The following is a 288358-nucleotide window of genomic DNA, read 5'->3' as shown; positions in this document are numbered from 1 at the left end:
TGTTAAAGAAAGATTCAACACTTAAGTGGACAGTAGAGGCTAGGCAGTGTTTTGAGGCAATCAAAGAAGCCCATACTGAAACACTTGTCCTCATAAACCCTAATTTCAAAAAAGATTTTATAATTTTTTCCTTTGCTTCAAAACACACTATTGCAGCAGTCTTGTTGCAAAATAATGATCAAGGTTATGAACAACCTATTGTATTTTTCAACAAATCTTTGAGAGATGCTACACTAACGTATAATATAATGGAAAAATAGGTATGCACTTTAGTGAAGGCTATTAAAGATTTTAGAATGTACATTTTATACTCACACATCATTGCATATGTTCCAAATTCAATAGTAAAGGACATTCGAACACAGAATGGGCCTGAAGGAAAGAGAATCAAATGGATTGCCACTATTTTGGAATATGATATTGAAATAAAGCCCACAAAACTAATCAAAGCCCAAGGTTTGGCTACACTCATGGCTAAATTGAACTTTCATGCCTTAGATATAAATTTCATTAGCGCTCTAGATGATTAGGAAGAGATGGCAACTCCACAGATCAGTGAAGCTTTTTTAGATTCACCTTGGTATACAGATATCATATTCGTTTTACTAAATTTACAAGCTCCTCCTGGTTTATCTAGAACTAAAGGTAGATTCTTGAAAATGAAATCAATGAAATATTGTATCATGAACAATGATTTATTTTGGAAAGATAATGGTGGAATTTTGTTGAATTGTTTATTAAAAGATGAAGCTGACAAAGTTATGCAAGAATTTCATGTAGGAGATTGCGGAGGACACCTATAGTCGAAAAAAACTGCTCATAAGATTTTAAGGGCAGGTTTTTATTGGCCCACCCTTTTTGTAGATGTCAATAAATATGTGACCTCCTGTCACAAATGCCAAATCTTTGAAGGAAAGAAAAATCTATTACATTTGACCCTAAAACCCATCTCCACAGAAATGCCATTTCAACAGTGGGGTCTAGACTTCATTGGTGAAATTCACCCATCCTCCTCATCCCAACATTAATGGATTTTGACAGCCACTGATTACTTCACCAAATGGATAGAAGACATCCCTTCTAGACAAGCCACATTTTCTATCATCATCTCATTTCTTGAAAACAATATCCTTTTAAGATTTGGATGCCCACAAAAGCTCATTACTGATAATGCAACTACTTTCAAATCTAAGAAAATTATAGAATTTTGTAACAAATATCACATTACCCTTGGCCATTCCACTGCCTATTACCCTCAAGGTAATGGACTTGCAGAATCCTCAAACAAAAGCCTTGTTAATTTCATCAAGGAACTGTTAGAAAACAATAAGAAGACCTAGAACAAAAAGTTGGTTAATGCGTTATGGGCAGACTGACTCACTACAAAAAGGTCCATTGGTACATCTCCTTATCAACTAGTGTATGGAATGGATGATGTTTTTCGATCCTCTTTAGGAGTACCAGTGATGAAAATGATTCAAGAACTGTAGGTAGAATCCAATGATATCCAAATGAGGATAAATAAGACAATACATTTGCAGCAAACCAGAGAAGAAATCTATGTCAAATCCCAAGTGATCCAAGATAAAATCAAAAATATTTTTGGCAACAAAGTCAAAGCTGATGATTTTTACATAGGTGACAAAGTACTCAAATGGGATTCCAGAAGAGAAGAAAATGGTAAACATGGTAAATTTGATTTCCTATGGCAAGGCCCGTATATCATTTATGGTTATAGAGGTAACAATGCATTTTTCTTAAGGTAGCTAGATGGAATAGATCTACCAGGTGGACCAGTCAATGGTAGAATGTTGAAGCATTACTTGTCCCCAGATTAACATTAGTTCATTTTTTTACTTTGCTCATTGTATATAACATTGCAAATTTTAGATTGGATTGGATGATTATCTTTTGAGGTTGAAGCCTAAGGAGAAGGCCCTAAGCCTTGAAAGGTGCACCATCATATGTATGAATAAAGTAAATCACAGAGAAGCAATTACAAGGCAAGCACAGTCAAAGTTCAAAAGGCTACTGATCTTAAAGTTCTTAACATTTCACCAGGAAATGCCATCCCCATGTGGAGCCACTGTTAGGGTCCTATAATAATAGGATTCATAATTTTGAATTGGATATGATCAATCTTATAATATTGTACATACTTTTGCTTTCTGAAAAGTGTTTTCCTATATTAAAAATAAAAAATTAAAGAGGGTAAGTCTTAAAAGAAAAGGATTAAACAAGAAAATAAAATATGAACCCCACCAAAAAGAAATCAAAATAGATTCAGAAAGTGATGCAAATTCAAATGCCACTACTTTTTACTTGTCTTGTAAAATAAGATTGTGTGCAGCCTGTCAAAATGCCACAATCCATGTTGGTCAAATAGTTTAATGTTGATCCATTCATCCTTTAAATTTCATGTTGGTAGATAGAGAATGAATATCTAGCTGAACTGTTTAATCTTGGCAGATTAGTAGTTAGGTAGAGAATAATAAGGAGCTCATTAGTTTAATCTGAGCCCTTGGAAGTTATAAGGTTAGAATTAAATACTTTTCTTATCAAAGAAAAAGGAATACAGGGTTAGCAAGCTCAAATGCACCCAATAAATTAAGAGAAAATGCTAGGGTAAATAAAGGGTAGGTAGAAGAGGTTTTGGAATGCACAAGGTTGCTAGCTCAAATGCACATTTATCATGCTTAAATATTATGTTTCATGTGCAAGAGGAACTATCAAAAGAAGGAGGACATTCACAAAAATTGTGTATTACTTTGGGTATTTACCCTAAAAAGTTCAATATGATTTTAGGCTTGAATACTGAAGCTTATTCACTAATTTCCCCTCATTTCAATAAACCCCTACATGTCTAGTTTGATAATTTCCCTTCATTACCCCTTCATTACTTTTTATTCACTAATTTCCCCTTCTTGATTCCAAAGTACCTTTCCGTCTTCATTTCCCCTTGTAATAACTCTTTCCCTTCATTTTAACCCTTTCCCCCCTTGATTTCACACTTTTCCTAGGACATTACCCTTTTAGAAATCATTTTCCCCTTATTAATTTCCCTTTTTCCCTTAAAAACCCACTAAACCCCCTTATCCTAAGTTATTTCCTAACCCATAGTCACGATTTATGTATATTACACCCCCACTATATACATCTCTGGCCCTCACTAAACCTTTGAATATATGTAACCCCCCACATTATTAATCCTCGGGCCTCGCCAATCACACCCCGACTCAGTCCTTGCAACTCTATCGTGCAATAGCCCTTTGATCAACTACTCCCAGATCCGATGACCCATATCCATATTGCACACTCCCATCGTCCGACAGTTAATGTTCCAAAAGCACGCGAGATTCGTGGTTTTGTCCCAACGCTCTTTTTCTATGTGGAAGCCCCATGTTATATCGTTTGCTCTCAAAAAATACCACCCTTCACTCAAAAGTGGTGTGATATGCCATAAAAATACCTCCCCACGTAAAATAAAACCACCCATTGTTTATCGATTAATCCCATGAGCAAATTTAACCGTTTTCGGTTAAAAGCCAAAAAATCCCCCTTTTCACTCTTTCCCTGTTATTTCATTGCAAAGAGATCTGCAGACCCCAATTCTGAACCCTGCGAACTTTGCTTAACATTTTTACCCATTTATAGCCTAGAGACCCTGCAGACTCCAAATTGAAGCAGTACATAGACAATTGAAGCCTCAGAAACCTTCGTTGCTACCACAAAACCCTGTGTGCACACCAAGTCTCCATTTTCCATGTATTCTTGAAAGAACCAGAATGACCCTCTACTTAAACTTTGCACAATAATTATAAAAGATTAATTAATTAAATTAATTAAAAGCCTTACTCAACTGAAGAAGCATATTGTGCATCCTAAGAAACCCTTTCCTGCACACTGTATTCACTCCTCCCACTATTCCTGAAGTCCTAAGTTTACTCCAAAAAGCCAGAAAAAAAAATAATTCAATAGAATAAACCAAATTATTGCTTTCCAACATATTCTAAATGAGAAACCCCTGCAAATGCCTCACCTGGATGTTGACCACCTCCCATTGGCTAACAAAGATTTCCAAATTAAAGACACAGTTTCCCCTAGCCATTTATTGAAACTCCACTTCTGGAGTAAAGACAAATTCCTAAACCAAAATGATGACATTAATCTATGGGAATCCAATTTGCCCAAATATTTGTTCCCACAGGTATACCAGTTCCCTGAGCCAAAGAGCCATAGTCTCTCTTGACCAGCAGATTTTGTTTACAATCACTACAGAATCAATAAAACAAATGTTGTAGATCCAACCAAGCCCAAATGAAGCCCCATTTTCCATTGAATACCTACTTGAACTCTAATTGAAGCTGAACCTTCCCAAGAGGACTCAAATCTTCCAAACTTTCATCCTAGAAGAGTCTCATACGCCTACAGACAATCCTCCATACTCAGCCACCATTTTCTCTGAAAGGGATAGACAAATTGTGACCATGCTCTCTTGTATTATAGGATACACCATTGATGAGCATGTAGACAAGCATGTACTTGCTTTCCTCTCCATTTTTTGTCGAGGCAAGCCTCCAGCAGCAGTCTTCAATTTTTCCTAGTTCTTGGCAGATAGAATCCATGATCAATTGATTAGGTCACCAAATGAAAGAGTATTTAGATACTCTTCGGTGTTGTTCCACATGCTTTTATATTTTTAGTCAGATAAGTTTCTAGTCAATATCCAGAAGTTGGAGACTAAGGGCCATCTTAGATTAGTCATCTTTTGGACACCCTTAATCCAAAAGTATTCCACTATTTTTAGTTACAAAGAGTTCATTGATTCCTTTTTGCATCCAGTTGTAAATATTCTAACCAGTAGCAATCAACTCAGGATCAGTGATGAGATAAAAAGAGTTTTGCAGTTATCTAAGAATAGTAGAATAGGAGACTGGTATCTATACCAAGACCATACTGAAATTAGAATATATGGATGCCAACTCACTCCCTATAAGTTTCCCAAATATCTTCCCATGAGGATATTTGCATTAGAATATATCAAGCAGATCATAAACTCGGATGATGTGAATTTCCTATCTTTTTTTTTCCCTAAAGAAAAATCGTAATTTTATTAATTAAAAAAAAAATAGATGTTGCAGATGCTATGGTGCATTCCATCAACAATTGTTGACTACTGATCAAAGTTCATGAAAACAAGAAAATAATGTACAAGTGGGGAAAGTCATGCTTTTTTCCCATTTTTCTTCTCAACCTTTCACCACTCCCCTTGAGTTGGTAATGTAGATACAAGTGCTAGTGAAGTGTCAGCCATAGGTTGGGGGTTATATTTATCAGAATTTGAGGTGTCTGATATCTGTTGTCATTTGGATCCACTGGTATCCATTATTTCTGGTATCTTTACCGGCTATGAGTCCATCAGATCTTGTGGATTTAAATCCTCTGCTTCTGGTTCTTTATTCATCTGATTGTTCTCATTGGGTATGACATGTTCGGCATCCTCTTCCTCCTCCTCATCGGAGAGTGGTGGAGGAAATTTCCATCCCTTGGCTTGTTTCCCTATTTTCTTCTTCCTACGAATGTCTTTTTTGGCTTCTGGACACGTGTTTTGTAGATGTCCTGTTTGTCAGCAAGTTATGCATCTAAATGTTGTATTTTCATAATCTAAGACCTGTGTCGAACACCTCTGTTTATGCTTCAGTTGAATTTGATTTGGAAAACCTCTGCTGAGATCTACTTCCACACAAATTCATGCAAATGTGTAGATTCTTTCCTCTAGTCTTTGGGCGTCCATTTTGATATAACGCACGATGGTATTACCGATTCCTACAAGGACTTGTTGATTCAAAAGATGTATTGGGAGGTTGTGTAGGTGTACCAAAATTGGAATCCTTGAAACAACCATTGTGTTTGCATCAAATTTTGGAAACCATGGTGTGATGAAGAGACCCATGGACCCCTAGAACCAAGGTCCTTCCTAAATTATAATATCTCTAGCCTCTGCTGAAGGGAAGTTCACTATGAAGAACCCCTTGGAACAAAGATGTATTTCACATTGTGTAGTCTAGTTTGTGAAAATCCAATGAAATAGCTCAACAAGTTTGGGCCAAAAATAATTGAATCTACAAATTATAGCTTGATTTTCAAATATAGTACAATGCTCATCTATTTTTGATATATCTATGTTTAATTCTGGGGTATAATTCAACGTCTCCACAATATATGGCCTTGGTTCCATTTCTGCTTGTTTTGGTGTTGTTGTGGGTATATTTTTCCCTTGGAGAATGTTTTGAAAGGTAGTGCTCCATTTTTTTCCCCTGATGTGTTTCTATGTTTTTTGCTGAGAAAATCCCAATTCCTTCTCCCCTATAAGGATTTTTATTGTTATCTTCCATGCCACCTCTTAGTCTCAGATTGGGAATTATGGTTGACACAAGTGTGATTTTGTAGTCCATAATATGCTTGGAGTCCTGGAGTGCTCTGCCCCCATGTATCAAATTTTGTAAAATGGTGGGATATCCCAATTGTTAGGAGATAAGGTTCTTCATATGCTTCATACAATCGGTTCCATGTACCCAAATCAAATTTGTTTCTCCAATAGGGTTTTTGACAAAAACTTGAAAACGAAGGGTACTTACCAGAGATCTAGGTTTTGTTGCCTTTTGGGGGGCAGCTTGTCTGAGCAGCAACAGTTGCGCTTCATGGCAATGTGGTCTCTGCGTTCCTTAACAGGGTTTTGGTTCCCTGTTCCTGATGATTGTTTATCTGCATTAGCTCTACTTTAAGTTGTTCCATATTTAGCCCCATGGACCTTTATACAACCCCTCTTTTGGCGTCAGGTAATTTAGCCAGAAGGGCATCGAACATTTCCAGGGTTTGTTTTACAATGTCTTTGTCGGTCTTGGCTATTTCCGCACCCCAAGTTCGAATCTCACCATTGTATCTGAGAGTTTTGTTGAAGAGACATTTTTCAGATCCCTTTGAAGTAAGGGTTTCTTACTATTCAGAAGACAAATTTAGGGTTGCCTTGATGTGGGTTTCCAATGGCCTTGCGAATCAGAGTTCAATGGTTGGATGAGAGGACTCTCACTTAAACCTTGTGGGCTTTGTGCAGATCTCTCGTAGAAGTTGTGCCATCGCCATCACGGCCTCAAACCCTGCTGCTCTTAAAACCCTGGAACCGTGGTCTCTCCTCCACTGTTTGCTACCCCATCGATCTTGGTGTTTGTCGTTGGCTCCTCTGCTGAGAAGTAGAGCGACCACATCCTTACGACCCTCACAAGCAGCCACATGAAGGGCAGTCTAGCAATCGAAATCCGCCGAGTTGACATCTATTCCTAAGTCAAGAAAAGCCTCCATGGCCGCAACGTCCCCTCCATTGGCTAGATAAAGAAGCTACATGCTCTCTTCCGACATTTCTCTCTCTCCAACTTTGTCCAGTCTTCGGTTCCATGATGGCACTGCTGCGAAATGAACCACAGAAAATCTCGCTGAAACGGGCGCCATCGAGAAAGAACCATAGCCAAAAGAGAAAAACCCTCGTTTTTTGTTCTATCTCACTACCCTGCCTCTCCATTTCTGAATTTCCTATTAGCTAGGAAGAAAACACAATTCAAGATAAAGAACCAACTTGGTCCTTTTATCTGTAATAATAGGGAGGTTGGAGAAGAAGCATAGAAGTATTTACAGGAAAATAAGTTCAGTAGAAGTTTTAAAAGGTAGTATGACCTTTTAGGAGTCATAAACAAACTAAGGCTCAAATTTAGATTAAGCTCTTTGATGCATGAATCTAGGGTAGACATTGAAAAGTATGCCAACCAGTTAGAGTGGTTGGAAAATACCTTGATAGATATGGAGAAATGCATGGATACTAGTTCCATTCTGCATACTCCAGCCCTGCAAGACAAAAGTACAAAAAGGACCAGGGAAGAAGGTTCTTGCTCAAGCATAGATACAACACATGACAGATTTGAAATCATGTACAGGAAAAAGCCCAAGCTAAATCCTGTAAATGAGCAAGAAGAGCAAGAAGAGGTCATTGAGACAGTAAAGACACTTCAAATCATGGACACAGATATAGGGGTCAGAGAAAATATAACTCCATTAGTTTCAGAGGAAACTCATCAACCATCCACCTCTAATACTCAGAGCATTCAGAAACAGCTTAGCATAGAGGTTTCATCATCAAGAAAACCAATGGACAGGGAAAAGGACATAAAGGAGAAGTATAAGGAGATCAAATTAAGAAATGAGGCATTGAAAGCTGAAACATATGCCCAGTACTTCAAACAGACTCCTAGCAATTAGAATAGGTTAATGTCAGCTTTTGACATTAAAACTGGTAAAATGCAAATGACCTTTTTGCAGCCTACAGTCCAGCAGCCTAAATCATCAGCAGACTACAGGAAGACAGAGTTTGAAGTTTTGGCCAAGGATGTTCACCCTATTGATCAAATTGAATTCCATAAGTAGGTAGGTGAAATGATATACTCAACAATGACCAATAAGGCCATGAGTGTTCATAAGCTTCAAAACTCTCTAGACAACATCACAACACAGTTTAAGCTAGAGAAAGCATCCTCACAGGCAAAGGATAACATAATCAAGTCATTAGAAAACTTGGTAATTGAAATTGGATATAATCCAAATGATATCAAGGCTGTAGAAAAAATAATAAAGAAGAAAAATGAGGATATTGCTGATTTAAAGAAGCAACTGAAGTTACCCTCTTCTGAACATCCACAGACCAAGGAGGTCCTAGAAAGACAAACCCAAAAAGATGAGATGATGGACCTAATTCTCCAGTTAAATACTCAATTAAAAGAAATGGATGAGTTAATATGGCTGAAACAAGCCAACCTTGAGACAACCACTTCCATTTCTATTCCTACAGTTACTACAGCAGTTTAGCCCCAACAGCTCCACTAGCTACAACACTTCCAGCTACAACAACAACTACATCAGCAACATGTTCAACAACAACAACAACTCATCGTAGTGATGTAGCAGCTAAAGTGGTCAAAGCCATTGAGGATATGTCCATCTAGACCACTAAAATAAATAGAATTAAGGAACAAATTAAAAGTGTCGAGTATGAGAATAAACTGGCCCAGATGATGCATAAGAATGAAATTTAGAAGACAAATAGGTTGAATGAAAGGATACAAAACTTGGAGAAAGAATTAACACTAAAGGAGCCACTAGCCCAGGCAAAACAAATTTTATGGGCCAATATCATTGACTCAGTCAATGATATTTGGCCATCTATACAGGTGATCTTTGAACAAAATGATTTAGTTAAAGAGGCTGGTGAAGCAATTCAAAGGGTTAAGGTCGAACTTGGAAATATGCCAAAAGAAGCCTCAAGAATAATCCAATTCCTTAACTCAAAGAATAAATATGAATTGTGGGAGCTGGGTAGAGCTGAAAAAACTTGCACTATACTAGAGGTGAAGAAGGTAATCACTAAGAGGAACCTGATGATGCAGTTTGAGGACAAATGCCAAACAATGGAGCTAGCTATAGGCAGGTTCATGGTCAAATTTGATGCTTTGAGGCAGAAAGGTCTGCCTAATCCATTGGTAATAAATGACAAGTTCATGCCACATGAAGACTATGCCAAGAGAATCGGAGAAGTGGAAAAGGAACAAGCCAATAGTTTCTCCATGAAAGGGATGCCTACAGGAAAGGTTCTTTACCAGACTTTTGAGAACCTCTTTTACCTCCAACATGAGCTAAAACATCTTGTTGTAAACAAGCCCACCTTTGCAAAATACATAGAAGCTGATGAAGTCTATAGAAGAATGGTAAATATTAAATTACCAGATACAAAGACTTGGGAAAAATTGAATTATTTGCTATGAAAATGCAAGGTAAACAGTGAATACAGAGAAATGAAAGAAAAACAATAGATCAGCTAAGTAAAAGAGTATCAGATGAAAGAGTATCAGTCAAAAGGAAAAGTAAAAGAATAGCTAGCATAGAGCAACAACAAAGGAGAGAAAGAAACAAAAAATCAAACCATAAAACAACAAAGTCAGTAAAAAAAGGGACAACTAGCCTTTTAGTTTCCTAGGTGTCTCTATCTTCTTGCATGAAGATATTTATTTCCTTAAATAATTCCTAAAATAGTTTGGGATATTTTGTAACTACTTTTTGTATAAATACTTCATAATTCGAAGTATAGAGTGTGGATTGTTGAACATTTATATAGTTACATTGATCTGAAAACCTGAGGGTTTACTGTAAACATTTTGTTAAGATTAGGTATGTTCTATGCTAGAGCAATTTATTTAAATTTTCACAGTTAGCAATCACATCAACATTACAATAAACTGCAGATAGAACATAAATATAAAATCGCAGAAGACAAGCCAAGACAAGAAGACACAAGAAATGGCGCGAGCCAGGGACAAACCCCACAATGTGTGGGGAAATGCTTTGATCAAATCTTCTTTTATATTCAAAGTTCAGCAGAGAGAAATAGTACAATAAATCTGATTCATATCAGCAGTAGCAAACCCTAGATCAGTAGCATCAGCATTAGCGGCTTCATTATCAAACTAGGGCAGACCCTATCTCACAAACCGACAGTCGGATTGACTTCATTCCACCACCAAAAGTTTCGGCTTCCAGAGGAGGTTCAGATGAACCTACAGCACAGTTCAGATGAGGAGATATTCTAGGCCACTCAAGTCAATCTTTACTTCTGCAGTTGCAGCTTCAGTTTCAACAGTTTCTGGCTTCAAACTAGGGCAGTCGATATCTTGCAAACCGTTCGTCGGATTGACTTCATTCCACCACCAAAAGTTGAATCTTTCAAAGGAGGTTCTAATGAACCTACAGCGTAGTTCCAAAGAGGAGATATTCTAGGCCACGAAAGTCAATATTTACTTCTGCAGTTGCAGCTTCAAATTCAACAGCTTCTGGCTTCACATGTGTGAGAGAGAGAGAGACCCATTTAAGTGCAATAGAGAAGAGACTCATATCTGCGCAGTAGAGAGAGAGAGATGTGATGAGATGAGTGAGTCCAAATGAGGAAAAGTCCTCTTATATTTATACACAACGTTGGTGGGTGAATAGATGCGACTGTTGGGCTTCTGAGCCTACATGAGTTGTAGGTCGGCTTGATAATAATTCCATAATCAAAATAAATTCATATCTCCATGAATACTTATCGGAATTGGATGATCTTTATATCAATCCTACACCTCTCGACGAGAGGAATCTAATAAAAATATTATTAGCCATGAATAAGATGACCCATATGAAGTTTTTCCCTGGTTTCCAATTTTAACACTCCCTCTCAACCATGGAGAACTTCATCTGCAATCTGTCTATCGGTCGTGACTATTCATCCATCAAATGCACTGCCTTGTACAACCTGACCCTTGCCCTGCTCTGCTCTATTTTGCCTGTTCTGATTTGTCTTGTTCTGCCCTGCACTGATCTGTACTGTTTTGTTCTGTTCTGCTCTGCTCTTGCATTGATCTGTTCTACTCTGCTTTTGTCCGAATTATAAGAATAAGAAATGATCGAGGATGTATCATACTGACTCAAAGTCAGTCTCAGAGTATGTACCACTGGTCCCAGACCAGTCTCAACCAACCCAAAGTCAGCGTCATAGTGAGTACAACTGCAATGGTCCCAGACCAATATCGTCCTCCACTGACTCAAAGTCAGTCTCAGAGTATGTACCACTGATCCCAGATCAGTCTCAACTGACCCGAAGTCAGCGTCATAGTATGGTACAAATCCTACCACTGGTCCCAGACCAGTATCATTGATCCCATATCAATGGAGGTCATCCTAGCATAGGGAGTACGGTAGTTACAACGATGCGTCCATCGGTACTACTATGGTCCCTAACTTCATTTCCCTGCTCATTGATCAGATGAGAGGTACTTCCCATGAGTCCCAGACTGCATGGGTAGGATGCCTCGACAGGAGAACTAATCAATTCTTGTCCTCACAGGAGAACACATCAATCCTGCTACAATCTCCATGGAGAACACATCAATCCAGGCCTCACAGGAGAACTAATCATCCTGCTACACAGGAGAGCGAATCATCCTGTTCCACAAGAGAGCGAATCATCTTGTCCCATAAGAGAGCGAATCATCTTGTTCCAGTGCGCACCACCAGGGGAGGGTGAGTCACCTTGTGGTCGTATGTTGCTCCAGTAGGAACCGCAAGCCATCAGAGCTCCTAGAGCTCAATGTATGCAACATGCAGGACCCTTGTACAAGGGTTTCTTGCCGACTCCAAGTCGTTTGGGAAAATCACAGATTACATCTTTCCTCGAGGCTTTGCCAAGGTGTATCAACTTGTACATCATCTTAATTTGATGGAGCTTCCTTGCTCATCGACTTACCATATTCTAGATGATGTCTATCTGCTGGAGAAATTGACGAATACGGGATTCCTCAATAATCGAATCCCACCTCTGGTTGTTACAGAGAATCACAGTGGTATCCAATGTAAATCCAAACAGCTCACTGAAGAGCTTTCGCAAACAGACTACCTCACACGAGGTTATGCTAGAAATAATATCCTGCTTCGGCGATGCTCAAAGCCACCGACTTCTGCTTCCTACTCATCCAGGATATCGAAGCAGATCCCAAGGTGAAACAGTACCCGAAAGTGCTCTTACGGTCCACCACACTGCCTGCCCAATCAACATCAGTATATCCGAGTAGTCTCACATCTCCGGTAGTGTATCTTAATCCATGAGAGGTTGTGTCCTGAAGACATCTTAGAAGATTCCTGGCATCAATTCAGTGAGGCTCAATCAAATATGAGCTCACAATGCTAACTGCAAAACATATGTTCGGACGAAGGTTCACCAAGAACATCAATGCGAATGAGTTTTTGAAACTCAGAGGCATTTCCAAAGTCTGGTCTGACATCACTACCATATAACTTCTAAAATTTAAGATCCTCGAGGTAGTCACAGGCTTGCAGTCCATCTTACCGAATCTTTCCAATATATTTACCACATATTTTCCTTGAGATAGGAAAATTTCCCTTGGCTTCTGCCACACTTCAAATCCTTGGTCCTTCATTTCAAATTCAGAAGCCATCTCCCTCTTACATTTGTGAATGAGAGGGTTTGCACCTGTTAGAAAGAGGTCATCCACATACAACACCAGTATGAGAGGCTTGTCATCTTCAACCTTAAAGTAAAGGTTAGGATCAGCTTCACTCCTAGTGAATCCCAGCTTCATCAAGTAACTATCGATCCTCTCATACCATGCTCGGGGTGCTTGCTTTAGCCCATAAAGAGCCTTCTTCAACCTACATACATGAGATTTTCAATCATAAATCTCAAATCCTTTAGGTTGCTCCACATAGACCTCTTCTTTGATAGAACCATGCAAGAACGCGGTCTTAACATCCATCTGATGTAGGTTCCATCCTTGTGAATCCACAAGGGCTATGATCAAGCGGATGGTCGTATATCTGGCAATAGGTGCAAATATCATAGTCTATACCTCCCTTCCGGGATAAACCATGAGCAACAAAATGAACCTTATACTTTTCCATACTTCCATTTGCTGCATGCTTTATCTTGTAAAGCCATTTTGAAGTAACAATTGTCTTGTCCAGAGTCTGGGAACTACTTCCCAGACATCATTCTCCATAATAGACTCATATTCTATGGTCATAACATCCTTCCATAGTTAATGCTTGATGACATCTGAGAATGATGAAGGTTCATTTTGTATGATCGTGCTCATGATCGTCTGGTATCCTTGATACCTGTTAAGTTTCTTACTTTCAAAAAAGGTTCCTCGGGGTGCAGCATGTCCTTCAGCATCATCAACTAGGCCCCTAAGCCATGAAGGCCTCTTCCTAGAAGAGGAAGGCTCATGTGGATGAGGATCAATCGGATTCATGGGTTCTTCTACATCAGGCATTGATTCATCATCCTTTTCTTTCGGTTCCCTGGTGTCGGCTTCTTGAGAGCTACTCAAAGTCAGCAGATTGTCCACCTTGCTGAGAGCCATATCTTTGTCAAAGGTGACAACATGACTAATCACGACTTCCCTTTGACCGATGGTGAACATTTCTTCAGGAGTTTAGGAACCCAATGATTGATGAGGGCATCGATTTGTACATATACGACGGTGATTTTAGTTTCAGCCCATAGAAACTTTGGAAGTCTTTGATCATGTAGCATGGCTCGGACAGCTTCCATCATCATGTGGTTCTTCCTTCCCACCACACCATTCTGCTCAGGAGTATGTGGTGTAGTAGTCTCCCTCTTAATGCCAACCTCAGGTATGCTTGAGTAAACCAATTGTAATATATCAGAGGTCTTGCTTTGGCTTGAGGGGAATGGTCCCCTTTTGAGCTTTCCTTTGGCACATCCCGGACATACACCTTCTTTCTCTACTTGGAATTCAGGCATCCCTGTTACCATCTATCTTACATCGGGTAGAGGATTTTAATGAAGGTGGGCAAACCTCCGATGCCAAAGTTCGTACTAAAGAGTTGTGTCACAAGACATGACACCTAGCGGACTTCCATCGACATGATATAATGAATCAACACTAAACCCAAGAGTAAAGGCATATTTAACATTATTTTTCCATATACATACCTTGCCGTTGCTGAAGGTTACCTTGTAGCCTCTGTCTTCCATTGCCAAGATGGACACTAGGTTCCTTTTGAGGTCAGGTGCATTTAATACATATTAGAATTTCTAGCCTTCTTGGTTGCTTGTCCTCTTCCTTGATTCTCATCTCTCCTCTTACCTTTGCTGTTGAATTTGTCATTCTTTTGATTGCCATCAGAGGGATTTCAAGTTGCACCACTGCATACTGTACCATGCTTCTCTATCATGATTATCATCATGCTGCCCATGTCCATGATTTTATCCATCATAATGCTGCTCAAACTAGTGTGCACCATCATCATGCTATCCTATATGTCCATGATCTCATGTTGCCCTTTATGTCCATGATCTCATTCATCATGATGCTCATGATCTCATACATCGTGACTTGCTTTACCGCAAATGTAACATCATCCTTTTCTTCCACCCTTAAATCCAGCCTTTCTTTTTGATTTAGACCCAGAATTATTTCTTTTCTTAGCATGAGAATAAAAAGTAGCAGGAGGACCTTTAGGCAAGGGCATTTCCTACTATTCTACCCTTGTTTGTTCTTGAATGCATCTAGCCACTAAATCCTCGAAACTAAGAATTACATTATTGTTCAGAAGAGTAGTCCTGAACACATACCATTTAGATGGTAATCCTCCGAGAGTTGTGAGTGTCATTTCTCTGTCAGTAATGGTTTCCCAATAGATAGGAGATCGTTCTTGATCTCGGTGATTCTTAAGAATTATGCTTGCATACTTTCATCTTTACCCTTCTTGATTTCCCTCAACTTATTTCTAAGAAACAAAACTTGATTTGCATCATTAACTTTAAATAAACTCACCAGTCTGTCGTAGATTTCCTTGGAGGTGTCTAGATCAGAGATGTAGGCCACCAAGCGCTTGTCGATAGAGTCCCAGATGATCTTTTTTTTTTTGACTTCTCCATTTTTCCATTTGTTCCAGGCAGCGGCAGATGCATTTGATGAAGGCTCAACAATATTGCCTCTTACATGGTCCAGCACTCCTTGATCTTCAAGGGTTAGATCGATAGACATCTTCCATCCGTGATAGTCAGTTTTCTCACGGAGCTTGTCTTCGACAGGAAAGAGTGTTGAGGACCCCATAGTTCTTTTAGGATAGCCTTGCCAATATTCTCTTCAATGATTGTTCTTGCTCTTGCTCAGGCTTTGTCTTCACCTCAGCTCTGATACCATGTTAAGATTAGGTATGTTCTATTCTAGAGAAATTTATTTAAATTTTCACAGTTAGCAATCACATCAACATTACAATAAACTGCAGATAGAACATAAATATAAAATCGCAGAAGACAAGCCAAGACAAGAAGACACAAGATATGGCGCGAGCCAGGGACAAACCCCACAATGTGTGGGGAAACCCTTTGATCAAATCTTCTTTTATCTTCAAAGTTCATAAGAGAGAAATAGTACAATAAATCTGATTCATATTAGCAGTAGCAAACCCTAGATCAGTAGCATCAGCATTAGCGGCTTCATTATCAAACTAGGGCAGACCATATCTCACAAACCGACAGTCGGATTGACTTCATTCCACCACCAAAAGTTTCGGCTTCCAGAGGAGGTTCAGATGAACCTACAGCACAGTTCAGATGAGGAGATCTTCTAGGCCACGCAAGTCAATCTTTACTTCTGCAGTTGCAGCTTCAGTTTCAGCAGTTTCTGGCTTCAAACTAGGGCAGTCGATATCTTGCAAACCGTTTGTCGGATTGACTTCATTCGACCACCAAAAGTTGTGGCTTTCAAAGGAGGTTCAGATGAACCTACAGCACAGTTCCAAAGAGGAGATCTTCTAGGCCACGCAATTCAATCTTTACTTCTACAGTTGCAGCTTCAAATTCAACAACTTCCGGCTTCACATGTGTGAGAGAGAGAGACCCATTTCAGTGCAGTAGAGAAGAGACTCATATCTGCGTAGTAGAGAGAGAGAGATGTGATGAGATGAGTGAGTCAAAATGAGGAAAAGTCCTCTTATATTTATACACAACTTTGGTGGGTGAATAGATGCGACAGTTGGGCTTCTGAGCCTACATGAGTTGTAGGTCGGCTTGATAATAATTCCATAGAGTTAGAATAAAAAGAAGAGCTTCTTTCTCTTCATCTTTCTCTTTTCCCTGATGATGGATCCCATTTGGGATTTGAAACGTTGGTGTAAAAACTCCATTACTGTGGGTTCTCCGATCAAAAATTCAAATAACACAAACCACAGATCTCTGAAATCCAATATCTTATCCCGGTACGGAGGGGATACTTGGAGTGAAATCCTTGCACTTGAAAGTGTTAGAGTTAGAATAAAAAGAAGAGCTTCTTTCTCTTCATCTTTCTCTTTTCACTGATGATGGATCCCATTTGGGATTCGAAACGTTGGTGTAAAAACTCCATTACTGTGGGTTCTCCGATCAAAAATTCAAATAACACAAACCACAGATCTCTGAAATCCAATATCTTATCCCGGTACGGAGGGGATACTTGGAGTGAAATCCTTGCACTTGAAAGTGTTAGAGTTAGAATAAAAAGAAGATCTTTCTCTTCATCTTTCTTTTTTCCCTGATGATGGATCCCATTTGGGATTCGAAACGTTGGTGTAAAAACTCCATTACTGTGGGTTCTCCGATCAAAAATTCAAATAATTCCATAATCAAAATAAATTCATATCTCCATGAATACTTATCGGAATTGGATGATCTTTATATCAATCCTACACCTATTGACAAGAGGAATCTAATAAAAATATTATTAGCCATGAATAAGATGACCCATATGAAGTTTTGCCCTGGTTGCCAATTTTAACACATTTTCAAGTCAACGGACTGGACTGAGTAATAAAGGCATTGGATTACAGGATTCATGTGTTGGGCCACTTCAGTGAAGTATCTTTCATTTGTTGAATTGTTATCTTCTTGAGTTTTTCACATACATACATGTTTTCAAATTTGAATGAAATAACTGGAATTTTACTTCAGAATTTGTTTTAGTACACTCTTCCTTGAATAGTTATTCATTTTAATGTTTTCTTCTGATATCTAGACTAGGTAATTATTCATTGCTCCCTAGTTTTGATTGACCTCTTTCATTTACTTCATTATCCAGTTTGAGGAATCCTTAACTGCTCCTTGACCCCAATTGAAAAACCACTTCACCATCCAGCCTAAAAGATCTGAATTTACTCAGCTACCTTGCCCTATGAACACTATCTTTAGAACTTGATTCAGTCCTGTTTTCTTGACATTTGGACTCCATGGCCCAATGGTAAAAAGACACTTATCTATCCATCTGAATCAATAATTCCACCACCAAACCAAATCAAAACCTTATCAAGCTTACATAACTATCCTAAAATCAATTAACTCGGCAAAGTTAAATCATTACGAGAGAGCCTTCTCTGAGCATTAGGAAGGCTAGATCCTGATCTCAAAAGTTTGTGGTTACCTCTATTATTTCTTTCATGACAACCCTAGGGAAATTTTAGAGTGATAACATAAGCATTGAGTCTAAAATGGAAAAGCCATTCATGTTCCTTCTTTTTAGTTGAAATTAACCTAAGCTTTGGAGAGTTGTAAGGTTTAATGTATGTAAGTTTATTCTACTTAAACTATAGTAACATGGTTTAAAACTTGTAGGCATTGAGATCACAATCTAAGGATGACACATAAAATATTTTATGTTCATGATTAAAAGAAATTGTAATTTCATATAACAAATTTTGAGGAAGGTCTAGTATTTGCATCCTACCAGAAAATTTTCTCGCATCACCCAAGCCCTTTGAATTTGGGCATGGGTGATGCGAGAAAATTTGGGCTATCCTATCTCTAGAACCAGGTTTTTGCATCTAGAGATAGTGTGAGAAGCAGTCTTAAGCTTTTATAGCTCAAATCTACCTTTGCGCAGATCAGTAGCATTCTATGGTCTGATATAGTAAATCAAGTAAAGTGGCTTCTAGACCTTCGTGAAGGTCTATGATCAGTCTTTGTGGAACCTAAATAGGAAAATTATCCACTTTCGCGCATTAATTAATAAACCTAGATTTTCCTTCACATAGATCTATCCAATTCATCAAGAATCACCACAAAACTAACCCTTATCTTTGTGAAAATAGATAATTACTTAAGTCATACACAATTTCACACAATGGTTATTCATTATTCCATAGAAAACAAATTATAAAGTGACATATCATAACATAAAATAATCAATAATAATGCTCAGATTTCAAGGTAATTCTTCAAAATTAGTTTGTATTCATCTTCAACATTTAGATTATAAACTCTTTCGCCCTACGCACTCAGCTGCAAGGGTCCGCGCACTTAGCTGCGTGCTTACCAAAGTATCCTTTGAACTCAGCTGCAGGGGTCAATGCATTCAATTGCGGACTTACCAAGGCCTCTTGTGCACTTAGCTGTAGGAGCCTTCCCCTTTCACCTAATTACATGAAGTAGAGCTTTCGTGCCTTAGCACTTGCCCAAAAAAATCTCTATCTGGACTTACTTTCCCTTCACTACCATTAATTACCTCTTCTAAACTCACTATGACTCAAATATATAGCATTCACCAATACAATACCATGGTCTGCAGAACATGGGTGAGTCCCAAAACTAACCTATTTACTTATATAAAAAAGGGACTAAACCCCTTTGACTCCTATCTAGTTGCATGCTTCGCATCCACATTTCACGGTGACTTTACATATTTTTACAAAATGTTTACAAAAATTGGGTTAAATAACCCCAAAACTAATCCTATGGACCCTATCCCAAGAGGCTCCCAACACAAATATGGTGACTCTCCCCTGAGTCACTCAGTTGGCACCTCGATCTTGCTGTGGAGATCTCTAAGATCAACCTATAACATTGCAACTTTAGTAGCGCTCTGCGTTGCATCCTGTTGCACTTCTTCTACCAACTTCTTTGTTGTTGGGCCTTCCACTACTAGGTGCATTGTCCTCTATGTCTGTTGTAGCACCTTCATCCTTTCCTAGAGTAATAGAGTAAGATGGAAGGCTTCCTCTAGCCATGGATGTAATCTGGCCTTTAGAAGGGTCTCTTTCCTCTGCAATTCTTCCATCTCTGCTTGTAGCTGGTTTCCTTCCCATAACTTCGCGAGGAATTACATTGGTGCCAAGCTGCACGCAGTCACTCGAACCCCATCATATTTCCATTGTGTCTCTCTGACATCAGTGTTTAGCCTTTGCAAATTCTAGTCCTCCTACAGATTTGTCCATAATTCCATTGCTTGGTCGAACATCATTGCATAGTCTGTGACTGTGGTATCCAATGTGTTCATATTCTCCTTGATTGCTACTCTTCATTGCTCCTGAACGTTCGGTGGATTCGTTGGCTAAAATTTTAACTGCAACTCTGATATCTTTATTTGGAAATCAAAATTAACCTTGCCGACTTCATCCTTTGATGCGCGTACCGCAGCATCCAATTTCCTTACTTTTGCAAAGCTTCGGCATCCTCCAGGATGTTCAATTCTGGCACTTTCTTGTAGGCCTGATTTATCACTGTCTCGAGGCTCTGACTTCATGTTTTCATCTCCTCCTTTTCCTTCAACACCTGGGCCTTCTCCATGAACATCTATTCATTGTTGACCTTAAAATTGCTGATGATTGTGAGGGTGCATTGCTCTCTGATCCTCAACTCATTCGAAACCCCCTAATGTAATGAGTGGAGAGTTGTGATCCTCATCTGAATCTGTACGAATAGACCCTTCTGGTAATGGTATGACTCTGAGGTCCGGAGTCTATTCTAGCTCTGCGACTATTCCACTTCCTTGTGTCAGGCTCACTTGCACTCCACTCGCTTGCCCAACGCTTGCTTGAATCCCACCAGTCTAGATCTACAGCTCATGCAGATCCTTTTGGACACTCCCCAGTGTCTACATATACTACTGCTTGAGCTACTGCCACAACTCTGTTGTGGTATCGTAGGCCTTATCGCCAATATCATCAACATCTCCTTTGGTAAGCGCCATTGGGTCAATGCGCGTCTTCTTATCAGACTTATGCTTTTTTCATTGTCCGACAATTTTCTCCTTTCTGTGCTTCTTCAAGGTGAAAGGAGTGCTCTACTCCTCTCCACCACCTCCTTCTTGCTCTGTAATCTCATGCTCATTCATGTGCTGTGAAGTTGAACCTTTGACTTCTTCTGTGCTAGGTGTCCTGTCTCAACCTATTCTTTCACAACACATTCTTTCTCCGTTTGCTCTTTCTCTGTAGCTCCCTTAGCAGCAACTTCATGCTTCTTCTATTCATCCAAATCTCACACGTCCTTCTTAGATGCTTCCTTATGCTTTTACGCCATGGTCGACTGCGCAACAGAGCGCACTGCACCTTTACTCATACCCACTCCAAGCTCCATGGGTTCACGCCACTTTACTGCCCAAGTCCCCATGATCTCCTACAATTCCATCTCAGATACTAGATATGGTAGCTTGTGCCATATGTGCCTTGGGTCCTTTCATGCTTTGATTGAAACATTGTGGAAATCGGCCTTGAACTCCATGAAGGTCGTTAATTGCGTAAACAAGGTTGGTGACAACCTTGGCCTATAACTAATAACTGTCCTTAGGTCCATTTCCATCAAAATCCAGAAGATTTTTGACTCTTTGATCTTTTCCATATCCTTGGTTGCCCACAGCGAAGTAAACTTCGCTACTTCTGGTAAATCTTCCTCCTGCAGAGGAAACTAGCTATCCTTTGGCAACTTCCAGGCTACTAATACAATAATTAATAAAAGCCATGTATAATGGAACGACTTGCTCTCTTCCTGAGCCTCATGACAGTTCGCTAGGAACTCTTTGCATAGATACTTTTCCCAATTGTATTGAACTCCCTTTGCACACTGGGTTACTAGTGATATGACCAACGTTGAAACTTAGTCCGCACAACATTTCCACATGAGTTTTCCTGCAAGAATCTAGGCAAACTGCACCGCCTGATCCTGAATAGAGTAGAAAGAATATCCACGTGACTTCTTAACAAGTCCATATCCGTCCTTCATCTTATATGCTAAGTCTTTTTCCTAATTTTTCCCTCCAAACTCCTTGGCAAGGTCTACTCCTTGGTAAGTAAACTTCGTGATTCAATGAATTAACATGTTTATTATTGGGATGGGCTCTCCAATCCATGGTCACCCATCATGCACCAGCATGAGGAGTTGGCACACATACACCATGTTGATATTTGGTCTATGGAAATGCGGCACACAGAGCATGTGCAATAGCCTAGCTTGCTCAACACCTATGACCCACTTCATGGGCTCCAACCACGTAACTTGAGACTCCTCATAGTAAATTTTTGTCACATACTTGCTAGTCGCCAAACGTGGGAACATCCCATGGTCCGTGAGGTCCCAATCCTCCATTTTTAGCACAGGAATGTGTGCTAAGACCATGCCTTCGAATTCCACTTGTTCAAGAAATAGGGGTGTCGACACCATGAATTTCCCAGAATATGGGTCTTTGGTAACCTTTCTTTTTGCCTTCCATGGAGGGATATATGCCAGGAGCCGTGTGATGGGCTTGGCCTCTTCTGCATCCAACTCCTCCACACCTTGGTATTCCTCCTCCTCCAAATCAACCACTTTCTCTGACTGTTTATCTTTTTTCTTCTTTTGTCGCATCTCCGATTCTTCCTCAGTGACTATCTTATCAACATCGACTTCTTCTACTTGTCCTTTGTAGTTGATTTCTTCGGCCTAGGCGACCTCAGTGCGGTAGGCATAGGGGTTGTAGATTCCATTCTTAACATCTCTAGGCCCGACACATTAGAAACAATAGCTTTATAACTTATGGATTTGGCGAGGTTAGTAGTAGTAATTTGTTCTATGAACAGCTCTTGGGCTTTTGCGAAATAATTTGCGAACAAGGGGCACATCACGAATTCCTCCAAGAATTGACAACTCATAAGATTCAAACAGAAAAGTGCCCAAATAACTCCCAAAATGACAAGTGTTCTTCATCAGACCAACATGCTCAATTTATAAAAGGTTTTGAATTCAAATTTGACTATTCCCCCCAAATTTGGATCATAAATGCATCTTTGGCGGTAGGTCTCCAAAGATATTCTCCATAAATGGTGCCTAACCAGTCCTCTTGATTGATTTTTGGCCATAAAAACATGAATAGTAACCACAATGGCTACTTTTGGACCCATCTACACGATACCATCCTCCATGGCGTAGCTCATCCAACACAGCTTCATCTATCGCACTCGTGTCATCCGTCGTGCAACTTTTCTACCACGTTCTTCACTTAGTCAGGCATCATAGCTTATAGTCCCACAATACCTTGCAAATTCATGGATTACTAAGGTTGTCCTACTTCCATATAGTCATCGCATAGGGGCAGGATCCCCTATGTATAACTTTAGCCTACTTTCATTCATTAGCCTACATTCATTCAGTTTCGCAAGCTGAACTGCACCACCATCCGTGATTTCCTCAATAACATATGGCCCAACAAATGCATTTGAAACTTTCCTGGAAAATTCATAAACTTGATGTCATATAACATCACTAAATCATCTACCTTGAATGTGTGTGCTTAATATGCCAATCATGCCATGCCTTCTCGCGTTATTTTTGCACTTGTTGGTGAAATCCTGTAAGAATGTAGTCTTCTGCTAACTCCATGATCTACACGAGTTGTTCCTCCAAGGTATCATGATCCTCCATCTCTATCAATGCTGCAATACATAAACTTGGCACAATATACTCCATAGGCATGATTACTTTGATTCCATTGACCAACCTAAACAACATTTGTCCTATCAACTTCTTGCAAGCGGTCATATAAGCCCATAACACAAAAGGTACGTGCATGTCTCAGTCATTCTTCTGCGTGTTGCATACCTTCCTTAATGCATGCTCCAAAATTTTGTTAAAAGTTTCCACCATTCCATTTGCTTGTGGGTGATAGGGCATGCTCTTTTGATGATACACCTGAAATTCTTCAAGCATTGTGCTGATCATTTCATTCAAAAAATGCATACCCCTATCACTCTCAAAATATTAGGGCATCCAAACCTCGTTAAGACATATTGAAGCAAAAAATTTGGAGTAGTGGCTGTTGTAAAATCCTTCATTGGCTACGCTTCTGCCCATTTGGTTAAGTACTCTGTTGCAGTGATGATGTATCGCGCACCTGTCTTCTTACCTAGTGGTTATACTGGACCTAGAAAGTGAATAGCCCATTTATCAAATACCCACAATGAAACTTGGGGATTTAAAGGCAACTCATCCCTCAGCGAAGGCTTCCCTGTCCTTTGGCAAGCATCGCACGCCTTGCACTATGCCTTAGACTCCTTGTGTAATGTAGGCCACCATAGCCCAATGCACAAAATCTTCTGCGTGGTTGCTTTCCCTGCACAGTGACCTCTTGCCACTCCTCCATGTGCTTCAGCTAGGATACTGGCACATTAAAACTCAAAAACATACCTTCGCAGTATCTAATATGTTCCTATGTTATACAAATGACCTGCAATTACTGAAAAATCCACAGTGCGAACTACTAAATCCTTCTTTTGTTGAGTCGAATAGCCTTCTAGAGCTGTTCCCATTGTTAAACACTAGATAACATCAAGAAAATGATTGTCTGCGAAGCGTACTGTAAAGAGCTACACATTCGACATTCCCTCCTCCAAACTACTTGGTTCCTTGCCTGCTTCAATCCTTGATAGATAGTCCGGGCCTGCATTAGCCTTCTAGGCTTCACAATCACTTCAAAGTCATACTCCTGGAACAATAGTAACCATCGACATATCTTCCCCCCCAACACAGGATTATTGACTAGGTACTTCAATGCGGAGTGATCTGTATACATTTTAACGTGTCCACCCAATAAATAATGCCTGAACTTCTATAGTGCAAAGACCAATGCTAACCTGTCATGCTCTGTAGTGGAGTAATTCTTCTTCGCTTTGGATAACTTCCTACTCACGAAAGCTATCAGATGATCAATCTCTCCCTCACCATCTTTTGTTAATACTGCTCCTAGCGCAATACAAGACACATCGACATGCACATGGAATTCCTTCTTCTAGTCCGGAAACACTAAAATAGGCACTGTCAACATTTTCTCCTTCAAGACATCCAAGTTACGCTGATAGTCTTGATCCCAGCAAAACATCACATATTTCTTTAACAATTTGTCCATTGGTGCGGTTATCTGAGGATACACCTTGATAAACTTCATGTAATACCCAGTGTGTTCCAATATAACACATAGTTGTTTCACATTCCTAGGAGCTTCCAAATTCACAATTACGACAATCTTCGCAGGGTCCACCATCAATCCCTACTTACATACAACATGGCCTAGGAAAATTCCAAAGGGTACATAGAGTATGCATTTCTTCAAGTTCAGCGCGATCTGATACCTTCAACATGTATCCAGCATGAGGCGCAAACTCACAACATGGCGCTTCACCAACCCAAACATGGTCCAATCATAAAAATATACCTCGAGGAAATTTCAAATGTCACGATCACTACCAGGGAAAATATTACAAGCGCATTCTTCAATCCGAAAGGCATAACTCTATATTGAAAGCAACCCCACTCAGTTGTGAAGGTTGTTTTTATTCAATCTTCCTGCGCGATATTTATTTGATGATATCCCAAAAAACCATCAGTAAACGAATATGACTGCTGTCGGCCAACATTCTCTAACATGTCGTCAGTAAACGATTTTGGAAACGGATGATGCACACAGGCATCCTTTAGCTTCCGTAGATCAAAACATATGCAGATTTCACCTTTCTGTTTCTTTTCTTGGACCGCCATTGGGCTTACCCAATCTGATTCCTCTACTGGCTCAGTAATACCGGCTTCCAACATTTTATCCAGTTCTTGCCGCACATTCTCTTTATATTTTGGATTCAGCTGATAAGGTCTTTGCTTAACAGGCTTTGCATCTAGCTTCAATGTAATTTTCATAATGCCTAAATATTCGATAATCCCTTTCAAGTCTGAAAACTTCATTGGGAACAATTCCTGGTATTTGTGTAGCAGTTAAGCTACCTTATCAACCATACCTTCATCCCAATAGTCTCCTATCTTCACAAACTTAGGTTATTCTTCAAATCCAATGTTTACTTGTCGAGTTTTCGAAGGTTTTGATATATCCAGGTTTGCCACTCTTGGTCCTTCGACTTCACGTTGTCCTTCAGTTTTGGCAATGGCAATATTCTGCGGATCATCCTCTTCTTCTTCAACAGTCACATTATAACATTCCAGCGCATGGTGCAGCTCTGTACTGCAATCTGGCGAGTCCACTAAATTAGTAACAATGTAAAATTTGAAATGGGAACTGATATGATTACCCGTTTTAATATTGTTACTGATCAAACGGGAACTATTACGTCAAAACAGGTACTCGAGCCCAAAAATCCCAAAAAACAATGGAAAAACACCTTTAAATCAAAAAGTGTTGATGTCGGAATAAAGTTTTTTTTTTATAGTAATTTTTCAATAATTTTTAAAAATAACAGTAAAATTGTTGGGTAGCCTTGATTCATTATAACAAAAAAATTAAAATCAACTATCAAATTGCACATAATGGGATCTGGTTGCTACACAAACATCGACAAAAAACATATATATATATATATATATCTATATATATATATATATATATATATATATATATATCTATATATATATATATATATATATATATATATCTATGAAAGATGCATAAGATAAAAAAATTCAAATATTGAAAAAAAAACAATAAAAAAAATACAAAAGAAAACAAAAATTCTTTTTTTTTTTCTAAAGCAAGAGTAGGACCTTCTTTACCATTAATAATATATAAAATTTACAAAAAGTCACTCTGAAAAGTGGCGAAGGAGATCAGCCTCCCAACGGAACCGAGAACGGGCCTAGGCAAAAGACTTGGCACAAAAAACTAACCTTTCAACACATCAAAGCTGAACAAGAAAAAGCCAAAAATGAACCTAAGTAGTGGACGGACCAAAGCAAAAGAAAAAAAGGGCCGCACTGGCCTTTTAAGACCTGGAGAGAGTCGAGCCCCACAGAAACCATACAACAAAGAGGGGCCCACGCTAAACCCGCCGAAAAACAAATCTTTCATCAGAATCTACAGTGAAGAACCATCGGGCCCTATCCAATGGCTCCAAACAAAATCGCAAAGGAGAGAAGCACGCCGCTTAACTGGCATCACCTCCAACCTGCTCGACCTATCGCCACTGTTGATTTGTAAAATTGGATCCAACGGTCAAGGGACATATCGCACCCACCAAGAATGCTGGACATTAGCGTGCGATGGGGCCCCACCAAACTACTCATTTGATCCTGAGCGTTGATTTCCCATGCTCCATCAGATAGCTGAGCTGAAAATCGCGCGCCTGAAGTCATCGCCCTTTAGGGAGCAAGGAGAGTGGTTTTTGGATCGGGCCCACCACCACGTGTCCTACTCTCTATGGCATCGCTGCCAAAAAATTAAAACCACTTTTGACATAAAAGCGGTGCGATTGCTGCGAAACCGCTCCGTGGGCGGTATTGACATCAGCCAATGAAAAAATTGGGTGATCCAGAAGTTTAGATGCTTCTTTCTTCGGTCAGGGAAGCTTTGTCACCAGTTGGGGAGAATATTCTTGATCGTGGTCAAGAATGCCACCAACTTTGTCCTACCTCCCATCGTGTACCTTTCTGTCCAACCTTGTGAAGCCCTCTGACTGCTATCCAAAACTAGTTGAATTCTATCTTTTTGCTTCTATAATCTTCTTTGTCCTCCTCCATCTCGTTATGACAGAGTTTTTTCATATCGCTCTGTGCCATTGTGCTCCACCTCCTTAAAATTGTGCCATCCTTGCAGCTAACACCTCGATTGGCTAGAATGTCCACCAATTTGTTGGCCTTTCTCCTCACATGAATAAATCTGAGAGTACGAAGTTCCTATAGATGTACTTGAATCCTATGTATAACCTGAGTTAACCTCGAGTGTTTTGTGAAATTTTTCGGCCCTGTTCCATTACTAATTCTCTTGGATGCATTTATGACTAACTCTGAATCCACTTCTATTATGACATTTTGACAATTGTTCTATATGAAAAATTCTAAGCATTGTTCCAAGGCCATTAGTTCTGACATGTTGTTAGTGGCTTTTCCTAAGTGTCCATGGAAGAGGGAGATTATTCTACCCGTATCATCCCTTAAAACTCCCCCAAAGCCAGCAACCCCCGGGTTGCCTTTGGAAGCTCCATCAATGTTGTACTTTAAAAAACCTTCAGGGGGAGGATGCCAGAATTCCTCCACATTATCTCTCATGCTTGCTTTCCTATCTAGACCTTAAGGAATAAGCCCTTGCATGTCTAACAGCTGGAGGATTCTTAACTCTTCTACTGAGGGAGAATTTTTGGGGAGATTCCTAACCGTGGTGCCAACTGTCTCCTTAAGTTGTTTTACGATCAGCTTCACCAGGCTAAGTGAGTCAGTCTTTACCTCTTTGAATATTCTTTTCTTCCTTTCTTTCCACACATTCCAAATAATGAAGCTTGGAAAGAGATCCCAGGCTGAATTGAGAACTTCATTATCAGAAAAATTATTCCTCCAATTGCTATGAGTGTTAGCAATACTTTCTTTGTCTCTATCAAACTATTTGAAGATGTTGGTAAAAAAATCCCATATCCTATCGATGAAGATATAGCTGTTGAGAAGATGCTCGATAGTCTCCTCATGGGTCTCACAGAGATGACATCTGGAGGGTCCCAGCATGCCCCTTTTTTTAAGGTTGTCATAGGTTAAAATTTTCCTGTGGTGAACTAACCACATAAAGAGTTTGATTTTCATCCAACCTTTGTGTCTCTAAAGCTTCTGCCAAGTTTTATTTGGAGCTTGGGGTTCCTGATCAAGGAGAAAACCTTTAGCTTCCTTAATATTAAAATTGCCCTATTTGTTGTTACCCCATCTCAGTTGGTCTTTCCCTTCCGTTACTAAAATTATTCTCTGATCCAACATTCTCTTAAGGGACTCTGCTTTACTATTGAGGGTCCTATCCTCTCTGCCCTCTATTTTTTCCAAATTCTCCATTTTCCAACATTATGTGGATTCTCCCAAAAGTATTTCACCTTTACTAAACCTTGATTGTCAGTCTCATTCTTGAGGCCTAAAAATTCTTCCTTCAGTAAATTAGGTTCTTGTTTCCATTTTCCCTTCCAGAAAAGTGCCAGATCTCCCTCTCTGATTTCCTAGAAACTATTTTTTTGAACCACTTCTCTATTCTCCCAGGCCTTGTTCCATATGGGGGAGCCTTTCATTGTTCCAATCATACGTATGATTTCAGAAGCCGGCCAGGCATTGGCATATTTTTCCTTTTAGATGCTTGCCCATTGAGCTTTAGGATCCTTAACCCACCTCCACCAAAGTTTGGCTCCAAGAGCCTTGTTGAGAATCTTAGGACTGTCCAAACCTAGGCCTCCTTGGTTCTTGGGTTTGCAGATCTTTTCCCATGAGACTAAAGCCCATTTTTTCCTTGTTTCCTCTTTGTCCCAAATAAAATCTCGTTGAATATTCTGAAATTGTTGTAAGACTCCTATTGGAGCTAGGAGGGCTGATAGCATAAAGATTGGGATCTCTTGGAGAACTACTTTAGTAAGAACCAATCTACCAGCTAAATTTAAAGATCTATTTGTCCATTTCCTGACTTTGTCTTGCATTTTAGTTACTAGAGGATCCCATATACTCTTGTGTTGGGGTTTAGCTGTAAGAGGAACTCCCAAATACTTAGAGGGAAGGGATTCTCTTTGAAAGTGTTATAGCTCTGATTCCACTTGTTATAGATATAATACCACTTGTTATAGCTCCGATACCACTTGTTATAACTCTGATACCACTTGTTATAGATCTAACCCAGAAATATTATAGATCTGATATGAAAATATGAGATATTGCAAATAAACCCAGAAATAATATGAAATGATTCTTTATTGATCAAACCCTTAAGGTAGGGCAACACCATACATTCACTCCTTAAGGAAGGAGAGCACTCCACAAGCCATATGTCTGTTCATACAATAATCCTTGACTCTCTTGATGTGGAGTCTCTAGCCTCTATATAGGCCTCATACCTACAATACCATGGATCATTACCATGGTTCCCTCATACCATCAAACTAATACCATGGGCCCATTACATTATTACTAACTACTTGTGGTCCCTTACATGATATGGGTTAACCACCTTATTTATTACTATGGCCCATCCCATTATTACATTATTACCTTGGGTACCTCCCTTGGTACCCCATATTATCCCCCTTAGGTATATAACAGAAAGCCTAAAATTCTGGAGACATTTCTCTGGATGGAAATATGAGTGTTAAAAAAAAGACTTTTGATTTGGAAAGGTTTACTTCCATACCTGTAGCCTTCATGAATTCATTCAAAATTTGTTTGTAAGCAAGTGCTTCTTTAACTGTGGGAATTCCTTGTAACATGGTATCATCTACAAACTGTTGATGAGTTAGAACTTGCCCATTCTCTGAAAGTTGGAGTCCTTGAATTTTTCCCATTACTCTTGCATGCTTGATGGACCGCCCCCGCCCTTCCATCATGAGGATGAAGAGAAAAGGAGAAAGCAGATCTCCCTGTCTAAGACCCCTGGAAGGGAGAAAAAGTTCAGAAGGAGAGCCATTCACTAAAATTGAAAAGCTGGAAGAAGTCACAAGGGCCATGACCTATCTGACCCAATTATGATCGAAACCAAATGCTGTGAGCACTTTTTTTATGTACATCCAATTTACTTTCTTATATGCTTTGGATATTTCCAGTTGTATGATCATGCCCGCTCTCTTGTTGCAAGTTAACGAGTGAACCACCTCATGAGCTTGAATTATGTTGTCCAAAATTTGTCTTCCTTCTACGTACCCTGTTTGTTCCTTGGAGATGAGCGTGGGCAGCAAGGGTTTGAGTCTGTTAGCCACAACCTTGGAAATTATCTTGTAGACAACATTGCATAAGGTGATGGGCCTATATCTCTCTAGTGTTTGAGCATTATCCTATTTTGGAATAAGTACAATAAAGGAGGTATTGAGAGCTTTCAAAATGGTCTTGTTACGCCTGGAGTCTTTGACAATCTTGACAATATCGCTTTTAACAATATTCCAGCAAGCTTTGAAGAAATCCACATTAAATCCATCCGGACCTGGTGCCTTGCCATTTTGCACTTCCTTGAGGACCTCACTAATCTCCTATTCACTTACAAGTCTGTTGAGATTACAATTGTCCTCTCTAGATACCAGTTTAGGTATATGTTTAATTAAGTTCTTAATGAAAGGTTCTCTTCCTGAAAATATTTCCTTGGCAATGTCCCGAAAATTCTTTACTAATACTGCATCTATCTCCTCATGGGATTGAAGAATTTGGCCATTCTCGTCCTTGATCGAAGAGATTCTGTTGTGAGTTCTGTTCGCAATGGTAGATTTGTGGAAAAATTTAGTATTTCCTTCTCCTTCTTTTAGCCATTGGACCCTGGATTTTTGTTTCCAAAAAATTCCTTCTTGTTTACACAACATTTCCCATTCTTGGTGATATTTCTCTGCTTGATCATTTTTGTCTTTATCAAAGCCATTCTTGATCAGAGCTTGGTTGAGCTCTAGGATTTTGTTTTCCACAATTTTTTTACTTGTGAAAATATTGCCAAATTCCTTCTGGTTCCATTCCTTTAGCTTCTGCTTGATGTGTTTTAATCTCTTATGTAGTAGGAACATGGATGATCCCTGAATCTACAGGTCTTCAGCCCACCATTTTCCAATGTTGCTAATGAAATCCAGGTGTGAAAGCCAAATATTTTCAAACCTAAACGGTTTGTTTCTTGGGGTGCCAATGCCCTTGATCTCCATTTGAATCAACTAGTGATCTGAGCCTCCAAAAGGAAGAATATCTGCTATTATTTCCTTGTCTAGAAGCATGAGCTCTTCAGAGATCATGAATCTATCTAGCTTGGAAGCTACCTGGGAATCCCCTCCTCTTTTATTGTTCCAAGTGCAAAGACCATTATTTGTCTCAATGTCTACCAGCTTCATGTTTTCTGAAAAACATTGGAAAGCTAAGGAATCTTTGTTTAGTGCTCTTGTGCCCCCTTTTTTCTCCGAGAGAGATATTATCATGTTGAAATCTCCTCCTATAACCCACGGTAGCCATGCAAATTTGTTTCGAAGGTCCACTAAGGACTCAATAAACTTGATTTTGTCATCTAACCTTTGAGGGCCATAAACATTTGTTACAAGATAAGTGTCCTTGTCTCCTACTGGCTGTATAACAACTAATAAATAATTCCTTGATGCCTTCGCATCAATAATACCTATTTTTTGGGGATTCCAAAGGATGAGGATACCCCCTACTGTATTTTCTGCTTTGACTTCTATAAACTCATATCTACTGAGCCACTTACTATGGATTTGTCTTATCTTTTGAACAGAGCATTTCGTTTCTTGGACAAAAATTATATCTGGAGCTACCTGTTTCATTCTATTATTCAACATTCTCTGTTTTCTTTTGCTTCCTAGACCTCTGATGTTCCAAGTTGTAAACTTCATAATTACTGATTGGTAAAGGAGTAACTGGTTAGGTCTTTCATCTTACCTGAGTCTATCATGAGCTTTCCACATTCCATTAATAGCTCGTTCTGCTTTTTTCTGCCCCTTTTTTTCCCCGGGTTTCTTGGAGCCAATCCTGGAGTTGATTTTACCGCTTTCATTCCCTGCTTGCCCTGTCTTTCAATGTTGTTATCTTCTCCCAAGCCCTTTGTTTGAGTTTTCCATAAGAATAACTGCTTTATTCGATTGCATTCCTCTTGTGGTAGAGATTCTACTCCACCTGTTGTTCCCTTTCTCAAGAACCCTTCTAGATCTAGGTTTTCTCTGTCAAGAATCTCTTGTAACTCATTGTCTTCCATTTCCATCTCACTTTGGGTCATTTCCTGATCCATTTCCATCTCTAATTCACTCATCATGATCCCTTTCTGTTTTTCCTTTACTTGTTCCTGATCTTGTTCTTCTTCCTTTTCCTGCTTATCATCTCCATCCTTCATAACTTGATTTTAAACTGCTACATCTTCCTCCTTTTCAAGAACATGGAACTGATTTGGCCTCACTTTTTGGTCTCCACTTTGGTGATGTTTTGGCCCTTTGTTGCTGTTTTTACCTTTGTGAGCTACTCTGTGAAAGCCATTTGTTTCTTTCATTGTGTTAGGTTTTCTTTTGTTCTCTACCTTCCTAAGAGGACAGTCTCTAAGAAGGTGCTCGTGTTGATGAAAATTTTGACATCTGAATGGAATATGCTCGTAGTCAACCATCTGCACCCATTCCTCATCATAAACCTCCAATATGACCTCGTCCGAAAGTGCTCCAGATAGGTCCATCTCTACACAAATCCTAGCAAAGGAGGTATATTTTCCCCTTCTTGTAGCTTCAAAAGTTTTGACATATCTCCCTAATTTATTTCCTATGGCTTTTAGTGATTCTATTTGCCAATAATCTAGAGGTAGCGAATAGAGTCTTACCCAAACCAGGACTGAGGTAAAGGTTTCCTGCTCTGGCACAAAGTTCATCATCCATGGCCACATATAGAGCCCTACTGCTACTGAGAAGTAGGGTCCACCTTCAAACACTCTGTCTTTGTCCTCAATGTTCGCAAACACCACAGTGAAAAAACCCTTGGATCCTAGATGAAGATTAATGCTTCCTTTAGGCTTCCAGTGGTATCTGATCCATGTTTGTAAAGCCTTTTCCGTGGGCCATAATCCCATGAATTTGCATATGATTGCATAAGTCTGCATGTTCTCCCTATGGGCCTGCAACTCAGGGTTATCTAAGATTACTCTGGGAGTGACTTCAGCTTTAGGCTTGCACGGTCCCTATTGTTTCATGTCTTTTGTTCCTTGTTTTTTGTCATTTTCCTCTTTGTCCTTTGCGCCATCCTTCTCCTTCTCCTTATTACTTTCTGTTTCCTCTTCCCATTTTTTTCCTCCTTCCATCGTGTTACCTCTGCCTGAATCTAGAGGTGTCTTGCTCTTGTTAATCACTATCTCCCTGTAGGAGGGAGTGGAGCTCCCTCCTCTGCACCCGCCCATGGAGAAAATCCCACGCAGAAACCCTCAACCCTGGTTTTTCGCTCTTCCACTCTCTTCCCACGGCCCCCGATCCAGTTCTCAAAAATTGCATCAAAAAGAAAACAAAAATTCAAACATTAATAATAATAATAATAATAATAACAAGTAATAAAACATGACAAAAAATCAAATATAAAAAATATATAGAAATGCAAAAATTCGAATATTGAAAAAAAACCAATAAAAAAAATACACAAAAATACAAAAGAAAAAAAAATTCAAATATCGAAAAAAAATAAAAAAGTAAAAAATAATAGCAAGTAATAAAAAATAAAAAATAAAACATGACAAAAAAATCAAATATAAAAAATATATAGTAATGACATTAAAAAAATAAAGAAAAAAAAAATCCTCAACCACCCCTAGGCACAACCGGCCAGATTCATGACAAAATATAAATTAAATATCATAAAATATATATATAAAAAAAACAAAACAAAAAACAAAAACCAAAATATATATATATATATATATATATATATATATATATATATATATATGAAAAAATAAATAAATAAAAAAATAAAAAATAAACAATAAAAACATCGCTTAAAAAAATGGTTAAATAATTACCCGACCCCCCATCCTGCCCTCTCCTCCACTACCCACCCCACACCCTCGCTTTCCTCCCCTGATCACCGCCCCCCACGCCTTCCCTCACCCCCAAGTCCTCCCCTCTCCCATCCCACACCCCCATCCCTCGCCTTCCCTCACCCCTAGGTCCTCCCTCACCCCCATCCCCCACCCTCCCTCACCCTCCGTCCCCTCTCTAGCCGACTCTGCTCGCCCACCCAGGACCCCAGCCACCAGCTAAGAGGTCGCAGGCTAGGGGTCGGGGCGGGCGGGGAGGGCCAGCTAGAGAGGGGACGGGGGTAGGGGTAGAGGAGTGGACACGGGGCGGCGAAGGCAGGGTTGGGTAGGGGAGAGGGGAGGGTGGGGGACAGGAGGTGGGGAGGGGGTCAGGGATTAGGGGTGAGGTTCGGGGGTGGGCTGGGGGAGAGGGAGGATGTGGGGTGCGTGGTGGAGAAGGGGGAGCAAGGGGGTGGGGAGCGAGAGGGAGGGAGGAGGAGGGGTCAGGTGGGGGAGCAATGGGGTGGGGAGGGAGAGGGAGGAAGGGGGTGGAGCTGAGTGAGAGGGGGGATGGGGCATTAAATAAAAAAAAATTAATTGTTTTTTTTTGTTTTTTTAATGTTTTTTTATTTTTATTTTTTAATTTAAATATTTTTTTAATATGTTTTTATTAATTTTAATTTTTTCTTTATTGTTTTGAAATTTTGTCTTATATTTTAATTGTTATATATATATATATATATTGAAATTTTGTCTTGTTTTTTTTTTTATAATTCAACTTTGTTTTTTAATTGTTTTTAATTTTTATTTTTTTGTTTTCTTTTATATATATATATATATATATATATATATTAATTATTTTATAATATTAATTTAAAAAAATAATTCTTTACTCTTTATTTTATTTCATTTCTACTTTTTATTTTGTTTATTTAAATTATTCAATTTAAATTTTTTTCATATTTTGTTTTTGTTTTTTTTATTATTATTAATTATGTTATGTGTTTTTTCTAATGAGTTTTTTTATTATTTGTTTGTTTTTTTAACTTAAAAAAAATGTTTTTAGACTTCTTTTAGGGAGGGAGGTGATGGGGTGAGTGAGAGGGGGATGGGGCATTAAATAAAAAAATATTAATTGTCTTTGTTAATGTCTTTTATTTAATTTTTTAATCTGAATATTTTTTAATTTTTTTTAATTGTTTTGAAATTTTGTTTTTTATTTTAATTGTTTTGAATTTTATTTTTTTGAAATTTTGTTTTTTTATTTTTTATTTTTATAATATAATTCTGTTTTTTAATTGCTTTTAATTTTATTTTTATTTTTTTATTTTTATATTTTAATTTTAGTTTTTAATTTTTATTTTTATTTTTTTAATTGCTTTTCATTTTTTTAATGTTCATCTTCTTTTTTAATATACTTTTATTTTGTTTTTTTTTTTTTTTTAATTCTTAATTGTGAATATTTTATAATTTTAATATTTATTATTATTATTTTTTTTAATTTTTGAAAACTAATTTTTTTAATAGTTTTTAATTGTTTTGAGTTTTTATTTTTTTAATTTTTATATATTAATTTTTATTTTTATTTTTTTTTAAATTTTGTTATTCTCATAGTTTTGGATTTTCTTTTATAAGGTTTTTTTTATATTTTTTTGTTTTCTTTTAATTTTAATTTTATTTTATGTTATTTCTTTATTTTTATAATTTAATTTAAAAAAACAATTATTAAATTTTATTTCTTTTTATTTTTATTTTTTTTATTTCTTTTAATCAATTTTTTTATTTTTATGATTTAATTTTGGTTTTTTTTACATTTTTATAGGTTTTTGTTTTTTTTGTTTTTTAATATTTTTTAGTATTTGATTTTTGTGTTTTTTATTTTGTGTTTTATTACTAAGATGAAAATCACCGACATTTAAAAAAATTATCCACACTTAATTTATTAGAAAATTTAAAGTGTAAAAAGTAAGCCCTCTAAACAAAAAGGGTTGATATTCAACAACACTTTTCAAAATCAAGATGAAAATCACTAGCAAAAAAAATATGTTCACACTTGATACTAAAAATTTAAAGTGTAAAAAATAAGCCCTCTAAAAATATGTGTTGATGTTGCATCAAAACTTTTCAAAATCAGCATGAATATCACTAACATTTAAAAAAATGTGTTGACGCTGCATCAACACCTTTCAAAATCATCATGAAAATCACTAACATCAAAAAAAAAGTTCATACTTGATACATAAGAAAGTTTAAACTGCCAAAAATATGCTCATAAAAAAAGGTGTACTCTGGCATCACAACTTTTCAAAATCGGGTGATTTTCTGCTACCTCAAAACAATGGGTATGAATTCATTTTCTCGTTTGATCGATAACTATGTTTTTTGTTGAGGTAGCAATAAAGTCAACCAATTTTGAAAAGTGGTGATGCAAAATACATATATTTTTTTCGGAGCTCATTTTTGAAACTTTAAATTTTCTTATGTATCAAATATAAATATTTAGTTTTAAATGTTAGTGATTTTCACACAGATTTTTAAAGATGTTGATGCAGGGTCAACCCCTTTTTTTAGATAGCTTATTTTTGACACTTTATATTTTCTAATGTATTAACGGTGGATTTTTTTTTTTAAATGTTACATTTTTTTACACTTTGAATTTTTTATGTCCAATTGTTTTTAAATGTTGATTACTTAACAAATTTTCTAGTTCTCTTATTTTTTTTTTTTTAATGTTGATTTTTAAATATAAAAATATATATAGAAAGGACAAAATAAAACATAGAAAATGTACATTTTTTTAAATCTTGTAAATGATAAAAAAAATGATTTTTTTAACTATAAAAATAAATAAATAAAAATACGAATATATATATATATATATATATATATATATATATATATATATATATATATATATATAACCTGATTTAAAAAACTATAAAATTAAACAAGAAAACAAAAAAAAAACGATTTTAAATAGTTTAAAAACAAAAATTAAAAAAACTAACACATGTTAGAAAACTATTAAAATTAAATTTTAAAAAACATAAAAAATGTAGTAAACATAATTAAAAAAAAAATAAAAAATAAAAAAAAATCAAATTTAAAATAAAAAACATAATTAATTAAAAATTTTAGAACATTAATGTTAAAATCTTAAAAAAATAATTATGAAAAAAAAGTAAAAAAAAAAAAAATGCAGGGTGACGCTGAAATGTGATTTTGAGAATCAGATTTCAGCCCTGCCCACTAAAAAAAATTGTTAACAAAATTTTATTTTATTTTGTTAATTATTATTATTATTATTATTATTATTATTTAAGTGGGCATGCCTGAAATCCGATTCTAAGAATCGTATTTTAGCCCCACCCACTTAAAAAAAAATTATTTGACAAATTTTTTTTGTTAATAATTTTCCTTTCTTTTCAAGTGGGGCACAGCCCCGGGCTAGCTAGGCGGGTTGAAATCTGATTCTCAGAATTGGATTTCAGCCCCACTCCCTATATATATATATATATATATATATATATATATATATATATATAATGTTAATAATTTTTTTTTTTGTTTTATATATATATATATATATATATATATATATATAATGTTTTTTTTTTTTATTTTTTAATTTAATTTTAATAGTTTTTTAATTGTTACTTTATTTTTGTTTTTGTTTTTAAATTATTTAAAATTGTTTTATTTTTTTTTGTTTTTCGGTTTAATTTGTAGTTTTTATTTAAAATCAGGTTTGTTTTTATTTTTATTTTTTTAATCGTTTTTTAAAATTGCTATATTTTTTATATTTATTTTTATAGTTTTTACAATTTATCTTTTCAATTTTTTAATCCTTTACAAGACAATTTTTTTTTTTACACATATTTTATTGCTTTTTTCTAAAAAAACATGCTTTTTGTTATTACATATTTCTTTGTATTTTTTATTTTATTTTATAATTCTTATTTTTATAGATTAATTTTGTTTAGTTTTGTTTCTTTTCTTTAATACATTTTTATGATTTGATTTCTTTTATCTTTTTTAGGTTTTTTATTATTATTATTATTATTATTATTATTATTATTATTTTTTTTTTTTTTAATTGTTATGTTTGATTTTTTTTTGTTTTTTTAAATATTTGTTTTTTTTGTCATTTTTTTAAATATATATTTTTATTTACTTTTTGTTATTTTTTTCAACTTTTTTATTGTTTTTGTTTTTATTTTTGCTTTATTCTTAAATTTATGTTTTCATTATTCTTTTGAAATTTTAATATTTTTCAGAGTCATCATAAAATATTTTCTACCATTTTTTCAAAATGTTGAAAATTTAACTTGAAATTAAAGAAGACGTTATTTCAACATCAACACTTTTCATTTTCAGGGTGTTTTTTGTACATTTTTTGCACAAAACATTGGTTTTCATTGCCAGTTTTAAAACATGTTGAAAATTTACCCTAGACAAAAAGGTGTTATTCTAGCATCAACACTTTTCATTTTCGAGTTGATTATTCATTTTTTGGGGGGTTTTTTGGCTAGAGTTTCCATTTTGATTTTATAGTTCATGTTTCAAAGTTTATATTGTTTGGTTCCTTTGACATTCTGAATAGCTGCTTTTATTTCTTATAGTGCCTCATCAATGCTCTCAAAACCATCTTCAAAACCGAAGGTTAATAAAAAACTCTCCTTAAGATGTCCCATTCAGTTGTTCCATGTTGAAGCTCCATCTCCAAATACTAGTTCATTGGGATTGTGTCTAGCATACAAGAGAAAATATGCACCCATTCTGGTTGTGGTTATGTTCCCCAGGCCTTAGTCCATTGTGCCAAATGATCACGTGGATCATTCTTCCCCCTATACTTTTCCGTCATTCTAGTATTAGCATAGAAAAACCTTAACTTTATCATTCTTAAGTATTCTCTCCATCCAAGAAAGCCTTCGTTGTGCATACCCCACAAACGGGCAGGTGTAGCACGCAACGCCAACTCTAGTGCCTGGAATCAATGCTCTTCCAATACTTCCCTTTCAAATTCATCTAAAAACAGTTCCACATCATTAAAACCATCATAATGTGGAAGATTTCTATTGTAGTGTTTTTTTCTCAAAGATGTAAGAAAAGAACCCACTTAAGGCTGTGGATGACAAGCAATCTCAACAATATAAATGGATGCTAAAAATTGTAGATATGTAGCAACTAATAGAAACAAAACCTACGAAAGTCTTGATCTATGCCACAATTATAGTTAAACAACAAAAAGAAACAGTAATAACTCCAATCACCCGATGGAAACCAGATATAAAAAGAATAGATTTTATTATAACACCTATGAAGGGAACAAATAAACGTTACTGGTCCCCCTCTATGGGATGGGTTCTTGGCTATCCTCAAATGTCTTCAGCTCGTGTAGAGTCTCTCTCCTCTATAATGTGTAAACCCAACAAAAATATGGTGTGCGGCAATGAAAATAATCAGAGTTATAACAGTGAGTGCAACAATGAAAATAATCAAAATTGAATAATGAATGAAAAACCCTTTTATTTATAACAAAATATTGAGTTATCCTCGAATAATAAGCAAAAATAAAGTATTATTAACCCCATCCTTGAAATAACCACTTGGAATATTTTATTATATTTGGTTAGCAGAGAAAAAATATTTAAACTTTTATTTAGAAATAATAAATAAATAAATGATTTATTTATCATCTCAAGAAATTGGTTAAGGAATAATAAATAAATAATGATTTATTTAATTATTCTTAAGGTATTTAGTCAAATTTGACAAAGAATAATAATTAATTAGTGATTAATTAATTATTCTTAGAGAAAAATAAGATAACTAATGATTATTTGTTTATTTTTCATAATTGCGTCAAATATGAAAATGAATAATAATTGAACAATGGTTTAATTAATTATTCTTAGAATAAAATCAAATAAATAACGATTTATTTAATTATTTTTCACAGGTTTTATTATAGATTTCTTAACAAAGGTGGTTTATTAAGTAAGTTCTCACAATGAAAGCAATTTTACTATTTAAAATTGGCTTTACATGGTGTACTTCGATCCATCTAGTAAGTTAGGCTAGATGATCAATTTTTTGGTTATATAAGATTGCCCCCAACGTATGACTGTTAGGAGAAAAACGTATCACTGAAGTACGTTGTAAAGACACAATCACTAGACAACAGAGTGGAGTCAAAGAGAGAGAGAGAGACCAATAAAGCTTAAGCGAAAGAGGATAGGGATAGAGGGGGCGAGAATAATACAAGTATCCTTTTATGTTTTTGTATCGGACCTTAATGAGGCGGGGGAGGCATACCTATACCCACCGAGATAACGTAGTACAAAAATAATGGTGTGCCCAGAAACATAAAACTGAGCAATGAAGCGCATGTTGAATGGTACATGACATGTTGGCATGATAGAACCAGAAAATAGTACAATGTATCCCATATACATAATGCACCTGGAAAAGCATGAGCCAGGACTGAATACAATAATATCTAAATTCATGAAATATAATGGCCCTTCCCTAAAAAAATGGGTGGGAGGGAGGGTAGAACAACTGGAGAAGCCCTGTTGAATAGGGAAGGACTCAGCAAAACTGAATTGATCATCTGAAGGAGACATGCATGCTATGGACAATATGATCGATATGAACCAAACACATTAGATATGTGGAACTACATCTAAAGATGTAGCATAATAGGGACGCATTCGGGTGTGTGGGGGGCTACCTGGAAGGTCACCCCCTCATGAGGTCTGAAACATTTCACACACACTTAGGAATTACTGGTACAATCTGCTGCATAACTGGATCATCAAGTGGATGGATCATGAACTTGAAACAACCAAGTCAAAGGGAAATGATGAGTCCCATTGCTTGATCTAAGGAACCAAACAAGAATGGAAGATATAATTAAGATACACTACCGTCTAGGTTGTTCTTTTGGAATAAATGAGCTGATGTCAACAAAATAGGGCTTTTGATAGGTGAGGCAGTGACGATCCTCAACTAAAGCTTGAGGGGAAATAGTAATGTGAATGATGGAATGGCACCAAAGATAATGGAAAATGTGGGACTGAGGCACAAACAACCAACTTCCCTTATCAGAGCATGTATTGCATGGTTGACCTAGTAGCGAGTGACTCAACTCCGGAGTGGATGGGGCATAATATGACCGAAGCCAAAAATGGGAAACATAGGATGAACAATATGTAAAGATGGATGGAATACTGTGACATGATATAATGGGACGTGAAATAGATTCCATGGATGCAAGGGTGACTCATCATGGATGTTCTGAACAAGGGTGACTCGATGATGCTGCCACATAGAATAGGCCTGGTGGGGACCATGAAAGCATGATTAAAGATGGTTACTCATGACAAAAATTGACACGTAAGATGACAAGCACCAAGGGAAGGTAGTCCCAAAAGTACAAGCACCTTATATGAATAAATTTGATTTTAAGAGGCGATGAAGTGACTGTTCGTGGAAAAATGGCTTCTTGGTGAAGTACCAAATCATCAAAAACTAAGAAAGACCCATTATAGTACTCAATGATAGCTTTCCAATGGTGTTGACAGTTCACCAAAATGAGCTACTATTTGGTCACAATGGGTGACAAAAAAACCGTGGGTTTTTCTATAAAAGGACGTTTTTCTTCCAATTTGAGAGGAGGAGAAGGCGCTAAATATTGTGGAGATGGTAGTGAACAAACCGACCATAGTAATTTTGATCTGCGACTTTTAGGCAAGTCACCTTACTTGTCTAAATATTCCCTTAATGCTTCTTAGAAGGATGGTTCTTGGTCAAGAATTAAGGGAAGAGGAAAACGAGAATGAACTGCTAGAGGAGGTCTAGAATCGTCCTCACTCACTAAGTCAAACATGGAGACTATTTGGACATAGAGTATAATATTTGAACATATGGTATCAAACGTCTATGATTTACGATGTGCATATGGCTCACCAGAGAGGTCGTTATGAGAAAATATCCAAGGAATGGGAGGATAATCGACCATACCTAGATGGTGGGATCTAGGTCGAGACTTAATGTTAATCAGTTGAGAATATGGTCAGGGAAAAACCATCATTCCCCCAAGCATGGGATACTACCCACAAACATATGTGATGGAGGGGACTGATCTGGTATGAAAAGGTGGGAATGATGCCCCATAGAAGGAGGATTTCCTAGAGTGCCATTGTGTTCTGAGTGCTCAAAAAATAGATTCAAGCATCTCATCTCAACTTGGCACGCGATCCTCCAAAGGATGATAATGATATGTAGGGGCCTATGTGCCCCCCACTATGTTATGGGCGTACTGGATGTATTTAGAGCTATGGGCTCCAAACAGTTATATGATACATAATATGATTATGCATTTTTATATGATGATGATGGTTTGACAAGTGTTATGTTTCATGGGTGTCTTCTGTGGTATACATCTAATAAATGGCAATCTAGAATGTTAATGGTATCTGAATAATTATTTTGGGCTCTAGGAACATGACTGAAAGTAATGGTTTCAAATTCACCTACCAACAACTTAACTCGTATATAATTTCTAAATAGGAATTGGTTATGCACATGATACACACCATTCAATTGCATGACAAGTAGTAAGGAATCTAAAGGCAGCTTCATGATTTGATGAATTATCATGTCTATTATAGGGATAGGCTCTCCAAGCGATAGTCACCCATCGTGCACTAGCGTGAGGTGTTGGCGCACATACACTGTGTTGATATTTGATCTATGGAAATGTGGCACAGAAAGCATGTGTAGCAGACCAGCCTGCACAACACCTTTGACCCGTTTCATGGGCTCCAACTGTGTCACCCTAGTCTCCTCATAGTAAATTTTTGTCATATACTTGCTAGTCGCCAAATGTGGGAACATCCCGTGGTCCGCAAGGTCCCAATCCTGCATTTTTAGCATGGGAATGCATGCTAAGACTGCGCCTTCAAATTCCACCTGTTCACGCAATAGGGGTGTCGACACCATGAATTTCCTAGAATATGGGTCTTTGGTAACCTTTCTTTTTCCCTTCCATGGAGGGATATAAATCAGGATTCGTGTGATGGGCTCGGCCTCCTCTGCATCTAATTCCTCCACACCTTGGTATTCCTCCTCCTCCAAATCAGCCACTTTCTCCAACTGTTTATCTTTTTCCTCCTTTCTTCACACCTCTGATTCTTCCTTAGTGACTATCTTACTAACATCAACTTCTTCTGCTTCTCCTTTGTAGTTGATTTCTTCGGCCTAGGCGATATCAGTGCAGTAGGCATGGGGTATGTAGATTCCATTCTTGAAATCTCTAGGCCCAACACGTCAGAAACAATAGCTTTGAAACTTATGGCTTTGGCCAGGTTAGTAGTAGTAATTTGTTCTATGAACAACTCCTAGGGTTTTGCGGAATAATTTACGAACAAGCGGAACGTCACAAATTCCTCCAAGAATTGACAACTCATAAGCTTCAAATAGCAAAGAGCCCAAACAACTCTCAAAATGAAAATTTTTCTTCATCGGATCAACATGCCCAATTTATAGAAGGTTTTGAATTCAAATCTGACTGTTCCCCCCAAATTTTGATCATAAATGCATCTTTGGTGGTAAGTCTCTAATGATATTCTCCATAAATGGTGCCTAACCACTCCTCTTAACTAATTTTTGGCAATGAAATCATGAATAGTAACCCCAACACTTAATTTTGGACCAATCTACACGGTACCATCCTTCGTTGTACAACTCATCCAAAATAGCTTCATCTGTTGGACTTGTGTCGTCTGTTGCACAATCGTTCTACCACGTTCTTCACTTAGTCAGGCAGCATAGCTTATAGTCCCACAACACCTTGCAAATTACTGGATAACTAAGGTTGTCCTACTTCCATATAGTCATCGCGCAGGGGCAGGATCCCCTATGTATAACTTTAGCCTACCTCCGTTCACTTTTCCAAGGAATGGTTCTCCATTCAGTTTTGCGAGCTGAACTGCACCACCATCCGTGATTTCCTCAATAACATATGGCCCAACCAATGCATTTGAAACTTTCCTCGAAACTTCATAAACTTGCTATCATATAACATCACTAAATCATCTACCTTAAACATGCGTAGCTTAATATGTTGATCATGCCATGCGTTCTCGCGTTCTTTGTGCACTTGCTGGTCAAAACCTACAAGAAAGTGGTCTTTAACTAACTCCATGATCTATGTGAGTCGTTCGTCCAAGGTATCACGATCCTCCATATCTGTCAATGCTGCAATATGTAAACTTGTTACAATATACTCCATAGGCATGACTACTTTGATTCCATAGACCAACCTAAACAACATTTGTCCTGTCAACGTCTTGCAGGTGGTCCTATAAGCCCATAACACAATAGGTATGCACATGTCCCAGTCATTCTTCCCCGCGTTGCATACCTTCCTCAATGCATGCTCCAAAATTTTGTTAAAAGTTTCCACTATTCCATTCGCCTGTGGGTGGTAGGGCATGCTCTTTTGATGATACACCTGAAATTATTCAAGCATCGTGCTGATTGTTTCATTCAAAAAATGCATACCCTTATCATTCATCAAAATATTAGGGCATCCGAACCTCGTTAAAACATATTGAAACAAAAACTTCGCAGTAGTGGCTACTGTACAATCCTTCACTGGCTACGCTTCTGCCCATCCCGTTAAGTACTCTGTTGTAGTAATGATGTATTGTGCACCTATCTTCTTACTTGGTGGTTGTACAGGACCTATAAAGTGAATAGCCCATTTATCAAATACCTGCAATGAAACTTGGGGAATTAAAGGAAACTCATCCCTCAGCGAAGGCTTACCCATCCTTTGGAAATCATCACACGCCTTGCATTATGCCTTAGAATCCTTGTGTAATGTAGGCCACCATAGGCTAACGTGTAAAATATTCTACACGATCACTTTCCCTACATAGTGACCTCTTGCCACTCCTCCACGGGCTTCAGCTAGGATACTAGCGCATTAAAACTATGAAACATACCTTCGCAGTATCTCATATCTTCCTATCTTATACAAATGACCTACAATTACTGAAAAATCCGTAGTGCGAACTACTAACTTGTTTTTCTGAGTGGAATAGCCTTCTGGCGCTATTCCCATTATTAAATAGTAGATAATATCATCAAAATTATCATCCACGAAGCGTACTATAAAGAGTTGCACATTCGGCAGTCTCTCCTCCAAACTACTTGGTTCCTCGCCTGTTTTAATACTTGATAAATGGTCCGGGCCTGCATTAAGCCTTCCAGACTTCACTTCAAAGTCATACTCCTGCAACAATATTAACCATCGGCATATCTTCCCCCCCAACACAAGCTTATTGACCATGTACTTCAGCGTAGAGTGATCTATATACATTTTAAAGTTTCCACCAAATAAATAATGCCTAAACTTCTGCAGTACGTAGACCATTGCTTGCCCTTCATGCTCTGTAGTGGAGTAATTATTCACAGCTTTGGATAACTTCCTGCTCATGAAATATATCAGATGATCAATCTCTCTCACCTACTGTTACACAAAAATATTGTCACCATGATTATTTGCAGTCAGTATGGGTCTATCATCACTTGTATTGTCCTCCTAAGCAAGTCTAGAACCTCAGCTTTTCAAATCAAGCTTTGGAAGTGGGAGAAAGACATTATAAATCAATGTAACTCTTGTTCCGCACTTTCTCCCATGGTCACCTGCGGTCCCGCACCTTCTGTGTACAAAAGCTGCGTACCTACCCGCTCTGTTCCTAACAGTGCAGGTGTGGACCCCTGTGAAAGTCAAAAGGTGCAATTTTTATCTTAAAAAACTCACTTTGGGTTAATTCTAGAGTTTTCTAGAAGGAATTTTGACGTGGATTGTTCGCTCTGAGGTGGTTCATGCATCCCAAAAGAGAAGGAGCTAATCCCTTGACTAAAGGAGCTATCCCTTTGAAGGAGGGCTTTATCCCTTTGAAGGAGGACCTAGTAACTTCCCTCCATTGCACTATAAATACAAGCATTGGGGTGAGGACTAGAGAGGTTAGAAGCTGAACATTTTGAGGGTAAATGCTGGTGAAATTGAGACTCTTTGGTTGAGCTTGAGAGGAAAGATCACATACCTCTTGGTTCCATTGGAGAGTGAGTGAAGCTTGTCAAAGTAGAGGAGACATCTTGTTGGACCCTGGGAGGAGCTTGTACAGCGTCAAGGCAAAGGTTGTAAAGTTCTTCTTCTTTTGAATTAATACAATCAAACTCATTTTTCTCAACAAGTATCTTATGTTATTTGTTTCATGGACTCCTTGACTTTCATGTTAAATATGTTTCATGCAATTAGTTTTTCAATTGGTTTTTCAGGTGCTATTTAATTTGTTTTCCTTGTTTGTGTTTGCAGATTCGCGAAGAGGAGCTCATTTGGATCGAAAGAGCGAGGGCATCCACAAGCTTGCGTTGGACCAAAGGTAGGCCCTAGAAACCTTTGTTTGCTATTGTTTATTGAAGCATATTTAGAGAAAGATAGTGTCTGGTTGGTTTGCTTGTTGTTAGGTCTTCTTTAGATTCTAGGAAGGTCTATCTTGTCCGCAAGATCGACCCATTCCGCGCGACAGAATGGCGACCATACTGGGGACTTGATTGTTTTCTTTGTCTATACTTTGACTTGAGAAATTGTATTTTCTGTTTCTGTTTTTGACTTGATGACTATGGGATTGGGTGTATTTAGTTAATTTTGAGTTAGTCTTCATTTTTCATAGTTTTGGGAGAGGTACGCACCCTCTAAGTTAAGCACAGTGCGTACTTGTACGCACTTTTGCTTTGTGCACAGAGCGTAGACGCACCTGTGTAAACAGGTTGCCTGCGTACCCTATCAAAAATTTGAAGAATTTCAAATTTTCCTCTTTTTATCAGTTTAGAATTTGTTTATAAGTTTTAGCCATTGCCCAGACCTGCTTTTTCCCTGTCAAAAACTTTCCTTGGTTTAATTTCATTAGCATTATGGTTTTAGGTGGAATTCCTAGGAATTTTGCTTGTTGGGTTTGTTTTTCATTTTGGTTGTGTAGTGGCTCTGAGCTTAGAAGTCCTAGAGACCTCAGATTACCTTGGTGTCTACTGGTCTTCTTCTGAGTCTGACCATTTATGAAATCTCCCCTTGTTGAGGAATTCGCTTTGAGTTTTCTCATTTCAAAATTTCGAAAAGCTTGTAGTTGAAAGTTTGGAATTTTCATTTTTATAAAAAGAAAACGAAAGATTGGTTGTTTTTTGACTAATTGTGATTCTGCATACATTAGTCCTTAGCTGACATTTAGCTAAGTAAAACATCCTCAAAAAGACTTTTAGTAGGCTTTAACTTCAAGTAGCTTTTTATAGTTTGTAGCTCTCAAAGTTAGTCATTTTCATTAGTATTGAGTGTCTTTTTTACAAAATATAAAAAACAAAATCTCTTTTGGAAAAGTTTGTCTTTTGTAGTGATTGTTTGCTTTGAAAAGAAAAGGGAAATTTGTGTGAAATAGCTAGCTGTCTCGTTTTGAGTGCTTTGGAAAGGAAAAACTCTTCTTTTAATTTGTTTAATTGAGAAAGATTTGTGTTTACAAAGTAGTTGCATTTCTCAAACTCTTTCTTAAGTTTAGAAGTTCATCGAAGAGAAAAGATTGTTTAAATCATCCTAGGTGCAGCTTTTTAGTGATTTCGAGTCGAGTCTTTACACCACGAGTTTCATCTCCGCCACCTCTTGACTTAAACAACAACCACTAAAATTAACACTTAAAGTAAAATTCACCTAGTAATATTTTATTTCTAGGGCTCTGATACACCAACTTAGCTTAGGCTAGTGTCTTGGAGTAGGAGAGTAATTAACTCTCCAAGACAGTAAAAACAAACAAGTAGCTGTATCTTGTGGTAGGAAGAAATCCAATTGTTGCATTTATGCTCTGGGAAAGCTCCTCTTAAAGGAGAAGCATGAGATCGTGTCTGAACCAGTGTGGGAATCAATCCTTCCTCATTGGGAACGACGCCAGATATTCACGTATTAAAAATGGTAAACCTCGAATTAACCATTGTCGAGGAGCCTGGGGTCACTTGTTGGTAAAACTTGGATTATGTCAAGGAGCCTTCAAGGGGATTGAGCTTGCTACTCTTCCCTTGCGTGCGTATCGGATCGTAGACTGTTCCCCCAGGTGTATTTGTCTCAGTTGGTAACCTTAGTGGCCATATTCTTTAGGATTCTTCCTAAGATGACAGTGGTGGGAAGATCCCACTGTACCTGGAGAAGATGTCGGCTAGACTCACTTGGATTTTCTGGGGGGTTCACTTCACTCGAGACGGTTAAGTGGAGAAACTTGGTCTAGTCTATTCATTAAGCAGGTTGCCGAGGTAATTGTTTCAACCACCATTTCTGTACTGAATTCTGCGACGTTGGATTTCATCACCAACTAGTGTTTTCGGTCCGGAAAGTTACTGTTTGTGTGTGTTTTGATCTCTAGATTCTTTAGGCATGTGATTCAAATTTGTTTGGTTCTTTAGAGGCTTTAGGCATTTTTCATTGAGATTTTACTTTGTTTGTGTGTGAAGTAGTTAAAAGTTTTTAACTGTGGCTGAATTACCAAGACAGTCCCGTAGACTTTGGGGCCAGTCTCCTGAGTTTGTAGCCGTGGTTGATTTACTGAGGAAGTCCTGTAGACTTCGGGGCCAACCTTCTGAAGAAGTCCCGAGCCATCTTGAAGGCTTGAAAGTCCTCGTAACTCCTAGTGGCAGTAAAGTTGGTTCACCTGAAGAAGGAGAGTCTTCATTGGTTGTACATCCTGATTACCAAACTCTAGAAACAGGTTATAATCCTGAATCTATCTCGGTTTCTGAACTTGCTGGTAGCTTTTCATCTACTAGTGATATAGGTGAAGAACCTGAGATATCTGAGCCTGTTACTCCAACATCGGGGTTTGTCTCTCCAACTTCTAGTGGTCCTAATTCACCTAGGGTAGAAAGAGTAATCACCGAAAATATTCCTTCTGGTTTGATAGCTATTGAAGAACTTGCTCCGGAAGAAGAAGTAGGCATCCCTATCCCTGAAAATCAACCTGTTATTGATCTAAGGGAGCGTGAATCAATTTTTTACAGTCCACCTAGAAGTACTACTTGGTATCTTTCTTTGACTAATTATTTGGAAAATTCAGTGTTAAGTTTTTCACCACCTTGTACTCCTTATCATCCTAGAGGTTTTTATACTCCTGTAAATATGTCAGGTCAGTCGTCCATGTTTACTCAATCGCCTGAATCTTTTTTGTATGGCGGTCCTTCTGTTCTCACTGGGTATCAGTCACTTTCTGGTACTTTTTTCGGGAGCATCTCCTCAACCCATTGAACAAGGGTTATTCACTGGAAGCAATGGTGCAAAGCCGTTGAGCGTAGAAGACATTCTTATGATGTCAGGTTCTATTCCCAATTCTCAACCTCAAGGTGGCCAGTTACCGCCTGGGGGGCAGCCTCATTTAACACCTGGGGGACAACCTCAAGGTACACAATTTGCATCTGGGGGGCAACCTCAAGGACAGTACGTGCCTACGGTACAATACGTTCCTCAAGGTCAACCCCAGACTCAATATGTACTCCAAGGTCAACCCTAGTATCAGTACGTGCCTCAGGGATATCTACCCCAAGGTCAGTACTCGAACCAAGGTTTCCAACCACCCCAAGGTCAATCTTATGTTCAAGGGATGGGAAATGTACCTTTCAACTATCCAACCTACCCTCAACCCGGTTATGGTCCTCAATATTCTCAACCTATTATGGGTCAATACCCCGGAACGAACATAGTGTGGGATCCATTGCAAACTCAACAGGTGTTGCAGCCAGGTGTACAGTTGTCATCTCAAACTGGACAACCCTTAGTTTCTGGTTCACCCCAGCAACCAGTCCAGTCTAACATTCAAACTTCTGTACCTTCGGTAGTTTCACAGTCTAGGCTTACTGCGCCTCGTACTCCATCTCAAACGACTGTTGCAACTACCGCAACATCTGTTCCATCTACCCCACCTACTTCTGGAGTATCGACAGCTCCGGTTTCTACTGTTTCTGTATATACTCCTCAGACATCTTTACCACCGTCTGGATCCACCATTCAAACTACGGTTCATATGCCTGTAGGACAACCTGGTTTAAGTACAGTTGTCACCAGTCAACCTCAATTCACCTATCAACCGTACTAGGGATAGTACCAATTCGGTCCTGCTGTCCAGCAGCCAGTTTATCAGTATCAATCGTATCCTGGGTACACTTATCAACAACCTCAACAACCCCAGTACGGTACGGTTAATCCTGGTTTTCCGGGAGGATACAATATCCCGAACGTGATTCCTATTCCTAGTTATCCTGGATATCCTCCTCCTGGGGCTGGTCTCATGACCCAGAGTTTTAGGGATCCTAATCGGCAGTTACCATTTATCACAACTTTGGACTTACCAGACTTGTCGCGCCTAATGAATGATCCGATTAATTATCTTCCGTTTTGGCCGCCAATGCCGAATACGTTGCCCAGTGAAATTCCCAAGTTCGAAGGTAAATCTGGAAAGGACCCGTCGAACCATGTGATGACTTACCACCTCTGGTGTGCGTCTAACTCCATCACAGATGATTTGATCCGTCTTAGACTTTTCCAGCGCACTCTGATTGGTCTCGCGGCCAAGTGGTACATTGAGTTACCGCGAGGCACTTTTTATAATTTTAGTGAGTTAGCTACCTCGTTTTTAACTCATTTCTAGTTGCCAGTTCGATATGAAAATGGCACATAATTGTTAACTTCGCTAAAACAATCGACATCCATGTACATTTCAGATCATATTCATGAGTGGAGACGTCGACGACGTTTAGTGAAGGTATTCATTCCGAATCAAATCTTTGCTGAGTGGTTTGTAAAATCTTTGTTGCCAAGGATCACTGAAGATGTTGCTAAAGCCAGAGTTGTCACTGAGGAGCAAGTCATTGCTCAAGCACAGTACCTTGACTTGGTCTATACTCAGTCAGGTACGTTACACGAAAAGATCCCCGATCTTCCCAAGTCAAATCAAATCACTGCAGCTCCTTCGGGATCTCATGCCGCTGACGGTATGATTGGTACAGTTAACACTAAAAGTAAGAAGAAGTCTTCCAAGAATTCTTCTCCTATCGTAACCTTTCCTGATTCCCCGACAGGAGATTCTTCTGTAGAGGTTTCCGCCGATGTTCACGTTGTAGAATCATCTACAGCTAAATCAAAATCCGTCGGGAAGAAGAAAGGAAAGAAGAAGAATAAAACAGACAAAAGTTCAAAGGAGAAACCTTAAAAGGTGGAATCTAATGATGAAAAGCGCAAACCTCGTTATCCATGTCTCATTTGTGACGAAGAACATTTCACAAGATACTGCCCTCATCGAGCAGAGGTTGCAAAAATCGTCAAAGGTTCCCAAATTCCTGCTGTTTTGAAGGATCCATTTCCAAATCAAGATAGCAAGATGATAGGTTCTTCCTCGAGTGCCAATGAAGAACCCATATTGATGATGTCCCATGTAAGGATTGCGACTCGATCGCAAGATTATGGCAGTAAAAGTCCTGTTGATGGCAAAGAAGCAGAATCTTCTCATTCTAATCCATCAACCTCATCTCTTGGTTCCGATCCACTACAGATCGAGAAACCTAATCCAGACTTAGTAATCAAACCGCCCGCCAAGGGTGTACTTCGAAGGTCAGCTTTCAATCCACATGCGAGAGCGGCTCAGAATTATAACATTGTTGAGGATTTAGCTGTTTCACCCTCAGCGATGTCGGCTTTGGAAGTGCTGCAATCATGCCCAACACAACGCAAATTACTTTTGTCCGCTATAGGAGCTGTTGATGTTTAGGACCCGAACCTAATAATCTTTGATCTAGAAAATAGTACACCGCGTTTACCTCATCAAATGGCTTTCCAGATTCCAGTGATAGTCAAGAATAGGCCTATTCATCGGACTGTAATTGATGAGGGAGCCTCAACGAGTATTATGTCGATACAGTGTTGGAGATCGCTTGGTTCTCCTTCACTAAATCAATCCCCGACGATTCTTAAGGCCTTTGATGGCCGTGGGTTTCAATTTTTTGGCATTCTACAGGATTTGCCTATAGGGGTTGAAGGAAAAACCGTTAGTCTAGATGTGAAGGTGGTTGATGCCCCTCTAGACTACAACCTTCTCTTGGGTCGAAGTTGGTCTTACACAATGACAGCGGTCGTTTCATCGGTCTTTAGGGTCATAAAATTTCCGCATAATGGAAAGATCGTAACAATAGACCAGCTGGCTTACTTTTCATCCGACCCAGCCTCTTCGGAGAGTATTTAGCATGTTGGTAAAACGACTATCCCATATAAGGATGTTGGAGTAGGATTAGTTAAAGATGTCGGTTTACTGGGAACTTTTCCTTTTCCTCCAATCAACACATCATCTTCATTTGCAACTATTCATATGATTACATCAGACACTATTTTTTATGACGATCCTTGGATCGTTCCTTCTGAATCTGAAATAGACTCATTTGGTAATTCTATGCCTTTGAGTCCATATGAAATTGCCTATGCAGCCGTGCAGTCTTTTGCCGACCCGTGTTCAACCGAAAATGACTTAATGAATGTGGTCCGTGAGGAATCACTTTTCACATCAACCTCGGATTTAACTACGTTTTCTGAACTTGTTCACTCTGATGAGCAAATTCGTGAAATCCTATGTGTAGATGATTTACCATGGGAAGATCTCCATCATAGATCTTCGTTTTTACCTGAGGATGATTGTTTTGAAAATAATTTCTCATCAATCTTTATGACCGAATATGTCAAGGAACCTCAGAATCCAATGAAACATCCCGATTCAGAGTTAAATTTGGGAAACATCTCTCGAACTATTCCCATTGACATTTCGGTTAAGCCCGAAATTGTTGAGAACATTCATATAGGTGCCTCGTGTACAGATGATGAAATCCAATTATATAAGGCCCTATTTCAAGAATTCCGCGACGTGTTTGCCTGGTCCTATGAGGAAATGCCAGGAATTGATCCCACAATTGTTGTTCATGAGATCAAAACTTACCCGAACGCTAAACCCGTCTGGCAACGTTTGCGTCAGATTCACCCACGAAAAGCTGTTGCAATTAAAGCAGAAGTTGAAAAACTGTTGAAAGCAGGTTTCATTTATCTAATCCCGTTAACGGATTGGGTATCGAATATTGTTCCGGTTAACAAAAAACAGGGAACAATAAGAATATGCATCGATTATAGGGACATTAATCGAGCCTGTCCAAAGGACAACTACCCAACTCCCTATATCGATCAAATCATTGATGATTGTGTCGGCAGCGAGATATTTTCCTTTATGGACGGTTTTTCCGGATACAATCAAATCAATATTCTACCTGCCAATCAACCAAAAACGGCTTTTATTTGTCCATGGGGGACATTTTCTTATTGCAAATTACCTTTTGGGCTTAAGAATGCCGAAGCAACTTTTCAAAGGGCGATGTCTTGTGCGTTTCATGACATCAAGCACATTGTGCAACCCTATCTCGATGACTTGCCTGCTCATTCCCTACATCGATCTGATCACCTCGTCCACTTACGATCAATCTTTATGAGGTGTAGGCATTATCGTATTCGGTTGAACCCACACAAATGTGTCTTCTGTATAGAAACGGGTCGATTGCTGGGATTTGTAGTTTCGAAAGCCGGCATTCGCATTGATCCCTCGAAGGTCGAAGCTATCGTCAATTTGCCTCCTCCTTTGAGTCTTCGCCAACTCCAAAGTTTGCAGGGGAAAGCAAACTTTTTACGACGATTCATTCCTAACTATGCCGAGGTTACAAAGGGTTTTACACGGTTGTTGAAACAAAATACTCAATTTTCTTGGGATGAGATAGCTCAGAAGTCTTTTGATGCACTCAAACACGCGTTAACCCATGCACCGTTGTTGCATCCTCCCAACTACAATCAGGATTACTTTTTGTACCTCGCCGCCTCCCATTCCACCATTGGAATGGTCTTAGTTCAGGAAGATGAATTCGGAACGGAACATGTGATATATTACCTTAGTCGCACGTTAAATCCAACTGAGCTAAAATACTCACATGTGGAGAAATTGGCATTGGCAGCCGTTCAAGCTGTCCAACGTTTTCATCACTACATTTTACTACGTAAAAATACGGTAATTTCGGATTGCAACCCTATGATCTAAATTTTGACCAAACAATTGCTAGGGGCAAGTACTCTAAATGGATCGTTATCCTGCAAGAGTTCGACTTGGAGTTTGAGAAATCTAAGTCTGAGAAATCTTTATTTTTTGCAGAGTTAATGTGTGACTTCCCGCGTGCTGACACAGAAACTGTGGCAGAGGAGCCCATTGCGGACGAATATTTGTTTCTAATCAGCACTTTAGATACGTGGTATGGGGATATCATCGTCTATCTCCAGACCCAATCCTTTCGGCCAGAAATTTCAAGGTCGGAACGTCGGAAAATTCGATTCCAGTCCCAACAATTCAAAATTATTGGAGATACTCTTTATCGCCGTGGGGCGGACTCTATTTTTCGACGTTGCTTAACTCACGAAGAGGCTGAAAGGGTTCTAAATGACCGTCACTCTGGAGCATGTGGCGGTCATATGTCTGGGTATGCCACAGCCCAAAAGATATTGCGCGCTGACTATTTCTGGCCGTCCTTGTTTAAAGATTGTATTACGGCGGTCTGAAAATGCCACAACTGCCAGATTTTTGATCGTAAGATGCGCGCTCCACCTGCTCCTCTCCACCCTATAATTGCCGTCGGTCCTTTTTCCAAATGGGGTATCGATTTTATTACATGTAACCCTCACTCGGCCGGGGGGCATGCGTATATCATCCTAGCGGTAGATTATTTTACTAAGTGGGCCAACGCGATGCCTACATTCGCAGCAGACGGCAAGACAGCTGCAATTTTCGTGTTCAATCATATAATTGCAAGGTTTGGTGTCCCACAAGCGATAATCACTGATCATGGGTGTCATTTTCGAAACGTTATGATGACCGAACTTACAGGCCAGCTTGGTTTACGTCACAATAGTTCAACACCTTATTATCCACAAGCAAATGATCTGGTTGAATCCATCAACAAAGTTTTAGTTATCATGATCCGATGAATCATTGGGATTCACCGGTTGAATTGGCACAACATGCTATTTTCAGCGCTTTGGGTGTACCAAACTTCAGTAAAAACACCAACAGGGTTCACTCATTTCCAACTAGTTTATGGTTTGGAAGCCGTGTTACCCATTGAGTGCAAAATCCCGTCACTGCAAATGGCCATCGAGTTACTTCCATATACTTCTGAAGAGGAAAAGTGTTTGTTATACTTAGCTCAATTAGATGAGAATCGATGTGATGCTGCATTGGAGATCGAGACTCACGCAAAACGTATGAAAGCTCAGTATGATCGGAATGTGACCCCTCGAAATTTTTCGGAAGGAGACCTAGTGTTATTGTATGATCAAGCTAATGATAAAATAGGCGCTGGGAAATTTGTTCCTATGTGGCATGGTCCCTATATTATTAAGCGAAAGCTAGCAAAAGGGACCTATGAGTTGGTAGACTTTGACGGGGACTCTTTAGGTAAACCCAGAAATGGTCTTTACTTGAAGAGGTACTACGCTTAAAAGAATGGGGTATGGAGATTTTTAGTTAGGTTAGTTTTTCTTTCTAGCAAGTGTGTTTTAGTTGAAAAAGTGTGCTTAGCTTAGAGAGTGTTTTTCGTCATTATTCCTGCTTATCTTGGTTTTACTCTTGATATTGCAGATGTCGATGCCTCTCCAAACATACATTGGATTTGCTGATGGTGCTTGTCGTAGTACAAGGAACATTTCTTCCGCAGCTTGGGTTATCTATTCGCCCTCTGACGAGTTAGTTTCTATGCATGGGGTAAGCCTCGGTCAAACAAAAAACAACATTGCCGAGTATAGTGCAGTGATTGAGTTATTATCTGAATCTATTTCATTTGGGATTCAGAGTTTGATAGTGAGGTTAGATTCTGAACTCGTTGTATTACAGCTTAATAGAGTGTATGCCATTAGAAATCCAGTGTTATTAAGATTATTTTTGAGAGTGCGTCTCTTGGAACGTGAGTTTGATTACATTGAATATCAGCATATTCCAAGGTCTTTAAATACATTAGCTGATGCAATTGCTTCTCAAATTTTAAATAGACATTTTCAATAATCATACATGTAAATTTAAAACCATTCCATAACATGATTTACAAGATAAGCCGGTAATAGTGATATATATATAGGAGTGTGTCAAAAATACATCATCTTCGATCATAGGTTGAAAAACACCTTATGATCGGCAAAATGATAAGTACAAAAACAAAAATGTCACATGTGCCCACAAAAGGCGATCATCCTATCACTGGTGATAATCTCTATAAGAAACCACTGCCCAAGCCACCTTGCAAAGGAACCTCCTAAAAGGTCCCGGGACTCCAATCACATAGCGCTGAAGTGGACGAGGAATGTCGTCGATAGTAGTCTCAGGAATATCTCCTGTCAAGCGCTCAAGATGACTCTCCAACTCGGCCAAAACCTCTGCTGATTCGTCCTGTGGGGCTGGCGTGGGTGCAACTGGTTGCCTCCTCTCGAAAGGCCGGAGAGCGGCTGGTCGCTGTGGACCCACATCTGCATTTGAAATTTTTACTATCAGTTTTGAGATGATGAAAAATATAAAAAAATTTAAATAGGGAAAGTTGAAAAGGATTTTACCTGACTCATCCCACTGCTCTCCTGGTGGAAGAACCATGTCTGGGTCACCACGAAAATCTATCCCAGCGTAAGGGAAATCCTGAATGCAAAAAACCTGGTTTTCCAACCATTGGAAATACTCAGGTTTGAACCAAGCAACCTCTGTCCTCTCGTCCGGGTGACGGGCCATGACTGCGACCCATCGCATCAGTTTGGGCTCTCGAGGAAGCCCAGCTCCAACAGTAAGATGCTGTGGGATCAACATAGGAACCTTCTCCAGGCCAAAACTCACGAGCAAAGCCCCATAACCAAAGGTCTTTAGTCATCCGTTCTTGGCCCTTGTCAGTTGGCCTTTCACATTGGCCAGCATAGCATTGCACCAGTTGAAGATGGTGCCCTGAAAGCAATCAACTGCCATACGCATCTGGGATCTGGTGGCAACATGTAATGCGGCAACTCCGCAAAGTCTGGTGATAGTAAACACAATCACCATGAGCTCAGGACGGGATATGGTCTTTATGTCTATCCCTTTGTCTTTAGCCTGGCTGTGGCAGTACTCTAGCCGGAGGCTATCGACAGACTGGCCACCTAGCCTAGTCCCGAATGGAGTCAAGTCCTCACCTCTCTTAGGCAAACCAGTCAAGAAATAAATGTCCTCCAGCTCGATTTCGAGCCGGTGTCCGCCAATGAAAAAGAACTGGTCCTGTACGTTCCACCTGTCAACCAGCCACTGTAAGAAATCTACCTGAGTCCTCATGCCAGGAATGGTCTAGAATTTGTATAGTCCACATGCCCTCAAGGCGTCAAGCGAAGGCTGATGATTCCATGCAGCGGTATCCACGTCCTCATGCTTCCGTTCTCGCCAATCCTATATTCTCTGCATCAAGTATAAAGATTAATTAGATTGCTAGAAAACATTTTGATTGGTCCATTTTTTAGGAATTTTAGGTTCAAAACCCTTGCTGTGGGGTACGCACCCTCCACATTAGACACAGTGCATGGGTCTACACTTTGTCTACACGGAAGGTGCAGACCCTGAGCTTTTTCCCAATGGAGAAAAAGTCAGGGTCCACGGGTCCGCAATGGTAAACCTGCGGACCCCCGCGCGCGGGTTTTGCGCCTAAAAACTCTCCCAAAAAACAAAATGAGGGGCTAAATCAAAAAACTAAATGATTGAAAATGAAGAGTAAGGTGATGTGGATTACCTGGTGAAGACGGCGCTCGATTCTGATGGTTGGATTTTCCACAATCTTCACGGGAAGTTTTCTAAGAAAAAGCACTATTTTCTCACCCAAACTCAAACGGTAAAAATGAATTGACAAAGGCCCTTTTTATAAGTTTTTTGAGTAAATAAATCGCAAATTTGTTTATGTTTCACTTTGAAAAGGTATTTTGCAACGCTTTTATCCATTTCAAACAGGTATGAGTAATGTTTGTGTCTTTGTGCAGAATACAGGATTATTCAGGTGAAATCTACCATTTCCAATGAAAAAACAAGTAGAGTCATCTTTAAGCCCTTTTCTGACTCCTAAAACATGAAAATATTGCCGAGAGTTTCTTTTACACTCGTTAAAACGGAATTAAAAGACGGTCCACTTACAACTCTTTTCCGACCGTAAAAACATGAAAAGATTGCCGGATTTTTGTCGTTTCAAATTCGATATTGGTTATAAAACGATGTGTCATTGATCGTTTTTTTACTTTTTCAGGTCAGTGACACTAATAACGAAAATTACTCCTTGGTCTTAAAAGATCAAGTGGTTCTCTCAAGTATTATTTTATACTTTTTCGGGCTTGGGAGACACAAATTTACGAAAAAGGTCAACCCTGGAGTCTTCTTAAGTTTTTTCAGACTCTCTAAAATTGAAAAACATCGAGTTTCTCCTATACTGGACTCGTTAAAATTTCACAGTAAAGGACCTGTTCAATTACAAACAGGAACAAACCACTCATTCTTAGGGTTCGAATTTAAACTAAGTTGGACTCATCCGAAGGATGAGCTTATAATCAAGCAAATGTTATCCTCCTCAAGCTTGTCAAAAATAAAGAGGTACTTGCCAGAAATGGTGGGGGAAAAGAGATGAAAATGAGTCTGTTTGTCATACTTTGTAACCCCTCTTGAACACGACACTTTTATTCACCTGGGTTGGGAAATCCTTTGCCTAACAGTTGATCAAACCACATTGAAATTCTTCAGCCGGTTTCTGGGTATTAACTTTGGGTCAATTGTCACCAAGCCATCTGTCATGTCGTTATGTGTTCAAGAGGTCACTGCCAATAAGCCATTCATCTGCAAAATATCTATCATCCATCTTGACCATCCCTGAGTCAGTCCTTGCAACAAAATTTCTTCAACTTGATCTATGATTTTGTGTTGTGGGCTTGCCTGCAACGGATCGCTTTCTATCGACTTCAACTCATTATCTAGAAAGATGATCTAGAGATCGTCAGTACCTTGGGATCTGCATGCCTCAATGGCAGGTTTCTCGCCTTTGACAACAGTTTACATCATTGACTTTCGATCAAAGGATTCCATCATATGTTCGACATCAACACATTTACTCACATCTCATGGATTGTACTGAGTACTTTGAGAGCCATTGACATCACTGGTGGTTTCTCTCACACTTGTTAACAGTTTACATCATTGACTGGTAATCAAGTGGTTTCTACCATGTTCGACATCAACACATTTATTCGCATGGATAGAATCGTACTATTTCGGAAAGTAGAAATAAAGACCCTGGATCTAGTTCCCACCATCCAGGCTGCGAGGAATTTTGTACTCATTAGGTTGTGGACTATTCATAAAAGATGGCTGCGTCCATACTATGTTCACACGTGTCTATACTTATGATGTTTTACAAGATCATTCCTATATCAGAGTAGTAGATAGGTTTCTAGTTAGTTTTGATCTAAGTATGGGAATGCCAACCTCAGCGATGATATGATCTCATATATATATCTTGCATTGAATGTTTTTACAGGTTCCAACCGGGCTCTCCACAAGATAATCCTCGAAATGATAAAGTACTTCGCTCTTCCTATATGATAAATGAAATCCTCATCTACTACAGACTTCGCACTTTAGGGGGAAATCTGTTACACAAAAATATCGTCACCATGATTATTTGCAGTCAGTATGGGTCTATCATCACTTGTACTGTCCTCCTAAGCAAGTCTAGAACCTCAACTTTTCAAATCAAGCTTTGGAAGTGGGAGAAAGACATTAGAAATCAATGTAACTGTGGTTCCGCACTTTCTCCCATGGTCACCTGCGGTCCCGCACCTTGTGTGTACAAAAGTTGCATACCTACCCGCTCTGTTCCTAACAGTGCAGGTGCGGACCCCTGTGAAAGTCAAAAGGCGCAATTTTTATTTTAAAAAACTCACTTTGGGTTAATTATAGAGTTTTCTAGAAGGAATTTTGACGTGGATTGTTTTCTCTGAGGTGGTTCATGCATCCCAAAAGAGAAGGAGCTAATCCCTTGACTAAAGGAGCTATCCCTTTGAAGGAGGGCTTTATCCCTTTGAAGGAGGACCTAGTAACTTCCCTCCATTGCACTATAAATACAGGCATTGGGGTGAGGACTAGAGAGGTTAGAAGCTGAACATTTTGAGGGTAAATGCTGGTGAAATTGAGACTCTTTGGTTGAGCTTGAGAGGAAAGATCACATACCTCTTGGTTCCATTGGAGAGTGAGTGAAGCTTGTCAAAGTAGAGGAGACATCTTGTTGGACCCTGGGAGGAGCTTGTACAGCGTCAAGGCAAAGGTTGTAAAGTTATTCTTCTTTTGAATTAATACAATCAAACTCATTTTTCTCAACAGGTATCTTATGTTATTTGTTTCATGGACTCCTTGACTTTCATGTTAAATATGTTTCATGTAATTAGTTTTTCGATTGGTTTTTCAGGTGCTATTTAAATTGTTTGCCTTATTTGTGTTTGCAAATTCGCGAAGAGGAGCTCATTTGGATCGAAAGAGCGAGGGCATCCACAAGCTTGCGTTGGACCAAAGGTAGGCCCTAGAAACCTTTGTTTTCTATTGTTTATTAAAGCATATTTAGAGAAAGATAGTGTCTGGTTGGTTTGCTTGTTGTTAGGTCTTCTTTAGATTCTAGGAAGGTCTACCTTGTCTGCAAGATCGACCCATTTCGCGCGACACCTACTTTTGTTAATACTACTCCTAGCGCAATACAAGAGGCATCGACATGCACATGGAATTCCTTCTTCTAGTCTGGAAACACTAAAATAGGCACTATCACCATTTTCTCCTTCAAGACATCCAAGTTGCATTGATAGTCTTGATCCCCACAAAACATCACATTTTTCTTTAACAATTTCTCCATCGGTACGGTTATCTAAGAATACGCCTTGATAAACTTCCTGTAGTACCAAGTGTGTTCCAATGTTGCACGCAGCTGTTTCAGATTCCTAGGAGCTTCCAAATTCAAAATTACATTGATCTTCATAGGGTCCACCATTAATCCCTGCTTACATACAACATGGCCAAGAAAAATTCCAAAGGGTACAGAGAATATGCATTTCTTCAAGTTCAACGCGATCTGATACCTTCGACATGTATCCAGCATGAGGTGTAGACTCGCAACATGGTGCTTCACCAACCCAAACACAGTCCAATCATCAAAATATACCTCTAGGAACTTATGAATAAAATGTTTGAATGTCACGATCACTAGCAGGGAAAAGATTGTAGGCACGTTCTTCAATCCAAAAGGCATAACTATATATTGAAAGCAACCCCACTTAGTTGTGAAGATTGGCGCGATCTTTATTTGATGATATCCCGAAAAACCATCAGTAAACGAATATGCCTCATGTCAGCCAACATTCTCTAACACATCATCAGTAAACGATTTTGGAAAAGATGATGCACACGGGCATCATTCAGCTTTCGCAGATCAAAACATATCCGGATTTTTCCCTTTTGTTTCTTTTCTTGGACTGCCATTGGGCTTAAGACCCAATCTGATTCCTCTACTGGCTCAATAATACTGGTTTCCAGCATTTTACCTAGTGCTTGCCGGGCCTTCTCTTTATATTTTGGATTCCGCTGATAAGGTCTCTGCTTAACAGGCTTCGCATCTGGATTCAACGTAACTTTCATAACGCCTAAATCTTTGATAATCCCATTCAAGTCTAAAAACTTCATTGAGATTAAGTCTCGGTATTCACGCAACAACTTAGCTACCTTATCAACCTTATCTTCATCCCAATAGTCTCCTATCTTCACGAACTTAGGTTCTTCTTCAAATATAATGTTTACTTGTCGAGTTTTCAGAGGCTCTGATATATCCGGGTTTGCCACCTTCGGTCCTTCAACTTCGCGCTATCCTTGAGTTTTGGGAATGGTAATATTCCATTGATCATCCGCTTCTTCTTCAATAGTCACATTATAACATGAGTTTTGGGAATGGTAATACTCCGCAAATCATCCACTTCTTCTTCAATAGTCACATTATAACATTCCAATGCATGGCGCAGCTGTGTACTCCAATCTGGTGAGTCCATTATACTAGTAACAATGTAAACTTTGAAACAGGAACTGATACGATTACCTGTTTTAACATAGTTAACGATCAAGCAGGAACTCAAAATGGGTACCCAAGTCCAAAAATCCCAAAAAACATGAAAAAACACCTTGAAATTGAAAAGTATTGATGCTGGAATAAAGTTTTTTTTTTTCATAGTAATTTTCAATATTTTTTAAAAATAACAGTAAAAAAATAGTAAAAGCCATTTTGTTTGGTGCAAAAAACACCTTGAAATCGAAAAGTGCTAATGTCGGAATAACGTTTTTTTTCAGGGTACATTTTCTACACTTTTTAGTAATGACGTTAAAAACAAAATATCGTGACTCTGAAAAGATTTAAATTTCCAATGACTTTCAAGCATGACATTAATGATAAAATATCACGTCTCTAAAAACCCTTGAAATTCCAACAATTTTAAAGCATGACATCAAATTTAAAATATCACTTCTTTGAAAAACCTTAAAATTCCAACAATTTTCAAGCATGGTGCTAAGAAAAAATATTTATAATTATTTTCAGCCATAACATTAAAGGTAAAATATCATGACTTAGAAAAACATTAAAGATATTGACAATCTTTCAACCATGGAATTAAAACCAAAGATTATGACTACAAAACAATCTTAAATTTTCAAAATATTTTAAAGATGACATTATGGAAAAAATTTATGACTAAAAAAACTTTAAAATGAACACCTGAATGAAAGAGCTATTATATCAAGAGTAATTTTTTTAAATGCTAAATGTATAGAGATTTTGAAACGCGTCGACTAAAATATCTCTATGTGATTTTTCGCTGAAGATTCTTCTCAAAATCGATATGGATTAGAAAAGCCTAAATTCGTTAAATCTTAGCCTAATACAACTTGGTACATTGCGAAAAAAATTTAAAAATCAACTATCAAATTGCACATAATGGGACTGGGTTGCTACACAAACAATGACACAGACTATATATATATATATATATATATATATATATAAGAAAGATGCATAAGAAAAAAAAATTCAAATATTAAAAAAAACAATAAAAAAACACAAAAATACAAAAGAACAAAAGTTAAATATTGAAAAAAAGCTAAAAAACAATGACAGTAATAAAACATAAAAAACATGACCAAAAATTTCAAATATTTAAAAACAAATCAACAAATAATAATGAGTAATAAAACATAAAAAAAAACATGACAAAAAGAATCAAATATAAAAAATATATAGAAATGCAAAAATTTAAATATTGAAAAAAAAGAACAAAAAACACAAAAGAAACAAAAATTCAAATATTGGAAAAAAAATGACAAAGAAAATCAAATATAAAAAATATAAAGTAATCACATTAAAAAAACCATAAAATGTTAAAAGAATTAACCATGCCATGTTAAAAAAATTAAAAAATAAATAAAAATTAAAGTTAAAAAATAAGAAAAAAAATAATAATGACTAATAAAACATAAGAAACATGGCAAAAAAAAAATCAAATATAAAAAATATATAGAAATGCGAAAATTTAAATATTGAAAAAAAACTAATAAAAAAACAAATGAAAACAAAAATTCAAATATTGAAAAAAATAAAAATAAAAAATAATAACAAGTAATAAAACATAGAAAAAACAACATAACAAAAAAAACAAATATAAAAAATATATGGTAATCACATTAAAAAAACTATATAATGTAAAAAATATTGATCATACCAAGTTAAAAAATTAAAAAATTAAAAATTAAAATTAAAAAATAAGAAAAATAAATACAAAAAATTATAAAAATAAAATGCAACATTACAAAAAAAAAGAAACCCTGGCCACAGGTTTGGTAATGGAAGATTCATGACAAAAAATAAATTAAAAATCACTATATATATATATATATATATATATATATATATATATAACACAAAGAAAAAACTATTAAAAAACAAAAAAAAATTAAAAACAATTTTTTTTAAGTTAAAAATAAAAGATGAAAACATCATTTAAAAAATATTAAATATTTACCAAAAAATAAAATAAAATAAAAATTCAAACTAAAAAAAATAAAAAATCAAAACAAATAAAACAATTAAAATTAAAACTTAAAAAAAAATTAAAGATATTAAATTTAAAAAATTAATAAAATTAAAAATTATATTAAAATATTTAAATTATAAAAAAAGGAAAGTTAAAATAAAAATAAAAATTATTTAAATTTAAAAATTATAAACAAAAATCTTAAATTTAAATAAAAAAATATTCAAAAAATATTCAAATATTCAAATAAAAAAAAACAATTAATTTCTTTTTTTTTATTTAATGTCGCGTCCCCCCTCTCGCTGAGCCCTCTCCCTCTCCACCCCCTGCCTCCTCCTAGAGCCTCCCATCTCCCCTCCCATGATCCCCAGTCCCCACGCCGTCACTCACCCCAAGTCCTCCCCTCTCTCCTCCCCCCCCGTCCCCTGCCCTCCCTCACCCCTCGTCCCCTCTCCAGTTGACACTCCCCGCCCGCCACAGCCCCCAGCCGGTGGTCAAGAGGCCCTAGGCTATGGTCCCGGGCAGGCGAGGAGTGTCAGCTAGAGAGGGGATGAGGGGTGAGGGAGGGCAGGGGACGGGGGAAGGGAGGGTAGGGGATAGGGAGAGGAGGGTGCAACGTGGGGAGTGGAGGAGGGGGAGGGGAGAGGAGGGGGTTGGGTTGGGGAGCGATGTGGTGGGGAGCGAGAGGGACGGAGGTGGTGGGACTAAGCCAGAGGGGGGGTAGGGAATCAAATAAAAAAGAAAAAAGATTTATTGCTTTTTTTTTTTTTTTTGGTTAATTTTTACTTTTTAATTTGAATATCTTTTAACTTTTTTTTTTTAATTTTTTGTTTTTTTTAATTGTTTTGAAATTTTGTTTTTTAATGGTTTTTAATTTTCCTTTTTTAATTTTATATTTTAATTTTAATTTTATATTTTATTTTTTTATTTTTTTTAATTTAATTCCGTTTTTTAAATTGTTTTGAATTTATTTTTTCTTTTTAATTTTTTTAACGGTTTTTTTTTGTTATTTTTCGTCATTTTATTTTATGGTTTTTTTTTTTTTGAAATTTTGTTTTTTTATTTTTGTAATTTAATCTTTTTAATAGTTTTTAATTGTTTTGAGTTTTTTTTTTGGGTTTTAAAATAATATTTCAAAAAGTGATTCTTAAAATTTTATTTTATTTTATTTTCTATTTTTAATTTTGTTTATTTAAATTATTCAATCTATTTATTTTTTGTAATTTTAATTTTTTAATTTAATTTAATTTTATTTTTTCTTACTTTTTTATCTTTTTGGGTAATTATTTTTTATTTTTTCTAATGAGATTTTTATTATTTATTTGTTTTCTTAACTTAAAAAAAAATTGTTTTTAGATTTTTTTTTTTTGCTTTCAATTATATATATATATATATTTCATTTTTTTTTTTGATATTTATTTCTTTTTTTTTCTGTTATTTTTTTATTTTTACGAATTAATTTTGGTTATTTTTTTACATTTTTATAGGATTTTGTTTTCTGTTTTTTTTTTTAATATATTTTTTTGTATTTGATTTTTTTTGTCATGTTTTTTAATTTTATTTTTATGTTTTATTACTAACATGAAAATCACAAACATTTAAAAAAAATTATCCATACTTAATTCATTAGAAAATTTAAAGTGTAAAAAGTAATCCCTCTAAACAAAAAGGGTTGATGCTCATCAGCGCTTTTCAAAATCAAGATGAAAATCACTAACAAAAAAAATGTTCACACTTGATACGTAAAAATGTTTGAAGTGGCAAAAATAAGCCCTCTAAAAAAATGTATTGATGATGCATCAAGACTTTTCAAAATCAGAATGAATATCACTAACAATTAAAAAATTGTGTTGATGTTGCATCAACACTTTTCAAAATGAGCATGAAAATCACTAACATTGAAAAAAAATATTCATATTTAATACATAAGAAAATTTAAAGTGCCAAAAATATGCTAAAAAAAAGTGTATTATGGCATCACCACTTTTCAAAATCGGGTGATTTTCTGCTACCTCAAAAAACGGGCACCATTTCATTTTCTTATTTGATCGGTAACTATATTTTTTGTTGGGGTAGCAAAAATGTCAACCGATTTTGAAAATGGTGATACAGAATACATATATATTTTTTTCGGAGCATATTTTTGAAACTTTAATTTTTTTTATGTATCAACTATAAATGTTTTCTTTTAAATGTTACTGATTTTCACACCGATTTTGAAACGTGTTGATGTAGAGTCAACCTCTTTTTTTAGAGGGCTTATTTTTGACACTTTGTATTTTCTAATGTATTAACAGTGGATATTTTTTTAAATGTTATATTATTTTCACTTTAAATTTTTTTATGTCCATTTTTTTTTAAAGGTTGATTACTTAACAAATTTTCTATTTTTTTTTAATGTTGATTTTTAAATATAAAAATATATATAAAAAAAAGACCAAAAAAACATAAAAAAATGTACATTTTTTTTCATCTTGTAAATGATAAAAAAATACCCTTTTTTATATATAAAAACTATAAAAATAAATAAATAAAAATACAACAATTTTAAAAAACTATTAAAAAAAATAAAAGTATTAAAAAAAATAGAAAATTAAATTTAAAAAAAATCAAAAAAATTAAAACAATTTTAAATGATTTAAAAAAAAACTAACAAATTTTAAAAATCTATTAAAATTAAATTTTAAAATTAAAAAAATGTAATAAACATAAAAAAAAACAAAAAACAAAAAAAATCAAATTTAAATAAAAAAAAACATAATTAATTAAAATTTTTAGAACATTAATTTTAAAATCTTAAATTTTTTTAATGAAAAAACATAAAAAAAAAAAAAAAAGTGCAGGGTGAGGCTAAAATCCAAATCTGAGAATCAGATCTAATTCTGAGAATCAAATCCAATTCTGAGAATCAGATTTCAGCCCTGCCTGCTAAAAAAAAAATTGCTAACAAAATTTTATTTTATTTTATTTTATTTCGTTAATAATATATATGTGTGTGTGTGTAGGCGTGGCTAGAATCTGATTCTAAAAATTGGATTTAAGTCCCGCCCACTTAAAAAAAAATTATTAACATTTTTTTATTGTTAATAAATTTATTTTTTTTCATCTCGGTGGGGCTGAAATCCGATTTTGAGAATCAGATTTCAGCCTCACCTAGGGGCCTGGTGGGGCATGGCCTTGGGTTGGCTAAGCAGGGCTGAAATCTGATTCTCAGAATTGGATTTCAGCCCCGCCCCGCCCCCTATATATATATATATATATATATATATATATATTTAATTTTCTTTTTCAAAGATTTTATTATTAATTCTCTAAAAAAATTAATTATATATATATATATATATATATATATATTCAATTTGACTTTTTTTGGTTTTTATGTTTATTATATTTTTTTATGTTTTTTACATTTTTAGATTTAATTTAATAGTTTTTTAATTTTTGTTACTTTGTTTTTATTTTTGTTTTTAAATTATTTAAAATTGTTTTTTTGGTTGGTTTTCTTGTTTAATTTTCTAGTTTTCTTTTTAATAATTTTTTTTTTTTGCTTAAGCAAGAGACGATCCTTCTATTAACTTAAGTAAAAAAATATTTGACACATGTTACAACAGATGCCCAGAGGCACAAACTTCCTCAAAGGGGAATGAAAAAAGAAAACCCAATGTACCCAACAAAAACCTCCAAAAATCATACAGAGACAGAGCCTAGACTGCCTTGGAACCAAGAACGGGCCAGTGGATCCAAGGTCCGCTCCCCAAAACTAACCGAGGAACAGTCTTCAAACAATCCGACAGTCAAGAAATGACCCATGTAGGGGTGAAGTCACCAAGACACTCTAAAGTTTCCCAATCAACGCTGACCGTTGATCTTCTTTTCCCGATCCAATGGTTGGAGTCCATATCGCGCGGCCTAAAAGCCCACTGAATACCTCGCAATGAAGACGGTTTGCTTTTTCGGTCCTCCGCTGCCTGTTACTTCCTGAATGGAATCACTTGCTTTTCCTTAAAACCGTCTTTGGTTTGGAAGGCACCCGTTGAAGGTGGGAAACCATTGGTGGTTTTATCTTTTTTTTTCTTAATAGTTTTTTAAAATTGTTATATTTTTTAATATTTATTTTTATAGTTTTTATAATTTATTTTTGCAATTTTTTTTATCTTTTACAATATATATATATATATATATATATATATATTTTTCTTTTCACATATTTTATGGTTTTTTTAGAAAATATGTTTTTTTTTAATTATTATTTATTTCTATGTTTTTTTTTTTTTTTAATTCTTATTTTTATAGATTAATTTCGTTTTTCTTTTTTAACATTTTTATGATTGATTTTTTTTGTTTTTGTTTTTGTTTTTTTGTTTTTTTTTTCTTTTTTCTTTATGTTTGATTTTTTTTTTTGTCTTTGTATATATATAGATATATATATATATATATATATATATATATATATATATATATATATGTCTTTATTTAGTTTTTGTTATATTTTAAAAGTTTTTTTATTGTTTTTATTTTTTCTTTTATTCTTAAATTTATGTTTTCATTATTCTTTTAAAATTTTAATATTTTTAGGAGTCATTATAAAATCTTTTACACCATTTTTTCAAAATGTTGAAAATTTAACTTGAAAAAAAAAACAGACATTATTTCAACATCAACAGATCAACACTTTTCGTTTTCAGGGTGTTTTTTGTACATTGTTTTGCACAAAACATTGGTTTTCATTGCCATTTTTAAAACATGTTGAAAATTTACGCTAGAAAAAAAGTGTTATTCCAGCATCAACACTTTTCATTTTCAAATTGATTATTCATGTTTTTGGGGGATTTTTTTTGCTAGAGTTCCCTTTTTTATTTTATAGTTCTCATTTCAAAGTTTACATTGTTTGGTTCCTTCGACGTTCGAAATATAGATGCTTTTATTTCTTATAGCACCTCATCAATGCTCTCAAAACCATCCTCAAAGCTCAAGGTTAATAGAAAACTCTCCCTTAAGATGTCCCATTTAGCTGTTCCATGTCGAAGCTCCATCTCCAAATACCTGTTCATTTGGATTGTATCTAGCATACATAAAATATGAACCTATTCTGGTTGTGGTTAAGTTCCCCAGCCCTTAGTCCATTGTGCCAATGATCATGCAGATCATCCTTCCCACTTTACCTTTATGTCATTCTAGTATTAGCATAAAAAAACCTTAACTTCATCATTCTTTTGTATTCTCTCCATCCATGAAAGCCTTCCTCATTCGTACCCCACCAACGGGTAGGCGTAGCACGCAGCGCCAACTCCAGTGTCTGGAATCAATGCTCTTCTGGTACTTCCATTTCAAATTCATCTAAAAACTGTTCCACATCAGTGAAACCATCATAATGTGGAAGGTTTCTATTATAGTGTTTTCTTCTCAAGGATGTACGAAAAGAACCCACTTAAGACTGTGGATGACAAGTAGTATCAACAATATAAATGGATGCTAAACATTGTATATATGTAGCAACTAATAGAAACAAAACCTGTCAAAGTCTTGATCTATGCCATAATCATAGTTAAACAACAAAAAGAAACAATAATAACTCCAATCATCCGATGAAAACCAGATATAAAAAGAATAGATTTTATTATAACACCTGTGAAGGGAACAAATAAATGTTACCAGTCCCCCTCTATGTGATGGGTTCTTGGCTATCCTCAAACGTTTTCAGCTTGTGTAGAGTCTCTCTCCTCTATAATGTGTAAACATAGCAAAAATATGGTGTGCGGCAATGAAAATAATCAAACTTATAACAATGAGTGCAACAATGAAAATAATCAAAATTGAATAATGAATAGAAAACCCTTCTATTTATAACAAAATATTGAGTTACCCTCGAATAATAAGCAAAAATGAAATATTATTAACCCCATTCTTGAAATAACCACTTGGAATATTTTATTATATTTGGTTAGGAGGGAAAAAAATATTTAAACTTTTATTTAAAATAATAAATAAATAAACGATTTATTTATCATCTTAAGGAATTGGTTAAGGAATAATAAATAAATAATGATTTATTTAATTATTCCTAAGGGATTTAGTCAAATTTGGCAAAGAATAATAATTAATTAGTGATTAATTAATTATTCTTAGAGAAAAATAAGCTAACTAATGATTTATCTGTTTGTTTTTCATAATTGCGTCAAATATGAAAATGAATAATAATTGAACAATGGTTTAATTAATTATTCTTAGAATAAAATCAAATAAATAGTGATTTATTTAATTATTCTTCATGGATTTAATTATAAATTACTTAACAAAGGTGGTTTATCAAGTAATTTCTCACAGTGAAAGGAATTTTACTATGGTAAAATTGGCTTTACATGGTGTACTTCAATTCATCTAGTAAATTAGGCTAGATGACAAATTTTTTAGTGATATAAGATTGCCCCACAACATACGACTGTTAGGAGCAAAATGTATGATTGAAGTATGTTGTACAGACACAATCGCTAGACAATAGAGTGGAGTCAAAGAGAGAGAGAGAGAAAGAGAGACCAATAAAGCTTAAACGAAAGAGGATAGGGGCAGAGGGGGCGAGACTAATGCAAGTATCCTTTTATGTTTTGGTACTGGACCTCAATGAGATGGGGGAGGCATACCCATACCCACTGAGATAACTTAGTACAAAAATAATGGTGTGCCCCGAAACATAAAACTGACCAATGAAGTACATGTTGAATGGTACATGACATGCTGGCATGACAGAGCCATAAAATAATACAATGTATCCCATATACATAATGCACCTAAAAAAACATGAGCCATGACTGAATACAATAATATCTAAGTACATGAGATATAATGGCCCTTCCCTAAAAAATTGGTCAGAGGGAGGGTAGAACAACTGGAGAAGCCCTGCTAAACAGGGAAGGACTCTGCAAAACTGAATCAATCATTTGAAGGAGACGTGAATGCTATGAACACTACGATCGATAGGAACCAAACACATCAAACAAGTGGAATTGCATCTAAAGTTGTAGCATAATAGGAATGCATCTAGGCATGTGGGGGACTACCTAGAGGGCCACCCCCTGATGAGGTCTGAAACATCTTATACACACCTAGGAATTACCTCTACAATCCTCTGCATCACTAGACCATCAAGTAGATGAATCACAAACATGAAACAACCAAGTCAAAGGGAAATTATGAGTCCCTTTGTTTTATCCGAGGCACCGAATGAGAATGGAAGCTCGAAACAAGATACACTTCCCTCTAGGTTGTTCTTATAGAATAAATGAGCTGATGTCGACAGAATAGGGATTTTGATAGGTAAGGCAATGACAATCCTCAACTAAATCTTGAGGGAAAATAGTAATGTTACTAATGGAATGACACTAGGGATAATGGAAAATGTGGGATTGAGGGACAAACAATTGAATTCCCTTGTTAGAGCATAAATTGCATGGTTGACCTGGCAGCACTTGACTCAACTCCGAAGTGGATGGGGCACAATATGACTGAAGGAAAAAGTGGGGAAACATAGGATGAATGATATGTAAATATGGATGGAATACTATGACATGATATAATGGGACATGAAACAGATTCTGTGGATGCAAAGGTGACTCATCACGGATGCTCTGAACAAGGGTGACTCGATGACGCTACCACATAGAATAGGCCTAGTGGGGGCCATGAAAGCATGAGTAAAGATGGTTACTCATGACGAAAATTGACATGTGAGATGAAAAGCGCCAAGGGAAGGTGGTCCCAAAAGTACAAGCATCTTATATGAATAAATTCAGTTTTAAGAGGCGATGAAGTGACCCTTCTTGGAAAAATGGCTTCTTGGTGAAGTATCAAATCATCAAAAGCTAAGAAATACCCATTATAGTACTCAATGGTAGCTTTCCAATGGTGCTGATAGTTCACTAAAATGAGCTATATTTTAGTCACAATGGGTGACAAAAAAGCTATGGGTTTTTCTATAAAAGGATGTTTTCCCTTCAATTTGAGAGGAGGAGAAGGTCCTAAATCTTGTGGAGATGGTAGCTGACAAATTGACCATCATAATCGTGATCTGTGACTTTTAGGAAAGTTGCATTACTTGTCTAAATATGCCCTTAATTCTTCTTGGAATGGTGGTTCCTGGATAAGAATTAAAGGAAGAGGAAAATGAGAATGAACTACTAGAGGAGGTCTAGAATCGTCCTCACTCACTAAGTCAAACATGGAGACTATGTGGACATAGATTAGAATTTTTGAAGATATGGTATCAAATGTCTATGATATACGATGTGCATATGGCTCGCTGGAGAGGCCAGTATGACAAACTATCCAAGGAATGGGAGGATAATCGACCATACCTAGATGGTGGGATCTAGGTCAAGACTTAATGTTAATCAATTGAGAATATGGTTAGGGAAAAACCATTATGCCTCCAAGCATGGGATACTACCTACAAACATATGTGATGGAGGGGACTAATCCGGTATGAAAAGGTGGGAATGATGCCCACTAGAAGGAGGATTTCATGGAGTGCCATTGTGTTCTAAGTGCTCGAAAAAGGGATTCAAGCATCTAAGCCCAACTTGGCACATGATCCTCCAAAGGATGATAATGAGATGTAGGGGCTTATGTGACCCCCAGTATGCTATGGGCATAATGGATGTATTTAGAGCTATGGGCTCCAAACACTTATATGATACATAATATGATTATGCATTTTTATATGACGATGATGGTTCGCCAAGTGTTATGTTTTATGGTTCTCTTCTATTGTATACATGTGATAAATGGAAATCTAGAATGTTAATGGTATCTATATAGCTATTTTGGGCTCTAGGAACATGACTGAAAGTAATGGTTTCAAATTCACGTACCAACAACTTAACTCATATATATTTTCTAAATAGGACTTGGTTATGCACATGATACACACCATTCAATTGTATGACAAGTAGCAAGGAATCTAAACGGACATGAAGATGAAGAATGCGATGAGAAAGGGCATTGACTAACAAACCTATCACTGCATCATATTCGACCTGATTATTGGGGCCAGATCCAATTCACATGTCATTCGAAAGGAATAACATATGCAAGGGTGTAAAAATGGCTCAGGTTGCCAAGGCTAGATTCTAGGAGAAGCGACTCGCACCATTGGCATGACCGATATACGCTGTGGATGATGGATCCATATGAAAGGTACAAAATAAAACAAATGAGATGATGCAATCTACCTATCTTCATGGAATAAATAAAGACACACAAATCAAATGGATATGCTATGAGAAAAAATTCTTGAGGTAGAGTGCATTGGGAGAATTAGGAAGGAGATGGCCTTTAGAATCCTCCAAAAATATGCCCCTTACTTAAGTGCAAGGGTAATCAGGGGTAGGCATAGCTTCCTTGATGTCCTCATCAGAATCAAAGATGGGCGGATGGAAGGAAGATTGACTACATGATGCAGTGGCGGTACCTGGTGCATCAACCTAAGAGAGAAGGTTAACATACACATCATCTTGAATGGTAGGTGAAAAGCTGGTAGATGGAGGATTTACAGATTTTGAGACCTAGGATTCTGTCGAAAGAGGTTCGATAGAGGTGCATGTAGAAACCTATTAAAGGTTTGCCTATGAGGAACTCAAGGATGACGACAGGTAAACGATATGGCCTATGGTGTTTGTCATCTCAAAATCGCAGGGAGGGATCATGATGGTGGGACCAAAGTCCCCCTTTTTTGGTTGACTAGGGGTACTAGAATCCATGAGTAGAGGAGTAGGTGGTCCACTACGAGTGGTCTTGTATTCGTGAAGCGCCTCAAGGAAATCATAAAATTCATTGAGATGAGGGAAACAATGGGAATAGTGACCATGATGATCGCACAAGGAACAAGGGTGATTTTCACATAAAATTCTGAGTTTCTTGGGTGGACCTAGTAAATTAACATGGACTTCAAGTATATTTGACTCAGGGAACGTTTCATGAACGAAAGGTTTGAGATGAGGGAGTTCAGGACAATTATTGGTGGTGTACCCAACAACTTTACACAAAACGCATGAAAGCAATGGCTTTGGGGCCTTGGGGGCTGGAGGAGCTTGGGGAGCCTTGTCCTTAGGTTCTTTCCTCTTAGCTTTCCCCCCTGTCTAGATGCTTTTGCAACAGGAGTGGGTTCCTGTTGAGGTTGTGACGGAATTGAAGTAGTGGCAGGGGCTGTAGCGACCAATTGGTCCGGGGTCAAAGAATGATAAGGTCGAAGCTGACTAGGCAGAATGCTTGCATGTGGATCAATGTGCGATACTGGGATTCCCATGGTCATGTTAGGAAGGACCATCGAAGCCATCACAGGGACAGAAAATACTCCTGGAGGGGGGAATAACAAAGGTGTCTAGCCTATAGGGTAATGTCTCGGTAGAATAGCTCTTAAGTGGTTGAGACCTGGAGGAACCGTTCCTGGTGGAAAAATAAGAGAGGGACTCACAAATGGAGGAGGTCCTATAGGGGTGGATCCAGAGGGCTTGGCTGGGATGGTAACTGTAGGGTACTGAGGAGTTGGCTATAGATTAGATGTTCTAGACTACTTAAGAACAGCTTGTGACGCTTGTAACATGCAACCACTCATAGAGTTAGGCTTCGAAATGAGAGGGGGAGGACCAGGGAAAGCACCCAACAATGAGGAATCTTTATAGACTCTGGGTGAGACACTGGTGAGAGGAGGAGAGGACTACTTATCTGACATTGACAAGAAAATGGACTCAGGGGAGGTCATGGATGCTGGCTCGTAGTAAGTCAACGGATCGATGGTAACGATCTTGCCTTCGTAGGGGAAGTGCATCTTGCGGAACACTGTAGATGTGACAATTGACATGGCATATGTGTAACTACGACCTAGGAGAATGTTTTAACCTAAAGGGGAATAAATAACCTTAATGTTGATCTGGACAGTCTTGCCCACAAGGGTCACTGGACAGTTGCGGTACATGCCAAGAGGCTAGGAGGAGTGTCTGTCCTGAGCACACAAATTGATGGTGGAGGGGGACAACTCAAGTGACTTAAGTTTTTTCCAACTGGCAGTGGACATCACATATGTGGATGCACCTTCATCAGTAATGCATCAAGAGATAATGGTAATACAGACTCTGACTGGTATCTGGAAAGCAACGGATGAGGGAAATGGGGGATGTTCTGATGTATCAACTGGGAAGACAATCAAATGATCATCCGAAGGATCTACTATACCCAAATCAGTTAGTAGATATTTATTTTGGGATGGTCATGATTGGAGGACTTCCAACATCGACATGGCAGTAGGTGATTGCGCTAAGTCATCTACTATACTGTATGTATGGGTAACTCAGTTGGAAGCCGCATTACGGTGTAATGGTCCCTTTGGGATCTTGGGAATGACCTAAAATTTAGGTTGATGGACTTGTAATGGACCATTTGGTGTCATAAGAGGCTCAACGAATCCTTTGGTTTTGGACTCAATGGCGGACGAAGTCGATGGCTTGTCATATTGACGCGACCAAGTTTGCAGGTTGATATCAGAGGGTTTAACCACATTAGAATTCATCATAAGGGTCTGGTAGTCGCCAAGACCAAACGTTTGGGGGGGATGGACTGCTTGACCTAGCTAAGGTTGAGCAGCAATAAATCCTTACTGAGTGAAAGGATCTGTAAGCACTTCCAGTTGAGATGGCGCAGGATTCTGAGGCGATTGTTGACCTTTAGAAGCTGCTTGAGCTTCCCACATTTGACGCATCTAGGGTAAGAGAGGACACTCATGTGTATAATGGCCATGTACACCACAACATGCACAAGGATTGTTCGTATGAATAACCTTTTTTAGCTTGGGTTGGCTACCCTGTTGCTGGTCGTTGGTGTTAGGTTGGCTCTCCTAGGTTTCACTAGGTTGATTACCCTCGTTACCCTCGTTACCCTTTACCTTATTATTTTTCTTCAAATTTTTGGGATTGGTCGCACTCTGCTGTGCAAAAACTTGACCTTGAGGGGGTGATGGTTGCTGGGGCTAAGGATGCATGGGAGGTTGTGGCACTAATGCTTGAGGGGTTGTAGCACTTGGCTGTGCATAAGGAGGAGAAATGGTTTGGTAGACAGGTTGGGGCCCTAAAAACATGTTACTAGTACGAGGAGCATAATTGTTGGAGGAGCTGGTGCCCCCCCGTGGATATCCATAAATTTGTTGATTATATGGCGAAGGGTGTTAAAGGTTTCCAATGATATCGTCGGTGGAATGAGATTCCCCGGTGCATTGGAACCTCTAGGATGAGGGAGGTTTGGAATGACAATATAGACATAATCGGATTACACATAAATCAGGTCATATCTGAGAGTGGTTTGGAGAGCTTCTTCCTCAGTTTGAGGAAAATGGGACGTGACAACTTTTCTAATGGGTTTTAAAAGGCTCCTAAGAAACCAATCTAGATAGATACGGTCTTTGAAGGGCAGGGCATGGGATGTGCTCCCCCTTCTACGTAACTCTTGAACATGGTCAGAAAGGCAAGTGGCGGAGGACTGATGGAATGAGGTCAATAACTTTGTATGAGTGTCGTACTGGAGAGGTAACTGGAAATATGAGAGAAATTCTTTAGCAAGCATCATAAAAATGGAATGGGATGCGACGAGCTGGTCTACATACCATTTTTCAGCATCTCCAATGAGTTTGCATTGGAATAGCCAAAGACGAATGGAGTCATCGGTAATGGAGTTGGATGAACACCACATGTGGAAGGATCAAACATGGTTGGTAGGATCCTTTCTAGCATTACCCTCAAACTTTGGGATGTCCGAGGGAAGCTTAGTCGACATAGAAGGCCAACCAGCATCGTGGTGTATGGGGTTGTTTATCAACTAGCTAAGATCTGGTAGAATTAACCCAACCATAAAGGGGAGCGTGGGGGATGCTACAACGATTCCTGAGGTTGTTCCACTTGATGTGACCATCGGGATAAAATGGGAGCCAACACCAGGTTGGGTTCCTGCTCTAGTTGTGGATCCAAACATGGTGACGATATGCGGTGAAGGAGGCTCAAAATCAACTCAGGAATCAGATGAACCAGGAGAAGAGTCGGTATTGGGACTTGGAGGGATATGAGCTCAAACTCGATGAGGAGGGGTAATATGCCTAAGAGAAAACTGGTGGTGAAGGCCTAATAGTCTCCGCAACAAATGCCTTGGTGGCACAATGGTGATACGGCACACGTGACATGGAAATGGTGAAGGGAGATAAAAAATATGGCTTTGTCTTGATGAAGGGAGATAAATTTGTTGTGTTAAGACTTGGCTTAGCGGTATAAAGAAGGTGCCCTTCATTTAAGGTGTGCTTGTGTGTGCAAGTGTATTTATTTATTAATCCAAAATTGTGTTTGTAAAAAATAAAAAAGATTGTTGAAAATAAACTGAATCTAACAACAGAAAATGAACATCAAAAGAATTAACTAAACCCCACTCAAAATGGGTTTGAAAACACTGTGCTGGTTGGTGGCTAAATTGACGAGAAATACACTAAAATAGTCAAGAGATATAAATGTCATTGTGACTGGGATCAAGTGACACTACACTATTGGAAAGTGGTGCAGCAACAACACAAAACCAGAGAGGAAGACCGCTGCAAAAAGAATAGGAGATGGGTGGAACACCTAGAGAAACTTATGGGACCCTAAGGCCAATGACCAAACAAGTTGTAATGTGAAGCTATGTATGGTGACAACCTATCTTTATAGATCTGAAATAGAAGGGTACTGATCTAGAAAATATGGCTGAAAGTGCTGCAGAGACTCAGACTACTCACTCAGCTAAACTCCTCCTATATAGGTGGAAGAGTACTAAAAGCCCTAGGGGGGAATAAACTCCACTTTGACGAGTAAATCAGAGTAGATCAAGGCTTAAGCAGGATGATATAGAGGTCAAACAACCCAGCAGACAACTCTCAATAAAACCCAAAAACAGATGTGAGAAAAACCCAAAAATCGCAGGTATTGAATTTTTTTCAGGTGGGATCACACTTTTTGGGGTGAAAGGTGTGCTCTAGATCCCAGATCACACCTTTTGGGCTAAAAAATGTGATTTCTACTCCATGATTTTCGGTTGGAAAATCTCGAGAAAAAATTGTCGTCTCTTTTGTGGCTGGTTCCTGTGACCTGCGGAAAAGACTAGAAAGCTTACGGAAGTCAGAAATTTAATAGATATAGGATTACAAAGCTAGGAAACATTAAGGGACTGAAAAAAAGAAACCCTAAGCTAAAAAATGAAGGTCACCAAGGTTTCTAGATCTAATGTATAAAAGCAGCAGAGTCGCCAATTTTGTGATTGACAATAATCAGAAAATCCCAAGTGGAGTCGCCAATTTTGTTGTAGTGTTTTCTTCTCAAAGATGTAAGAAAAGAACCCACTTAAGACTGTGGATGATAAATAGTCTCAAAAATATAAATAAATCCGTAGATCTGAAGCAACTGATAGAAATAGAACCTGCGAAAGTCCTGATCTATGCCACAATCATAGTTAAAGAACAAAAAGAAACAGTAATAACTCCAATCATTGAATGGAAATTAGATATACAAAGAATAGATTTTATTATAACACATGTGAAGGGAACAAATAAATTTTACCAACCCCCCTCTACAGGATGGGTTCTTGGCTATCCTGAAATGTCTTCAGCTTGTGTAGAGTCTCTCTCCTCTATAATGTGTAAACCCAATAAAAATATGGTGTGTGACAATGAAAATAATTAGAGTTACAATAGTAAGTCAATGAAAATAGTCATGGAAAAACCTTCTATCTATAACAAAATATTGAGTTATCATCGAATAATGAGCAATAATAAAATTATTAACTCCGTTCTTGGAATAACCACTTGGAATATTTTATTATATTTGGTTAGGAGGGAAAAAGTATTTAAACTTTTCTTTAGAAATAATAAATAAATAAATGATTTATTTATCATCTCAAGGAATTTGTTCAGGAATAATAAATAAATAATTATTTATTTAATTATTCCTAAGGGATTTAGTCAAATTTGACAAAGAATAATAATTAATTAGTGATTAATTAATTATTCCTAAAGAAAAATAAGATAATTAATTATTTATCTATTTATTTTTCATAATTGGATCAAATATGATAAGGAATAATAATTGAACAATGGTTTAATTAATTATTCCTAAAAGAAAATAAAATAAATAGTCATTTATTTAATTATACTTCATGGGTTTAATTATAAATTACTTAAAAAAGGTGGTTTATTAAGTAATTTCTCACAGTGAAAGCAATTTTACTATGGTAAAATTGGCTTTACATGGTGTACTTCGATCCATCTAGTAAATTAGGATAGAGGATCAATTTTTTGGTGATAACAATTTCTTACCTCAGTTGAAACACACCTCAACGACTTGGTCATCATATTGCAGCGGAGCGTAGAAACTTCATGTAGCTGATTTTGCTAGTGTTCAATCTCTTCATCTGAATATGAGGTGCAAGAGTTATCCATGTCCCACGCAATTCGTCCATCAGCTGTAGGATTGATCCAATCCTCATATCGCATTGTTATCTTATATATATGATCTAGATCATCATCACTTTCCACATAGTCGCAAACAGGTTCAATATAACACATTCCTTCTGCAAGGTCTAGTGGCACTAAAACCCTAAGCAACTTCTTCTCAAATAACATCTTCCGCTTCTTCAAGTTGATTTCCCTATTCATGTCAATCGCCCAGTCAGTTCCTAATAGCACCAGGTATGGGTTACTATCATCCACTATTTCAATGACCTCAAAGTCAGCTAGCACACTCGCACCCTCAGTGTCCACCATTACACCATATAAGCACCCAACTGGAATAATCATCTATTGATTTGCCATGTGCAACTGAATAGGAGACCACTATTGTGCAGGTCTCCCCATCCTTTCCCATGTCTTCTTAGGAAATACATTCACATAAGACTCGAGATCCAAGTTTACCTGGTCCATTTCATATTCACATATCTATGCAGTTAGCCTCATCTCCCACCCCGTTCGCACCTTATGCTTACCAATATTTCTCACTTTGCGCTGCTCAGTAGGAGCCTTTTCCTTATTCATGCACTTGTCTATTATCTCTTGTAACCCTTCTACTTCTTTCTGATCACATAGTAACTTCATACAAGTCTTCAGAAAAGTAGCTAATATTGAAGGAACTACTACTTGTGCTGCATTAGTCTCTGGAATTTTCTCCAACTTCCTGAAGTGGAGGCCTTAGTGAAGTTCTTCTTTTCTTCTATGCAAGTCTCTTTAGCATGATTAACGTCAAAATCCACTTCCTTCTCAGTAGCCTTGCACACCAACTTGTCTTTCTCAGGCTGCTTATCTTTATCTGCACCAATCGTCATACCACTTCTTAACACAATATTTATGCTCTAATCCTTTTCGTGGGGCCCAATGCTCATCATGTCAATGTTCTGCATTGGTTGTTGAGGCTATAGCTTCTTTTCTTGCATATTTTCCATAAGGACCAGATAGTCCTCTATGACATGGTTAAACTTTCGACAATACTGACATGGTGGATACGTGGGATTTGTACAATCTCTCGAGAAGTGCCCTGCTTCACCACAATTATAGCAGTTTACCTGCCCACACCCTTGTCCTGGTCCAGTGCATATTCCTCTTCCTTGGCCTTGGAATCCTCCACGTGCAGCTCCCATGCCATGATCCTGAGGTCGGTTTTCTACCTACATCCTATAGGTAGGGGTTCTATCCATCATCAACTCATAACTCCTACAATGGTGTTCATCATGTCCTACATACTTATAGAAATTTCAAAATAACTGTTGAGGGGTTTTCACAAACTTCTGCAGTAAATGGCAGTTATCAGTAGTGTGTTGCCCTATAACCTAACAGATAGTGCACCACGGTGTAGCTACCACGCTTATCCCAATTTTATTCTCGGGTTTCAGGGAAACATGCCCCCCTATAATGTAGTTCTTATATATTGGGAAATGATCCTTATCATGACCATGGCTTTTTCAGTTCAGACACCAAACCTTAGTGTGCACCTTTATCTGAGCTTCCTTTCCTTTCTTTAGGCTTTGGAACTCCAAGTGCAGACTTTCCAGTTGTGAATGAATATTTTGCACCCCAAGGTTCATATATTATATAGGTGAGGCATCCAGCCTCATCGCGATCTTCAAGGATTCAGCTTGCATTGCTATCTTCTGTTGTGATAGAGGTATTCTTAAATATGGCAAGAGTGATGCTATAAACCAGTCACAATGCTATGAATCTAAGATTATCATATTGGCATGCATAATCAAGAACTTCAACCTCTGATCAAAATCTAAAGGTGTCTCATCTATCTTCAGTCGAATTTCCTTAAATTCAATTACCAAATGCACCTTTGACTTAGGCTTACTAAAATCCTTGTTCAAAGCTAGCTAGGCATCCGCCAACGTCACGTTGCAGTTATTAGTGCAATACTTAACGTACCATGTTAATGTGCAATCCTATAAGGCTGTAACCAACTGCGCCTTCTTAATATTATCAACCATAATCTATTATGTTGTCCAAACAACTCCTGCAACAAACTAAAACTGCTTTGGATCTTTGCTCCATGTTCCTTTGAAAATCAACCTCTTCATCACATCCATATTAAATGGTAGAAATGGAGGTGGAGGTGGTGAAGGTATATGTGTATGAGGCAGAGGTGGAGGTGGAGGTGGAGCGGATGGATGTGGTATCCTTAGAATACCCTACATAATTAATTGAACTTCACTTCATAGTGTAGTGAGCACCAACCCTTCGTCGTCGCTTGAAGGGGGTTCAATGAGTGGACTACATTTTTGGCTAGATCCTCTGTTTCTTCTAATGAAACTCCCACTTTGCATAGCCCCAAACATCAAGGTAACTGTATAACCCTCTTTTTACATAATAGCATTTTAATTTTAGTCTTTAACGATTTCAGATACTTACCTCGCGGTCCTTTAAAGAGCCTTCTTTTAGCTTCTTCATAGTTGATATTCCTGTCAATCACGAAATAAGTCACAAAACTTCCCAATGTGTGATCAATCCAGTGATCCACAACCCACATGATATTTAATTATGATGCCTCCAGACGTCACCCCATCTCAGGAGTCCATACTATAGGACTGTCAAGCCTCCACGTCGCTTGACTATTAGCCAATTTAGACAACCACTCATGTATTTCTTCAGGGAAGAAACAAAATAACGCATTTGTCTTGTTTGTGTACAAAAATATTTGAAACCAATGCTCCTTGGATAATTTAGGGCTCATGTTATTTTGAGTCACAAATGCATGCACATTTTGATCAATCCACTTATCAATCTCTTTCTTCGTAGGAAACCATTTATCACACATCTCATAGAAAGATCCCAGATTCAGCAATAGAAATAGTTTTTGGCTTAAGCGGGCCTGACTCGAGTTTATAGTTGTCTGTGCCAACCAACAAAACCCTAACTGTTGGCCCTTTCGGCAACTACCTGCATAGCACAGGCTGCAGTCTCACCTGAAGCGTTATCGAGGGATGCTAGAACCAGGTTTCTGCATCTAGATACAATGTGATAAGCAGTCTTAAGATTTTATAGCTCAGATCTTCCTTCACATAGATCGGTAGTCTTCTATGGTCTAATACAGTAACTTGAGTAAAATGGCTTCTAGACCTTCACGAAGGTCTATGACAGGTCTTTGTGGACCCTAAATAGGCAAATTATCCACTTTTGTGCATTAATTAATAACCCTAGATTTGCCTTTGCACGGATCTATCCAATTAATTAGAAATCACAACTTAACTAATCCTTATCTTCGCAAAAGTAGATAATTACTTAAGTATTGCACAATTTCGCGCAAAATTTATTCATTGTTCCATAGAAAACATATTATAAAGCGACAGATCATAACATAAACAGAATAAATAATAATGCTCAGATTGCAAGACAGTTCTTAAAAGTAGTCTTTATTCATCTTCAACATTCAGATTACAGATTCTTTCTCCATGTGCACTCAGCTGTAGGGGTCTGCGCACTCAGCTGCGGACTTACCAAGGCCTCCCGCGCACTCAGTTGCAGGAGCCTTCCCCTTTTGCCTAAGTACATGAAGCATGGTGTTCCTGCCTGAGCACTTTCCCAAAATAATCTCTATTGAGACATACTTACCCTTCACTACCATTAGTTACCTCTTTTAGACTCGCTATGACTCAAATATATAACATTCTTCAATACAATACCATGGTCCGCGGACCATGGGTGCATCTCAAAACCAACCTATTTACTTATCGAAACAAGGGGCTAAACCGCTTTGTCTCCTATCTAGTTGCACACTTTGCATCCACATTTTGTGGAGACATTACATATTTTTACAAAATTTTTACAAAATTTGGGCTCAATAACCCCAAAAATGACCCTAGGTACCCAATCCCAACATCCTTCTTCTGGAATTTCCACGTAGATATCAACAAGGCAGAGAAGAATGCAATGCTACAATATGCTGTTGTAATATGTGAATATTTTATTTGAACCCAGTGCGAAACTGGAAATGAAAAGGAAAAAAATATTTATAATTGAGAAAATAAAAGAAATATTTATAATATAAAGTAAAATATATAAATTGAAATTGGGTTAAATGACTTATTTTTAATAAGAATTGTTATTTTTGAGTAATACGCTAAATTAAAAAGAAGAAGAGGAAGTTAAAAATGATATTAGGATGAGTGTAAACATTTAAATACGGTCTCAATTAATAATAAAAAGTTAAATTAATAAAAATAATAAAATTCAATTTGTTATATTTTGATTTTGTTATTAACTTATGAATAGGCTTTATTACAATACCATGGCTTATCAATACTACATGTTCAAAAACCGTAACTTATTTCACAAACAAAATATTTTATAACAATATGACAAGATTCTTAATGGTGGATATTCACCCCCACATTACGGTGGATATTATTAACTTGTAAAAAATAGCCTTTGCTACAATACCATGGGTCAATACCATGGATTGTCAATACCACATGCCCAAAAAAACATAAATTATTTTACAATCAAAATATTTTATAACAGTATGCAACCATGGATATTCACCCTCACTTTACCATGGATATTAACTTGTAAATCGGCTTTGTTACATTACCATGGGCCAATACCATGGCTTATCAATACCACATGCCGAAAAACTATAACTTATTTCATAGTAAAAATATTTTAATTTAATTTAATTTTACAACAATCTTTTAATTGAATCTAAAAGGGAAAATGTCAGAATTTGAGATATATCTAAACCCTCTATCCTCATGACTACTAAATGTATTCCCATATAAATTAAATTAAGTTTTTCATAAAATGACAAAAAAACCATAACTTATTTCATAGTCAAAATATTTTATTTTAATTTAATTTTACAACAATTTTTTAATTGAATTTAAAAGGGAAAATGTCACAATTTGAGATATATCTAAACCCTCTATCCTCATGACTACTATAAAAGTATTCCCATAGAAATTAAATTAAGGTTTTAATAAAACTTTGTCGATTCTTTATATATATATATATAAAGAACCTACATATATCCATCTTAGTTAAGGATCCAAGGGATTAGAGCAAGCAAGTTGACTAATTATAATAGATTAAATATAGTGCATGATTTTTTTTTAAGTTTTTCATTATTTTATTTTCTTTGACATGATTGATCCAAAATATAGGTTTAATATTTCACAACAAATTAAGTTTTTCTTTTAATTTAGATAATTTCTTAAACACAATACAATGTGATCAAATTTAAGAGAGATTTGGGGAGGGGGAAGAGAGAGGGAGGGAGATAGTGAAAAAGTTGGAGGGTAGAGAGAGAGAAAGAGAGAGTGAGGGGGGGGAGAGAATGGGGTGGGAGAGAGAGAGAGAGAGAGAGATGGAGTTGGAGTGGGAGAGAGAGGGAGGAAATAAAAAGACATAGAGAGAGAGAGGTGGAGAGAGAGATGAGTGAGAAGAGAGAGATGGAGAGAGAGTGAGGGAGAGAGGAGAGGAGGGAAGATAGAGAAGAGGAGAGGATAGAGATAGGGAGAGAAGGGGAAAGGAGAGAGATGGAGAAGGATAGGGAGGGGGGAGATAATGATAAAGTTGGATGGAAGAAAGAGAGAGAGAGAGTGATTAGGGTGGAGAGATAGAGGGAGGTGGAAGATAAGGGATAGAGAGGAAAGATGATAGAGATGAGGAGAGGGAGATGGAATTGTAGGGGGCAAGAGAGGGAGGGAACACGAGAAATAGAGAGGGAGATAAGGGGAAGAGAGAGATAGATAGAGAAGGTGAAGAGAGAGATAGAGTGTGTATGTTTTGGGGGTGATATAGGGAGAGGAAATAACAAAGAGGCACAAACAAATATATATATATACCTTATATAACCAACCTGTTAGCTTCCTATACCAATAGGTTTCATATTTCATGATTGACAGTGGAAGTGCCAAAAAAGTTCATCTTTTCCATGCTGCAAAAGTTCCATTTTTGAAAGATTTCACAGTTAAGGGAAGGCCAAACAGCTTAATCTTGGCTTCCCTAGGTTTAAATTTCTTGTTTTAGAGATAGAGAATAAAGTGTCCGTCCAAACAGTTCAAGCTTGGCAAATGAGTAGCTAGGTAGAGAAATGAAGGAGCCCAACTGCTTAATCTGGGCCCTCGGGAGAAATAAGGGTACATTTAGATAGGAGGGCAGTCAAAAGAAAAGAGGATAATCAGGGTCTGCAATTCTAAGTGCACCCATGAAAAAAGAAGAAAAAATGTTAGGTGTAGGAGGCTGGGTAGGTAGTTTGAGGTTGCAGAAGCAAGGTTTGGATCACCTCTTGTACTATCAATCAGAGCCCATCTCATCAATCACAGAAAGGTTAAAGCAGTTGTCCAATGGAAGAACTCTGGTAGCATGTCTAACTCCCTTTCACCCTCCCCTTCAAAAGTTTCTTACTAACACCCCCTTGAGGACCTTGGGATCTCCCCAACAAGTACTACTTTCAGTTCATTTTTGTAGAATATCAAGTCAAGTTTTGACTTCTTTCAACGAAAAGAAGCCACATTTCTTGTGTAAAAATCACTCTTCTACCTTTCATTCACTTCCTATGGCTAATTTTCAGTACATAAACTTAGCCTCTCCCCCACTCCACCTCACAAACTCATATTAACCTCTAATTCTATTACATAGCTCCCTAGTCACTTTCCCATCCCTATTACTACAAAAACTATATGAAATTCCAAAAAAACATATTAAATATCCCACCCTATGGCATTATAGCCATATAATACAGTCTTGGGGAATAATAGTCCATCTGGGACTATTATTAACCCTTTCGCGTCCTAAAAACCTGGAGTTAGTTTAACCCCTGGTTAAATTAACAACCATCGCCCACCCCTTTACCCTTAAAGCCTTACTGTTCTACCATTTCACGCTCGCCGTTCAAGGTTCAGTGTTTAAAAGTTTCAATTAAACATTGAACGTTACCCTCGCATAAGATATAAAACCCACATTAACCAAGGTTTTGGACCCCCCCACGGCATAAATAACATTTAATATTCGCGCGGGCCCCGCTCCAAAGTTGCATGCCACCCCAATTAACCCGCCAGCCATCCGATGGCCAGCGCTCCAGATCCAAGGGTGGGCGGTCATTCCTGCTCCCCGATCTGCCGGAGGTTAACATTTGGGGGATGGGCGGTTTCCCTGCCGTACCCCCGCCTCGTGTCAGCCTCCCGGTGTGTTCGGAGGCCCCTCCCCCAATACCACCTACACGGAAAAGCAGTGTAGGAGAAAACCGGATACCGCTCCCCGCCTGTGATGTCACCGCTCCCCGCCTGTGATGTCACCGCTCCCCGCCTGTGATGTCATCGCTCCCCGCCTGTGATGTCACCGCCACGTCCTCGTGATGTCACCCCCGCATCCCCGCCGCTGCTCCACGTCACCGCCACTTCACCTCTGCGTCGACCCCCCCACTATTACGTGCCACTGCCACGTCACCCTACCGTACTGCCAAGTCACCCTGCCACGTCACCATGCCGTAGCGGGACCCACCGTTGACATCATGCTGACATCATCACCGAAAAGGGCGCGAAGCGCAAAAATTGCAGCAAAGGATTCCCGGAATGAAAAACCGAGGCAGTTTTCTATGCGCGATTAGCGCTAATCGCGCATTGCTAAGAAAAATTGGTCAAAATGGAGGTACTCTCATGGCTCGGCTACCTGCAAAACCCAAAAATTCACAATTTGACAGGATTTCTTCATTTATATTCATGTTCAGATGGGCCAACGCCGATATCATTCTAGAGGCCACGAACAGCATTTGCAGCAGCCAATTTTTGCCTTGAAAGGGCAGAAAAAGGGAGATTTGATAGTTTCAAACACATCAAGGGAGTGAAAGCGGCCCAATTCGACTGTGAAAGAGTATCAGAGGAAAGATGAAGCCCTGATCAAATCAAAGAGTATCAGTGAAATGGCAAAGAGTATCAGATCGGCAATACCAAAGCAGGTGAACATTAAAGGCCCCCAAGCAAAGTCAAAGAAAGCGGTGAAGCCATTTAAGGCTCTCAAGTCACAGTTAATGCACCTCAAAACCACTCAAGAGCAGGGGATCAAAGCCCAAAGCACAGTTATGGCTAAATGAATAGTGCAGAGCCATAAGGACACCATATTAACTCATTTTGATACAGCTGCCTCCAGCGCAGCTCAAAGATATTTTATTGCATTAATTTCAGGACAAGATTAGGTTAAAAAACTCATTTCCTTCATACATGTTTAAGGTCTGCTGTAATAGATATTTTTGAAAATTTTCTCTATATAAACCACCCTAATTTACTGTTTAGAGGGTTGGTTGGTTGATTCGCTCCATTAGAGACTCACTCTGTATGTTTGATAATTTCTTTAATCAAAGACTACTGAAAGTTTGGAAGATGGACTGTTTGTTGTGTTATTAATGTTTTTAAGAGTGAATTATGGAATTCTTGTGCTGCAACATGACTCAATAAGTGTTTCCTAGCTCTGTTTTCCATTGATATATGCTCATATCATACATATGTCACCATCTAAAATAACAGGAAAAATGAATAGCTTAGACTTTGTTTAACCGCACTCTATGCTCAATTTCTGTTGTTTCCTTATGTTTTCATCTGAATTGGTAATGAATATGAATTCCCTTTGGCTCATATTTCCCTAAATTCACCCATGTTTTACAATTATCTAGGAATTCTTCACTGCTCCTAGATAGAGCTCATTCACCTTCCCTATATTAAAGCTGAATGAGAGATTCTTAATTGCCTCTCATTCCTTAGCCTTCAATCCATCTCCATTTAGCTTGAATGTTGTTTCATGTGTTGCTATCTTGCTCCATATTTCTCTTGTGACTAAGAAAACGCACCAGCAGTCGTACTCCTTGACTCCATGCCCAATGGTTTGAAACTTTCATACTATACCTACCTCTCTACTTGGAAGCATCATCCTTCCCACCAAAACTTAAACAAAACCCCTTGAAATCAATAACTAGCCTAAAATCATCATCAACAAAGCTAAATCATGAAGAGAGAGCCCTCTCTGATTTTAGGTGGGCTAGAACCTACAGTCCAAAGATTGGTTAGTGGTTACCTCGGCCGTATCCCTTAAGGAGCCAAGGGACAACCTGAGTGATAACATAATGGTGACTCCACTGGGGACAATCATTTGTTTATTGCTGTAAATTCCCATTTTTGATCAGTTTGCCTTTCGATTAAGTCTTAAACTTGTTTTGAAGAATCCCAAAAAATAAAAAATTCTCATAAAATCTCAAAATATTTTGTTTCTTGAAGAAAATTCCCCTATTTTAGTTTATTCCATATTTAGCTCTGGTCTGTGTTGGTGGACAGAGATCAGACCCTTCAAAGTTAGTTTATCCACCTAGTGACTCCACATCATCCTCATAATAAAGACTCCACTGGAGAAATGAACCCAAAAGAAATATATGAGCAGATCAGGCTGTTGACCCGAATTATTATCCAAGAGGTCATGTTCTTTCTCTTCCATAAAATTTTGCTATGTATATTGTATTTTAAGTACGAGTTTAAATTTGATTTTTATGATTTGCCTTCTGAAAATATTGAGGAAAGCCCTCCTTGCACATTAGAACAACAGCCTTTAAATGTTGCTAAGGATCATCATACAGCCAAGGAGGAAACAAGTATCAAAGCAAATCATCCTATCCCCGTTCGTATCGAGCCCAGTCATTCAATCCTTGTACATACTCCTGTGCCTCATAAAGTTCCTGATAGATATAAACCTCTCATTTTGCCTCCCATGCTCAAACCTTTGCCTAAAAATCATCCTGAGTATCTCCCAAGATTTGATGGAGAGAATGGAGTTACTGCTGAGAAGCATGTCCAAGTTTTTGAAGATTATCTTAACTTGTTTGAAGTGGATGTTGAGAATGTTAGTATTAGGCTTTTCGCTCTTTCTTTGCAAGGCAAAGTTAGGAGTTGGTTCAAAACTTTGCCTCACGCAAGCATCTCAAATCTTGAGCAATTTCTCAAACTCTTCCTTGATAGATGGATAATCAAAGTAAATCTCCTCATGATCATAGAAGAATATAATCAGTTAAAAAGACATCCAGATGAGACAATACAACAATTTTCAGAGAGATTCAATCAAATCTATCATTCAATGCCATTGAATATAAAACCTCCCCCTGATTTGGCTCTACTGCATTATCCAACAACATTTGATCCAGAGATAGAATTTCATCTGAGAGAGAGAAACCCCTCCACTATGCAACAGATGCAGAACATGGCAGTAGATGTAGAGGTTAATTTGAAAGTTAGGGAGAGGAAGCTGAAAGCAGAAAAAGAGGAAGAACTTGATATCTTGATAAAGAAAGCAGAGGAATTAAAGCAGACGGTCACAACGAAAGTTGAATGTTTAGATCACCATGACACTTTTGCTCCACAAGAAGAAAGGGTTGACATTTCTCAACAGATTTTTACCAATTCAACCAACCATAGATCTGAAGACAGATTCATAGAACAATGTGTGGAGGAGCAATCCCCTAATTTACTATGTGGATTCGATAATATGGCTTCTTTTAATAATGTGCCCAAATATGATCAGTATGATGATGACTATGTTTTTCAGATCCAAATTAGCCTTGCAGATGAATCAGAAGATAATTTGGGCAAAGACAAAGAGATTCAGGTTCAACAGCTTCAAGGTACTAATCATCTCGTTCACTTCAGCAATAAGAATGAAGAGGAAAGTGCAGAAACTTTTGAAATAAGTGAAGGAACTTTACCATTTTGTTTTGAGTCTTTTCAGTTCATCAGAGATAACTATCTTGCTACAAAAAATCAAATATCAACAAGCCTTGGTATTGACCATCTGGAAAGCAATCAAATCTTTGTTCAAAATTTGTCATATCTAAATTTGCAGTCCCAGAATCCCATTGAACATCAGATAGCAGAAAAAGGCGTAGAAGCAGCAACATATGATCAAAAAATCCAAGTTGATTCCTTGCCCTTTTGTTTTGAATCATCTGAATTATTGAAAGAAAAAGAAGAACAGCTGGTAGGAATCTATCAAGTTCCATTTGAACCTGTATGTAATAAATTACACTAGACATTCCAAACTCTCTATGATCCAACATCTGACAGGTCGAATGAGGAGAGAAATCAGAATTCTTCTCCATTAACAAACCATGAAGTTCCAAATCAAGATGATAATGGTTGCAGTAGACAAGCCCTACAGTCAGTTAAAATATCATCAAAAACAGCAGTTGAAAGCATGAAGGGTGGTGAAGACAAGGATGATATTTCAGGTTCATGGCATGAAAGCTTTGCACAGTTGTTTGATTCATCTCAGGAGTAGTGTATATATTTTGCAAGATCCTTTTGTACAGTTTCTAGATTCAACAAAGGAGATCAAGAGTTTCTTTATCTTCTCAAAGTTCAACAAAGCCCGATTTGATTGTAAGACCTCAGTTTTAAACACCATCAAATACAGGCAGCACAAAGCATTGATGTTTATAATGCTTAAGTGGCTGCATTGGCTATTTCATTTCACCTAACCAACAAAGAAAGTGCTGATTAGAGTAGGTAGGTAGGATTTTGGTTTTCTGTCTGGATAGAAGCTTCCTGTAGTTGAAAACTGAAGTGAAGGCCTGCACAGTTGTTTGATTCATCTCAGGAGTAGTGTATATATTTTGCAAGATCCTTTTGTACAGTTTCTAGATTCAACAAAGGAGATCAAGAGTTTCTTTATCTTCTCAAAGTTCAACAAAGCCCGATTTGATTGTAAGACCTCAGTTTTAAACACCATCAAATACAGGCAGCACAGAGAACTGATGTTTATAATTCTTAAGTGGCTGCATTGGCTATTTCATTTCACCTAACCAACAAACAAAGTGTTGATTAGAGTAGGTAGGTAGGATTTTGGCTTTATGTCTGGATAGAAGCTTCCTGTAGTTGAAGACTGAAGTGAAGGCCCTAAGCTCTTCAAGTTTGCTGTCATATATATAAATAAAGCAGCCAGCAAAGGGAGGTTCTTAGAGTACAACAGCAACTAAAAATCAAGGCAATCTGACCTGCTATTCTTGACTTTTCACAAGGAAAAGTCATCTCGAGGTGGAGCCACTATTAGCTTCCTATACCAATAGGTTTCATATTTCATGATTGATAGTGGAAGTGCTGAAAATTTTCATCTTTTCCATGCTGAAAAAGTTCCATTTTTGAAAGATTTCACAGTTAAGGGAAGGCCAAACAGCTTAATCTTGGCTTCCCTAGGTTTAAATTTCTAGTTTTAGAGATAGAGAATAAAGTGTCCGTCCAAACAGTTCAAGCTTGGCAGATGAGTAGCTAGGTAGAGAAATGAAGGAGCCTAACTTCTTAATCTGGGCCCTCGAGAGAAATAAGGGTACATTTAGATAGGAGGGCAGTCAAAAGAAAAGAGGATAATCAGGGTCTGCAATTCTAAGTGCACCCATGCAAAAAGAAGAAAAAATGTTAGGTGTAGGAGGCTGGGTAGGTAGTTTGAGGTTGCAGAAGTAAGGTTTGGATCACCTCTTGTACTATCAATCAGAGCTCATCTCATCAATCACAGAAAGGTTAAAGCAGTTGTCCAATGGCAGAACTCTGGTAGCATGTCTAACTCCCTTTCACCCTCCCCTTCAAAAGTTTCTTACTAACACCCCCTTGAGGACCTTAGGATCTCCCCAACAAGTCCTGCTTTCAGTTCATTTTTGTAGAATATGAAATCAAGTTTTGACTTCTTTCAATGAAAAGAAGCCACATTTCTTGTGTAAAAATCACTCTTCTACTTTTCATTCACTTCCTATGACTAAGTTTCAGTACATAAACTTAGCCTCTCCCCACTCCTTCACCTCACAAACTCATATTAACCTCTAATTCTATTACATAGCTCCCTAGTCACTTTCCCATCCCTATTACTACAAAAATTATATGAAATTCCAAAAAACATATTAAATATCCTACCCTATGGCATTATAGCCATATAATACAATCTTGGGGAATAATAGTCCATCTGGGACTACTATTAACCCTTCCGCGTCCTAAAAACCTGGAGTTAGTTTAACCCCTGGTTAAATTAATAACCATCGCCCACCCCTTTACCCTTAAAACCTTACTGTTCTATCATTTCACGCTCGTTGTTTAAGGTTCAGTATTTAAAAGTTTCAATTAAACATTGAACGTTACCCCTGCATAACACATAAAACCCACATTAACCAAGGTTTTGGACCCCCCCACGGCATATTATCATTTAATATTCGCACGAGCCCCGCTCCAAAGTTGCATGCCACCCCAATTAACCCGCTAGCCGTCCGATGGCCAGCACTCCAGATCCAAGGGTGGGCGGTCATTCCTATTCCCCGATCCGCTGGAGGTTAACGTCCGGGGGATGGGTGGTTTCTCTGCCGTACCCCCGCCACGTGTCAGACTCTCGGTGTGTTCGGAGGCTCCTCCCCCAATACCACCTACGTGGAAAAGCGGTGCGGGAGAAAACTGGATACTGCTCCCCGCTTGTGATGTCACCGCCACATCCTCGTGACATCACCCCCGCATCCCCGCCGCTGCTTCACGTCATCGCCACGTCACCTCTGCGTCGACCACCCCCACTGTTACGTGTCACTGCCACGTCACCCTGCCATACTGCCACGTCACCATGTTGTACGGGGACCCACTGTTGACGTCATGTTGACATCATCACCGAAAAGGGCACGAAGCGCAAAAATTGCAGCAAAGGATTCCTGGAATGAAAAACCGAGGCAGTTTTCTATGCGCGATTAGCGCTAATCGCGCATCGCTAAGAAAAATTGGTCAAAATGGAGGGCCTCTCATGGCTCGGCTACTTGCAAAACCCAAAAATTCGCAATTTGATAGGATTTCTTCATTTATATTCATGTTCAGATGGGCCAGCGCCGATATCATTCTTGAGGCCACAAACAGCATTTGCAGCAGCCAATTTTTGCCTTGAAAGGGCAGAAAAAGGGAGATTTCATAGTTTCAAACACATCAAGGGAGTGAAAGCGACCCGATTCAACTGTGAAAGAGTATCAGAGGAAAGATGAAGCCCTGATCAAATCAAAGAGTATCAGTGAAGCGACAAAGAGTATCAGATCGACAATACCAAAGCAGGTGAACATTAAAGGCCCCCAAGCAAAGTCAAAGAAAGCGGTGAAGCCATTTAAGGCTCTCAAGTCACAGTTAATGCACCTCAAAACCACTCAAGAGCAGGGGATCAAAACCCAATGCATAGTTATGGCTAAATGAATAGTGCAAAGCCATAAGGACACCATATTAACTCATTTTGATATAGCTACCTCCAGCGCAGCTCAAAGATATTTCATTGCATTAATTTCAGGACAAGATTAGGTTAAAAAACTCATTTCCCTCAGACCTATTTAAGGTCTGCTGTAATAGATATTTTTGAAAATTTTCTCTATATAAACCACCCTAATTTACTGTTTAGAGGGTTGGTTGGTTGATTCGCTCCATTAGAGACTCGCTCTGTATGTTTGATGATTTCTTTAATCAAAGACTACTGAAAGTTTGGAAGATGGACTATCTACTGTGTTATTAATGTTTTGAAGAGTGAATTATGGAATTCTTGTGCTGCAACATGACTCAATAAGTGTTTCCTACCTCTATTTTCCATTGATATATGCTCATATCATACATATGTCACAATCTAAAATAGCAGGAAAAATGAATAGCTTAGACTTTGTTTAACCGCACTCTATGCTCAATATCTGCTGTTTCCTTATGTTTTCATCTGAATTGGTAATGAATATGAATTCCCTTTGGCTCATATTTCCCTAATTCACCCATGTTTGACAGTTATCTAGGAATTCTTCACTGCTCCTAGATAGAGCTCATTCACCTTCCCTATATTAAAGCTGAATGAGAGATTCTTAATTGCCTCTCATTCCTTAGCCTTCAATCCATCTCCATTTAGCTTGAATGTTGTTTCATGTGTTGCTATCTTGCTCCATATTTCTCTTGTGACCAAGAAAACGCACCAGCAGTCCTACTCCTTGACTCCATGGCCAATGGTTTGAAACTTTCATACTATACCTACCTCTCTACTTGGAAGCATCATCCTTCCCACCAAAACTTAAACAAAACCCCTTTAAATCAATAACTAGCCTAAAATCATCATCAACAAAGCTAAATCATGAAGAGAGAGCCCTCTCTGGTTGCAGGTGGGCTAGAACCTGCAGTCCAAAGATTGGTTAGTGGTTACCTCGGCCGTATCCCTTAAGGAGCCAAGGGACAACCTGAGTGATAACATAATGATGACTCCACTGGGGACAATCATTTGTTTATTGCTGTAAATCCCCATTTTTGATCAGTTTGCCTTTCGAATAAGTCTTAAACTTGTTTTGAAGAATCCAAAAAAATAAAAAATTCTCATAAAATCTCAAAATATTTTGTTTCCTAAAGAAAATTCCCGTTTTTTAGTTTATTCCATATTTAGCTCTGGTCTATGTTGGTGGACAGAGATCAAACCCTTCAAAGTTAGTTTATCCACCTGGCGACTCCACATCATCCTCATAATAAAGACTCCACTGGAGAAATGAACCCAAAAGAAATATATGAGCAGATCAGGCTGTTGACCCGGATTATTATCCAAGAGGTCATGTTATTTCTCTTCCATAAAATTTTGCTGTGTATATTGTATTTTAAGTACGAGTTTAAATTTGATTTTTATGATTTTCCTTCTGAAAATATTGAGGAAAGCCCTCCTTGCACATTAGAACAACAGCCTTTAAATGTTGCTGAAGATCATCATACAGCCAAGGAGGAAACAAGTATCAAACCAAATCATCCTATCCCTGTTCGTATCAAGCCCAGTCATTCAATCCCTGTACATACTCCCGTGCCTCATAAAGTTCCTAATAGATATAAACCTCTCATTTTGCCTCCCATGCTCAAACCTTTGCCTAAAAATCATCCTGATTATCTCCCAAGATTTGATGGAGAGAATGGAGTTACTGCTGAGAAGCATGTCCAATTTTTTGAAGATTATCTTAACTTGTTTGAAGTGGATGTTGAGAATGTTAGTATTAGGCTTTTCGCTCTTTCTTTGCAAGGCAAAGTCAGGAGTTGGTTCCAAACTTTGCCTCACGCAAGCATCTCAAATCTTGAGAAATTTCTCAAACTCTTCCTTGATAGATGGATAATCAAAGTCAATCTCCTCATGATCATAGAAGAATATAATCAGTTAAAAAGACATCCAGATGAGACAATACAACAATTTTCAGAGAGATTCTATCAAATCTATCATTTAATGCCATTGAATATAAAACCTCCCCTTGATTTGGCTCTACTGCATTATCCAACATCATTTGATCCAGAGATAAAATTTCATCTAAGAGAGAGAAACCCCTCCACTATGCAATAGATGCAGAACATGGCAGTAGATGTAGAGGTTAATTTGAAAGTTAGGGAGAGGACGCTGAAAGCAGAAAAAGAGGAAGAACTTGATATCTTGATAAAGAAAGCAGAGGAATTAAAGCAGATGGTCACAATGAAAGTTGAATGTTTAGATCACCATGACACTTTTGCTCCACAAGAAGAAAGGGTTGACATTTCTGAACAGATTTTTACCAATTCAACCAACCATAGATCAGAAGACAGATTCACAAAACAATGTGTGGAGGAGCAATCCCCTAATTTACTATGTGCATTCGATAATATGGCTTCTTTTAATAATGTGCCCAAATATGATCAGTATGATGATGACTAAGTTTTTCACATCCAAATTAGCCTTGCAGACGAATCAGAAGATAATTTGGGCAAAGACAAAGAGATTCAGGTTCAACAGCTTCAAGGTACTAATCAGCTCGTTCACTTCAGATATAAGAATTAAGAGGAAAGTGCAGAAAATTTTGAAATAAGTGAAGGAACTTTACCATTTTGTTTTGAGTCTTTTCAGTTCATCAGAGATAACTGTCATGCTACAAAAATCAAATATCAACAAGCCTTGGTATTGACCATCTGGAAAGCAATCAAATCTTTGTTCAAAATTTGTCATATCTAAATTTGCAGTCCCAGGATCCCATTGAACATCAGATAACAGAAAAAGGCGTGGAAGCAACAACATATGATCAAAAAATCCAAGTTGATTCCTTGCCCTTTTGTTTTGAATCATCTGAATTATTCAAAGAAAAAGAAGAACAGCTGGTAGGAATCTGTCAAGTTCCATTTGAACCTGTATGTAATAAATTACACTAGACATTCCAAACTCTCTATGATCCAACATCTGACAAGTCGAATGAGGAGAGAAATCAGAATTCTTCTCCATTAACAAACCATGAAGTTCCAAATCAAGATGATAATGGTTGCAGTAGACAAGCCCTACAGTCAGTTAAAATATCATCAAAAACAGCAGTTGAAAGCATGAAGGGTGGTGAAGACAAGGATGATATTTCAGGTTCATGGCATGAAAGCTATCCAGAACATTTGCACAGTTGTTTGATTCAGTTCAGGAGTAGTGTATATATTTTGCAAGATCCTTTTGTACAGTTTCTAGATTCAGCAAAGGAGATCAGGAGTTTCCTTATCTTCTCAAAGTTCAATAAATCCAGATTTGATTGTAACACCTTAGTTTTAAACACCATCAAATACAGGCAGCACAGAGCACTGATGTTTATAATGCTTAAGTGGCTGCATTGGCTATTTCATTTCACCTAACCAACAAAGAAAGTGCTTATTAGAGTAGGTTGGTAGGATTTTTCTTTTCTGTCTGGATAGTAGCTTCCTATAGTTGAAGCCTAAAGTGAAGGCCCTAAGCTCTTCAAGTCTGCTGTCATATATATAAATAAAGCAACCAGCAAAGGGAGGTTCTCAGAGTATAGCAGCAACTAAAAATCAAGGCAATCTGACTTGTTGTTCTTGACTTTTCACAAGGAAAATCCATCCCCAAGTGGAGCCACTGTTAGCTTCCTACACCAATAGGTTTCATATTTCATGATTGACAGTGGAAGTGCCAAAAATTTTCATCTTTTCCATGCTGCAAAAGTTCCATTTTTGAAAGATTTCAGAGTTAAGGGAAGGCCAAACAACTTAATCTTGGCTTCCCTAGGTTTAAATTTCTTGTTTTAGAGATAGAGAATAAAGTGTCCGTCCAAACAGTTCAAGCTTGGTAGATGAGTAGCTAGGTATAGAAATGAAGGAGCCCAACTGCTTAATCTGGGCCCTCGGGAGAAATAAGGGTACATTTAGATAGGAGGGAGGTCAAAAGAAAAGAGGATAATTAGGGTCTGCAAGTCTAAGTGCACCCATGCAAAAAGAAGAAAAAATGTTAGGTGTAAGAAGCTGGGTAGGTAGTTTGAGGTTGCAGAAGCAAGGTTTGGATCACCTCTTGTACTATCAATCAGAGCTCATCTCATCAATCACAGAAAGATTAAAGCAGTTGTCCAATGGCAGAACTCTGGCAGCATGTCTAACTCCCTTTCACCCTCCCCTTCAAAAGTTTCTTACTAACACCCCCTTGAGGACCTTGGTATCTCCCCAACAAGTCCTGCTTTCAGTTCATTTTTGTAGAATATCAAGTCAAGTTTTGACTTCTTTCAATGTAAAGAAGCCACATTTCTTGTGTAAAAATCACTCTTCTACTTTTCATTCACTTCCTATGACTAAGTTTCAGGACATAAACTTAGCCTCTCCCCCACTCCTTCACCTCACAAACTCATATTAACCTCTAATTCTATTACATAGCTCCCTAGTCACTTTCCCATCCCTATTACTACAAAAACTATATGAAATTCCAAAAAACATATTAAATATCCCACCCTATGGCATTATAGCCATATAATACAGTCTTGGGGAATAACAGTCCATCTGGGACAACTATTAACCCTTTCGCGTCCTAAAAACTTGGAGTTAGTTTAACCCCTGGTTAAATTAATAACCATCGCCCACCCCTTTACCCTTAAAACCTTATTGTTCTACCATTTCACACTCACTGTTTATGGTTCAACGTTTAAAAGTTTCAATTAAACATTGAACGTTACCCCCGCATAACACATAAAACCAACATTAACTAAGGTTTTGGACCCCCCCACGGCATATTATCATTTAATATTCACATGAGCCCCGCTCCAAAGTTGCATGCCACCCCAATTAACCTGCCAGCCATCTGATGGCCAGCGCTCCAGATCCAAGGGTGGGCGGTCATTCCTGCTCCCCGATCTGCCGGAGGTTAACGTCTGGGGGATGGGCAGTTTCCTTGCCGTACCCTCGCCACGTGTCAGCCTTCCGGTGTGTTCGGAGGCCCCTCCCCCAATACCACCTACGCGGAAAAGCGGTGCGGGAGAAAACCGGATAGCGCTCCCTGCCTGTGATGTCACCGCCACGTCCTCGTGACGTCACCCCCACATCCCCGCCGCTACTCCACATCACCGCCACGTCACCTCTGCGTCGACCCCCCCACTGTTACATGTCACTGCCACATCACCTTGCTGTACTGCCATGTCACCCTGCCACGTCACCATGCCGTACCGGGACCGACTGTTGACGTCATGCTAACGTCATCACCGAAAAGGCGCGAAGTGAAAAAATTGCAGCAAAGGATGCCCGGAATGAAAACCCGAGGCAGTTTTCGATGCGCGATTAGCGCTTAGCGCTAATCTTGCATCGCTAAGAAAAATTGGTCAAAATGGAGGGCCTCTCATGGCTCGGCTACCTACAAAACCCAAAAATTCACAATTTGACAGGATTTCTTCATTTATATTCATGTTCAGATTGGCTAGCGCCGATATCATTCCAGAGGCCACGAAAAGCATTTGTAGCAGCCATTTTTTCCTTGAAAGGGTAGAAAAAGGGCGATTTGATAGTTTCAAACACATCAAGGGAGTGAAAGCAGCCCGATTCGACTGTGAAAGAGTATCAGAGGAAAGATGAAGCCCTGATTAAATCAAAGAGTATCAGTGAAGCGGCAAAGAGTATCAGATCGACAATACCAAAGCAGGTGAACATTAAAGGCCCCCAAGCAAAGTCAAAGAAAGCGGTGAAGCCATTTAAGGCTCTCAAGTCACAGTTAATGCACCTCAAAACCACTCAAGAGTAGGGGATCAAAATCCAAAGCACAGTTATGGCTAAATTAACAGCGCAGAGCCATAAGGACACCATATTAACTCATTTTGATATAGCTGCCTCCAGCGCAGCTCAAAGATATTTTCTTGCATTAATTTTAGGACAAGATTAGGTTAAAAAACTCATTTCCCTCAGACCTATTTAAGGTCTACTATAATAGATATTTTTGAAAATTTTCTCTATATAAACCACCCTAATTTACTGTTTAGAGGGTTGGTTGGTTGATTCGCTCCATTAGAGACTCGCTCTGTATGTTTGATGATTTCTTTAATCAAAGACTGCTGAAAGTTTGGAAGATGGACTGTCTGCTGTGTTATTAATGTTTTGAAGAGTGAATTATGGAATTCTTGTGCTGCAACATGACTCAATAAGTGTTTCCTACCTCTGTTTTCCATTGATATATGCTCATATCATACATATGTCACCATCTAAAATAGCAGGAAAAATGAATAGCTTAGACTTTGTTTAACCGCACTCTATGCTCAATTTCTACTATTTCCTTATGTTTTCATCTGAATTGGTAATGAATATGAATTCCCTTTGGCTCATATTTCCCTAATTCACCCATGTTTGACAGTTATCTAGGAATTCTTCACTGCTCCTAGATAGAGCTCATTCACCTTCCCTCTGTTAAAGTTGAATGAGAGATTCTTAATTGCCTCTCATTCCTTAGCCTTCAATCCATCTCCATTTAGCTTGAATGTTGTTTCATGTGTTGCTATCTTGCTCCATATTTCTCTTGTGACCAAGAAAACGCACCAGCAGTCCTACTCCTTGACTCCATGCCCAATGGTTTGAAACTTTCATACTATACCTACCTCTCTACTTGGAAGCATCATCTTTCCCACCAAAACTTAAACAAAACCCCTTGAAATCAATAACTAGCCTAAAATCATCATCAACAAAGCTAAATCATGAAGAGGGAGCCCTCTCTGATTGTAGGTGGGGTAGAACCTGCAGTCCAAAGATTGGTTAGTGGTTACCTCGGCCGTATCCCTTAAGGAGCCAATGGACAACCTGAGTGATAACACAACCTATATCCATATTAACCCTATAACTATCAAGTGTCGAGAGGGATCCAATCTATTGAGGTGCAAACCTTTCCTCAAGTTTTTCACTAGAAAGAAAGTTTGCACCTCGAGAGGTTCGATCCCTCTCAGCGCTTGATAGATACAGGGCTAAGATGGATCTAGGTCAGATAATATGAAATTAAAGTAGCTTTTATTTGATATTATAGTCTTAAAAAATAAACTTACTCTTCAAATTATTTTCAAATTGGAAATAGATTCAATTAGACTCAATGAATAGATTTTTAAAAAATACATAAAATAAATTTTTATTAAAAATATATATTTTTAAAATTACAAATTATTAGAGATAAATAATGCAAAGTTGGCTCACCTATACACCATGTGAGGATGAAGAGTGTTTAAGGAATGATAACCTTTCAACCAATCTTTAATAGCCTTTTAATCCCCGATCACTTGTAATTTTAGATTGCTTGACACAATTAAGATGACCAACATAAAAAATCGGTTCATATTATTGTAGTACTTGTTAGGCAATTGTATTTTTGTTCTTAGACTAAATTAGTCATTCATGTTAGTCATTTTTAGTTGTATCACTTATTAGCCGGTCACATATTTTAACCCGCGACTAAATTATTGATTTATGTTAGTCATTTTTAATTGTGTCACTTAATATTTCTCATTTTTGGTAGTATTTCACTTGGAAAAACTATGGTGACTAACTTTTTTAGTCACCTAGTCAATAATTTCTCATTTTCTACTAGTGATAAATTTCATTTTTAAGACTATAATGTGTAGGTTTTATATAGATTTCAATTAGCTCAATAGTGTTGGGAAACCATAGGGTAAAGGGGGTAACCCATAGCCACACCAATGGGCTCCATTATTTCTCTTATGGTTTCCCAACACTGCTAAGTTAATTGAAATATATCTAAAGTCTTTTAAAAAAAATTATGAACAAACATGTGGTGTGTCTATGGACTCCCTTCTTTCCCCTCTAGTTTCCCAACAATACCAAGTTAATTGAAATCAATGTAAAATCCATAGTTTTTCTTTTGTTATAAACAAACATGTGGTGTGTCTATGGAGTCCATTATTTCCCCTCTAGTTTCCCAACCATACCAAGTTAATTGAAATCAGTGTAAAATCCATAATTTTATTTTGGTTTTATTCAAACAATAAATTTACAGTTTTATTGTTTATTAAACATTTTACGAACTACCATTATATTTAAAACTTAAACATTTATTTAATTAAATTAAATATAACTTATACTCTATCACCATACATTAATTCATGTGCATGTTCAATTTTCTTTTGGTTGAGTTTAATTTCGAGGTGGTGGTGTCTTGCCCACCAAAATTTAAGGGGTTCTAATGTACAGAGTAACCAATTTACTAGGTGTTACTATGGCAAGTTCCTAACCGAATCACACCCCAACCCCCTCGCCCTCAATCCCACTTTATCTTTGGCATGATGTTTAATAAATATTATATTATATTTTGCCCACAAAAATGGCGGGTTCCATGAAAATTGGGGTGGGTTTATGAGTATACTTTTTTTTGTTTGGTTTTTATTTATTTTACATTTAAAATTTTATTTAATTAATTATGCATGTATGTGTGTTTTATTTATTTATTTGATTTTTATTTTTTCACTTTAATTAAATGTGGATTTGGATAAGATTAAAGTTGGATTTGGATAATGAAACATATTGTAGAAAAATGGCTTAGAAGACAACGTCAGTGAGCTAAGATTGTCTAGGGTCAAGCATTTTAGTGAAGTTAATTTATGTTAGAATAATAAGCATCTTGTTTGAAGGAAGTTCATTCAAATTTAGTAGAAAAATTTTATACACAATCATATGGAGCATCCAAATCATACATATCAATTCAATTAAAATTATATACGTAGTGGTGTATTTGTTGCTATGGAGTACCAAAAACACTTTCCTTATAGTTGGTTGTTCTCTATAAGGAGTATAAAAGAAAGTGGTTGTTGTTAGTGGAAAAACATGGGTAAACAAAGCATTGTAAATTGTGAGAAAAATGCATACATAAAATAAAACTAAAACTAAGAAATAAACACGTAAATAAGGCTTAATGCGAACATAACAACAAAGTAATGGAAAAGGGATCCCTCTATTGACTGTTGAAAGTAGAAGAGATACAATAGATGAATGATTAAACACTTAGAGAGAATTGTTTGAGCAATGGTGCTCGAAAATCCTCAACAACGAAGTTCCATTCCTCAATCTCTTTACAAAGTTCCTCTCTCTCAAAGAAGTATGAAGACTCTGTCAATGCTTGAATCCTCTTCTCAACGAAATGCTTGATTCTAGGTAGAAAGTTTTGGCAGCATGTCCATGCTTGGCTTTTTCTTCTCTTTTGGCTCTACAATGGCTTGTTTATATATAATTTTAAATTCCTCTTCTGTCTCTTGGTTCAGTAATGAGAAAATGACTTATGAGTAGGACAAGAGGATCCCTTGGGGGATGTATATCTCCAAGTCGTCTTGAAACCGATTGTCCTTGACTGGTACATGTCAGGGAATCCCATCTTCCAAGTGTGTGAAGTGGTATGGGATTGTTGACTAAGAATTTCGCTTGGTCGTGTGACTATCAAAGGAAAATTCATGCGATCGTTAATTTATACCTTTGGATGGGCTGTGTGGGTAGAATTTATAATTAAAACCTTTGGAGAGTTTTTTAATTTTATATTTCATCATATTTTCAGTTGGAAAGTCTTCACCTATATGTTAGTAGATGAATTTGGGTGCCATCTAGATTGTATAGATGTATGTATGATTTTTGTGTGTTATTAGTCGCCTCTTGATGTATGAGGTTAGGAGAAAATGTATAATTAGAATACATCATGCTTTTCTGTTCTAACTGAGAATCTGATCAACTTCTTGAGAGAGATAAAATAACTTGTTGTTGATATGGGTATGGAAAAACCTTAACTAAGGATGAACTATAACCATGATTTGAAGGAATTCTCATTAAAAAGTGTCTATATAAGGAATGAGTGGTGATAGTCAAAACAATTCTTTTGAGGGGGGATGTCCCTGCAGTTAGCAGGACATCCAAGGTAGGTATAAGCATGTTCTAACTAGCATAATAAATGCTCAATGAATGGTATGATGATAAGCAAGCTCCAGCCAAGGGTGATTAGGGACTCTTGCCAGGTATGTATGCCATTTGGATGGATTATAGGCCAAATGTAAAACACAGGAGTGCATTCGACTTGATCCCACAAAAATAAAAAATGTGGCCCAAGAGTAGGGTTGTTAAGCAATAAGTAAAGAAGAAGAGAGTGAGGCTGATCTTTAAGACATGTGAATGAAATGGATCCTGAGCCTTAGTGGATGGCCATGGATTCCAATGGTGTGTGGGGATCTATAAAATGAGGCGATCCATGAATGGGAAGGTACTATCGACCGACATGGATATTTACTATGTGCAAGCGAAGGCGGTGGTAAACGTGGTTGAGATGGTGGACCCTAGGGTTCATTTCAAAGAAATGATGTTAGGATATGCAAAGATTTGTAGGTATCCTATGATGTTGGGTGAATAATAGTACCTTTACTGTCGATGGCCACCAGGGAGTGATTTTGATGGGAAACTTCTAGTATACTTGCAACATCAATAACCAATAACCCAAGTGACAATATCTTGATGAAAATATATATAGGCTGAAATATGTTAAAGAACATGAATCAAAGAAAAGAGAAAGGCACACCTAGAGGGGTAATATGAATGTAATATGGGCCCAAAAATGAGTTTGAAGTTGAGATGGAATGGAGGGTACCATGATGAAAATTATTTTTTCCTAATCCTTGTGTCGCTAATGGTTTTAAAAATTAAGGTTATGAGCTCTTGAAAAGGGCTCTAGAAGATGACAAAGAGGGTGATACATAAGGAAAACTAAGCCATATGTTACCTCATTTGTATTTTCTAACTTGGAGTGTAGAGATAGGTTTGGGAGTTGTTTTCTCCCATAGTGGTCAGCTTTTGCACCAGGTAAGCTTGCGAGGACAGGTAGGTAAGAGGAATCTACCTAAGATTTGTTGAGAAATGGCAACAATAAATTCTAGTTTAATTTTTCCTTGAATTAAATTGAGAATTAAAATCGAATTATATTCTCCTAGAAATTTGTAAATAGTTAATTAACTTAATTAGCTTACAAATTTCAAGTTGGAAGTATTTATGTAGTGATGTATATGTTCTCCCTAAGTTTTAGGGGTCCAATATGAGCTTAAATTGAGTTGGAAATTAGATCGCCAGTTTATTGAGTTAAGTTAAGTTAAATTAGGTCCAAACTATTTGAGGAACTAACAGAGAGTTAACAGTCAGTTGGTGCACTAGTGAATCCACAAGTGTCACTGTAGTTAACTGAAGATTCCCTCATTAGAAACTCATGCATGTCAATTTTGAGAAAGACCCAGGTGAGACTAGAGTGCAGGGATAGTGTACTATCAATTGTATTATTTACTAGAGTGTAAATATCATGCATGCATCAGAGATTGATCCTATGTTTAGATTATGCAGTTTTGGAAGCATGAATTCCCTTTAAATACATGTTATTCATCCTAGGAATTACGCAAGAGATTAGGGGCTTGGAGATCTGGAGAAATGGCTAAGTGTTGGCCAAGAGCTAGCTTGTGAGCTGAGAGAGTTGAGCATACTTGTGCAGAATTGTTTTGGTGATAACAAGATTTGTATCTTCACTCATACTTATGATATATGTAATACATATTGTGGGGTTTCGAGCAGTGGATTTCCCTAAATACATCTTGTGTTATGTGCCATTGATTTATCTTCTTCTTATTCATATTGTTTTCATCAATCTATTGAATTTCGCTGGTTGAAAGTAGAAGTAGATTATTGCCCTATGATTTACTACATTGCATGAGCTTGTGAATCTACAAGATTTTCTACATGGTATCAGAGTTGAAGACAATATACTAGAGGAGATTTTGAAGTTTTTGAGTTTGGGTTATAGGTCAAATTCAAGTTTGCAATATATACTTCAGGATCGACAAATTGCGTTCTACGGTTTACAGCTCAAGTATGCCTTGGAAGGAAACTCAAATTTTATAGGCTAGAGGGAAAAAATGGACATTGTGCTAGAGTATTGAATGAATTCGTTGATCAAGAAATTCCTAACACAACAACATCACATACACATAATTTGGTCGAATGGAAGAAGTGTGTGGCGAACGCGGGGTGGATAACCCTTGAGGGAGTTCGAGACCACATTCTCTCTAGTATCCATGGCAAGGAAACTCTATATGCTATGTGGAAAAAATTTATGAAATTGTATGAGAACAACAATGAATAAAGGACATTGGCACTGAAAGACAAACTTCAAAAAATCAAAATGGAGAAAGGCAAGACAATTCCAAAATACTTCACCAAGTTCACTTAGTGTTGTGATGAACTTGGAAGTGTTGGAATCACTGTTGTTGATGATGATATGGTGAGTCTTGCACTTCTAGGACTCCCAAAGAGTTTGCATAGTTATCAGGACTCTGTCAATGGTTGGGAGAAGCTACCAGATTGGGAATGACTATGGTTGGATTTGATGTAGGAGGAGAACAGGAGAAACATGAGGGATGGATCTTCATCAAATACTGATCATGAATAGAATTGTGCCTTCGTGATTAAGGAGAATAAGGAGAAAGGGAAATATTCCCATTCCAAATTGAATTATTATCATTGAGGTAAGAAGAAAGACAAGATGAAACTTAAGTTCTTTCATTGTCATGAGCTAGGCCATTTTTCTACAAATTGTCCACTCAAGAAGTCTAAGAAGAAGTCCTCAGGAGGAGCGGCAGGTGAGGATTTGGCATCTCAATTGGAATTAGAATTTTCCTCATTGAATGCATGGTATCATCAATGATGGGAAGTTTATGGTACGTAGATAGTAGAGCTTCATTCCACATGACTAGTGAGAAAGGGGTATTTAGTGACCTTGAGGAGAAAGATCTTGAGATGCATATCAAGATGGGTGATGGTGGGAAGTATAGTGTTACTGGATTGGGCATGATTAATTTTCAGAGGGAGCATGGGTCTCCACTCACCTTGAAGAATGTTATGTATTGGCTTGGGCTAAAGAAGAACTTTGTATCCATTGAGATGTCTGAGGATAGAGGCTATGTTGTGATATTATCGAAAGGAAAGGCATTCCTTCGACACAGCCACGGGTGAAGTAAAGATGATAGGGATCTGAGTGAAGAATCTCTATAAGATGGAGGTAGAGGATTCTACTGCTTTGAGCACAAAATAAGAAAGGGTGTAGAGCCAAGACATTGGTGATTTGTGGCATAGGCCATTGGACCACTTGCATCATGGAGTTTTGAAGATATTGTAGCAGATCTCTACCGGTCTTCCCAAAGGTACACTTGAGAAAGTTGATACATGAAAGGGGTTTACTTTGGGAAAATACTTTTCACGATAGAGACAGTTGAGTAGAGGCTATTTGAGAGCGAGTCCATTCATATGTGTGTGGACCATTCTCAACAGCGTCCATGGGAAAGCACAAGTATTTTGTTATATTTGTTGATGACTATTCTCGCAAATACTAGATATTTTTCATGCAAAAAAATGATCAAACCTTCACAATGTTTTGTGAGTTTAAAGAATTGGTGGAGAAAGAGTCAGGAAAGAAGGCTAAATATCTACAAAGTGATAATGGTGGTGATTATGTCTCAAACGAGTTTAAGAACTTCTGTGCAGCGGAAGGGATTAAATAGGAGTTGAAGAAACTCCATAATCCTCAGCAAAATGGGGCGGCTGAGAGGATGAAAATAAGCATAGTAGGGGTAGTAAGGGAGATTTTGCATGATTAGGGCCTATCACTACACTTTTGGGCTAAGCCATGCAACACAATGGTTTACGTTCATAATCATAGCCCACATCAGATACTTGAGATGAAGACATTAGAGAAGGCTTATTCTGGTAAGAGGCCATATGTTGGTCACTTTAGGATTTTTGGGTCATCGTTATATTTCCATGTGACTAATGATGCATGAAAGAAGCGTGAACCTACAATAAAGTTGGGGATATTTGTGGGGTACACTGATACACCTCACAAGTATCGGGTGCACTTGTCGACCAATAGGATGATAATGGTTCATAGGGATGTCAGGTTCAATGAGGAGAAGCCCATGCGAGTTTCCATTGAGTGGGAGCTTGAGCTACATGTGGATGAGGAGATTTTCTCTCCTAAGGTTGAGGAGCCTCACATTGATGTGGAGAAGTGACATGTAGAGGATTTGGGAGTGGAGAAATTCTCTAAGGAAAATTCTTCTAGAGATGGAAGAAGGCGTACCAGAGAGGCTGACAGACTATTGGATGATGCATGGTAGAATGTGGGAGAAACCACTTCTTAGCACAGGGAGAGAAGGTCATATGAGATGTACACTAGATACATGGCTCTTATGTGTGAATGTGTTGTGACAAATCCATCTTGCTTTAAGGAAGCAATGGAGAAACCGGTTTGGGTTGATGCCATGGTGGAGGATTATGACTCCATAGTTTGTAATAGTGTTTGGGATGTCATCCCAAGAGCGAAGGAAAGGTCATTGGTGAGGTCTCGCTAACTTTACAAGGTAAAGCAAGATGAATATGGTAGTGTGTAGAAGCAAAATGCTAGATTTGTGTCCTGTGGCTTCTCACAGGTAGAGGGGATTGACTATGATGAGACTTATGCTCATGTTGAAAGGTACTCATCAATCAGATCTATATTAGCACTATCAGCATAGATGGTTTGGAATATACATTAGATGGATGTAAATACAACCTTCCTTAATGGCATGATTGAGGAAGAGGTGTACATAGAGCAGTCTGAAGGTTTTGAGACCTTTAACTTTGAGTCGCATGTGTGCCGGCTCAAGAGAGCATTGTATGGGTTGAAGAAAGCACCCCATGCTTGGTACACCAGGATAGATAGCTACTTCACCGGGTTGGGCTTCATGAAGAGTGAAGCAGATGTGAACCTGTACCACATAGTGGTGGAAGCTAAGTTCTTGATCATTGTATTTTACATTGATGATATCATACTCACAAATGATGATCAACTTATCAAGTCTACTGACAGGTAATGATCAACTTATGAAGTCTTTCAAAGAGAACCTTGCAAAAGAGTTTGAGATGAAACACATGGGGCTCCTGCATTACTTTCTTGGAATGGAGGTATGGTAGGGAGATGGGGAGTGTTTGTGTCTCAGGGCAAGTATGCCAATGAGATACTCAAGAGATTCCGTGTGGAGAAGATCAAACCCATGGAGACTCCTCTAGCAAGTAATTGGAGGAAAGAGGATGCTACTTTAGGGGAAGTAGTGGAAGAACTATTTACATGAAGCTTGTGGGTTCACTCATGTACTTAATGAACACATAAATAGATATGTGTTATGCAGTTAACCAGCTTAGTCAAGTGATGGTTAGGCTTACCATGCTGTATTGGAAGGCGACAAAGCATGTGTTGAGATACCTTAGAGGCACTTCTGAGTATGGATTATGGTATAGATGGATAGAGGGAGTGAAGCTTCAAGGCTTCTCTAATGCAGATTGGGCAGGGAGTCCATCTGACAGGAAGAGCACATCGGGAGGGATCTTTAGTATTGGGTCAGTGACAGTTTCTTGGTACAATAGGAAACACAGATCGGTTGCACTCAGTTAGGTAGAGGCATAGTACATGGTTGTGAGTTAGGAAGCATGTGAGGCCATCTAGATGAGGAATATCTTGGTTGGTTTCTTTAGTCAGCAGATGGATCCAACTGTGATTTACTGCGATAATCAGAGTTGTATCAAACTCTCTAAAAATCTAGTTTTTCATGATCGGTCCAAGAATAGTGATATATGATATAATCATCTCAAAGATTGTCTATTGAGGTGGATTATGTAGTTAGAGTACATTCCTCCAGAGGATCAAGATGCTAAAATTTTGACAAAGGCATTGTCAATATGTAGATTCAAGCTTCACAGAGACATGATCGAGGTAGCTAATAATCCATTTCTTGTTGAGAGGGAGTGTTGAGAAATGGAAACAAGAAATTCCAGTTTAATTTGTCCTTGAGTTAAACTAAGAATTAAAATCAAATTCTATTCTCATAACAACTTGTAAATAGTTAATTAAGTTTAATTAACTTAATTATCTTAGTAATTTTGAGTTGGAAGTCTTTCTATAGTCATGTATATGTTCTCCCTAACTTTTGGGGGTCCAGTATGAGTTTAAATTGAGTTTGAAATTATATCACTCAGTTTACTAAGTTAAGTTCAGTTCAATTAGTTCCAAAATGTTTGAGGAAATAATAGAGAGTTAACTGTCATCTAGTTCACTAGTGCATCCATAAGTGTCACTCTAGTTAACTAAAGATTCCCTCATTAGAAACTCATGCACGTTGATTCTTAGAAAGACCCAGTTGATACTAGAGTGCAAGGACAATGTACTATTACTTGTATTATTTACCTGAGTGTAAATACCATGTGTGCATCAAAGGTTGATCCTACATTTGGATTTTGAAATTCAGGAAGCATGAATTCCCTTTAAATACGAGCTATTCATCCTAGGAATTACGCAAGAGATTAGGGGATTGGAGAGCTGTAGAATTGGTTGTGTTGGCCAAGAGCTAGCTTGTGAGATGGGAGAGTTGAACACAATTGTGTGGAATTTTTCTAGGGAGAACAAGCTTTGTATATTCACTCATATTTTTGATATATGCAATACAGATAGAGGGGTTTTTAGCAGTGGCTTTCCCAAGATACATCTTGTGTTATGTGTCATTGGTTTATCTTCTTCTTGTTCATATTGTTTCATCAATCTATAGGATTCTGCTTGTTGAAAAGTAGAACTATATTCTTGTCCCATGCTTTACTACATTAAATCACCTAGTGAATCTATAGGATTGTGTATAAGCTTTGTGATTTTGGTAGGCTAGGGTAGGTAGGTCATACAGGATGACCTATATAGACCTTTATTTAGGGAAAAAATGAAGTCCATGCAGACGACTATCGAACAATCGCTCGAAGCCCATGGATTAGGAGATTATAACCATGTATGTACCATAACTGTGGGAAAATTGGTTATGTGTCCTTAGTTTGACCACCCTGTGGCTTTTGGGCTTACATACACATAAATATCGAGACTGTTTACGAAACAATCCTATAGCTTACACATTCGTGAGAAAAATAGACACGCACCCATTGGGCTAATGTCCCTGTGCGTAAATGGCTATCATACATGCTGATTAAGTTTTTGTATCAATTGAAATACACATAGCATGGTTCATTTGTCTAAGCTAAAGATGTGAAGCCATGCGATTTCTATTAAGACAGGAGAGTAGGCTGGAAAAAGGATAATTTATATGCCTATGGGACTTAATTTTTGTTTTATTCATCCTTTTTGGCAAGATCAGGATGACATGGAGAGAGCATTATTGGGACCACATTCAGATAGTATTAGTTAGGGATGCTTAGGTGATCACTATGTTAGCCAGATGGGGGTTGATGAAGTTTGTTCAAAATCCCTTGCTCAAGTCACAAGATGACTTCCTACATTTTGTGATACAGAGGTGGGAGTCGGATCAAGACACATTCATGATCTCGGGTAGAGACTTGGAATTCACTATTGTAGTGGATGTCTACTTTATTACAGGACTAGTGCCTCATCGAGAGGTATTACTAATTCAACTTTTGCATGGTCGGGTTGACCTGTAGGCATGACCGGCGAGCCACTATGGGCCCAATGATATTGATTAGGGATGTGTCTATATTGATAGAATTTTTTATTTAGCTAAGTGAGCCACTTTGATGATGATTGTGTGCCTCACTAGGTTAGCCTCCCCTCACCGCATTTATGGACCATAGATTTTCATACTTCGGAGACTTCAACAGGGCCACTTCTATGTGTAAGGTATCTTTGTATACAGGAGGATGGCAACACACCTTGCGCAGGTGTGCACATGGTGGTCAAAAATATTTTGTTACACTAGCAAACTTTGCAACATCATCTATGAGAGGATCGTGAAACTGCGTCCTATACTAGTGATGCCTCCAGGGCCTCTAAGAGATCCAAGGATATGACAGTGGGCCCTCGTGATGCCTCGTGCAGGAAAGAGTGAGGAGCCTCAATATTGGAACTACACTATAGAGGGTTGTTTTATGTCCAACCCTCATATGATTCTCGTGTACCCATACTGCAGTGTAGATTTTATGGGAGATCTAGATATGAGCTTACCCCCCAGTGACACTTGGGGTCCGATAGGTTTGTAATTTGTGTGTTCTGGATTTATTTCCACTTTCATGTATTTATGATGTATATTTATGGATATATTGATACCATGTATGTTTTCTTACATATTTGGGTCCACGTGGACATTCATTGGTGTAATTGGTGGGAAATGATCCTCATCAACTAGGTATAGATGGTGCAGGGGATGTGACATAATACCGATGAGATGAAAGGGTGTAGGAGGACCCTAAGAGATAAGCTCAATGTTAGTGCTTTTAGATAGGTGGACCCTCAAGAGAGTGGGGTAGTGAAAAGGTGAGGTTGCAGAAGCTCGGGTGGATGTTGTAGAGGCATAGTTGAGGGATGTCAAGGATGTGTGGTGTCATGCGACAAACCTTCTCTAGGGGATTCCTAAGGACAGTTAAGCAGGGCTAGTGGATGGCACGGAGGAGAGGATTATGGCTCATGATAGAGCACAACATCCTATCCTTCATCACCTTTTGATAACAGTGGCGAATGTTCATCCTATCTAAGCTCTAGTACTAGATGAGGCCAGGGGACCTTAGGCACAGGGTGCAGGGGGTTATAGGCCTCAGACCCAAATGTATTTTTGATGCATGTACCAGGGAAAGCACCCATTATGAGGATGCTCCCCTTTTTGATTACTTATTTTTCTAACTCGTACCCACAAATGTATTTTTTGTACACACACACACACAAACACACATATATGAGATGGTTATTTTGTAGCTCTCATGATGTGTTTTATGTGTATGCATCTATACATGTGATGTATTTTTGCATTTATTTGATGTATATGATGTTTATGATTTATGTGTCTTGAGATGATATATATGTGATACATGCCAGTATAGGATTTGATCATCGATGTGATCAACTATATGATTTTGATCTCTTGGTATGTGTGAAAATGTGATATGATATAAAACCATGATCTAACCCTTGTGATATCATAGAGAAGTTCGATGGTCAAGTGTAAGGTAGGGATCTCGCACTCAATGTAGAGGAAAAATTTAGCCCCATAAACCAATCGGAAGGGTGTGAACCCAATGGAATCTTTGACAACTATCGGTATGCCCATAAGGTGCAAAAACCATGTGGTTCGAGTTGGTTTGGTGTTGGTTCACCATATGTTGTAACATTGTTTTGAGTACTTTTTTGATAGTTGCTATCTCGCCATTGGAATGGGGGTATTTTGGGGAAGGAAACTCATGAGAAAAAACAAAGTGTTGGGATAGTTCTTGAAATATCTCATTCTCAAAGTATTTTCCATGTTCTGAGACCAACTCCTTCGGAACACTGATTATTGTGATGACGTGATTAAAGAAAAACCAGGTTGTGGTTTTTGTGGTGTCATTATATGTGGGAATGGCTTCAACCCACTTTGGGAATGAGTTGATGGTGACCATAATATACTTATGGCTTCTAGAGGATGGAGGATTATAGGTCATGAAGTCTATGCCCCATTTGGAAAAAGGGCCTACAATGATGATTGGGTGTAGGGGAGCAGGTGGAGATCACTCCTTGTGAATGTATCTTTCGCAATGATCACATTTCTTAACTACTTGAATATAACCGCGAAACAAGGTGGGACAAAAGTAACCAACACAAAGAATATTTTGGGTAGTGGCCATCCCTGATAGGTGGCCGCCATAGGTTCTATTGTGATAGTCATCTAAGGCTTGTTCAACTTTCTCTAGAGAAAGACATCGGTGAATAATGGTGTTAGTTCCATGACGATAGAGGACATCACCATGAGAAGGTACTAAGGCCTTGATGGAAAATATGACATTGATCGTCTCGAGTAATATGGGGGTTGAACTTTAGATTTCTTAAAAATGGGATAATATTGTTGTACCAAGGGTTGCTCATAGATATGAACAACAAGTGTTCATTAGGGAAAAAATTATTGATGGGAGACCCAGGGGACTTTGTAGAGAGATCTGTGATGAACTCTACAAGGATAAGAGCCTTTTTATTTTTGGGGGAAGTAAACTATAAGTCAAATTATTGCAGGATAACTACTAATAGAGTGTATTTTTGGTTCATCATACGACGAGTGAGAAAATATCTCATGGGGTTGATATTTTCTATTATAGTGGTGGTCCGTAAGATGATATAATGTTGAATCTTTTGTACAGAGTGTACTAGGGATAATATTGTCTTTTCAGCTAGCTCATATTTCAAGGTAGTCTCAGAGAGGTTATTACTAATGTAATAAATTATGATGCTCTATTATCAGGTCCTTCTTGGACTAATAACCTAGTGATGGCTATGTCAGATGCTGATAGGTAAAGGATATAGTCCTTATTATGGTTAGGAGGGATAATCAATGGAGCTTGATCTAATGCGTATTTTAGGGCTTCAAATGATTTTTTTTCCTGCTCATCCCAATGGAAGGGAATATCCCAATGAATAAGGTGCAAGAAGCCATGAACATTAGTGGCATAGTCCGGAACAAAGAAACGTAAGAATTTGGCCTTACCCTACAAGATTTACAACTTCTTTAATTCTTTCGAAGGTGGTATTTCCTAGATGGCGTGGACATTGAGAGGGTCGAATCTAATACCTTTCTATGAAGAAATGAATGCTAGTAGTGTTCATGCATTGATGCAGAAGAGACACTTGAGAGGGTTCAACCATAATTTTTATTGTCGACATCTCTAAAACACTAGGTAGAGATCCTCCAAATTATCTGTCTGCTTTTTGGATCGTACAGTGAGGTCATCCAAATAAGCAAGGATGACATGAGACATATCGTGGAAGGTATAGTTCATGGCCCGCTGAAGAGTGGCACTAGTATTTTTAAGGCCGAAGGGCATGAATTGATATGAGAATGTGCCCCATGGGCTTATGAAAGTGGTTTTATACTAATTAATATCATGTATTTGAATCTAGTTATACCTTGATAATCCATCCATGAAGGATAGAGCCTCATGACTAGAGAATTCATCGATGGCCTAGTCGATGAAGGGTGTAAGGTAATTTTCTTTGGGAAATTATTTGCTTAGATCTCTGAAATCATTATAGACTTGTATGGTGCCTTTCTTTTTCATGACAGGTATAGGGTTAGAAACCCAATATGTGTAAGTGATAGGGTAAATGAAATAAGCTTTGTGGAGATTGTCAATTTTCTGTTTGGTTGCTTTTGTCTTAGAGGGATGGAGCTAACGTTATTTTTCCTTAATGGGGTGGGCATTAGGCCATGTATCAATATGGTGCTCCATGATAATAGGACTGATGCCTGAAATCTCTGAGTAGGAACATGCAAACATGTCCCTATATTATTGAAGAAGTGATTTGTATGAGGCCACCTCCTCCAGGGAGCATGTTGCCCCTAGCAATATTTCTTCAACTATGCCAGGATCGATAGAAATTATGTTAGACTTTAAGCTTCTGTGGTTGTCATTTGGAAAATTTTGATTTGGATATGAGAGATATTAGACATATTCCCTTCCTTAAATGCATCCGGTGCTGAGATAGGATTTTTAAACCAATATACATGTCCTAGAGGCAAGAAATCCTTTGATTCTATTATGAAAATATCATGACCCAACAAATCAATAAGCACAAATGCTTTTTCAGGTTGAAAGAAAGAATGGTGATGCATGACATCCTATAGACATTCGAGTTCTGTCATAGCCTATAGAATATCTTTGTTTGAGTGAAAAATATTATCTAATGTTGAACTCGGTTGTGTGAGGCCTTGAGGGTGGTTGGGAGCCTAACTGTCATGGTGGATGAACAATAAAATGATTCAGTGGTTAATGTGGTAGAACCCAAAAAAGTTGGAAATTTGTAGTTGGGATGGGTTTGTACAAATGATGGCGGTAACATTTTTGTGGTGGGTTTTGCAGTCTCGACAAAAAAAAATGGTGAGCAGAAGATGCAATTCAGGGTTCGTACGGAAGAGAAAATGAATCATACGTGAGGTTGCATGTCATCAACATTAGGTAGTGGTAGAATCTCCATAATGGTAGATTAATGCTAAGTGGTAGTAAGATCCCGTGATAACGTTGGCATCATAGGGGCCAATGCATCTCCCTCCATGTGAGGCTTGTGTTTAGGGATATTGTGAACTTGCAGGTGATGAATCCTAAGTTGTCCAAAGTTTTGTAACATAGGACATGTCTTTGAACCATCAGAGTTACTGGTGCAAATATCTCATGTAGAATTAGTTCTAACATGATAGATGATGTGGGTGTCAGCATCTCTGATAGTGCAATATGATGACGTGTGGTTGGTGTCATGAGACAGGGCATTTTTGGGTGTCGCCCACCTCCGAATCTTAGTATCAACATGATGTGTTCCCCCAACATTTGTTTGTCTAAATGCTACTCTTACTGCTTGAAAATGTGGAAGCTATTGGAAATTCCATGTATGATGTGCTTGGGAGAAGATGCGGCAATGATTGCATGAGTGTCTAGCTTGATTTGAGAGAGAAGCTTGAGGAATATGGACCACCAAGTGAAAGACATCTCTAATATTACTCAATTCCTAGCATTGATTGACTAGATGGTTGGGTCTATCACATAGGGCACATGTGTGGGGAGGTTTTAACAATACTCGCTGAGGTTGTTTTTCCATAGGTTGTGACGTAACAAGATGATGGGTGCCTAGATGAACCATATGTGGTGCCTTTTATTTGAACATGAAAAAGATGGTTCTCGATCCATCATCCCTAGTTTTTGTGGTGTTATCATGGGATTGGATATCTGCTTGGATAGATGTTGAGTTATCAACAATGTATTGGCCAATAAAGGCTAATGTTTCATGGAATTAGGGAAAGGTTGGGCATGGCCGAGTATGATGGTTTCATGTACAAATGTGGCAACTATGGAATTTGTGCCTTGGTTTGTTTCTAGGGATAACTTGAGGGGCTAGGTACCATTCCCTAAGTTCCCACAACTCGGGACACTAGTCAACCTGATGTTCCAGTTCATCATATAAGGCGCATGTGGAGGTAGTTTGAGGTGTCACTAATTATGGTTGTCTCCTTTTATGGTGGGAGGTTGTGTGACCATCGATGTAAGGGGAATATGTGAAAGAAGCTTCTTCCTCAAAAAAAAAGAGATGGTTTTGGATCCATCTTCTATCACTGACATCACAGGAATTGATGGAGCCATAGTATTGGCTTGAGTGAGTGCACTCATTGCATGTCGATATCAAGGGCTTTCAGGGAAATTATGAGTGTAATTCCCATACCTCATGCATATAACGCATGAACGTTTAGCGCACAATGCCTTATTGCGTGCTTGTCTGGCCTTCCCTCTAGTAGGTGGAGGTGGGGTCACTGGAATTTTTGGGGCATGGAGAAGAGCTTTTAACTTCTCTAACTCGAGCCACATATTGGCGGGGTGCCCAACTACTTCAAACAAAGTACATGATGGATGTACCTAGGATGAGGAAGGGTTTGGGGCTTCCACCTTCTTACCTTTTTTCTTATCTATCTTGTTAGCACTGGTTGGTGTCGATGCAAGTTTTTTTACATTTTGGGGTGGTTTCCTAAGGAGAGGCTACAGGAATGATGTCTTTCGAGGTGATACCTATGTTTGCCAACATGGCCTAAGGGGCTAGATACTAGACCAATATCACAAGAGATATATTTTGCAATGTGAGTGTTTCCATGACTTGGTGCAAGAAAAAACTAGGTGGAGGGTATAAGGAAGTTATTTGGGTGATATTATATGGCAGGGAACTTAGAATTAACAGTTGCAGCACTAGTGGTGTCTGGGACTAGTTCCTGACTCTAGGGAGTGTTTGATGAACTCATCATGCACACCAGAGATCCCGTGTCTACAATAATGGCCTCCAACAAAGGGGGGTCTCCAGTGTATGTATCGGGGAGCGTTGATGGTCTAAAATTCCCAGGTCCAAATTTAGTGAAGGTTGTGATCAAATCATGGGAAGATCCTACATAAGGTAGTACACCATTAGTGGTGGTGGATATCTTTTTCTCATAGTATGTGAGTTGGTCAACTATAAAAATATTCCCATTATGAGGGAACATCATTATCCTTAATACATAAGATTCCACTAGATTCATTGCATACATGTAACTTTGGCCAAGAAGGATATTGTAATCCAATTGTGTTTGGGATTTCTATGTTAATGAGCATAATTTTACCAACTAGTTGTACCGAAATGTCTAGAATAGGCCCATGGGAGAAGAATGGCACCCCTCATATTCTCTGAGAGTGATGTCAGATGGTTTGAGTTTAGGAGATCCAATTTTTTTCCAAACTATTTTGGACATAATACATGTGGATGCACGCTCATCAATTATTTAATAGTGGATGTTGATGTTCCGGATTGTGACTAGAATTTAGAAGTCAAATATCATTGGAAGACATGGGGAAACATTATTCAAGTCAAAATTCATTAAAAGAGAGTTAGAAGGGTCATTTGTGCCTAATGTGGAATGTAAGGATTTATGTTAGGTTTCTCATGTTTGCTAGACTTCCAATGCTAACATAACTGATGGGGATTGAACTCAGTAATCGACTATGCTATAGTTAGTGGCCTTTGAGTTATGTCATGGTGGTTGCAAAGGCCCTTTAACCATTCTTGGGATGGTTTCTATGGGGTGTTGAAGGATTGTCAAAGGTGTTGTAGGTACTGTAGTGTTCAAGTTGGATGGGTTGGTTTTTGGTGGAGTTTTGTAATCTTGGTTTCATGTGTGTAGGAGAACTTATTCCCTTGCCATGTAAATGTCACGGCATGAATTACTTTGGGAACTTCCTCTAGGAGAATTCTAATACTACTACAAAGAGGTTTCATGTTGAGTATTTACCACTCCTTGACGGGGGAAAGGATTTTGTATTATTGCAGATTGTTGGTTTTGTCCTTCTTTTCCCCTAGTATCTTTTATCCTCTTGAACTTGGGAAGTTAAAGGGAATTATGGGTATATTGGTTGTATTCCATGCGAATGGCACATGCATAATTACTCCATAGACCAGGGTTCTTGTTTTTCCATTGTGGGTTATTGTTGGTTTAACCTTGGTTTTGGTTTTCTTTGGGGTTTCCCCTAGCTTGTGCCTATGGGGTTGTTACAAATTGTTGCGCCCCAACTGAGGTTCTGATTTTTCTTTTCGTTTCATTTCTTATTAGAAATGTTAGGTGTGTTATCCATATTTAGTTGTTCAAATGACTCTTGTTGTTGAGGTGGAGAAAGTTGCACAAACTTAACCGCCATGTTAACCTGTGCTAGTGGGTTAATTTGTTGAGGTCCTTAGAAAGAGAAGTATCGATTCCCTTGTCCTTGGTGGGCATATGTGCTTTGGGAAGTGGAAACCACTTCCGCTGTCCTAGGGAGATACATATTTCGCTGTTTAGGAGGATATTGGCTACCCAACGTGGGAGGGTATTAACCAAACTATATAGTAGGATTCTGCATAGGTGTAGGTTGATTGGGATAGTATCCTGTGTTTTTTGTTGGTTGTGATGCATGTGTGGTGCCAAATGGTTGGCCATTGTACATATTTATAGAGTACTAAAAAGTGTATCCCAGTTGATTTTGGGCAATGGTCCTGACGAACTCGTCTACAATAGTAGACACACATGGTAATTCTGATTCAAAATATGGCAAGCAACATACATCTGGGAGGAGATGGTAGATGTGTCTAGATTGTGTATCTGAGCTCTAATTATTGAGCTTTGCTGATAGGATTTTCCTCATTTTATGGGGAGGAATTTTCCACATCATTTGAGATTTCTGATGTGGGGGATCTCAAAAATAAGTCAAGGAGGATTTTTTCTTCCAAATGAGTTGTTCATAAGCTACAAAATTTTTTCCATTCATAGATGTGGTCCAATATGTGGGTAGCAAAATTTTTCTTTAAACGAGTTAGAAGTTCCAGTCCCGAGAGTTGGCAAACAGGGAGCTGAAAAATGTGAGGAATCTTGTGGCTAGAGAACCGAAGTTCCCATGTGACCTAGAGTGTTGGCCTATGTAACATTTTGATGTGGCCCTTGTGAGGGTGCATTGAAATAGTGAGAGGCTAATAATGTCTTATGTGATACTATTGGATGAATACCAAAGGTGAAATTTCATAACATGGTTTCTGATATATTCTCCTTCTTTCCCTTCGAATTTTGGTACATCTGAAGGTAGCTTGGTTGGCATTGGTAACCAACTCAAACTATGTGTGATAGACTTATTGGTTAGCTGACCTAAATCAGGGATATTTAAGGAAGCTAAAAATAGGGTTTGGAAGTTATTTGCCATGGAAAAACAATTTTGAACAACTATATGTAAAGGGGTTCCCTAATGAGAGTGGTTACCTAGGTGGGAACCGTGTTGAATCCTAGGGGGAGTGTTGTGTGGGATCCCCTGAGGGGTAGCGTGAAGGGTCCCTCAAGGGGTAGTGAAAGGATTTATTTAATGAGGAGGGGTACCAATAAAAGTTTCACCGATAAAGGATGATCCTATAATGGTGGTTGTGTGGTGTCGTCTATGCCTAAATGGTGAGAGAACTAGAACACCTCCCAGTAATAGAGGGTGGTTTTGGAAACAATTAGAGAGGCAAGGAGCTTTGGGGTCCCCTATGGTGTCAATTATGTGTTACTTTTAATGATCATGGAATGGGTTATATATCAAGGAAAAATCACATCCATAAAAAAAGAAAAAAATAAAAAAAAAGTGGTTACTTTTTCTTTAATCTATGTCATGTGGTAAATCAAACAAGAAAAATGGTTTTTTGTTTTGTTTCTTCATATGATAAAAGATCTTATGAATACCTATTCATCCTTACCACTCTCAAATTAACTATGCCTTGAAGATATATCTTTTATAACATGTACTAGGGTTGTGTCCTCAAAGAACTACCAATGCTTCCAACAGCCAAAAGAATCAACCAAGGTAATGAAATGAGGGTTTAGGGCTTCCTGCACCTCCAACTATAGGGGAAGGATGTCCTAATGTTTCCATGAAGATAACTTTGTCCCATGTAAGCAGTCGAGTCTTTAGCTTCTTGGTAGTTAGTTACTAGTACTGAGCACTATATAGGTCAGGTACTCCCATATAGTACCGTATGCACTGGACCTAAGCCAATTCCCCTATAAATCAAGTTTTTGATGTGCTTGGGTATTATTTTACATGGGATGATGAAGGATATGAAGCACCCTAAAATTCAACTTATATGTTTCAAATATGTAACATGACCATGGTGTCTTATGGGATTCCTACCCCCAATGGTCCCAACCTGAACTATAAATTCTTTTATGGCCCTGTTGTGACCAGCAACAACCCCCCTTCTTATTTAGTGTTATTCCTAATACTAAATAAGTGGGGACCCTTAGTTAAAGATTTAAAAAATCAAAGTAGTGTTTAAATTTCCTTTTCGAATAAACTTACCAGCATAAGCTTAGGAAGCCCCCCTTGAAAAATCCAAAAATCTAAGTCTTATGATAAGGTAAGACATAAATATTTCCTTAGGAATATCGCATCGCAAAAAGATAACGGGATACCTCCTTATGAGATAAATTTTAAACATTGCGAGATTGCGATGTGCGATAATGAAATATCGCATCGCATACAACACAATTTACAACGAAACACTTTAATTTTCCAATATGCGATGACACCGATCGCAAAATCGCATTTCACAGAAAACAAGTTAACAAAGATTGTCATATATAACATTTTTGCGATATTGCGATATTGCGATCTCGTGATACAGTGACAATGCGATATCATGAGTGACCAACTTTGCGATGTTACGATTATGTGATGTTATCATTTCGCGATGTTGCGATCTGCAATATTGTGAAGCAAATAGCAAAATCGCTTCATTGCAGATCTTTCAGGCTTGTTATTCAAGAAAAGTATTTTCCATAAGATGACACCTGGTTATGCGCTTTAATGCTAATAAATAATGTAGTTGCCAGTTATTAATGGAATATGGGTTCGTGCTTATCGAAAAAATCATCTCACATAAGGTGGTATACTTGATGTCTCTACGGAATTTAAAACTTTCCCATCACCCTTCCTTTTCATTCATTTTTACTTCACTTGTGAATTGCAGGAACGGAGAACAAAGGATGATACAAAGCAATATGCAGGTTAAAATGGGAAAGAAAAGCAAAGCCTCGAGGTTTGAAGGAAAGGAAATGGTGCCCTTGTATACAGACACGGCTTGTAACAGAGATGCAGGAATTGCTACGTGGGAAGGCATGTATAATCTACTCGAAGAGGAGAATCCCAGAGTAATGGAAGTTGTTACTATTTCCGGCTCAAATGGTTCTTCTGAAGCATCCCTTACAGAGCTAGCTTGCTCATTCTTACACCGGATAGCAGTAAGGCCCAAAGTTCTCCCATACACAGACATGGTCAAGTGGACACTGGACATAATTGACATCAGAAACACGCAGTTTAAGACTCAAAGCCAAGAGTTCACGGAAGTATTATTTTTACAAATTTTGAACTTTATATCTGCTGGAAGGAAAAAGCGCAAAAGGCGAAAAATACATCATGAAAACCTGGATCAAGGAACGAAGGCAATTTCTGATGCGCGGTTAACGCCTAGTGCTAATCACACATTGCTAAGAAACATTTCTCAAAAAGGAAAGCTGCTAATTTCCCAATCACCTGCAAGCTCCGAAAAATGCATAAAAGCAACGATAGAGGTAGATTGGAAACAGAAAGCCCAAGAATAGGCAAAAGAAATCCAAGGGTTAACCATGTTGAACTGGGATTATTACTGGGCATACTTGGTAAAGCCACATAGCTAGTGGATGACTTTTAAGTGTATCATGAATTCGGCCGAAAAAATGGCACCAGCTCTTGTCGATTCTGTTTTCTCAGCTCAGCTAAAAGCAGAAGTCGGCTAGATGACTCTTCTCAAACAGATGCTGCATGTGTGCGATTTCACGGACTAGATACAAAAGTAGTTTAATTTTAGATTCAATTTTAGTTTAATTTAATTTTATTTTCCTGAAATGAGGACGGCCATTTAAACCACATCCTACATTTTTGTAATAATTTATTTTTAGATTTAGTTAGTAGTATTTAAACCCCTCTCATGCATTTAGAGAAGGGTCCTGAAATTTATCAAAAACTTATCCCCAGAACATGCACTTCTGTACCCTCTAAGGAGGTTTTGATGAATGAACGGAACAAGATTTATTGATGTTTGCATTTGATATGTGCTATTGATGTTGCGCTTTTGTACTCTTAATGGATATTTGATCAAGAAGAGATAAATTGTTATCGCTTGAAGCTCATGAGTAGGACTAGTTATAAGTGGTATTTCTATCTCTTAACTATTTCTGCCTTGTGTTAGAGTGATTTTCAAGTTCAGTTATTTATATATTGATGTATGAATGCATGAGTTATCATTTGGCACTTTTGTACAATGATAGCTATTTATTTATGCTTAGTGTATGAATAGCTTACTATGCGATATGTTTTTACAACTGTTTCGTCTAACTTTTTATACGAAGTGGTTCATCTTTATTGAATTCTTTTCTCATAACAGTTGAATGATATTTATTACCAGTTTTTATTTGAAATCATTTTAGATCGCATAAAGAAAAGATTACACCCTGGGTTAGTGTAGATTTAGATATTTCTGCTTATTACAATAATAATTTCCTTATTATTAGATTAGAATTAGAGTAGAAGTATTCCATTTAGAAACTGTTAGATCAGAAATATCAATCTTTCTCACACACACACATAAATTGGGAAACTGGTCCCATACCCCCAGTCAGGCCTGCTATACCAAATGGAAAAGGAGATGCCAACCAAGGTTCGGACCGGGCAGGTATCCCCCTTGTTGTAGACCCGATTTTCGGGGCTTAAACATATTTGGCGCTAGAAGGAGGGCCACGAACTGTGAATGGAAAGCTAATCTAAATCTAAATACCATTCTGAGAGTAAATCACCCTCACCATCTCCTCTGACTTCTCCATTACATTCAGAAACCTTAAATCTAGAGTTTGAAGTCGCTGGAGCAACAACCGCTGCTACAAACCCTGATATTTCAAAGCAATCTACTATTGAACCTCCTAAATTTGAATCTTTGATTCACAAACTTCAGCAATTTTCAATATCTCCTCAAAAATCTGATAAATCTCAAGGCAGCGTGACTTCACAATATAATCTTGCTCATCCTCTTACTAGGTTAAAGAGTGAAAAGTTTGGTGTTCAACCAACCGAATTACCTCTACCTACTAGGAAGAGAGCAAGGAAGTCTCCTAAAGGATTCGATAGTGAGACTCTTTCATCATCATCATCCATCTCAACCTCTTCACCGCGAAGTCAACCATTCACTCTTCCACATCAGATCATTGTCCATCAACCTATCGCAACTTCCTCAACTCCTTCTCAACCATCTGGAGTCATAATATCCTCATGTTCTCAACCACAGGGATCATCTTCTGCACTTTCCTCTATTAGTAGTTCAACGATGGCCCAAACTCCATGGAATAACCCAAGGGTAGTCTTAATGCCTACACCCTTGAGTCAGATACCTGGCTGCCTAAGTTTAACCCTGAGGCAGGCATGCTAGCGGAAGAACATATAAATAACTTTATGTTGTCCATAAACCTCAATGGAGTTGTTAATGAAGATGCTGTTGTTCAGCTTTTTCCTTATACTTTGCAAGGAATAGCTGGATCATGGTATTTCTCATTACCATTTGGATCTATTACTAGTTGGGACATCTTCCAAGAACAATTTCTGACCAAGTTTGATGATGATAGGTCTATAACGACACTGATCAATGACTTGTCTAACCTTAGGGCCGAGTCAAGAGAGCCTATCAAATATTTCAATTTACGTTTCAATAAAATTTTAAACAAAATTCCTACTGCTTCTCAGCCTAGTGAAGAAGTGCGAAGTGAATGGTACATTACTGCTTTACCATCAAACTTAGCGATCTTTGTTGATAGGGCTAACAAAACAACCTTGGTTGAAAATATGAAAGAAGCAATAGCAGTAGAGAAACGTATTACGACCCTAGAAAAGAAAAATGCGATAGAAGAACGCAAAACTAAGAAGGTTTCTTTCAAAGAAGATCCCAAGAAAAAACAATCCAAAGATCCATTTGATTTAGAAGGATTACAAAAAGTTTTGAAGACCATGTCTAATGAAATGGTCGACATCAAGAAACAAGTGGCAGAAACTTCTTCTAGAAAGCCATACAGGCCTTTTAAAAGAAATCCTTCAACTGATTCCAAACCCCCTAACGCTATTTCAAATACTGAATCAGAAGAAGAAGAAGAGGAAAATGCTACTGAAGAACAAACCGATGAAGAAGAAGTTGTAGAGTTACAAGGTATGTGGGATTTCATCCTCCCAAATGAAGAGGATCAAGAGGCATTCCCGGTTAGTACTTGAAGCAGAAATCAACTTGATCCTCCTCAACCTGCACCTAAGCCAAAGAGCGCAAGCTCGATGTCTAAGGATAAAGTCGTAGCCAAGAAAACATCACCTAAAGCGACTCAAACCAGCCCAGTCCAAACAGACACATCTACTCCATCTAAAACGCTAATCGTTTCGGATGAAATGGAGTATAATATCGTAGAAGATATGAAAAAGACTAGGGCCAATATTACTCTTTTTGAATTGAGCAAGTTAAAACACCAGCAGAAAGTACTTTTGAAAGAATTGCATGTTGTACCAGTTGCACCTTTACCAGCTGCTGTAATCTCCCAAGCTTCCCATGATATGGGAAGACCTCCAACTAGTACGATGAATAAGGTTGATCCAAACGATATCGCATTAATTGGAGGAAGATCGAGATCGCATACTCCCCCATTTCTCCTTATGAAATTTTCAATAAAAACGTGCATAATTGCTTAGTCGATTCTGGAGCTTCATCAAATATTTTACCAAGATCAATTTGTGCAAAATTGAACGTTCAACCACAGAAATCCGCTGTACGCATAGTCCAATTAGATTGATCGCAGGTCGAAGTGATTAGCGAGTTAAATTAGGTTACCATAAGGCTGTCATCCAACCAAAAGGTATGTCAAGTTATCGACATTTTAGTTGCTGATATTCCTGAATTTTATGGCTTATTTCTTAGCAAAGATTGGTCAAAAAAACTTCATGGATATTTTGCAACTGACTGGTCGCACATGTGGCTGCCTTATAATGGTAAACCAAACCAGATAAAAGTTGAACGCAAAAAACATCAGAAATACATAGTAACAGAACTCGAGGGAGAAAACGAACCAGTAGCATACAATTCTAACATTATTGGCAACTATTTAGTAGATTCTTTTCTAGGAAATTTTAATGCTCATACTTCACCTTACTTAGAACATTTTGTTTTATCTCAAGTAGAAAATTTTTCTCAAACAAATAGTTCTAAATGAATTAATTTTATAGATAGTCGTGTAAATAAATCTTTGTTTTGGAAATTATTTTTTGATGGTTCTAAGTCTAACAAAGGAGCAGGAGTGGGATGCGTGTTAGTAAGCCTAGAAGGAGATAAGACCATGCTAACTTGCAGACTCGAATTTGAGTGCACTAACAATACCGCAGAATATGAGGTTCTAATCCAAGGGTTGTACAAGGCAACTGAATTAGACGTCAAATACCTGCAAGCTTTCAGAGATTCTAAAATTGTAATAAGATAGGTACGTAATACTATACACTGTTTATCAGGTCATTTAAAGCATTACCAATCTTTAGTTCAAGATCTAACTGAACATTTTATAGCATTTAACATTTCATCAATTCCCAGACTTCATAATGCTAGCGCAGATCTCTTAGCCAATGTAGCTTCCAAGCTCATTCCTTCAGAATATTTTAGCCCTGACCGATTTTCAATTGAGTTAATTTTTAGACCATTTATCCCTGATAACATTACCAATTGGAGGATTTTCAACGACGATCCTGATATCGTGAGTTTTCTCACATCTGAAGGATCCTACACCAATCAAATAATTGACGAAGACCAACATGACCAACAATTGCAACAGGATAGTACTGAAAATGCTATACCTAAATCAGTAGTCAAATTAGAAGACCTTTATGATTTGAAAGATCGATTCAAAAGATCTACCAATTCAAAACTCCAAAGTTCAACTTTGAATTATGAATTAGTAAATCTAGGAACTAATGCCAAACCACAGAATATCAACCTAGGCCTTGGCCTAGCCCCTGAAGAAAAATTTAGCATATATCCATCTCTTGAAACAGTACAAAAGTGTATTTGCTTGGAATTACGATGAACTAAAAACATACGATACCTCTATCATCCAACATACTATCCCAATGATTGATAATGAAAAACTTGTCCAACAAAAGTTGAGAAAGATCCATCCAAATTTAGAAAATCAGATCAAAACTGAACTTAGCAAGTTATTGAAAGCCAAAATAATCTTTCCCGTTAGACATTCTAAATGGGTCTCCAATATGGTACCTGTTAGAAAGAAAAAAAAATATATTAGAATCTGCATTGACTTTCGAAACCTTAACAAGGCCTGCCAAAAGGATAATTTTCCTTTACCTCCCATGGAACAAATATTGCAGGTAGTTGCGGGCTCAGAATTAATGTCATTCTTGGATGGATTCTCAGGATACAACCAAGTGTTGGTACATCCCGACGATCAATTAAAACGACATTCAGAACTAAGTGGGGCACATACGCATATCAAAAGATGCCATTTGGTTTGATTAACGTGGGTTCCACATTTTAGAGAGCCATGGACATTGCATTCAAAGGGTTAGTTAATAAGTCAGTGGTAATCTATTTGGATGACATTACTGTTTATTCCAAGAAACAAAACAACCATCTCAGGGATTTAAAACAAATCTTCCAACGTTGTTTAAGGTATGGGATTTCGCTTAACCCGAAAAAATATTTTTTTGCATTAAGTGAAGGAAAGCTTCTAGGATTCATAGTGTCAAAATTTGGAATTCACATTGATCCCGACAGAATCAAGGAAATTTCTGCAGTACCCCTACCTCACAATAAGAAATCCATGCAATCTTTCCTTGGCCAGATTAATTTTGTAAAGAGATTCGTTCCAGACTTTTCAAGAATTGTGTCTCCTGTAGAAGCCATGATAAAAAAAACGCAAACTTTAAATGGGGCCAAGATGAACATGAGGCATTCAATCTTATCAAACAAGCAATTATCAATGGTCCATCTTTAGCAACTCCAAATTTTTCTGATCCTTTTATTTTGTATACATTTGCCTCAGATAGATCATATGCTGCAATACTCACTCAAGAAAATCAAGAAAAGGCGGAAGCCCCAATTGCTTTTTTCAGTTCCAATTTACAAGGTGCTGAGCTAAATTATTCAGATATGGAGAAACAAGCTTACGCTGTTTTTAAAGCAATTAAATATTTTAGACCTTTTTTACTCAAAACACATACCAAGATCATAGTACCATTTCCAGCGGTAAGAAATCTTCTAGTACAGAAGGATGTGGGTGAGAAAAGGGCCAATTAGGATACTGCCTTACAGGAATACAACGTAGAAATCAAACCAGCAAGTATTGTAAAATGTCAAGGCTTCTACAAAATGCTGGTAGGAGCATCGCTAATGCCCGAAAATCCATCTGAAGAGGTACAAGTGTATGAGGTAAGCCTAAACGATGCTGAGTCATTATACGCTGATATTATTTATTATTTAAAGAATGGATATGCTCCTCCAAACCTCGATCATACCAAGAAAAGAGATCTAAGATTAAAAGCCAAAAAATATCAGCTCGTGAATGATGTTCTTTTTAGAATAAATTATGATTTTGTTCTCCTTAGATGTCTTGAGAAAACTGAAGCTGAAAAAGTCTTGCAGGAACTCCATGATGGGCCAGCAAGCGGACACTATGCTAGAGACACCACTGCTCATAAGATCTTATGCGCGGGCTATTACTAGCCCGCATTATTCAAAGATGCACATAAATACGTAAGGAAATTCCAAGTCTGTTAAACCACTGCTGGGAGACAAAAGAAACCATCCTTGCCACTGCAACCAGTTACCATCGAACAACCTTTTGATCAGTGGGGGATTGGACATAATAGATGAGATCGTTCCTCACTCTTCTAAATAGCATAGATACATCCTTACAATGACAGATTACTTTAATAAATGAGTAGAAGAAGTTCTACTCAAGATGGCTAATGCTGAAAATATCATTGAATTCATAGATTAGTTCATAATCACCAGGTTTGTATTGCCTTCCGCTTTGATGTTTGATAATGCATCATATTTTTCTGGAAATGCAATGACTGAATTTACACTCAAAAGGGGTTTCAAGCTTAAATACTCGGCCAATTATTATCCACAAGGGAATGGGTTAGCTAAATATAAAAATAAGAACTTAATCAGAATCATTAAGCGAACCATTGACCAAAATCATAAAAATTGACATAAGTATTTAATATATTCTTTATGCGCAGATCAAATAACGCAGAAAGCCTCTATCAACACTTCTCCCTTTAATTTAGTTTATGGGAAAGAAGTGGTTCTTCCAACACATCTGGCAATTCCCTCTTTAGCCTTGGTTCAATATATTGATGAAGTACCAACTTCCTCTTTACAACTTAGGCAGCTGGAATTAATTCAATTAGAAGAACAACGAGAAAGGGCTAAGACAACTAATGCTCATCATCAAGCATTGGTGAAGGCCTCTTTTGATTCCAATATGATATCCAGAAAAGATTTTCAGATGGGAGATCTAGTTTTGAAATGGGACAAGGCTCATTAGGAAAAGGGAAAACATACAAAATTCCAAAGAATGTGGCTTGGTCCTTTTCAGATAATAGAATTCATAGGTCCATCTACTTTCATGTTACAAGATTTAACAGGGAAAAGAGAATCTCTACCTGTTAATGGTCAGATACATAAGAAATATTTTCCATAGAAGAACATTCTTCTATTTTGTAGAATAATTGTTTTTCTTTTCATAATAGAACCAGTTGTGAATGGTTACAATAGGCATTTATGAAAAAGACACCAATTCTCTGTCAAAATTTGATCTTTCGCTTGTATAAATAGAAAATATTTTGGAAAATTGATCTTTATTATTGAAAGATATAGTTAAAAACTCTAGCCTAGATATGATACTAGTTTCAACTTCATAAAATTTGATGAAAAAAACCTTTAGTGAGAAATTGTTTTATATCAGTGCAATGAAAGGTATCAATAACAAAATAAAGATTCTCTGTAGAAAAACTATTTTCAAAAACTCTATTATTGTCATCCAGAGCTATCTTAAGGAAACAATGACTTCCTCCCTACTAAGGAAATCACAACTTTCAGAGGAACAATCCAAGGATACACTTTATCTTAAAGAGTAAGAGGTCTCATCACGAGCCGACTTATCATGATCATAGATGTTATAACTTGCTGACTTTGCGAATACTACATACCATAACAGGGCAATGACTCGAGATTGTTAAAATCAAAAGACAAGTGGTCTCATCACGAGCCAGCTTGTTCAGTAAAGTTATAAATCAGTGAATGATTGTGTCATGAATTGGCTACCAAACCAAGACATTGCTCTTTAAGAATAAAAAAGAAAATGAAAGAAGAAAGTGTGGATGTGGATTCTTCTTTGGGAATTGTAGGTTTCTTTAAGTAGGATACAGGATCATTGCTGGGTAACAGGTAACCCTGTCGAGGCTATAAATGCCTGCTGGCAGCAGAGGCTCTACCTACGACAAATGAGCATATTTAAAACTGGTTTACAGAGAAGACTTTGTTTTATCTTTACAAGCCAAGTAATGACTGATGTAAATACAAGGACTAGCTTGAGGCAGCAAATAATCAAAGTTGAAAATAGTTGAAACAAAATTTCATTGATAGGTTAAAGTAAAATGTACTTTATCTTTCTATAATAAAGTTTAACTTTCTGGAAAATTTTCTATTTTGGAAGTTTTGAAAATTCAAAAAGCAGCAGAGATAACTGGTTCTTCCAAGTGAATCGCCAATTTTTGTGACCAACAACAACCCCCCTTCTTATTTAGTGTTATTCCTAATACTAAATAAGTGGGGACCCTTAGTTAAAAATTTAAAAAATCAAATTAGTGTTTAAATTTCCTTTTCGAATAAACTTACCATCATAAGCTTAGGAAGCCCCCCTTGAAAAATCCAAAAATCTAATTTTTATGATAAGGTAAGACATAAATCTTTCCTTAGGAATATCGCATCAAAAAAAGATAATGGGATACCTCCTTATGAGCTGAATTTTAAACATTGCGAGATTGTGATGTGTGATAATGAAATATCGCATCGCATACAACACAATTTACAACGAAACACTTTAATTTTCCGATATGCAATGATGCCGATCGCAAAATCGCATTTTGCAGAAAACAAGTTAACAAAGATTGTCATATATAACATTCCTGCGATATTGCAATATTGCGATCTTGCGATATAGCGACAATGCGATAATGCGATATCACGAGTGGCCAACTTTTCGATGTTACAATTATGCGATGTTATCATTTCGCGATGTTGCAATCTGCGATATTGCGAAGCAAATCGCAAAATTGCTTCATCGCAGATCTTTTGGGCTCGTGATTCAAGAAAAGTATTTTCCATAAGTTGACACCTGGTTATGCGCTTTAATGCTAATAAATAAGGTAGTTTCCAGTTATTAATGGAATATGAGTTCGTGCTTATCGAAAAAATCATCTCACGTAAGGTGGTATACTTGATGTGTCTGCGGAATTTAAAATTTTCCCATCACCCTTCCTTGTCATTCATTTTCACTTCACTTGTGAATTGTAGGAACGAAGAATAGAGGATGATACAAAGCAATACGCAGGTTAAAATGGGAAAGAAAATCAAAGCCCCGAGCTTTGAAGAAAAGGAAATGCCACCCTTGTATACAGACACGGCTTGTAACAGAGATGCAGGAATTTCTACATGGGAAGGCATGTATAATCTGCTCGAAGAGGAGAATCCCAGAGTAATGGAAGTTGTTACTACTGCGGGCTCAAATGGTTCTTCTAAAGCATCCCTTACAGAGCTAGCTTGCTCATTCTTACACCAGATAGCAGCAAGGCCCAAAATTCTCCCATACACGGACATGGTCAAGTGGACACTGGACAACGTTGATATCAGAAACACATAGTTTAAGACTCAAAGTCAAGAGTTCACAGAAGTATTATTTTTACAAATTTTGAACTTTATATCTACTGGAAGGAAAAAGCGCAAAAGGCGAAAAACGCATCAAGAAAACCCAGATCAAGGAACGAAGGCAGTTTCCGATGCGCGATGCTAATCGCGCATCGCTGAGAAAAATTTCTCAAAAAGGAAAGATGATAATTGCCCAGTCACCTGCAAGCTCCGAAAATTGCATAAAAGCAACGATAGAGGAAGATTGGAAACAGAAGGCCCAAGAAAAGGCAAGAGCAATCCAAGGGTTAACCAAGTTGAACTGGGATTATTAATGGGCATACTTGGTAATTCGACCGAAAAAATGGCGCCAGCTCTTGTCGATTCTGTTTTCTCAACTCAGCTAAAAGCAGAAGTCGACCAGCCGACTCTTCTCAAGCAGATGCTGCATGCCTGCGATTTCAAGGACCAGATACAAAAGTAGTTTAATTTTAGATTCAATTTTAGTTTTAATTTTGTTTTATTTTCCTGAAATGAGGATGGTCATTTAAACCGCATCCTACATTTTTGTAATAATTTATTTTTAGATTTAGTTAGTAGTATTTAAACCCCTCTCATGCATTTAGAGAAGGGTCATGAAATTTATCAAAAACTTATCCCCAGAACATGCACTTTTGTACCCTCTGAGGAGGTTTTGATGAATGAATGGAATATGATTTATTGATGTTTGCATTTGATATCTGCTACTGATGTTGCACTTTTGTACTCTTAGTGGATATTTGATCAAGAAGAGATAAATCGTTATCGCTTGAAGCTCATGAGTAGGACTAGTTATAAATGGTATTTCTATCTCTTAACTATTTCTGCCTTGTGTTAGAGTGATTTTCAAGTTCAGTTATTTATATATTGATGTATGAATGCCTGAGTTATCATTTGGCACTTTTGTACGGTGATAGCTATTTATTTATGCTTAGTGTATGAATAGCTTACTATGCGATATGTTTTTACAACTGTTTCGTCTAACTTTTTATACGAAGTGGTTCATCTTTATTGAATTCTTTTCTCATAACAGTTGAATGATCTTTATTACCAGTTGTTATCTGAAATCTTTTTAGATCGCATAAAGGAAAGATTACAATCCGGGTTAGTGTAGATTTAGATATTTCTGCTTATTAGAATAATAATTTCCTTATTATTAGATTAGAATTAGAGTAGAAGTATTCCATTTAGAAACTGTTAGATTAGAAATATCAACTTTCTCACACACACACATAAATTGGGAAACTAGTCCCATATCCCTAGTCGGACCCGCTATACCAAACGGAAAAGGAGCTGCCAACCAAGGTCTGGACCGGGTGGGTATCCCCCCTTGTTGTAGACCCGATTTTTGGGGCTTCAACAAGCCCCTGTGGGAAAATTTAGTTTGTTCAAGTTATGGTTGATTTTTAAGGGTCTTGATTCACTTATGGTATGAGAATGTAAGCTAAAATAAATTAGGTACAAAATATTCATGAACTAGTTTTCCTTTGTACAAAGATTAAAGAAGCTTAGTGGGTGGTGTGTACTATGAGTGAAAGTGACAAAGTGAATAGTAAAAGTGCGATAAGATGTGGATATTTGATGATCCTTTATAATACCCTCTAATTGCACTAAGTTTTGATTGTTCCTTACATGAAAAATAAATAATATGCGGATAATGGGTCACTCACTCTTTTCCTATTACACTATGTGTGCCTAAAGAGAGATGGAAAATTCAAGTGCTTTAAGAAGGATTTCATATGCAAGCCCAGGATCGTCTAAAATATGTGAGGGAAGAAAATATTACTTAATTTATGTAGTATCACTTTCTCCTAGTCCCAAAAAATAATGAAAAAAATTCTTTTGTTAGTAACAAGATATGTGGATAATGGGCCACTTACTCCTTTACTAATTAAACTATGTGACTTGTGAAAATTAGCAAAATAATTTGAAAACGATATTTGGAATGTGGATACTTAATTTTATGATTAATTAATCTATGTTAGAAATGAAATTAAAAAGAAAATATTATGTAATTACTCAAGTAATAGTGATTAGTAAAGAAACTAGACAATCTAAACTATCTAGGAAAAACTGCAAAGGTGAAGGAAATTCACTAAAGGTAGCCAATTACCTAGGAAAGAAAAAGTACAATGGTTTATCGTTCTCTCTATAAACTGGGTGGGTTTTCTTGTGCACATACATGCACACGCATCTATTTGGAAAAAACATCATGTGATAGGAAGAAAGAAATGAACAGTTAAGATTTTCGGCCAAAAGCAAGTCCAATAGGTCTTGTAAAAATTCTAGAGAGGTGATCAAGGCAAAATGAAGTGACAATGTAGAGAGAAGGTCCAGTTAAATCAATCATTAGGTCAAAGAAAGGAAATTATTGGAGTCACCATCTGTAGTGGTGTATTTCTTGCTATGGCGTACTAGAAACACCTTTCTTGCAGTTGGTTGTTCCCTATAAGAAGCATGCAATAAATTGGTTGTTGTTAGTGGAAAAAAATGGGTAAAAAAAGAATTTTAAATAGTCAGAACAATGCATACATAAGCGAAAACTAAAACTAAGAAATAAACATGTAAATAAGACTTAATGGAGCAACCAAATTAACAAAGTAATGGAAAAGGACTGTTATGAAACTAGCTCACAAAAAGATAGAAAAGATAGATGAAAGCCTTAGAATTTAGCCTCTTCGAGGGGGCAACCTCCTTTACATTAAACAAATGAACAATTCTTGGATGATTCAAATGACTAAAACCTCATTTCTATATATATGAGTCTAAGGAGTCACAATATAACCCATCCGGCCTAACAATAATAATATAAAGGCACAAAAATAACAATAGAGGGATTCTGTGGGGCATAGTAATAACAATATGGGGACAATAGGGGCACAACAATATTAATAATGGATATAACTACAATAGTAATGGGGTAATCACTAGTATTATATGGACCTAAGATGCCCCTCTCCTTCAAAAAAGTGTTGTCCTCAACGCTTGAATAGTTCTGGATGCTTCTGTATAAAATTCTCATCCTCCCATGTGGAATCTTCAGCGAAGAAGTTCTTCCACTTGATGAGATAATCCGAAATTGATCAATTTCATAGCTGTCAAGTTATTGTTTCTGTGACTACTTCCGGTTCCAATATAATTTTTCCTTCCTCATCAAGTTCTGGAAATATTGTTTGAATTGGGAGCTTATCACCTATAACCTTCTTTAAACATGAAACATGGAAAACTGGGTGCACTCGAGAAGCTGCAGGAAGCTCCAATTTGTATGCCATAGTACCAATCTTTTGCAACACCTTGTACGGACCATAATACTTTGGTGATAATTTATTATCCTTCTTAGCTTTCCTTAGGGACATTTGTTTATATGGTTGTAGCCATAGGAATACCCAATCACCTACATCAAAACTTCTTTCACTGCAATGTTGATCTTCCTGTTGTTTCATTCTATTCAGCACCAACACGAGATTTTCCTTTAAGAGTTTGAGGACTTGTTGTTGATGCTCGATTTGATGTTCCACTGCTTGAACCTTAGAATTTTCTCTTAAATATGATGTGATGGATAGTGGCTGATATCCATAAAGTGCCATAAATGGGGTCATTTTTTTTGTTGTATGGAAGGAAGTGTTATACCACCATTCAGCCAGAGGAAACCATTTGACCCATTGTGTCTATTTATCAAATACAAAGCAACGAAGATATCCTTCCAAACATTTCTTTACTATCTCAGTTTGCCCATCAGATTGAGGATGATAAGATGAGCTATGAGCTAACTGAGTACTGAGACAAGAAAATAATTCTGTCCATAAATTTCCAGTGAAAATGTGATCTCTATCACTTACAATAATCTTTGGGTTTCCATGTAGCTTTTGAATTGTTTCCATAAATGCAGTAGAAACTATACTGGCTTTAAATGGATGTGATAATGCAAAAAAGTGTGCCTACTTAGTAAGTCTGCCAACTACCGCCATGATGACACTCTTTCCCTCAGACTTGGGTAAACCTGTGATAAAATCCAAATCTATTGAAAACTCCTCCCAATGTTGGCTTGGAATGGATAAAGGTTGTAATAGACCCGGGGTCTTAATTGTTTCAACTTTATTTTTTTGGCAAACCAAACATTCTGCCACAAACTTTTGAATATCTGATTTAAGGCCATCCCAAAAAAAATCCTTCTTAGCCCTGTGGTAAGTTTTTAAAAATCATGAGTGCCCTCCTAAGGGAGAAGTGTGCAATTCCATAAGAATGTTTTGTTTGAGTCGGGAATTCTTACAGAGGTATAAGCAATCTTTGTACCTTAATGAATCATTTTGCGAGCTAAATGTATCATACGTACTGGAATCTTCTTGTAACTTTTGAATAAGTGCCCACACTTCTTCATCATTGTTCCATTCCTCCCTTGCTTCATTTATCCAATCTGGTTGGATAATAGAAATGGCGCACAACAATGCTTCCACATCCTCATCCTTTCTTGAGAGTGCATCTGCCACCACAGTTTTCTTCCTTTTTTTGTAGATGATTTCAAAGTCATAACCCAACATCTTTGTGACCCACTTTTGTTGCTCTTCAAAGGATAATGTTTTTTCTAAAAAGTATTTAAGGCTATCATGATCCGTTTTTACCTTGAAGTGACTTCCCATTAGGTAGGGTCGCCATTTCTTAAATGCATGTAGTATTGCCAACATTTCCTTCTCATAAATAGCTTTGTGTAAAAACTTTCCATTGATTAGGCAACTTTCAAAAGCAATGGGTCTTTCATCTTGCATTAGAACAACACCAATTCCATTTCCTGAATCATCACATTCCACAATAAAGGTTTTTGTGAAGTCTGGTGTAGCTAAGACCAGTGCTTGGCACATTGCCTCTTTAAGATGTTTGAAGGCCTTTGTTGCTTCTGGAGTCCATGAAAATGAATCTTTCTTCAATAATGTTGTTAGAGGCGCTCCTATTCTCGCATAATTCTTAACAAACTTGCGATAATACCTTGTCAATCCGAGAAATCCTCACAGATGCTTTATGGATGTGGGGATTTGCCATTCCTTAATGGCTTTAATTTTGCTAGGGTCTACCTTAACTCCTTCATGAGATATAATATGACCCAGATATTCCACCTCTTGTACTCCAAAGAAACATTTGGATCTTTTTGCATATAATTGTTTCTCCTCCAATAGTTGTAGCACCCTGTCAACATGTTCAACATGATCCCTCCAACACTTGCTGTAGATTAGTATATCATCAAAAAATACTAACAAAAAATTTCTAAGGGTTTGAAAATGGAATTCATTAAAACTTGAAATGTAGAAGGTGCATTGGTAAGGCCAAAAGGCATGACCAAAAATTCAAAATGACCCTCATGAGTTCTAAATTCTATTTTCGGAATGTCTTTAGTCTTCATTCTGATTTGATGATATCTTGAACGAAGATCCAACTTGGTGAAGTAAATTGATCCATGCAATTCATACAGTAATTCATCAATGACAGGAATGGGAAACTTATCTTTAATAGTGAGCTTGTTGATCTCCCTATAATCCAGACACATGTGCCATGATCCATCCTTCTTGTGCACCAATACTACTGGAGCAGAGAAGGAACTTTGGCTAGGTTGAATTAGACTAGCCTCTAGCATTTCTGCAACCATACATTTAATTTCACTCTTTTGGGCATAGGGATATCTGTACGACCTGATGTTTGGAGGAAAACTTCCTGGAATCAGATGAATAGCATGATCATGATCATGAATATGTGGGAGACCTTTGGGAGTCTCAAATACCTTGGAACGATTGTCCAAGACCGTGCTGTCAATTCTTCCGAAAAAATTGCCCAAGTGATAATTTGTTTATGAAAGAAAAGCCATTGTTACCATACAAACTTATTTGGTTCCAAATATAAAGTTTCAATACATACCTTTTGTGTGTTTTGCACATTATTGAGATTGAAAAATTGCTCCATCTGTAATATCCATGTTGCGGGATCCTTGCCATCAAACTTCCTCATATTAATTTTTGGAATATGGTGGGTCTTCGATCCAACATTAGAGTCTATGAAATCATGATTAATATTTCTTGTATTCGCATCATGAGTTTCCTTTACTACCCTTTCACCATTTGTAAGTATTTCTTGTAGAAAATTTGTCAAATCTGTCTTGAAATCTGCCATGTCTCTCTTCAAATCTGTCTTCAAATCTATCTTCAAATCATCCATCTTATCTTCCACACCCTTTATCTTAGATTCCATGCCATTTATCTTAGCTTCTATTAGCTTTTGTGAGAGTGACATTTGTTGCACTTGGTCTTGTAATTTTGATATATCATGTAGCATTTCTTCCTCTTCTTCATGAGTCATGCTAGAGATTTCAGGTTGATTACTAAGTTTTTGCATTTTCTTTCCTCAGGGCATCAATTATAGATAATAATTCTCTACTATGCCCTTTGAATTCCTTCAAAATAATTTTTCAAACCAAGCTTAAGCAAAAATTAAAAAAAATCTACACACCTTTTTTCACTTTGTAGGAGCTCGATATTGCCTCTGATGTATCTCTGTAATTTCGGATCATCCATTTCTAAAATTGCAACCTGCAGTATCCCTCTGTGTCCTCTTTCCAATGCCACCATCATGATCCAAATTGGATTCTCCAAGGAAGAGTTATGCGAAATCTCCCACAGTGAGCTGATTATATACTAGTTCAGTAGAGAAAACTTGTATGACATGCCACGTGTCCTTGTTTTGACCTTTGGCTCTAAAAAAAATCTACAAGAAACCACATTCCTTCCTCTTTCTATACCTTCTGATGAAACTTCAATCCTATGCTTAGAGAGAAAGTTGTGACAATTTTCCCCAGGTCACATGTTTGGAATGTAATTCAGGAGTCTGCAAAAAGGCCAACTTCCTCAGATCATATCTCCACAAATATAGTTCGAAAAGCTTTGAAATTCAGACCCAAGGTTTAGTAAGATTTCATCTCAAATGGGTTTTTTGTTTCGCTTCTGAAATGTCACAGAAAAAAATTTATAGCGAAAATGCCACGATGACCTATTTGGTGCAGCAAAACCCTAGAATCTAAAGCTCTAATACCAAATGTTATGAAACCAGCTCACAAAAAGATAGAAAAGATAGTTGAACACCTTAGAATTCAGTCTCTTTGAGGGGGCAACCTCCTTTACATTAAACAAATGAACAATTCTTGGATGATGCAAATGAAAAAACCTCCTTTCTATATATAGGAGTCTAAGGAGTCACAATATAACCCAGCCGACCTAACAATAATAATATAAAGGCACAAAAATAACAATAGAGGGATTCTATGGGGCACAGTAATAACAATATGGGGACAATAGGGGCACAAAATATTAATAAGGGATATAACTACAATAGTAATGGGGTAATCACTAGTATTATAGGGACCTAACAAGGGCTTATTTTATTGACTGGTGAAAGTAGAAGAGATACAATAGATGAATAATTAAACACTTGAAGAGAATTGTTTGAGAAATGGTGCTAAAAAATACTCAACAAGGAAGTTCATTTTCTCAATATCTTTGCAAGATTCCTCTCTATATCAAAGAAGTATGAAGACTCTCTCAGTGTTGGAATCCTCTTCTCATTGAAATGCTTGATTGCTAGGTAGTAATTTTCGCATCATGACAATGCTTGTTTTCTTCTTCCTTTTTTGTTCTCCAGTGGCTTGTTTATATATAATTTTGAATCCCTCTTCACCCTCTTGGTTCATTAATGAGAAAATTACTTATGAGTAGGACAAAAGGATCCCTTGGGGGCTGTATATCTCCAAGTCAACTTGAAATCGACTGTCCTTGACTAGTACATGTTAGGGAATCCAATATTCCAAGTGTGTGAAGTGGTCCTGGACTAATGGTTTGGACTTTCACTTGACCGAGCGGGTATCGAAGGAAAATCCACACAGTCACTAATTTTTTCCTTTGAATGGGTCGTGCAGGTAGAATTTATAATTAAAACATTTGACGATTTTTGTAATTTTGTATTTCATGATGTTTTTAGCTGGAAATCCTTTAACTATACATTTTCTTGATGACTTTGTGTGCCATCAAGATTGTACCAATGTGTATACTATTTTTCCATGTTAATAATTTACATCACCTCCATCTTGATTGGTGAAACCTCTCATTCATGTCCTTCTAGCTTCATGATGAATACTTTCAAGTATTTTAGTGATCATTTTTAGGGCACATTTCTTATAAGCTAAATTTTTCTATGTTGATTGAGATCATACTACATAAAGGCTCACAATTCTAGTCTACTTAATTACATCATTGAAGGCATAGTCCTAATTTGAGTAAGTGTCCAAAAATTCATGAGGGTGCGATGGTGCTTCAGAAGAAGATTTTGGACAATGATCTTAGATAGGGATCCCTAGTTTGAGATGTGGAATGTCGTTAAGAAATTCATGATATATTTTTACAAGACTTCACATATCCAAATGATTAAGCTACCACTTAATAACATATTCTTTGAATAATCAAGAAAAATTACACCTTTGGAAAGAATAAAATTATTGTTTACATCAATATAAATATAATGCGTTGATGATATCTATGTAACCCAAGAAGACACTTTTGACTCCTAGCGTCAAGATTGTTTCTTTTCTCATTAGGAATCAAGGCATAATAGGTGGACCTAAATACCTTGTGATGTATTACGAAAGGAATGTGAGGATAACACAATTCATAAGGAGTCTTATTTCTAAGAGCATCAAATGGACATCTAATTTTTACATATAATGCACTAGAACTATATGATACCAAAAAATCAACTTTACATTTTTGAAAAGAATCATGGAGTGAACCATATTCAATATAGTCTTATTTATTCTCTCACCGACACCTTTTTTTGAGGATTGTATGGAGAAGTGTTTTGATGTTGAATCCCATGTTAGTGGATATAGTTTTAAAATTAATCAGATTTAATTATATTCCATTATCAATACAAAAAGACTTAATATGTAAGTGTGCTTTATTTCGAATCCCTACATGAGAATTTATGAAACTTTCAACACTAAACACATCTTGGTGTAATCATTGTGCCACATCTTGGTGTAATAATTGTGCCAAGAAGCACTGTAGGGTCTAGTATGTGAGAGATGTGTAGGAATTATATGTAATGTAAGAAATTTTGTATGCCAACATTTAAAAAATTATTTATTTTAATTTCATTTTATAACATTTGTAAAATAAATCTAAAATAAAAAAGGTTCGGGGGAGATGTAGTGGTATAAAGTATTAATTCCATAAGAATATTTAAATTTAATTAATAAGAAAATAAAAAACTTAATACTCACAATAAACTTACAATATAACAATATTATTCACCATGGATATTTATACATTATTAACTTGTAATTAGGCTTTGTTAAAATTCCATGGGTAAATACCATGCCTTATCAATACCACACTAAAAACCATACCTCATTTAAAAATAAAACATTTTAATTTTAATTTTAATTTTTTAAATTAATTTTATAGCATCTTTAAAATTAAATCTAAAAACAAAAATCTATGGGGGAGATGTAGTAGCATAAAGTAATGATTTTGTAATCATATTTAAATTTAATAAATAAACACATAAAAATGTAATACTTACAATAAACTTACAATATAACAAGATTATTAACCATGTATATTCATTCCATTTTACCATGGATATTATTAGCTTATAAATATAAATTTTTACAATATCAAGACCCAATACCATGGCTTATAGATAGCACATGCCCAAGAACCATAACTCATTTCAAAATCAAAATATTTTATAAATAATTTAATTTAATAACACATTTTAAATTAAATCTAAAAGAAAAGAGGTATGGGGGAGATGTAGTGGTGTAAAATAATGATTTTTAGCAATATTTAAATTTAATTAATAATCACATAAAACCCTAATACATACAATAAACTTATAATATAACAAGTTTTTTAACCATGGATATTGACCTCGTTTTACCATGGATATTATTAACTTGTAAATAGGCTTTGTTACAATACCATGGACTAGTACTTTGTCTTACCAATATCACATGCCCAAAAAACATAACTTATTTCAAAATAAAAATATTTTATAAATTAATAGTTATAATTCATTATAATTAAAAATAAAACCAGTTGAGATCCAACTTAGCTTTGGACCTACCAAGCCCAGAGAGGGATCAAATATCTTGAGATGAAAACCTTTTTTGGAGTGAAAATAGATTTGATCCCTCTTGATGCTTGGTAGATTCAAAGTTAATATGGATCTAGGATGGTTAATAAAAGCAATCATATATTTATTTTCATTATTTGATGGAATAGGAATAAGTACACACAAATTAAAATGTATCAGTCCAAATTTTAACATACTTTGGAAACATAATCATGAAAGTGTTTCTTTCTTTCTTTCCAGCAATATGAGGGTTTCATTGCTTTAGCTTCCTAGGTATAGTAGGAAAGTTAGAAGCACCATCCTTTTTCAATAAACAAAGGTTCTTATAATTAGTATATCCTAATCTTGAATTCCATAGAGTACTATATGGAAATGTACCTTCATAATGATGAGAGAGATATGTAAAATTATATGCATGAGCATATGTCCCTTTTAGCTTCAAGAATATTTCATCCTCCACTCTACACATGACAACCATGCTCTTAGAATCCTTATTTATATCTACTTTACCATCAAAGATGTGAACAAATTGTCCTTTCTAAGGAATGTGCACAAGGGGCATCATATTTCCTTATATATATATGGATGATAGAGTACATCATGTAGAATAATAATATGAAGTCCACATAATTTAAGCCTAACGGTGCCAACTCTTGAGGGTTTTAGACTTGATTTATCTAAAAAAGACATCATTTCATCTATATCTTCATCAAATTCTCGATGGAAGGTCATGTGGCATTTTTAAACCATATTAAGTAACAATGCATCTATTCTAGAACAAAATTAATTATAAAACAAATATTTAGTTACTCCAAAATCAAAATGGGCAAGAGTAAATGAGTGGATTTTGGTGTTTTAACTTAAATTCATGGATCTTGTATTTTACTTATGTATTTTTTAATCTTGTTTATCTTATATATTATCCTAAGGGATTATGTATTTTGATGTGTCATGTCCATTTTCTTCCAAAAATTGATGCAATGAGAATTAAATCTCTCTTCTACATGGTGTTTCCACCCCCACATCTAGAATTATTTCTTACACATTCTCTTTTAATACCACTTCTTCTAGATGAATCATATGAAATGTTCTTCCTTTTTTTAGCATAGAATTTATTTTTCTTTAGGGTGTTGAGCTACTATATTCTTCTTCCCGATTTTTTTCTCATTGGGAAACTTTATCCATAAGAATGTCCATTGTAATGGAGTTTAATTGGTCACTAGCTTGCATGGATTCTAAATAGTGAGAATATACAAGGTAGAGGTTGTTGATGAAGAATGTGAAAGGTATGTCTATCTTCAATCTAGCAGCATGCATGTCATGTATGATGGATATAATATTAGAATCTATATCAAAGGAATCATCATCTTTGAGCTCAAGTTTTAGTAGTTTCACTATTAGTTGTATAAAGTCCAATTTTCATTTCGAGTCATATAGAAATTTAAACCTTTTAAAAATATCATAAGAATATGTAATGGAAATAATATGATTACTTACCTCTCCATTTAATGATGAAATGAGTAGGGAATAGGAATTATTATATTTATATGGCTAGCTCTTTATATAATGTGAGCTTCGTAGGTGTGATATCCTCCTCTCCTTTTCCACCATCATCTTATATTCCCTAGATGCTATTCCAAGATGAGTTTTTCCTTGATATTTATAGACCACTCCTAACAATTGTCCTTTCTAATCAACATCATTTCAATAATAGAAAAAAGAGAATGTATACTAAGAAAGTCACTATAATAATATGTGAAATGTCTTATCCTCCACATGTTGTGAAATAATGTATTCCTTTTAGAATTTCCATTTGTTGAGAAATCCCTTCATCTTTTTAGATATTCAACAATAGTAGGATGCCCATGATTAGTTTATATATTGATAATAATCGAAATTATTGCATATAATTACACACCTCGAACTTTGTTTCATTGGTTATATTTGAATAATACATCTATGGCAACTAAGAGTCTCCAAATATTTTTAAGGAAAACATAGGAGAAGAAACCAAAAGAGGGCCCATGGAAGAAACCCCTGTAAATAATGGTCTATAAAGTTAGGTGTAGCCAATGTCATTTCATTGTTCAAAGCATAAGGATTTATTTATGTAATTGTATTCTTGCTTCATCATATCATTCAAAATGGTCATTAATGGAGAAACATTAGATGAATCAAGCATCAAATAGATGAATCATTCATTGGATTAACCTGACTATGAAGTACATGTAAAACATAGTAACCAAAAGAACTAATATTTTAACATGCTAGTAAGGTCAAACAGAAAATAGGGCTGTGAGGTCAATCTTGAGGTAGGATGAAAATCTATTATGAGTTCAAGCTCAAGGTAGGATGTGAATCTATTAGGAAAATATTTCCTTCTTCTACAATTTTCCTTTTAGTGATGGATGTGTGACTTAACAATAAATCACACTACATAAGAGGATGGTTGTAAATATGTACCACTAAGCCCTATGGATTGAGGAGAATGTGAATAGGGATTTTCAACCTTTAGAAACAACTACAAAGAAATGAATGTGAGCGAGAATAATCCAATGGGATTTGATTTGGTAGAGGGACATAAAAACATTTTTGAGAGTTGAGGTAGGTTAGGGACAATAGAATGTCACATATTTGATTGGAAAGACTAGATGTGGAGACATTTCTATGTAAGAATGGAGTTATGTTATCTATGACAACATGTCATTCTAAGATGAGTAAATAAATAGATTGATGATATTATATTAAAGAGGGATCACATTTATATAATGAGGTGACACTTGGTTTCATCTCCCAAGTTTTTGTTGATATTTTGTATTATTGTTTCTACTGTACATAGTGTTGTCATTAATGACAACAAATTTCCTTTATGTCAAAGGGGATGTCTAAGGAAGCAATAATTTATGAATGAGTTAAAGGAAGAAGAATGATTATCAAATGTATTGTCTTTATCACATCAAATGGTGTCAAAATAGTTTGAAGTTTATTGAGTTTTTGTTGAAGTTATTATGTTCAAATGAAGCTATGGATGGCATGGTTGGATATTCCTCTATGAGATATTTCCAACAATCTATCACACTTGGTCATACTCTTCTTAGATGAGATTTATGGTTGTTTGAAGTTCATCATTGAGAAAGACGCCTAAACAATGGATCAAGATCCACAACTAAAAAAAAAATGTTAAATACCATGCAAGTCTTACAGTGGATCATGGTTCATTGGAAGATTAATGGAAAATAGTTCTACAACATGCATGATATTTGATTTGTCAAAGGTTATCTACATCTCTATATATCAAAGGAATGAGTGTTAATTTGTCAAAGGTTTTCAACATCTCTATATATCCAAGAGGTGCCTAGACACATGGGTTTATTCTAACCAATCAAAACTCGACACATCACAAGCGTGATGTGGAATCAGTGGTGCTGCCACGTGGAAGATACAAATGAAACTTTTTTATTGGTAAAATGGACAAATATGTGTGACACATGGCACTTTCTAGGGACACCACATGGCAGTATGTCACCTTGATCACATCATCACTCCTATTCCCACTGACGCCTAAGGACTAAGCCATGTGGTGTGGTCATATGGTGTAAAGGTTCAAGCCCCAAAGACTAGTGGTACTAGAATAAGGTTTAAGTCACATCTTGAGGTTGTATGGAATATTATACATAAGATAAAATGTTATCCAATGTATTTAATTCATGTCAACCTCATCTAAGTTTAGGAGAGACCACACATATATATGTGGGTGTATCTAGTGTGATTTAGGAGTCTCATCAATCATTGAAACATCATTTGATTCTTGGTGTACCTAACGACGCTATTTCTCTATTACATTGGTGTAATCAAAGTACATTCATTATTTATGCATTAGAAGTATCAAAGGTCATTGTTCTCAATGTGTTTGTAGGTGCCTTCAAGTTGTTGTTCTCTATCGCATTGGAAAGTCGAAAGATGTGGTTCTCTAGGTGTTGTTTGGAAAGTGATTGAAGGAATTTTGTTATTATTATTTTGGTGTGCCCAAAAGCATTGTTTCTCTATGGCATTAGTGTTCCTCAAGTTATTTTTTCTCATGGTATTGACTAGCAAGAAGGAACTTGTTCTCATTGTTTTCAAATTCTTAAAGGAATTGTTTCACTGTGATATCATTTTCTCGAAGGAATTTGTTCTATGTATTCATGTGTTATTAACAAGTGCCTAAAGGCATTTTGGAAAGTTCCCAAAGGCATTTTTCACTGTGGTTTTGGTGTTCACGGGAGGCGTTTGTTATGTTTATTGGTGTGTTACCGATAGGTTCCCAAAGGTGTTATGGCAAGTGCTTGAAGGTGTTGTTGGTGGAAAGTTCCTGAAAGAATTTTTTTCTCATGTTATTATCTGGATGAAATGCTTTTGTTTTCTAATTTCATTAGCCGTGCCCAAATTTTTTTTCCTATGGTATTGGTGTGACCAATGGAATGTTTTCCTATGGTGTTGACATGACCGAAGCAATTTGTTCTTATGTCGTCAAAGGAATTGTTCTTAAGGGTATTGAAGGAATCACTAGTACAAAATGACTAATTAATTACTTAAAAAACAACTAAAATTTGCATATAAATGACTATTTTTCAGTCGGTGACCAATAATAGCTAATTTGTAGTATCTTATAACGAGACCAACTTTTATTCATTTTTAGCTTAGTCATTAATTGGTTTCCTCAATTTTACCGTCTAGCAGCATATTTAGTCATAAATGTGGTCATAAATTTTTCATTGCTTTAGTCATTAATCATCACAATTAATGACCAAATATACAACAAAATATATTACTATATGAATCCTTGAGAAAACCAATTAATGAACAAAGAAATATGACCAAAATGTTGGTTGTGTTATAAGATACTATAAATTAGCTACTAATAGTCATATATATGAAATTTTTAGTCATAATTTGAAACCAATTAATGACCAAAGAGATATAACTAAATTTTAGTCGTGTTATAAGATACTGTAAATTAGCTACTAGTAGTCATATATATGCAAAATATAGTCATCATTTTAATCAAAAAAATTATCATTTGCAGTAGTCATTTATCTTTTTTTTGGTATTTTCATACTCATTATATTAACGATTGATTTAGTAGTTTCTATTCATTTCATTTAATTTCCTTCATAATAAGTATAAATGACTAATTTAGTCATATATTCATTTTGTTCGTGTTCATTACTAATTAATATAAACTACTAATTTAGTAGTTTTAGATTGATTTTATGTGTTCATTATTTTGTAAGTTTAGATTGCTTGACACAATTAAGATGAATAACATAAAAAATTGATTCATATCATTGTAGTACTTGTTAGGTAGTTGTATTTTTGTTCTTAGACTAAATTAGTCATTCATGTTATTCATTTTTAGTTGTATTACTTATTATAATTAGTGACTTATGTTAGTCGTTTTTAGTTTTTTCACTTAAGATTGCTCATTTTTGGTAGTATTTCACTTGGAAAAGCTGTGGTGACCAACTTTTTTAGTCACCTAGTCACTAATTTCTCATTTTCTACTGGTGAATTATTCTTTGAATTGGTTGATCCAAAATCATTGTTGTGTTTGTGGTCCCCGATGGTGTAACCATTTTATGACACAAGTGTGTAGTGCATCTCTGTGGTATATTAGTGTGCTTGAGGTGTTTTTCTCTATGGTTTTATGTTTGAATACTATTTGATTAAGCCCAAAAGCTTATCCTTTATTTTCACCATTATGGTCACCAATTGTTAATAATTTGTTGAAACGATGACATAAGTTATAGATACAGTATCCCAATGGGTTTTGATGTAGTCTGGTTTGGAGAAGTTTTATAAAACTTATTTTTTTCCCACAAAATCATATTTTGTCGAAAAATTAGTCAAACCACAAGGTGATTTTTGTAGAATGACTATTTAAAAGGGCCATTTTGTAGAATGTTTCCTGAAAGGGTATTTTTTTCAAACAATTAATGTTTGCAATGTTTTCTTTTTGGGTTTTTTGAGCTTCAAATTTAATTTTGAAAAAAGGGGGAAATGGGCATGATAAATTGTGATCTTTCATAGGGACATAAAGAGCTACAAAGACATGTTTTTGAGTATCAAAAGCTATATTTTCTCTTGATATTATGTTCTAGGGATAATGAGTAGGTTTCATGGTTTAAGCATGGGTTTCATATTCTTTATCAAAAATATATTTGGGAAATATGTTATGATTACAGGTTGATCAACACGTTACGATAGAATTGGTATGGTAAGCTTTTGGAGATATATATTACATTGGTGTTTGTGGATATTGTTTGAAATATCATGAAAAGTTCTCCACATCAATTTGAAGAAGGAGGTGGGTGCCCACATTAATTTTGGTGGCCCAATCAAGTTGAATCCTACTACAAGTTGGTGCTTTCACATTGTTGAGGTTAGTGCCTCAATAAGGTTGTAAACTAATGCAAGTTGGTGCTTGCACATTGTCGAAGTTGGTGCCTCAATTAGGTTGTAGACTATTGCAAGTTGGTGTGTGGACATCATCAGGGTTGGTTCCTCTAGCAGGTTGGTGCCTACAAATTTAATTTTAGGGGTGGTTTCCTATAGTAGGTTGGTTCCTACAAATCTATGTAATCAAATTGAAGAAGACAAAAATATTTTTTAGTTTTCTCCCATAATGGTTTTGATGTAAAAGATGTTGTTCTAACGTGTTGATGTGATGATTGTTCTTTGATGCATATTATTTACAAATTCACTACTATATATCCATTTACTGATGAAATGGTTTTGAAATGCTTTATTTTCCACTACATTGATTCATCCCCCTTAATGTAATCTTTAGTTTAGCAATTTCTCCAAGTACTTACAATTTCATTTACAAGGACAAAATGTTTATGTATGAAACAAAAATAAATATGGATTATTATCAATTGAATAATTCAAATATGTAATGGTATACCTCGGATGGCAAGAGCTAAATCTAATTGATTATGTTAAATTACACCTAGGTAGTAGTATGCTAACTAGTGGTTAGTATTATGAGATGTGAAAAATACCTAGATAAGGAATATATATATTTTTTAGTAGAATTAGATAATAGAAAATTATATCAACATATTCCTATTATGACATTTAATCTATGCAATAACACTATAATTCCATGTGGAGAAGGATAGTAGGCACTGAGAACAAAAATGTCAGAAAAGTGATTTTTACATTGAATTGACTCCTATCACCTCATGGAGGTAGATGTTGCAAGTTGGGTATGGTGATCATATTATTATGTTAATACTTATAAGTTAATAAATATAATATTAGATTACAACATCATTCAGGTAAACACCAATTTGTTATGAAATCCAACTAGGTCATGATATAAATGATTATAATATACATAAAAAACTATAGAACATGTGAATCTTAATAATGATGTTAATGGAAATAAAATCCAATATTTATAAAAATTAATTGGTGTACCAAAATCATGTATTACATGTTGTAGTATTCCATTCCTTCTTGAGAAATAACACATAATGTGTGGATAGATTATAATTTTCCATCATCATTTCTTTAAGGTATTGATTTCATTATCTCAATTTATTTAGATACTCTTTTGGTATATGGAAGACTAATTTATAGTACAATATATCAAACCATGATAGTTTAAAGTAGATAAATTACAAAGACATAAAATTTAGGGCTTATAACCTTAATCATCAAAATCCTTCATATTCGAAATTGTATTTCGATTGTTAATTAATTGATATTTATAAGGGTTAATATGAAAATAAATAGAATTAAATATCACCTAAATTTTGAAAATTCTAATTCACAAGTGAATTAGATAGATATAGGTCTAGTGTGTTACAGAGCAGTAAGAAATAATAGATATAGTACAATCAAGATAAGTATCATCTAGTGTGGAAATTGAGAAGTTTCAAATTGTGAAGTGAATTTGTTTGTTTGTGCTAAACCTAAACGTTTCTATACAAAAATATAACAAAACAAAATATCTGTAGACAACAAAATAATATAGAAATAGTTAATGTTAAATCACCTAGCATCATTAGATTTCGAGGTTTTCATTTTGTAATGTAGCCACGATTGAATTCTCATGGCAATTGGGAAGAGACATGTGAGAGACATATAATTAAATCTTAATTTGTGTAATTCATAATGTGACTGTAATGATAACATGGGCATAGGAACCATGACTAGTTGATATAATGTATTTTAAACATTTAATTTGATCATGACAATTTCCACCTAAAGGCAAGGACAACCTTTTAGGATCCAATATTTGTTGAATTTTTCTTACTTGGAATGTCATCAACTCAAATTTGAACTTAGATTCTAAAGTCAATGAATTATAAATTGAATAGTTAAGGTACATACTGACAATAAATTTATGAGATGTGATTGGAGGCAAGGCACTTACTGACATTGAATTTATGACATATGATAGGAGGCAGTTGAGGAAACAATGATGACCTTTCCTCTAGTGCATCAACAAGATAATAATGTGTCCTCTCAAATGCATAAAAGGATGTTGAGAAAAATGATATAAATGCACATCTAAAGAGAATGGGGTTTCTTGCTGGGTGGGATATCATTGGTTGGTCCTTGGCTCTTGAGCTCTCTCTTTTTGATTAGGTTCACCTAAGTTCTATCCTAAAAAAAGTCTTTCCTCCTTCTAAGTGTGTTGAGCTAATTATTTGAACATTTTGAAGTTGTTGGGCATTGATAATATAATATAGTCATATTTGAGTTGGTATATACCACATCCCTATGCATGGGGTAATTGTATGTGAATCCCACATTAATTATGTGTAGGCCACTACACTGTGTTGCCTAAGCTTGTGATAATCTACGAGAGGCTTAGTGGAAATTTGAAACATTATGGTTCTCACTATTATAAGGAAAAAGAATGATAAACCACAATTATGCTTACTGTATGTACAACAGATAAAGAAAATTGGTGCTTGTTGTTAGAGGGAAGTTGCTAAAACAGCTAAATAATGAATTCCAACTATTGATATTAAGCAATATCCCATTTGGAGCTTGGGAAAAATCCTTGTGAATTATGGGTGAATCAATTGTGAACTTTATGTAATGCCACTGCACTATTTTTCTAATCGTGTGTGGATTAATGGGAGGATTAGTGGAAGAATGAAGCACTATGGTTCTTGTTGTACCACTAATAAAACACTTGGACAAGGAATTCTAGGTCATTTTGGTGCTTGCTAAGTTGTTGATAAACCACTTATACATTGGACATCAAACCCTTGTGGTGCTTACTATGAAAATATATATGACAAATCACTTGGATAGTGGATTCCAACCCCTAAGATTGTGAAATACCACATATGAACCTTGGGTATCCATCTATGAATAAAATTAAAGGAAAGAGTGGGTCACCTTGGTGCTTACTACTGGGAAACAATTGATAAACCACCTCAATGCTAGTTATAAGAATAATTTATAAACAACCAAGGTTGTTTTTCTAGAGGGAAATTGATAAACCGCATTATAGTGGGACCCATATGTAACACCCTCCTCCCACATTTACCCAAGCTAATCGGTCTAATGGGTTAAACATGTGATGAAGAGTTACTATGATTTGATTCGATCACCTAGATCACCTTAAGGAAGTGGAACTAATGGAGAAACACTTCACTAGTATAAAATGATAAATTAGTTACTAGGTGACTAAAATCGTTAGTTACTACAACTTTTCCAATCGAAATACTACCAAAAATGAGCAATCTTAAGTGATCAAACTAAAAATGACTAACATGAATCACTAATTTAGTCACGAGTTAAAATATGTGACTATATAATAAGTAATACAACTAAAAATGACTAACATTAATGACTAATTTAGTCTAAGAACAAAAATACAACTACCTAGCAAGTACTACAATAATATGAATTAGTTTTTTATGTTAGTCATCTTAATTGTGTCAAGCAATCTAAAATTACAAGTGATAGGGGATTGAAAGGCATTTAAAGATTTGTTGAAAGGTTATCCTTCCTTAAAGACTTCTTCATCCTCACATGGTGTATAGGTGAGCCAACTTTGCATTATTTATCTCTAATAATTTCTAATTTTAAAAATATATTCTTTAATAAAAATAAATATTTTATCTATTTTTTTAAAATCTATTCATTGAATCTAATTGGATCTAGTTCCAATTTGAAATTAATTTGAAGAGAAATTTTAAATTTTAAGACTATAATATCAAATAAAAACTACTTTAATTTCATATTAACCGACCTAGATCCATCTTAACCCTGGATCTATCAAGCACGGAGAGGGATCCAATCTCTTGAGATGCAAACATTTTTTCTAGTGCAAAACTTGAGGAAAGGTTTGGACCTCGAGAGATTGGATCCCTCTAGGAACTTGATAGTTATAAGGTTAATATGGATCTAGGTTAGTTATATAATACTATATAATATATGTATCTATATTTGTGTCTCTTTGTTGTTCGTTCTCTATCTCACCCCCCAAACATACACACACTCCCTCTCCCTCTCTTCCCCTTCTCTATCTATCTCTCTCTTCCCATTCTCTCCCTCTCTATCTATATCCTTCTCTCTATTCCCTCCCGCTCTCCTCTCTCCCTCACTCTCTCTCCTTGTCACCCCCTCTCTCTCGACACCTTTCTCGCTCTATATTTTTCTTGTTCCCTGCCTCTTTTGCCCCCTCCAATTCCATTTATCTCTCCTCATCTCTATCTTCCTTCCTCTCTATCCTTTATCCCCACCTCCCTCTATCTCTCCCCCCCAAATCACTTTGCCTCTCTCTCTCTCTGTTAGGTCCTTATACTATTAGTGTAACCCCTTATTGTTATTAGTACAACCCCCTTATTATATTGTTGTGCCCATGTAGTCCCCATATTGTTATTATTGTGCCCTTACATTATTATTGTTATGTCGGCTCTGATTATATTATGACCCCTTAGATTCTTATATATAGAAAGGAGGTCTTGTCATTTGTATCATCCAAGAATTGTTCAGTTTTGTAATGTAAAGGAGGTTTCCCTCTTGCAGAGGCTTATTTCTAAGGTGTTCATCTATCTTTTCTATCTTTTTGAGAGATGGTTTCATAACATTTGGGATTAGAGCTGTGGATTCTAGGGTTTCGCTGCTCCAAACAGGTCATCGTGGCATTTTCGCTATAATGTTTTCTCTACGAAGTGTCATAAGCTAAAATAAAAACCCATTTGAGAAGAAATCGGTCTGAACCTTGCGTCAAAATTTTAGATCTTGTATTGCTATATTTCCAGAGATATGAGCTAAGGAATTTAGATCTTTTGCAAGCTCAAGAATTTCATCTCAAACAAGTCATAATTTAACTTTCGCTATAATATTTGTTCTATGAAGGTTCACATTTTGAAATTAAAACCCATTTGAATTGAAATCTTGGTGAAGATTGGGCCTAATTTCAGATCTTGTCTTGCTATATATTCGGAGATATAATCTGAGACATTTAGGATTTCTGCAGGCTCTCGAATTACATCCTAAATAGGTGACCTTGGTAAAATTGTCATAACTTTCTCTCTGAGCATCAAATTGAAATTTCGTTAGAATTTGAAGAAAGAGGACAAACTGTAGTTTTCTATATATCGGTTTCATGTCGTAAGGTTGAAATAATGACACATGACACTTCGTACAAGTTCGCTCTACTGAACTAGTCTATAACTGGGTCATTGTCGGAGATTTGACATAACGCTTCCTTACATAATCCAATCGTGATCAGAATTTTGGGGTTAGAAAGAGGATGTAGAGGGCTACTAAAGGATGAAATTTTAGAACTTGGAGATCTGAAATTACAGAGTTATAATCATTTCAAGATCGAGCTCCTAAAATCAAGAAAAAACGAGATGAGGAAGTTTGATGGCAAGGATGCGGTAAATTGGATACTACAAATGGAGGAATATTTTGATCTACATGGCATACCACTATTACAAAAGGTACATATTGCATCGAATTATTTAGAACCAGATCAATTTTTATGGTATAAAGGGCTTTGTTCTCGTAAACCACTTGTTACGTGGTCAATTTTCACGGAGGAAATGATAGCACATTATGAGGATACAAAGAGGAACACCTTCTTTAGCCTATTGATAAATCTCAAAAAAAAGTGTTCACTGAAAGAGAACATTGAGGACTTTCAAAAATTGAATATAAGGGAAAATGATATTCCAAAGAAGCAGAGGATTGATGTCTCCATAGGGACTTTAAAGGATAACATTCAACATGAGGTTCGTCATTGGGAACATGATTCATTGGTGAGGGAAAGAAAAGCGCAAAGAAAAATTATGGCAACAAGGAAGTCTACCCCTCACAACTATAAAGATGGAACTATTGTTTTTCCTATCCTTCCACAACCTACAAGGTTGACACCACAACAATTGGAAGAAAAAAGAGCAAATGGGTTTTGTTACAATTGTGATAAAAAAACAATAAAGGTTATAAGTATGCTGAGAAGAAATTATTTTACATAGATTATGAAGAGGAGGAAGAAAATGATCAAGAAACAACAAAAAGAAGAGGATATACACTAGGAACCAACCCCAGAGAAAGAAGAAATGAATCCGACCATATCTTGTAAAGCATTGGCAAGAATTACCACTCCTCAAACTCTCAAGATAGAAGGACACATCAAGAAGAAAAAGGTTCAAGAAGTGAAAGATCACATTGAGAAAGAAGAAATGAATCTGACCATATCTTGTAATGCATTGGCTGGAATTACCACTCCTCAAACTATAAAGAAGAAAAATGTTCAAGAAGTAAAAGATCACATCGAGCATCAAGAAATGAATCCGACCATATCTTGTAATGCATTCGAAGAAATTACCACTCCTCAAACTCTCAAGATAGAAGGACATATCAAGAAGATAAATATTCAACCAGTGAAGGATCACATCGAGCATCAACAACAAGTTCTCCAACTTTTAAAGGATAACGCCACTTTGGTCCACAGAAGAATGAAACATCACAGTGAAACAAGTTTTGATGTAAGCGATTGGGTATTTTTATAGCTACATCTCAAGCAAGCAATTTATGAGAAGGAAATGTTGGCAATATTACATGCACTTAAGAAATGGAGACCTTACCTAATGGGAAGACACTTCAAGGTAAAAATGGATCATGATCATCTTAAATACTTTAAAAAAAAATATTATCTTTAGAAGAACAGAAAAAATGGGTCACAAATATGTTGGGTTATGACTTTCAAATCATATACAAAAAAGGGAAGAAAAATGTTGTTTCAGATGCACACTCAAGAAAGGATGAGGACGTGGAAGCATTGTTTTGTTATTTCTATTATCCAACTAGATTGGATACACGAAGCAAGGGATGAATGGAAAAAGGATGAAGAAGTGTGGCCACTCATTCAAAAGTTGTAGAACATCCCAGTTCAAACAATATTGCCAGAACTTTACGAGGAAGGAAAAATCATATTGGAACCTAGAGCATTCATAGAAACAAGAACCTAGTGGCTAATTGATCAATTTCAGAGCATCTCATCAAGTGGAAGAACTTACCCGCTGAAGATTCCACATGGGAGGACAAGAATTTTGTACAGAAGCATCAAAAACTACTCAAGCATTGAGGACAACCATTTTTGAAGGAGAGGGGCATGTTAGGTCCCTATACTACTAGTGTAACCCCTTATTGTTATTAGTACAACCCCCTTATTATATTGTTGTGCCCATGTAGAATCAATATTGTTATTATTATTCCCCATAAAAGCCCACTATTGTTATTATTGTGCCCTTAGATTATTAGTATTATGTCGGCTCTGATTATATTATGACCCCTTAGACTCATATATATATATATATATATATATATATATATATATATATATATATATATATATAAAGGAGGTCTTGTCATTTATATCATCCAAGAATTGTTCATTTGTGTAATGTAAAGAAGGTTGCCCCCTCAAAGAGGCTTATTTCTAAGGCGTTCATCTATCTTTTCTATCTTTTTTTGAGATGGTTTCATAACTCTCTCTCTCTCTCCCTTCCAACTCTATAACTATCTGCCCCCCTCCATGTCCTTCTCCATCTCTATTTCTCCATCTCTCTCTCTTTCCCTTCTCTCCCTATATTTATCCTCTCCTCTTCTTTATCTTCCCTCCTCTCCTCTCTCCCTTACTCTCTCTCCACCTCTATCTCTCTACGTCTTTCTTCTTTCCTCCCTCTCTCTCCCACTCTCTCTCTCTCTCTCTCTCTCTCTCTCTCTCTCTCTCTCTTCCTTCCTCTAGCTCCCTCTCTCCCACCTCACGCTCTCCCCCCCATCACTCTTTCTTTCTCTCTCTCTCTTCACTCCCACGTTTTCACTATATCCCTCCCTCTCTCCACCCCCTCTACAACTCTCTCCTAAATTTAATCACATTGTATTATGTTTAAGAAATTATCTAAATTAAAAAAAAAAAATTAGTTGTAAAATATTAAACCTATATTTTGGATCAATCATGTCAAAGAAAATAAAATAATGAAAAACTTTAAAAAATCATGCACTATATTTAATCTATTATAATTAGTCAATTTGCTTTCTCTCATCCCTGGGATCCTTAGCTAAGATGGATCTATTCCAGTTATATATATATATATATATATATATATATATATATATATATATATATATATATATATATATATATATATAACTGACATAGATAGTCTTAGATTAATTTTTTATTAAAAAATTAATTTAATTTCTATGGTAATATTTTTAGTAGTGGTTAGGATAAAGGGTTTAGATATATATCAAATTGTAACATTTTCCCTTTTAGATTCAATTAAAAAATGTTGTAAAATTAAATTAAATTAAAATAAATTATTTTGACTATGAAATAAGTTATGGTTTTTTGGCATGTGGTATTTATAAGCCATGGTATTGGCCCATAGTATTGTAACAAAGCTTATTTACAGGTTGATATCCATGGTACAGTGACAGTGAATATCCATGGTTGTAAATATTTTGATTGTATAACAATTTATGGTTTTTGGGAATGTGGTATTGATAATCCATGGTATTGACCCATGGTATTGTAACAAAGCCTATTCACAAGTTAATAACAAAATCAAAATACAACAAATTTAATTTTATTCTTTTTATTAATTTAACTTTTTATTATTAATTGAGGCCATATTTAAATGTTTACACTCATCCCAATATAATTTTTAACTTCTTCATCCTCTTCTTAATTAAGCATCTTACGCAAAAATAACAAATTCTTATTAAAATAAATCATTTAACCCAATTGAAATTTATTTATTTTATTTTTTCCATTCTAAATATTTATTTCTTTTTTCGTTACTAGTTTAACACTGGCTTCAAATAAAATATTCACAGATTACAACATCACATTGTAGCACTGCATTTATTTTTTTCTCTGCGTTGTTGATATCTATTTGGAAATACCAGAAGAAGAAAGACCATCAATGTGATCTATGGATTTCATGGGATTCAAAACCCAGATGGAGTTTTCATGGGAAACACCTTAGGATAGCATCAACGATTAGATGGAGGAAGCGAAAGGTCATTGGGTGTGGAGATTTTGGCATTTCGTACATGGGTATGAATTTGGACTCTGAAGAGTTCTTCCTTTTTACTAAAGATGATTTTTTTTCTTATGGGTAAACAAATTCAAGGGTTTATATGATCAAAGCATAAATTTCATCTACAGTTGAGGGTTTAATGATTATGAGAATGAAAATCTTGATTGCAGCCAATAATTCATCAAAAGACAATGCACAAGTAAGCATTTTGCATGTTTGTATTGTAAAAGGGGTTTAATCATTATGATAATTCAGATCTCTATTGCGGCCAACAATTCATCAAAAGACAATGGACAAGTAAGAATTTTGTGTGTCCTTATTATACATATTAGTTCACTCCTCCCTAACTTTTCTAGGGTCAGAATGCATGAAATTTTAATTTTTCTTTCCACCTATTTTTTAGTGGTTGACTTTTTGTGTAAGGGACTCTACCATGCCCAAATTAAAAAGGTTCGAGTGATGCAAGAACATTTTCTGGTAGGATGAAAATACTAGACCTTCCTCAAACTTTTTTACATGAAATTAAAATTTCTTGTAATGATGAACATAAAATTTTTTTTGTTTCATTATTAGATTCTAATCTCAATGCATACCATTTTAAACCATGTTACTATATTTTAAGTAGAATATACTTAGATCCATTAAACCTAACAACTCTACAAAGCTTAGGTTACTTTTAGCTAAAAGGAAGGAAACATAATTTCTTGTGCAATTTATACACAATGCTTACAAACAATGATTAAAAATGGAAGAACCCAAATGGTCAGATAAATGTTACCCACCCATCAGTTTCCAAGACCTTTTCTATTATTCTGAACCTAAATAGAGAGAGTAGAAGAAGAAGAGGAGCCAGGATGAGGTAGACCCTAACCTACTTGATACTTTTCAAAAGTTGGGTATGCCCTTGACTAGAAGAAGAGATTGACCAACATTAGTGTAGATGTTGTTTTTGATAGTGTTTTCATTGCTACCATGCATAGGTAGTCTCTATATGCAGTTGAGGTTATCTTTTCTTCATTATAAGAGGTAATTCAGGAGTATCTTGATCTATTTAGGAAGTATCTTGGTAGGGTTGTTCCTCCGGCTAATAACTATTACATTGCAATGTAATTTTTTTTTAGTGACATCTCTTTCTATTAAATCCCCAAGCACACTTTGTCACCCATGGAAATATCCACTTATTTTAGGATGAATGAGATGGAGACCAAGCAGTTTGAGAGGACTCTTATTATTGTAGATGAGAGGTGTTTTGTGAGGTGAGAGGAGTTCTGTGACATATATTGAAGGATGCACTACACGATTTTATGAAACCAATCATCTCCATGCCATAGTAGTGGATCTCTATTGCACCTAGGTGGCAATGATAAAGTATTCCAATTAAAACAATTGGCATGTCGTGGACAAGGATTGTAGACATGGGATTCATAGTTTTATTACGACAAGAGGTTTGTGCGATGGAGACAAATCAAGGATTTCATGGACCTGAGTAGAGACTAGTTCGACAATCACCTGAAAATACTCAAGCATTGTTTTGAAAGGCGATGATGCAATTGGAAAATTCTATTTTGTTGCCTTGAAAAATAACTATCAATAGGGGGGACAAAGATGATCCATATAGGGAAGAATTGTAGGAGTAGGATTGTTTCTAAAATTATATCTATAGGAAAGTCAAGGAACTACTACAGAGGATTAGTGCAGGTGCAACCAAATTCTCATAATGCAAGGAATTTTTCACAGTGTGATTCGATGCTCATCGATGACCAGGCAACTGCAAATACTTATCGTTACATTCAGGTACAATTTGAGTTGCATTCTAAAGTCTCTAATTTCATTTATTGATAATCCTTCTTGTGTCCTTGTCTCTCTTAATTTCATTGTGGTAGGATTGGAATGGGTTAAAAAATCAAGCATATCATTGAGTAAAATAGACACCCACATGTCATTGTGCATACTCTCTATTTTTTATACAATTAGAAGTGAGAAATATGATGTGTGCACAACTAAAAATCCTAGTAGGCATGATGAATCCAATCTTAGCATGGAAATCGAAAATAAGAATCATAAAATATGAAGAAATTTGTGACATGGAGTAAAAACCACAATAAAAGATTCTATGCCAAAATCATCTATTTAGTGCAAGATACTACTAATATTTGATATTTTTTAGAGATGGTTGATGTCATGAAGATGGACTCAACCAAAGTTACTAACTTGAAGATAAGATGGTCAGTGCAACTATTTACTTTAAATAGGCTATATTTACATAATTAAAACAATTTTGAAAATCAATAGAAACACCATCCCCACATCATTTTATTTCCATTTGTATAAGAGAATTGTTGGTTTAGTGGGGCCCGACCCAGGTTCAGAAGTGATTTAGCCAAGAAAATCTCGGTACTACTGGACCTTTCTGCAATAATCTGTGGAGTGCAGACTGAGGTCTCACCCGAAGTAGTATGAGAGGGTGCTAGAACCAGGTTTCTACACCTTGGGGATGTCTGATATGTGGCGATTGGTACACAGTCCAAACTTTGCACTTACTATGCTACGTGCACCTGCGGGCACCCCACATTTTGTGACACTGTCTTTGCGCAGTTCTAGCTACAACGCGACTTGTGTTATTTACCCAAGTCTTCCTTAATTAGTCTCCGTTATCTTATTACTTAGATTAAATTCACTTAGAAGCATTTATACGAGTATTCATCAAGTGCGCACAATAAATAAACTGAATAAAAGTAATGCATAACATCAAAATACAGAATTAAGAACAGATACACAGAATAAACTTCTCTTTATTATCTTTCAATCCCAAGTATAGACCTGACTCTGCCCTATGCACTCAGCTGCAGGGGTCCATGCACTCAGCTATGGAGTCTACTAGGCCTTTGTACACTCAGCTGCAAAGCCTCTTCCTACTACTATGACCCAGTACACTTCATATTCCACTCTAGGCTCTAACCATGCCTTCACTATTGCATCTCTTCTCTACTTCTTAACTATGCTATCTTTATACTTAGAGCCCCGCTCTATTTATACAATCCCATGGTCCATGGACCATGGGTAGGCCAACACATCTTTACATTAGATTACAATTCTTAAGGCAGACAACCTTATGACTAGATTACACAATTCACTCTCCGCACCTTTACTTTGCAGAGTTCTACACCATCTTTGACCATAAATTGGGCTTTGAGCCCCAAAACCTATTGCGGGGGATCCCATGCCCAACAAGCCCCCAACAAAATCATCGTGACTCGTCCCAAGTCACTCTGCTGGTGTGGCGATCTTTGCACGGAGTCTATCCAACAAGTCTCGCACAACTTGGATGTCCACAACACACTATTCCGCTGTCTACTGTACTTGCTACATGCATATCTCTAGACCTTCGTGAGTAGGGTCACATTCCTGTCTAACTGCATAAAGTCCTTGCATTTGTGCCAGCTTTCCTTCAATGGTAGCTGTAATTGTGAAAGCTTCATTGATCCATGGCTGGATGCGCGCTTGAAGTAAGGCTTCTTTTTGTCACGGGGCATCTAACTAGTCCTTATATGCCCTTGCCTACTGTAGTTTGGTGAGTCGTTGAGTAAGGATGACCATTTGCATAGTCCCGTAGACACTGTCATACTCCTACTACAACTCGTGCACCTATGTCTTTAGGCGTTGTAGGTTTGGATCTTCCTGCAGGTATGTAAGCATGGTTAGTGCTTGATCCAACATCCCGGTGCAGTCCTGTACTGCTTGGCCAATTTTCTCCAACCCGGTTTAGATAGCACAGGTGCATTGCTCTCTGACTTCTGGGGGTGTGGATGGCGCCTTCAACAATAGCTCAGCGATCTGTAGGTTCAGCTCCAACTGAACCTTTGTCATTTCCTCTCTGGCCTCGTGGACTTCAGCCACCAATCGGTGGACCCACTTTGCTACTGGTAGTTCTGTTGGCACGTCCAACTCTGGGATGCTTCTACACACATCCTCTACCGCGTGCTCTAGTCTACGAGTTTGCACAACCAACTCATTGCAATGGAGGTTAAGCTGATCCATGTTAATTTTCTACTCGTTTAAGACATGGATCGCGAAGCCTTCCCTGGCGTGGAGCTCTGCAATGACCCCATCCTGAAACTGGTATAAGGTTTCACCTAGCAGGGCTGCCAATTTTAAGCCGATGTATTTCATGCTACTCATCATAGCCTAGTCAACCTCGCTTGTTGCTACTAGGGTGCCTTCCGATAACATGAAAGGGTTGTCCCTATGGGTGCGCAACAATTATTTGGCCTCTGCGGTTCCTACTGCGATGTATGGATCCATTGTACCATTTTGGGGGGGTCGTACCTGTAAGCCTTGTAGCTACACGTTGAGCACCCCCAACACAGTGTTCTACTCCTTCCTCATTTCCTGGAGCGCATCCTTTGTGACATTGCGAACGTTTCATCGATCTCAAACAGACCACCTTCTGTGAGCGTGATCGGGCCAATGGACATCTTTTTCGCCTTCACCTTCTTCCTGGGAGTTATTTTCTCAGGGACACATGCCTGCTTGAGTTGAGTTGATGCTAAATCGGGGTCTACGCACTCTTCTATCCTGTCCATTTTCCCGTTCTGTTGCCCCTTGCACATCTCCTGGTCCTCCTCGGGCTCTTTTCTTGGCACTATAGTTTGTTCTACTGTCTGTGCTACTACTGCTGCTGTTGCCTCCTCATCCTTTTTCTGCACCACTGCTTCTAATGCCGTTTCACTCGGAGCCATAACCTCCACAACTGCCTTCTCATTGCACCGCTTCTCAACCAGCTTTGTGATACAATGTCTGGCCGCTTCCTTTTACTTCTGCGCGGCTTCCCTTTACACCTCAGCCAAGTCTGGTGTGCACCACTCTAGAGGCCAAGACTCAATCACTGTGAAGATCGCATCATCCATTGTGATGAACAGAAGCCTCACCCATTTCTGCATTGGATCCTTGCACGCCTGGATATACAGGTTATGCATATCCACCTTGAACTCTGCCGAGCTCTACAAGCTGTTACAAACTATGGGAGACAGGCGTGGCCTTTGGTTGATCCACATTCGGATGCTCGTCTCCATGAACACCCAGAACACCTTCATCTCGCGAATCATCTTTGCGTCTTTTGTAGCCCAGAGTGAGGTGTACCTCACGGTTTCAGGCAGATCATGCTCAATACTGGGAAACTGGCCATCCTTCAGTAGTTCCCCTACTACCAACAAGATCGATAAGAGTAACCACGCATAGTGGAAGGTCTTACCTTGCTCCTTGGCCTCCTTGCTGTTCATCAGAAACTCCTCGCAAAGGAACTATGCCCAGTTGAACTGTATACCCTCTGTGCACTGCTCTGCCAGCGCAATCACAGACGCTGGTACTTCATCGGTGTGACATTTCCTCATCAGTTTGTTGTCCACCAGCTGGGTGGATACACGTACCCCTGCTTTTTCTTCTCTAGTTTATACTTGGTCTTCATAGCTTCTCTGAGGGCCAAGTTGTTGTTTTTCCCACTATGGATGTGGGGTCATGTCCTTTGAAGGGCAGTCGTGAAATTCTGTGAATTAGGTCAGCTGTGATGGGAATAGGCTCCTCCAGCCAGAGACACCCATCATGCACCAGGCACAGCAGCTGCCTAATGATGAAAATGGTGATGGGCACGCGATGGTAGTGGGGTATCCATCGCAGATGTAGTAACCCAACCTTCTCCACACCGCGCAACCATTTTCGTGGCTGCAAAACTGTAATGGGCGCCTTTGAATTCTGCTTCATTAAACTATCCGTGGCAAGGTGTGGGAAATTCTCACTGTCCGCAAGGTCCTAATCCTTGAACTTCATGGTAGGTACTCATCCCAAAGGTGGAGCATCAAACATTATACCGTCGGGGAGGAGCGGGGTCTGGAGCGCACTCTTTGTGGCCTCTAGGACTTTTGGTATCTTGGATTTCCCTTTCCACGAGGGGATGTACATGGGTAACTTTGTTGTGGAAGGAATTGGTGAGAAATCCTCCTCCACATCATCTTGCACCTCAATCTAAGTGATTAGAGCTTGCAAGTATTCCTTCTCTTCATCTGATTCAACGATGATGGCTTTGCCTTTTTCTTCCATTGATAGTTTTCCGAACCGTGGGTTTCTTGGGGATACACAAACTGGGCCCATAGTTTGCTTATCTTTCTTTGGCCATGGCATCCGTGGTGATTTTGGAACTTCTGGCACAACTGTCACCTCTCCGGGCTCCTCATGGGCGATATGGGGCTCCGCAGTGTCTTCAGTGAATCACACTCTTGGTCTAGTAGCAGTCATCGTGTCTACAGTTAAAGGTGGTAAGAGTACGTGGCGCTCACTACTCTATAATTTCTCAATTCTCAAACAACCAAGTGTTACCTTGTGGCTAGCCCTAGGGATTTTATAGCATCTTTTGAATTTGAATTCGACCATTCCCCCCACTTCTGAGTCATTAATGCCTTCTTGGTGGTAGATCATCCCAAATCTAGCTCTTAATTCATGTCTTAATTGCTCATCGCCCACTCCTCTTTGCCTTAAATTGGACATCATGTCATGAACAGTGACACCAACGGTCACCTCCCAGCCTACCCACACAGCAGCATAGCCCCATATGCATAGGCACGACCCCTATGACATACTGATCCTGCGTGCAACCTCCTTATTGTGCAGCTCCCTCACAGACCTTTTTAGAGTCTTGCACTCCCTTTCAACTACTTGGAGCGCTGAGACTATGCTCCCTATGGATAGTCAGGTGGTCACACCACCTTGCGACACTTCAACTCACCTTCCATTCTAGTCCGCGGGCACTCCTCAATTTCCCTCGCAACAGTCAGCGCTGCGTGTTCTTCCTTATGTGGTGCACTCCCCTGGTTACTTTGTCTGGTAAGGTGTTGTCGCAGCCATGGTAGCAGAGTCACAAATGCTCAGCTACAATATTCTAATGTAGTAGTGTGGCTACCCATATCTTGTCCTATCATTCTTAGTTTATCGACACGACATGCTTGTGGGATTTTGTTTTCTTGTTTTTTGATCTCCACATCCATTAGCATGTTTTTCTTCCTCAATCATACCTGATCTTCTTCAAGTTCATGAAGCTTAAGGTTCCCTCGCCGAATGGCTTCCTGTAACTACATAATTCCTTTGTCTGGGTCCTCACGTACTGTCCCAACTGTGAGAGCCATTGCGTGAGGATTCCTTTCCTCTGAAATTATGGTCTCAACTCTACTCTTCAACTTCAGAATCATCTTTGTGCTGAGGTTTTTGCACATGGCCCTATAGGCCCATCGAACCGCTGGTACGTGTAGGTCCCAATTAGTTTGTATCGCCTAGTGAACCATATTTAGGACTCCAAATGCCTTCTTGAATGATTCTACATGGAACGTTTGTGGTGCATGTCACCTCTCCTGCTGCTTTGTCTTGTTCCGATTTTCGATCTCGAATTTGGGATGCGCTTGTGTGGGCTGCACATCACATATCTGTATCCATCGAGACAGGTGGGCACATAAGTTGTTTCATGCTTGCTGACCGACTTTTGTTTGAAGTTGGGGGCTTCCAAATTGTAGGTGCATCATTCTTCTACATCCGCACCAGTCCTCAAAATTTCCTTGATGTGTACCCCACCATCATGTGGGTATTGCGCGCAGTGCCCATTTCAATGCATCAAACTGCTGCTATTCTGGTACTGCACTTTCAAATTTTCTCAAGAATTCATCCACCACTATCAATCCATTATATGTTAGCAGCTCTCTTGCCTTTGTTGTCACGAAACATAGTGATCTAATCATCATGTTTCAATTCAGATCATCACTTCATGCGACCGATTCTGCCACCGCTCTACTTCTTCATCTGAATCTAAAGTACAAGAGCTTTTGCACTCCCATGAGATCCTCCCATCTATAGTCGGATTCACCCAATCCTAGTCTCATAAAGTTATCTTATAAATACAATCAAGATCATCATCTCTATTGTCATCATGCACTGGTTCAGTGTGGCATGCTCCTTTAGTTAGGTCCAGTGGGACTACTACGTGTAGTGACTTTTTCTCGAAGATCATTTTGTGCTTCTTCAAGTTGATGACTCCATTCATATTAGTGGCCCAGTCTATTCCTAACAACGTCGGATATGGATTGTTTTCATCGATAATCTCTATTACTTCAAAATCTACCTGCACACTCGCACCTTCAATATCAATTGTTACCGCTTGCAACCTTCCCATGGGCAAAATCTTCTGTTGGTTCGCCATTCGTAATTGAATAGGATACCACTGTAATGTGGGCCTACCCATGCATTCCCATGTCTGATTCAGTAATGCATTCACGTCTAAACCCAGATCTAGGATTACCTGATCCATTTCATATTCCCCAATCTGTGCAGTCAACCTCATTTCCCTTCCAGTGTGCAATGCATGCTTCCCCAATTTCCTAACTACGCGTGGTTCACCTGACCCCGCGCACCTGGTGATTAGTTTTTGTAGTCCTTTAACCTCCTTATTGTCACACAGTAGTTTCATGCATGTCTCCAAAAAGGTAGTGAGCATCAAACAATCCATTCCTGGCTCTGGTTGATCCTTACTACCTGAAGTGGATGCCTCCGTGAAGCTCTTCTTAGCTTCCATGAATGTCTCCTTTGCACGTTCTAAGTCAAACTCGGGTTCCTTTGTAGGAGCTTTGTGAACCCACGTACTTTCTTTTGGCTGCTTTCCTTTATCCTCTCCTGTGGTTGCACCACTTCTGAGCATCATGTTTACATTTCGGTCCTCTTCGCATGGCTCAGACCTCATCATGTATATTCTAAGTCGGGGGAGGCTGGAATACCCCTTTTTCGCTCATATTTTTTATCAACATAGGATAGTCTATTGTTTCATGATCAAACTGAGCACAATACAAACAAGATATCTTTTTTGGGTTGGTACAATCATGGGCATAGTTCCATGGTCCTCCGCAATTGTAACAAATTAACTTTCTGCGACCCCTTCCTGGTCCCATTCCACCTCATCCTCAACCTCGCACCTGAAATCCAATGCACGCCATCCCCACATCAAGGTCGAGGGCTCGTGTTTCGGTCTGAATCCTATAGGCTGGGGTCTAATCCATCATTAGCTCGTAATTGCTGTAAATGCACTCATCGTGGCCTATTGACCTACAGAAATTACAAAACAATTGTTGAGGTGTCTGTGTATATTTTTGTAGCAAATGACAATTGTCCATTGTGTGTTTCCCTCCTACATAACAGATTGCACACCATAAAGCAGGTGTCGCGCTCAGCCCTACCTGTGCCTCCGACCTCAATGGCATTGGCCCTCCTCCTGCCAAGTAGTTCGCGAACACTAGACAATGATCCTTGTCATGGCCCTGGACTTTGCATTTTATGCACCATACTTGTTCGTGCGCTTCTGGTTGTGGTGCCCTATCCTGCTTCAAACTTTTCATTTCCAAACACAAATTCTGTAGTTGCTCGTGAATTTGTAGAACTCCCAACCCAGGGTCTTGTATCGGGGTCTCATGTAATCTCATCGCCATTTCCAAGGCTTCGGTCTAGGTAGAAATTTTCTGTTGTGATAGCGTTGTCCTCAAGTGCGGTGCTAGAGATGCTACAAACCATTTTTGATGTTGTGCATCTGTCAACGTCATATTGGCTTCACGGATCATACTCTTTAGTCGTTGATCCAAATCCCAGGGAGTCTCACTCGAGAGCATCGTGATCTCTTTAAACCAAATGATTGATTGTGTTTCTAACTTTGATCTACTAAATTCCCTGTTCAGCGCGTTCTGGATCTTTGTTATCCCTGCGTTTGGGTGGTCATTAGAATGTTTGATATACCATGTTAATGCACGATCCTGCAGTGTGCTCACCAATGTAGCCTTCTTAATATTGTCATCCATGACACCTTGTGCTTCCCATACTGCTCTTACCACAAACTAGAATTGTTCTGGATCCTCATTCCCTACTCCTTTCAATACTGGTAGTTTGATCATGCTCGCGATACTGAACTGTGGAGGTGGTGGAGGTGGTGGAGGTGGAGTGGGTGGAGATGGAGGTGAGGGAGGTGAAGTGGGTGGTGGTGTGGGTGGAGGTGGTAACCACCAAATCCACTGCCTTATCAAATTGACTGCCCTTCTCAGAGAAACCTTCGTGACCTCGTCCTCCCTCTCCTGCGAGGGTGAAATTAAGGAATTATTTTCTAATCCTTCACTACTTCTGCTTCTGTAGATCTTTCCACTCCACGTAGTCCCAAACATTATTTATTCACATAACCTGCTTTTCACATAACAACATCTTAATCCAGGTGTTCAAAGATTTAATATACTTACCTCGTGATCCCTTGAGAAAATGACACTCTGCCTCACTGTAACTGACAGTTGTGTCCACTGTGAACTTAGTGATAAATCCTCTTATTATTTGGTCGAGCCAGTGGTCCACAGCTCATGCTATCTTATCCTCTGAGGCTTCTAGTCTGCACACTAGCTCTGGAGTCCACACTATTGGTTTGTTGAGCCTACATCTTCCTTGGTTGTCTACTAGCTTCACGATCCACTCATACAGCTCTGATGGAAAAGAGGCAAAGAAAATCTCATGGATTTCTATACACAAGTAGCGCTCCAACCACATCTCCTCAGATACTCACAGATTTCTGTTTTCTTGTGTCACAAACTCGTGAATCTTCTTATCCAACCACTCTTCAATTTCCTTTTTTGTTGAGTTCTAGTGGCACGACATTAGATATCCCTTTTGAAGATCCCAGTCCCGGCAATGAAACCATTTGTTGGCTTAGTGGGGCCCGACCCAGGTTCGGAAGTGATTTAGCCAAGAAAATCCCGATACTATTAGCCCTTTCGGCAACAATCTATAGAGTGTGGATTGAGGTCTCACCCGAAGTAGTATGGGAGGATGCTAGAACTAGGTTTCTGCACCCTGGGGATGTCTAATATGTGGTGATTGGTATGTAGTCCAACATTCGCACTTACTGCGCTACGCGCACCTACGGGCACCCCATGCCCTGTGACACTATCTTTGTGTAGTTCTAGCCGCAACATGACCCGTGTTATTTACCCAAGTCTTCCTTAATTAGTCTCTGTTAGCTGATTACTTAAATTAAATTCACTTAGAATCATTTATACAAGTATTCATCAAGTGTGCACAATAAATAAACGAAACAAAATTAATGCATAACATCAAAATATAGAATCAAGAACAGATGTATAGAATAAACTTCTCTTTATTATCTTTTAATCCCATGTACAAACCGGACTCTGCCCTGCGCACTCAGCTGCAGGGGTCCACGCACTCAGCTACGGACTCTACTAGGGCTCTGCACACTCAGCTGCAGAGCCTCTTCCTACTACTACGACCCAATACACTTCAGATTCCACTGTAGGCTCTAATCATGCCTTCGTTATTCTATCTCTTCTCTCTTAATTATGTTATCTTTACACTTAGAGCCTCACTCTATTTATACAATCCCATGGTCCGCGGACCATGGGTAGGCCGACACATCTTTACATTAAATTACAATTCTGAGGGAAAACAACCCTATTACTTGATTATACAATTCGTGCACTGTGCCCATACATCGCGGAGTTGTACACCATCTTTGACCAAAACTGAGGCTTTGAGCCCCAAATCCTGCTGCAGAGGATCCCATGCCCAACAATAATACTAAATAAAACTATATGCACTTCCATTTAAATTGACTGTACATAAAATAACAAACAAGGTTGATGCTTTTAAAATATATATCCATCATTAAATATAATATATGACAAGGATGGCTCATAATTTTAAAGGCTATATCCATCACCAAATATACGATAAGAATTAATGAGATGAGAAAATGTTTGTCTTGGTATAACATGTAAATATCATATTACTTATAACTCACACATATTGTATCTTATTGTGCATATGTTAATTGTATAACTTCAATTTGGGTAATTTTTTACATTTAAATTGGCAAATGTGTAGAAGTTACATTACACTAGCTTAAATCTGCACACAAATAAAATATCATAAATATGGAACGGGAATGAGTAAGAATTTTCACACTGGTTTAAAATTTCTCCTTGGTTGCTAATGAACCAATTGAATGCTATTTTTGGTGGAGTATTAAGTTATTAATTGAAGATAAAAAAATGTTAGTCTCTTAAATGGTTGAAAAAGGATATTTATAATGTTATATAGAAGTTACATTTCATGTAACTATAATATTCAAACTCCATTTATTTTATATAGAAGTTGAATTTAATGTAGCTATATAAGTTACATTTACGTGTTTTAGATAGAAGTTACATTTTAAATACCTATATCTACCCTGACATAACTACAATATTCCAACTCCAGTTTTTACACACTTTTCAACATTTTAAAGATTTGACTATTTTAGTGTGATTATGAAATTAAATAGTTGATATTGTTTAAGGCATCTCGTATTTTCAACATTTTGAATTATTCAATGGGATCTTGGGTAGGATTTTGTGAGAAACCTTGAATTTCATGCTTGTTACCATTTTACATCTAATATTTGCAATCTTTTCCACGTGAAGAACCCAATATCCCATGTTGAACATGAAGCAAGTACCTCAAAAATTAGGGAACATCAGTTATTCTATTTCCAGATGGGGATAAATCCTAAGAAGGCAATGAAAACTATCATAAATGGCTTTTGTCAGGTTGTATTTAATGAAATCTCACTACAATTTGCTACTACAGTAAATAAATTCATGAATTTGAAGCTTCAAGGTAGTGTTGAATAGGTGTTGAAAGGTATCTCTATAACACTACATATCTACATGATTCTAATTCCATGAGATGGTGTCTCAATAAAAAAGTTGTCCAGTGATGGGTGCTAGATGTAGATAACTTTCTCATATCGTACAGGTAAATGTTATCATTATATTTTTGTGAAATCTCAGAATGTGTTCAAAGATTCTCTTAGATAAGGAAATATGTATGTACTCTTGAATTTATCTATGTTGTAATAAGGTCAAGAATAAAGTTGTCATTGAAAATAATTGGGATCTACCATGTAAGTTTAATTTACTACATGAAATTTTTGATTTGTTAGATCCCAAATAGTTAGGGTTGAATTTATTTTTGTTGCAATGAGATTAAGAATAAAGATGTCATTTTAATCACTCAAATCTACCATGTAAGATTTATTCACTACATGAACTTTTTTATTTGTTAGAGCCGAACTTATTAGGATTATGAAGAGTCCTCTTTCATGACAATATTTATGAATACTCTATTCTTTCTCAAATAATTTCATATTACAGAAAGGTGGAAAATAAATGAGATGCAACTGAATGGTTTATGTTTTAAAATGTGTGGAAGGAGTATAAAAACATTTTCAATTGCGTTCAAATATTTTGGAGGACCCACTAAAGTGCTTCATTTTCCTCCTAGTTAATTCCATTTCTACTATCCCAATGTTTCTAGAAGTCCTTCTCCAAAGTGATCTCTTAACTATCTTGGAGGGAAATTGATTACTTGATTGGAACCCACAAATTACAATTTGATTAGGAGAAAGGGATGAGAAAGCTTCATATTCTTCAATATATTTAGCAAGTTAAAAGCATATCGAATGATTTCGTTTCTATTTAATTGATACAACAATCGCTCGAGCATTTGTTAGGATTTTCAGACCTTTTTCAATGATTTTTTTTTCTTTTGAAAATTATGTTCAATTAAAGAAATTAAAGAAAAGGTGAAAATTATGCAATCAAAGGATTTTTTGTTTTAGTGCCTAAGAATGACTTTATAATGTGGAGGGCTTGGTATTTTCTTGACTCAATCTTAGTCGCATTTGATTTCCTAGCATTTCTTTTAATTTCATTTTTTTGTGTGTTTATATTGCTATCCTTGAAGTTGGTGATCTATTGTGTGTGTAATAGGAAGTATTAACTACTAAGCACTCCCAAAGGTGATATTGATAGATGAATAACTTTAAATTTCCCTACTTGACACTTTAGTATTACATGATCATGCAAATAAATTATTAATCAATATTAAAGGGAAGATGATTAACGTGCAATGCTTCTTGGCTTGTCATATAATTACTACATTTTGGCCCCCAATAATATATTTGAGGCTACTTTTTGGCTGTTACTTGTGGAGCTTTCCTTTGGATAAAAAAAACATCGAGGATAAATGTCCATTTCATTGACATTGGACATCATCAAAGAGGAATTCACCAAAAGTAGTAGAGGACATGGGAGCAATTGGTACAATGAGCATATAACCACTAGTGAAACAACGAGGCACCATAATTCCTTGTGTATTTAGATTCACACGAAATTAACTAGTCACAAAAAGTCCCTTTTTTTCAAATACTTTCATCTATACATAAATACATAAAACACAATTTCAGACTAATTATTCAAACTAATAATTACCTGATAGTCATAGTTTATAATTAAATAGTATGATATGATTAATATTATAGGACACAACTATAGGTTCGTACTATGAGGGACATTGTGACAATATATGTACACTTCTCATTGCATTAGACAATCATCTCTCAAAGTGTGATATCCATCCAATGAAATGTACTCCCATAGCCATTGTGGGATTGAAATTTTTTCTTTCAGTGGGCAAGTGGTGATATATTTTCTTAGGCCTTAGTTTTTTTCTTCCCTAAGGTTTTGACACTACTCACATCTAGCACCTTCATTCACCAAGAGAGGTACTCATCTTCAAAAGTTGAATCATTTTGTCTCCACAATCCAATATGATGTTGGATAAATATCATGATCCTAAAAACATAGGTCATAATAGTGAGGAACTTTTACCATGGGCAAGAGAATATCCAAATTTAAGGAACATGATTCTTTTAGAACAAGCAATAACGATATTTTTTATATTGGTCTCTTTTCTTCCATTTGTTTTCACAAGTTATTTGTTATATGATATTTTTAACATGTAACTTATTTGGTATGATTATACCTAAGGTTTTGTTGAAGGTTGAATACCAAGTTCCTAAGGTGTTATTTTCTATGGTAACATTTTATTTGCTTTGTTTAAAGAGGTCATCTAGCCGCATAGTGGCCACTATCGAATGTTGAGGTATATGTCGTATAACTCTTTTATAGTCTACTTTATTTTATATTCAAGTATTCATTGTCTTTCATGTCTTATACTCTGCATTGTATCTTCTTTCATTTTCAGGAGAGGAACTCAATATTGATGGTAAGAAGCATCAATTGAAGAAAGAGGAGAATAATAACATTGGAGTGACAAATTCAAAATGAGAGAGAGAAGAGAATTTGTCTAGCGATACCCTTAGAGCCAATATCTTGCATAAGACACACTCATAGAGACTGATGGTCAAGCCTTCAGAGTTGGTGAATTCAATTGCAATGCTTTGTCAACATAGTGATAATGTTTTGAAATAATGAAACAATATTTCATGTGTAAATTGTAGTCCAAATGATATTAAGTTGGAAACTCGTATTGTAATACTTGAAATTTAATATAATAAAATTTATATGGTTGAAATTATTTTTATACTTGATATTATTTAGTCTTGTCATTAACATATGTAACTTTGCATTATCATATTAGATAAACATGCACATTGAATGGCGCTTTTTTTAAAATTTAGTCGCAAAATCATACTAATTAATTTATGTTGATTAATAATGAATACATAAAATCAGTCTAAAACTACTAAATTAGTAGTTTATATTAATTGATGATGAACACAAATAAAATGAATATATGACTAAATTACTTGCTTATAATGATTATGAATGAAATTAAATGAAATGAATAGAAACTACTAAATCAGTCGTTTATATAATGAATATGAAAATACCAAAAAAAGATAAATGAATACTAGAAATGATAATTTTTTTTATTAAAATGATGACTAAATTTTTCATATATGTGACTATTAGTAACTAATTTACAGTATCTTATAACACAACTAAAATTTAGTCATATTTATTTGGTCATTAATTGGTTTCAAATGATGACTAAAATTTTCATATATACGACTATTAGTAGTTAATTTACAGTATCTTATAACATGACCAACATTTTGGTCATATTTCTTTGGTCATTAATTAGATTTCTCAAGGATTCATATAGTAATGTATTTTTTTGTATATTTGGTCATTAATTGCGACAGTTAATGACTAAACCAATGCAAAATTAATGAACAAATTTATGACTAAATATACTACTAGATGGTCAAATTGAGGAAACCAATTAATGACTAAGCTAAAAATGACTAAAAGTTGGTCGCATTATAAGATACTTTAAATTAGCTACTATTGGTCACCGACTGAAAAATGGTAATTTATATGCAAATTTTAGTTTTTTTCAGTAACTAATTAGTCATTTTGTACTAGTGATTTAATTACCTCCATCAGGAGCTACAAAACTTTCAAGAGCCAACCAACCCCTCGAGGTGTCCAACCCCTGAGATAACTTACTTATTAATTGAACTAGACCCCCAGTCGCTCCCATGAAAAGACCCCCAAGCAATTGTAACCCTCCAGTCGCTCCAACAACAAGGTATCCATGCGATTGTAGCATTTTTTAGGTAGTTCTGTATGAGTGTCCCAAGATTCTGAGCCACCTTTTTAGGGTACGGACTCAGGCCTCTACCAAGAACTTCATGAAAATTCCAGAAATGATAAATAACAAGATGACAAGGCGTCTAATGGAAAACTTCAACAAGGACCTAACTTAAAAAGGCCTATCCATGAGAAGAATTCCATCAAACACATCATGAACATGTAATCTACAGGTTACAAAAACATATTTGAACATAGGGGTGTCATACTTACCTAAGATTTTCCAAGAAGGAATAATGCCCTCTCATAACAGCTGCAATATCATCTATTAGGTCCTACATTCATTAGCATTTCATTTACCAAACAAAACATGATGAGAGCCATAACCAAGTAATTTCATGAACCATGCTTATAATCAACATATAACCAATATATCAACAATTATAGAACAACCGTTAAAGACACATAATAACAAGTACATTTACTCATAAAATACAAGAGGAAGATATCTCTTATTAACATAAGGAAAATCCAACCAAGCTAGGGACTTCCACATACTGCTCGACCATACATTGGGATAAACTAAATCTTTCTTTCAGCCAGTCACCCCCATGCCATATTCAATGCATAAATGTGGGACTCACAACAAAACAAATCAAGGATTCCTTAAGCTTTACCATGTATCTCGCTAAGGGATTCCTAGGCCAAAACAATACGCATGCACTACAGGCTTTACCGCAATCCGGCCATATACCGGTCAAGGGATCATTAGGCCCTAAAAGAGCATGGATGCCTCCAAATCTCTCCACATAAGTTGTGAGGAATTTTTCCATCTCCACCCTCTAGGATTTATTGCGTATATTGCCATTACTAGTCAAGGGATTCTTAGGCCCAATGAGGGTATTCACCTCTATGATTTACCATGTATCCTACCATTACCAATCAAGGGATTCCTAGGCCCAATGAGGGTATTCACAACTAGGATTTACCATCTATCCAAAAATTATTAGTCAAGGGATTCCTAGGCCTTGTGATTTTTCTTGAGACCACCCCACTTAGTTTTGAAACCATCCAGCAATCCAGCTCAAACAAGTAAGAGAAACCTCATTACACCATGGCTATCTAGAAATGGCAAGGCAAGGTTGAAAACCATTTTCACACCTGGAAAAACACATGTGAATGATAACAAGGGAAACATATAGAAACATGCAAGTACCATGCATGCCAAAACTAGCAAGGAAATCATACATGCAAACTGATACCTATAAGTAATCACGTTGCAGACTCTTGATCCAACTCTTCCTTTCTTGATATTTTATTCTCTTTTATTTCTTGTCCTTCCTTTTCCTTCCTTCCACCAATGTTAGAGCGCTCCAAGAATTCTCTAAGTGTGTGTGAAAGAGAATGGATATAGAGCTCCACCCAAAAACTATAAAAATTCCATTAATTGATCGCCATAAGCCTTTTTTTTCGTTGAGGCCTATAATTTCTTCATTTTCCATTATTTTTCATTCAATTTCCTTCTCATGCAAATATTTGACCTTTCACCATCATTTTATCCTAATATCCATTATTTTCATAAGTAAAATTCCAATTAATGCTTGTTTCCTTTTCAAATCCTTTTCCATTACCTTTTGCTATTTCCCTTAGCAATAATAAACCAAATGAATGCCCACACTAAGATGTTTTACCCAAAATTTAGCTTGGAATACGTGTCCCATGACCTTGGTATTTTTTTTCCTTTATTAACTTTATTACATTTATTTTTAACCTAGTGATGTTAGAAACCCCTCCCTCTTTGGGGAACACTGTCCTTAGTGTTCAATGACACCTATAAACTAGCATACCTCTGAAAAGAACATACTGCTCATGGAGCTTTATAACACAACTTGTTGCAGTATTTACAATGACCACTATTGAAACATGACAAACATACCATTTACTAGAGATTTATAACACAACTTATTACAATATTTACAATATCAACCACATATATACTCATACATATTTTTTTCAACCAACAAATAACCATGCTATTTATGGAGCTTTATAAATCTAGCTCGATACAATATTTACAATAATATACACATATCCAAATTTTCTCAACCATCAAATAAATGATATCATGCCCACATCCATAATAAGGGAATCCAGATACTCACACCTCTACCCTCAAAGTAATACTGGATTCCCCTCCTTCCCAGGAAGTCCAAAATCTACTTCCAAGTCAAAATTGCATCCAATTCTAGTGCTACAGTGCATGTAGTACTTGTGATCTCAGTGAATAGTTATTGGCTCATTGTTCAAGGCACACTCCCAATGTGCATCTGATTCTATCTAGTAATGCTAATGAAAAAAAATTTCCACCCCCAACCTCCCTTTCTCTGCTACATAGTCCAATGAGAAATCTGGTCACCCCCTTTCATGCAATTACTCACCTTCGAAGTTCCTTAACATCGCCTTTCCCAGTCCATCTATCCCTTTGCAACTTTTCCTCACATTGGAAGCTACAAAAACCAAGGAGTATCTCTGCCTCAAAATCATCATACCGGTCATAGCATGCTAATGGAAATCAATGGACAATATTAAGTACCAATTTCCAATAATGGATCTGCTCCTAAATGTTCTACCAGCATAATGTTGCCTATTCCAGTTCGTTACGCTCTTGCTGCTAATGCTTGCAATCAGTTTCAACCACCAAAATAGGGCACTTTCCATGCTTTCCCATATCAAGCACATAGTTTCCATTAGACTCAAAATGAATGGGAATAAATTCAAATCATACCTCATTAATGGTGAGTCAATAAGTTAGACTTGTAATTTTGTTCACTTCCTGCCACAACAAGTCAAACTAGTTGTTTGATCAAATCATCATGAATAAACATATCACATTCAGTCATATCAAAGCACAACCATTGTAACCAAAATCATATATCACATGTAACTATCATAAACTGGAATCATAGATCACATGCATAATTAAAACTAAAATAAAATATTGGTACTTATCTTTCAATCACTCAATTGCTTCTACCTTTGTCATTTTTCCTTTTCATACACAGACTAGATCAGTTGGCACATGCAGAAAGCACTCAGCTCCTTTGCTTCTCTTCAAACATGTACACATACATGTAGTTTACATCACACACATACACCCACACATGGTGTACCACCCAACACACACACTTACTCTCAGTGCCCCCCATAACACAATACATATACCTACACCCAGTGTACAACACAAAACATACACTTACACCCGGTGTACAAAACTACACATACACCTACACCCAACGTACATCACAACACGACACATACACCTATGCCCAGGGCACAACACAATACATACATGTCACGATACTATGGCTACACAATGCACATAACATAGTAACACATGTACACAACACAAGATGGATGACATCCACACAATACCACATGTACAATAGTATAATGTGTACGATATGTAGATAGTGCCCCCTATACACAAAATTACATGCATAACGTGTACACAACACAACATGTACAAGACACCACCTGCACAATGTGTACACAACATCACATATACACAACACCACCTACACAATGTGTAGACATCATCACATGGACACAGTACCACCTACACAACATGTACATAACATCACATTCACATAGCACCACATGTACAACATGTACACAACACCATATGTACCTAGCACTGTATATAGGACATATTCTTAACACCATTTGTACCCATCACCACATGCAGCAAGCACACAACACTATATGTACACAGTACCACATATTCAAGTTGCACACAACACCGTAGGTACACAATACTATATATGCAACATGCACACAACACCATATAAGCAACATGTACACAACACCAATACTACACATCCTAAGGTGACACTGGCCTTACCAAGAAACCTTGCTTCTAGTGTCTTATCCACTATCCATGCTTCTCCCAGCATGTCGCATATCACACTAATTTCATTCCACTGATGTATCCCTCAGCATTACCTTTCATAGCACAAACATAGGCATAATACAAACACATAATATCAATTCATATCCACATGATACTGACCTCATAGATCTATCATGGATACTATGACAACTTGATTCCTCGTAAGACTAAGAACACCTTCATGAAATTCACCTGCATAAGTAATCATTCCTTCGCAACAATTATCCCTGATGACCTTGTCAAACAATGAGAGACATGCATACATGTATACATATATAGACATTGACATAATCATAATCACACCATAATTACCAGATATTGTAAGGTCTAGGTTAAAATAACTCCATTTATCCATGCATAACATGCATAAAATTGAGAACAACAATTCCCAACATAGCCAAAGCATTTGAAACCTTAGATCCATTCACTTTACCATTCCTGATTACCTTTCTCATGACTTTCTTACCAATGTTCATTTATCCCTATTGACCCGTCTGATCCAATCCATGATCATACTCTTTCGTTCATCTTCCCTTATACATGCATTGGCTTCATGCGAGTCTTACATTACCTATTGGGTTTTATTCAACACTCCCCAACCTCCACTAACTTTCCTCCTTCCCAACTAATTCCTAAGACCCTCAGAACATGAAAGGAAAGACAAGAAACAAATAAGAATAAAACCATGGAAAGCCAATACTAATAAAACACCCAAAAAAAGTGGTATGGTCATACACTTGACATAATCAAAGCCACAAATCAAGCACCAATAAATCACAAAGCACTAAAAGCAAAATTATCTCAATAGAACCCATGACTCAACCCCATGGTTCCCCATGCTTCTAAGGGAAAGTGAAACCCGAGCCTTCTTTCAGATTTCATGGCAATAACTTTTACAATGAAATCCCCTACTTCATATTTCTATAAACACATAGATTTCAATGCATAAATAAATATAGCAATACTCTAGTTACTATATCTTGTTATGCCAAGCACATTTCCTTGTAACTAAACACATCCATGCCATCTCCCAAGGGACTCCAATTCCATTGATGGATCCAACTATAACTAGAAACTAGCTAATATACCTGTCAAATACATGTTCATGAATCTAGCACATATCCACATAATATTAGACAAACTAAAGGTTTAGAAGACTTTCTGTATGCAAAGCACTCATTTGCTTTGAATTGCGGTTTCCAAACATAGCCAAAGGAATTCTCACCCAGTTCCTTTATTTTACCTTTTTCTTGCTGCAATTGAGTCTCATTATGTATTATCACATCACCCAACTGTTAGTTATATAAACACATCAACTATTACTTTGTCACGATAATACCAATCATGTTTCCATACAACTATTCACACATGTCAGCCACATGTTCCAAGATCAAGAAAACATATCTATTAATTTGATATCAACTTTTACCAAGCCTAACAGTCATGCCATAATCAACTAACAATAATTAATCATAGTACTACAACTAGCACCTACTTGCACACAAATACATATCATAGATATCAACACATATGTGTTAGTACACCTATCTTAAAATAACATCGTTCCTTCATGCAATCTTATAGATACATACTCATATCATGCAATTAATCAAACATTCAAACAAACTATAAACGTTCTAGGCTAGATAAATCAACTAGACAACATAATCAAACACTCAAACACCAAATAGATGACATAATCAAACTCATAGCTCAATGTATCTCAGGGGAGGCTATCACGTCTGCATAAGTTAGTCCATATTAGTATGACACAATATCACAAATATATCGACTCATGCTTGGATACCATAACCAAATCCATCTGCACTGACCAATCCAGATTAGATTGATACATATAACACCAATATCTCAGTTGCAATGACCATACTCATCATGCATATGATCACAATACATATAAAAATAAGCTACTATCCTTCATGACTAACCGCCACATGTACATAGAACCATGTCGAACAACTAGCATCTATCATCATGTAAACACAACAAAAATAAAATGACAGGAATGGACATAACTATAATGCTTATAACAACCATTAATCAACATACCTGCATGCCCAACATACAAACATGTATGATGATATGCACTTACCCTGAGGTCCAATGATGCAAACTCGCTTTGATAATCTACATTTCCTATTTTATCTTACCCAAAAAATTCGCATCATGATGACACAAATACATATAATGACCTCATGCATGAAAACCTTCACCATGAAAATGCATGCATAAAAAATTCATCTACAATCGACATGCATTCATGACAAATGAATCCCAACAACAACATAACCAACTTCTACATGTCAACACAATTGTACCAATGACTACCACCATGCCTACATAACAAGAACATATACAACCTACATGCATTCATGAAAAACATATTCCGCCCATCTAGTACAAGGGTTGAACCATGCTCTGATATCACTCTTTTTTATCAGATATTACCTACAGAGAACAAAAACCAGACATCAGCCAAAGAGAATGGAAACCACTTAGATACCACTTTGTAACACCCTCCTCCCACATTTACCCTAGTTAACCAATCCATTAGGGTAAACATGTGATGAAGATTTACGATGATATGATTCAGGCTCCTAAATCACCTTAAGAAGTGGAAATGATGGAGCAACACTTTAAAGACCTCCCTTAGGAGATACAAAACATTCAAGAGCCACCTAACCCCTCCAAGTGTCCAATAGTTGAGAGAACTTGCTTCTTAACTGAACTAGACATGTATTCGCTCCCATGATAAGCCTCCAGGCGAATATAACCCTCCAGTCACTCCCACAACAAGGAATTCATGTGAATGCGACCTTTTTCAGGCAGTTCTGGGCTAGTGACCCAAGATTCCGAGCCACTTTTTGAGGGCTAGGATGTATGCCTCTTCCCACAACTTCATGAAACTTCCAAAAATGATAAATAACTAGATGATAAGGCCTCTAATGTAAAACTTCAATATGGACATGACCGGACAAGGCATAGCCATGAAAAAAATTCCGTCAAACACATCATGAACATGTAATCTACAGGTCATAACAACATATTTGAGCATAGGGGTCCCATATGCGTGATTCACCAAGAAGGACTGATCACCTCTCATAATAGTTGCAATATCATCCATTAGGTCATACATTCATTAAAATTTCATCTACCAAACAAAACATGATGAGATCCATAACTCAAGTCTGTCATGAACCATGCTTATAACCAACATATAACCAACATATCAACAATATAGAACAACCATTAATGCCACATAATAAAAAGTACATTTACTCATAAAATACAAGAGGAAAAAATCTCTTATTAACATATGTAAAATCCAACCAAGTTAGGGACTTCCATGTACCACCTGACCATAGATTCATTTGAACCAAATATTTCTTTTAGCCAATCACCCCCGTGCCATATTCCAAGCATGAATGTGGGACAGGAAACAAAACAATTAAAGTCTTCCTCTGGATATCTCATGTATCCCACCAAGGGATTCTTAGGCCCAGATAATAGACATACACTACAGGATTTACTGCAATCCCACCTTATACCAACAAAGTGATCACTAGGCCCTAAATAAGCATGGATGCCTCCGGATCTCTCCACCTAAACCGTGAGGAATTTGTCCATCTCCACTCTCTAGGATTTACTGTGTATCCTTCAATTACCATTCAAGTGATTCCTAGGACTAATGAGTGTATTTACCTCTAGGCTTTACCATGAATCCCTCCATTACAAGTCAAGGGATCCCTAGGCCCAATGAGGGTATTGATAACTAGGCTTTACCATGTTTCCCACCATTACGGTTAAGGGATTCCTAGGCCTTGTGATTTTTTCAGAGACCACCCCACTCAGTTTTGAAACCATCCGAAAATCCAACTCAACTAAGTAAGGTAACCCCCATCACACCATGGCTATCCATAAATGGAAAGGCAAGGCTGAAAACCATTGTAACACCTAGAAATCGCCATGCCAATGACGACAATATAAAAAATACACACATTCATGTACCATTCATGCCAAAAATAGCAAGGGAATAATACATGCATGTGATACCTGCAATTAATCCTGCTATAGCTGCATGATCCAACTCTTCCTTGTTTGATCTTTGCTTCCCTTTTCTTTTTGTCCTTCCTTTGCATTCCTTCCTCCAATGCTAGAGTGCTCCAAGAATTCTCTAAGTGTGTGTGAGAGAGAATGGATAGAGAGATCCACCCAAAAATTGTCAAAAGTCTATGAACTGATCCTAAGAAGCCTTTTTATCATTAAGGCCTATATTTTCTTCATTTTAATTATTTTTCTTTTATATTCCTTCTTATGAAAATATGTGACCTTTCACCTTTGTTTTCTCCTAATTTCCTTTATTTTTGTAAATAAAATGCCAATTAATTCATATTTCCTTTTCAAATCCTTTTCCAATTGCCGTTAGTCATTATAAACCAAATGAACACCCACACTAGGATGTTTTCCCAACATTCAACTTGGAATACATGTCCCATGACCTTGGTCTTATTTTTCCTTTATTAACTTTATTACATGGATTTTTAACGCAGGGATATTACACCATATTTTATGTGTTAAACCAAGCGTTTAGTGTGAATTTCCTAAGAAATCATTCCTCAGACATTGGATCCATCTTGAGGGTGATCAATCGTACGAAAATTTTTGCGTTGTTGGCCTATGGATGGGGGGAGGGTGGACGTCCCTCCTTATATTTCGAACCAATTTAAGATAGATAGTTAAGTATATTACATTTTCATATTTGAATAATGAACCATGATGTTCAATCATATTCTTATGAATAGTATGATATCTTGTGTGTTTATGATTTCTAATGAGTTTCTAGACTATGTTTTAAAGGTTCTGTTCATGATTGATATGAGAATTTTATTGTTTATGATCCCTTTTTGACAGCAATTGATTCTAAATATAGTAGATTAGCCTTTTCAAAGGATTAGAAATGTATGATAGAAGGAAAAAAACTCTTCTTGTATAGTTATGAGAACCTACTTGTTTATTAGTTAATTGATTATCATAACTCTATCAACAACTTTAATCAAATTGCAAGAGGGCATAGAATTTTTTCAAAACAATTCATCTTTACAAAATGATGGTACAAATGGCATAACAAACGATATTTGAAACTAATTCATGGATAGTAAATGCATAACTCTGGAGGTACCACCTGAACATAGATTCAGTTGAAACAAAACTTTCTTTCAGCTAATCGCCCCTGTGCCATATTCCAAGCATGAATGTGGGGCTAGCAACAAAACAAATAAAGTCTTCCTCACGATTTATCATGTAACCCCCAAGGGATTCCTAGGCACAAATAATAAACATACACTATAGGCTTGACTACGATCCCACCTTATACTGGCCAAGGGATCACTAGGCCCTAAAAAATCATGGATGTCTCTGGATCTCTCTACCTAAACCGTGAGGAATTTGTCTGTCTCCACCCTCTAGGATTTACCGTGTATCCTGCCATTACTATTCAAGGGATTCGTAGGCCCAACAAGGGTATTTACCTCTAGGATTTACCATGTATCCATCCATTACCAGTCAAGGGGTCCCTATGCCCAACGAGGGCATTCACAACTAGGCTTTACCATGTATCTTGCCATTACTGGTCAAGGGATTCCTAGGCCTTATGATTTTTCCAGAGACCACCCCACTCAGTTTTGAAACCATCCAACAATCCAACTCAACTAAGTAAGATAAATATGATCACATCATGACTATCCAAAAATGGAAAGGGAAGGATGAAAAACATTGTCAGACCTAGAATACCCCATGACAATGACAACAATAGAACCAGATACTCACATGCATGTACCATCCATGCCAAAAATGGAAAGGAAATCATACATGCAACTCGATACCTACAATTAATCATGTTGTCTCTACTTGATCCAACTCTTCCTTGCTTGATATTTGGTTCCCTATTCTTTCTTATCATTCATTTACATTCCTTCCTCCAATGCTAGAATGCTCTAAGAATTCTCTAAGTCTCTGTGAGAGAGAATAGATAGAGAGATCCACTCAAAAATTGTCAAAAGTCCTTGAATTGATCCTCAGAACCCTTTTTATCATTAAGGCCTCTATTTTATTCATTTTAATTATTCTTCCTTCAACTTCCTTCTTATGCAAATATGTGACCTTTCATCTTCGTTTTCTCCTAATTTCCATTATTTTCGTAAATAAAATTCCAATTAATGCCTATTTCTCTTTCAAAGCCTTTTCCAATTTCCCTTAGTTATAATAAACCAATTGATCACCCACACTAGGATGTTTTCCAACATTCAACTTGGAATACGTGTCGCATGACGTAGGTATTATTTTCCTTTATTAACTTTATTACATGGATTTTTATCCTAGGCCTATTACACCCTATTTTAAGTGTTAAACCAAGCCTTTAGTGTGAATTTCCTAAGAAATAATTCCTCAGACATTGGATCCATCTTGAGGGTGATCAACTGCAAGAAATTTGTTGCGTTGTTGGCCCATGGTAGGGGGGAGAGTGGAAGTCTTGCCTTCCATTTCCAACCAATTTAAGATAGATAGTTAAGTATATTACATTTTCATATTTGAATAATGAATCATGATGTTCAATCATATGCTTATGAATAACATGATATCTTGTGTGTCTATGATTTCTAATGAGTTTCTAGACTCTGTTTTTAAATGTTGTGTTCATGATTGATATGAGAATTTTAGTGTTTATGCTCCCTTAGTTGACAACAATAGATTCTAAATATATTAGATTAGCTTTTTCAAAGGATTAGCAATGTCTAATAGAAGGACAACAACTCTTATTGTATAGTTATGAGAACCTATTTGTTTATGTTTAGTTAATTGATTATCATAGCTTTGTGAAAAAATTTAATCAAATTGCAAGAGGGCATAAAAATTTTTCAAAACAATTTATCTCTATGTTGGCTTGATGGGCCCTGACCTAGGTTCAGCATTAGTGTTATAGACATTTTTGTGCCTTACAGCTCTAAGCATGAAATGTCCATAAACCAAGGGCTCCTAAGTCCCTAAAAGTGTTGTTCTAACTCCTAAAGGAACAAGGTCAACAAAATACAGCTTCTCCCAGAAGTTCTCCACCAGAAACTGCTCAGAATAAGTCAAATCAGGATCATTTCAGCTGCTCCACTAGCCAAGTGCGTTGCATAGCACCTAAGTCCACTAGCTAGGTGCGTTGCAACGCACCTAAATGCACTACCAAGGTGCGTTGAGCGGGAAATGACAAGTGGCAGAGTCATTCCACGAGGTGGAGAGACAATGGAAACTTCCAGAATCTTCTCCAATGACACTTGCCTCACTAAATTCAACCAAGGATGAGTAAGAGGCTCTCAGTCTCCAAGTGGAAGCAAGAACTGACAGAGAGAAGCCACTAATCAATTCATGAGCTGACTCATCCTCCTTGCATACATCTATATATGGATCCCTCATCCCAGAGATCCGGAGGCTGGAATTTTGCACATTGTAAGGAAGTGTTGTTGGTTTTGAGATACATATCAGAGAATTGGGTGATCTATGCTTTGTTGGGGTTGAAGACGGGACTTCTTTGCTGGGAGGTTGATGCTGGGTTAGGAATCATCGGTTGTAACTCCTCCTAGATCTTCTTGTATATCAATAAAACTATTTGAGTTTCTTCTCCATGCTTGTGTTTCATTGATGTTTGTTACATTTGTATGGTTAACTTAAATCTGATCCTAAGTTATTTATGAATATAAGCCCATGTCTTTGTATAGTTTCTTCCTTCTGTGATCTTGCAGGTACTTGGTGAAGCTGGGCAAGCAAGGGAGCAGGTAGCTGGAAGCTGTCAAAGAGGAGAGAGATTGGATCAAAGGACTAGCACAAGACATAGGTTGGTTCATCCTATTCCTCTTCGTTTATAGTTCATAAAGAAGAATACAAAAGTAGTTTTCTTTGTTTGTTTCTAAGGTTGCTGTCACACCTTAGTGGGATAGAGCAGATCTAGATAGACACTTTTCCTGATAACAAAATGGCGACTCCGCTGGGGATTGTGTCTAGTTAGTTTGTTTGAGTTTCTCTTGTTGTTTGTTTCATAAACTTAGAAGTAGCCATCGAACTGCATTTTCCGTTGACAAATGCAAAGTAGACACCTGTTGCTTCAATCCACTCACTGGATCTGTTTATGATTTGAACAGCTGATTCATAGACTAACTAATCACCCTTGTGATAGCTCTTAGAACCCCTCTTAGATCTACCTCTGATTGTGTATTACTGATTGCTTTTACCCGGCCAAAAACCATAGATTAAACTGCAAACCGTGACCCAGAACCCAGATAGAATTCTCGTTTCTGCCCCAGCGCAGGCTCTGTGAAGAGGTTCTGCATTTCAAAGAACTTCCCGAGAGGGCTACCTGTGCTACAATGCAGTTTCTCTGTGTAACAGGTGCGCTGATCAGCCTAGCCTTGTGCAGCTGAGGTTCTTTGCTTCATTTTTTCAGTTTTGTCTCTGATTTTTGCAGCCTGTGATCAATATTACACTGTTTCAAACCCCTTTTCTTTACTGATATTCCACCTCAGTTGTACAAAATAAACTGTAGATGTTTTTTGTGTGTTTGTTACATCATTTACAGTTTTCCATTGCAAAATTATAATAGTCGTATTGCCGTCCTTTGACTTAGATCTGTCGCAAGTGTTGATTTTGATCATAGGAGAAAGTTTATTTGCTGTTGATAGTCGATTATGCTTTTACTTTTGCCTTTGGCTTGAATTTGTAACTTTCTAGTGTCGAAACGAGTATTTATTTCAAAATCATAAAGTGTCGTAATCATCTCTACCTTTTGATTTCGAAAAGAAGCTTGTTTGTGTTTTTCACTTGAAAGCGAATTCAGATTTGTACAACAACTTTCTTTTTAGGCATCAATATTAAGAAAGTGAAAAACAAAACACATGCATGTGCATTTGCATATTGGCATTTTGTTTGGCTTGATTTAGGAAAAGTGCATTTACAGTGTGCTCTTTGCTCTTTGCGAAAAGATTGTGTCTTTCTTTTCCCTTTGTAGCTAGGATTTTCATTGCTGAAAAGAGATAAAAGTTTGTTTATCATCTTTAGATTGCATTTTAGGAATTACATATACATCTCGTGGTGATCCCAAAAGGAAAACTTCATAAGAAAGATCAACTTAAAATAAATTCAATGAACTTAACAACGCTTTGTAACTTAACGCACAACATTTAGAGGTCTAGGCTAGAGACGTATTCCGGCGTCGTAAAGCCTCGTAACTGTTGTCCTCACTGATGGTTGGGTGATTCCTCCACTTTGAGACGATAAGTGCCAGTACAGACTTATGTTCCCACGTACCGTCGAGTATATATTGGGAGACCCCTATAGGCTTAAAACCTTTATCCATAGGAAGCCGTGTCGGCCGCCCTACTGATCGCAATGCACCGAACACAGCATTCAGGAAGATTGACTGTCGTACCGTAAAAATTATTCTGCAGTTTTGCGATTGGTTTGGTACTCCCTCTACCTAGACCTCCAGAGCAGTCCCTTTCGTTCCTTTTCAGACTCCTTAACGGAAAAGGTCCATTTGAGCACTTGTCACTTCAGGCTCATTAAAAATCGAAGGAGACTAGAGTCATCTTTTGTTTTTTCTCGACTCTTAAAAACTGAAAAAAACAAGTTGTGTCAAAGCGTGTTAAAATTTATTTTAAATGGAATATTCATACCCTTTTCCTACATTGATCTTGGGTTGAGAAAATGGAGCCTACCAACCAAGGAATTCCCCTTGGTGGAAATCCTAGTCCCTTCTCCTCTTGGGGAGATGTTGGTGCGCCCCATATGGCCACATTGTCGCTTCCAGGACTGACAATTGGCTTGCCAGTATGGCTCTTCTCAACCAATGTCGTTCAGAACACCACTATTCCTGAACAATCGAATCAGCAATTAGACGAGTCCAGAGTTGCCCACCAGCCTTCTACTTCCTATAATTCTTCCTCTCCTCCTTCCTCTTCACTTGACGGAACTGGTAAAGCTAAAAGCCAAGTTCCTAAGGAGAAGAAGGAAAAGAAGAAGAAAGAGAAAAAGAAGAAGGAGTCAAAGGCGAATGGGGGAAAACGAGTGTCATCTAACGAAAATCCACACACAGCACCGACCAGGCCTAAATCACCATGTGCCATTTGCAAAGGAGACCACTTTCACAGAGATTGTCCTTGCATCCCTCGGATACTAAGGGACTGGTCTCCTCGTTTGCACAATCCAGTGTCATCAACCTCTGGTGATCATGTTGAAAGCACACCGTCAACTAGTGAAAGTGAAGCCCCAGGACAAAAAGGGAAAGCCAGATTTCCTTGTAAACTGTGCGAAGGCAATCATGCCCTCCACCATTGTCCCTTCTTAGACAAAGCTAAAAGAGTTTTGGATGATCGTCTGGTTTCACCGTTACGACTCCCTCCTGGATATAAAAAACTCTTGTCGAGTCCGTCACTAGCTGAGAATCCAGCTGGCCCGCTCAAGTGGTCGGCTGAAGCACCTATCATTGAAGATAAATCAACTGAATCCATACCAAATGAAAGTCAAAAGGTCGAGGCGGCAGTTGACCCGGTCTGGTCTTCAGAGATTTTATCTTCGGATGATACAGTCACTAAAGAGAACAAGGATGACACCGTCCAAATTCTCTTCATCAACACAAACTCCGACGAACATGGGGGCAATCTACTCGTTCCTTTACCGCAGGAAGGAAGTTCGTCAGAGCCATACCCGGCCGTCTACTCGGTCCCACCTCCAAGCAACCTAGTTGTCTCCTTCGACTAGAATCAACTAGGCAGACCCCGCCTACCAGCAAGTGTACCATTCCGAATTATCGTTCAAATATATAGAATGGTCATGGCTGGTACCATCATAGATGAGGGCGCTTCTGTGAGTATCCTTTCCTCTATTGCTTGGAAAGCGCTTGGTTCGCCATCGCTTTTGCCTGAGATGAGAAATCTGACAGGCTTTGATAAAGGAACCAGTCGACCTTTAGGGATCCTTCCCGATGTGCCCATAACATTGAGAAGGAAGACAGTTCACATGGACGTCATGGTAGTTCAAGGACCCTTGGATTATAACCTACTCCTTGGACGAGACTATATGTATTGCATGGGAGCCATCGTCTCCTCACTCTTTAGAGTAATGTGTTTTCCGCACGAAGGAAGAGTGGTCAAGCTCGTGGACCAGCTTTCATTTCCCGGATCACGCATAGAAAATAGTCATATACTGTCCCTAAATGGTCTCTTCACGCAAGAAATGTCTCAATCCCCAGTCCGTCCTCTCGATGAGCGCGAGTAATTCGGAGGGATATGACTGAAACCCAGGGGGCATGCGTCTTGGTGTGCTTCGGCAGGAAAACTTCGGGTATAGGGTAGGTTTCCGCGGGAGAATATGACTAGTCTGTACCCCGTCCGTCAGTGGAAGAGGGGTTATTCTAGAATAAGATTCTCTTGTCAAAGTTATGTGCGTTGGCGGGCGTCGTCACTCACCTTTGTTTATCTCGGTATACATAGCCGAAGAAGTGTTTTGTTTGCGCCACGAATAGAACAATCTTTGGGTAACCTGTAAGAGGTAGGCCTCTCCTGATAGAACAAATGTTTTGTCTGCAAATTGAGGGGTAACCTTGAAACCATATTTTATACCTGGGGGCATGCAAACCTTTTGGAGTGCAAGCGAAGGGCGACTATTTATTTTTTTAAATTTTTAGGTCCTCCCTTTAAACCCGTAGGCTAACCCTTTAAACTCGTAGGATTAGTCGTCACCTAACTTGCATAAAGAAAGGATGTGGAGCAAAAATCTAAAAGTTGTTGTTCTTATATGAGACATTCTTATCATATGACTGGATTAATCGAGCAGTTTTAGCACATAGTTCAAGATCGTTAAAAAATAAACATAAGACCGAGCAAATGTTTCCACCCACATTTAAGCTCGTTAAAAAATGAACTATCCCCTGGTAAATAACCACCGTGAATGAAACATTTCAGCCATTAAAGCCTTGGTCGTGTTTGCACCGTCACCTCCACTTTTCCATTGGCTGATCATTCACCTCCATTTGATTGTTTACCCATTTTGAGGAACAGCTGCGAAGAGTGATTTCACTAGCCATCCTTGTGACACTGCCGTGATTGGAAAATTCCAAACCTTACCTGGAATCAGCTGCTACCCATTTTATCACTCGTTCCTCAAAAGACGAGTCTTCTTTAAGCTCTTTTCAACTGACTCGTAAAATATGAAAAAATTGCCGAGTTTTGGCCTTCTAGCTCGTTAAAGCGACCGGAAGTGCTATCCCTCCTCTAGATTTTAATCTTTTTGGACCTGAGGGATTATTGCACAAAAAGATCGAGCGCTTGTTTTGTTCGGCTCGTTAAAGCTAATCGAAAATTCATCCCTTCTGTATTGTTTTATACTTTTTCGGACTTAAGGAATTAGATGACGAAAAAGGAATTTCAGAGTTACCTTTACGTACCTTTTCAGACTCTCTAAAAATGAAAAGGACCAAGTTATCTTTGTCGTTACACTTGTTAAAAAGATTAATAGCGACAAACTTGTCTTTAGACGAGAACGAGTTTCACTATCGCTAGGATCGTTAAAACATAATGATGGGTTTGCCCGAAGGGCAGATTATAGAACAAGCATATGTTATCCTCCTCAAGCTCGACAAAAATAAAGAGGTACTGGTCAGCAATGACTGGGGAAAAATTGGGAAGAAAACTAAAAGAAACTTTATTGGTAGCAAGTCGCTCTTGAACATGACACTTCCACTCCGTGCCTGAGTCAGGTTGGGTTGTTCCATTCACCGGTCACATCGCCATGGTCTCACCATACCATCCACCTTTGGGGTTAATGCTACCAATCCATCACATAAGTGTCACCGACATGTTCAAGAGAAGTCATCCAAAAAGGCCACCTGTGTCCCGCCCACTACCATACATTATACTCCATTCTTTCATGACCGCCACCCTGAACCATATATCACCAGATCGTTTTCACCTCCATCAAAATCATTTGCTCCGTTCCATGTCATTGATGTGGGATTCATTAAGGCCCTCATGTGACGGATCGCTTCTTGTCGACATCAGCTCATTATCCAAGAAGTTGATCTAGGAACACCCCATTCAGTACTTTGAAGCTTGCATGCCTCAATGGCAAGTTTCTCACTTCCGACGACAGGTATACATCGATGACCTTCGACCGAAAGATTTTGCGTGGTGTTCAACGCCAAGTCCTTTATTCACACCACGTGAATTGTACTGCAGTACCTTGAGGGTCATTATCATTATCGGTGATTCCTCTCGCGCTTGTTAACAGTTTACATCATTGACTGGTAATCAAGCGATGTATTTCCATGTTCGACTTCAAAACATTTCTCACATGGATCGACTTGTACTTCGAGTGAAGATCGGACGAGATTGAAGACCTCGGATCTAGTTTCATCCATCCGGGTTGCGATATATATTCAGGAAAATAAAGACATTGAAATGTACAGCATTGCAGCACAGATAATCATCCTACCAAAAGGATGATGGCTCTATCAGAATCATCAATCTACCATCAGACGATTGTCTGTCCTATGTACATGAAAATGAATTTATAAAGTTGAGAATGGGAATGCCCGCCTCAACTAGATCATAAAAACAGTATGAAGATAATGTATTGTATTGTATCTTATTACAGGTCTCCTCCCAGCATTGAAAGAACTTCGGATCCTCCTAATAAAGCATTTCACCCGATAAATAGCCTCATACTTTAGGGGGCAACTGTTATAGAAATTTTTGTGCCTTACAGCTCTAAGCATGAAATGTCCATAAACCAAGGGCTCCTAAGTCCCTAAAAGTGTTGTTCTAACTCCTAAAGGAACAAGGTCAACAAAATACAGCTTCTCCCAGAACTTCTCCACCAGAAACTGCTCAGAATAAGTCAAATCAGGATCATTTCAGCTGCTCCACTAGCCAAGTGCGTTGCATAGCACCTAAGTCCACTAGCTAGGTGCGTTGCAACGCACCTAAATGCACTACCAGGGTGCATTGAGCGGGAAATGACAAGTGGCAGAGTCATTCCACGAGGTGGAGAGACAATGGAAGCTTCCAGAATCTTCTCCAATGACACTTGCCTCACTGAATTCGACCAAGGATGAGTAAGAGGCTCTCAGTCTCCAAGTGGAAGCAAGAACTGACAGAGAGAAGCCACTAATCAATTCATGAGCTGACTCATCCTCCTTGCATACATCTATATATGGATCCCTCATCCCAGAGATCCGGAGGCTGTAATTTTGCACATTGTAAGGAATTGTTGTTGGTTTTGAGATACATATCAGAGAATTGGGTGATCTATGCGTTGTTGGGGTTGAAGAAGGGACTTCTTCGCTAGGAGGTTGATGCTGGGTCAGGAATCATCGGTTGTAACTCCTCCTGGATCTTCTTGTATATCAATAAAACTATTTGAGTTTCTTCTCCATGCTTGTGTTTCATTGATGTTTGTTACATTTGTATGGTTAACTTAAATCTGATCCTAAGTTATTTATGAATATAAGCCCATTTCTTTGTATAGTTTCTTCCTTCTATGATCTTGCAGGTACTTGGTGAAGCTGGGCAAGCAAGGGAGCAGGTAGCTGGAAGCTGTCAAAGAGGAGAGAGATTGGATCAAAGGACTAGCGCAAGACACAGGTTGGTTCATCCTATTCCTCTTCGTTTATAGTTCATAAAGAAGAATACAAAAGTAGTTTTCTCTGTTTGTTTCTAAGGTTGTTGTCACACCTTAGTGGGATAGAGCAGATCTAGATAGACACTTTTCCCGATAACAATTAGTCAGCCAAGGAAATCCCTACACTACTGGCCCTTTCAGCATCAGTCCATGGAGCGCAGACCAAAGTCTCACCTAAAGCAGTATGGGGGGATGCAGGAACCAAGTTTCCGCACCCTGAGATGGTCATGATGTCAGTTTTATACCTTAGCTCCTTCCTTTGCGCAGATCGATAAGCCTTTAGGGCTTATGGATGTACTTTCTCTTCCGTCACTTAGAACCCTCACAAAGGTATATGATGGTCCTTCCTGCAACCCTACCTAGTCGCTCAGGTACTTATGTGCCTTTGTTATCATGTTATTATATAATTTCCTAAATTATCTTAAGTGTTCATTGATTTTACCATGCAGTTATGATTATCTTCACGTAAACATATATCATTATTTTCATTCATATAACAGATAGAAACATATAAATTCATGCATCAGATTAGCATTATAACATAAACCCAGAACTTAACATAACATAATCACATGCAATCCACAGAGTAAAAAAACACGATAATTTCAAAATACTTCTCTTTATTGATGATTCAAATTTCCAAAGACTCTATCCACCCTGCGGACACAACTGTAGGGGTCTGTGCACTCAGCTGCAGACTTCTACCCTAGGCCTCTACGCACTCAGCTGTAGAGCCTCTTTCTACACTAGGACTCTCGTTATTAACTCTTTATAGACTCATCAATCACTTCTTAACTTACTTCCCCTTTTGACTCCTCTAAGACCTCCTTTTTATACAAGCCCATGGTCCACGGACCATGGGAGGATCTCTAAAACCGACACAACCTATCTAGACTAAGGGTGGAAACCCGTTTTGACTCTTGATATCTTTATGCTCCATGACCACAAAATGTAGAGACTTTACATTTCTTTATACAAACTTCGGGCCTTCTGCCCCAAAACTTGTGATTTTAACCCCAAAATTGACCCCCAGGGGACCCATTCCCAACAGACCCCAACACAAACATGGTGACTCACCCTCAAGTCACATAGCTGGCATCGAGATCTTGTCACGAAGACTCCTAGCTCAACTTGGACTACTGCAACTTTGGTGGTACTATTGGGGCAAAGTGATTGCCTGTCATTTAATTTGTCAACCCGGGGGTTTCGTAATCTTGTGAAGCATGCGTGCACTGTATGTGCTAGAAATTGTCTTTCAATTTAGATAAATCTAACTATGAAATAATGAAAACCAATTCATCTGATCTATGAAATCAAATAATGAAAATGAAATTCAACTAACCTATGAAAAAAAACAACTAATGTGTACTTAGTTACTCCAACATTCAATTAGGAAGTGTTACCTTCTTGAGATGATTTGTAAGCAACTATTTATACTTTAACTTCTAATATCTTAGAAAATCAAGTAAAGTGTGCAGAAAATAACTTAGTAATTGCATGTATTAAATATTCAACCATTCAATCTTGAAATATGATTAAATCAATTTCTTAGAATGATCTTTAGGAATATCAATTAATGCAATTAAATTAGGATCTTAAAAACAAATATAAAAGCATGAAGAAGTAAAGCTTAATGATTGCATAGGTCAAACATTCAATCACCCAATTTGATGTCACCTTCTTGGCCTGATTTTTTATTCAATTATACAATGAATTGATAGTTTGATCTAAGAAAGTAAATAACTATGAGCCCTTGCCTCAAACTTAATCCAATTAGAAAATACATAAATCTTCCTTATCGAAATGTTTTTAGAAAAAAAAAGGTTACATAGTCATTCTAAAACTAATATTGAGAAAGCAAATGAACTTTAATCTATAAAAGCAATTAAATCTCACACATTTTAGGTAGATTATCTAAAAGTGTGAGAGATGGTAAATCGAGATGCTCCATATGTAATCAAAACCAAGTCAAAATGAAGGAACATTCATGAGTAAGGTGCCACAATCTAATTTTGTATTCAAATCTTGAGCATAGCTCCAATTTTAGACATGAAAATGATAGGAGAAAACTTCCCCTATTTATACAAAAAGATGAGAAGCTATCTCATTAATGAGAGTCCATGAATCTCTCCCCATATCTCTAGAGTTACAATCAAAATAGGAAATGATAAGACACATGTCTTCTTAGAGTTTCAATACAAATAGGAAATGAGACACATATCCTCATGATCCCATGATCTTCTCCACTCAAATTTGAATTTGGTTTTGGGAGGCCACATAAGAGTCTTTTAGAAGCTTCCTTTTGACCTACACATGTCAACAATCTCATCCCACTTGTTAGGTATAAGCATATGCAAATTATTTTCTAATTTTTAACTATAAATTCACTTAAAAATGCTAAGAATTAATAAAGTTTGGAAAAACATAAATGTGAGCCAATAATGATAATGATAAGGTAAATGTAATGAAATGGAGGTAAATGTAATGAAATAGAGGTGGATTGAAGGTGACAATATGGAAATATAAGTGAAAATGTAATGGAAGTGAAGGATAATTTCAAGGCCCAATAGGTACAATGTGTTTCCGCCTACTTCATCTCCTTGACTAGTTGATCCATTGCTGGCCCTATGCCGTCGGATTGAATCTTTTGCTGAGTCTTCTACAAACTAGCCAACTTGCCTTCAATTGTAGCCATGATCAAATAAGCCTCATCCAACCAAGGCTGTAAGCAAGCCTTCAGCACTACTTCATTGTGTTGAGCTACATATATCTACTCTTTCAAAGCCTTGGCCTCCTGCAGCTTAGCTAACCTCTGCGTGATGGTGACAGTGCATGTTATCACTTTGACTTCGTCATAGCACTGTTGCAGCTCCCGCACTTTTGTTTCCAATCACTGTACAATAGGATCTTCTTGTAGGTAGGCCTTGAACGACTGCTCGAAGAGTGTGGTATAGTCCTTCAATATGCTCTCTAATGCTGCTACCGCATCTTTCATAGCAGTCTCGCGCTACTCTCTAATATTTGGCAGAGTTGAAGGCTAGGCCTTCAACTACAACTTTACAATTTTGAGGTTCAACTCTAGTTGAACCTTTTCTAATTCAGTTCATGTGTCATGCACTCCAACAGCGAGCTTCCAAACCCTCACATCTATCGGCTCAGCCTTAGGAATGCCCAGATCTAGGACAGTCCTGCATGCCTCAGCCACAATTATGGCAATGCGTTGGTTCTTCTCTATGATGTCTTTTACAAGGTCAAGGGTGGAGTCTCTCTACATGGTTATCTGGGCATTTTTGACCTTCTATTTACTGATCACCTGCAATGCACGTTGTTCACAGGCCTAAAGTTCTGCGATCACACCGTCCAGTAAAAGGTGAAGCGCCTCATTGGGAAGAATGGCCAAGTTGAGTCCAACTCTCTTAAGGGCACTGACAGTGGGTCTATCAGCTTCAGTCTCTGTTGTCAGTGCTCCATCCGGCAGCACTATTTCTCGTGGATCCCTTACACGTAGCAACCCTACGGCTTCTGAGGTGCTAGGTGCCAAACTGGTTGACACTGCAGTGGTCTATATCTGTGATGCATGGATTTGCAACTCACACAGACCCATGTGTATAGCACCCAACGCCTGCTTATGTTGCTGCTCGAACTGTTGCAACAATTCTGTTGGCATCTCACACCATATCACCTATGTCATTTAAGTCGCCCTCGGTTAGGGTGATCAGGTCCAGAGATGTCTTGCTAGCCTTGGAATTCTTTCGTGGCCCTACCTTCTCTAGACCTCTGGTGCACTTGGTGCAGAATGGAGTTGTCTCCAGGTCGACTCCTCCCTACTCTGTGTGATCATCTTCTTCCTCGGTCTCCGGGGAAGACGATTTCTGACTCCAATTAGAGTCACACTCCTCTTCACCTACCTGTCCACTTGACAACTACACAACAACATGCTCTGCCTTGACCTTTTCGTTGGTCTCCATTCTCCTCTTCGTGGCCAGTTGTTCCATCTTTAGATTGACTTCTTCCTTCTTCCACTGCACGGCGGTCTTCCTAGATCCCGTTGTCGAGTCCATGGCATTACACCAATCTACCAGCTAGTGGTCGACAACTACTACAATTGCATCATCTATAGCCAATTATGGCAGGTCGTGCCACTTCTACGTAGGGTCCTTCCACACTTGTATTGAGACATGGTGGAATTCAGCCTTTAAATCAACGTACTCCTACAACTTCTCAAAATTTGTAGGTTTCAGTCACGGATTGCGGTTTATGGCCATATGGATGCTCATATCCATCAAGATCCAGAAGGTCTTGATATCCTTTATCTATTAAGGATCCTTCGTCACCCACAGCGAAGCGAGCTTCATTGCCTCTGGTAGGTCTGGCGTGACTGGAGGAAACTAGCTATCTTCAGGTAGCTCCCATGCAACCATCTCTATGGATAGAAATAGCCATGCATAGTGGAAAGTCTTATTGTGATCTTGTGCCTCACGGCAGTTTGTGAGGAATTCACCACAGAGGTAGCACGCCCAGTTAAATTGAACTCCCTCCGTGCACTGGGTTGCCAAAGCTATCACTGGTGTTGGCATTTCATCTGCATGACACTTCCACATGACCTTCCCTACCAATATCTGTGTTGTCACTTTGACCATGGGGTTAGAGATACTCGAAATGGTGTAGCCGCACGACTTCTTTACAAGCTTGAATTTTTCCTTCATCACCTTGGCAAGTGCATGCTTGCCGGCCTTTCCACCAAACGCCATGGCCGGATTTTCTCTTGTGTATGGCAACCACGTGATCCTATGGATTAGCATGTCCATGATGGGTATCAACTCCTCCAGCCACAGACACCCATCGTGCACCAAGCACAACAGTTGCTTGATCACTACCATTCTGATAGGTGTGTGGTTGTATTGTAGCACACATAGTAGGTTTAGCAGGCCTTCCTTGTCCACGCCTTTTAGCCACTTCCTCGACTCCAAAGCGGTCACTCCAGTATTTTTGTGGAAGACATGGTGCATAAGTTGGTCTGTCACTAAATGAGGGAAGCACTCCATGTCAGCTAAGTCCTACTCCTCCAACCTCAAAATGGGGACACGCCCCAAGCGTGTTCCCTCAAAGATAATTTGGTCTGGAAGAAGGGGTGTGTGCAGGGTGACCTTACTCTCATCAATATATTTGGGCACCTTTGTCTTGTCCCCACGCAGAGGAATGTATTCAGGAAAATTAGAGATGGGGTCCAACCCCTCAATTTCAACATCCTCCATTTCCGTTACAATATCCTCATCATCCATGGGGATTTCTTTAGCCTTTTCTCCTGGCTCTAGGTCAATCATTTTTACCTTTTCTTGTGCGGTGAGTTTTCTCGGTTGTGGGTGCTTCCTAGGTGATGCACACATTAGCGGGTGCATTTTATTCTTGTCCTTTTATAGTTTTTGATCCTCCTGGGTCAGCATAGGCCTTGGCCTAGGTGTCCTAGGGGATTTAGGCACTTCTGCTGGTACTTTCGCAGACACAACTTCCAGGGCAACTCCCTCTACTGCCATAACTCTCTCTGGAACAACTTCCTCAGCTATCACTACTTCAGTGCTTATAGATTCTGTGGGCGTTCACATGATGTTATGCAACAATTCTTGTGTCTCCTTTGGCAATGTCTCAAATATTGAACTTTCTATCAAAACTTCAAATTTTTCACTGTTCATGTGCACCTAAGAACTCAACACCCTAATTCTCAAAATGCCAAGTGTTTTCTGCTGGGCAACCCTTTGTAATTTATAGGCATTTTCAAATTCAAATATGACAGTTCCCCCCAAAATTGGTTCATTAATGCAAGGTTGGCAGCATATTTTCAAAGATTTGGTCCAAATCATCATCACTTTCATAATCGTGGACCGATTCTGTATAGTGCAGTGCTTTTGCATGATCTTGCGGCACCACTATGTAGAGTAATTTATTTTCAAATACCATCTTTTTCTTCTTCAGGTTGATTACCCCATTCATGTCAATGGACAAATCGATACCAAGGAGAGTAGGGTAGGGATTTCTATCATCCACAATCTCTATTACTTCAAAATTTTCCAGTGCGCTCGCACCTTCGATGTCAACTGTTACTCCCTACAGCCTCCCCATTGGGATAATTTTTTGTTGATTCGCCATCCTTAACTGGATCAAAGACCACTGAAACATAGGTCTCCACATTTTTTCCCATGTTTGTTTCGGTAAAACATTCACATCGAACCCTAGATCCAAGATAACTTGGTCCATTTGGTATTCCCCTATCTGCATGGTGAGTCTCATCTCATGTCCCGTCCTCACATTATGCTTACTAAGATTTTGGACTACGTACGGTTTGCCAGTAGTTTCATCCTTTCCAGTGCACCGATTGATCAGTTCCTACAGTCCCTTCACAACCTTACTATGGCAGAGTAGTTTCATGCATGTCTCTAAGAGCATTGTAATCATGGATGGGTCCATTTATTCAATGTGTTTCTCCTAACTTCTTGAGGTAGAGGCCTTAGTGAAGATTATCTTTTCTTCCATAAAGGTTTCTTTTGCACGCTCTAGATCAAACCTAGACTCCTTTTCATGTGCTTTGTAGACCCACTCACCTTTTGCAGGCTGCTTTCCCTTATCCTCGCCAATCGGCATTCCAATCTGTAGCATAATGTTTATCTTAGGGTCTTCCTCACGAGGCTCAACCTTCATCATCTAGAGGTTTTGCATTGGCTGCAGAGGTTGTGCCCCCTTTTTTCAAATCTTAGCCAACAAAATAGGGCAATCCTTAGTCGCATGGTCAAACTGAGTACAGTATTGGCATAACAATCACGTCAAATTTACACAATCTCTCGTGTAGTGTACTTGTCCTCCAAAATTGTAACAAATAATCTTCCCTTGGCCTCTACCAGGGCTCCCTACACCTTGGCCTCGGTCACACCCCTGCTATTCACCTCGCGTTCCCCCAGTGGCTTGGTCTGGAGGTCGTGTTTATGCCTGCACCTTGCATGTTGGTTTTTTGTCTATCAATAATTCGTAACTATGGAAATTTTTCTCATCATGACCTACTGATTGAAAGAAATTGCAGAAGAGTTGGTATGGTGTTTGTACGAATTCTGCAGAAAATGGAAATTTTTAATTGCATGTTTCCTACCTACTTGGCATATAGCACACCATAGCACGAGCCCTGCACTTGGCCCTACCACAGCCTCCAGCCTTAGACGCATTGGCCCCCCCTACTCCAACATAGTTTACAAATACTGGTTAATGATCCTTGTCATGCCCCTGACCTTTGCATTTCAGGCACCAAACCTCTTCACGTGCCTCTGACTGAGTTGTTCTGTCTTTCTTCGGACTTTGCATTTCGAGGCAAAGGTTCTGCAACTATGCGTGAATCAGCTAGACCCCCAAATTATCATCCTAAAATGGTGTCTCATTCAGTATCATTGTGATTTCTAGATCTTCTGCCTGGGTCCCAATCTTCTGTTGTGATAGTGCAACCCTTAGGTGGGGCAGGAAAGAGGCCACAAACCATTCGCAGTGTTGTCCATCAGCTAGGTTCATGTTGGCTTCATTTTTCGTGCACTTCAATCTTTGATCCAAATCCTAGGGCATCTCCCTGGGCTTCATCATGATCTCCTTGAATCCCACAATTGATTGCGCTTGAGACTTAGGTCTACTGAATTCCCTATTCAGCAGTCTGGATATCTGCCAACGTGGACATTGGGTTATCAATACTTTACTTAATGTACCACATTAGTGTGCAGTCCTGCAAAGCACTAACAAACATTTCTTTGTTCACTTTATCATCCATGATACCTTGAGCTTCCCATACAGCCTTCACGACGAACCAAAACAGGTCTAGATCTTCCTTTCCTACGCCCTTGAATATAGGTAGCTTTACAGAGTTCACCATATTGAACAGTGATGGAGGTGGTGTTGGTGTGGGCGATGGGGTAAGTGGTGGAGGTGAGGATGGAGGCAATGTAGGTATTCATGGGAACCCTTGTCTTATCAACTAAATAGCGCTCAGTGGAGAAGATTACATTGCTCCTTCATTGTCACTCAAAGGAGGCTCAATCAGCGGGCTATACTAAAGACCTTTTCTTCCTCCATCCCTAAAAGACCTTCCACTTTGTGTAGCTCCAAACATAAAGGTAACTGATGGACCTGCTTTTCACACAAGAGCATCTTAATCCAAGTTTTTAGTGATTTCAAATACTTACCTTGCAATCCTTTGAAGAACCAGTGCTTTGCTTCACTGTAGTTGACCGAAGTATCAACGTGAATTATATCACAAACCCTCCTATGATACGATTGAGCCAGTGATTGACAACATGTGTGATATTATCTTTAGAGGCTTCCAATATCCACACTAACTCCAAGGTCCAGACAGTTGGATTGTGAAGCCTCCACCTTCCCTGGCCACTGCCAATTTCACGATCCACTCATATAATTAAACTGGGAAAGAACAGAAGAATATTTTGTGAATTTGTATGTACAGATATCTATCGAACCACTATTCTTTTTTCAATCGTGGATTGCTATTTTCTTGCACTTCGAATTCATGATCTTCCTATCCAACCAGTCTTCAATCTCCTTCTTAGTTGGATTCCAATATGCGACATCACACATCTCGTTATGCAAATCTCGGTCCCAACATCAAAACCATTTGTTGGCTTGATGGGCCCTGACCTAGGTTCAACATTAGTCAGCCAAGAAAATCCCTACACTACTGGCCCTTTCATCATTAGTCTACGGAGTGCAGACCGAAGTCTCACCCGAAGCAATATAGAGGGATGCAAGAACCAAGTTTCCATACTCTGAGATGGTCGTGATGTCAGTTTTATACCTTAGCTCCTTCCTTCGCACAAATCGATAAACCTTTAGGGCTTATCGATGTACCTTCTCTTCTGTCGCTTAGAACCCTTACGAAGGTATACAATGGTCCTTCAGACAACCCTACCCAGTGGCACAGGTACTTGTGCCCCTTTGATACCATGTTATTGTATAGTTTCCTGAATTATTTTAAGTGTTCATCGCATTTACCATGGAGTTAAGATTATCTTCATGTAAACATATATCATTATTTGTGTTCATATAACAGATAGAAACATATACATTCGTGCATCAGATTAGCATTATAACATAAACCCAAAACTTAACATAACATAATCACATGCGATCCACAGAGGAAAAAGACACAGTAATTTCAGAATACTTCTCTTTATTGATGATTCAGATTTTCAATACAGACTCTATCCACCCTATGCACACAGCTGCTGGGGTCCATACACTCAACTATAGACTTCTACCCTAGGCCTCGCATACTCAGCTACAAAGCCTCTTCATACACTAAGACTCTCAAAGACTCATCAAGCACTACTTAACTTACTTCCCCTTTAGACTCCTCTAAGACATCCTTTTTTGTATAATCCCATGGTTCGTAGATCAAGGGCGGATCTCTAAAACTGACACAACCTATCTAGTCTAATGGTGGAAACCCTTTTTGACTCTTGATATCCTCGTGTTCCACGACCATAAAATGTGGAGACTTTTCATTTATTTATACAAACTTCAGGCCTTCTACAAAATGATGGAACAAATGGCATAGCAAAGGACATTTGAAACTAATTCATTGATAGTAAATGCATAGCTATGGAAGTAATATGTACTAGGGAATAAACTCTAGTTTATTAAATGTTTCATTGAATTGATGAAATAACCATACTTTTGGAATAATATTTTTTCTACATAAAATATAGTGAATGTTATGCATGGAATTAACTATTAATCCTTTTATTAACACACGATTATCTTAGTTAAAACTTAATTAAAGAAATAATATGAGTTTAGTCAATATTTTAACACCTATTTCCCTAAGTAAATGTAGTATCGGGGGAAGTGATAATGAGGAACTTGGTACCCAGGGTAAATGATATTGGGAAAATAAATAATATTAGAAAATGGGAATGTTGTATTTGGGGGAAACACAACCTACCACCCTAGGGAAATTTAGTTCTTAAGGAAGTGATATCAGGGAACATGGTACCCAAGGGAAATGATATTGGAGAACATAGTACCTTGGGTTAATGTTAGAATACTGACCCTAGGGGAACGTAGTAATGGGAACCATGATATGGGGGAAACTAAATCTTAAAAGTATGTGCCTATACCTATATGACATGTGTTCCATGTGGATCCCCACATGACGATGGCATGGACTCATGTGGGCTAGTTGTGGCCACTTGTTGGCCACATAGATTCCAGTTGATGACATAACCACTTTAATGGACTAAAGTTCTAAGAGGAATAAATTTCTACTCTATGACATGGATTGAGGTAAATTTATATTTCTAAAAAGGCCTTAATGTGCTAAAATAAATGGTGTAATTAATTTAGGATTCAAAAAATTTTAAGGAAAAGAGGTTTCTGTAACCCCATCTCCATAATAATCCTCGGAGATTTGTTCAAAAGGATAGAACCCCCACAACCTAATATGTTCTAAGGGATGGGAGGTGGTACAGAGTGGTTTTATAACATAGGTTGAACACTAGACTTAAAGGGTCTCACACATATAGAATAGAATTTAATTTTATATAAATGAGCAAATCAATTTTGGATGTTGATTTAAACTAGTAGTTGATGTGATTAGTGACTTATATGGAATTCTTAATTGTTGCTTTTTTCTCTATAATATGTAACTAACATGGATTTTGGTTGTGTGAAAAGCTTTAGCTCAACATGCTTGGTGCTAGCATACCAAAGCTATGATCAATATTTTTATGCTTGATTTAGATGACAATTGTGTAGATGACAACACATAAGAATTCACAATCTATATTATAAAATAGAGGAATGAGTAGAATAATGGTACAATAGAACATTATGATGCATGTGTTGTCCTTGATGGCAACTTAGTTTAACATAACAAGTATATGATGGAACAGAGATGAATCTATAGGTCAGATCAGAGGTGAAAAAATGATGGAAGAGAATGATGGTCGAAGCTTTACAGCTCAGAAGCAAAAGTTTGATACTAAGAGATTGTTAGTGTTGTCCTTGATAGAAACCTACCTGATGAGTTGTCCTTGATGAAAACCTATTTGATGAATGGACTACTTGATATAGGTATAAACATGATGTAATAGAATGCATGGAAATTGTGTTTACAAATGTGACAAAATGCAAGGTAGTTTAGAGGAATCAATTTAGAAGTGATGTATGATGGAAACTAACAGTGTAACAGGTCAATTCAAAGGTAACAGAGCAATGGCACAGAATAACAGGATGATGGGACAAAGGATTGCAGATCATAATCAAGAAATTGAGGAAAGAGAATGTTTTAAGTTGTGTATGTTATTTAACCTAGCCCAAGTAGTGTATGCACGAGTGTACACAGAATAAAAGGCATGTATCTGTACACACATTGTTTCAGAGAAGGAAAATCACATATGGGATGGAAAAATTGAGGTTAAGGAATACCATGGGTTCCTACAATGGTATTGGCCCAGAGTAATGAGTGCAGAAAAGAATATCATCGGCATAACTATGGTTTTGACCCGAGGTATTTAAAAAGGATAAAACAATATAAGGAGGTGAAGATCAAAGTGTGAGGGTGTCAAAGTGATGAAAATCTTATGAAGACTTAGATCAAAAGAAAATATGAATGTTATGAGTAATTTATGCTTTGCTTTATCTCAACTACGTATGCATGTAAGTTCTTGATGATGGATGAGATCTAATAGATCTGAAATAATTATTCTCTAATGATGGATAAGAATCATGAGACTTGAAATTACTTATCATGTATGATCTGATAATTGATATGATAGATTTGAGTACTAATGCATGGCATATCATTTAAATGCTATGATTGGGTATATCTGAAGTCTTGAAAAGTTGCGAAGTTATAAGTCATTATTTGTAGATCTATATGTTGGTTCACCACGGTGAAGGCGCGTATACACATGGATTCGACACTTCCAAGTAGCGTGTGTAGAGGAAGGGCTTGTTGTTCAGAAATTACTGTTCTATATGATCTATGCTATTGTTTTACTGTTGTTTGTCAATGATGTCTTCTTTAGATCTGAAGTAAAACTGACTGTATAAGGAGATTGAGTCTAACTGACTGATTGATTGAGTAAGAAGGGTGATATTTGTTGCTATATGTTTAGAATTTTGTAATATGATAGTAGATCTTTAGAATGTATTTGGGTAGTGCAATTTTTGGTTCAAAAGGTTTATGATTCAATATCTTTAGAGGTATATGCATTTTTAGTTACAGAAAGTAGCGTATACACTCAGGTTGTCCTCATTGAATTATCATATACATTTTGACTTATGATTTTTGAGATTGTTGTTGGTTCTTGTTGTTGATGTAGCATTCTAGGTTCAATTCATGTACTAGTTACAGTGATCTAACTATTCCAATTGATTAGTTGAATTTTGATTGGGTTTTGAATGAATGGTTGATTCAATTGTATTAGAAAGTAAATATTGGGTGATTTAGTTTTGTCAGAGCTTTCAGTTATTGTTTGATTCAGATGTGTCAAAAGTTTCAATGATTGATTGATTTAGAAAGTGATGATTGGGTTTCAGTTATGTTAGAGATTGATGAATGGGTTTCAATGATTTGTTGATGCAGTTGTATTTGATGGTTGTATTATAGTTGTGGTGACTGATTTTGAGCTTCAATGTTACTGATGGGTCAAGTATGAAAATTTGTTGAAACGTGGTCTGCATATTGTGTTGATGTTGTACTAGGAGTATCCAGTCTAAAAATTTATGAAACGTGGTCCCTGGAGAAAGAGTGAAGGTGGTAGCCTTCCATAGGCCGACGCCTACATAATGGTAAACATATGAGCCAGTACAATAGCTAGGGGGTCGTAGTTCCATTTAAGTAGCAACTGGAGAATGAGTGAAGGTTGTAGCCTTTTGTAGGCTACTGCCTATGTATTGGTAAACATATCAGCCAGTACAAGAGCTAGGGGGTTGTAGCTCCCTTCCAGTTGAAGTTGGAGAATGAGAGAAGGTTGTAGCCTTCTACAGGTGGGTGCCTGTATAGTGGTATGAGTCTGTTCTAGTACAATATTATAAATAGTATTTTATTTATATTAAAAAGAAGACAGAGATGACAATAGCAGGTGGTTTTTCTCCCGCATTGGGTTTCCACCTTAAATCTTGGTGTTCATGTGTGTTACTTATATGTGATGGCTTACATGGTTACTGTTTATCTAATGTTTAACAAAGTACTGATTTATTGGGTGTAGACAAACATATGATGAATTAACTGAATCATAAGTTCATTGGATATACGTAATTGACTTTAGAACAATCACGTACACACGCAGGTTCCTTTCAGTAGAGTTGCGTATAGAAATCTAAATATGAAATGTAAATGGTTTTTTATTTGAAAATACTGATTCACCCATCGTCTCAGTATTTTTCCTAACAATTGGTATCAGAGCTGGTCCTTTGGCAAAATCTTGATCGCTTGAAGGAGATCCATTGTAACAATGGGAAAGAAGCAAAAGAAGAAAGCACCTCAAAAGAACAACACATATCAAAGGAAGGGTAGCAGTGGGAAAGACAATTGGCTATTAGGTGGAAGCAGTTATTCATATTTAGAATCACCTCAGATTGAAGATGAACAAGCAAAAGAACTATCAGGTACTAATGTTTGGTCCTCTGGTGATACATTTCTCTGTCCATGCAATATTGGAGATAATGAAATTGACAGTGAAACAACTGAATTTACTCTTATGGGTGAAAGTGAAAGAAATATAAAGGCAAAAGTTAAAAGGATAACAGATAAAATTAGAGATCAACAAGATCTATTTGACAAAAGGGATTTTACCTACAAAGAAGAGGTTACCAGGTTAAAAACTCAATGGGAGGAAGGAAACAAAATAAGGAAGCAGTACAAGTAAAATGAATATCAATGTCAAAGGATGCAGGATGAAGTAACATCATTGAGAAATGACATGAACGAAAATGATATAACAACCAAGGAACTAAAAGAAATAACTAGTTACTGTGAAGGTCTTGAAGCTGTGGTCATCTCTCTAAAACAAGATCTTGAAAATTCAAATAAGCAGAATGAAGAACTACTTCAAGCTTTTGAAGAACAAGAAAATAAGGTTCTCAAATTAAGACAACAAGTGGAAGAAGGAAGAAAAGTTGAAGAAATCATGAGGAAGAAGTATCTGGAAAAGGAAGAGAAATATCAAGTTAAGGTAAATATCCTAAAAGGTAAATTAGAAGAAAAGGATAAACTTTTACGATTTCAAGGTAGTACTAAGATTTTGGATAATATTCTTAGCAGTCAAAGGTCTCCTGCCATCAAATCTGGTCTTGATTTTCATGAAAATGTTAAAGGTGAATCTAGCTCACAAATTGAGGCAAGGAATTCTAATGTAATATCTGAAATGTTCAACCAGGAGATAAGAGGTCAACCCCATCAAAAACCAAGGAAAGGAAGTCTTCAAACAAAATCATTTACTCCTAACTATGGAAGTGTTAATCGATTCTTTCCTCGGATGAATAATGTTGAATGTTCTAGCTATCATAATTTTGGACATGTTGCAGCTAGGTGCAGAGGTAGAATCTTTCAACCTAATAACCATCTCATAGAAAGATCATCAGCTTCCAGGTACTTTAAGGGATATTATTTTTCTTGCAATATGTTTGGTCACAAAGCCATTGATTACTATAGAAGGAATATGAAATATATAAGATGTTATTCTTGTAACAAGTTTGGGAATATAGAAAATGAATGCAGGAACAAGTCTAAGGATCATCGTAAACAATATGGTAAGCAATCAAATAAGCACATTTATATCAAAATTTTTTAAAAAGATGAATCCACAAGAAAAGGAAGATCAGATAAGGTGTGATCTTGCTCTCTTATCTTTCAAAGACGAAGATGATAATATATTTTCTCATCACATGACTAGAGACATGAGTAAAATGGAGTGTCTGATGAAGAACCATCATGGTAATGGTATTCTTGGAACTGATGTTCTAAGATCAGGTATAGTCAGAACAAACTCAAAGGGAGCTGAAAGTGTGAAATTTTAGTACTCCACCTTCCATATGCAGATCTTATGAAGTATAGTTGCATATATACGTGAGTTCGAAACTACACAGTCGCATATATGTTGGTTTGGTGAAGAAACAGCGAGACAAACTCAGAAAAAGGGTCTGATATGGTTTAGACAACTATCAACTATCTTTTTTGTTTTGATGGTTGAAGATTACAGTACGTGGATGTTATTTAGAAGTAATTTTTACCCTCATAAGTTGTTGATGACTTAATGTATAACTGGTTGATGATGATGCCTTTATGATATATGCAATGATTAGATCTAACAATGGATAGTTGGCAGAGGTTCACGGGGACCATATGGTATGCTTTTGATAATGCATTGTTGGCATTATGTTTGCTTGAGTAGTCCTTGGTACATAATGATTCTTATAAATGGTGATGTTGTTTATGTTGTTGAAGTGTTTTAAATGATGCATCATACTATGCTGCGGTCATAAATTTCCTATAATGAAATCACAGATGATACTTCTCTTGAGCCACTTAGTTGTTTTAATGCTCTTGATCATATTTATAGATGATTCAGATGATTCTTTTGATGATGCATATATTTGTGTTTCTTACATGGTGATCTTCATAAGTTCAAGGAAAAGAACAAAGCTTGAGTACACAACTTCATTATTTCATGATGATAAGTGTTACTTATTTCTTTTATGTTGTTGTCATCATGCCTTCAAAGATGCATAAATTGTATATGGTCCAGTTATGGATGCTGATTCCTGTAGTTCTTGGCTCTCACATGGTACATTGTTTGAGGATTGTTTCTCTTGATGGTATCAAGAAAGTCTAAGAAATGACTGTGAGCTCATGGTTTCCTTTTCACTTTGATGAGAAGCTAGATACTATCTCTATGATGGATACATATTATGCTAGATGCATGGATGATTACTTAAATTACACATTGGTAAATAGTGTTGGTTGGCCAAGAGAATGGTGTTATGCAAAGTTTCATATCTATTTGAAGACATGACTTATTTAGTCACATAATGATGATGAACTTTTACTAGGCTTGGTTCTCTGTTGATTATCATGGTTGATGCTTATCAAATGTGGGATGCTGCAAAAACTCTCTAGTGATGATATATGGTTGATATATTGAGGGTTCTTGTGGAAAGATTATGTAGTTCTTGCTACGATGATGATGTTATGGTCATACATGATAAGTATGGTGGTTTCACATATATAGGACATGATGTGAATGATTTTGTATTACTGCTTAGAGATATGACATATGCTTAGTTAATTCATGGAAGGCTATGTTAAGGTTGTTTCTACTAAGGAAATGGAGCAAGTTGATTTTAATAAGGTCAAGAGGATGAGTTGATATCTATATGTGACATACTTAGTCACAGGTTGATGATAATAAAGTTACATTGACTTATCTTGTGAACCGATGACAGACATATACAAGTTTTTATTCTTGATGCTACTGACAGATGTTTATCGTGCAGATCATATATGATATATGATAGTTGTTGATAACTATCATGGTATTGTTTAGGTTTTTGGTCTTTCTTATAAATGTCGTGTACATCATTTGATGTAAAGGTCATGTAAAGACCTATGATGTAATAATTGGGATATGTAGTCATGTATGGACTTTTGAGATCATGTCAAATATGTAATCCCATGAGGTTGGGTGGATGAGTCAAATTTGTATCCCCACTTGGTTGGGAGATTGATGTATGTATGAGTCATTGGTGATAGGAAGGTCATACTCACATAGTTGTGTTATAGGTTCATGTTATTCTTTTGAAAAATATTTATGCAGACTATGCATGTGCTCAGGGGGAGCGTGGACAATACAACGCATCTCAACATGTACTAAGGGGGAGTTTGATTAGAGAATTCATCATGTTCCTAGGGGGAGCATGATTAGTGTTCATATTCAGCAGTTCAAATATGGAAGTCTTCATTTAACATTGGTCAACCATTTTCCATTGATGTTAAAGGGGGAGAGTAGCTTGGTGTTTGGATAGTAGCTTGATGTTTGGAAAATATTGGTGCTTGTCTTGATGTTATTTACAAGTTGTGGTGAACAAACACTGAAGTGGTTGCCATCAAATCCAAAGGGGGAGATTGTTCACATTATGATGCATGTTTTTTCCTTGATGGAAAATCACTTGTAACATAACAAGTATATGATGTAATAGAGATGAATTTACAGGTCAGATTAGAAGTGATAGAATGATGGAACAAAACGATGGTCAAAGGTTTACAACTTAGAATCAGAATTTTGATATAGGGAGATTGTTAGTGTTATCCTTGATAGCAACCAACCTGATGAGTTGTCCTTAATGATAACCTATTTGATGAATGGACTACTTGATAAAGGTATAACTAGGATGTGATAGAATGCATGGCAATTGTGTTTGCAAATTTGACAAAACGCAAGGAAGTTCAGAGGAATCAATTCAAAAGCAATGTATGATGGAAACTCACATTGTAATAGGTCAATTCAGAGGTAACCGATTAATGGTAGAGAAGAACGAGATGATGGGACAAAGGATTGCAGATCAGAATCAATAAATTAAGGAAAGATAATGTTTTAATTTGTATATGTTGTTTAACCTAGTCCAAGTAGCATATACACACGGGTACATAGAATAAAAGGTGCGTATGCATATGCACATTGTTTCACAGAAGGAAAAGCACGTATGGGATAGAAAGATTAAGGTTAAAGAATATCAAGGGTTCCTACCATGGTATTGGCCCATAGTAATGAGAACAACAAAGAATATTAATCCTGTCAAAGAATACCATCAACCTAACTATGGTTTTAACCCGAGGTATTGAAAAAGGATTAAACTATATAAGGAGGTGAAGATCAAAGTCTGAGGGTGTGAAAGTGATGAAAATCTTATGAAGAGTTAGATCAAAATAAAATATGCATGTTATGGTTAATTGATGCTTTTCTTGATCTAAACTAAGTATGCACTTGCGTACTTGATGATAGATGAGATCAAATAGATCTGAAATAATTATGCATTAATGATGGATCAGGATCATGAGACCTGAAATGACTTATCATGTATGATCTGATAATGGATACAATAGATATGAGTACTACTGCATGTTTTATAATTTAAATGATATGATCTGGGCATATCTGAAGTCTTGGAAAGTTGTGAAGTTATAAGTCATTATTTGTAGATCTATACGTTGGTTCGCCTCAGTGAGAGAGTAATATACATGCAGATTCAACACTTCCAAGTATCATATGAAGAGGAAGGGCTTGTTTTTCAGTAATGACTGATCTATACGGTTAGTGATGTTATTTTTTTGTTGTTTGTCAATGATGTCTTCTTTAGATCTGAATTAAATTGATTGTATAAGGAGATTGAGTCTGACTCATTGATTGATTGAGTAAGAAGGGTGATCTTTGCTACTATCTATTTAAAAGTCTATAATATGATAGCAGATCTTCAAAATGTATTTGGGTAGTACAGTTTTTGGTTCAAAAGGTTTATGATTCAATATCTTTAGAGGTATACGCAAGTTAAGTTACATAAAGTAGTGTATACACATAGCTTGTCCTCATTGAAGTAGTGTATACATTCTGACATATGATTTTTGAGGTTGTAGTTGATTTTGGTTGTTGATGCAACATTCTGGGTTCAGTTCTGAGTACTGGATACATTGATCTAACTATTCTAGTTGATTAGTTGAATTTTTATTAAGTGTTAGTTGATTGGGTTTTGAATGAATGGTTGATTCAGTTGTGTCACATGTTTAAGTGATTGTTTGGTTTAGATGTGTCAGAAGTTTTAACGATTGGGTGATTCAGTTGTGTCACATGTTTAAGTGATTGTTTGGTTTAGATGTGTCAGAAGTTTTAACGATTGGTTGATTCAAAAAATGACGATTGTGTTTCAATTATGTCAGATATTGATGATTAGGTTTTAGTGATTGGTTGATGCAATTGTATTTGATGGTTGTATTACAGTTGTCGTGATTTATTTTCAGCTTCAATGTTACTGATGGGTCTAGTATGAAAATTTGATGAAATGTGGCCTACATATTGTGTTGATGTGTATCAGGAGAATCCAATTAGAAAATTTATGAAACATGGTCCCTAGAGAAAGAGTGAAGGTGGTAGCCTTATGTAGGTCAGCGCATACGTACTAGTAAACGTATTAGCCAATACAAGAGCTAGGGGGTTGTAGTTCCCTTCCAGTAGCATCTGGAGAAAGAGGGAAGGTTGTAGCCTTCTACAGGTGGGTGCTTGCGTACCGGTAAACATATCAGCCTGTACAAGAGCTAGGGAATTGTAGGTTGTATCTCCCTTCGAGTAGAAGATGAAGAACAAGATAAGGTCGTATCCTTTTGTAGGTGGGTGCCTATGTACTGGTATGAGTTTGCACCAGTATAATATTGTAAATATTATTTTCTTTATATTAAAAAGAAGATAGAGACGACAGTAGCAGGTGGTTTTTCTCCTACATTGGGTTTCCACCTTAAATCTCGGTGTTGATGTGTGTTGCTTATGTGTGATGGTTTTCATGGTTATTGTTTATCTAATGTTTAAAAAAGTACTGGTGTATTGGCTGAAGACAAACATATGATGAATTAACTGAATCATAAGTTCATTGGATATATGCTAATTGTCTTTAGAACAGTCATGTACACATGAAGGTTCCTTTTCGTAAAGTTGTGTATAGAAATCTAAATATGAAATGTAAAAAGTTATTCATTTGAAAATACTGATTCACCCACCCCTCTCAGTATTTTTCCCAGCAGGGGTTTATCCCCTGCTAAAGGATAATTATCCAATTAGGGTTTCATAAGTCCTCCATCCTCAAGTTCATTCATTACGAATGAAATAAGAGGTATGTTGGAAGACATTAAAAGGGAAATGTTACATATTGTTTCCTTATAGATGAACACATTGCATTTAAGAAAAAATAGTAGGAAACCAAAAGGGAATTAGTGATAATTTTCCCTAGATGGGCTAATAGGCACGCTAGAAATGAGTGTCTATCAGATGTTATAGAAATATGCTCAGTGTCTGAAGAAAACCATTGTTATACAAGATTTAAAATTGCAGAAAAAAGTATCTCCCCTAGGTCGATGGCTAACCTAGAACAAAAAAGAGACAAGGAACACAATGTTTTTCCTTAAAGTAAATAGATGATGGAGTTAGGCATACTTGGAATCCTTCGCACACCTCACCCCTTCTTTAGCTTGGAAGATCCAATTCCATCTCTGAATGCCAAAATTAGATCTTGCATACTCATATAACACAAGTCAGGAAACTATGAGATCTATGCAGTATCATCTAAGTACTTCATTCAATAGATAAACATGTTATTGAAATAAGTGAAAAAACAACATCACATGTAGGAAAAAATGAATTATTTGCATTAATATAAATGGAAAGAAATTACAACCATAAGTAGTAGTTGGTATTATAGAAGAGCTCCTCCAAGTTGTTAAATTGTCCTTTCCTTGTCACAATATGCACCTCCAATCACCTTAAATGCATGAGATAATAACTACTTACTACATTAGCATAAGGGAAAAATCACGCTCCAAAACCAACCCCCAACCACATAGAAGAATGGGAATATATAGAGAAGAAGATTAACTTGGAGGTTCTTATCCAATTACCAATCCAGGGTAAGAGATACACCTTTGATGGAGGGATAGGATCAAAGGATAAGTGGTGAAAACTCCAAAATAGGGAAGGATAGGATCTGAACATTTTATCCAAGGTAAGTAGTTCAAACAAATTCTGGAAACTCCTAGAAGGGGAAGCTTCCGGAATCCCGATTATTCTCCTAGATTTCTAGAACCAGTGCAAGTGCAAAGGGGAGCAACCTGCTAGTGACTGACACAGACCATAGTGGATCAGCCTATAGGTGAATGCATGATTCAGGTGGATATTGGTGGCCACCCGCCAATTCCACTTGGACCTCGACCATTGTTTCTTTCATTTTTTCAGTTTCCTTAATTGTATCATAGTTTACTATTTTTAGTAGTTTTTCGGGTCTTAAACTTCCAGAGACATTTTGAGGTCGTAAACGACATTTTTTTGGCAATCTATCGCGAACGACTCACAATAAGTCATTTTTTTCATCGTAGTCCTCTGAGAGATATTTACAATGGGGCATCATGCGCGTTAAATGAAGATAATATGACCAAGTCACGACCCCGAGAAGTTAGCTGCCCAACTAAACCCAACGGGGCCCATAAAATTTTGGTGTTACATCTCCTCAGGTTAGGGTTTTGGTTGTTTAGTGTTTTCTCTTATTGTTCAATAATAAAAAGGCCCTTGAGCCTCATTATAAATCATTTTAGAGGCATGTAGCCACCACATCTCTTCTTAGAGATAAGCTACCATTGTTGAGCTAGTCTCATTTCCACACTATTTGTAAGCATATTTCATTATTTGATAGTAATAAAAGGAAGTGGTATTTATGTTGCATCTTTGTATTTATGGTTATATCTATAATTTTCTACGTTCCTTCTTAAATTTGGACCAATGGTATCAAAGGCGTCTACATTTTCTCTATTTTTCTTTGCATGTCCCCAACGAGGTCGAGATATAAGGAGTTAGGGCTTGAACTGGTCTAACCTTTGCAAGACCAGCCTCGTAAATCCCAATGACTTCCTATGGAGGAAGAAAAGAAAGATGAGGGACGAGGAGATCCTATCAAAATATTCCTCAAGGAGGCCCTCGAGAAACAAATGAACGTGATGGTGGATAACTTTGGCTAGATCCTCCAATGCTTGCCCACCGGCGGTGAATCCACATCCAACAGCCACTCTAGAGGCTCCACACCTTTTAAGGTACAAGTAAACTTTTACATTCCCATATTTGAGTGCCAAATAGATTTAGATGCCATAGATAAATGGTTGAATCTGTTAGAAGGATATTTTTTTTTCATAATTTTTCCATCCAAGAAAAGATTACTTTTTCTCTTCTCAAAGCCACCCCGCACGTCAAGGACTGGTGGGAAACCTATTGTGAGCAGAAGGATGAAAGTATGAATTCATCGTTTTCAGCTACTCCCACTTGGAATTCATTCCGAGACACCATCAAGGAGTAGTACTACCCTGTCGGGAGCTATGAGGACAAATACATAAAGTGGACCACAGTACGACAGGGAAGGTACCAAGACGTGTTGGAGTTTACCAATGTTTTTCATACCCTGTAAACAAAGCTAGGCATCAAGGATTATAAGAAACATTTGGTACTCAAGTACCACAACTGCCTACATAGATATATCCAGAATGAGATGGAGTTCTTGGACATCTCCTAGCTCGGCACGTCGTACCAATACATCATCTAGATCAAGAAGAAATTTAAACAAACGAAGCAAGACTTTGGATCTGTGAATCTGAAGCAAGGGAAAGGTGCCCCAAAACCATAGAAAAAGGGACAAATCCAAGTTGTGACAGCCCAGGACAACCCACCAAGGCCACAAGAAAACGACAACACTACAAATCCAAAGAAGGGAACGAGAAAGTGGTGTGAGTTCCATAAGATTTCCAACCACAACATAAGTGAGTGTCGGGCCAAGAAATGACTGGTGGCTAAGCTAAAGGCTTTAGAATCAGATGCATGTTCTGACTCTAAGTCAGAACCCAACAAGGGGAATGACAAAGCAAAGAAAATTATTGATGCAGAGCCCAATGCCACCATCACCACCACAAATATCCAAAAGGAGGAACCTGAAGATCCAGAGGGGGGGGAGCATCTCTTCCACTCCCAGATGTGTGTGAAGGTTTCCCCGCTATAGTTCATTGTCGATAGCAAGAGTGAAAACAACTTCATTTCAGCAGAGGTCATGAAGCAGTTGGGTTTGCTGACCACAGCACATGCACAACCATACACCATCGAGTGGATTCACCAAGGACGGGATCTGCGCATGAACCAATAATGCCACCTTCCATACAACATCAAGCCCTTCACGGGTGAGGTATTATGTGATGTTTCTCCCCTTGATGTTTGTGATGTATTATTAGGCCAACCATACTTGTGGAAGCGAAATGTTATGTATGAGTCAAGGCCTCGCGTTGTTATTATTACATTAGGAAATAATTTGTATAGGATACCGGAGGTAGCCCACCCTATCACCATCTCTCTGGCTACTAGAAATTAATGCAGTAAGCTAATTTCAAAAACTGGGAAATTTTTTTTCCTGATGATACGCCCTTAAGGAAAGAAGAAGACAATGGCCACGACCTCTAGAAAAGGTCCCTCCACATGACAACAACAAATGGACAAGGTCATGGAGGAGTACGAGGATATCTTCACCTCCCCTACAGGGGTGCCTCTAAATTGTCAGGTCAAGCACTCCATCGATCTGACCCCAAGTGCGTCATTACCCAATGGACCAATCTATTGATGCTCCATTTTGGAGAATGATGAAATCAAGAGGCAAATTCAGGCGCTGCTATAGAAAGGTCACATTTGGCCGAGTTCATTGCCCTGTGGGAGCCCAATCATGTTGGTACATAAGAAGGATGGGACTTTGAGACTCTGTAATGACTATCGGGTGTTGAACAAGATCATTGTCTAGAATAGCTACCTGATCCCACAGATTGATGACCTTCTGGACTAGCTCAAGGGAGAAAAATATTTCAGCAGGATCAACTTGAAGTCCAGATATCACCACGTAACAATCGAACCCTCCGATGTGTGGTAGACTGCCTTCAAAGCCAAGGAGGGCCTTTTCAAATGGTTGGTTATACCTTCTGGGTTGACGAATGCTCCTGCAACCTTCATGAGGATCATGGATGACATCTTACGACCATTCACCAACTCATTTGTAGTGGTATACTTGGATGACTTCCCGATCTTCAATCAAATTTGGTAAGAGCAGCTCCACCACATCCAAAAGGTTCTCCAAACACTGTGACAACACAAACTATGTGCCAATTTGGAGAAATGTACCTTTGGCATAACCCAAGTTCAGTATTAGGGATAAATTATTGATTAATGGGGGGTGCATGTGGATCCAACCAAGATCCAAGTCATTCGGGATTAGCCAACCCCAACCACTCTAATAGATCTCTGAAGCTTTCTAGGTCTTTCCAATTTCTACCGTAGGTTCGTGTTGGGGTTCTCTCATATCACTTGGCCCTTGAGTCAAGTCACCAAAGGAGGAGCGAAAGAAAAACAAATTGGTCTAAATCTCAACAGAAGCCATTCGCAGAGTTGAAACATTGCCTCTACACTACACCAGTTCTCACATTATCAGACTTGCAACAACCATTTGATATCGATACATATGCCTTTGAATATGCTATTGGGGCAATCCTTACTCAACAAGGGCATCCAATGGCATATCAAGGTCAGGCACTTTTAGACAAGGTCCAAAAGTATCCCACTTATGATAAAGAGATGTATTCCATTATGCAAGCCTACCAACAATGGAAGCATTACATTTTGGGGAAGGAAATGGTCATCCACATAGACCATCGACCCCCGCTTGCCTAAAGAATCAGAGAAAATAGGGTAAAATCCACTCTCCAAATTACTCGAAGTGAAATGGTAAAATGTTTTTTATAGTTTTTCTATTTATAAGTTTTCAAATACATTTTTACCAATATTTTATTATTTTACTCAATATCAGTGATGTGTGTTTGTCTTTGTGCAGTTACAGGATCTTTTGGTGGTAACAATGATCATTTTTTACCGATTCAACGAGCTTTGTTTTATCTCTTTTTTGGACTTGTTAAAAATAAATGAAAAAGGAACCCCTCAGGAATCATCTTTAAGCTCTTTTCTGACTCTCGAAGAATGAAAAGATTGCTGAGTAATTTTCTTTTCAAACTCATTAAATTAAATGAATTTATGTTCTCTCAATATCTGTTTACCCCTTTTTAGAGCTAGGATTGACTATTTATTAAAAAGGAACACCTTGGTTGACATGGTCAAGAGGTTCTGTCGAATATTTTTTTCTACCTTTGTGGGTTCGAGAGACAAATTACAAAAAGGGACTTGATGGAGTTTTCTTCTTCGTCTCTTTTTCAAACTTTCTAAATATGAAAAAGACACCAAGTTACTCTCTATCAAACTCGTAAAAAATAAATGATGAAAGACTTGTCACTATGACGAGACTGAGTTTCTCCTTCCTAGGACTCATAAAGCTTACCAGGATGGATTCATTTGAAGAGTGGACTTATATGACAAGCATATGTTATCCCCTTCAAGCTTGTGATAAAAAATAATTGGGGTACTCACTAGAAATAGTGGGGAAAAAGGGAAAGTGAAACATCTCTTGTATAGGCATCATGTCGCTCTTAAACATGACACTCATTTGTTTCTCATGTCGAGTTTGGGATATCCTCACTGTGTCCCTTGTCCTTCCGGGTTTGGGTGATCCATTTTGCCTATCATCTGACTATTCCACTTCATCATCATGACCCTTGGTCCTATCTTGAGTCAAATGCTGCCACACTCCAGAGTTGTGTCACTGTTAAGTTCAAGATAAGTCCTATTTATAGTTTACTACCTATACATTGTCTGACCTTTTGCCATAGTCATGGATGATAAGACCTTTTCCATAGTCATGGATGATAATTGTTTATTCCACTTTGTTCCTTGTTTCATGTCGATGATGAGGGAATAATTATGGCCCTCCTTCGACGGGTCATTTCATGTTGACTTCAGCTCATTATCTAGGAAGATGACAAGATGACTTAGAAACTCCCTTTCATTACCTTAGAGCTTACAAGCCTTAATGGCAAGTTCTTCGCATTCGACGATAGGTTTTCATTTTTGGCCTTCGATCGGATGATTTCACGAGTGTTCGACTTCATCTTCATTTTCACATTCACATACTGTATTGTTGTACCTTGAGAGCCATTGTCATTATTGGTGGTTTTTCTCATGCCCATTAACAGTTCACATCATTGGCCAGTAATCATGTGGTTTTATAGCATGCTCGACTTCAACACATTCATTCGCATGTTAGAATTCATACTTTGATCAAGCTGGGATGGAGCACAAGACCCTGATTTTTGTCTGATATAACTTAGGTTGCGTGGAGTTATGTATTATTCATGATTGTATACATGTCTCCTCTATACGGATGGTTGTGAACATACCATGAGACCTTATATCTATGATGATGATCATCCTTCTATATTGGGTGGTTGCATCCATACCATGGATCTTAGACTTCTAGATGATCCTTTTCATTCAGATGGTTGTACCCATACCGTGGATCTTTTCACACGGTCCTTTTTATTCAGATGGTTGCATCCATACCATGGATTTATGTTTTGATATATATGATAGAGATATTAGATATGTATATGTATATGCATCCTTGATTTGGAGGTCTCCTAACGGCGTTTGTTCTCATCCTTGCACTAGCTCATAAAGCATCTCAACCATCACTCCCTATTTTTCCTTCATGTTTTATGGGGCATCTATTACACAATATTTTGTCACACCTCCTGCAATTCCCTGTGTCATACCCCGAAGTGCCAAAACCTTGACAACTATGCAGTTTACCCATCCTGATATGTATTCTGGATCCTCCCTAAATAACTAACGAAAAGTCGCCTAAAGCCTTTCCCGAGAAAAATGAGCTGAAAACCCTAATTTTGTTGGCATTATGATACATATGTTGTACTTGATGGCAAACTACTCATCTCAGATGATAAATTATAGTGCAGAAAAGTTCACGCACTTTTATGCAGAGAAAAGTTTATTTCATGTAGAGAAAAGTTCACGCACTTTCATGCAGAGAAAAGTCCCTTTCATGAAGAGAAAATTTCACACACTTTCATGGTTGGCTCATGGTATTAGTCCGACAGTTTTTGATCCTATGGTTTTGGTCCGTGGTATTGCATCCAAAAGTGTTGATCTCACGCACTTTCATGGTTGGTTCATGGTATTAGTCCTATAGTTTTTGATCCTATGGTTTTGGGTCTTGGTATTGCATCCAAAAGTGTTGATCTCACGCACTTTCATGGTTGGTTCATGGTATTAGTCCAACAGTTTTTTGATCCTATGGTTTTGGACCGTGGTATTGTGGAAGGCCTAAGACTATAAAAGAGGAAGGAGATCATTTGGCAAAGCATCATTTGAATAAATTGAATATCTAATAAGTGCTACATCTGAAATATTTGTGATTGGGTTATGGCGCAGATCTGGATCTGAATGAAGGAGGAACCTTAGCGCATAAAGAAGGATAAGTTCTATTGATGGGTCATAATCTTTATGCTTGAATAATAGTATCTTTGCATGATTTTGATCTATTATATGAGGCGCATGCTTGATCTATAAATCTGACAATCTGGGTTAATTAGTGTCTGAATATTTGAAAGAAGGAATTATCCTTTATAGATCTGCATGCAGGTTTCAGGTTGTTGAAGTAGCGTATATCTTTAAATTATGATCTAGCTGCCTCTGTCTATTGCTGCAGTATTCTGGGTTCAGAATTTGGTGTGTGGTTACTGTTACTGTGTTCTGGGTACAGCTGTCAGAGAAGTGTTTACTTGATTCAGTGCTAATTGGGAAAAGGAGATTGTTTGATGCAGATATACTTGATGATTGATTGATGTTCATGGATCCAGTCTGAAAATTTATGAAACGTGGTCCCTGGAAGAAAGAGAAGGTTGTAGCCTTCAGTAGGCCAGCACCTACGTACTAGTATCTTGGCTAGTACAAGAGCTAAGGGGGTTGTATCTCCCTTCCAGGAGAAGCTGGAGAACGAGAGAGGGTTGTAGCTCTCTGCAGGTTGTAGCCTGCGTACTGGTAAAGGACTGCACCAGTACAAAATCATTGTAAAAGGAGTTTCTAATTGAAAGAAGATAGAGACATATTGCAGCAGGTGGTTTTCACCCACATTGGGTTTCCAACTTATATCTGGTGTTCTTTTGTGTGTCTATTTGCTTTTCTTGTTCCTGCTCATTATTTTATGATACTGACATACAAAGTAATGATCAATATTTGAAGAATTATTCAAAGTATAATAAGGAAGATAGATTGAAAAGAATTTGATAATACTGATTCACCCCCCCCCTCTTAGTATTATTTCCAACAAATTTTTGGGTCAACACGACTATGACACAACCCTCTCGTGCTGATAGAAGGCTGCACCATATGAGCCTCGTGCTGCCAATGCAAATTTTTCCTAGATACTCGCATTGAACCCTAAAAGGCAATTTTTCCCAAAGTGGAGTAGAACCTTCATGATCTAGAGGCTTCCAGAATGACGAGATGGATGATTTTTATTCTGGATGTGGTTGAATTCTCCCAACGTTACCCTTTGATATTATCCCTATGAACCTCTTCCTTGAGATGAGGACCTTCCCCTATCTTTCGTGAGATCATAACTCCCTCTCCCTACCTATGTATTCATTCCCTTCCATTCCCAAATGGTTGGTCTCTAATTATTTTAACCCTTATGCTGAGATAGTGCCTACATGCTATTCACTTTGGCTTGGAGAAGGAGTGCTTGGAGAGCTTGAGCTTGGACTTGGACATTCACTCAAGTAGGGATACTAAAATCAAGGCCTAGGTTGTATGCTTCCTCTTTTGTTTATTAATATATACAACTGTTGGTTCACTTTCCATAAATTCTTGTGTCAATGCCTCATTTATCTTAATGCTTCTTGATTTGTTAAGTGGATTACATTTGATTATTCTTGTTTTAATTTTATGCTTTGTCATTTCTTTTGCCTCTTATGTAGCTATTCAAAAATTATGATAAACAAGGACTAATCCCAAGGAACAAGTGATCAAGATCTTCGATAAAGGAGTGCATTATAGCATTAGAGCGAGTTGGGTCTCCTTCCTCTTCTCTTATTTTTTATTGTAATCTAGGAAAGTGCCTTGTAGACTGTCTCATGTGTTGCACGACTGAATCATTGGGATAGAGGGATCATCTCTGTCCACAAAGAGGATTTACCTCGCCAACATGATCTCATATCAATCTTATAGAACACTACTACTCCCTTCAACTGGTCAAACATGTCATCAATCCTTGACAACAGATACCTATTCTTAATCGTCACCTTATTCAACTTCTTATATTCAATGCATAGCCTGAGAGTACCATCTGTATTCTTCACAAACAACATTAGTGCACCTCAAGGTCGCATACTTGGCCTAATGTATCCCTTATCAAGCATTTCCTTCAGCTACAACTACAACTCTACTAACTCTGGAGTGTTCATTAGAGCCTTCGATGCTGGTGTTGCCCTTGGTATGAACTCAATAGAGAAGTCCACTTCTCTGTGAGGTGGAAACTTTGAAATATTTGTGATAAATACATCCTGAAACTGTTGTAAGATCGGGTACCTTCTCAATACCTCTGCATCCTCACAATCCTTACCTTTATCACTAGAAGTATGTACTTCAAATAACACACACCCTTTTCTGCAACTGTGCTTTTCTTACATAGTTATCACCATTCTAATGTATGTTTCCTTTTTCTTACCTTGCAAAATCCTCTATTCTCGATTGTCAACTCAATGACCTTGTCATAACAATCCATTTTGGTCCTATTAAGATACAACCAATCCATACCCAAAACCATACTCTATGATCCCAACAATAATACATTCATATGTGCTAAGGCAGGCATACCATTCTACTTGAATCCACAAGATCTTACCCAATGATGAACTTTTTTCTTTGTAGTTGTAGCTAATTTCACTAACCAGAATTCTGCATGCACTTCCATCTCAATAATGGATGTATGATGGTTCACTTGCTTATTATCTAATGCTACATAGATACGAGGAATAATTTTCCCAACATCCCCAACTATATGCGCCTCTTGTGCACTATAGATCCAAGGCCTACCACCCTGATACTGCATAAAATCTCTCTTGAGATGCTCCTTGCCACATATACAAGACTGCAAAGGTCTTGTACCGTCAACTCTATTTTGTTACCCTCTAGGCTGTGACCTATTAGGGTTCTATAATTTATAGGATCAAATGATGATTGAATGATTTCTTTCAGTATTTCAAATTGTAAATAATATTGCATACTACAAATGATTTCCAAATATATATATATATATATATATATATATATATATATATATATATATATATATATATATATATATATATATATATATAAAAGAGGGTATATATACAAAAAATAGAAAAAAGAAAAATAAATGATAAAAGAACGCCACGGAAAAGGAAAAATGTGAAAGTGATGCTAGTTGAAGTGCCACTGATAGTATAATAATTTGGTAGAGAATAAATTCATGAAATTGTGTGCATCTTGTTGAAAATTCCATAATACTTCTTTTGTTTGAAACATATAGCTTAATCATGTTCAAGCAAATGTCAATTTATGTTAATTAGATTAGAATGAATAACTTAGCCAAACAATGTAATATTGGCTAACATTAGGTTAGGTAGAATAGGTGAATAAATTAATCCAACAGTATAATCTAGATTAATGAACTTGGTAGATTAGTTTTATTGTTTGGATAGATGTGTTTAGTCCTTTAATGCACTCCTAAATGCATGCTAATTTCTTTAATTAAGTTAGTTTATGGAAAATTGAACTTATTATGAAAGTCGTTAACACTTGGTGTTATTTGTCCAAAATTTGGACCTTATTGTAAAAAATATATGCCCATGATATGAAGTTTTGTCGTTGGTGATAAACCTTCCACATGTTCACACTCCTGATTGCGATCTTATTTCCATCCAACGGCTCTAAGGCCTTTTCAGCCCCCCCTACCATGTTTCCCTTTATCGGCGAGGGGTGGGGGGGTCTGAAAAAGAGGTTCCCACTATGTGTCATTCCCACATGTTTTCGCACCCCCTTCACTTACGACAAACAACTCTTACCCCCCTCTGAATGGGGTTTTTCCCCACTCTCTCCATAATCGCCACTCCCGTTTATGTCACCCTCCACTTCTGCTCCACCTCCACTCCCCTACTGCCATGTATCCCCTTCCACCTATCACTTCCCTCCATTGGTCCTATGCCTTCATCTGCCTATCACTTGCTGCCACCTCAATGATCGTTGCACCTTTTTGTTGCAGTTCCCTCCTGTTACGTTCATCTTGTTCCTTAGTAAATTCTTCTCCTAAACAACTGTTTAGCCAATGGTCCCACTCCAGTTATGAACCTATAAATATTCACTTTCCCCCTCGATCATGTTCTTTCCTCACTTTCCTACTCTCACAGTGCTATTAAGCCTCTGCTTTCTCTTTTCTACCGACTATTGATCACAGAGGAATTCCCTCTAAACTCTCTTTCCGCCCAATTAACAATCGCCCTCTCCAATTCCATCTATCATCCTTTGCATTTCATCTTGTTACAAAGATGGACCTCAAAAGCAAGACTGAAGACACTGTGGTTAATCCCATTCTCTCTCCCCCTATGGATTTATACCACATTCCCCTAGCCGATAAAGACTATAAAGTTTTTGAAACATAGTGTGAATTCGACCTCTTCGAATTACATTGTTCATTTCGTGACACCTATCTAGACTAGTCTGATGAGATTTGCCTCTAGAAATCTAGACTACCCATGTTCATCTTTCCTCAATCCTACTACTTCCCTGAATTCTTCCTCAAGTTTCATGCCTCTTATCTCTCAATTAAGAGAGCTATCATCTCCCCTAATGTTGAAATCATTTTCACCATTACCCCTGAAAATATAAACCAGGTGTTGCAGGTCCCACATAGTGAATCCATGACTCCCTTTTCCATTGAGGCTCTTAAAGAAATTTATCAAAAACTCACTTTTCACAAGAGAGCCAGGATTTTTAAGGTCGTCCTTCCAGAAGATTCTCAACTCCCCAAGAAGAAGCTCCCTTATCCCTCTTCTATTTTCCCCCACAGAACTAGATAGAACATCTTTGTCTTGTCCTTCCTACTTGGATACTTTTTAGATGAATGGGTAGATAAGCCTATTTTAGGCTTTCTATCCACCCTTTCCATAATAGAAGGATTTTTAGACACCTTTGACTATGGTCACTTTCTAGAAGATGCAATTCATGAACAATTCCTTCAGTTTTTAACTGAAGGAATGTTCATATATTCTTCCATTCTTATGAACAAGTTTATTTTCTTCTAGACATATAGGTTTCCCTTTGCAGTCTAGAAACTCAATCAGCATTGAGAACCTCAGTTCATTATTTTTTGGACCTCCATTATCATAAAACAATCACAAAAGTTCAGTTTTAAAGAGTTTATAGATTAGTTTGTATATCCAAAAACTTGTTTGCTGAGTGGCCAACAGATTCCCAGGATCAATGAGGACATCCAAAAGGTGTTATATCTCATTGAGCAGTTGAAGAAAGGAGATTGGTATTTATACTAGTCATTTATAGAAATCCAAGTTTAAGGCTCCGAGATGCCACCTTACAAATGACCAAGGTACCTTCTGATGAGGATATTTTCCTTGGAGTACATCAGGAAAATAATCCAACCAGACAACATCCATTTTTTGGCAACTAAGAAGAAGTCCCAATTCAGAATTAAAACATAGATAGGGCCATTCATCTGTAATAGCAGAGCAGAAGGAGAGGATGCAGACCTCCTACTAAAACAAATGAATTTTCCCCTTAGATTTACATGGTGTTATTACCCCTTTGGGGTAATATCTAAGCTAAGGCTGGAACATAAGGCAACTCCCTATGTTCATACCCAAAGACCATAAATAAAGGAGTACATGAACCAACAGAATGGGGTAGAGAACACATTGCAGGAGGTTGAAGAGAAGGTGTTGCCCAGAACTACCTCATAGATGCCTATCTCTAGAGAGAAGACCCAGAAGAGACCAAGAGAGGAGGACCCCCCTTCAGTTACATAAGTCTCAGCCAAATAATTCAATATTTATTCTAAAAATACTAAGACAAGCTCCAAGGTAGATTTCCCACCATTGGAGGAAACACAGGGTACCATTGTGCTCTCTAGTCTTCGTACTTTGAATTCTGGCAGCAGCACCACTTAGTCTCCATCATCCTCAACCACCAAAGAGACTCTAGCTATAACACCTCATACACCAGAGATATTTACAGAACAGAGGCTACTTGAAATATACCAAAGATACAGATAAATCAAATAGAGGAATGAAGCCCTCCATGACAACGTCTATGCTCAATTTAGGAATAAGTCTTCCGCAATTCAAGACAGGCTCATTTCAGCCTATGACACAGAGAAAGGAAGAATGCATATGGCATTCTTACAGGCACAAGTTCCTCAACCAAAATCAACAGATGATTTCATGCAGAGTACTTTTGAGTTTGAGGAAAAGGATGTCCATCCTTTGGATCAGATGGACATGCACAAGAAAACAAGAGAGGTGGTTTACTCAACCTTCACACAGACTGCCCTCACTTCTAAATTACAACTGTCTTTGAACAATGTTCAATCTCAACTCAAATTGGAAAATATTTCCTCCTCGACCAAAGATAACAAAATTAAATATTAAATTCAAGGAAAGAGTGATTAAGGCAGGTTTTGATACTGGCAATTCAAAATCCATGGAATAAACCATTAAGAAGAAGAATGGTGATATAGCATATCTAAGGAATCAATTGAAGTTTCCTGCCACTAAAGATCCCCAAGAAAAGGAGTTAGGAGAAATATAGATACAGAAAGAAGAAATGTTGAAACTACTAGTGGAAAAGAATACACAAATCAAGGAAGTGGAGGCAGAAATGGACAAGCTGATCAGAGAGAAAGAACAAAGTTCTCAACTAGATATGGTTCCTCTTGATGCAATTCCTATTGCATCACTACTTTAAACAGGTATTCCTACAGCAGCCACAATAGTAGGAACATATTCCTCTACCATACCTCCTTCTTCAACTGGTCATGATTCAATCAAGTTGGCTCAATCCCTAGAAATCATGTCGATACAGGGAGAAGAAATAAAGAAGTTAATATAGGATGTGAAGACCCTACAGGAGAAAACAACAAGATATGAGAATTATCTCTTGAAAGAGTTGCAAAAATCCCAGAAACTTTCCCAAAGATTGCAGCAGATCGAAAAAGAGACTACCATGGGTAATACCCTGGCTTAGGTAAATGAGAACATTTGGAAAAGGATAAATGAAGATATGATAGATATTTGTCCATCTATACAAATCATATTTGAGCAACAAGAACTAATTGAAAGATATAATGAAGCCATTGAAGAAATCAAAGTATAGTTGGGTGACAAACCCAATGAAGCTACAAAGCTCATCAATTTCCTCAATTCTAAAAATAAACAGGAGCTAGAAGAGTTGGAGATTAAGGACATAACTGAAACGATATTAGAGGTCAAAAAATTGTTGACCAAGAGAAATTTGATGAGCCAGCTACAAGAAAAATGTCATATTCTGGACATTGGTGTACAAAGGTTCTTCAACAAGCTAGAAGCCCTCTACAAAAGAGGACTTCCTAATTTATTAGTAATAAATGATAAGCTTAGTACATGGTCTGATTACAGTGAGAAATTGCTGACCAATGTGTTGGGACTCAGAAATGTCATATTTTCATCCACCTTTTTCTTCACTATTCCTTACATTTCATCATCCCATTAACCTTTTATCATATCATTTTCATAAATACATTTGGGTTTCACCTTCTTATTTTCCATTTTATTCATTTTTTTATTACAAGTGAATTTATGATTAAATATTAGAAAATGTACATATTTTTATATATACCTCAAGAATATGTGAGTTTTGTGATGTGTAGGAAATATGTGAAGAATTAATTCCAAGAGACTTCTCAAATATCTCCTCCACCATATTAAGGAGATAATTATGCAAGCCTATTCCTAAGGAGAAAATCATGGAGGATTTGGTTAACATATCTTATCCAAGATATGTGAGAGATTTGTGGAGGATTCAAAGGGATCATATTTTGTAATAATGGGAAAGTAGTTGAAAATGCTTGAGAGATTTGTGGAGGATTCAAAGGGATCATATCTTGTAATAATGGGAAAAGAGAATAATGGATATGTAATTATGAGATGGATATCTTCCTCATGTATATAAGGGAGTGCTCTCTCTTCATTTTGATAATAATGAATAATGAAGAATGGAGATTAGCTTTAAGAGATAGTTTTGTAATTATGAGAAGGGAATTCTTAGTTTTTCATCTTTTATTGTTATGCTTTCACGATTTTTAATTTGATTCTTGTAATATAATTTGAGATAGTTTTATTGTTGTGAGCTCACATATGTTGTTTGTCATTCAATTCTTCACATGTTGTATTACTTTTCCCTTATGCAATTTCCTGCTTTCCTAGTTAGTATTTCAATGCATTCCTAGATTAATTTGATTTCAGTAAATTAGGTTAAATTAGTTCCACTTCGGTCCTGCATATATAGTGCATGTGCCTCATAAGCCTACGAACCTCGGATTGACAAATTAAATAGTTGGGCAAGTACTACAACAGAATTAAACAGTAATATTTTCACCCAACATTTTGGCGCCGTTGTCGGGGAGGCACGATGGATTGAAGTTTAGTTTGATTTTTATGCAAGTGTGTTTAGACATGTTCCTAACTCTGAGGTGTTAAGGCAGTAAGACATGGGGAACAGCCTACGCATCACATTCGAGATACTGTAACGGGCTCGACCTCTTACGAATCAGGGCATGTAGGGTGTGTTTACATTTATGCAGTTGTGAATTTTAATATTTGCAAGTGTGTTTGATTTTCGCAACTGTGAAGACTATTTGATGAATTCATGGTTCATGGTTGTAATTGAAGAATTCAATTACTAAATTAATGAGCATCCCTTATAAGAGGGTTTAATTGAGTATTGAATTCAAGATTATTTCTGTGGTCCTTTTGTTTTTAATTCAATTTTTAGTGTGCTGAATTGGAAGATTTTTTGTGAACTAAAACCTTGTAAAAGGATTAAAATCTCAGACAATTATTAGCACTCTGTTTTTAGTATGTAAGAATTCCTTTTTCAACATGGTTTAACAATGAGTTTTAGCTTGGAACTACTCACTCAGATCCTTGCAGAAGTCAGAATCTCCTCTTCCCTGGAAAAGGAGATCTTGACAAGAATTAAAGGTTCAACTACTCCCCAAGAAACAAACGAAGATTCAACATCTGAAGAATCCTGCATATCTGATGGTGAAAAATCAAACGAACATGAATTCGAAGAAGAAGAATAGCAGATCAGAGAAGAAGAAGAGGAGTTACAACATGATCTAGGTGAGAGAAACTGTGCCTATCAAAGCCTTATCAAACAATGGTTCCAGGTAAGTACTAGATTAGATTCATCTTTTTATTTTTTAGTTGATTTTCAGTTACAGAAACTAGACTCATTCACTCTCGAATATTTTCATCCATTATTTAAAAAATTGTTACTGGATATATTGTTGTTACTGCTACATGAATGGCTTCGTATTGAAGTTTAATTACATGTAACTAATTTTTTATTTTTTCTAATTAGTATAGAGTAGGTAGGCTTTCATTTTGAGTTTTTAGCTTTGATTTTACCTAGAATAAGTATGCTCTCCTCCGCACTTAGTGCGATCACGAGGATCAGAAATAGGGATGATTTAGACTAATTTCAGGAATAAATAAATTCATGTTTTGCAATATGCTTCATCAAAAACATCTTTCAATATGCAAATCATTGTGTCCATTTGTTAAAAAAAAAATATAAGTCTGGAGAAAGTTTAGTTTCTTTCTAAATTTTAGTTTAAAAAAAAAAAAACAAAACAATAATAATAAAACATTCACCCACATCTCAATTATAAAAAAAAAAAAAAATTGAAAATAATTTTGGAAAAAAAAACAAAACGCAAACGCAATTCAAAATAACCAATTGTCTATGGCCGCATCCAATTTTTGGTCTTCTTCGATCATTCTGATTTTGGCATTCAGCATTGAAACTCCATTACCTGCAAGAAATGTTGTCTGCACTGGGAGCTCCATCACTTCCATTTTTAAATTTATAAAGACAACTATGTAAATGAGTGGAATAATTATGTGTTTCATGCGGCATGGTAGAGTAGTTCAAGTGGAACTAAAATGCTTCGGTGGCAGGATAACAGTTTGTACGTCTGATTTCCTGGGCAGAGATCTCAAATTCTAGCAATGGGGAGAGCTTTCACCTTCATCCAAAAAAAATAACAGCTCTGCCCCGGCAACATAACTACCTCCTATCAATTACCAAAATCATAAAAAATCTGGGCAAAAAATCCTCCAAAACCATCGAAAATCTGGGTTTTTCTATCCACGCAATACTGAAAACATAACACCAAATTTAATTTCACTTATGTGGAGATATAACACTGCCTTTGGAGGATATCATGGAGATATACATTGAGATGAGATGAGCTCAAATCTCCTTGCAACCGTAAGCACGTGTCGTCTGGTGGAATTTGGGAAATTCAATCTCACTATTGTTTCTTTCATTTGCGCATTCTCCGCAATTGTGAATGAGATCTCACTAGACGTCTCCAACAATCATTTCCCGAATACAAACAACGTGACTTTTACATAACACGAGAAAGCTATGTAGGCGGCAACCTGCAAGCACAGAGTTCGATGAAAGATGGCTTTGCAGCGGTTCTTGACAGCCAAGTTCGTCGTCTCAATCACAGCCAAGTTCGCCACGGCTATCCGAATCAGGTTCTCGGCTTCAGTCAGGTTCGCAATTGTCATCAATCAAGTTTTATGAAAATCACTGATGAGAATCAAAACACAACTCATATTTCCTTTCTTGTCCGACGCACTTGTAAATTGGGTTGGATTATCTTTAAAAGAAAAACTCAGTCTGGAGTCCTGAATGTACTATGCTGAGCCATGAGTTAGATTTTATTTTGATATACACCATTTTATAACATTTTGCTTTTAGGATTTTTTGCTGACACCAACCACTCAAAGGAGATGTTTGACTCACAAAGGATTTTGCATCAAAACGAAACTAGAAATTGGCCCACGAGCTTTATGTCGATTCTTATGCTTATGTTGGATTTTATGTCGGCAGTTGATTGTTTTCTCATGCTCACTATCTCCATTTTACACACTGCTTCATTACACTAATGTTCATGATGCCAAGATCGTCTGCTCTACAATTGAATGCTTTGAATATTCCACTATATCTGATGATGTACAGGTCCAATCTTGCAGAGAAAACTTCAGTGACATGAGTCAGCAAGAAACTGAAGATTTGCTAGCACCAAGACAGTATTCCTATACTTTGCAAAGAATGCCAAGGAATGGAGATATGACTTTGATTTTGCCTGTTTTTTTTTCTTTTTGCCTTTTCTTTTGTTGTGTATTATCAACATAAAAAAAAAACCCATGAAAATTGCAAATGGATTTTTTTTTAATAAATTCTTGAAAACAATACAAATGCATGTTTTTACGCTTAACACTAATTTGTTTTCTTGAAGTCACTTTGACACCCGTCGATGATGAAACTAGCGCGGGCGACAGGTTTTGGAAACGATAGCATTTTGCTGCTGAAGTGATTTTCAAATATCACAAAACTTTTTGAGAAACATGCTTTGATAAATAGCTTGAAGGAGCTGTAACTCGTGATAAACATCATGACGTTTGCTGTTATCCAGAAACTATTTGTGCCTCTTGATGTTTTCTGTTACACAACGACCATGCTGATACACCAACATTTCCACTTTTTCCATTATCCATGCTGTGACACTATAACATTTCTCCTTTAAAGTTGATCAACCATCCTGGTGTTGAAGCCCATTTTCCATTACCTTATCTTTCACGACATCATGCACACCTATTTTTTGAATCGCATACATTCCTTTATCCTTTTTAGTTTATTTTTTCCTTCTAGTTTTCCTTTTGAATAAAACTCATTCCCTTTCCATGATTACATTGCCTTGTTTTCCTCACCATGCTGATCCACACTGCTTGTTCGTGAGTTCTTTCCATTTATAGTCCTACCAAATAATTTTGTACAAACTCGCGTTGATTGATGTGGGATTCCTTAAGGCCCACCTTTCAACAAGTCTTGCCCCATCGACATCAACACCTTATCTGGGAAATAGACTAGAGTTCCTTTTGGGTACCTTGAGACTTACATGCCTTAATGGCAAGCTCTCTCGCTGACAATCATGGGAATACATCAATGTCCCTTGATCGTCAGATCTTGCAAATGGCTCGACGTCAACCCCTCTATTCGCATTTTGCAAGATGTACTCGGGTACCTTGGCACTCATTGACATCAATGGTGAGTTGCCTCGCATTGGTTAATGGCATGCATCAATGGCTGGTAATCCAATGATTTCTTTTCATGCTCGACATCAACATATTCTTTCGCATGATTAGAATTGTACCAAGAAGTTTAGTAGCAGGTGAAGACTATACACATTTTCACGACTCCCTCAGCAATTACAGCAGCATGAATTCTGATCTATGAGAGTACCACAGTTCCACTTTCAGCGTTTATCTTTTCCATGATTCAGCATCAGCAGTTCAGATTCCTTCATTTCCCAGGATCCAGTTACAACAACATCAGTCACATTTTCCTGATCTAGCAGTAGCAGTAGCTACATTCCTATTGCATAGTTCATCATTCTTGGGTAAGTAGAGGTATGTTGTTTTCTAATCTTTAATCATGCAATTCCTTCTATGCTAACTTGAATATTTTGGAAACTTATCTCACTATGCTATATTTCCTTTCATGAGCCATGTCAAGTTGCATGAGGACATGCAACCAATTCAGTTGCGGGTGGGGGGAAGAACTATATTCACTACATATTCACTACCATGATTCCATTTCTTCACCACTATCACTCCATTTTTATCATTTACCATTCACCAACATTTATTTTCCAATGATACTTTGTTGCACTTTTCTTCATACGCAATATTGGCATGCTTCATTAATATTACAAAATGGCTTTCTTATGCACATTATGATTTCTAGTGAGTGTTTACATTATTATTGAAGGAAAGAGAATAGAAAACGAAATCAATGTTTTTAACACAAGAACCAACATTCTTTGTATTCATGGTTGTCACACAAGAACCAAACATAAGAAAATGTAAGTTGTTACTCATGTCTCTCACATATCCTAGAAACATTCATTATTAAAAGACATCATCATGTAAAGCCAAAGTTCAAGATGCCAAATTTTCTTAAATAGACCCATGCATGGTTGCATGAGGACATGCAACAAGTTCAGTTGGGGAGGATGTTGGGACTCAGAAATGTCATATTTTCATCCACCTTTTTCTTCACTATTCCTTACATTTCATCATCCCATTAACCTTTTATCATATCATTTTCATAAATACATTTGGGTTTCACCTTCTTATTTTCCATTTTATTCATTTTTGTATTACAAGTGAATTTATGATTAAATATAAGAAAATATACATATTTTTATATATATCTCAGGAATATGTGAGTTTTGTGATGTGTAGGAAATATGTGAAGAATTAATTCCAAGAGACTTCTCAAATATCTCCTCCACCATATTAAGGAGATAATTATGCAAGCCTATTCCTAAGGAGAAAATCATGGAGGATTTGGTTGGCATATCTTATCCATATCTCCTCCACCATATTAAGGAGATAATTATGCAAGCCTATTCCTAAGGAGAAAATCATGGAGGATTTGGTTAACATATCTTATCCAAGATATGTGAGAGATTTGTGGAGGATTCAAAGGGATCATATTTTGTAATAATGGGAAAGTAGTTGAAAATGCTTGAGAGATTTGTGGAGGATTCAAAGGGATCATATCTTCTAATAATGGGAAATTAGTTGAGAGTGCTTGAGAGAATATTGGATATGTAATTATGAGATGGTTATCTTCCTCATGTATATAAGAGAGTGCTCTCTTTTCATTTTGATAATAATGAATAATGAAGAATGGAGATTAGCTTTAAGAGATAGTTTTGTAATTATGAGAAGGGAATTCTTAGTTTTTCATCTTTTATTGTTATGCTTTCACGATTTGTAATTTGATTCTTGTAACATAATTTGAGATAGTTTTATTGTTGTGAGCTCACATATGTTGTTTGTCATTCAATTATTCACATGTTGTGTTGCTTTTCCCTTATGCAATTTCCTACTTTCCTAGTTAGTATTTCAATGCATTCCTAGATTAATTTGATTTCAGTAATTTAGATTAAATTAGTTCCACTTCGGTCCTGCATATATAGTGCATGTGCCTCGTAAGCCTACGAACCTCGGATTGACAAATTAAATAGTTGGGAAAGTACTACAACATAATTAAACAATAATATTTTCACCCAACACAATGCTAAAGACAACTCTAAAGTTATAGGAGGAAGAATCAGCATGACAAGAAAAGAATTCTTGGAAGCGTTGGCATATGATCTGGACATTCAATATGAAATTAAACACATCCTCATTTCCAAACTAATGTTTTAAAAATACACTGAAGTGGATGAGGTTTATAGAAATTTACTCAAGAGATCTATCCCCAGTGAACAACTTTGGGAGAAATTATGTGAGAAACTAGAGTAAGTAGAGGATTTGGTTGTACATCTCAGCATCAATAGCATAGCAGGATTCGAAGGGCTAGATAGTCAGAAATTCCACAAATCTAGTGCTAGCGCTTCAGATAGTTCCAAATTTCCTAAATTTTTGTAACAGTTAGATAGATTCAGTTTAGAAATTCCTAAATAAATCATAGTCAGTTTTGACAGGATTTTTTGTAAATATCTTATAAATACTTCTCTTTTTGAAGTATCTAGGGTTGATTTTTATGTTCCAGAAAGCTATTTTGCTATTTCATTTGATGGGTTGATCAGTTATAAAAAGGGAATTCTTCATATGATTCATGTGTTGGATTATTTGGTGATGCTCTTCTCTCACTGTTTGTATGTTTTATTACTTTCTTTCCATGCTTATTTCTTTTTAAATCTGAATTATTTTACAGAAAGTTGATGAACAAAATTTGTTGAAAAATACACTCTGGTTCTCGCTATAGATAATTTAAATTTTTTCTTCTGATATCATGTTAAGGAATTCTTAATTGCTCTTTAACTTCAATTGAACTTATATCTTTTCTTCTACCACATTTCATTTTAATATAAAGGACCCAGTTAGTTCAACTATCTTGCCCTGTGAAACTCCTTTGAAAACCTAAAACAGATCCATGTTAAGTTGTAGACTACATAGCCCAATGGAAATTTAAGGCACTTAATCAACCAATCAATTTTAAAAATCAAGCTTCAAACTCTCATAACTAGCCTAATATCTAATACAACAAAGTTAAATCTGATAGAGAGATCCCTCTCTGAAGCTAGCAAGGCTAGATCCTAGCTTCCAAAATGGTTTTGTGGTTATCTTTGTGATATTCTTTTGCAACCTCAAAAAATTTCAGAGTGCTAACATTATGGCGACCATACTGGGGAATTAAAACATCCTTCATTTCATATTTTCAAAAATTAACTTCCATAGTTTATAAAGCTTTATTTCAAGAAGAGTAATGATCAAAATTTTAGAAATAAAGGATTAGAGGTTGTTTTTCACATTTAAGATCTGGCTCCAAAATGGATTCACACCAGATCTCATCCTGATCTAGAACCTCTGGAAATTTTAGATGATCCTGAAATGTTAGTAAGGAAAAGAAGTTTAGCTAAAAGTCAAGGAAGTAATAGTCCCCTTTCTAGAGAAAATTCCCTTCCTGAAAATCTTGTTACCATACAAGATATTCAGTTTGACTTACCATTTGAACACAGTTTGTTTAGGACCAAATCTGCAAGTTTTGTTGATCAAACAGTAATTGATGAATATATTCTACAACCTTATAAACCTGTAATTCCATATGTGGAAACTGATTTTGATTAGAAATCCCTCCATAACTTTGACAAATTACAGGATCGTGTATCAACACTTGATCAAGTGATGCATCAAGCCTATATTCAGTAATCTGTTGAACTCTCTGCTCTCACTATTGTAGCATCATCTCACTCTTCCCAATCTATTCATTCCATGTCAGTTAACCCCACCCGTAATATAATTTATACTACTTCTCCAGTATTATTACAAACATTAACCCAACCTATTCCAACAAATCCTACATCTACACCTCCCATAAGACCACACATTATTCAACCCAACATGGCTACTCGTTATGCTCCCTTGGTTTTACTTGCCTAGTGGCATCCTATGCCCCAAGATTATCAAAGTAGAATTCCTCAATTTGATGCCATTAGTTCTATCAATGCACAATAACATATAGATAAAATGAATGATTGCTCTGATCTTCAAGAAGTGGATGAAAGTGATGTAAAGGTGAGACTATTTGCCCAGAATTTGGGTGGAGAAGTGAGAAAATGGTTTAAAAATTTAGTAGTAGCTAGTATAGTTGATCTTAATGCTTTTCATCAAGCTTTCTTAAATAGGTGGGAAACCAAAAATAACCCTCTTCAAATCCTAAATGAATATAAAAACTTGAAGAGGGGACCTAATGAGACTGTAGAATAATATTATGACAAGTTTAATAAAGTTTATAATGCAATTCCAGCTACTATTAAACCTCCCCTGAGCTTGGCCCTTATACATTTCCCTGAAGGATTCGATGTTGATATGGCATATCAGCTAAGAGAAAGAGACCCCATTGCCTTAGAGAAAATGCAAGATATTTCCCTCAAAGTTGAGGCTAATTTATTAGCCAAAAAGAAAAACTAAACACTGAAAGAAAGGTTACTATCAAAGAGGAACCTTCATCTTCTTCTACATCTGATTATAAAATAGATAGTCTACTTAGAACTGTGGAGAAAATGATGGATAGAATAAGCATAGATGATAGGGATCCTCCTAGAGAAAACCAAATTGTTTCTCAAATTAGAAACTAAAATTTTAGAAGAAACCAACTCCAAATCAAACAAAGGGACCTAAAAGGTCCAGACCAGCAAGTAATACCTCCTTTTCAAGAGAACTATACAGGTGAGGAGGGAGAAATAGTTGAAGACATGAATGATACTCAAATTAATTTAATTAGAGTAAATGACAATGATTCTACATTTATTAGTCAAGAAGAACAAGACCTTTTTCTACTATCGCAAGATGAAGTAGATCCTCAAGAATCAGAAGAATATAAGAAATGTTTTGAAAATGAAAGTATGGAAGTCCATAAGCAATACAATCTGAGGAGTAGAAAAACCCCTGATACTCCAAATAAAAAGGCAGTTGATACACCTGCTAGAAAAACCTTGATATTATTGCTAGAAAGAATACTGAGGTTCCAATCCAAAAAGAAGTGATACTATAGTGAAATCAACTCAAAAAAATGATCCCTCCACTAGCCAGCAAAGAGAAATCTCTCAAAAGGATTTGGATGAAAAAAAAAGAGGCCATAAATTTAAACAAAACTCAAGCATCATTGAATATAGAAGAAGAATTGGAAAAGCTCAAAAAACCCATTCCTCTAACAGAACTGATGAACAAAAATGCATATAGATCACAAGTAATGAAAGCTTTAAGCATAGGAGAAAATACAAATATAGTTAATTTATTTGGTGATCAACGAGAAATATTGTTTGGCCCTAAAGTTGATGGTAAAGTCTAAGATGGAGATGTACCTCCTTTTTACACTAGCTTAAACATTCATGATAAAATTTTACATAATGTTATGCTTGACTCAAGGGCCTCTCACAATCTCACGCCTAGGGTAATCATGGAAAAAATGGGATTAGATATCACTAGAAGATACCAATATTTGTATTCATTTGATTCTAGTCGAGTAAAGTGGCTTGGACTTATTAAGGATTTATGTGTTAACTTAGTGCAAATACCAGCAAAATGTGTGGTAATGGACATAATTGTTGCTCACATACCTCCTAAATATGGCATGCTTGTAACATCCTCTGGGGTAAATGTGTGTATAAACAACATAATAGGAATAGAAATACAATAAACATATCAGCCATCAAAATCCATATATATATCAGTACATTTGCACATGAAAATCAAGGGAATGATTTTTTTCATTAATAAATGCAATAAACCAACCGGTGATGGGGCTACCACATTCCACCTGACCATATATTGGCTGAGCCAAGTCTCTCTTTAACCACTCAACCCCATTCCATATTCCCAGCATGAATGTGGGACTCATAGAACACATCAAAAAACACCAATCAATGTGGATGCCACCGGATTTCTCCACCTACACAGTGAGGAATTTGAGTGCCTCCTAGTCTCTCAGGCTTTATCATGTATCTGCAGTCTGATCTAGGGATCACTAGGTGCTACACCGAGGCATACTCTCCAGGCTTTACCATGAATTCCATCCCATAATCACTAGGCTTGGAGAGAAAATCCACCTCTCGGCTTTACCACATATCCCACCATTAAAAGCCAATGATTCCTAGGCCCACCAAGGGACACAATGTGGCTTTACCGCAGCCCACAATCTGGTTCAGGGGTTACTAGGCCAGTGGCTTCATGCATCCTTAGTTTGGTTCAAGGACCACTACCACCATGTGTTTGTCAATTCAGAGATCCACCCCACTCATCTTTGAATCCAATCTGGTTATCCCCCACAAAATGCTTGAGATAACCCATCTCATCAAAGCTATCAGGAAATAGCAAGGCTAGGCTGAACATACTTTCACACCTATCAAGACCCATGCCATGGTAGAAAAGAAACACATGCAATCCCATGCATGCCAAATATAGCAAGGAAAATACACATGCAAGTTGATACCTGCAATGAAGCCTATTGTAGCTCCTTGATCCTGCCTTTCCCTGCTTGATCCTTGCTTCCTCTTGCCTTTTTTTCTTTTCTTGCTCCAATGCCAAAGTGCTCCGAGAAAACTCTAAGTGTCCAATAGTATGAGAGAGAGAGAGAATAATGAGAGAGCTCCAAAGCTAAATTGACAAAGTCTTTCCCACTAATCCTGAGAAGCCTTTTTATTAATTAGGCCCATATTTTCTTCATTTTCCATTATTTTCCTTCAATTTCCTCTTCACATGCAACATCTGACCTTTCACCTTCCTTTTCTCCTAATTTCCATTATTTTCATAAGTAAATGTTCCAAAATACCTTTTTGTCTCTTTAATGCCTTAGCTATTTCCTTTGCCAATTTCCGTAGCCATAAACAACCAAATGAACACACACTAGGATGTCATGCCCGCCATTCAGCTTGGAATACGTGTCACATCATCCATGGTATTTATATATTTTTACATGGAATTTTCACCAGGGCTGTTACAGAACCCTCCCCCTTGGGGGAACACCCTCCTTGGTATTCAATGACATCTATAACCAACATGACTATTGAAAACAAAACATACTTCCCATGGAGCTTTATAACACAGCTCGTTGCAATATTTACAATGAAAGACCTGCTCAAACTCAAAACATCATGACAACATATTGCATACTGGAGCTTTATAACACAACTCATTACAGTATTTAAAATAACCACATATACATATACACATATGCACATTTTCTCAACAAGAAAATAAGAAAAATATGATGCCTACATCCGCAACAAGGGAATCCAGAGGCTCACATATCCACCCTCAAAGTAATACTAGGATCCACCTCCTTCCCAAGAATTCCAGAATCCGCTGCATGGTCAAATCTGCATCCAATGCCCAGCTTTATAATCCCACGCCACTTGTCCTCTCAGCGAATAGTTACCAGCTCATTGTTCCAAAGCGCACCCCCATTGTGCATCTAATTCCATATGGCAATGCTAATTACCAAAAAATACATCTGTGACCTTCCCTTCTTTGCTACACAGTCCCTTGGTAATATTTTCACCCCTTCCATGCAGTCACTCACCTTCCAAGTTTCATTAGCACCCCCATCCCGAGCAGTCCATCACTTGGCAAGGCTTCCTCACATCAGAAGATACAAAAATTGTTATAGCTCCAAATCTCACTCTTATGGTTTGTGATCCTACACTCATGGCCTAGGTCAACCCCTCCTTCCAGACATGGTCCTAAAATTTAAAAAAATAGTGTTTTATCCCTTATATGCAACATTTCCCTGAGTTAAACGCGTGTATACGCGGTTCTGTGTATACCCAACTCGCGTATGTATTAAAACACTTAAAAAAATACAAAACTCCTTAATTTCGGGCGGAGATTGCGGGTTTTACCTGTTGATCACCTGTTAGTGCTTGTGGCCCAACTGTTCCCAACCAACTCCCAACTAAAAAACTACTTTGGGAGAGGTATAAAAAGACCTCAATGGGAAGGCCTAAAGAGGAGAGAAGAGAGAGAAAGGTTATTATGCTGAGATTTTTCCCCTGACCAGGTCTGAAGATCCTTGTGCCTTCTGCACTTCCCCCATTTGTACAGGAAACCTTTGTTTCCTTGTGTGTTGATGTTCATCCACTACTTATGACATCATGGAGTAAGTCATGGAAGGAGTTTGTTAAAGGCTTGAGGCTGGACGGATCCGGAAGGAAGCTTTGCTTGGAGCCTGCGAAAGGTGACTCAGGTGAAATTATTCCTTTTCTGTACTTTATTTGTCTATAATAAAAGAAACACATGTCTTGGTTCCTGATATAAATCTTCTTTATGTTCATGATATTCATGTTAGAATACATATGTGAATGGTTGTTTATATTTCATAACTAACTACCTTTCTTTATAACATGAAGATGGTTTCTTTATAAGGTTTCGTCCATATACTGCGGTGTTCTTTGGAATTGGTTGTTTTTCAGGACAAAGGAGGAAGAGGAACTTGAAGAAGGGTTTGGACCCTTGAGGACCTTCTCAAACGTAGGACCTAAGGTGCGTTCCCTTATCCTAGAATTTGCTTATAATAGCATAATGGCTATGTGAATGTGTGTTTCTCTGTATAGAAAACTTTCAGTCTGCTAGCGTTTCAACCCAAAAATCCCTAGCGGAACATTTCCCTCAACAGAATTGGCAACTCCACTAGGGACAACACTCTTGTTGTTCCTAGTTTGGGTGTTTTCAGGCCAATCAGGGCTCAGCTGCCTGTTTGCTTGTTGTTGTTGTCTGGTCTATTTTTGAACTTTAAGTTTTGCCAGTTTCTTCAGTTTGTTTTTTATTTTTCTTGAAACCTTTTATATACATTGTTTTTCTTAGTTACAGAGGCATATATACGCATGTTTCTTTAAGCAAACCCGTGTATACGCAGGTTTCTTTAGTTACAGTCACGTATACATGCAATCTGTACACCAGTACAGTCGCGTATATCTTGCAATTTTCAAGATTTTTAAATGTTTTTATCTCTGAAGGTTTGTATAGTGGTTTGATTTAGTCTGAAACAGTCACTTTCCAAGTATTAGTTGTTTGTTTTATAGCAAGCATTTTGTTCCAAATTCTCTCTGACTGTAAGGGGTATTGGTCTTGTTTTTGTTGTTGCAAGCGTCATCCTTTCTTGTTTAAGCACGCAAGATTTCTTGTTTGGAATCTTGGCTGCTCTGATTCATCAGGGCAGAAAGATTGATCTCAATCTTTGTGTTAAATCTTGCTTTTGGTGACTTTTTGTTTTCTTGACAAAACTGCTTTTTGTGACCATCCACTTCTTTGTTTCATGAAAAGTTGTTGATTGACACTTTCTTGAAATTTGTCTTTTTGATCTTTTTGGTCTTTGTTGCCAAAGCTTTCATTGCTGCTTTTGATTGTTAAGAGCATCCTTAAACACATTTATTTTTGTTGAGTTTTCATCCATTGTGTGGTGTCAACTTGCAAAAGTGTTTGTTGCCTATTCTTCAGTCACAAAGTTTCAGTCTTGTTGAGAGCATTTTTGAAAAGACTTTTTTGTTGTTGTTTTTGAAGAAAACTTTGTAAAAAAACTTAGTTTTGCTTTCTTGAACTTTGTTTTCATTTGGTTTCCTTTTCTTGAATGAAAGTTCTTTATGTTTGTCTAGAATCTTGTTTTTAGTGTTTAGACGAAATGAATGGTAACATCTCATATTCCATCTAGGCATTTTAAGTGGCAAAATAGAAATTGATAAGCAAGCAACTTTCATTTCTTGTTTTTAAGAGTAGTTTTGAATCTTGCATCAACATATAGTTGTTGCATTAGGATAGATTTGCATATCTTTTTAGGCATACATAGCTTTGTTAACTTTTGTGAGTGTGAAGCATGAATTAACGAAAAGAAAAGAAAAATTTGTTTTATTAGAAGTTCCTCTGAACCCTATAGAAATTGCTTTTCATTGAAAAACGAAAACAAGTGCATGTGCATGTAGTCAGGTTTTTATTAATTTCTTTTTCATCAAAAAACACCACTAGTTTCACTTTCATTATCCCGTGACTTAAAGAACAGCCTATTTTAAAATCAAGGACTAATTAAAATTCACTAAAACTTTTTTTTCAAGTTAGATACACCAACAAGTTTTAGGATTTTAGGGCCTTGGATTAGGCGAGTGGAGAGTTAACTCTCCAAGGCCATTTAAATGTCAAATGTAGGAGTCTGAATAACGAGTGAAAATCCAATAGCGTTAGGAAGACCAGGAAAGCTCCGGATCTGGGATTTAAGCACGAGGGTCTATGAAGACAGGGAAGAGAGATACCCCCTCTCCTACTTGTCCGAACTTACCTCACGACTGTTCCACCTGGTGTCTGTGACGAGTTGGTGTCCATAGTTGCTACTCCTAGGGATCTACACAGGTGGCTGCGGAGGGGAATCTCGTGGCACCTGAGGTCAACGTTGCATCACTCTCGACAGTACTACTGGAGGGCACCCTTGCCAAGCTTGGGGGCTTGCACCGGTGCAGGCTGTTGGTAGGAGGTCAGCGTAACTTCCTTTGATACCTTCGCTGATAGGACTGGGCCCTCATCATCCCAGACTATCTTCGGAAGGCCCCTTAATTCACTTTCTTGTATTTTGGTGTCCGGTCCTAATCACCCAGAGCATAAATACTTGTAACTTGTTTGACTGGCTGTTATCTTTAGGGACTTTACAGTGTGTGCTCTATGCTCTTAGCTGGCCTAACTTTCAATTTTTTGAGTCTTTAGTTAGATCATAAAAAAAAATTCAAAGTGGCTAACCTATCTCCTAGACGGTCTCGAAGACTTCGTGGTCTTTCACCACCAAGTTTAGAGCCTTCTCCTAGAAGGCGCAGAGGTAATACTGCTGGTGGGTTTCGTCCCACGGCAGTTGACGCATCGGGGATTGATCCTCCACCCGGGGGCATTAGTGTTCAAGCAAGGCCTGGCACTTCTGCAGAACAAGAAAGGAACACTCCAGTTCTTTCTCGAGTTCTCTTTCAAGCGGAGAATAACATAGAGGTAGAAGAACTCTCAGAGTCGTTAGCGGCTCTGAATTCTCCCCTACCATCTCCTCATCCGAATGTATTACAATACGTTGGGACTCCGACGCATAGACCGTCAAGTCTAGGTTACGCTACGCGCTTACCATGGATGAACACTACTGGAAGCATGGCTTCTACTACAAGTGCTACAACTATGCACACTCCAACATCGGTACAGGGGGGGAGGAACGATTTCCATCTCCTCTGCTTCTTTGTTTGGATCTTTTGCTAGCACATCTTTAGTTGGGTCTACCTCCATTCCTTCCACGAGTGGAAATTCCCAAACCAATGCTTTTGGTTCTGGATTCTTCCCATTTGGCACCCACTCACAGGGTATTCCATCAGTTCTATTTAGTGCCGCTACATCCATGATGGGCGGATCAGCTTCATTCCAGGGTTTTCCTTTTGGAAGTGGTCATATACCACATTCCAACCCGATAATAGAATCCATGCCTTTTTCTTCTATAAGACAAAGCAGCAATCCTTCCAAGGTTGGACTAACCCTAAGGTTAGTGGCACGGGAACTGGGAATCGTCCTTCAGCCAAAAAGGGAATAGGCTGTACTCCAAAGTTAGTTCGTTTCAAAGTATTCCTCCCTTAGCTTCGGCTTGGAATCCGTATCAGGGGTTATCAACTCCTTATAATCCTTTAGGAGGAAACTTTGCTGGTTATGGAGGCTTTGCGGCCGGAGTTGGTCAAACTCCGAATTTTGCTGGATCACAATGCTTGCCTTTTGGTTCAACCGGTTCTACTGGTTACTTTGGGTAGCCTGGTGCCTTCCAAAATCCAGGCCAATCTTTTCGGAACTTTGGGAGCTCTGCCCTGTCTGGGTGGAATCCCCAAGGTCCTCCTAGGCTTCCTTTTCTGGCAACTTTAAACTTGCCAGACCTCACTAAGTTCACAAACGATCCAATCAAATACAATCCGGCCTGGCCTCCAGTCCCAACCAAACTCCCTTCGAACATTCCAAAATTCGAAGGAAAGAGTGGTGAAGGCACAGGCGACCATGTAACCACATTCCATTTGTGGTGATCATCTAACTCCCTTACCGATGACTCGATTAGGTTGAGACTTTTTCAACACACCTTGACTGGTAATGCGTCCAAATGGCATATAGAGTTTCCAGGGGGCAGCTTTACATCTTTCGCTGACTTAGCCAATATTTTCTTAAATCATTTACAGTTGCCTATCTGTTATGATGCCGAAACTGAACTTCTGGCCACTTTTCGTCAGGATAAGGCAACTCACATTTCTGATCATATTTAGGAATGGAGACGGAGAAAGAGGCTCATTAAAGCTGAAATCCCTTTGGAGTACCATCTCACGTGGTTTTTGAAATCTTTACAACCCGAGATCTCCAAGGATGTCTCCATATCTTGAGTCTATTCTGAGGAGCAAGCCATTTTTAGGGCCCAGCAATTAGAATTGGTCTACTCTCAGTCTGGGATCCTACAAAAGTACTTTCCAGATGCTCCTAGGTCTAAGGTTGACATAGCTAAGTCGAAGCCAGGTCCCCACGTGGATGGTATTGTTGGGTTGGTAGACACAAATGCGGTGAACTTGTTGAACCAATTGCAACAGTTGTCTTGACAAACTGCTTCTAGCAACCAAGTCACATCGTCTAACCCTCCAGCTTCCCAAACCTCTTCTATTAATGCCGTCCAATCTGATAATCCCAAAGGAAATCAAAATTCCAATGGGAAAAAGAAAGGACGAGGTAAGAAAAAGAACCAGGATGGGAAGGCCAATGCAAATAAATCTGGCAATAATGCTGGTGGTGGTAGAAATGAGTCTAGAAAGAAAGTCAAGTTTCCATGCAAGTTGTGCAGTGGAGACCATTTAACTCATCTCTACCCTAAGATTGAAGATGCTTAGCGCCTGTTAGGGCAGCAAGGGACTTCTAGTTCTCAAGCTGTGTTAACCAACCCTTTTCCCCAAGGGCAGCAACTTCTTGCTCGTGCGAGTTCAAACCCTGGAACCTCTGCAGGGGGCAACCAGGAAGGGGAAAAACCATCGAATGTTTTCATGACGGGTTCTAACGTCCATCTGGCTACTTGGTCATGTGATTATGGTGAAGCCGAAACTTCCAAGGACAAGACTGTTCCTGGAAATACTGACCTTCATATTTAGCGACCCCCTGTTGAGACTATACCACGGATACCGAAAGGTTCCGCTAAACACACGAATATTAATCCTAATGCCAGGGCCACCTAGAACTACTCCATTGTTGAGGATCTGGCTCAGATTCCATGCGCCATGTCCGCTTTAGAGGTTCTCCAGTCGTGTCCGGCTCAGTGAAGTGCTTTACTTTCTGCAATTGGGGCAGTCGATCCAACTAACTCTTTAGTGCTCACTTTCGACATGTTAAATGTCAAAAAGCGACTCCCTCATCATATGGCTTTCCAAATAATGTCTACATACCGGAAAATTAACATTTTTTGTACCGTTATTGATGAAGGAGCTTCCACATGCATCATGTCGATGTCATGTTGGAAGGCTATTGGATCACCTTCGGTTGTTCCTTCACCTACCGTCTTGACTGCATTTGATGGTCATTCTCATAAGCCGCATGGGATTATTCCGACCTTTCCTATATGTGTTGGGGGGAAGGTCGTCAATATTGAAGTAGAAGTCATAGATTATAACCTAGACTATAATCTCCTTTTAGGAAGGAACTGGGTATACGAAATGGATGCCGTTGTTTTGACTTTGTTTCGTGTCATTTGCTTTCCTCGTGAGGGGAAAATCGTTGAGGTTGATCAATTGGATTATTGTCCAGTCGATCCTCAAGCAAGCTCGGACTCTACTGTCCCTTTAGTGGATAACCCTCGTCCGCCTACTGAGAAGTTAGGAGTGGGGATGTATTCCTCATTGATGGGTACCTTTTATCTTCCCTCTCCTTTCGCTAAAATCAATGTCGTTTCATCATCTAAGGAATCTCCTCGAGAAGAGTTCTTCCGAACTCATTATTTTTCAGACCCTTGGACCTTGCCTTCACCTACGACCACATTAGTTGAAGGACAAGTGAATGGAATGGCATTCCCTATATTTGTAGCTGAGCTTAGATATCAGTCTATCGTTAACTCTGCAAACGACCACTCTACTCCTTTTTCCGAAGAGGAGTTAGATGGTGATGTGGCCCCGACTTGGAGCCTTGATTCTACCTCTGCCTTGGACTACTTAGGTTCAGTTTTACCTTCTGAATAAGAAATCCTCGAAGCAATGATGGGTATAGATCGACCTTGGGAAGACTTACACCATCGTTCATATTTTATTCCTCCATTGCAGGAAGTAGAATCTAGATTCTCTGAGCTCTTTACTAGTGATGTTTGTACGGTGTCAAATCCTTTGTCTCCAGCACACGTTCGTGCCAAAGGTAATATGTCGGTGATTTAAAAAATGATACCTATAAAATCTCTAGGGACCCTAACGTGATCGAGAATCTCTTCATTGGAATCAAATGTTCCCCTAAAGAAATTCAAATTTACACCAACCTGTTCAAGGAATTTCGAGATGTATTTGCTTGGTCTTATGAAGAAATGCATGGCATTGATCCTTCTATAGTTCAACATGAGATCAAGACGCATGAAAACGCCAAACCGGTTCATCAAAGGCTTCAGCCGGTTAATCCTAGGAAAGTAGCAGCTATCAGAGCTGAAGTTGAGAAGCTGCTAAAGGTGGGATTTATATACCCTGTTCCTCTTACTGATTGGGTTTCTAATCTAGTCCCGGTGGATAAAAAGCAAGGAACAATCCGAGTATGTATCGATTTTAGGGACCTAAACAAGGCTTGTCCGAAAGATAATTACCCCACGCCATTCATTGATGAGATTATCGATGAGTGTGCGGGTAATGAGATTTTTTCCTTCATGGATGGTTTTTCTGGTTATAATCAAATTTCTATCTATCCTGAAGATCAACATAAGACAACCTTTATATGTCCCTGGGGTACCTTTTCATATAGAAATATTCCTTTTTGTCTTAAAAATGTTGGAGCCACTTTTCAGCGGGCCATGTCATATGCTTTCCACGACATCAAACATGTCATCGAAGCATACTTGGACGATCTCGCTGCTTGTTCTCGAAAGAGAACTAATCACCCTAGTCATCTTCGAATGGTTTTTGAGCGATGTCATTTTTATAAAATCCAGTTGAATCCCAAAAAGTGCATTTTCATGGTGACGTCCGGTCAATTGTTAGGGTTCATTGTGTCAAATGAAGGGATTTGTGTTGATCCCTTCAAGGTTGAGGCAATAGTTCAGTTGCCTCCCCCATCCTCAATTCGACAACTTCAAAGTCTTCAAGGGAAGGATAATTTCTTAAGACGATTTATAGCAAACTATGCCGAGATCACTAAAGGGTTCATGCGTTTGATACGGAAAGGAGTTCCATTTGTATGGGACAACTTTGCGCAATGATTGTTTGATGCTTTGAAAAAAGCATTAGTCTCTGCCCCGCTTTTGAGTCCACCGGATTATGGTAGAGACTTCCTTTTATATCTCGCTGCAGCAGAATCAACCATTGGTATGGTTCTCGTTCAGGAGGATGATGCTCTCACCGAGCATGTGATTTATTATTTGAGCCGAGGCTTAATAAGTCCTGAACTTCGCTATTCTCCGGTTGAGAAATTTGCCTTGGTAGCTGTCCATGCTGTCCAGCGGCTCCGTCATTATATCTTGCTACGTAAAACTTTTTTCTTAGCGGTGGTCAATCCATTTCAGTTTGTCCTCAGTAGGTAAGTGATTGGGGGCAAATATAATTGATGGATAGTCATTTTGCAAGAATTTGATCTCGAGTTCTTGTTTGCCAAGTCTAAGAAATCTATGGTTTTTTCTAAGCTAATTTCTAAGCTGCCTTGTGGAGAGGATGCTATTTATGAGGAAAGTTTTTCCGATGAACATTTATTCCTCATCTCTTCACTCGACCCTTGGTATGGAGATATCATTGTTTATCTCTATACTTCGAAGTTTCCCTCTACTTTCTCCAAGGATGAACGTCGAAAATTACGTCACCTGGCTAAAAACTATGTTATCATTGGTGACACATTATACCATCGAGGGGTTTATTCAATCCTTCGGTGTTGTTTAACCTTAGAGGAAGCAGAGTCAGTGCTCAATGACTGCCACAGTGGAGCTTGTGGTGGTCATCTATCAGGGCTTGCTACAGCCCAGTGCATCTTACGTGCCGGCTATTTTTGGCCTTCACTCTTTAAAGACTGTGTGGAAGTAGTCAAACACTGCCACCCTTGTCAAATTTTTACTCAGAAGATGCGCGCGCATCCAACTCCTCTTTTCCGCATTGTCACCGTCGGTCCCTTTACTAAGTGGGGTATTGATTTTACGACTTGTAATCCGCCTTCAGCGGTGAATCACAGGTACATTATCATGGCTGTAGACTACTTTATGAAGTGGGCCAAGGCCATGCCCACTTATAAAAAAGATAGTGACACAATAGCATTGTTCCTTTTTAATCAGGTTATCTCAAGATTCGGTATCCCGAGAGAGAGTGTCATTGATCATGGCAGTCATTTCCAGAATCAACTGATGTCTAAATTGGCTCTCAAATTGGGTTTCTGGCAGGAGCATTCGTCTCCTTATTATCCTCAGGCCAATGGACAGGTCGAGGCAGTCAATAAAACTCTTAAGACGATCCTCCAATGGACAATTGATAAAAATCGGTCCAATTGGCACATTATGTTGTATTCGACTCTTTGGGCATACCGAACCTCCATAAAGGCTGCTACTGGTTTTACACCTTTTCAGTTGGTTTATGGGATGGAATCTACCTTTTCGGTTGAATGTGAAATTCCATCTCTTAAGTTAGTTGTTGAGCTCCTTCCAGAGACTTCGAGTCTCGAAGAGCGCCTCCTTCACTTGGAACATCTCGATGAGTAGCGTCGAGATGCCGCCACGATGAATGAGGCTCATAAGAAAAGGGTTAAAACGCAGTATGATAAATCTGTCCATCCTCGAGTCTTTTCTGAAGGTGACCTTGTCTTGGTCTATGACCAAGATAAAGACACCTTGGGGGCAGACAAGTTTAAGCCTATGTGGTACGGTCCTTTAATTATTAAACGAGTTTTAGAAAAAGGGTCGTATGAGTTAATCGATTTTGGGGGAAACAAGCTGACTGAGCCCTGAAACGGGCTCTACCTAAAGAAGTACTTTTCTTAAGTAGGAATTAGGCAATGGCTTCTTTGTACATTATGTATATTTGTACATATATCATCGAGAGTTTTTGATATCAACACTTTTTGGTCTACTGTGGTAGGTGTTGATGGATGACTTGGTCTATTTTGGGTTCGCCGATGGTGCTAGTCGGCACACTCGGAATCTCGCTTCCACAGCTTGGGTACTCTATTATCCAACTGGTAAAATGATGGTATCAAGAGGCGTATGCATCGGTCCTGCTTCAAACAATATGGCTGAGTATACTACCGTTATTAATTTATTATCTGAGGCAATCTCTCATGGGATTGACTAGTTGGTAGTTTATCTTGATTCTCAATTGATAGTGTCACAATTAAACAACATTTATCGGGTAAGGGATCCATGTTTATATCGCCAGTATTTAAGGGTGAGGTTGTTGCAAAGATCATTTACTTATACTAATTATTTGCACATTCCAAGATCTCATAATTGGTTAGCTGATTCTATCGCTAATCAAGCATTAGATTGGCACATCAATCATTCATCACAAAAAACTTAAGCATCAAAAAGTCGAACTGTATATATATATATATATATATCATAAAGCGTCTCGAGTGTACATATGTTTGTCCAAAAATATATAAAATTTGGACTCAAATGCCCATAATCATGTCCGGCGTATCTAATGCCCCAGCTCAGGATGAGCGGCCAAGTAGGTAACTATCGCATTGGCCACACGCCGAAAAGTGCGAACCCAGTCACGTGGCATGCCAACCACATGACGCTGCATATCCTCAGGAAGGTCCTCTATGGCAGCCATCGGTACTCGGTAGCTCAGTCTCGCCAAGTGTCGTTGGACGTTATGTAGAGTTCGTTCTGTATCAGCAGCCGCCTCTTCGGCTCCTCGATCGTGTCGTCCATGCCGTGGGAACCCATCTGGTCGTACCGGCCCAATGTTTGGAACATGATCATCATATCATTCATTTGAATCTCATCAAAAATATTTTTCAAAGTTCATAATTATATTTGAAAAGTCCAAAAAAATCATAAAATCAAAAATTCTTACCAATCTCGCCCCATGCTGTGTTCGGCGATAATGCTAGATCAGGATCTCCTCAGAAATCCAGCCCAGCATAGGGGCAGTCATCTACGGCAATGATATGTTGATCCCACCAGGTGAAGAAATCATCGTCAAAGGCAGTCCTTGGGACCTCCCCACCCCCCAGACGTTTCATCAGATCAGCCCACCGGCCCATTCGTGGATCTCGTGGGGTGCTGATGGAAACTGCTACCCTGGGGCGGAGTGCGGGAACCTTCTCGAAAAAGAAAGTGCACAGGATAGTCCCATACCCAAAGTTTTTGGTCTGTCCCCTCTTGACAGAAGTGAGCTGGCTCTTCATGTTGGCCAGAAGAGGAGTACAACAGTCAAACACAGTAGTGAGACAATCAACTGCCATGCTCATGGTTAGCCGTGATTCCTGATGCAGAGACAACGATCTGTTCACTCGAGCTATGGCGAACAGGATTATCCTCTGTGATAAACTCGCCACATGTGTGATGGAAATCTGGCTCCCAACCTTCTTGGGATGTCTCGAGCAATATATCTGTACATAGTCCTCTATCGTGAGACTGCTCCGTGTCCTGCCCCAGGAATGTACTACCTCTCCCCTTCGGGAAAGGCCCGTGATAAAATAGATATCCTCCACTTCTACCTTGAGTGGCATTTGGTCAATAATAAAGGCTTCCTCCTCAACGTCCCAATAATCAATGAGCATCTCAAGCAGACGTGTGTTTGCCTTCATATTCGGCAGTTTGAAGAATTTAAGCAAACCGCATCCTCGTAGGGCTTCCAAAGAATCAGTATCGTTCATGACTTCATTATCCACCACTGCATGCTCTCTCTCTCACCACGTGACCAACATTCTGAGAAAAAATGATTTGCAACCGTTAGTTTTTGTTTAAAAATTGTTCGCAGCGTATACACGGGTCCCTGTGCACACAGTCGCGTATAGGGCCCGCGTGTACGCGGGTTTCATGTTACCAACCCGCGTATATGCCGCGGTGAAATTTTGGGCAAAAACTTCAACGGTGAAACATTAATTAAAAATCTTAAAACCAATCACAATCAATTGCAAGCTAAGTATAAGAGTTACCTAGATGTTTTTGAAGAATTTGAACGGTTGAATTTGGTGTACGGGAAGTTTGCCCCTTTTTCTCCAACTCTTTGCTCTCAAACTCAAATGGTGAAAATGGTGAGTCCAAAATCCCTTTTATAAGTTTTGAAAATGCAAATTTTTTCAAAATTTTATTTTGTTTGGCCTCATGTGACTTTTAACTTGGGAGCTTGGAATGTCGAGAATAGTTTGTTTTTCAGGACATTTTGGACGTTTTTCGACAGTTTCGAGACGGTTCCATGACTGTTGACCCATCATGGCAGGTATCATTTTCTCATTGGCATATAGGTTAGGGAACCCTTTTTTCCGTTGCATTATGCATACTAGCCTCCATTTGCCGATACATCTGCCATAGGGTCGATCCCATCATGTTATGGTTCGTAAGCCATCTTCACTCGCCGATTCTTTAAATCATGACATGATGGTAGAGCCATCCTTTACATGGGCATCGTAGTTAGAACCTCACTGACATTTGTTGCCCATGATGCTCTGATTTGAGTAGGCTCGGGAGTCCTCTATAGTCCCACCATGACTTATGCATTGAAGACTCATTCCTCTTAGCTTCTTCGCTTTGTTATGGCCTTATAACCTAGAGGCCACTTTGTGTTGAGTTGTACTACTGCATTGCATGATGACCACTTGCACCTTTTGGCCTAGAGCTGACTTCACTTGGACTCATGTTTAAGCCAACTTTTGACCATGACGACTGCAAAATCAACCTTGCATACCTTTGACTTCTGCAGCTTGACACACCTTGACCCATGGAAGGAACGCACCTTTGAGTGTCACTGACCAGTTTTCACCTCCCTGCATTGAGCATAGGAACGTTCCATTCCCAGGAACTAGATCATCTGTTTCACCGACACTCGTTCTTTCCACTATACCATAGCATTCTTTTATTCTTTTTCAAGCTTAACAGAAAAAGAAAAAAAAAATAAATATTCCAAAAAGAGTGGGAACGGGACAGTATTTCCATTTATTGTTGGCAGCTAGAGTCAGTCGTGTCGCCCTTGAACAAAGCACTCAAAACAAAGTCTCCTCTATTTGGGCAGGATTTAGTTTGACTTAGGTAAGCCTTAACCTTGTTATTGAGTCAGTTCTCCCCCGATTGGTTTTCTCTTCCAATCATATGGAGGGTTCGTTCGTGCCTCCTGCATGATGAACTTATACAGAGTCATCATATGCTGCCACATAGTCACATTGAGTCGTGCTTTTGTTCAAGGGAAGTTAGCCTAAGTCAGCCTCTCTGCGGTGTCTCTTGACTCATTTTTTAGTCGGTCATCCCTGGTTTTCAGTGTCATGTCTATCATCACATCAACTATATTGGTCCTTTACTCGTGCCAGTTTGAGAAGGTCCCCTCTGACTTCTTGCTGGCGAGTCTTGTCCTTATTGACGACGACACCTTGCTCTGAGGATAGGCCTAGAGCTGCACCCTGGCCGTATTTTCATTATTGATAGGTCACCTTGTGCTCAGCATCGATCAGTATCATGGGTCTTTGACTAAGTGGTTTCCCTTATGTTCGACATCAGCTTACATTATCACACATTGGGATTCGTGCAGTACCTTGGTTTCCATTTGACCCTATTGGTGGATACCTCGCCTCTGTGTCAGCTTCCATTATTGGTTGGTTCAGAGGATTTTTGTCGTGCGCTAGCCACATCTTGTGTACGCCGGAAACGTACTTCGGTTGGGTTACTACATCTCTTTCGTCTGATTCCTTCCACATTATTGGCCTACGGGTTACACTCGCACTACATTGATGAAGGATGCCTTAATGCCTTCCTTCTAGCGGATCTTTCCCTATCGACTCCAACTCATTGCTCTGGGGCAAAGATCTAGAGTCCATTTGGCAGTACCTTGGGGTTTGCAGTAATTAGTGGCAGATCCTTCGCTATCGACAGTGGGAAACCATCATTGTCTCCTGATCAATAGATTCTTACAGGTGTTTGACTCTAGCTCATCTATTCACACTTGTTAGATTGTACTGGGTACCTTGACACTCATTATCATTATTGGTGAGTAGTCTCGCGTTTGTTAACGGTATACATCAATGACCGGTAATCAAACAATTTCTCACATGGTCGACTTCAGATCATTTATTCCCATGGTGTAGAAATGTACCACGGCGGTCGGTGAAGACCTCAGGTTGTGTCAGCATTCATTGGTTCACTTGACAGTTGCTCTTGTTGCTGCTAGTTGATACAACTCCACCTTATATGTTGCAGTCAGTCATGGCGACATTCTATATGCTGGCACCTGAGTTTGCAGTGTAGTACCATCCTATTCCATCATGTTCAGTTGGTACCTTTTGGGATCAGTCTTTGATAGGGAAAATTTTAAGAACCCCCCTAAATTTACATGTATAATAAATGGGCGAATCTCCATGGTTTACAGGAAAAATGGAAGGCGATTTAATCAATAATATGATATGTATATATAATTTTTTGGCGAATCTCTCACCAGGAATGGCAAATATTTTACTCAATTATAAAATCTTGTGTTTATTGAATACACAAATGAAATCATTGCATTTCTTTAAAATATCTTTTGAAATCAAAATTATTGAAATTACATATCGATAACCTAGTGGGTGTAGGATAAAATTCACCCGTTCCATTCACAGAAAGCATGAGAAAAAACCTAATACTATATATAAAACCAAGAAAAATTCAAATTCATCACTTCTAGGGACCTCGTAACCACCCTGCCAATACACAAGTATGTTCCTGTTTGCAATTAGAAAAATTACCCAAATTACATTCTGTTTACTCCAGCATATCCAATACACAAGTATGTTCCTGTTTGCAATTAGAAAAATTACCCAAATTACAAACTGTTTACTCCAGTATATGTTGGAAAGTTATAGAAGGATGACTAGTGCAATTAATCGATTCCTTTTAGCCCTAGATTTGTTTCAGTTTAAAACAGAAGTATACAAATATACTTGTCCAATGTCTATGCTTTAACCATTCACCTTAAGATGTTTTTACAATATAATTTCCTAAGTCTATTTAATATCTTCATTATCATAAAAACCAACCTATATCCATCTTAACTCCACATCTACCACTCTTAGGGGGATGAAATCTATTTATCCTTTTGAGCACTTGGTAGACCCAGAATTAAGATGGATATAAGATGATAGAATTTCCCCTTTAAATAGTTTATGCTCACATGAATACCGTGGTATTACCATGGGTCAATACCATGGGTTATCATAAACTTGGAGCTTAAAAATTACTATTAGTAATTTATAAAAATTAATAAAATTAATAGTTGATTTTTATTTTATTTTTTATTTTAAACAAGCTAAAATGTTTAACATACATTAAATTACAACATCCATTTTTACTCTTGATCGGATAAAATATTTTTTTCACTCTATGCTAGTTTGCATATCACGATATTTGATACCTCTCGGGGGTTAGTAGATCCAGAGTAAAGATGGATCTATGCTGGTTTAATTCCCCCATTTAAATAGGCTACATTCCAGGTGAATACCATGGGTCAATACTATGTGCCATTTTGGTGAATACCATGGGTCAATACCATGTGCCATTTTTATTTTTATTAATACTAATATTAGGGTTGATAATGTTTTTTTGCATGATATTAATAACAATCTAGTCCATGGTATTTGTCCCATAGTATTTTTCCCATATAAAAAAATGTTTTATTTGTTTACCATACCTCTCGTTTATTTATATTTTTATTAATTTACCATACCTCTTTTACAAATATGGTATTTGGCCCATAGGATTCACTTAAATAAAACCTCTTTCTTGAGCCTTCATAAATAGAAGGAGGGTTATGGACTAAATATAAAAAGAGGTTTTATTTATTTACCATGCGTCTAGTTTATTTTTATTTTTATTTATTTACCAAACCTTTTGAGTAAGTATAAAAAGACGTTTTGTTTATTTACCATACCTCCACTTTACTTTAATTTTTATTTGTTTACACCCTTGCATGTATATAAGGTGACTTATGGAGTAAATATAAAAAATGTTTTATTTATTTATCATACCTTTCATTTATTTATATTTTTATTAATTTACCATACCTCTTTTATAAATATGGTATTTGGGCCTTTGGCCCATAGGATTCACTTAAATAAAACCTATTGTTGAAAATGGGCGAATGGATTCACTTAAATAAAATCTATTCTTGAAAATGGGCGAATGGAAGGTTGTAACTCCTAATTTCAAGGGCTAAATTTACCTTTTTTACCCTCTCCCTTAAAATAAGGTGGGCTATCTGAGGTGATTTGTAAAAATGTACTATCATACAAAATATTCGCCCACTAAAAATTTAAAACCCCTTAATTTCGCCAAAGCGCGAACATTCGCCCCTAAAATTTTCTATGGTCTTTGATATTAGTGATCTGTTACATCTTTCAGCATCATTGACAGTCTTATATGTGATATTCAGACATGTACTTGTTCATCGTGATCAGATGATCCATTATGTATTTTCCAGTCATTTGTACTTGTATACTTAGTGGATCCGCTTGTACTTGATACGTGGACATGCTTTACTTTTTCTGAGCATGTGTATGCCCGCCTCAGACAGTGTTTCTTCTGATCTCCTTTTGTGGCTTGGCAAGCTGAATTCTAATGAAGTCCTCCTCAGTTTTGACAGATTTCCTTTCCATGTACTTACATAATACATTTCAGCCATCATGTACCCCTTCTGACCTCATATATTAGGGGGCATCTGTTATAGCTCCAAATCTCACTGTTATGGTTTGTGATGCTGCACTCATGGCCTATGGCAACCCCTCCTTCCAGACCTAGTCCTAAAATTTCAAAAAATAGTGTTTTATCCCTTATACGCGACATTGCCCTGAGTTAAACACGTGTATATGCGGGTTTGTGTATACCAAACCCACGTATATGTATTAAAACACTTAAAAAAATATAAAACTCCTTAATTTCGGGCGAAGATCGCGGGTTTTACCTGCTAATCACCTGTTAGTGCCCATGGCCCAACTGTTCCCAACCAACTCCCAACTAAGAAACTACTTTGGGAGAGGTATAAAAAGACCTCAATGGGAAGGCCTAAAGAGGAGAGAAGAGAAAGAAAGGTTATTATGCTGAGATTTTTCCCCTGACCAGGTCTGAAGATCCTTGTGCCTTCTTCACTTCCCCCATTTGTACAGGAAACCTTTGTTTCCTTGTGTGTTGATGTTCATCCACTCCTTATGACATCATGGAGTAAGTCATGGAAGGAGTTTTTTAAAGGCATGAGGTTGGACGGATCCGGAAGAAAGCTTTGCTTGGAGCCTGTGAAAGGTGACTCAGGTGAAATTATTCCTTTTTTGTACTTTATTTGTCTATAATAAAAGAATCACATGTCTTGGTTCCCGATATAAATCTTCTTTATGTTCATGATATTCATGTTAGAATACATATGTGAATGGTTGTTTATATTTCATAACTAACTACCTTTCTTTATAACATGAAGATGGTTTCTTTATAAGGTTTCGTCCATATACTGTTGTGTTCTTTGGAATTGGTTGTTTTGCAGGACAAAGGAGGAAGAGGAACTTGAAGAAGGGTTTGGAACCTTGATGACCTTCTCAAACGTAGGACCTAAGGTGCGTTCCCTTATCCTAGAATTTGCTTATAATAGCATAATGGCTGTGTGAATGTGTGTTTCTCTGTATAGACAACTTTTAGTCTGCTAGGGTTTCAACCCAAAAATCCCTAGGGGAACATTTCCCTCAACAAAAACCAAAGCATATATCTGCCTCAACACATCATACCAGTCAAGTATGCTCATGGAAATTAGTGGACACTATTGGGTACCAGTATCCCACAATGGCCCCATTCCTGAAGTGCTTTACCAATATACTGATGCCTATTTCAATTTCTTTGCTACTGTTGCTAATTCTTGCAGTTGATTTTAACCACCCAACCAGGCATTTTCGTGCTTCCTGTACCAAGCACATAATTTCCATTAGATTCAAAATAAATTGAAATAACTTCAAATCATACCTCATTGGTAGCTCGTCAATAAGGTACATTTGCAATCCTATTCACTTCCTGTCACAACAAGTCAAACTAGAATACTTGACCAAATCAACATATATAAATATATCACATCAGGTTAGCTCAAACAAAACCATCATAGATCAAAATCATAAATCACATGTAACCATCATAAACCAAAATAATAGATCCCATATAATCATCATATACCATAGTCATAAATCACATGCATAATAAAACTGAAATAATATATTGATACTTATCCTTTCATCAATCCTTAGCTTCTACCTTTGTCTTTATTCCATACGCACTCTGGATCGGTTACTGCACTCGACAAACAACCAAAGCCTTCTCCTCAACCATGTGCATAGACGAATAGTGTGCATCACACACATATAACCACATGACATACCACACCATGAAATACATGCATCTACACTTGAAATACAACACATACACCTACACCTAGTGTATACAATACAATGCATCCATCTATACCTGATGTGAAATACCACCCAATGCATGTACCTACACAGAGTACCACAAAATTTGTACACATGTTGCAATACCATGAATACATGATGCACATACATAATACCACATGCCCTCAACACATCATGTATGACATGCACACAATACCACACATGCACCAGTACCATATGTACAACATGTACACAGTACCACTAGTACACCGCAACACCTACACAACATGTACACAATACCACATGTACACAGTACCACATGCACGACATGTACGCGACACCACATGTACATAGCACCACATGCAAGACATGTACACAGCACCACCTTCACACAACACCACTTGTACAACATATACACGTCACCATATGCACATAGCACCACTCGTACAATCATGAACACCACACCATATGTACATGGCACCACATGTACAACATGCACGCAACACCACTTGTACATAACATTGCATTCCCAACATAGACACAACATTATCTGTACACAACATTGAATATCCAACATGCATAGAGCACCATATGCACACACACTGCATATACATCATGAAGACAATACAATATGTATAAAACACCCCATATGCAATATTCACACAACCCTATTTGTACCATCCTATACATAGCATTGCATAAATAACATGTACAAATGCTATGTATACACATCACCACAAGTGGACACATCATAGATGCAACATGTACAACATATACAACATATGCATAACAATAGTACCACACTGACTCTACCAAGCAACCCTGCTTCTAGTGTCTTATCCATGTTTTCCTTAGCATGCCGTAGACCATGCTACTTTCATTCTGTTGGTGTATCCTTTGGTATAACATGTCCACAATGTAGTCATAATATAATCACATAATATCAACTCATAACCATATGATACTGACCTCATATATTTTTCGTGACTACTCTTCCCACTTGATTCCTCATGAACCAAGAACCTCTTCACGCCATTTAGTTGCATAGGAAATTATTCTTTCACAAGAGTGATCCCTGACAATCACTATTAGACAGTGACATAGATACATACATACATACATATATAATCATTAGCATAAAACAATCATCACCTTGTTAGACAACAACATACATACCTTCATGTATACATATATAAACATCAACATAATCATGATCATAACATAATTACCAGATAACATAAGGTTTAGGTTAAGATAAATTATTTTATTCATGCAACATATGCACAACATTGAGAACAAAGTTCCTAGCATAGCCAAGGCATATGACACCTCAAATCCATTTACTTTACCTTTCCTATTACCTTTCTCATGACTATACTGCTATTGTCCATTTACCACAATCGACCCAACCAGTCCAACCAACTGTCATAGCCTTACCTTCTGCTACACTTACTCATGCACCAATCTTCATCTGAATTTGACATTACCTTTTAGGTACCACACAACTCTCCCCAAGCTCCATCAACTTTCCTCTTTCCCAACCAATTCCCAAGACTCAAAACAATAAAAGAGAAGACAAGAAAAAAACCAGGAAGAATACCATGAAATCCCATAACAATATGACACTAGACCAAAGTGGCAAGGCCTTGTAGCAAACATAAACAAAACCACAAATCAAGCTCAAAAGATCAAAAGCACAAGACTAACACCATGACTCAATCCCCATGGTTCCCAAGGAAAGCTCAACCTGAGCCATCTTCAAGGTTTCATGGCAACCTGTCTTGCCATGCAACTCCTTGCATCATGCTGCCATAAACACATAACTGTCAATGTATAATTAAGCATAATAATACACCAATTACCTCATCTAATTATGCCAAGTGCGTTGCTTGCTACAGAACACATCCACACCATCTCTCAAAGGACTCCAATCCTTTAACAGATCCACTTGTAGCTAAAGACTAGCTAATATACCTTTTTATCGTGTTAGAATCAAGGCTTACTATGTGCTGTCACACCACCCAACTGTTAGTTATATAGACACATCAACTATTACCTTGTCATGCAAATACCAAGCATGTTACCCTGCAACTTCTCACACATGTCAACGACATGTTCCAAATATCAATACAATCATATCTATTAATTTGAAATCATTCATTACCAAGACTAACAATCATGTCTTAATCCATAGTCAACTCATAGTCATCAATAATAATGCTACAATTATCACCTACTATACTCAAGTACATATCAATTGTCTCAACACATATATTTTAGTACAATCATCTTAGAACAAGATCATTTGAACACATACTCATATTATGCAATTCATCAATCATTCATACCATGTTAAATAAATCAACTAGATGACACAATCAATAGTCAAGCACCAAATATATGACATAAAAAGTAATACCTTAATGTATCTCAGGGGAGGTGATCTTGTCTACACAGTCAATCTAGTTAGCACGATATAACTTTACAACTCATCAGCTCAAGCACTCATAAGATCATGATATCCATAACAATATCTAACTAACATGTTCACATCGTAAACTCATACACATGAAAAGTCAATCTAGATTATTATGACACCATCTCACAAATATGTCAGTTCATATCTGAATATTGCAACCATAACCATCTACATAGGTCAAACTAGGTTAACACAATACATATAACATCAAAATCTTCAAGGCAATGAACATAACCATCACGCATATGACCAATCCAAACTATAACATCAATATCTCAATGAAATGAACCTAATCATCAAGTTAATAGCATATAACAACAATAAGCTATATATCATACTCATCAACAACATACAACATAATCATCAACTTATCTAATATAAAACAACAATAACAATGCATGCAACTACATGTTACTATAATTCTTGACTATCTGACACATGTGCATATAACCACACTAATCATCTAACATCTCTCACGAATGTAACCATAACATCAAATACATGTTCATAAACCTAATGTATATAAACCTAAGGCATATAATAATCCTTAACTTACATACCTGCATGCCAAACATACACTACCTGTATGAGGATCTTCTCTTATCCCAAAGTCTAATGATGCAACCTCATTATGATGATTTGCATCCCTTTCTCTATATCAACTAGCTCATTAGCATCCTAACAACCAATAGCATCATGATGACCTAAATTGCATACAATGACTTCACAAGGCATGTTTGACCTACTATTCATGCTGCAATCATGCATAATCATAGCCACGACCATACATGCATAACAACAACCATTACTCCATTGTACACATTGCCACATGCAACCAACAATATGCATAAGAAATTCCAAATCAACTACACCTATGCATAAATGCATGTAGTCAAACATAAGCGATCAATTATTGTAATCAACCTACAATACTTATACATGTAATCAAAATATTCAAAAATGTAACCTAACATACAAGGATGTAAGTAGGTCTCATGAAATCAACATGTAAGCGACATATAATTCATACACAGTCAGTCACATGTTCCAAAAATCAATGCATTGTGTCTATTAATTAGAAATCAACATTAACAACCTATGAACATACTCCCTTACTATCCATGGTCCACACTAAGGTAGAGGGAGGAAGCTACTATAATGGCTCGATCTCCAATGTCCAATTATGGAAATGGAATCTCCAAATCTCTACTAAATTTAACCACACTTGAAAAAATATTGAATTTTATTTCTCATACATTTTGTATGAGATTAAGTCAAAACACTACACTTATTCCACTTGTAACATAATAACTAAAAACATGCCACTTTTCCATTTCCTTACATGCAACTTTTCAAATTCCTTGCATGAAACCTTTCAAATTCCTTACATGCAGCTCTTCAAATTCTTTACATGAAAATAGGCATAGATCAAATACATCCATATTATCATACCACAATACTATCCCATCTTAAAAAATAACATTTTCTTCAAACAATTACCATACTTTACATTTTATTCAAACAACTACTATACTATTACATTTGCATGTAAGCATTTCTTCAAACACTTTACATGCAAACTAATATAGCAAACTATATTCATACAAGTAAGAATATATCAAATACAAGAATATTATTACACATCAATACTATCCCCAACCATAAACAACATACTCATTAGGGCACTTTATCAAACAGTTTGTATGCAATTAATCATTAAACCATTTAAGAATTTTGTCAAACACTTTGCATGCAAACTAATATAGTGAATGATTCAATGCATATATCCTAAAATGTAGTAGTACAAGTTATGGAAATTGAACCACATGATCAGTGGTATTTTCCCTCACTATGGTTCAAGTTTCAACTTCTGATATTTCATAGATGAAATGTTACAACAAAAATACCAACACAATCCTATCTAGTGCACAATTCTAGGAGTATCCATAAAGCTCGACTTCCACTGGTCATATATCCTCAAATATAGAGAATAAATGTCTGAAATTTTTATCACAATATGATTTGTATTTCCCATCATTGTGGAAAACATTTCAGCTCTTGCGACTACCCAGAAAAAAAGTTATAATAAACATGTCAGCTTGACCTGTTTGAGGTCTAATTTTAGGAGCATTCATAAGGCTCGACTCCCTCTACTCCTATCTCCTAAAATATTGTGAACCAATATTTGAAATTTCTACCACATAATCAGTGGTATGTCCCCTCAAAGTGGACAATTTTTCAGCTTCTGAAAGCCTACAATAGATGATTTATTGCTAAAATTCCAACATTACCTGTTTAAAGGTGCATTCAGGAAGGTCATCTTCCTTAGATCATAATTCCTAAAGTATTATGAACCAATATCTGAAATTTTTGCCACATTATCAGTGAGACTTACCTTCAAGATGGAAAAATTGTAAATTTCTAATATGCCACAAAAGGAAATTTATAACAAATATGACAGAAAGGTCTCAAATTTAACCTTTGTTCTTCATTTCACCTATGATAGAGCTCATCCAGTCCAAGTGTTTGAACCATACTCTGATACCACTCTTTAACACCCTCCAGGATAAATGTGCATACAAAAAACATAATAGGAACAAAAATGAAATAAACATATCAGCCATCAAAATCCATATATATATATAAGTACATTTGCACAAGAAAATCAAGGGAATGAATTTTTCATTAATAAATGTAATGAACCAACCGATGATGGGACTACCACGTTCCACCCAACCATAGATTGGCTGAGCCAAGTATCTCTTCAGCCAATCACCCCTATTCCATATTCCAAGCATGAATGTGGGACTCATAGAACACATAAAAAAACACCAATCAATATGGATGCCACCGGAGTTCTCCGCCTACACCGTGAGGAATTTGAGTGCCTCCAAGTCTCTCAGGCTTTACATGCATCTACAATTTGATCTAGGGATCACTAGGCCCTACACTGAGACATACTCTATAGGCTTTACTATTCATTCCATCCCGGAATCACTAGGCCCAACAGAGAGAAAATCCATCGCTCGACTTTACTGTATATCCAACCATTCACAACAAGGATTCCTAGGCCCACCGTAGCACAAAATATAGCTTTATCGCAACCCACAGTCCTGTTCAGGGGTTACTAGGCCAGTGGCTTCACGCATCCTCAGTCCAGTTCAGGGACCACTACCACCATGTGTTTGTCAATTCAAATATCCACCCCACTCAGCTTCGAATCCAATCCAGCCATCCCCTACAAAATGCATGAGAGAACCCATCTCATGAAAGCTATCATGAAATGGCAAGGCTAGGATGAAAATACTGTCACACCTATCAAGACCCATGCCATGGTAGAAAATAAACACATGAAATGCCATGCATGACAAATATAGCAAGGAAAATACACATGCAAGTTGATACCAGCAATGAAGCATGTTATAGCTGATTGATCCTGCCTTTCCCTGCTTGATCCTTGCTTCCTCTTGCCTTCTTTGCTTTTCTTGCTCCAATGCCAAAGTGCTCCTAGAAAACTCTAAGTGTCCAAGAGTATGAGAGAGAAACAAAATAATGAGAGAGCTCGAAAGCTAAACTGACCAAGTCTTTCCCACTAATCCTGAGAAGCCTTTTTATTAATGAGGCTTCTATTTTCTTCATTTTCCATTATTTTCCTTCAATTTCCTCCTCACATGCAACATGTGACCTTTCACCTTCCTTTTCTCCTAATTTCCATTATTTTCACAAATAAATGTGCCAAAATACATTTTTGCCTCTTTAATGCCTTATCCATTACCTTTGCCAATTTCCTTAGCCATAAAAAACCAAATGAACACACACTAAGATGTCATGCCCGCCATTCAGCTTGGAATATGTGTCCCATCATCAATGGTATTTATATATTTTTACATGGAATTTTCACCAAGGTTGTTACAATGCTACTGTCTCATTCATGGGGAGCCAAACTCAAGGGAACCCTCCAAATGGATATGACATATGCTACAATTCCAGTGTTTGGCTAGAATAGGATAGTATAGGGAAAAACTTATGAAATTCGTGGTTACTACTCAAGATAGACCTCATAAGTATCCCTTATATTCAATCCATTCAAACCTTGATTCTTTTATTTTGTATAATGATGGGAATATACAGGAACAAGTTCCTAACCAAAACACCGAGTTATGTCAGATTGAAAAAAGACAAACAAATATCATGGAACATGATAACCCAGATGAACCTTTATGGAACTTAGGTTTTGATGGAGTTATTAGTAAAGAGGGATCAACGGCAGGCATATGGGCTACAAATTCACAAACTCATCACTCAGAAGGTCATTGCTATAATTTCAATTTTCAATGTTCTAATAACGTAGTAGAGTATGAAGCCTTAACCTTCGGGTTACAACTTTTAAAGAAGTTGGGTGCTAAGCGAATTGCAATTCATGGAGATTCTAAATTGATAATAAAACAAATTAAAGGGGAATATTCTGCTAAACATCCAAGGATGAGAGCCTATAGGAATGTTGTTTTGGATTTTCTAGAAAATTTTATTGAATATAACATGTCTGGGGTCCCTAGAGATCAAAACATCCTATCTAATGGTCTTAATACTTTAGCTAGTACTTGTAAATTTCCATATCGTCCTAGCCACCCATATACTGTTGAAGTAAAGAATAGACCTACTGTACTAGACAACATTAGATACTAGAAAGTTTTTGGAAATGATGCCCATATTGAAAGTTTTTTGCAGTCAAAAGATGACTTTGAGTATTCTAATATAGATACAAAATTTGAATTCAAATATATTTTACATAATGTTGTGACTAAAGTAGATTTAAAATAAACTGATCAAAAAAAAGAAGAGACATAAATTTTACAGTTGAAAGACAATGTTTTGCATAGATTATTAACACCCTTAGAATATTTGTTTGACTTTAATGATGTAGCTAAGAAGCCTAAAATTGAACCTACTGGAGCTAGAGTTGAATAATGTAACATTGGATTTGAACAAGAACCTAAGATAATTAAATTGTCCAAATCTATACCCCGATAGAGAGGTTAAATTACATAGACTTGTTCAAATAATTTATAGATGTGTTTTCATGGAGTTATGAGGATTTGAAATCCTATGACACCAGTGTTATCACCCAAGTTGTTCCCTTTGACTCCTGAGGGAATACGGCCGGGGTAACCACTAACCAAGCTTTGGATTACAGGTTCTAGCCTACCTGTAATCAGAGAGGGCTCTCTCTTTCAGTTTTAACTTTGTTTTTGAGGATTTTAGGCTAGTTATGAGGTGGGAGTTTGTTTGAATTTTGGTTGTAGACTGTTGTTCAAAGAAGGGCATGTAAATATGAAGGAGAGTTCAATCCATTGGGCATGTGGAGTCCAGAAATGAGTAGGATTTGATGTCTGTGATAAAGAGAGGTTCACTGCAAGGCTAGATGGGTATTCATGATACAAACTTTGATTTTTAGCAAAGAAAACAGTATAAATTACACCAGGAAAGGCAATTAAGAGTTCTTTCACAGTGCAATAAGAAATGAAGAACAAATCCTACTCAGCAACAACAGATTATTACTGAATAAAGACTTATCATGTGGTTAGAGCAAGTGGGAGCATTTAAGAATTCCACAGTTGCAGATAACCTTGAAGAAAACATATTTGGTAGTAAGGATTGAGTTTAGGGTGTCTTTAATGGACAAATCCTGAACTAGTCTTTTACCTTTCTACCAAGATTAAACACCATACATCACAGACAGATTATAGAAGAGATGAAACATAAATACAGTTAGAAAACACTTATTGTATCACGCCATAACACGAGAATCTTGTAGCAATCAATAATTTCATCACAGCACGTCCAAGCCAAACATATCTCCTGGAAACCAACAGCTCCTTTGTATTATATCTTTCAGAGGAAAAATAGCCGAGTTCTCTTGAACAAATGAGTAACAACAACCCCCAATAAGCTATGCGGGGGTGCATATATACAAAAATATCACAAAAATATCTCAGTTCTGAGTCATTTCACAATAACTGATCTCACCAACTTTCAAAAGATATTTTTACAAAATTAAAAGCTACTTTAATAAATACATAACAACTGTTTGCTATTTGTCAGAAGTTCTTGACTTTTGAGGGCAACTGGCTCTGCAGGGTGCTTTGCATTGATTCTGAATAATATGCCCTATTTTTTTGTCGTGCTGTAGCTATCTCAGCCCCATCATCTGCATCTGTCGGTGTTGCTTTAGTGGCCAAATTGGTTTGCTGAGTTGGCTGTGTCCACTCTTTTCCAGTCATAGTAAATATATCAACTATCTGAATATGATGATTTATATTTGATGTACATAAATTTGATAAAAATTATGTTTGTTCACAGCAATGTCTGTATCATACTTGTCCACCATTCCTGAGTAGGCAACTGATGTCTCAAAATTGTGCCTAATGTTTCATCTGCCTCAGTATATTTGTAGTAATTTGGAGGCACTTCAAACAGATGTCTAATCTCATTCATGATAAAAAACAAATTCTCTATTCTGTCATAGAGACTCTGCCCAGATGCAGGCCCTGCTTCCTCTGGGGTACTTGATGCTGCAGTGATCTGATTTGTAGCAAATGTATTTACCCTCTTGGCATAGTTTTCATGGGATAGCAACCTTCCTGCACTGTTTAGTAAGCTGAGAAGGCCTCTGTTATGCAATGCTGTAAGTTTCTCCATGAATTTGTTCACCTCTGTCTGCATTTCCTGGCACCTTCTATCCAATGTTTGCACAAGATTTCTCAAAGTGAGCACCCTCTTCACCAGTAAGATGGTGTCAGTTCTGTTAGAGATACCCATGGCTTCCAGCTGAGGGCCTGTGCGGTTGTTAAGGACATTGATCATCCTATTGGCTATCTCAGGCATATTGCCTAGAGATGCCCTTGCTCTTTGACTTTCCTTGTGGGCCCTGCCTATTAGATCTATGTGCTCATGGATGGTTTCAATATATTGCCATTGATCTGTTATGGATTGACCAATATTGGCCCACAGGACTTTCTTGATTTCAGCCACCACTTTGTCAAGAGAGAGCTCTTTCTCCAGTTCTTTTATTTTCTTCTCAAGAGCCTTTACCTCTCTTGTTTTTTCAGCTACACTTTGTTTTGATTTATCATATTTTCATTAAGTGTAGCCAATTTTTCCTTGGCTTCATTTAGTTCTGCCATCTGGGCCTCCAGAGCTTGAAGTTCTTTCATCATATTTTGCATATCCAGGCTGGGTGTCTGTCCTGATGTTGTTGCTGGTGCTGCTACTGTATTTGGTGTTGATGTTGAAGGGCCTGTCCCAGCTATTTGTTCTGTGGGAGGACTGATAATTTGAGGAGGTTCCTCAAGGTTAATCACTGGCTGAGGGGGCTGAGATGTCTGGCCTCCTTCTTTCTATTTCAGGGCTGCCTGTAATGCACCCTCTATTGTTATCAACCGGCCTTCTGTTTCTACTAATTGCTTATGTAATGTCAGCAGCATGGCTGGTACATCTTGGTCCTTTCTCTGCTGAGCAACATCTTATGTTTGAGGGTGAAGGGTTGTTGGAATTTTGACCATTTTCCTCAAAGCTGCTATATCTTCCTCTTTTTTCTTTAGTAATGCCTGCACAGCTTTGGGATCACTTGGGTCATGCCCAAGCTCTATAATGATATCTTCCAAAGACCTAATCCTGTTGTCTTTGGCTTGAGAAGATGATTTCTCCAATTCTAATTGGGCAGTAGTATTATGGAGACTATTTTGCAGTTTGTTTGCTAGAAAGGTTTTGTCTGCAAGAGTGGAGTAGACCATCTCACCCGTTTGCTTATGTAGCTCAATTTGGTCCATCGGGTGGATGTCTTTTGCAAATACTTCCAGGTTGGTTCTTATGTAATCTACAGTTGACTGTGGCTGCAGCATAGTAGGCATGAAATGACTCATAGTCATCTTCCCCTCTGTTATGTCATATGCTGACATAAGCCTCTGTTGGTTTGTGGGAGCCATTTTGAGCAAGTGATTGTAAAGCTGGAGTCTGACTGGCTCATTTCTCTTCTTAATATCAATAAATTGCTGCTTTATGCTGGATTCTACCCTTCTTTGCTGGCTTGAGGAGCTGACCTCTCCTCCAAGTGTTCTTTCTTGTTCCTGTTGGAAGGAACTAGCTGATGCTTCCATGCTAGGGGGGCCCATACCCATGGATGGTCCAATAGGCATCTCTTCTTCAGAAAGAGGATTTAATCTTTGCCTTTTCTCCCCTTGTTGACTTGTTGATGTAGTGAGGGGAGTTTCCTGCTGTCTATCCCTCTTCCTGGTTCTCTCTTCATTCAATGGGGTTTGGAGCACTGAGGCATCCACTGCTATTTCCTGTCTTGGGGGCACACTTTCTTGAGCATGTTGCTCTGTAGATATAGGGGCCTCGACCATTTCTTCTTGCTATTTGGGCTGCTCCTTCTGTTGTTCTGCTGTTGGGAGCGGCTGATCCTGCTCCATTTCTTTCCCTTTACCTGTGCTAGCTGCTTGAGGAATAGTTTGAGCTGCTTGCTGGGGAGCTGTAGAAGATGAGGCAGCTGCTCCAAGTTGAATATGAGGAAGAGAAAAAACCTGCCCACAATATTCCAAGTCAGCTTCCTTCTCAAGTTTCTTGGCTTCTTTTAGTGCTATTTCCTCTTTAGTACTTGCCTCTTCTATAGTGCCCTCTTTCCATCTTAACAGATTTGCATATTTTTCAATATGAGGTAGCCTGACATGATCATAGCTAGCCAACTTATACTTGACCCTTCTAAGACTAATGAAATGATTGGGATCATAGGGTATCCAGAGGAAACTGGTTTGCAACCTGAGGCGTTGCAGGATCTTATCTGCTTCTTGCCATGCCTCTTCTCTTTTATTATAAATGAATGGGCCTAGCTGGTTTCTGACTTTGAGTTGTACCTTCTTATTTTTGCTGTGGAAATGGACCATGTCTGCATTTCCAAATTGTCTGAAATACTCTAAGGCAAAGAGTCTCATAGGGACATATCTTGGTAGCCTATATGGGGCTAACTCACAACCATATATTCTGATCACTGTATGGTGTTGGTAAAAGTACCAATCCCTAATGTTGTAGGCCTTTGAGAGCTGGAGGATCCTTTGCATCTCATCTGTCAATCTTGGAGGAGGAGAGCTCAACAGCAAGGACATGGCTGGATGGATGAACAGGTCTATGAATTCACAATAGATATATGGTGAAAAAGATATGTGATGAAAGACTGAAGACCAAAATACTACAGACCTTTGGTTCCCTTGGGCATCAAACTTCTTGAGAGTAATAGGGAAGCTATCAGGCTGATAGAATAGGAACAAATGATAGATGTAAGAAGTGTATCTAAATATCCTTTCCCTCTCTAGATTCATCAATTGCTCATGAATTTTATTGGCAATGTAGGCAGCATAATCATAGTGAACAGCAGGAGGCTTTCCAGGGGAGAAGATAGACATCATGGCCAGAATGGTTTCATCAACATCCTCAGATGTTCTGTATCCCAGGACATAACTGATCATATCCACAAGCATTTTTCCCAACTCATTGAGATATACATTTCCAATAGGAGGAGTCCTCATAGTTTGAGAGCCTGATTGAATGAATAATTGATTGATCTTTATAATTTGGGCACTGGACAGCTTGCCTCCCTTCTTTATCAAATCCATCATGGAGAGAGGAGTCAATGGATTTGTAGTATGAAAGTGCAGCATTTGATTTATGGCCTCAGGGGTGACATGGAACAAAACTGAGCCTAAGGAACTGAGGACAGCTCTCTGACATGGGTCATAGTTGGCACTGCATCGATGTATCAAATCTGGGAGGATATTGACTTGAGGGAGATTGAAAATAGGCAAATTGGAGTCCCAAATCCCTAGGATATCATTTCCACTGAGATGTTTGGCTTTAAGATCATTGAGTACATGAATGTGGTATTTGCTGTAATCTGGGATTCCCTCTGCCATTTGGTAGTCTCTGTTAGCCAGGGGCATCCATTCTAGCTCTCTTTGTGGGGCATTTAAGGGCGCAATGTTCAATGCCACTGGTGTTTCCATGATTTTTGTGTGTTTTAAGTAGAATTTTAGCGAATTGCGGGCAAATGCAACGCTTGCGCAGTAGGTTGATATAAACTTGGAGGATTTGCAGTGACAACAGGGTAACTAAGGTACAACTGGGCACAATTGGCTGATATGAGGGCAATTGACTTAGTTGCAGGGCAATGCAGCTTAAATTCTCGGTGAAATTGGTAGTTTTACGGTGTTTTAATAGTGCAGAATGGAATAGACCAGGCACAGGAAGAATGTAGTAAATACCTGGTCGCAGCACAATGGCGGAGGCTTGGTTCGAGTTGACTTGTAGGCGGCCACGGCTCTGGAGTGAGTTTCAGCAGGTTGGTGGCGAAATGGCCGTGAAATTGCATGCAGGGAGCACAGTGGTATTTTGTCGAAAAGTGCGAAAAAACCGTGATTTTTGGCCAAATATGGACATTTTGGGCTTTGGCGCGTTTTTTGGATGATGTCAGCATGACGTCATCGGGTGGGGTCGGGTACAGAAAAGTGACGTGGCGGCCAGTGAGTGGTCCGCGTGGATGGGGGATGTGGCGGACAGCTCAGGGCGATGGCGAATGGAGCGGTGATGCGACGCTAAGGTGGCAGTGACGTAGGCGTGACATGGTGGGCGGTAAACAAAGGTGGTAAGCGAGTAATATCAGACCACTTGTTGTACGGGAACGGTTTTGGCAGGAGGCCTCCCGATACAATTTGGGAACGACACGCGTCCGAGCCCTGACATCATGCTCTGACAGTTTTTGGGAGCTATCGTCCGGGCATCGGAGGCGGTCCGATATCAATGTGAGCCGTCGGATGGGAGGGCCCAGATCCGACGGTCGACGAGAAGCAAAAATGATAGGACAATACGGCGGGGGGGCGAGCAATAAACAATTATATTTCTGGAAATGCGCGCCAGGGCGGGACTTTAGTCTTCGGCGGGTTTTTTGGGTTTTTCAATGTTTTGTTGGCGAAAATGGGTTTTTTGACATTTTTGCAAAATGGGGTTAGGGCTATAAATCAAGCGGATCCTGATTTAATCCCGAAGCATAATGTTAGCGCTATTTTGCCTTTAGCGCTTTGATTTCTTTGCACTTCAACCCTTTAGGACTATAAGGCTATATTGCCTAGGGGAAGGGGGAATATATACTTTGGGACTTTCTATATACAATAGTAATATGATGATAGGGAAAAAGGGGAATTAGGGAGTTAAGTATAGATAGGGTTAGTAGTTAGTATTGGATGGGGATATGAATGAGAGGTGATAGATACTAAGTTTTAGGGAACAAACTTAGTTAGGAGAGTAGATCAAAATGAAAAGATTTTTACACAGGAAATGTGGCTCTTTATGCAACAAGGATCAATCAATGAGTTTGATTCCTCTCATGAACCAAGGTGATAGTGGGATGTTAGCAAGGAGTTTGATGGGGAATGATTGGGAAGTTAGACATGCTTCACTCTGTTGCTACAAAACTACTGAATAGGAAGATTTGCATTGGCCACCATGTGTTTCCTTTGCTTAGGCCAGTGATATGAAAGAAATCATGCTTCTGCAACCCCATCTACCTACCCATTCTATTGCCTAGCATTTTTTATTACTTCAAGGAGGGTGCACTTAGACTTGCAAACCCTCATGTGCCCTTTTCTTTTCCTTTGGCATTTCCTTTTGTTTTTTGTGTCTAAGGCTAGCCTATTACTTCCAAGGCCCCGGATTAAGCAGTTGGGAACCTTCATTCTCTACCTAACTACTTATCTGCCAAGATTGAACAGTTTGGACAGATTTCTTTCTCTAGTCTACAACAAAAATTGAAATATGGCATGACCCAGCTTAGACTGTTGGATCACCCATTCAGAAGTAGGACAGCATCAACCAACTGTAGATATGTGTTTTCCACAAAAATATGAGATCTTTGCATCACCAAGGTAGATCATATTGGCACTTCCTCTGCCAATCATGAAAAATGAAACCTATTGGTATAGGTAGCTAACAACCAGCATTATACAACATAAGATTCCCTTAAAATAATATCATAATCCTTTTAAGCATAAATTCAGGAGAATTAACCCAATGCTTATGCCTCTAATTGAAAAAGAGGTAAAAAGAATATATGATTCCGAGATAATATTGCCATTAATATATTCTAACTGGATGTCTAACTTGGTTCCGACTAGGAAAAAGACCAGAGAAATCAGAATTTCTATTGATTTCTGAAATCTCAATAAAGCCTCTTTGAAAGATAATTACCCTTTTCCTAAGATGGACCACATTATGCAGAAGGTGGTTGGATCTAGTAGGATTTCTCTTTTAGATGGCTTTTCTGGTTACAATCAAGTCCTAATACACCCTGAAGACTAAGAAAAGACAACATTTACTACACCTTGGGGCAATTTCATGTATGTGAATATGCCTTTTGGTTTGATGAATGCTAGTGCCACTTTCCAAAGAGAAATGGACTTCACCTTTGCAGATGAAATGGGTCATTTTATATTCATATATCTTGGTGATACTATTATTTTTTTGAAAGCAGATGAGGAACAATTACTTCACCTAAGGAGAGTCTTTGAAAAATTTAGGAAATTTAGTATTTCCCTCAACCCAAGGAAAACAATGTTTGGTTTACAAGAGGGACAACTGCTAGGACACATCATTTCAAAGGAAGGAATCAAAATAGATCCTAGCAAAATTGAAGCTATAAAAAAAATTAATCCCCCTAGAAATGTAAAGGAAGTTCAATCTTTTATTGGCCAGATCAATTTTCTAAGGAGATTTATCCCTAATCTGGCAAAGTGTTTAAAGAATATAACAAACATGCTAAGGAAAATTACAAAGGTAAAGTGGAACATTGAAGCTAAATAATAATTTAATAAGGTAAAACAAGATTTAACTCAGGCTCCTGTGTTGATTAGCCTATATTTTACAAAATATTTTCTCATTTTGTTCTGAGCACACTATTGTTGCAGTTCTCTTACAAAAAAAGAATCAAGGCCATGAACAACCTATTGATTTCTTTAGTAAAGCCTTGAGAGATGATGCATTAAAATACGATATCATGGGAAAACATGTTTTTTCCTTGGTAAAAGCAATAAAATATTTTAGAGTTTATATCCTCCATTCACATATAATTGAATTTGTCCCAAATGTAGTGGTAAAAGACATACTAACCCAAAATGATCCTGATGGGAGAAGGGGTAAATGGATTGCCATTATTTTAGAATATGACAATGAAATCAAACCTACCAAACCCTTTAAAGGTCAGGGGTTAGCTAAATTAATGGTTGAATCTAATTTACATGCTTTGGATATAAATTTTCTATCAATACTCAATGAACTAGAAGAGCATATGACTGCACCAGTAGTGGAAGCTTTCTCTACCTCTCCCTGGTATGCAGACATTATTTTTGTTCTACATCATTTACAAGCTCCTCCTGCTCTGACTAAAATGAAAGCTAAATTTCTTAAACTCAAAGCTATGAAATTTTGTATTTTGGATAAAAATTTATATTTGAAAGATGCTAGTGGAGTTTTACTAAATTTCTTATTGAAAGATGAAGCAGACAAAGTGATGCAGGAATTTCATGAAGGAGATTGTGGTGGACACCTATACTAGAATACTACTACCAACAAGATCCTAAGAGTATGTTTTTATTGGCCAACCTTATTTTCTAATGTCCAAAAGAAAGTCACCTCATGCCACAAATGCCAGATATTTGAAGGCAAAAGGAAACTATTTCCTTTACCCTTAAATCCCATATCAGTTGAAACTCCTTTCCAGCAATGGGGATTGGATTTTATAGAATAAATTCATCCTTCCTCTTCTACCCAACATAATTTGGTTCTTACAGCCACTAATTAATTTACAAAATGGATAGAAGCCATACCTACTAGACAAGCCTCTGATGCAATAATCATTAAATTCCTAGAGAACAATATCCTTTCAAGATTTTGATGCCCTAGGAAAATTATTACAGATAATGCTATAACATTCAGATCAAAGAGAATGGTGTATTTTTGCAAAAAATATCAAATAATTTTGGGGCATTCTACAGCCTATTACCCTCAAGGAAATGGACTAGCAGAATCTTCCAACAAAATCTTGGTTAATATTATTAAAAATTTGTTGCAGGATAACAAGAAATCATGGCACAATAAACTTGTAAATTCATTATGGATAGATAGACTTGCTACTAAGAAGTCAATTAAAATGTCTCCATACAATTTAGTTTATGGGATAGATGTTGTTTTTACAAATTTGTTGGGAATTCCTATTTTGAAAATACTTCAAGAATTGGAGGTTGAACCAAATGATATACAAAGAAGAATAAATCAAATGATTCACCTACAACAGTCAAGAGAGGAAGTTCACAAAAAAAATCGATTGATCCATGAAAATATAAAGAAGATATATGGTAGAAGAACTAAGCCTGATGATTTTCAGATAGGAAACCATGTTCTGAAATAAAATTCCAGAAGAGAAGAGAATGTCAAGCATGGTATGTTTGATAATTTATGGATGGGACCTTACATTATCCATGCTTACAGAGGAAATAATGCATTTTTTCTGAAGGACATAGATGGAACAAATCTACCTGGAGGACTTGTCAATGGCAGGATGTTGAAACATTATGTCTCTCAGGAATAGATGTAGTTTTCATCACATTCATTGTAGATACCATTTTCTTTGTACCATTTTTCCACCATAACTAAAAAAAATCAAATGTAGTAAAACAATGAAGATAAGGATTCAAGGATACTAGTCTAATGTTCTTGACACCTCACAAGGAGAGTGCCATCCCCAGATGGAGCCACTATTAGGGTCCTATAATTTATAGGATCAAATGATGATTGAATTATTTTTTTCAGTATTTCAAATTGTAAATAATATTGCATACTGCAAATGATTTCCAAAAAAAGATATATAAATACAAATAAAAAATGAAAAGAGGGTATATATACAAATCATATTTGAGCAGTAAGAACTGATTGAAAGATCTAATTAATCCATTGAAGAGATCAAAGTATAGTTGGGTGACAAACCCATTGAAGCTACAAAGCTCATCAAGTTCCTCATTTCCAAAAATAAACAGGAACTAGAAGAACTGAAGATTGAGGACATAATTGAAATAATATTAGAGGTCAAAAATGTGATGACCAAGAGAAATTTGCTGAGGCAACTAGAAGAAAAGTGTCAAATTTTGGACATTGGTGTAAAAAGGTTCTTCAACAAGCTAGAAGCCCTTTACAAAAAAGGACTTCCTAATTTTTTAGTAATAAATGATAAGCTTAGTAGATGGTCCGACTACCGTGAGAAATTCCTAACCAAGGCGAAACACAGATCTAAAGTTATAGGAGGAAGAATCAACATGACAGGAAAAGCATTCTTGGAAGCACTGGCATATGATCTAGGCATTCAGTATGAAATCAAACACATCTTCATTTCCAAACCAACGTTTTCCAAATACACTGAAGTGGATGAGGTTTACAGAAAGTTACTCAAGACATCTATCCCCAATGAACAATGCTAGGATAAATTATGTAAATCACTGGAGTAAGCAGAGGATTTGGTTGTATAACTCAGCATCAACAACACAACAGGATTCTAAGGGCTAGATAGTCAGCAATTCCATAAATCTAGTGCTAGCACATCATAGAGTTCCAAATTTCCTAAATTTTTGTAATAGTTAGATATATTTAGTTTAGAAATTCCAAAATACATCCTAGTTAGTTTTGATAGGATTTTTTGTGAGTATATTATAAATACTTCTCTTTTTGAAGTATCAAGGGTTGATTTTTGTGTCCAGAAAGCTATTATACTATTTCATTTCATGGGTTGATCAGTAATAAAAAGGACATTCTTCACAACATTCATGTGTTGGACTATTTGGTGATGTGCTTCTCTCATTGTTTGTATGTTTTATTACTTTCTTTCCATGCTTATGTTTTTGAAATCTGAATTATTTTAGAGAAAGTTGATGAACAATTTTTTTGAAAAATACACTCTAGTTCTCGCTATAGACAATTTAAATGTTTTCTTCTGATGTCATGTTAAGGAATTATTAATTTCTCTTTAACTTCAATTTAACTTATATCTTTTCTTCTACCACATTTCATTTCAATGTAAAGGATCCAGTTAGTTCATCTATATTTCCCTGTGAAACTCCTTTGAAAACCTGAAACAGATCCCCGTTAAATTGTAGACTCCACAACCCAATGGAATTTTCAGGCACTTAAGCAACCAATCAATTTTAAAAATGAAACTTTGAACTGTCATAAATAACCTAATATCTAATACAACAAAGTTAAATCTAATAATGAGATCCCTCTCTGAAGTTAGCAGGGCTAGATCCTAGCTTCCAAAGTGGTTTTGTGGTTTTCTTTGTGATTTTCTTCAGCAACGTCGGAAAATTATACAGTTATGACATTACCCATGTCCATGTCTAGCTATATTTAAATTCTTGTAAGGTGCAACTTTCTCTTTCTGACCTGCATCTTGAGGCCTTGTTTTTTTTGGCTACCATTTACCTTTAGCTTTGTCTTTCCCTTTCAAACCTTGCTGATATTTTATCTTGTGCTTTGAATACTCATAACAATGCTTCAGTTTCCCAATAACTTCCTCAAGTGAAGGAGGCTCATCATACTCAATATAATCCCTAAATGCTAATGGAAATCCACTCAAAATTTTATGAAATTTAGCCTTCTCATCTTTAAGATATGGTACATACCCCAATAACTCCATAAACTTGGTCATATACTCCTCATATGTCATCAATCCCATCTTTAGCTCATTATACGCCTTGGCTTTATTGCCACAGTACCTCTCTGACAAGTATTTCTTCTTGAAAAGTCTCTGGAATTCATGCCAATTCCTGATGTCTCTAACCCACTTCACATCTTCTGACCAGATGTATACTTTCCCTTTGAGGATGGGGATAGTTATTCTGACCTTCATATTCTCTGTGTACTCATGTAACTCTAATATTTTCTTCATCCCAAGTAGCCATGCTTCTTCATGCTTTTAGCTCTTCTTGAACTCATCTAGAAAATATCCCCTATCACTCCTTCTATAAGGATGATAACGATGACGATCATAATAATTGTCAAAAGTGAAACTAGAATAGAACATGTTCCATCACCTCTCCTATCTCGAGTATCCAAAAGCCTACCATCATTGATCGTTTCATATATATTTGATATGTACCACCATGATATCTACTGCCATATGCCCCATTTTTCTTATCCTCTTGCCCATGGCTAATCTGAATTGGTCCCTATCTCTGCAATTATGACAAACTCTAAAGGATTACTACATTAATTTATGCTTGTTTCTCCTATGTCTAAATGATTTTGTCATTATCTACCTTACAACTTCATATTTGTTCCTTCCAACATCTCATTGTGTCTGCTAAGTCAGAAGAGTGCCCAACACCATGCTGCTCTTCTGATCCATAGGGAGAGTATCATGAAATGTAGTCTACTACATTTCTAGTCATATTTGATCTCTTCCTACAAGTATACCATGTAAACTAAAAATAAAACATAACATAATAAACATACCTCAATATAGTTCAAGAGAGGATATCTCGTCTGCAAGTTCAACCAGATTAGCACGATACATGTATAATCATAATCATATTAATACATAAACATAATTTCAACCATAAGTTAGTTACCATGCATGACCATACCAATCAAACACCATGATCTCATGCATGACACTTATAACCATGTCAATGTATGCATATCAACATATAAACATTGAAATGCATGATCAATGCAAAACCGGCATGCACTCATGACGACCACATCCAACAACAACACCATTCACTTTTCACATGGCATCACAAATGTAACCATGACCAAAACCATGCATACACAAGAAGCACATAGACCAAAAGCATGAAAAACACATATATGCAACTAAAATGAATGCATGGCCAACATACTATGGTATCCATTCTAAGGGGTGAACAATGCTCTGATACAACTCTGTAACACTCCCCTCCCACATTTACCCAATTTAACCATTCTCTTTGGGTAAATATGTGATGAGAGGCCACTATGAAATGATTCAAATCCTCAAGTATAATTAAGGAAGTGGAACCAACAAAACAAACCAAAATGACCTTCGACACTTGCTACATAACCTTTAGGATACAACCAACCCTTCCAAGTGACCAACCCTTGACACAACTTGACATTTCAATGATATGGACCCCTAGTCACTCCCATGACAATCCATGCATGCGATTGAGGCCTTCCAGTTGCTCCACAACAAGGCATGCTAGAAATTGTGGAATTTTTCAACTAGTTCTGAGCCAACAACCTCATATTCTATGCACCTTTTTTAGGGCCGGGGCTTAGGCCACTTCCTAGAACTTCATGAAAATTTCAAAAATGATAAATAACAATGGAATAAGGATGATACTGAAATCATTGGGACAAGTACTTGATGTGAACCTACTAGCCATGACAAGAATTTCATCAAACATGTCACAAATATGTAATCTATAGGTCTTGACAACATATCACAGCATAGGAGTCTCATACTTATCTAAGATTCATAAAGAAGAATTGTTTCCATATCAAAATAGTTGCATTATCATCTCTTATTTCATGTATTCATCGTGTTGTCAATTACTAATCAAAATATGATGAGAGCCATACATCAAGTCTGTCATTAAACATACTCATAACCAACATATAACCAATAGAAATAACAAGGATATAACAACCATAAAATACACATATAAGCTAGTACATTTACACATGAAATACCAAGGAGAAATAACTCTTATTAATGAATACAAAGGCCAACCAGGTATGAGACTTCCATGAACCACCCAACCATAAATTGGCTAAACCAAATATTTATTTCAGCTAATCACCCCCATGTCATATTCCAAGAATGAACACGAAACTCTCAACAAAAGAAACTAGGGATTCTCGAGGCCAAATTACATCAACCCTCTTCAATAGAACCAAGCTTTACCACAATCCTCACTAGATCACTAGGCCACAAACAAACATGGATGCCACTAGAATTCTCCACCTACACCATGAGTAATTTTTCCATCTCAACCTCTCAGCTTTAATATGTATCCTGCGATTACCAGTTAAGGGATTCCTAGGCCTATGAGGTCACCACTGTCTGGGATTTACTTTGTATATTGCGATTATCGGCCAATGGATTCCTAGGCCTAGTAAAGGGTATTAATTAATTACCTCTACCATGTATCCTTCCATTCATTAATCAAGGGATTCCTAGGCTCAATAGAAGAGTTCACATCTAGTATTTATTGTGTATCCCATCTCGGGATTCCTAGGCCTTGTGAATAGTCTTGAGCCCACCCCACTTAGCTTCAAATCCATCTGACTATCCATCTCAACCAAATACAAGACAACCCACCACACCATGGCTATCTGGAAATGGTAAGGCAATGTTGAAGAACACTGTCAAACCTGCAAACTCATGCCAATGACAACAAGAGAACCAAAACACACACATGTGCCATGCATGCCACATATAGCAAGGAAATTACACATGAAAATCAATACTTGCAAGTAATCACGTTGTAGCTTCTTAATCCTTCTCTTCTTTGTTTGATCTTTGCTTCATTTTTCCTTCTTTGCGCTTCCTTTTGTTTCCTTGGTCGAATGCTAGATTGCTCCAAGAATTGTCCAAGAATCCAAGAGTATGAGAGACAAAGAGTAGAAAGAGAGAGCTCCAAAACTAAACTGAAAAAAATGTACCAACTGATCCTCAAAAGCCTTATTATTAATGAAGCCTCTATTTTCTTTAATTTTCCTGCATTTTACTCCTCACATGCAACCTGTGACCTTTCACCTTCCTTTTCTCCTAATTTCCATTATTTTCATAAATAAAATGTTAATTAATGTCTCATGCCTTTCCAAATCCTTTGTCACTGCCTTTGACAATTTCCTTAGCCATAATAAACCGAATGAACGCTAACACTAGGATGTTTTTCCCAAGAGACATCTTGGAATATGTGTCCCATGACCTTCGTTATTATTTTTCGTTTATTAACTTTATTACATAAAATTTTTTACAATGGTTGTTACACAAAACAAGAGAATATATTTTCAACCTAAAAACATATATATTAAACTTTTTGTACATATTTCGCACTAGAGAATGAAATAAAAAAATTATAAAATGGAATAAGAGAATACTATGAATACATGTAGATCATTGTTCCAAGAATTCCCACTTAAACACTTTCTCATTGAGTGGGAGATAGAAACTAGAAGACAGTATATTCATGAATTGTATGAGAAGTGTATATATTCATTAATTTCATTAACATGCAGAAATGATGGAATAATTATGTAATTTGGAGATTAATACTGCAAAATACTTATTATCAAACCTTCTTCTAAGGAATCTAAAAACATTTGGAGTTGCTTTAAGTGTTTCTAGTAGAATCTACATTGATCATTAATCATTAATAACAAGAATTCCACATAGATTTGGGGATCCATTTTGAAGATCTAATCATTTGTAGAAGAAATTGTGTCAATAAAACCATGATTCCGTATATGAAACTCCAAGGAATCCAAGATCCATTTTCAATAATATGATAATCATGGATGAAATAATCCCATTTACACCTTCCATCCAAAAAATTCAACCAAGTAATTCCCTTATAACCCAAAAATTTATGTCACAAAATTATAATAACACTTACTTGCAAATGAAACTAGATTTTTAAAGAGAGATAAGAGCTGGACTTTTTAGTTTCAATATAGAATATTGAACATGTTACGGCTTAATATTAAGCAATAAAATGAATGGAAATTTACAACCAACAATGATCTATCTAGTAGTCTAATAGATGATGAACCAAAAATATTATTTTTTCCAAAATATAAAATCAAATAAAACTTTTAAATTGTTGTAATCATAAGAACACTTATATGTATGTTAGATACATTGTAAATGTAGAAAATCAAATAACAACCCTATAATGATAAATTTTGTGGAGGTGGAAGAGAAAAATTATATTGATAATGTAAAATGGTTACCATCATCATCATACTTTTCTACCTTCGTATGGAGGCAAGCACCCACTTTCCAAAGTTTATAGAGGAAGCATGTGTTCATAATAGTGATAGTAGGGTGTTGGAACTATGCTATGGAGGAAAGACCATTGTCTTGAAGGAACACAAATAATCGCACTAAAATAAAAACTTAGATTTGATTTTTAAGGGTTAAGAAAAAACAAGACGTGTAATGGTTACTTTAAGTTATTATCATTATAATTGAGTTGGTTTAAATCAAATTTCTCATAGGTTCATATCATTAAAAACAAACCATGTTTAATGTATGGGTGGGTTGTTTGAAGTAAAGATTATTAATATAATAACAAGTGTAATATGCATAGTTGTTATTTAGTATTTTTCTCTTATACAAATGTAATTGATAGTATAAGTTATTATAAGAAGCAAAAGAAATTTGATATTGATCTTATGTATAGAACTATTGTTATAAAGGTATATAAAGCTGTTTTGTAAATAAAATGTTAAAATTTATAAGCTGTAAATAAATGAAATTTAAATAGAGATTAATGATATGAGAAATATTGCATGATTTCCGTTATTAAATATCTACATTGAAATAAGGTTGGAAGAGCATTACAATGAAATCCTTCATATTTTATAAATATTTAATTTCATTGCGATTGTGAATTTTTTACATTACAATTAATTTAATTTAGTTCATTAAAAAACTTCGAAATCTATATTGATAATATAATATTTAAATTATAAAATTATAATTTTTTTTAGATAAAAATAATTTTTTTTTTTGACAAATACATAATTATATTAAAAAGTCATTGTTGTTACTAAAGAAATGAAATAAGGTATAATTGTTAGTATATACTCTTTTATATATTATTATGTTCCTCAAATCTGCACTTTCTACTCATATTTGTAATTGATATTTAAAAATTTATTAGATTTTCATATTTTTGTTTTAATGTTTGTTTTTTTAATTAAATAATTATAAAAATATTATATATATATATAATTAATTAAAAATAAAAATGAATAATAAATCATGTTCAATATTACTAAAATATATATAAGAAAATTACAATTCACATGTGTTTTACATTATCACTACAAAACATTGTATTCAACTATTATTTCTTACTCTAATATTTAATATAATATGAAGGAAATGACTAACACACTTAATCTTTTGAGAGTTAATTTTCTTTTTGAAATTTATGTAAAGCATAAAATAATCAGATAAAATCTTTATGAAATTATTAAAGGTAATTTGTTAAATTTAAATAATAAAAAATAAGATAATATCTTTAATATGAAGTTATAATAGGAAGGAAATTACTAACACACTTAATCTTTTGAGAGTTAACTTTATTTTTGAAATTTATGTAAAGTATAAAATAATCAGATAAAATCTTTATGAAATTATTAAAAGTAATTTTCTAAATTTAAATAATAAAAAATAAGATAACATCTTTAATATAAAGGTAAGTTTAAAAGTGATAAATCTTATAATTGCAAACTCAATAACTAGACACATACAATAATGTCACGTCGATTATTTTTCGTTCATAACTAAAACCTTTTATTATCATAATTGTGTAGCAATGTCGGCTCATGTCGTCACTCACTCCCATACTGATTTGACCATATTCTTTAATTACCAAGAAATTTTGATTGAATTGGCAGCTTTGCAAAAATTATGTAAAGGGATACGTGGTCGTTAAATGACACAATGGTGTTGATGTTAGCATGACGAAAAGGTTGGAGCTGGATGGGTAGTCATGTCATGGTCAATAAGTAAAATCCTTCACACCTTGTATCTTTCTAATGATAAAATAACATGTGAAGGTCTGCATATACCATTCATAATAATATACAATGATCATGCTCTATATAATATAATAATACAAAATAAATAGAACTGAAGAGTAACAAAATAAATAGAACAAAATACAACTCAAAAATGCGAGTAAATTAAAAGATGCAAATAATATGTCATTATCGACATAATTAGAAATATTTTCAAGGATGATGGGTTGGTGTAGCATGTTGTGGAGTACGTTGTGTCGATGGTTCAACGATTTCGACAACTAGTGTATTAACGAACTTCTTGCATCATTGCCAGAGTGATGGAGATGGATTAGGAGTGGAGAAGAAACGTTTATAACTAACCTTTAGATTGATTATACCAACATAACTTAGCCTATCATGAAAAATACTTCTCACCATTCCCAACAGTTGGAATTACTTCTTCAGGAAATTTACAACTGTTTTCCCTTTGAGAGGTGGTTTTCTTATGAGATAAATCTGCCTTTCTTTTAGCTTCAACAAGTCTCTGACTATACTATTCCCAAGGGACCAAATCCCCATATTGTTCTCAGTAGCTAGGTAACCTGGCTTGTATGATCTTGTCAAATTCCGCATTTGAAGGTGGCCATTTCTTTTAATACTACTTCAAGACACTTCCCGAATTTGATCCTAACTTCCTCTCTCATGACTACTTTGGATATCTCAATTAAGTTTCTAACTCTATCAACTATGTTGATGGGCCTCAACTCATCAATTGGCCTCTCATTTACAAAACAAATAAATATTTTGGTGATTTGATAGTTTCTTTCACCTTCCTCTTTAGTGTCCATGATGAAGTGCTCGAAATCCCTCCTTACAACCTTTTGCTCATACATCAATGTTACATGCTCCCAGTTGTTCTTCATCTCCTCGATGATATCATCCAAACCAGTTGTCTTGCTTCTAGGAGAGACATATTCCATTTTAGCTTTGCTTTTAGCTCAGTAACCTCCTCAGTCACTGACTGGAGGTTCTTGGTGATGAGCCCAGCATTTGTCACCGCAACCTCCAAATGTTTCTCCTTCTAAGCTAGACTTGCATTAGTGGAATCTAAGTCTCTCTAAAACCTCTTCAAATCCCCTTCCAAGAGATGTAGCTCAGTCAAGGCCATGTTGAGTTGTTCAGTAGGGTTTTGTGGATCTTCAAGTACAACCACCACACACACATGCGAGTTCATTTTTTCTTGAAGTTCGTCCAATTGTTGCTTGAGAGCTAATATCTCATGGTTTCTATCCACCACCTCCTTGGTCAGGTTCTCCTTTTCCCTCTCAAATTGAGCCAGCTCCTTATTTTACACATGTTCACTACGTGACATCTTCAACCTGTGTCTCAATCCTTGGATCTCCTTTTGGGATTGCTGAAGGCGAGCTGCTATCGTTGTCTTGTCTTCTGAATTCACCTCCAGTTTGATTATCAACTCTTTGAAACCCTCTTTCTATATGTTGAGGGCCCGAGAGTTGGCCATTTCTATTTCTACCTTATTTGTTGCCTTCTCTAGTAATGTCTCAACTCTACTAATGGTCATATCATTTTTTCTAAGATCATTATACAACATTTAGCCTACTTGTTTATGAAAATTTATTTTATCTGATAGGGAGACACTTTCCAAATCTAGAGACACGTCCAAGGTTTTAAATTGAGGACCTAAAGGTAAATACTATGTTGATGGGTGTTGTAGTGAAAACTTCATCTCATTTTTCTCTAGGTCCATAGAAGCCATCAGTCGTGTGTGATAATATATTGGTTGGGAATCCATTACCTATTGCATTTTCTTACTGATTTTCCTGTTGTTTTCCTCAATAATCAATTTGGGGGTTACTTCAAGTATTTTAGTTCCAGAGGTGGATAAAAAGTAATTCTTCTTATCAAGGTATGCCACAGTCAGCCGAGAAACAAATTTGGGGAAATGATGGACTGAAGGCATGATTTGGAAATACAAGCAAAAATCAATAACTCGAAAGGTATCTTCCCCCCTTATATGGTTATCAATTAGGTCAAAGCGAAGGTTGGTGAGGTTGTAAGCACATGTTAGGTCTTAAATTTGGCCCTCAGTGTCCATTAGGGGTTCAAGGCTAGTAGAGGACTTGACCTCATCGGTTTTGGGAGGATCGGGAATTTCTTGCTTCATTTTAATGAGAAATAATAAAAGATCACAAGTGGTCATGGATAATGGGTTACCTGGAGCCCACAGGAGTAGTTGAAAACGATGTTCGGAGGAAATCCTTGGGTTGTTTGGGTCCTGGAACAAGAGGGCCTGTGCAGGTGACTGACGAGGATAGTTGGATGAGGAACTATAGAGTAACTTTCAAAAAAAGAGGTGGGAGCAAGGCTACTTTTATAGCAAGGATGGCCACATGGCATGGTAATGACAAAAGGAATTAGTGGGTACATGGTATGTTGGGATTGGTCAGAATAAGAGGGTCAGAGAGCAAGAGCAAGGATCACCAAATTACCTTTACTTTATGTTGGGAATGGGATCCCCCAAGGACATTTTCGGGGCTAAAAGCCCATGTTTTGGGTAGAATTTTGTAATAAACTTGTAAAGACTCTGCATTTTGTGGTCGTGAGGTGCGAAGGTGTCATAAGTCATAAAGGGTTGTCCGTCCTTATTTTTGTAAAGTAAAGTCGGCTGTAAAAGATCTACCCATGGTCTGTGGACCATGGGATTGTATAAAAAGAGATAAGTAAGCTCTAAGTAGTTCAACAGTTGCTAAGATAGTCATAGCTCTTAAGTAAGAAGTCTAAGTTTCGGGTCGTAGCGTAGGTAGAGGCTCCACACCTGAGTGTGCAAAGACCTAGGGTGGAAGTCCATAGCTGAGTGCACAGACACCTGCAGCTGTGTGCGCAGGGCAGATAGAGTCTGTAATCATCTAAAGATATCAATAAAGAGAAGCATTCTATGAATTTTGTGTCTTAGTTTCCTGTTAATTCATCTTGACATGTTATGTATCAATTTCATTTATAATGCTTATATGATGCGGGAATGTATGTAAGTACGTTGGTTAAGTGAAATAAAATAAGAAAAACTGTTTACATAATACTAACTGTGATTTCCTAATAACATAAGTAAGACACTTAAACTAGCTTGGAAATCTGCATGGCACACTGCCCTAGCAACGTGAAAGTATCTGAACCGAAGGGTAGGGCTGCCCGAAGGTCAATCATACCTTTTCGTGGAGGTACTGATGGGTGGAATAGAAGGCTAGGCTAGAAAGCCCTAGAACTAAGTGACCTGCGCGAAGGCAGGAATAGAAGGAATAAGTTGACATCGCAACCATCTCAAGGTGCAGAAACTTGGTTCCAGCATCCCCCCATACTGTTTCGAGTGAGACTTCAGTTCGCGCTCCACAGGTTTATGCCGAAAGGGACAGTAGTGTAGGGATTTGTTTGGCTAACTAACTCTAAACTTGGGTTAGGCCCCAACAAGCCAACAAATGGTTATGTTGCCGAAACCAAAATCTGCATAAGAGATGTGTGATGTCGTATCACTGGAATCCAACTAAGAAAGAGATCGGGGACTGGTTGGATAGGAAGATCCATGAATTCGTAGCACAGGAGAACAGGAACCCATGACTGACAAAGGAACAGTGACTGGACAGGTACCTATATACAGAGGTCCACAAGATCTTCTTTTGTTCCTTTCCGATTGAGCTATACGATTGGATCGCAAAGCTAGCAAATAACCAAGGAAGGAGGAGACTTGACGGTCCTATTGTTGGGACCCTGGAGCTGGTATAGAAATTGGAAGCATCTAAGAATAATATCGCCCGCGCTATCGATCATTGGCTCGATCATGTCATAGGAGGATTTGTAACCGAATTGCAGTCGATACCTCAGTCAGCTATAGCGAGGCGGAGCAGCGCCTTTTTCAAAGGACCATGAGGTAAGTACTTGAAATCTTTGAATACCTAGATTGAAATGTTATTGTGCGAAAAAAGAGTTATGCATCTACCTTGATGTTCGAGGCTACGCGAAGCAAAAAAACTTACAAGAACGAAGGGAGAAAGGGTCCTGAATATAGTCCATTAATTTCACCTCCACGAGATCACGAAGAAGGAGTAAAATAGGCTTCTCCATGAAGTGCTATTCAGTTAATAAGACAAGGATTCTCGTGACTTCCACCTCCACCCACACACTCCAACTTCACCACCATCACTAGCAATTTCACCCATACCACCTCTGCCTCCACCGCAGTTCAGTATGGAAAACTCAGTGAAGTTTCCTTTCTTCAAAGGCTTGGGAAATGAGGACCCAGACCAGTTCTGGTTCATCGTGAAAGCTGTATGGGAAGCTCAAGGCATTACAGATGATCACATGAAGAAGGAAATGTTGGTTAGTGCTCTGCAGGATCATGTGCTAACCTAGTACATCAAGTACTCTAATGATAACCCGAATGCTAGAGTGGCAGACATCCAGACAGAACTGAATAAAGAATTCAGTAAGCCTAAATCTGAGGCACTGTCAATTGT

The sequence above is a fragment of the Pinus tabuliformis genome, chromosome 3_2 (genome assembly GCF_031772625.1).
Source record: "Pinus tabuliformis cultivar Carrire ecotype Pingquan chromosome 3_2, CPIR1, whole genome shotgun sequence".
Lineage (NCBI taxonomy): Eukaryota > Viridiplantae > Streptophyta > Pinopsida > Pinales > Pinaceae > Pinus > Pinus tabuliformis.
Note: the sequence above shows the minus strand (reverse complement) of the source record.